The sequence below is a fragment of the Ctenopharyngodon idella genome, chromosome 13, assembly GCF_019924925.1.
Source record: "Ctenopharyngodon idella isolate HZGC_01 chromosome 13, HZGC01, whole genome shotgun sequence".
NCBI classification, from domain to species: Eukaryota; Metazoa; Chordata; class Actinopteri; order Cypriniformes; family Xenocyprididae; genus Ctenopharyngodon; species Ctenopharyngodon idella.
This window is the reverse complement of record NC_067232.1, coordinates 26,957,775-27,197,774: the sequence shown is the minus strand read 5'-3', so window position 1 is coordinate 27,197,774 and position 240,000 is coordinate 26,957,775. Positions and strand designations below refer to the sequence as shown.

Here is a 240,000-nt window from a genome sequence, read left to right as displayed (position 1 = left end):
AATCTATTCCGAGGATGGATTTAGCCACCGGCGAAGTTCTTTCACTTCTTTTTATCCAATTAATCTCTCCACTGGCACAATCATCAAGCAATTCCAGTTTTTAAGGACAAAAAAAAACATTTTCAGTAGGTTACTGATCAAAGTGAATCTTTCCTCGATCGATCCAAGTATCACCACAGCCTGGAATGCACCGTCAGTAAATTAACGGCTTCATCCAAGTGAGTTCTTGTGCTAAAACAGCTCTGTAAATGCGCAAACGTAATATACTCAGCATGTGTTTCTCCTCATTATTGATCTGCACGATGATGTCCAATCTTTGTTGACTGTACCATTCCACACAGAAGATCGGTGTTTCCCACTAGACTCCAAACAGATCCTGAAGGGAAAGTGATTAAGCCACAGCCACTATTCTAGTTTTGTTTTTCCTCCTTCTAGGGAACCATGTTTTTATTTTTAGATCATGATGATGTTACTGAGAAAAGACTGGTATTCATTTATGTTGGATAAATCAATCAATCCATCAATCAATCCATCAATCAATCAATCAATCAATCAATCAATCAATCCATCAATCAGTCCATCAATCCATCCATCCATCCACCAATCAGTCTATCTGTTCATCCATCTGTCATACTGTCTGTCTGTATCTATCTATCTATCTATCGGTCTATCGATCTATCTATCAGTCTGTTTGTCGTTTCATTGTTTTATCTATTGTCTATATTCATTCAAACTTTAACAAATTACAGTTAATTACAAATTACAGTAATTCATTTTGTTACACTTCCTTACATTCCAATTCAAATTTCAAACTTTGTTTGCTACCTCAGTTCAGTAAAAAATGCTTTTTATCTTAAAGTTTTCAATCTAAAATGCAACAAAATATTCCTTTAGGGGAGCAATTTGGGTTAGTCTGTAATTATTTATAATTAGACTTATCTGAAAACACTAGACGTCTATGTTATGTCCTCATTCAGCTTGAAAAGCGAGTGTATACTTATGCTCTGATGAAACTCTCTCAGGTCCATCTCTCCAGTAATGTCTTTTGTTCTTCTCAGATTGATGGTGCGACTGAGCTGTTTTCCCCAGCTGTTATGAAAGAAGCCTTGTAATGCAGTTAGCATCTCCATTCTTTGTTTATTTCACATTACGCAACTCAGCCTCTAGACAAATCATCCAATATTGCTCACATTTATTGTGCCTGCTAATGAAGCTTTTTTCCCGTTTGACACTATAAACCTCTCACCAGCTGCTAACTTTATTCTCTGTTTCTTCTACTTTTCTCGGCTTCTTTTGCTCAGTGGAGCAGAGAGCTTGTTGTCTTTCCTTCTGAAGGCTCTAGCCGAGCGGTCCAGGTACAGACACACACCCCCACTGTGTATGTTTGTGCTCACGCTGTTAGTGAACTTTCCCCTTTGACCCCTGACCTTTCTGTTCTCCTCACTGAGTGTAAATGTCTCGAGTTGAAATTCCCCCTGCTGTGCCACACCGACCCTCCCCTCCGTGCTCACCTCGACAGTTTCTGTCAGGCTCAGACGTAGCCTGTAGTGCTCATATCAACAGTTGCTCATAGACACATACACCAGTAAAGGCCAATGGGTCACCAAGTGTGTTGAAGCCACGGCTCTAGTGCCAGACAGCTGTGATGACATTGTCCAGCGCCTGCAGGCTTTGAGTGAGTTTTAATACGCCCTCTTCACTACTGCACTCGTTTGGATTTTCGCTGCATTGCTCAGTTGTTATTTTTAGCCTAGACTGAATCCGTAAAGGACGACACACATTTCACTGCACTGTCTGAATGTGACCTTCTCACAGTATTAATTAACTCACCTCCAGTATTTACACACTTGCTAAGTATTTTTAACTCCGCAGCAGCCTTGTATATTAGTAACCTTTACGTTTTTGCCTATTACTTTCTTGAAGAAATTAAGCTATGCACGGAAATGCCTGTCATTGTTTTCCCTGTGGAAGTCTGTCAGCCTGAGGCTGAGCCTGATTCTGGGTCCGTAATAGGATGTTATCCATTGAATACTGCAGGTTTAACAGCAAGATATACTAGTACATTCAAGTTTTTGAACCAGTTACAACATTAAACCTTGAGTGGCACACTTTATGTGTGACTGTCTAGCAAGTTCGATAATGTAGATAAATTTCAATACAAGTAAAATTGACAATCATTATGTATATGGCCCTGTTTACACGTGGTATTAAGATGCATTTTGGTCGATCGGATCACAAGTAGACGAGGGAGACACATTCCCGTTTACACCTGATGTTTTAATCCATCTCTTTCATCCACCTTCGACCACTTCTGTCCTGATTTTTTCGAGGAGAGGGTCTATAGGCGGGTAAATAAATACGATTTTTCAGATCTGTCGATCTAATGGACAAAATTAGCTTGTGCAATTTTCATATAAACGCAAAAAGAGATGGCGGAAAAACATACAGCAAGCGTCAGCTTTCGTTTCTACTCTTGACAGCCGCGGGACCACACCGAACGCTGTGAGTGTGTGTTAGAAATCAGGAATGGTGAGAGAACATTGTGCTTGGTATGTTTTTCGTCTTCAAACCAAACTTGGCTCTTCAGCCGACAAAGTTTAAATCCCATCTGGCGAGCGCATTTCCCATAATGTTTACACATCAAGTCAGTAGGCGGAGAGTAGGTGGTCTTTTGTGGCTGTTCGAATGCATTTGACCACGAGCGTCTACACGTTTTCAACTACCTCTGGAAGACCGCATCTACACTGCAGGTCTTTATGCCCACTTCTGATTTGTTGACTATATCCAATTTTTTAAAAGTGACCCATATCCGATATCTGCATTTACACTAAACACGAATCAACGTGAATACGAAATAACACAAGGTAGATGTACTGACCCGGAAAAGCTTAGGCCGAAAAGGTTTGCGATTTGCAATGAAAACAGATTAAATAATACATCTTTAAAGGTCAGCAAAACATTGGGTTGAGCCTTCGTCCTCCATTACTCCATTGAAAAGGGTCATGTGATCACGGTTGGTGTCCACCGGAGTTGATGTCATTCAACTATCACGACTCTCACTGACGGGAATATCCGTTCTGTCCGTTTACATGGCAGACGCACATATCTGATTCATATCTGATTTATTTCCACATATGAATGAGGCCTGAAACCGATCTGAGGATATCAGAATCCACGTGCTTTTTTCCTGCTTAGACGTTCGTGGGCCATATCCGATCTGTGCCATATGGGAGGAAAAAATCAGGATTGGGTCACTTGAACCATGTAATGTAAATGCGGCAGAGTGGTTGAAAGTGGACAAGCTTTATATATATATATTTAATGTTTAAATAGTTATACGATGATAAATGTCTTGCTCCAGATACTGTCGACAGTTTAAATTGTATTTAATATATGATTTCTTGTGTTGTTCAGGTTTAGTTTTAGCCCGTGTGTGTGTGTGTGTGTGTGTGTGTGTGTGTTTCTGCATGCTGTCTGACAGCTTTGTAACACCCTGCCAGTCACACACACACACTGCACGCAGTCGCAACACTATCAAGGTCACATTGCTCTGCCACTATCTTTCCCCTTCCTCCTTTTTACACGGTGAAAGGATGTGTTACAAACACAATCAAAATGTACTTGTTAACTCATAGTTTAATGTTCTGTGTGATACTGATTAACATTACTGTACACTGACCAGCCTCATCTACACATCTTCTGTAATGCTCACTGTCTGTCTCCTCAATGCTTTACACAAGCTGCAGAATAAGAGACAAAAGAATAAGTCAGACAGACCCTCTGTCCTCTATGTTTGACCACCAGCATGAGTAACCCTGGTTCTTCCCTCACTCCTGAACTCAACGCTGGGCTGTACAGCATCACCGGCCTGCGTTTATAATCCGTGTACGGCTCTGTTTGTTCCCACAGGCAGCTGTACGCCGGAGAGACATCCTGTCGGCTACAGGAGAGAGGACGGGACAAACTGAAGGACGCAGGTCTGCAACCCAACATGTCTAAAGAAGAATACATGAAGATGATGCTGCCTGAAAGCCCACCTGGAGAGAGCAGCCACAGGAAGGTACACTGTCAAAAATGAAGTTGTAATTAAAATTATAGCTGTGAGCAGCAATTATCGGGGTTCAAGCACTTTAAGGCCTTTAAGCACATGCGTAGAAAAGTATTATGTTTTATTTAGCAAGCCTGTGACCATCTTGGTCGGAAAAGACCATTTACAGCCAATAGCATAGGAAATATATGGTTTTTAAAGCTTTTTAACAGTTACAGAGGTTGAGCCAAAAACCTAGGACTAGTTTGCCAAAGTTTTTGAAGTAATCTCCAATATTTAACGAACAATTAGATGGACAGCGGCGGTCCTAGAGGCAAAGTTGCTCAGAATGAGGAGTTCTACCATGTGGTATGAATTTTATGGTCATGTGTGAAAAATTTGCCCGATACACAATCCTTTACGCTTTTGAAAAACATAAATGAGCCGATTTCTTTCAAATTTCTTACAGGCCTCTAGGGCTGTGAGTCAAACAGGCCCAGCGAGTTTCATTCCGATCAGCCTCTGTTAACTTTGTCTGATAGCTGCTCATTCATTGGTCAATGGCGGACTTGTTTTTTGAGATACATCAATGTCCTTATAGACAATCATAGCACATCAGACAAAGACACTGCATGCCAATTTTCAAGTCAATCGAAATAATGGTGAAGTAGTTATAGCCATTTTCATGTTTTTTTTCTTGTTATAGTGCCACCAAGTGGTCAGTCGCCACGTCCTTTTTCACGTGACCACAGAGTGAGTTCTTACATAGGTGTGCTGAGTTTGGTAAAAATATCTTATTCCGTTCATGAGTTATAGCCATTTTAGTAAAAGTGGCTCCACCTACTTTGAACGTTTTGGCGGCCCTTAGGAGCCATGAATCGAAATTCCAACTTTTTTTTGATAATTATTGGTATTTAGACTCCAGAGTATCTTGCTGCACTGGTTTGGTTCTGATCGGGCCAAAAACCTAGGACTAGTAGGTTTTTCAAAAAATTCAAAATACACAAAAATTACGATGAGCGAATCCGAGCAAAGGATTCCAACGATATAAGACACTTGAGTCTACGCCTAACGGTTTAGGAGTTATGAGCCATTTCGTACTTTCCACCGCTGTAGCGCCCCCATCAGGCAGATTGGGGCGAGCCTTGGTGACGCTGTAGATGGTGTGAGTACTACCAGCCCTCAAAGTTTCAAGTCTCTACGACTTACCGTTTGGTCTGCTCGATCACTTTTAGGGGAGAACGCTGATCTTTGGAAATTTTAACAATTACAATAGAGTTTTAGCGCTTGAACCCCTAACAAAGATTACTGGAGTATGTTTTACAAGAAAATACTATTTCGATCTTTCTACTTCTGAATTTCATGTTCAATTCAATGTGTTACTTGCCAGTTCTTCAATTGTAATTATTTGAGCTCATTCTGTGGTTGCGTGAAAAAGAACGCAGTGACAGGCCAGTTGGTGGCGCTATAACAGGAAAAAAACATGAAAATGGCTATAACTACTTCACCGTTAGCCCAATCAACTTGAAAATTGGCATGCTGTGTCTTTGTCCGAGGTGCCATGACTGTCTATGAAGACATTGACGTATCTCAAAAAACATGGCCGCCTTCAGGCAATGAATTTTGATCAGACAGGGTTAACGGAGGCCGATTGGAACGAAACTCGCTGGGCCTGTTTGACTCACGACCCTAGAGGCCTGTGAACAATCGCCGCCTTCACTTATTTCACGTGCATATATTGCGTGATTTTTTTGCACACGCTCACGACATTCGTACCACATGGTAGAACTCCTCAATTTCTGAATGAAAATTGTAAACGCACATGCAGAATAGCTTTTTTACATACTGAGATAATGTTCACTAGATCCAAATACTACGGTACTTTGAAATACACCATGGTACTGAAATACATCTCTTTACATGCTACTCCATGGTACTGTAGTTCCATAGTATATGTCCAAAGTACCTTTTTTGGTAGGGCTTTTAGACATGATACCATGATAATGCCATGGTTTTTAGACATTTACCAGAGTAATCATGTGTTTTCTATTGTAATACCATGTTTTTTGTTTTTTGAAAATGGACCATGCTAATACAGTGTTTTTAGAGATGTACGATGGTGAAGTACCATGGTAATACCATAGTGTTTTAGATATGGACCTTGATAGTACTATGATTTGGGGCTTTTACAATGGTAATACCATGTTTTTAGACATTTACCATGGTAATCATGTTTTTTTGACATACCATAATGTCATAATATTTTTTTATATGTGATAAGAGTTTATATCATGGTAATACCACGTTTTTGGAGATGTACGATGGTAAAAATGTTTTTTAGACAAGTACCATGATAACACTATAGTGTTTTAGATATGTACCTCGATGTAATACTGTGATTTTGGACATTTACAGTGGTAATACCATGTTTTTTGATATTCCACAGCAATGCTTTAATACTGCGTTTCTAAAGTAATACTTTAATTAAACTTACTGTTGTTTTTTTTAGATTTTTACAATAGTAATACCATGTTTTTGATGTATCATAGTAATAAGTTGGTTTTTGTACATGTACAGTACCTTAGAATACCATGTAAATACTGTAGTATATGAATATGGTAATTATTAGTTCACATGCTCTTTCTGGTGTCAAATAATGCCTTTCCATCAGCTCTGATTAGTATGTGAATGTAGTCTCAGTCAGGGCCGTGTCTCACACACACACACACACACACACACACACTCAGAGGGCTGTAGCGCTGATAACCTCAGTGTGTGAAGTGAATGAGGGCTGAACAAACATGTGTGTGTTATCAGCCAGAGCCGTTTCTGGACACACACACGATAACGCGAGTCTCTCACTGAACAGATTCAGTTTTGGTAATCTGATTGACGAGCGCTCGCTGCGTTTGTTCCCTTCGTGTTGTGTATTCGAGGGAGGAAGCTGTTGGTCGAGCATCTGTTTTTTGAAGTCCCCTCTGCTCCTGGAGACCATCTTAATTGCGTTTCGAGTTCCCGCGTCTCTCCCACAGCCCGTTATCTGGCGGGAAAGGCTGGAGTAGATGCACAATGCCCTATTTTTAGTGTTCTGTGTCATGTTGCAGTGCCCTCAGAAGCAGACGGGTCATTGTGCTCTTAGGGTGAGGTGAGGCGTGCTTTAAACCGTCGCATCCAGCTGAGCTGACAGTGTGTTATACATGTTACAACAACTCAGAAATCAGTGCTTCGTCTGCAGTTCTGTAACATCTACTTTTTCTGCAGGTAGTTGGGTGGTTGCTTACTGGTCCAAATCAACAGAGCCCAATGAAAGTCTGTCTTATGTTCTGGTTTCTTGGGTCCCTCATTTAATTTTTTGTTTTGTTTTGTTTTTTTGCTAGATTTAAAATAATCCTGAGATAAACGCATCTATAAAAGTGCAAATATTACATGTAGCCTCTTATTTGTCATAACTGCATACTTAATTATAAATAAATAATTATAAATATTAATACAAATATTGTGAACATATTTATATTAATTAAATTCATAATAATTAATTAAATCCTAAAAAATTATCAATTACAATAATTAATTTGAATAATAACATTGTAATATCCAAATAAAATACTATTGTTTTACTATAATTTATATACTATTATTAATACTTTTCATTAGCTTTTATTTTTATATTTTTTCTATGTGCTTTTGTCATTTTTACTATTAACATTTTTTTTGTAATATTACTATTTAGGCTGAATTAATTTTATTTCGGTTTAATTTTTTGATTTATTTCCAGTTGATAATTTTAGTTTTTCTTCTAATATTTACATTTAAATTTATTTCAGCTTTATTTCAGTTAATAGTTTTAGTTTTAGCTAACGATAATAACCTTGAATTATTGAAATATTAACTTAATATATCAGGGTTTGACTGCTTTATGCCATTCAAAACCATTTCCCTACAAAAAAAGAAAAAAGGAATATTCTTTGTAAACATGTTTTATGTGTTTGAACATATTATAATGTTTCATTATGTCATATACTGTAATATTAGTTAATTTTGTACAAAAGCAGCTGTTATTGACCATTAGAGATTTCCACCAGCGGAGGATTTTTATTGTAAAGGCCACACGTTCGCCCGCGGGCCCTCGGAGACAGACCTGTCACTGTGGAGCGTGAGCCGGAATGGAAAACATTGTCAATCTGGTTTTTCTTCCTCTGTGGAAATTCCAGGCAGAGAGCGAGAGAAGTGAGCGGCCCGCTGTAGAGAAGGAGATACAGAGAAGGTGTAGGATCATTTTTCCACAAAGAAAGGGATCTGAGTCTGATCTGAAAGATTCATACTTTCAATACATTCATGATTTCTGTCATTTGAACACAACCGAGTGATGAGCGTCACTCACTGAGGTGAGGTGATTTTACACAGGTGAAAAAAAGGACTGTTTATATCTCTATACACTACTGGTCAAATGTTTTAGAATAATAACGATAATAGTCTCTTCTGTTCACCGATGCTGCATTTATTTGATACACTAAAAATTGTGAAATATTAACCGTTTTCAACATTGATAATAATTATAAATGTTTCTTGAGCAGCAAATCAGCATATTAGAATGATTTCTGAAGGATCATGTGACACTGAAGACTGGAGTAAAGATGCTGAAAATTCAGCTTTGATCACATGATATAAATTACACTTTACTATATATTCACATAGAAAACAGTTATTTTAAATTGTAATAATATTTCACAGTTTTTCACTGTATTTTTGATCAAATAAATGCAGCATTGATGAGCAGAAGAGACTTCATTTTACCACCATTTGCCTCCCTCCTTTCCAGATGAGTACAGACAGTGAGTTCTGTATTATGTCTGTAATATTTTCTTTGCAGTGATGTTGTGCACGAGTCTTGCTAAAGCTCGCTCTCATTTTATTTTTACGGGAGCGGCTTCTCAAATCCCATTTAAGGCTGTTTTAATGCGAGAGGACCAGGCCGGATTTGGTCTTATAAAGTTGCATGTGTGCAAGAGACTGAGAGAGAGAACTTGAAGGAAATATTGAGGGTGGTTCATGGTTCAGCGGTGGGATTTGAGTGGGATTTTCGTCTAAAGGAAGTGAAAACAGAGGGCAGGTTTGGGCCCCGAGGCGTTTAGCTTAGCTGAATCCCGTGTGCCATGACGTCTGCTTTCCCTCCGGTAATGGCAATTCAGCAAACTGGTGTTTTTGATCAAGTTTCAAATAGTGGAAGACGTATTGTGTGCTATAAATAAAATGAACAGGATCAAGTGACTCCGTTTGGGAATGAACCAACTTCCTCTGGCTCACGCTCTGAATGGAAAACATATACAGTGTATCTAAATAGCTTTGGCACAGTTTAAGCCTGTTAGCTCATGGGTACGTGTTTAACTCTGTCCTCATGCCAGTGATATTTTTGACATACATCAGACTACCTAGTGAGCTGCCTACCTAGATGGCATCACACAGTGTGATCTTGATGTGAAGCCTGCTTTACGTGGTGCTACCTTCTAAGATACCTCATTTTGTCTAAATTTAGGATTGCATATGTCTTTGCAGATAATGTAATCCCAGAATGCATTGCAGTAAGAAAAAAACATGACAATGGTTAGACTGTTGAGAAAAGTTTTTTCCAAGGCTGCATTTATTTAATAAAAAAATACAGTAAAATCAGTAATATTGTGAAATATTATTACAATTTAAAATAAATATTTTCTATGTGAATATATTGTAAAATATAATTTATTCCTGTGATCAAAGCATCATTACTCCAGTTTTCAGTGTATATGCTGATAATATGCTGATTTGCTGCTCAAGAAACATTTGAAAACAGTTGTGCTGCTTCATATCTTTGTGGAAACGGTGAAACATTTTTTTTTTTCTTTGATGAATAGAAAGTTTTAAGGAACAGCATTTAATTAAAATAAAAATCTTTTGCTGTCACTGTTGATCAATTTAATGCATCCTTGCTGAATAAAAGTATTAGTTGTTTTTAGGGATGCACCAATATGAAAATTTTGGCCGATACTGATAACCGATAATTCTTTATATTTGAAAGCCGATAACCGATATAGTGGCTAATAAATAAATTTTAAATCAAATTTTTTTTATATAATTTTTGAGAGCCTGATTACAAAAACAAAAGTCTCACCATTAAAAGCCACGTCCCAAGCACACAATTATAATGTTGTCATTATAATATTATGTAGCTTATATGACAGACTTGCGCTACACATGTTGCACTTACTGCTTTTTCCTTTTTGAAGTGATTTTCAATCATATTTCAAGCAATTCATAACCATCATGGTGAACAGTGCACATCCGAAGTGTCTCAACTAAAGGAAATAATCCATTATTTATTGGCTTTAACATATCGGCCAAATTTTCTTATCAGGCCGATAACAATAACATTGCAAATGAACATATATCGGCTGATACCGATATGGTGGCCGATATATCGTGCGTTCCTAGTTGCTTTTAAAAAATCGTACCAACCCCAAGCATTTGAACAGTAGTGTATATTAATAGAGAATCTGCTCTTTTGAAAGATTTGTTATTAGCTGTCGACTCAGGAAAATTTGCTGTTTTGGTTCTTTTGGATCTAAGCGTGGCTTTTGACACTATCGATCACTCTATTCTATTGAGAGCAGTATGTTGGTATTAAGGGAACGGCCTTAAATTGGTTCTCATCATACCTTATGGAGAGATCTTTTTCTGTAGCCAATGAAAACTATACTACTTCTTCCTCTGCTGCTTGCACATGTGGTGTACCCCAGGGCTCCGTCTTAGGCCCCGTCTTATTTTCCCTATATCTTTTTCCTTTAGCCAAGATCTTTCGTTAGCATCACATTTTATATCATATTTATGTAGATGATATACAGCTTTACCTTCCAATGAAACCAGATGACAACATATCTCTTCAGTCACTGTTGGATTGTTCGAGTGATGTTAAAAGTTGGATGGCAGATAATTTTCTCCAGTTAAATGACTCTAAGATGGAAATGTTTTTTGGATGGCCTGAAGGTGCTAATATCCTCTCAGAATCCATTAGTCCTGTGACTAACTCTGTTGGTACTCATGCACGGAATCTGGACATCAGCTCTTAAATTTTAAAAACAAATTAATTCAGTTGTAAAATCAACATTTTTTTCAGCTTAGGCTGATTGGTTTCCTCATAGGGATCTGGAAACCGTTATTCATGCATTTATTTCAACAAGACTGGACTACTGCATCTCATTGTGTTTAGGGATTGCTGAATCTTGTTTATCTCACCTTCAGCTGGTCCAAAATGCTGCGGCCAGACTTTTAACAGGGACTAGAAAGAGGGAAAGTATTACTTCTGTTTTGATTAGCTTGCATTGGCTTCCTATTGAGATTAGAATTCAGTTTAAGGTACTATTGTTTGTGTACAAGTCCCTGGTAGGCTTGGCACCATCCTACCGGTCTGATCTTCTGTCCTACCATCAGACCAATAGGCCTTTAAGGTCAATACCATTGACGCGCTTGAAACTCAACTGTGTATTTTCAGTGGCAGCACCCAGATTATGGAATAATATGTGCTGGATAGTGAACTCTGTATGATCGTACTTACCCCTCTCACCAGCTGATCAAATATGGCTCTGCTTCAGTCACAAGCGGAAGAGCGGCAGCACATTCTCAATAGTGCACAGCTGCAGATAAAGAACAGGCTTTATTTATAACATCCTGCTGTTTAACGACACAAGACTGTGAGGATTTTCCATGTATTCAGTCCATAACAAACCTACTATCTGCATCCTGCTGGGAGCAAATTCTGGGACTTTGATTGTGCATATACATTTACATGTCTTAGCAAGAGTTTTGCATTAAAATAGCTAATATGAATGTCATTTTTCATCAATTCCTTCATGTTTGTTGAGTTATTTACGTTATTCACGTGTGTCTCCTGTCAGGCATCAGCGGCGGGCAGCCCGTCACCGCGGCGTTCCCTGTACCGGACTCTTTCGGACGAGAGCGTGTGCAGTAATAGGAAGGGATCGTCCTACGCCAGCTCACGGAGCTCCATGCTGGACCAGGCCATGCCCAACGACATCCTGTTCAGCAGCACTCCACCCTACCACAGCACACTGCCCCCTCGCATCAGCCTCAGCCAGCCCGCGTCCAACCTCAAGAGTGAGTGTTGCACCCTCATCACCGCTTAAATATAGAAGACCACAGGTGCTGTTCCAAAACCTACTGAGCTGCCTAACTAGACAGCATTTTTAGGCGTCAAATGCATACTCCTTTTATAATGCATTGCATTACAATGTTTATATATATGTTCAGTAAGACGCAAGAGACATAAGGCACATTTTACATCATTGATCTTCATACAGCAAGTCTGAATATGCACAAGCACAAATATGAGATTTCAGAGATACGCCATAGGGGAGATTTGGAGCATAACAGCTGCTGGTCACCGTAAAACCATTAAAAAACCATACAAGTTTGAGACAATCAGTGATGACTGAAGTGAGTTTCAGCCCCATACTGTTAACCAGACAGGATTATTTCCTGACCAGAGAGGCAGTTACGCCTCGATCAGGAGAACACAGTGTGAGTCCTTTTATATGGCATCCTTAATTAAAAGCCAGAAAGAAGAAAATGTCATGGCTAAAGCAGCTCTTGCTCTGCACTGAGAAGACACCTGTCACAGCCACTTCCCTTCACAACCATGAGGATCAGGATTATGTGTTATTACTGCACCGCTGCTGGAGCTGTTGCTGCTCAAAGTGTTTCGGACACTTAAATCACACATATAAATATATCTTTGTATTACATGGGAAAGTATTAAACCAAGAGTCTGTGCTGTATGTGATCAAATGCTGCAGAATCTTTTCTCTTCACTGACTTCACTTTTCTTCATTTCAGACTGATTTTTGTGGATGTACAGTATGTCAGCATTGCTGTATGCAGCGCTATAATGTTTTGCTTGAAAAGTGTTTTGTGTGCTATAATTCTTTAACGAATGACACTTGGTTTGATATTTTGTGGTCTAATGCACTAATATTTATTATTGTTTATTATTATTATTGTTGTTGTTCTTATTATAATGCTGTAATATATTTTAAATATTTTTTATTTTATATTGTTTATATATATTTAATATTAATTATATTAATTATTATTAATTGTTAATCACAATAAAAATATTATTGTTAATTATAATACTTATATTTATTATATTTATATATAATCTTAACTAAAATATTATTATTGTTAATTATAATACTTATTAAATATAAGTATTATAATCAACAATAATAACATTTTAAATAATAATTAATATAATTTATATATATATACAATGTAAATATAGAAAAATATAATTATATATTAAATACTGTTATAATAATTAATAATGATAATATAATTAAGATTATATAGAAATATATTAAATATATATATATATATATATATATAATCTTAATTAATTATAATATTATTATTATTATTATTAATCATAATAACTGTATTTAATATATAATTATATTTTATTATATTTTATATTTTGTTATAATAATAATCATATTTTTGTGTTTATATATAATATTAATTATTATTAATTGTTAATTGTCAATAATAATAATTGTCAATAATAATAATAAATATATAAATAAATATATTTATATATAATCTTTATAATCTATATATTTATTAATTGTTAATAATATTTATAGTTAACATATTTATAAATATAATCTTAATTATATTATATTAATTATTCATAATTTTTAATAAGAAGAGCATATCTTAACAATAATAATATTATGAATTATTATTATTATAATATTAATATTTATTGTTAGATTTTTAGGTGTGACTTAAGTCTCTAAATATGCTTTGGCTCCACAGTATAAACCCCAAATTAAGATATTCACCCGCCACTTGTTGTCTATAAGGGGGTAAACTTCTGTAGATGTGCTGCGAGCGACACATGAAATACAGTATATAATAGATAAAGGCACAGTTCCACATACCAGAGCAAACAATCACATCTAATTTGGTTTAAAGGATCTCTAATATGAACACATTTAACAGTTTTAATCAGTGTGTGAGAGGTGATTCATTTATAGCTGGTTTTTCGAGTGGCCCGCGGTGGCTGATTGCTGTCACGCGTGATAAATTTCTGATTGTTTCGACAGATAGCAGTTTGCAGAATTTTTTCCCTCACCCTGCTCATCTAGTGAATGGTCTAATTTGACAGATTGCGTCCCTCTGAGGCTCAAACAGAGAGAGGGAGAGAGAGGCACATTTACCTCCAGCGTTCTGCTGTTTTTCCCTCACATTCTTTTCAGAGTGAGTTCTGTGTGAGATGGGAAAATGTTTATGGCATATCCTGTCTATCAGAGGAGAAAGAGATGTACAATGAGAGCTTTGGAAACACGTAGTTGATTGAAAAATGAGGCCATGTTTAGTGATCTCCTGACGGCTGCTGCCGAGCGAGACAGACTTTTAATAGTGCTGACAGGAAAGCTGTTACAACACTGTGCTGCTGCCTAATATGCCTTATTTTGGTGTACGTTTTAAAGCAGCATCACATGTGTCCTGAACTTTATTCAAATATTTAAAGGGAACATATCATGAAAATTTGACTTTTCTGTGTTTAAGTGCTAAAATCGGGTTCCCGGTGCATCTACCAACCCAGAAAACGTGAAAAAGGACAAACCAGTAACTTTGTTTTGGCGAGTCTTTCTCTGCAAGTATGTGAAAAAATGAGCCACTCCCTAGTGACGTAGGAAGGGGATCTTATTATAATATTACCACCCCTTAATCTGCACGTTTCCACCCACGTCGCCGCCATTTTGTTTTCACAAGCGACAACGGTGTACCAGTTCTAACGCCATGGCAAAAGTTTGAGCAAAACATGCTAACTGTTCTGTCGTTGGCTGTATAGACGAGCACTGAACACTATTTAGAGTCTCGTTAGCTTGGATAGCCTGAAGTTGACCCTGACAAGCTCGATTGCTAAAAAAGGAGCGTTTCTGTCCGAGCGATATTTTGGAAAAAAATATTAGACCATTCACAGCATTTGACAGCAATCATAAACATTAGCCTGGTGTGTATGGCTCTGTTTGGCAAACAGGTACGCTATGTATAGTGGGCGTCCATACGGGTTTTGCACAAAAGATTAACATGACGGCACATGCTAGTGGATGAGTTGAATCAACTCCACAGCAACTACATAAATTTATCCACTAACCATTCAGAAACATCCTAAAAGTTGTAACTTCTTCCTGAGTCTCTCCATCAGTGTCGACTCCGGTTCGAACAATGTAAGGCTGAAAACTTTCATCATTTTGGCTGCGTGAGATTCTCCAGCTTTGTTGTTGTTGAGCAACCGAAGCGTCAGCTGTTAAAGCTCCGCCCTCTTCTGGAAAGTGGGCGGGAGCAGCAGCTCATTTGCATTTAAAGGGACACACACAAAAACAGCGTGTTTTTGCTCACACCCAAATGGGGCAAATTTGACAAGATTTTGGAGTCATTTGGAGATTAAATGTGAAATTGTTATAATATAAAAATATATTAAAAAACTTTAATGTTAGGTGCGATTAATCGCGAGTAATGATGCTGAAAATTCATGTTCCATTGCCATTATTATATGAAATATTTGGAAACATTTCCATAATGTTAGCCAATGTTTTGGAGCGCAGTGTCAGGTGGGCTCTCACACCATAGGTAGCTCTTTCCTTTCATGTCATCTGTCATCCATATTTTCAAAGATTTTCCTCTCCAAGAGAGCAGATCTTAAATGAATGGTCCGATCTGGCTCTCATTCTGCTGTCAGTTGTGTTGGAGGGAGATCTCATAAAAAGAACCATTATGTGGTGAAGACAGCAGGTGACCGATTCATCACGCTGGTCTTTCTCCACCACTGCCTTCATTATAGCCGACCTTCATGACCTCCTGACAGATGGACCGAATTGAGCTGTGCGCTTCCGTTTTCCATCAGACGTCTGTGTAAACCCAGGAGAAGCTCACGAGATCGCAAGGGCTGTTAGATTGACAGTGACGTGTGACGGCGAGTGTGTGTGTCACTGATCTGTCTCTTTGTGTGTGTAAACATCTCTTCAGATGAGTTCTGGTTCTCTGACGGCTCCCTCGCAGACCGGGCGAAGTTCAGCGACCCGGGTCTCATGCCTCTACCAGACACCGCCACGGGCCTGGACTGGTCTCACCTCGTTGACGCGGCAAGAGCCTTTGAAGGTACGTGGAGAAACGCTGTGTGTGGGTTTGGGTGGCGAGATGCATCATTAAAGGGATTCTATTATGCTTTTGTACATTTTCATCTTTCTTTAGTGTGTAATGTTGCTGTTTGAGCGTGAAAAAGCTCTGCGAAGTCCCTCTAAAGATCAGTGTCACTGAATTCCCTGAAACACCTCCATTGTTCATTGAGAAACATTATATACAAATATGCATCACGTTATGTTTAGTAGTTTGTTCATGTTTAAACTGTAATTTTCATGTGATTTAAATACATAAATCTTAAATTTAGGTCTAAATATTTTTCGTAGACACTCAGAATCACTCACACAAAGACCACCGAGCTGCCAACTACAATTAAACACTCAGCCAGCATGTCGGGTAATTATTGGGCCGTCCCGCCCTCAGACATTTGCATGTGATCACATGACTCTGGCGTTCAGAAGCGCTCGGCCCCTCCTGTGTGGGCCTGTCATTTCTGTAAATGGATTAGTAAGAAGGCCATCATCATTTTGTTAATGGCTCCTGTATTCATTAAAGTCATTTAACCCGTTTTTCACTGTTGTTGTAGGATGTGGCCTCAAGCTGATGTTTGTGAGGAGCTTAATTGCTCTCTTATTTTAAGGCTTTTTCTAGGTGTATCTCAGAAAGAAAACATTTCATGAGTTAAACCTGAGGTTCAGGAATTGTTTTGCCTGTAAACCCAAATACTGTTATCTACGGAAGAGGATTAGAGCCAAGCTATAATAAACAATAAAACCATCTTGAGAATAAAGTCATTATAAAGCGAGATTAAACTTGTTAAATTTAGAGAAAAATAGTTGAAATACAATGTTGAGAATAAACTTATTAAATTTTGATGAAAAACTTTTAAAACTTTTTTAAAAGTTTATTCTCGAAACATAACGACTGTATTCTCAAAATGTAATGAGTTTTTCTCCAAACATAACGACTTTATTCTCGAAACATAACGACTTTATTCTCAAAATGTGATGAGTTTTTTCTCGAAACATAACTATTTTCAAAATGTAATGTTTAATCTCGAAATATAACAACATTATTATCAAAATTTAATGTTTATCTCGAAACATAATGACTTTATTCTCAATTTAATGACTTTGTTCTCGAAACATAACGAGATTTATTCTCGAAATTTAATGAGTTTTTTTTTTCAAAACATAACTATTCTCAAAATGTAATGTTTAATCTCAAAATATAACGACTTTTTTCTCAAAATGTAATGTTTATTCTCGAAACATAACGACTTTATTCTCAAAATTTAATGAGTTTATTCTCTGAACATAATGACTTTATTCTCTAAACATAACGACTTTATTCTCGAAACATAACTTCATTCTCGAAATTTAATGAGTTTATTCTCGAAACATAACTACTTTATTCTCGAAATTTAATGACTTTATTCTCGAAACATAACGACTTTATTCTCGAAACATAACTTTATTCTCGAAATTTAATGAGTTTATTCTCGAAACATAACTACTTTATTCTCGAAATTTAATGACTTTATTCTCGAAACATAACGACTTTATTCTCGAAACATAACTTTATTCTCGAAATTTAATGAGTTTATTCTCGAAACATAACTACTTTATTCTCGAAACATAATTACTTTATTCTCGAAATTTAACGACTTTATTCTTGAAACATAACTTTATTCTCGAAATTTAATGAGTTTATTCTCGAAACATAACGACTTTATTCTTGAAACATAATGACTTTATTCTCGAAACATAACTTTATTCTCGAAATTTAATGTTTATTCTCGAAACATAACTACTTTATTCTCGAAATTTAACGACTTTATTCTCAAAACATAACGACTTTATTCTCGAAATTTAATGAGTTTATTCTCGAAACATAACTACTTTATTCTCGAAACATAACTACTTTATTCTCGAAATTTAACGACTTTATTCTTGAAACATAACGACTTTATTCTCGAAACATAACAACTTTATTCTCAAAATTTTATGAGTTTATTCTAGAAACATAACGACTTTATTCTCGAAACATAACTTTATTCTCGAAATTTAACGACTTTATTCTTGAAACATAACGACTTTATTCTCGAAATGTAATGATTTTATTCTCAAAACAATGATTTTATTCTTAAAATTTAATGAGTTTTTTCTCGAAACACGACTTTATTCTCAAAATGTAATGATTTTATTCTCAACATTTTATTTCGACTTTTTTTCTTGAAATGTAACAAGTTTTATCTCACTTTATAATGACTTTAATCTCGAGATGGTTTTATTTTTTATTATTGCTTGGCCCTAATCCTCTTCCGTAGTTATCTTCTCATTGCATTAACTAAAGAACATTACACAACTTGAAATAATATCACATGAAAATAATGTCACAATCAAAACATATTAATTTTCTTTAAGGAAAATGTTATATATGTCTTTTTTTATATTTTTAATTTTGGCCTGAATAGCAACGAGATTTACACCTCCAATTAATGAAAAGATTCAGTTTATTTATTCATTACACACTAAAGAAAAAGTTGCATGATATAAATTTATATATTAACTGCAATTACATTTTAATAGTCACGGTCTTGTTTGGAATCTGTTGCAGCAGCACATTGATTAAGTCCCAGAATGCATGAATGTATTAACATGGCGACACACAGGGAAACTCTAGTGTTTAATTACAAACACAGATTTCTGTGAAGAAACAACAAAAAATACTGAAAACTCTGGCTCTGGTTTTCATGTGGTCTACACAAGCATGATGTGGTTTATGATTAGAGCTCTGAGGAGCCGTTGAAAGAGAGACACAGAGGATTTATTGTCATGTTTTTAATGAAAGACTACCAGTTTTGATCAGAAACACACATGTAGGAATCTCCTGAGAGACGACCGTAAATTAAACTGCATTCAGATCATTTCCAACAGCAATGATCACCATCTCCATATGGTGTAATGGGAGTACGTTCATTGATTCGGGAGACGCAGTAAAACACAGTACAGCTGTATTCTCGTTCTCATTGCTGTCTGTATGTCATTAGGACTTTTACCCATATGTCGCATCTGATGACACAATGGGGGCAGATTTAAACCCTCGATTGTTCAAAACATCTGCACAATAGTCATTTATGTGGGTCTTCTATCCTACCCGAAAAACAGGTCTTAGATCAGTTTGTCATATATAATTTTGGGTTTCCATGTCTATGTTTGTAATTAATGAAAAAGTAAGACTTCGAGCCCCTCAGTAACATTAAAGAGCTTTGGACATTGTTTATGCATGTTTACGAACATTTGTTTTACATTTTTTTAAACACTTCTTCTCTTCTTGTTGACTTACATTCGTGCTCGCTGATGCAAATGGACGGCAAATATGTTGTAAGCTAAATTTATCTCTCAGTGTTTTTATGTTATTCTGTCACGGTGAGACCCAGAAACAAGCATCTCCTCTAAAACTGTAACTTTGTTTCCAAATATTGCATCAGTCTTAAAAGTGTATTTATGGTATCTGAAGCAGTTGGGTCTTGTTTTAGCAGCTCATTTGTTGGAGAACGACTGCAAAAAAAAAACAGGGACAGCCGCTCTGAGTTTGAACTCTCATCTGAGACTCCTTCAAATTCAGATCCCCTTTTCATCTCCACGTCGCTTCAGTCCCAGACGCTTCTCTCCACTCTCGGGTTTTTTCATTGAGGTTTTGATGAGAATGAGATAATTTTAACATTCGTTTACTATGTTCACATGTAATGGAGTAAAAGAGCAAAGACATTTCAACTGTGTTTTTTTGCCTTCATTTCTCCAATAGGGATTTCAAAAAAGTTTTTGTTAAAGCGTTATAAGTCATGAACCAGCTACGAGGTGAATCATAACATTACAAACTTTGATTTGAAGCAAAAAAAAATTTGAAAATCAGACAAAAAGACAAGACTCTGAACCTAACAGCTTTAGTGAGAGAAAGAACTACAATCCCATGAAGCACTGCGAACAGCATAATCGAATTAAAAACCATGAAGAAATCTAAAACTACTCTTTTAAAATGTTGATTATATATATATATATATTCAGAGATCAACTCGATTATGTTATTCACAGTGCTTCATGGGAGTGGGCGGAGCTAGCGAGATCTTTTGGTGCACTTAGCTTTTTTTGACTTTCTGATTGGTGGAATTGTCTGTATGGCATCATGGATAATGTAGTTTTTTTTTTTTTTAATAAAATGAAATAATGCGTGCTGATGGGTTCAACAGAAGCAAATATCATTGGTTAACAACCTCATCGCTCACAGTAAGTCTGTCTTTAAAGGTTTATAAATTATCATTAAAAATCTATTTCCCTATGGAGAAAATGAATGGAGTTTTTACCTCCGGAATTGGACTTTTGCACTCTATTATGTGCAGCTGGATTTTAGACCAATGAGATGTCACTGTGGGTGGGGCTTACCAAGCATGACACCACGGAAATGGAAACCACTTACTTGCACAGCTCATTATTATATGACTTTTGTAAAATCACAAATAATAAATAATTTAGATTTTAAATATAGTAACATGTTTTAGAGTTGAATGTTTTGGACTTTAAAATCTGAGTGCGATTACTTTCTTCTTAAAGGATTAGTTCACTTCAGAATTAAAATTTCCTGATAATTTACTCACCCCCATGTCATCTGAGATGTTTATGTCTTTCTTTCTTCAGTCAAAAAGAAATGAAGGTTTTTAAGGAAAACGTTCCAGGATTTTTCTCCATATAGTGGACTTCACTGGGGTTCAATGGGTTGAAGGTCCAAATGTCAGTTTCAGTGCAGCTTCAAAGAGCTCTACATGATCCCAGACGAGGAATAAGAGTCTTATCTAGAGAAACCATCGGACATTTTCTAACAAAATAAAAAATGATATACTTTTTAACCACAAATGCTCATCTTGCACTGCTCTGTGATGTGCCACGCATTACGTAATCACGTTAGAAAGGTCACGCGTGACGTAGGCGGAAGTACCGATCCAGTGTTTACAAAGCGAACATGCAAAAACTAAGTCAAATGATCTTTAAGATAAAACAACAATGTTGGACGACTTTTAAGTTGGAGGAGAAAATGAGATGGAGTTTTTCGTACTTCCGCCTACGTCACGCGTGACCTTTCCAATGTGATTACGTAATGTGTGCCGCATCGCAGAGCAGAGCAAGACGAGCATTTGTGGTTAAAAAGTATAGAATTTTTTTTTTTTTTTTTTTAGAAAACGTCCAATTGTTTCTCTAGATAAGACTCTTATTCCTCGTCTGGGATCATGTAGAGCTCTTTGAAGCTGCACTGAAACTGACATTTGGACCTTCAACCCGTTGAACCCCAGTGAAGTCCACTATATGGAGAAAAATCCTGGAATGTTTTCCTCAAAAAACCTTAATTTCTTTTCGACTGAAGAAAGAAAGACATAAACATCTTGGATGACACGGGGGTGAGTAAATTATCAGGAAATTTTAATTCTGAAGTGAACATCCTTTAACAAAACTATTAAGATTGATAAAAATGAAGCCCAGGACAAACGCTTTGTATACAGATCATGTGAGATCACAATGCATTGCTATCGGATGCTGTTCAGTTACGGTCGTGTCTCAGTCAGCACGTTTACTTATCATTGTGACACTGAGAACACATCATATGGGTCCTGATCTGAGTCTGTCCGATGTGTGCTTGTGTCCAGACCAGCGCGTGGCCTCGTTCTGCACCATGACGGACATGCAGAGAGCCGAAGCGCTGCAGATCTCCCGCGAGCTCACCAGACGTGTGGCGGCCGCGGAGGGAGCCGCGCTGGAGGCGGGGTGAGTTCAACTCCAGATCAGACACAAACACCTCACACAATACACTGGGTTTCATGTTTAGGCTAATAACTCTGTCTCTGTCTTCAGCGATACTTCTCCGGCCACACTGACGGGCAAAGTCAATCAGCTGGAGGTGATCCTGAGACAGCTGCAGTATGACTTGAAAAAGGTGAGCTGTGCTGTCCTGATGGAGAACAATAACTGTGATGCATTTACCCACCTGATTTTCTCCATGACTTTTGTGAATGCAAGGAAGTACGTCAACTGTGATTGTGACTTCACTGGAGGAAGGGTTTTGAGGGGAAGGACAGGCTAACAATGCGTTGAAGCGTGCAGTAACGGGCACCCAGCATGGAGAATTGCCACCTTGTCTGCCCAATTTAATATCCTGCTTCCTGTCGTTTTAAATCACCGCTCTCGCTCAATCAGCAGAGTGACGGCGCCTCACCACGAATGTGCTGAACACCTGATGTCATCGCTAAAAATGTTGCAGCATGAGGTCAATATACTGTACGTACAAGTACTCTGAATGACTATAAAGGGCTTATGAACATGAGTCTTTTGAGATGAATATCATCTATATTAATTAAAGGTTTCTAGAACTCAGTGACATTGAACTTTCTCTTAAATAAGATCTCTGTGCAAAATACACCAAAGATATGTAAAATACTTTATTCCAGAGGTTTTCAAACTTTAGAGAAAAATAGTGTAAAAAATGTCAAAAATAATAATAATAAAATATTAAATAAATGTAACAACATTACCGCCTTCACAATATTAGAGTTTGACATTATTAACACTTTAAAAAATGTGTACAAAATTAGAAAAAAGATAAAATGTAATAATTAAAAAAACGTCTGCATTATCCATTTCTAATTTGACAACATCACTGCCTTCACAATATTACTGAATTTGACAATATTACCACTTTAAAAATGGTATAAAAATTACAAAAATAAATAAATAATAAAAATATGATAAAATGTAATTAAAAAATTACAGTATTAACTGTTTCTAATTTGACAGCATTACTGCCTTCACAATATTAGAGTTTGACATTATTAAAAATAGTGTAAAAAATGACAGAAATAATAAAATAACATAAAAATGTAATAAATAAAAAAATGATAATATTACTAGTTTCTAATTTGATATTACCGCCTTCACAATATTAAACGTTGAGAATATAACCACTTTAAAAAATTTGTAATTTTTTTTAAAAATATATTAAAATGTAATAAATAAAAAATGACAATATTACTACTTTCTATTTTGACAGTTTGACATTATTAGCACTTTAAAATTGTGTAAAAAAATTACAAAAATAAAAAAATAAGATAAAAAAACGACAATATTGTCCATTTCTAATTTGACAACATTACCGCCTTCACAATATTACAGAATTTGATAATATTAGCACTTTAAAAAATAGTGTGAAAAATTGCAAAGATAAATAAATAATAAAAATAAAAAACTACAATATTATCCATTTCTAATTTGACATCAGTGCCTTTACAATTATTAGCACTTTAAAAATTGTGTAAAAAATGACAGAAATAATAAAATAAGATAAAATGTAATAAATAAAAAATGACAAAAGTACTACTTCATAATTTGACATCACCAACTCAACAATATTAGATTTTGACAATATAACCGCTTTAAAAATTATGTAAAAAATTATATAAATAAATAATAAAAACATGATAAAATGTTTAAAAAAACAAAACAAAAAAAACAACAACTATTATACATTTCTAATTTGACAGCATTACTGCCTTCACAATATTACAGAATTTGACAGTATTTGGGCATCTGTAGCATCTGAAAGTTTTAAAATATGTGTTATCCTGTATACTCTAATTGTTGTGAATTACACAAAGATTATTAGAGTACGTTTTACAAGAAAATACCATTTCAGTCTTCAAATTTTCACATTTGATTAATTGTTACTTTTTTACTATTTACTAGTACTATTTACAATTTCTGAGTTAAAATTGTAAATACTACACCAATTTTTTTTCATATTTTTTCACTTTCTTGAAAAATCTCCAAGCTGCTCCTTTCCATATAATGATAGCATATTATAAGCAAGCACCAAAAAAAAAAACGCTAGTTCACTATATTCTAAAGCCGTTCTTTTGCTTTTGTGTCCAGGAAAAGGAGGACAAGGCGATCCTTCAGGTGGAGGTGCAGCACCTGAGGCAGGACAACATGCGTCTGCAGGAGGAGAGCCAGACGGCGGCCGCCCAGCTCAGGAAGTTCACAGAGTGGTTCTTCCACACCATCGACAAGAAGCCTTGATGGGGACTCCGTCTGCCCCGACTTCTTGGAGAGGTTCCTCTGTCTTTGGGGCAAACGAGAGTCAAAAACCACTGGAGAACTGTGTGCCGCTGGAGCTGGATGCTTCAGCAGCATCTACCTACGCTAGCAAAGCCTAATTCCTACTGCAATTCCAATGAGATGTAGAATGTAAGTACATACTGGACTGAGGAAGCCACTGGTGCTCGTTGGTGTAGCTGGTTCACTTGCATTGAGAAACGGGGCAGTTTAACATGGAGAATGTACTAAATCAGCAACTAAACGATGATCCTGGAGGTGGATTATGAATGTAACGCATCAAGACTTGTAGTAGCTGGGCATTTCATTCACAAAGTTTTCATTTTCTGCCTCCGTTTTTGAAAGGTACAATCAAACGTTGAAGTTCGACAGTACCTCCATGCGTCATCTGAATGATTTCTGTCCACAATCATCAAGTTCTGGCAATAATTGTTGAGTAGCTGAACTTCCCCAACAAGATTTCCTGAAACTGTCCTGCAACTGAGATTGTGCCTCTAAGAAAAGACGAAGCAGGTGCGAGCATAACGTCGCTTTCTGTTCCTTCCAAACACATGCCTTGTCTCCGGCTCACTGCGTCCCGATGTGCAGTTCCTCCCGCAGTGAACCACTATCACATGCCAAAACGCGTCCATCTCTGTACAGAACCTCCAATCAAGTGTCTTGTATTTAACACTGTTATTTAAGCTTATTTAACCTAAATTAGTTTATTTTATTAAAATGAAAAGGCTTCTGGTGCAGACGGCTGCAGTGAGAAGGCCATACTGTGACGGCTGTAGTTTTGCCAGGACTGTGTCCAGTACATAGATATATTGATGATTTGTCTTTTTTTCCCTCATTCCAACATTTGGATGCTGCTAGATAACACTTTGTTGGTTTCTACGCTTTTACAAATGTGTTTCTCTGTAAATGTAAGATGGGACATTGGTTGCTTTTTTTAAATAAATGTAGTATGTAAAATTAATCTGTGATGTGTTTTTTAATATTTCTAGGTTCTAGGAATAAACTAATTGATGAGCAAATTTAATATTGTCCATTATAATATATCTATATTATTTACGTCTTACACCGTGTCCTAACCAGACGATAAGCAATAAGATTCCAGCAACAGACGCGACACGACTATAAGATGTGACTAAATCAATCAAAAATCACAGCCAATCAGAAGAGTGACATTTTTTCCAGTTCAGCGGAAGCAGAGAATTATTGTTGCCATGGGTTTTTGTTGCCATGGAAGCAGCATATTCCGCTGAGGACCCTTTTGGGAAAACCTGACTGAGAATAAGTTCATATCTAATGGACACTTATCTGTGCTTCCACAGATGGACCTGCTGCAGGTGTGTGTGTGTGTGTGTGTGTGTGTGTGTGTGTGTGTGTGTGTGTGTGTGTGTGTGTGTGTGTGTGTGTGTGTGTCAGCAAGGCACAAGGGAAAGGCTGCTGGATTTAGTTTATTTTTTAAACCTTTTTAAAAAAGTAAAATTCTAATTCTGAATTCTGCATGTTGAAGCATCTGTTTGCAGCTGTTTCTGTATGTACTGTAGTAGCTAGACAACACGTTTCTCTTTCTGTTTTTATATCTAAATTCTTAAAGCTTCAAAGAGGCCAAACTCATAAACTACGTTATGATTAAAGAATCTACTTTCCAATTACATGCACTGTAAATCCCAGCTGCCAGAAATTTCTTCCCAACATCAGAGACGGCCACAGGACTGAAGTGGTACGAGCGGAGGGAAGCGGGGAATGCAGGGAACAAAGCAACACATGGAGGTTCAGTCCTGGATTAATGGAGACGTTCCTGTTCTCCACATGTGTTGCTGTTAGACTGTCATTCCAAGCCATCACACTCTCACACACTGAAAACTCATTAACCCGTGTGTGTGCATGTCATTTACAGAGAATTAATAATATTTACACAAAGCCAGACAGGAAGTGGAGATGTGACACATTGTGAGATGTAGGAAGTGGTTGTTGAGTCACAGTAGACTGTATTTGAGCCAATGTGAAACAGCTGGTTCATCGGCTTTCTCAGCATTCCCACGGTCACGGAAAAGTGGGAATATTGCAGGGAGTTTGAAAAGTGTGATCTACAAGACATGAATGATGATCAAAACACTGATGGAGTAGATGGAGTCCATCAACACCCACAGAGCTTCACAGTTATTTTCCCATTATTGGTCGACATTTCATTCAGTAACGTTAGGCGGTTTTGATTTATGTTTCTTTATAAAATTTATAACGTTTTCTAGTTGTGCTCAGCACTGTAGTATTTCATCTGCTAGATCTATTGTATATATACATTTTTTTTTTTTTTTTTGGTTCATGTTGTTCTTTTCTGTGTTACACTTTAAAAAGTGCTTTGTTAAAAACAACCCCAGTTGAGTTGAAAATGGACAAACCCAGTGTTTGGGTTTTACCCAGCGATTGGGTTGTTTTAACCAGCGATTGGGTTGTTTTACCCAGTGATTGGGTTGTTTTGACCCAGCGATTGGGTTTGACCCAGCAAATGAGTTGTTTTACCCAGCGATTGGGTTGTTTGACCCAGCAATTGGGTTGTTTTACCCAGCAATTTGGTTGTTTTAACCAGCAATTGGGTTGTTTTGACCCAGCGATTGGGTAGTTTTGACCAAGCGAATTGGGTTGTTTTGACCCAGCGATTGGGTTGTTTTGACCCAGCGATTGGGTTGTTTTGACCAGCAATTGGGTTGTTTTGACCCAGCGATTGGGTAGTTTTGACCAAGCGAATTGGGTTGTTTTGACCCAGCGATTGGGTTGTTTTGACCAGCAATTGGGTTGTTTTGACCCAGCGATTGGGTAGTTTTGACCAAGCGAATTGGGTTGTTTTGACCCAGCGATTGGGTTGTTTTGACCAGCAATTGGGTTGTTTTGACCCAGCGATTGGGTAGTTTTGACCAAGCGATTGGGTTGTTTTACCCAGCGATTGGGTTGTTTTACCCAGCGATTGGGTTGTTTTGACCCAGTGATTGGGTAGTTTTGACCCAGCGATTGGGTTGTTTTGACCCAGCGATTGGGTTGTTTTGACCAAGCGAATTGGGTTGCTTTAACCCAGCGATTGGGTTGTTTTAACCAGCGATTGGGTTGTTTTGACCAAGCAAATTGGGTTGTTTTGACCCAGCGATTGGGTTGTTTTACCCAGCGATTGGGTTGTTTTGACCCAGCGATAGGGTAGTTTTGACCCAGCGATTGGGTAGTTTTGACCCAGCGATTGGGTTGTTTTGACCCAGCGAATTGGGTTGTTTTGACCCAGCGATTGGGTTGTTTTGACCCAGCGATTGGGTTGTTTTAACCAGCGACTGGGTTGTTTTGACCCAGCAATTGGGTTGTTTTACCCAGCGATTGGGTTAAATGTTTGACCCAACCTGCTGGGTAGTTTTATTTAACTAAACTATTGTTTAAAAATGACTATATGTCTGGCTTAAAATGAAACAAAAATATGTTGGAAATTAAAAATCAGACACATAATTACTAGAGGAAACAATAATAATCAAAAGGTGAACATTTATTAATAAGAAATTTAATAAATGTTTATTGTTTAATTATTATTCATTAAACTTATTAATAAATGTTCATTTAGTAAACATATTAATTTAATATTATTATAATTAATTAATATTATAATTAATATTAACATAAAATTTTTAATTTCCAACATATTTTGGGTTCATTTTAAGACAGACATATAGTGATTTTTAAACAATAGTTGAGTTAAATAAAATTACCCAGCAGGTTGATCAACATTTAACCCAATCACTGGGTTTGTCCATTTTCAACCCAGCTTGGGTTGTTTTTAACCCAGCATTTTTTAGAGTGTATTTTATGTATATTTATTAATATTTTGAATTAGCTTTTATTTTTATATTTTCAGTTTTAATTTTAGTTTATATTTTAGTGATTTTGTTAGAACTTTTTTAGAGTAAAGGTAACATTTCTAATTTTCCTTTGTTTTTTAAGTTTACATTTTTCATCTAATATTTACATTTTATTTTATTTCAGCTTTATTTCATTAAAAAAAATAAAATGTAAAAATGTAAAATGATTTTGAACTGTTTTAGTTAACAATGGTGAAAGCATACATTTTTTAATTGTGTTGATGTGTATTAAAACATGGTAAATATGGCGCGTAAAGACATATTGCATCAGGTTTGCCGTCAGTGATGCTATAAGTTCTGATATGCCTCATAAACATGCAAAGTTAATTTAAATTTAAACAATTCGTTTAGATATAGCAAAATTGTATAGACAACATTTATGATACTTTTAAGGTGCTATTTTTCTAGGGGAGATTTGCAGCACCTGGTGAGTGAGCGAGTAAATGATGATATATGGATGAACATTGGGCTGAACTATTCCTTTAAGTAGTGCGATTATAAAGACACACATGCATACTTATAAATGAGACATCAGGAAGCATGTGAAAGTGTGTTAATGACCTCTGTCTGCTTCATTAGGACAAGAGGAAACCACTTCCACGACAGAAGTCTATAAAATAAGTCAAGAAACGCATCCAGACAGAGCCAAACAGAGACACGAGAGCCGTCACTACAGAACAGATGCTGCTCCCTCTACCGGGACAATCACACAGACTGATTCAATTATTCATTTTGCATGTTGCTCTATTTCAGAACGATGATCATATATTTCTTGATGAGTTTCCTGTCTCTGTAAAGCCAGTGGTAGCAGCAGCTGTTGGAGTGTCCACAATCCACAACTCCACCGCAAAGGATTGTGGGTAAGAAGAAGCATGCAATGCAGTGACTGGAGCTCTGCCAGACAGCAGCTGTAGTCATCAATGCACTAGATTGTGATTCAGACATCATCTGGTTTTCATGGTGCAGATTCCCTCATGAAGCTCAACTGCAAGACTGCTGGTTTCCAGGTTTATTAAACGTTGAGGTACAAACCTTAATAGGGGTAGACATGTTTATTTGATATGGATAAAAATGACTACTTTTATTCAGCAAGGATGCATTAAATTGATCAAAAGTGATAGTAAAGAGACAGACATTTAGAATCTTACAAAAATATTTCAAAAGAATATTGTTTTCAACACTGATAATAATCATAAATGTTTCTTGATCAGCAAATCATCATATTAGAATGATTTCTGAAGGATCATGTGACACCGAAGACTGGAGTAATGATGCTGAAAATTCAGCTTTGATCACAGAAATACATAATATTTTAAACCGTAATTCATAATATTACTGTTTTCTCTGTATTTTCATCAAATAAATGCAGACACTAAACAATAAAATAAATAAACAAAAAAAAATAATAATAAAAATAAAAATGACCAGGTTAACACTTGAGCTTTAATTTTTAAACCACTGACATTTACATAAAAGAGAATGAAGCTTCTTTCTAAAAACTTCCCAAATTCCCAATCCCAAACTTTTTTTTTTTTTTTTACCTAAAATATTTAATTGAAGTTCTCCTGAGATTTTAAGCTAATTGATGTCAGTTAATGGTCTCATGACTTGTTTTATTTTTATTGTTTTTATTTTACAATTTCTTTTAATCATTGCAAATAAGTAATTTACTTATTTTAAAAAACTTCAGATTCTGATGAAACTTGTAAACCCTAATTCATAGAAATTGCATAAAACCAACCAATCAGATTACACTTTTAAATAATAATGGTTCCTTATTGGCATCCATGGAATCTTTCCATTCCACAAAAGGTTCTTTATAGTGAAAAAAGGTTCTTTAGATTATTCAAAAGCGATGCCATAGAACAACCATTTTTGGTTCCCCAAATAACCTTTCAGTCAACAGTTCTTAAAAGAACCATTTTTTCTTACTTTGAAGAACATTTTATTCATTTAAAGAACCTTTTAGGAACTTTTGTTCAATGGAAGGTTTCCATGGATGTTGAAGGCTCTTCATGGAAACATCAACGCCAATAAAGAACCTTTATGTTTGAGCGTGTAAGAAAAAAAATGGTTCTTTTGAGAGCTGAACGGCTCTCAAAAAATGGTTCTCCAATGGCATCACTGCAAAAAACCCTTTTTAAGAGTGTAGAATCTGCCAAAAAGAGAAAGATTGAGAAAGCGCCCTGCCGTTTTTGTGTGTAGTTTGCATCAGGGCTTCATGATCAATCCATACTAGAGGGCGGTTCTTCTCTTTTGGCAGGAGATCACGATCGTATGCGTGTGTGATCTGAAGCTAAACCCGAGCGTCTGTGTATTTTGTCTTCATTATCTGCTGCGTTCTGTGCTGATGGCCTCTGGTGCTTCACTGGAGCTTTTTTTGGACGGTTTCAGGCAAATCCAGCCTGCCAAACCGGCTGGGCTTTACACAACACGGCTGCAGTAGCAGACACGAGGTGGATCTCTGAGAGTCTCGCTTAATGGAGACATTTAATCTGTGTCTGGTGTCTCTGCCAGTACAGCAGATGGGATCTCAAACTGAGGACGGCACAACTGCTGGAGGCTTTTCTGATGGGGGGCAGTTTTGCTGGGTCTTCTAGAGCTCAGAACTGCAGGAGTATAAAGTGGCCGAATCAAGGCTTTGGCTTCGAGAACAATGTGAGATTTGGTTTATGATCTCCAGGAAGACATGGGAATCATCCTGTTTCATGATAAACCGATTGCTTTCCATCCAAATTATGGTCTGTGGAAGTATAATCTACCATTCTGTTTTCCAGTGATATCAAAAACATTGGTGATGTTTTCTGTAGGAAACCTCAAATACTGAGCAATCTCTGGGATATCCTCAAAGAACTGCTGATGGTTTGGGTTTTTTTGTGATTGTATGCACAATAGAATGAAAAAAAAAATACAAAAAAGGATCTCTTTAATATCTCAATTGTTTCTTCTAGCTGACAATGAGATGAAACAGAGGAGTTTTGCTGGAGTCTCCTACTTCTCAGAGATTGTCAAACAAAAAGATCCAAGTGTCTCCTCTAGAGTTTCTCAACAAATTGTGCTCAAATTTATTCTCTCATTTACGTCAAATTTTCAGAGATTCATACTCAAATAAAAACTCTTCTGACAAAGAGCAACATCGGAGCAAATAAAAAGTCCAAAAGATCTCAATACGAACTCCAATTCTTCCAAAATCAAATGATTTGCAATGCTCACATTCATTTTATAGTTATATTTTTTTAATTTGCCAATGAAATTTTTCGAGAAACATCTGAGATTAAGTCAATAAATGCAAAGGAGAACTCTATTAAAGGTGACCTATTATGCCCCTTTTTACAAGATGTTAATATAAGTCTCAGGTGTCCCTGAAATTTCACCTCAAAATACCCCATGGATTTTTTATTATATCATGTTTTAACTGCCTATTTTTGGATGGGAGAAAAAAAATATGCTGATTTGGTGTGTGCACCTTTAAATGCAAATGACCTCATGCTCCCCGCCCCCAAGCTCGCGATTCCAATACACTGAGGCATAAACAATACAGGAGAAGCTCACACAGCAAATATAACTCTCAAAACGGATCGTTACAAACTGTTCGTGATGCAGTATATCAGATCACGTAGGTATGGCATGTATTTTGTTGATGTTTGCTAACATTCGATTCTGAATGAGTTTGATAGTGTGCTGCACGGCTAACGTGGCTAAAGCTACACACTGTTGGAGAGACTCAATAAGAATGAAGATGCGTTTATTAATTATATAGACTGCAAGTGTTTTTGGGTTAATAATGAAAATAACGACATGGCTCTAAACAATGGTAACTTTAGCCACATTTAACAGTACATAAGCAACGTGTTAACGAAACACGTTCAGAAAGACAATTTACAAACATCGAAAATATATATGAAATATATATATATATATATATATACTTTTTTTTCCACAATCTTTTTCTTGCAACTGTATATATGAAATTGGATCATGAACAGTTGGTATCGATCCATCTCTGAGAATCAACCAGTGGTACACCATTGTCGCTTGTGAAAACAAAATGGCGGCGCCGTGGGTGGAAACGTGCAGATTAAGGGGTGGTAATATTATAATAAAATCCCCTTCCTACGTCACTAGGGGAGCGAAATCTGAGCGTATAATTTTTTCACATGCTTGCAGAGAAAGTCTTGCCAAAGCAAAGTTACTGGGTTGTCCTTTTTCTTGTTTTCTGGTTTGGTAGATGCACTGGGGACCCGATTATAGCACTTGAACACGGAAAAGGTCAGATTTTCATGATATGACCCCTTTAAGTTTCCTAAACTATAAAAGAGCAACACCCAAGCAACAAAAATGTTCTGTGAGTTTGAAAGATCTCAATATGAACTCAAATTCTTCTGAAATCAAATTATCTTAGATGCTCACATTCATTTTATAGCTTTATTTTCACATTTTCCCATGGAAATTTTCTAGAAACAAAGTTGATAAGTGTAAAAGAGAGCTGCGAAAGATCAACTTCTGAGCAAAAACATCCTGTGAGTTCGAAAGATCTCAATATGAACTCAAATTCTTCTGAAATCAAATGATCTGAGATGCTCACATTCATTTTATAGCTCTTACATTTTCCCATTATTTTTTTTCTACATCTGACATTAAGATCATAAGTGTACTTTAGATTAGTAAAATGTTCTTCACATTAAAAAAAAGGGGTTCTTTTAAGAGCAGTTCACTGAAAGGTTCTTTGAGGAACCAAAAATGGTTCTTTATGGCATCGCTACGAAAACACCCTTTTGGAACCTTCATTTTTAAGAGTAAAGAGCTTACAAAACCCTCCATGCAGTTGTTTTCTGTAGGAAGCATCAGATTTTGTGTGTATGTGAGTCACCTGAGCGCAATGGGGCATCAGGAGCTCCAAATACACTCCTCTGAACTAACGCTTTATGAACAGGCTCTCACTCTTTCAATTACAGGTCGAGTCCAGATGGCAGCCTGCCTTTCTCACGACCCATCTGTCCATCTACCCGCAGGACCTCACGCAGATGTGTCCAGGCGTGGCATTTTGAAAAGGTGAAGACGTCCTGAAGTTGGCTTTGTGTTGTGGTGCTCGTACGGAAGATGCAAGTTGATTCAGGCCTGCATTTTGTCCCAGTGAGTTCCTCACACACCTTTGTGACCAAGTGATTGACAGTATGCACTGCAAAAAAGTGTTCTTCCTTTCCCAGTACATCATTATTAATTAAAGATACATATACTTACTTGAGATGTAAAAAATAACACAAGATAAAATATCTTAATTCAACTTCATTAAAATGGGAAAACAAGTTTATCGTTCTGACCCCCATTAGCAATTTTTTTTTTCTCACTTTAAGCACTTAATATTGATACATTGCTCAGAGAACAAGACTTCTCATCTTATTTTGCATCTCAAGTATGTAATTGATTTTTAAGAATGTTTAGATATGTGTACTGGAAAACATAATGACATAAGATGAGAAAAAAAATATCTGACGATGAGGTAAAAAATTAACTTAATTTAAAGGGAAAATAAGTTTAGCGTCCTGACCCCATTGGCAGATTTTTTATTTTCTTGTTTTAAGCATAAATTCACTTAATATTGATTCATTGCTCAGAAAACGTATGTCATTTTGCTTCGAGTACATGTATGTTGATTTAAGAATAGTTAGATACTTGTAATGGAAAACAAGTCAAAATACTGAGGAAGAAATTACTTTCTGCAGTGCATTGTCTGTTACTGTTAATTGCTTGTCAATTCATTAGCAGCATGTGGTCCGTTTAGGCTGCGAATGCTCTGATTTCCCAAGAAATTTGAGAGAATGAGTGCGGGGGATTTGCTTATTAACATCAACATTAATTTCCTTATCATTTGAGGTGATTTTTCAGGCTCAAAAACTACTTTTATGTTTAATCATAGAAAACTGAGTAATGTTTCTGCTACTGTGCAAAGTATATGAGTCGGGTTTACATGGTAAAATTGAGTTGGCATTACATAAGGGTGCATGTTAAAAATGTAAAGTCTAATTGGTCAAACACAGACTGGCCTCACAACCAATCTAACGCAAATAGGTGTCTCAAACCAGGACAATATTTTTAACAGTGAAGTCAAAGTTTGAATATTTCATTGGTACCACCAAACAACAAAACAAGTTTTTAGCAGTTAATGTTTTCTCTCTGTGCTATTTTTCTCTTAAAGGATAAGTTGTGAAATAAAAATGAAATTACTGTCATTAATTACTCCCCCTCATGTCGTTCCACACCTGTAAGACCGTCGTTCATCTTCAGAACACAAATTAAGATATTTTTGATAAAATCTGATGGCTCAGTGAGGCCTCCATTGACAGCAAGATTATTAACTCTTTCAAATGCCCAGAAAGGTAGTAAAAACAACATTAAAACAGTCGACATGACTGCAGTGGTTTAACCTTAATGTTATGAAGTGGCGAGAATACTTTTTGTGCGCCAAAACAAAACAAAAATAATGACTTTATTCAACAGTTTCTGTCAGTATTGAGTATTCTCGTCACTTCATAACATTAAGGTTGAACCACTGTAGCCACATTGACTGTTTTAACAATGTCTTTATTACCTTTCTGGACCTTGAAAGTGGTAATTATGTTGCTTTCTATGAGGAATCAGAAACCTCTCGGATTTCATCAAAAAAATATATTAATTTGTGTTCTAAAGATGAACAACGGTCTTACAGGTTTGGAACGAAATTTCATTTTTGAGTCAACTTACCCTTTGAGCTTCATCAAAACCAGAACCGATTTTATTCTCTGTCTTCCTTTTCTTATCCTAACAGTCTTGTCCTCACTTTTCAGTGCTCATTTGGCTGGATTATTGTCATGTGTTAACAGGATTAAGCACTCTCAGGATGTCTATATTTTCATTGCATAGTGGACCTGATTTCATCATTGATGCAAAACCACAAAAGCATCATATTTCCATTACAGTCACATGTGATGAAGTGCTACAGATGGATGTTGGTGGACGGATCTGATATCAGACTATACAGTACAATCAGGTGATAAATAACCACACACATGCTCTGCATTACAAACTAAAGAAATGAAGGAATGTTTATAAGGATTAAATTTTCATTTAGAAGTTTTTTTTTTTTTTAATATAATGTGTAATTTTTCTTTCTTTCTTTCCAGCTCAGATGTGTCTTTCTTTCCTTTTCATTTGCACAGAATTTTTTTTATTGCTCACGTTGCCGTTTAGCAGAATTTCTCAATTGTGTTTGAACATTAAATAGCAACACAACTGAAAAATGACACTTTGTACACGTGTGCTTTTTTGCCTCCATTCCTTTTTATTTTTTTAAACCACAAATGAAAACTAAATATATTTACTAAAGACGCTAAAAATAAAGATGCTTGCTTCAATGAAAAACCTTTTATAGACTGATATGAACATATCCTCATATTAACTTCTTGAATTGTTTCCTTTTAAAACATTTTATTATTCTCTGGTGTTTGGTGTCTCTTCACGTCAGATTCAAGCCAAAATGTGCTCACGATTGCAGCGACTGTATGAAAGTGTCCATGAAAGTGTTCACATTCACCAACACACTGACGGATCTCCTCTTCTCTGCTGTACTCAATTCCAGTATGACTCTTACTTTACCATTTCCCTTGTGTACGAGATCTTGATGTGAGAAATGAACTGTATTTGAATTCAAGTGTTTGCATTCTGCTTTTTCATTACGTTTCAGACAGCTGAACTCCTCTGACAGACGAGTTTTGCATGAAATCATTTGGAAAGTAAATAGGAGAGATGTGGCGGGCTCATTCTCATAGACGTGTGGGATAATTTGATCTAGTGAAGTGTCCCGATCAATCAGAGAGTCGTCCGTCTCAAGAAGAGTGTCAACAGGGAATATTGACCTGAAGTGTGAGCTGGCTTTTACACAAAGTTGTTTTGGGTGGACCAGGAACTGTAAGAACACATTTAATCTCAGCAGAGGATGTTTAAACAACTCCAAAAACAGCATTACAACATCTTCACTTTCTACAAACCAGACTTTATTTATTTCATACATCTCACGTTCTTATTGAGAATTAACAGTTGTTTAGCTCTAGATAATTTTTCATTTGAAGTCGCCATTATGGTGATTAGTGTTTGCTTTAGTTGAACTCTTGACGCTTAACTTTTTTATTTTTGTCTTCTCTGGCTGCTGTAACAGTGTGTTTGTAAAACATGTTTGCAATAGCAAAGAAAGTCAAGACAAAATGAGATCAGATGATGTTTGCTATTAAGTATTTCTGATAATATAATCATCATAAAGTGGTCTAATTCACTGATAATTGTCACACGCTCACATCACATGGACTTTCAGTTAGTTTGTTTTCATTAGTCACATTTGCTCCTTTGTTTTATTTTCCCGTGCTGTGCCATGTTTTGTTGAAGCGTTTTTGTTTGTATTTTTGTGACTACTTGTTTTTGGTTTTATTTCAGCACAATGGATCACTTCGCAGCAGTTAAACTGCTGTGCCTTGAGCAGAAGGACCGCTCCCTCGAGGCACATTTGGAAGAATTTTCTCAGCCTCGTACCAGCTACAACTTTCTGGACAACTGCCTCTGCAGCTTCCTGTATGCCAGCCTCAACACCACCACCAAGGAGCAGCTGCCCGGGGAAGGCCCTCGAGGGAGCTTCGCCAGATACGAAGAGTGGGTGCTGGTGTCATGTGATTCGCCGCTCACAGTGGACATCATCGACGACGATGACGCCAGCCCCACTAGCTACCCAGTGCCCAGCCAACAACACCCAGACTGCAGGGATCGGCAGCCCGAGCTCACCGCAGGCAACGAGAGCCACTCCGCCACGACATACGAGCCAAGGCACACAAGAGCGACTGAGCTGAACATCGCCACGGAGCCTGAGCAACGCGTGCCTGACCAGGTGTGTGAGCCAGCAGCTTCATCCATCGCTGAGGGAGTCCTTGTGGAGTATGAAGGGATTGAAACGCCCCCCACCCCCGCCACTGAGAGTGAGTGTTCGGCTACCGCTCTGGAGAAATTTTTTGATTTTGGAATGGTTGATTTTCTATCCCCTCTGTTACTGCCTGAATCTGTCTGCCATGTCCTGAACCTGCTGGTCCCGCCCAGCCTCCCTCACCCACCACCTCTCCAGAATGCTATGGATATTGTTTTATTTTTTATTTGATTTTGTTCTCCTTTCCAGTCCTCAGCTAATCTTGCCACCCAGTCATCGCTACCTCCCATCAGTCCCTCAGCGCCTCCTCTCAGTGGTAAGTCTACACCTCAAGCCCGCTGGGAGCCATCTCTTCCTGGCTGTGGGAAGCCTGTGGCTCCGTCTCTGCCTCTGCACGCTCCACTCCTCCTCGACCCGTCGCCCTGGCTCCTGCGTCTGCGCTCCTTCCTACCTCGATGTCGGCAGTGACCATCAAGCGTTCAGCCTCGCCGGGCTCCCTCAGTATGTCGGCTCCACCTGGGTTGGGTATCACTACACCTACGCTGCGGACTTGCAGGCCGGTCATTGCTCTCCGGCCCTCCACCCCTTCAGCTTTGGCCAGCTCCTCCCTCCCTCAGGCTCCGCCTCTGCCTTTGGTCGCTCCAGCTCGACTTCAGCCCTCTGGATCCTATCTCGGGTGGTTGTCACTGCGGCTATGTCGTGGCCGCCTAGATCTTCGGAGTCCCTTCGCTACATCGGCCATCGGCCTTCCTCCACGTCATCGTTGCCTCCGGTCGTCCCCATGGTGGCATCAGTAACTACATCAACAAGTCTCCTCCCTCCTGCGACGCCGCCATGGGGCGCAGTCTCTGCTGTGGCCTGGGTCAGCAACTATCTTCCTCTGCTCAAGGCTCAACCTGGACTCAAGCCGTCCACCTCCAGAACCGCCTCCTCCATCATTTGCCCATTTCATCATCTCTTCATCCTCACCTCCTCTCTACGACGCTCCTTCCGGGAGGGGGCGTTCTGTCACACGCTCACACCACATGGACTTTCAGTTAGTTTGTTTTCATTAGTCACATGTGGTCCTCTGTTCTTTTTTCCCCTCCACAATCAGTCACCATGGACACTGCACTAATCATCACAGCTGTTTGTCATTTGAGTTAATCATCTGTTTATATAAGTTCAGTTCTGTTGGTGTGTCTATGTCTGGTTGTGTTGCTTGCTTCTCTGTTGGATCGTACTTGTTTGGATTATTAAAGTTAACCTGTTTATACTCATCTTCATCTTTGTCTGTATTTACACAACCAGCGAGTTACAATAATGAGAACTTTTGTAGACATATGAGAGAAATAAAATCAAACTGGTTTGTAGCAAGTGAAGCTGGTAATGCTGTATTTGGTGTTGTTTAATCAGGTCTTGAGAGATTTAATGTTTTCTTTTATTAGCAGTTGATTTCATCTACGGTTGTGACTGGAAGTCAGTTGTAGTTCTTGTGTTTCTGCTCGTCTCTTTTTCTGTTCTCTTCTTTCCTTCACTGATTCTGCATGTTAACAGGCTTATTAAGGCTGAGATTACTCTATATATAATGCTCTTGCTCTTGGCTGACATGTGGCATTGCTGTGGCCTGCTTGTGTACCAGATCTGGCAAACAGGAGCAGAGCGCCAGAGTGCATCATTCCACACGGCATGTGGGTCGGATCATCATTCCACGCGTGTCAGGTGTGGGCCGGATCTGGGCCGACACAGTGTTGCTATCTGGTAAAGTTTCAGAAAAAAAAGATGTATAAATAAAGTTTTTGTGCTAATGTTTTGAGAACGTTATTAAAGACCAGGGGCCTCATTTATAAAGTGTGCGTACGCACAGATTTGATCTTAGACTGTGCGTACGCTTTAATCCACGCCAACGCTCATATTTATAAAAACGTCTTTGACGTGGAAAAGTGCTTAGCTTCACGTCATGGTCTGAGCAGACGTACACACTTTTCCTGGTCAGATTACTGCAGGTTTTTGGAAATCTAAGCTATTCTTGCTGCTCGCCAAGGATTTTGACGATGACTGCTGATCTTTTATAGCCTATGTAAATGACATTAATTAGGTGTCGTTTAAAACACGGAGAACTGAAAGCATTTAGCTGCGCGCAAGTTCAAGATTATTTACGACTATAGATTTCACATCTGAAAGAGAGGCATATGCTCGTTTTCTGTGTGTACGTTTATTCTATGAATCCCGCGTACGCACATCTGAGAAATGATCGTAAGATCAAATTTAGGACGGTTTCTGCGCAACATTTTTTAAATGAGGCCCCAGATAACTTTGAATGATCATTCTATTGTTACTAAGAATGTTTCTTCATAACTTTGAGAAAAGCTTGCCAAAACGTTCTGAGAACATTCCCTGTTAGCTAGGATGCAACACATTCAGTGGAAAATTCAGTTATGTAATATATGCATGGCAGTAAATTACAAACAATACATGTTTTGCAGGTTTACAGGTTTATAAAGACACTAAAAACCAGTAGACACACTAAACCAGCCATGGCACTTGGTATTTAATGATCATAAATATTATGATTATACAATATAATACCACCTTACTAAGACCACACTGTTAGAAAAAAAATCTGAAAATTACCAGTACATTTTCTTTGTAGAAAAAGTAAAATAACAGAATTTGAGTGTACTAACCCTTTAAAATGCTGTCACCCAGCATTACATTGACTGTGTGTGGTTTCTACTTCAAACAAACACATTACGTCAACACACACCATTACACTGTGATTGTGGTCTTAAGCAGCAATTCATGTCACAAAGGACTGTCAGATTGATGCTGCTATTTGTTTACCCACGAATAAACAAGACAAGATTGTTTGTGAATTACAAGATGTATAGAATTCATTTTGAACCATGTAGGTCCTCTGTGATGAATGAACTACAGCACAAATCCTCCATTCTCTCCAGCACTGACAAACACATGAGGCAAGAGCTCTGCTACACGTCTTGGCATCAGAGAGACATTGAAAGCGGATTTCTCCAGGAACAAAAGCAGCGTGATGTGGGTTTATGATACTGCTCATTGGACGTGTAGGCCCGTAATGACTCGAATTCAACACACAAAGACTCTGTGCTGTTCGGTCGAGATGTGGCTGATATCAGTAATGAAGCGGGATTGATAAGTGTGAATGGCAGGCGCAATCATTTCTGATTACAACAGAGCTGGAAGGAGGGAAGAACAAAAATCCTGAGGAGGCATTCTGTCCAAGCTACTTATCATCACTAGCACATAAAGTGTTTTCTAACCTGCCAAAATGTAAAACTTGTTAGGGTAAACATGGCTTCTATATATAGCCGGAAATGCCAGTTCAAATTCTGTTCTGAACAGTGCGAGTAGAACCGGAGGGGTTACACATCTTAATGAAATTAGCAAAGAACCTATCACTATTCACTTGTATGTATATAGCAACATTCAGCACATAATATAGTCTTAAAGTGTTGCAGCTATACTTATGGGAAGTCAACTCAAAAAGAGTTGATTCCTTGAATCTGAATAGCCTTAGAGTTGGGTTCATAAGAAAAGAGACGATCATGGGCGCTTAGTGCCATCAGTCAACCGTTGTAGACAAATTCATTAAACAATTTCATTTGCAGCATGTGGCACTACTGTTCACAATTACAGACTTTTAAAAGCCAAAGATTTATTTTTGAGTGAAATGACAGTTTGTTTTATGGGTGAAATGTCCTGTATTGTACCTGCATCATGATTACGTGAGGACTCATAACCTTCATGCCCAACATAGTTGGCACTGTTTTGCATTTCATGCGGCTATGAATCCTGCCAAGCAGTCTTATTAGTAAATTCTTGCCGTGGCTTAGCATCAGTTCTACACCGCTCAAGACGATTACTCATATTTGGGCTTCCCTCCAAACGCTCAGAGTCAGTAAAAATAGCAGCGTGTTTGTTGGTAATTAGACCAGAGGCTCAGTAATCCACATTTAATTGTGTTATGCTTTTTGGTGTCATACTTCACAACTGCTGAAGGACGACGGCTTCTCAAAGTGCTTCATTTTCTTCCCATGACATGGTGCCAAAGTATATGAGCTTGTTAGTGAGTAATGGGAAACTGAGGTAAAGATATGATGGGTTTTGGCAAAGTCACTGCACAATGTGTATTTGTCTCATTCTGTATCTTTCAATCAAATCAACATGTTGATTAACACTTCAAATAAATCTCTATTCCAAAACCTGCTGAGTTGCCATACTGTCAGTTGAGTCTGATGAAAGCATGTTGAGCTAATGATGCAATATTCCAAGAAACATAAAAATAATGGGTAAAATAGTAAGAATTTGAAAGAAGTCAGAAAAAGACATTAAATTAACTTTTTCTCTGAGCTTGTTGCAATGCATCCTGGTATTTCTTTCCAATTAAGAATACATGCAAATGTAATGTCTGATTTACCAAATATGCATCAGATGTTTCTCCTAAAATTCCACTTTGTTTGAGAGTGTGATCACTTCTGAAACTCTAGAGGAGATATGTATGACATTACTGGGTCTTTTAATCATGAGAAACATCACCATTGGTTTGTGGTTGAATCTCATTGTCATCTAGGAAAACAAGTGAGGTATTAAAGAGATTTTCTTTGCTGTGGTTTCTTCTGTTTGTGCTTTGGTTTTGTCTTGCTATTAAGTGAGAATGTTAATGTATTCTATGCACTGTTGGCCTAATTGTTCTTGGCAAAAACACTGTATCTCAATACTGTGGGTCATGGGTAATGCAATACTTTACAACCAATGAATTGTGTTCTTCAGAAGCAAAGCTAGAGGTAGACAGCAGAGAACAACAACATATAATTTGCACAGACAGTAGGAGGTGAAGATCCAGATCTGTCATGTTTGAAGAAGCGACCTGCACCATTTAGAGACGCTGAAGACAGACTGCACCAGAGGATTGTGGGAAACATGGTTATATTCACTGTTGCAGCAGTATCTGTGTGAGAATGAATGAAGAAGACAAAGCATATATATAATGTTGATGGTTTACTGAAACTTTCATTTGAAGTCACCCCTTATGGTGATCAGTGTTTCCATTAGATGTGCTCTTGAATTAACATTTCTTAAGTTAATTCTTCTCTTGCAACAATTGCAATATTGTTTTATTAAAGGCTTAGAATATTGTTACAGAAATGATGGAAGGAGAAAGAAACAGATCAACTGAAAGTAAATGTTTGAGTGAGTGACAAAATGGATTAATCACTGATGTTTTACTTAAATGTTGAGACAATATTGAACTGTTAATAAAGATTTGGGCAAAAAAATCACTGTAATGTATTAGTACTATAAGGTGAAAAGCATCTCTCTATGAAGAGGACAAAGCACTAAGGTCTGGGACTAGTCTTAATCCTTGTCTGTGAAACCGGGCATAGATAAAAGAAAAAGAATTTGATGATCAACCATAAGGAAAATACACATGTAAAATGTCCAGTACAGTTTGGAATGTTCAGCTTAGTTTAAAGCAACTATAAAGATTTTATTAAAAAATGTACATAGATGTATATCGACAAAGCATATATATAATGTTGATGGTTTACTGAAACTTTCATTTGAAGTCACCATTATGGTGATCAGTGTTTCCATTAGATGTGCTCTTGAATTAACATTTCTTAAGTTAATTCTTCTCTTGCAACAATTGCAATATTGTTTTATTAAAGTCTTAGTATATTGTTACAGAAATGATGGAAGGAGAAAGATAAACAGATCAACTGAAATTAAATGTTTGAGTGAGTGACAAAATGGATTAATCACTGATGTTTTACTTAAATGTTGAGACAATATTGAATTGTTAATAAAGATTTGGGCAAAAAATATCACTGTAATGTATTAGTACTATAAGGTGAAAAGCATCTCTCTATGAAGAGGACAAAGCACTAAGGTCTGGGACTAGTCTTAATCCTTGTCTGTGAAACCGGGCATAGATAAAAGAAAGAGAATTTGATGATCAACCATAAGGAAAATACACATGTAAAATGTCCAGTACAGTTTGGAATGTTCAGCTTAGTTTAAAGCAACTATAAAGATTTTATTAAAAAATGTACATAGATGTATATCGACAAAGCATATATATAATGTTGATGGTTTATTGAAACTGTCATTTGAAGTCACCATTATGGTGATTAGTGTTTCCATTAGATGTGCTCTTGATTCTGAACAGTTCTTCGCTTGCAACAATTGCAATAGTGTTTTACTAAAAGCAATAGTATATTGTTACAGAAATGATTGAAGGAGAAAGATAAACAGATCAACTGAAATTAAATGTTTACGGTATTTGAGTGAGTGACAAAATGGTTTAATCACTGATGTTTTACTCAAATGTTGAGACAGTAGTGAACTGTTAATAAATCTGTTGGGGCAGAAATATCACTGTAATGTTTTAGTACTATAAGGTGAACAGCATCTCTCTATGGTATGAAAAAATGTTTGTTCAAAAACTTTAAACTAGGCTTTGAGACACATTTAGACATCAACACTCATCACACAAACCTTAACAATGGTGACAATCAACAAAATCATCTCTCAACATCATAAAAGAAACTACGAAAAAGCCATAAAGGAAAGCAACAGCAAAAATAAAAGCAAACAGTAAGAATTAAAGAAAACAACAGGGCAATTCAGCCACATAATTTATTCATTCTCCAGTGCTTGCTGGGAGTTTTGTACTATGCAGGCACCCTTTTTGTTGATTGTCACCATTGTTAAGATTCATATGCTTATTGTTGATGTCTGAATGATACAATAGTCACGTTTCTAAAATATCTTATTAATATCTGATTGCTGCAACACTGCTGGAACTCATGCAGTAATATCACAGAGTTGGTACTACGTAATTTAAATATATTAATGGCACAACACACTTATGATCAGTATATGATATATACACCATCAATAGTAAGCCAACATCACCTGATCTATTTTTGTCTTTGTTTCCTTTGTTACTCCAAACATGTTGTATAAACACTGTTACAGCAGCCAAAGAAGATCAATAAAAAAAAAAGTTCAAGGGTCAAGAGCCCAACTAATGGAAACACTAATCACCATAATGGTGACTTCAATTGAAAAAATAACTACAGCTTAAACCTTTGTTAATTCTCAGTAAGAACTTTTGTAGATGTGTGAAAGAAATCTGTCAAACTGGTAATGAAGATGGTAATGCTGTATTTGGAGTTGTTTAATCAGATCTTGAGAGATTTAATGTGTTCTTTTATTAGCAGTTGATTTCATCTACAGCTGTGGCTGGAAGTCAGTTGTAGTTCTTGTGTTTCTGCTCGTCTCTTTTTCTGTTCTGTTTCTGTTTGGGAAGGTTTTCAGTCCAGTGATCCAGTAAGCGAATTCATTCAAACAATCAGTCCAAAACAGCGCTAACGTAAAGAAAACTCAGGCTGATTACATCAGAGATGACAGAAAGAATAGAGACTCATGTTGTTTTCAGTGAATTATTCATTCCAGTGTCTGTTTAGCTTTAAAACACGAGCTCTGTCATATTCTGTGATTGTTTCTGAAGAGCGCAAGCCCTCAAACATCTCGCTGTGTGAAATACAGACTGAACGTCAAAACATCTCACTGCTGTATGGCCAAATGACACGCAAACTATGTTTCTCAGCTGGATAAAGCAAACCAGCGTCTCGTTAGTAAAGTTTTGATGGATGAGGATTGCAATCAAGGTAAAGATGATTGCAGTGACGAACAGTAGTCGTGCAGTAAGCACTCGTGAGTCTGTTATATTGATGCACAAACGTGGTTCTGTTCGATATCGCAACTTTACTTGTCTTAAATGTAAGCAAGCTCTTTGTTGTTGTACTGTACACATACTATACACTGTGAATTCTGGAAAAAAAAAAAAAAATTAATGGGTGCTTTGGTGCATAAATTTATGAATTATATAGACTCCTCATATCATTTGGTTTTTGTTATTTGTTGTCCTTTTGGAGTCTCCAAGTGTCCTTTTTTGGAAAGACACCTAAATGTACCTTGTGAAAAGCTAGCAGAAAATACAGTTGTGTTAGAATCACCCTTCAATCTGATGGTTTACTTTGCTGAATATAGCAAAAGATGTATATATATATATATACACACTTTCAACATAAGATAGTTTTGATGTTGTCATTGTTGCAAACAATACACTAAGTACAAAACAACTGAAAACAATTCATAAAGGCCCCGATATACTTCAAACGAAATTGAAGAACAAAGCTGATGTGACGCCATTTCGAACAAAATCAGGCCAAAACGAAGTTCATTTTGTGTTCTTTTTGGAAGTTCGAAACGGCTTGCCAAAGGAAAAGTTCGCTCCAGCTACAAAACACCTTCATTCGTTCTCTGACTCATTTCGTCTGTAGAGTTTGTTGAGGAAAGAGCTCCGCGGGTGAAAACATGAACACACTGGATAGCCGCTTTACAGTACAAAATGAAGTTGTGCTTCTGGTGAAATGAGGCATTGACACTGTTCATGTTTGATACTGTAAAGCTGCTTGCTTTTAAGCAATCTATTGAATAAAGTGCTATATAAATAAACTGGAGTGCTAATTTGCAGAGCTCGTGCTAACATACCAATGTTGTTATGATCAGACGCTTTAAATGCTTTCTATAAAAATGCTTGCAGTTTTCTCATTTTTGTTGTGTTTATTTTATTACTGAGAAGAAAGTGTACAGCACGTATTTACATATTCATGTAACCGTCGCTCTCAGCAGTGTGGACGGCGTCAGATGTTCGCTTACAGTAGATCGCTGGTCACGCATTTCGAACTTCGTTTTACTCCTAAACGAAGAACGAAAAAGAACTTTGTTTGAAGTATATCGGGGCCTTAAGCAAGTCAGCAGACTGGAACTAAATATCTGTGACTAAGCAGCTCAACAATGGTAACACATACACAACGTATTCCAGACAACATGTGACCTGACTAATAAACAAAGAAAGAACAGATTTACAAATTCGTTTCACATAACTCCACAGTCTCTTAAAGTAATTTCACACAAACTTGATCAGAACTCATCTGGCCGCAAAGCATGCTAGGTACCCAGCAGCTACTATTTCAAATTATTTACTGTTCTAAGATGTTTTTCCAGGATCAGAAAATGTTTTGCATTTTCATGCCTGAAATTTAGCACATGCAAAAATATTGTAGTGTTTCTTGTGTAATTGTCATTACTTGAGAGAGAGGTTTTGCTGTGGTCATATGCTACAGATAACTGTGCACTATTAAGTGTGGTTGCACAGCCTTCCTAATCACTGTCTGTGCGGATGTTTCTTCTTTCTCCAGAACGCTGCAAGATTTGGTTTATTTACCTTTTTGCAGCTGTAGAAACTGAGATGTCTGGAGCACTGGCTTGTTCTAAAAGCTGACTGATTCATTAGCATTTTTGTTTGCTCTGCTGTTTTTTGACGGCTAAACTGGAGCGTTCCCAGAGCCTGTGTGTTTGTTGGGGCAAAGAGGTCTCTATCCTTCCTCTGCGTAGGATGAGATGACTTTCCTGTTAAAACACAAAAAAAACAAATTAGCTGTTAGCATTGGCTCAAACACCACAGAACATTGTTAGCAGCGGAAGGGAGAGGAGGTCATTATGTGTTTGTTTGCGTCTGGAATAGGGGCCTGATTACAACCACCAACCCTTTATTATTTTCTTTATTCTATGAAACGCAAAATAAACGACAGGATTTTTAATTCTGGAGGGGAACTACTCCTCTAATGTAATTACAATTATTAGTTGGCAGATGCTTCTACCCAAAACATTTCAAGGTTCATATTTCATCAGCATTTGAGTGTACCGGTTCAACTACAGGAGCTCTTACTGATCACAGTCCTGCACAAGGACGCTGATCAAGACAACACGAGTCCCTGTTGCTTTAGGGAGGACATTATTCCTACCATTTTGTGTACTGTAAATTGCTTTGCACAAGCTATAGCATCGCTAATATGTTCTCTGTGCCTGCATCTTATATCAAACTCTTTTTGTTGTTGTGGAACCAATAAATGCACATGCAACTATACAACAACATAAAGATGAATGGCCCAATCTTCAGCCATCCTTCCTATTTCTCATTTCACAGTGGAATTAATGCTCAGCTGGAATACAGTACCTTGTTTCACTGTAATATCTTTCACCTGTGTCATGCTGTTTTATAAGCTTGAACAGATGATGAATGGCACACAGCGATATGCAGTAATTCTCCTGTGTTTACACAGATGAAACTCATCTAGTCTTTTGCTGCCTTCAAGTGCTTGTCAGAAGATCCTACTTCTGAAGTCATAAGAGTACAGTGCGTCGCATTCAAGCGAATTATTTTTGGATGCTTGCTGCTTTGCAATTGTCCAATATTTGCTTGTAAAAATGTGCAATATGCAAACATTTTATTGAAAAATAAGTAATTACCAACCATTCACTGCTTAAGTTTTGGGACACCCCAACTAGGAAACTCATCAAAATGATGTACGACTTCAAAAGTCACAAAAGTTGAGAAAAATTCAATGGTTTTTGATTGCACAGATTGCACATAAAAGCAGCATTGCTCCACATTTAAATTAAAAAAAAAAAAAACTGATACTGATGCTTACATTCAAGATGATTTGATAGCGAAATGTTTCCCCTGGATTCTTGGAAAGATGCTTATGGATGGATGTGATCATCTCACAATATTTTCTTTCTGCTCGTGATACACAGAAAGCGTGGCATTTTACAACAACACACTAAAACAGAGGAATACGAACACACCAATGCTATGGTGGGATCTCATGAAAAAAAGCGAAGAAAAACCAACAAGTGACCAGAGAGGAAATGAGAAATGAGTGAATTAGAGTTGTACAATAATTAGTTGTGGTCTGGTTTAGCCACTAATGGAATTATAATGGTTGTTTTCTGTGTGGGCAGACACTGATGAGGGAAACATTTCTAATCTATGAAGAGTCATTATTATGTCACTTATATGATTTTGATGATATGTTGTGGGATCATATTATTTGTTAATGATGGTTTTGGGTTTTAGATTTGAATTAGTTAATCTAAATACATGCATGGTCAATGCTAATTAATTCAAAAAAAAATGAAATAATAACAATGTTGCTTGCATGTGTTTAGGTGTTGTGGGTGGTTGCCAAGGCATTGCTATGTGGTTGCTAAAGTGTTCTGTTTGTAGTAAGAACTGCTAAAAGAAAAAAAAAAAAAAACTGATGCTGTTATCCAAAGTGACTTACAGACTTACCTCATGCAGGTTAACTGTCTTGATAAATGCTTAAAGTTCATGACTCGTTCCATGCAGGGCATTAACCAGCAACCTTCTGGTTACCAGTCCTGAAGGTTACCTACTGTATACCACATTACCCTGTACTTACCCCTATACACTAGCTGACTCTAAACCGAACTACATAATTTTTGTAGACAAACTTTGATGTTGGCTTGATAAAGCCAAACCAGAAACTTTAAAGAAGTAAAGCTTGAGTTTTCCAAGTATCTAACTTTTTAAATTTGAAGGTTAAGATAGATAGATCAGTGTTGCCAAGTCCATGGTTTTCCCGCTAAATTGGGCTACTTTAACATTGTTGCCATGGGTTGTTTTTCATGTCCGTGCGTTGAAGCGACCCCAAATAACATTATATTTAGCTACTGGAATGCGAATTTTACCAGGGGAACCCCTGAAACGCGATTGGGCTAGTTTTGGGCTAGTTTTCAGTAGCAATTGGGAGGGTTTTGTTGTGAAAACCTGGCAACCCTGAGACAGACCGATAGATAGATAGATAGATAGATAGATAGATAGATGCTAAAACATTTCTAGCATATTTTAGCATTTTGGTAGGTGTTGCTAACATTTACAAGATAGCATCTTTTCGCACATTGCTAGCATGTTTCTAGGATGTTTTAGTCAGTGTTTAAGACTATAGAATAACAGAAGACGTGTCACTCGTATTGTTTTGAATGGAAGAAAGTGCAACGCGCAATATGGCGGAATAAGTCCCGCCTTCTAAATAAGAACCAATCGCCGACTGGTAAAGTCATCGCGTCACTGCAACGTTAGAAGCTCCGGTTTCTATAGAAACAGTCAGACGCGTGCCTCCGAAATTAGGCGCAAGAGACGAGCATTTAGGTCTGCGCATGCGCATTAGCTTCATCCAGCCTAAAAAAAATACAGTTTTTTGTCATGATTCGAGCGTTTAGAAAACAAATTATGAGACAGTTGTTGTCAGAATTCATTGGTGATTACAAATATGAAATTTAATCTAAAGCTTGGCAAACAGCTTTGGAGAATTTGATGTTTCCCCATTCAAAGAGATAGAAGCTGCACTTGGATGCCCGAGAGGCGTTTCAAAGATGGCCGCCGAGTGAAATGACTTGTCTTAAAGGGACTTTGGTTTTAGTACAACTGTTAGCATGTTTTAACATGCTAAATCATGCTAGCAAGCAACATGTTAAAACACACTAACAATTGTGAGAGGGGGAGGGGCATCAATGACAAAATAACTTTATAACATTCATATACTACACGATTGAGTACTTAGTGCATTAAGTGTATAGTGTATAGTGCATCAGTTGGCATTCTCAAGCCAACATAAATAGCGCAGCATTTTTGAAGTTGATATCCCATTGCTAAATGCCAACACAGTGTGTGCGAGAGGTAGAGGGGGGTTTCTGAACTGGCTTCAAAGCTGAAATCGATTTCGATCATCTATCAGATTCACCCTGTGTGCAGTGGCATCGAACAGCAGGACCCATTTACCCTGAGAACAATTAGCCCACTGTCTCAGAAAATCCCCAACACATGCTGCTGACATCTGTTTAGTGGAGACGGACCACATCTGTGACTGTAAACACACTCACATCTGAACTCACGGCTCTACTAGAGACTTAAAGAGGGATAATGTGCTAATATAATGAAGCTTAAAGATGTCACTGTTTATTTAGATTTACTGTGAATGAAGCACACTTGAAGGATTTAGCGCTGCATGTTGTACAGGTCCCACTGGAGGGGCCATGTTAGGATCAAAGATCTTCTGGAGGGCAGGCTTCTCTGGAAATCATTTATCCTCTTGCAGACAGTAAAGAAATTTGTGGAGAAACTACTGACACACTTCAAAACATAACTAGATTTGCATGTCCTGAGGGAAACAGCGGTGCGCAGCAGCAGAGAAGCAGTGTTAAGATTTTAAGTAAGCTTAGGCTTTGTGTTCAGCATAGATGAAATGCAGAATCAGAGTCTTCAGGATCTTAGGCCCTGTTTACAACTGGTATTAAGATGTCTTTTGGTCGATCGGATCACAAATGGACGACGCTAAATACAAGTGTAAAACATTTTGAGCTTGTCCACTTAGTTTCGACCACTTCCAGAGGTAGTCGAAAACACATTTGACCGGATTGCTTTCGTAGTGTAAACGCTCATGTGGTCCAATGTGTTCAAACAGCCACAAAAGACCACCAACTCTCCGCGTAAACATTATGGGAAGCGCGCTAGCCAGACGGGATTTAAACTTTGTCGGCTGAAGACCCAAGTTTGGTTTGAAGACGAAAAACGTACCAAGCACAATGTTCTCTCACCATTCCTGATTTCCAACACACATTCACAGTGTTCAGTTGTTCTTGCGGCTGTCAGAGCAGAAACGAAAGCTAATGCTCTCCGTGTTTTTCCATTGTCGCTGGGCGCGTTCATATGTAAATTGCGTGAGCTTATTTTGTCCATTAGATCGAAAGATCTGAAAAAGCCCATTCATTTACCCGCCCATAGACCCTCCCCTCGAAGAAATCAGGACAGAAGTGGTCGAAAGTCGACAAAAGATACAGATTAAAACACCAGGTGTGATCGGGAATGTGTCTCCCTCGTCTACTTGTGATCCGATCGACCAAAACACATCTTAATACCAGGTGTAAACAAGACCTTATATTAGGGTGACCATACGTGCCATTTTCCCAGGACGCGTCCTGTCCAGGATTTCTAAGTTGCATAAAATGTCCCAGTTTTGGTTTTGTTTTCATATTTGCGGAAGGTAACGACTGAAAAATAATTTGACCAATAGCGTGCATTATACATAATCGACCAATCGTGGCTTGCGAGAAGGCTGGATCTACAGAGAACGGTCAAAGCTTTGCAAATACAAAAAAAATTGTATTTTTGTATTTTGTATCTTTGTTTAATGCATTGCATGAAGACTGTCAATAAGAACAGAGGCTTGCACAGACCTCCGGGTAGAAATCGCGTTCCTAAATCACGTTCCGGGGGCACATCGATATGACCACTTTCACGATTAAAGAGGCAAGGGCTCAAGCCATTTTAGGCAATTTAGAAATCCTGGACAGGACGCGTCCTGGGAAAATGGCACATATGGTCAACCTACCTTATATGCTAGAGCTACGTCACATCGGAGAGCCTCGTGAATTATTGATTTTAATAATGATGGTGCATCACAAGGATGTAGAGAAAGAACACAACGGTTTGTGAAAGAGGCACTCTGCCATGTAACCAAAAGTTGAAGGCATCCATTAATTCCACACAACACCCAGGAAATTATTATAGCATTATGTAGCCGGTTGATTGGGACAACAGCCAGCCATGCTTCTCTAGAGGCATGTGAAATCATCACGCACGATACAACAGCAGAAGGCTTTATGACACGCTGTTGTGATTGACACATCAGCAGTGTATAAATACCAGCACACTGGCACAGATTGACGGATATAAATAGCTCTCAGGATGGGCATCCCTCCGTTTGGTTTGAAGACGGGTCTTTGACTTTCTCTGGTAAGCGTGCTCGACTGCTGATGACTGCAGGTGGTGGCGCCATTTCCAGGGAGAAATGGTAATGAATGTACGGTGGCGTTCTCTCAGCTGATTGGATGTGATTATGGGAAGAGAGGCGGGGTGAGCGGCTGGATGGGTGTCTGGTGATGAGCACACACATTTGCTCCCATTATCCTCTGAGATCAGCCACAAATTAATACAAAGCACATGGACCACCCTGCTGTCACCTGACCAACACAGAGAGAGGAAACAGCCATGGGCTGCATCTGAAATCACATACTTCCCTACTGTACACAAGGTGAAAAACAGTATGTCACAAAAGAAGTATGTCCAAATTTATGGTACAAATAAAAAAGTAGGTATCCGGAAACCTACTTCTTCTGGAAGGATTGCATACGATGGACGCTTTACTATCCCATGAGGCAACGGGAGAGGATTTGTGAAAGGCAGTGAAGCGACGCAATTGACGCTGGAAGGTCACATGATAAAGACAACATGGCGAATGTAGTACGTCCAGATTACATTCATAATACCACGTTGGTCTTGGGTTTTCATGTCTTTTATTTTGTAATTCATGCTCACTGTCATGGTTCCTGTTGTCATGTGACCCTGTCATGTGCATTGTTCATGTGTCTTGTTCAGATTGTTTTTTTGCTTGATTGTACACAGGTGTCCCTTGTTTAGTCATTAGTCTTTGTATCCATGTTTCCATTAGGCTTGTTCAAGATGCGTCGGCGCTGCACAGACCGATCGGCGTACGACATCAAAGTAACGCAAGAGTGATTCAAAAGCATAAGGAGTCGTATGCTCTCCAAACGCTCTCGCGGTACTTTGATGTCATAAGCCGATCGGTCTGCGCAGCGCCGATGCATCTCAAACATGCCTTTTGTCTCTTTGTATTAGTGATGGGAGAAACAAAGCTTTTCAAAGCTTCGAATCAATTGAACCAATTGTAAAATGATTCACTGTTACGAAGCGTTCGAAACACCACACGCTGATGTCCCCTGCTGGTCAGAACAACTGAAAAACTCAGGCCAAACATGCATAGAAACACCCATTTTGAAAGTAAAATCCATCAAAAGCAATTAATCATCTAATAAGATTGAATATCAAGTGTCTGTATAATTTGTTCTTTTATCAATTTTCAGGGCTTGTTTTGTTCGTTCAATGGATGCTAAACAGACCAATAAGAGAAAATTAACTACTATTATTCCTTTTGATTATACTAATGTCTAATTAAAACCTCTACAAATGTATAAAACTGATCAGAAATCAGGTAAAAACCATAGACACTTGTTCAATGGTTCGCCGCTGGGGGGTGATCTCAGTGAATCCGCATGATACTTGAATTCACAGAGATCGCGCCCCTAGTGGTGAACCATTGAAATTTCGAAATGTTTCAAAACAGTTATGACGTAACAAAACCTCGTTTTCTGAAATCACGTGACTTCCGAACCACTAATTCGAAACAAAAGACTTCATGAAGCAGTGTTTCGACATCACCCATCACTACTTTGTCTGGTATTGTTACCTGTACCCTGCTCAGTGTTGCCAAGTCCGCGTTTTTTTTCCACGATATTGGGCTACTTTCACACGGTTTCATGTCTGCGGGTTAAAGCGACCGCAAATAACATGATATTTAGCACCTGGAATGCAAATTTTTCCAGGGGAACCCCACCAAAAACGCAGGGTTTACCCCCCGGAACATGGTTTTTACCGGGAGACTTTTCCTAAAATGCGACTGGACTAGTTTTGAGCAGCAATTGGGTGGGTTTTGTTGTGAAAACCTAGCAATCCTGATCCTGCTGTTGGTGAGTTTATGTTTGTTAAAGTTTCAAGTCAAGTCTAGTCAAGCCAAGCTTTTGGTTTTGTATTTAGTTCCTGTTTATGTTAAATAAAGCTGCAGTTGAGTTCACCTTCAAACTTCCCTTCAGTGGACTGACTATTACACATACTATAAAGAACATACTTTTTTAGCAGTCATAAAGTAATTACTTATTCAAAATAAGTGCCTACTCGAGAGAGTATGTGATTTCAGACACAGTCAGAGAATGACAAATGGTGGTTGAGATGATTGTAATGTCTTGATATTTGTCATTAAAAGATGTATTTTTACAGACAATCTATTTGATAAATATTGCTCACTAATAGAAACTTGAAATTACTGTAAATGTTTCTTTCTTTCATTCATAAATACAAATATATAGCTATTGCTCATTGTTAGTTAATTTCAGATGACCTACTACACCTGCCAAAATGTGCAATATGCAACAGTGGTTAGTGTATGAAATACTATAAACCACAATGCAATGTGCTCAACATGATCCAGTGTAATATTTACAGCTGTGATTTTTCATTCTCATTTTCTCATCAGACATTTGGGTTATCTTTGCATATAAAAAAAAAAAATGGTGGTAATAGGCCTAAGTTAGGTTATTAGTTAATGCATTAACTACAATGAGCATTTTTTTTTTCTAACTCAAAATTGGATTAAACTTCAAAATAAAAATGTGATGCAATTCACGTGGAAAGTGATGAGGTCATGACTACTACTGTTGGAACTGTTATCCCAGACTAATGGTAAGTTTCACTATTCTGCATTCATAACCCAAATCCAAAATGCAATTTGCTCTTTCAGAGGACGGGGCACCAGTTTAGCAGTGGTGTCAGAGCGACCTCTTCAGGCCTGGAGTTTAAAACAACAACACTTGAACCCATCCTACCAGGGTAAATGTGTGGCACAAAAACATCAAAACCGAAAATTTCAACAGACATTATGCTAATTTATTTAGTAACCACTGTTTCTTCCTCAGCAATGACCACAAAAACCAGACAGGTCCTCTGCACAGACCACATGGCCAGCTTCGGCTCCATACCGGCGTGATGAATTTGATCTTCAAGCAAAAGGAACTGGATTTGAATGCTACCAAATCATAATCACACCGTGTTTGTTCATTGAGGAGAGGAGAACTGAGCAACTGAGTCTGAATTATCCCAAGGTTTTTATCTCGATTCTGTCACCTTATGGAGTTTGGGTTCCTTGCCACTTTGGCTTGCTTAATTGAGGACGCTTAATATTCAACAATATTATTGATCTGACTGCACTGACACTATTGGATGAGAACTGAACTGAGTTGGACAACAACATCACTGTTTTTCTGCAGAAATGCTTTATAAATAAACTAATTTAATAATTGATGATCTTTACAACGAAACTGAATCAACACTGAACTGACCTTAGCTGAACAACAGCCGAAATGCATAATTTTCCTGTTCATCACTGTAAAGCTCATTTGAAACGATCTGTATTGTATAAATAAAGGTGACTTGACCACAAATCATGCATATGGTAATCTGGGAATGTAAGAATATGCCTTGGTACTTTAATGCATAACATGGTAAGGACTGTTTGCCACAATCATACCATGAAAGTCCAAGATATTGCAAAGAAAATATTAAAATTTTCATGGTCCATGACTAAAAAAGGAGATGCCATTGTTACTGACATGGAGCATAGTACCAAACCACAGTACCAGTATTTTTGTCTTGTTTTCCAGTAAAAATATCTTAAATCAAGATGCATTTACTTGAGAAGCAAAATGACACAAGTTAACAAGTCTTGTTGTATTTAAATTAAGTGACTTTACGCTTAAAATGAGAAAAAAAAGGCCTGCCAATAAACTTGTTTTTCCTTTAAGTTTATGTTTTTTAAGCCATTGGCAGATATTTTTCCTTGCATTTTTAAAGGGTTAGTTCACCCAAAAATGAAAATTCTGTCATCATTTACTCACCCTCATCTCGTTCCAAACCTGTAAGACTTTCGTTCAACTTCAGAAACACAAATTAAGATGAAATCTGAGCGATTTCTGTCCCTCCATTGACAGCTACGCAACTACCACTTTGACGCTTCAAAAAGTTCATAAAGAGATCATAAAACTAATCCATATGAATTGAGAGGTTTAGTCCAAATTTTCTGAAGAGACACGAGCGCTTTATATGAACAGATTTAATTTAGGCTTTTATTCACATATAAACATTGATTTTAAGTTTTTTTTTCCTTCAAGTTTCCTTGCATTTTTAAGCATAAAGTCACTTTATATCTTAAGCAATTGTTCTTCTCAAGTAAATATATCTTGATTTTACGAATGCGAACAGGACAAAAAAAATCCTGAAGAAGAATATCATTTTCTCCAGTGCATTTAAATTGTGCTCAGGCAGAACAAGAGATGGATGTCAGCTGTCCAGAGGTCAAAATTTTATTTCATTTTTTATTAAATTAATTGATTTTTCTATACCACTATCCCTTTTAACTCCAAGAATATCAACAGCTCATATACCACATACATATTCAAACATTAGAAAATGATCTCAAGTGACCATCAACCCCCACCTGAAGACACTCACCCAAATGAAATGTATTTCACGCTCACTGAGCAACTAATGCAACCTTGATTTACACATTGACCTCTCATAATGTGATTGACACCGCGGTCTCCATCTTAAATAGGAAAAATCCAATCATCTCAAACAGCGCAGAAATTATGACATGTTGCTCTATTGGGTGTGACCTCTGTGGTCGCTGCCTGTAAATACTCGGACATGAAGATTTGTGTATTGATTGCTGTTGGCCTTTGGAGCGTTGCAAGATTTTATTTCTCCTGGTCATGCTGTGACATCGTTTATCAACGGAGCGGCTCATAAATTGTGGGAGTCAAAGTGTCGCCAGAATCCATCAAGGATTTGTACATCTCTTTAAAACGGCAGCAGGCAAGTCGTTTTTGACACTGTCCACGTTCATCAGTGAAATGCGGCCTGAGACTAGTTGGTTTTATGAACTGAAGACCTAATTGCATTTGAACCAACATCTCTACACAGTTTTCAGATGCTACTGTGTGTGTGTCAATCATCCAACATGCTTTTTTTTTTGTTCATGCTTGAATGTTTCCACTGATGAATAATTATTGATAAACCCTTGAGCTCAAAAGATTAGTATGAAGCCGTTGGGTGTGTTGCCCGTGTTGCTGTATTCTGGGCTTTGTGTGGCGCTGATAGAGTCCAATTAGCTGCCGTTTATTTTTGTTGCCACACCAGCAACTCAGAAATGTGCAAAATGGTGCCTGAGGACACAGTCTCACCAGAACCCCAAAAATAATCCTCCCCCTGGAAACACTGACACCAGAGATTTGCGGTCACCCGTCAAACCTGTCACAGCCCATCTGGGACCATTTTGAGCTCAGTGGGACGGCTGTGCCACCCGCCCTCCTTCTTGCCCTGTGTTCAGTGGATTCCTGCCAGAGTCGCTCCCATGTCGAGATTCAACACTCTCACATCATCTGAGGTACATGAGAGGCAATAAAACACGCTCCTCCTGCCCTCAATGTGCATGATTCTCCAGTGAACATTTTTCCAAAAACTGCTAAAAAAAAACAAAGATGACTAAATTGCTTAGAACAAAACTAAAACAAAATACTGATTAATAAATGCCTACCATTTAAATACTATGCAGTAAACAAACTGATCAGGCATAACATTATGACCACCTTCCTAATATTGTGTTGGTCCCCTGTTTGCTGCCAAAACAGCTCTGACCCATCGAGGCATGGACTCCTCTAGACCCCTGAAGGTGTGCTGTGGTATCTGACACCAAGATGTTAGCAGCAGATCCTTTAAGTCCTGTAAGTTGCGAGGTGGAGCCTCCATGAATCGGACTTGTTTGTTCAGCACATCCCACAGATGCTCGATTGGATTGAGATCTGGGGAATTTGGAGGCCAAGTCAACACCTCAAACTCGTTGTTGTGCTCCTCAAACCATTCCTGAACCATTTTTGCTTTGTGGCAGGATGCATTATCCTGCTAAAAGAGGCCACAGCCACCAGGGAATACCGTTTCCATGAAAGGGTGTACATGGTCTGCAACAATGCTTAGGTAGGTGGTACGTGTCAAAGTAACATCCACATGGATGGCAGGACCCAAGGTTTCCTAGCAGAACATTGCCCAAAGCATCACACTGCTTGCCTTCTTCCCATAGTGCATCCTGGTGCCATGTGTTCCCCAGCTAAGAGACGCACACGCACCCGGCCATCCACGTGATGTAGAAGCGTGATTCATCAGACCAGGCCACCTTCTTCCATTGCTCCGTGGTCCAGTTCTGATGCTCACGTGTCCACTGTTGGCTCTTTCAGCGGTGGACAGGGGTCAGCATGGGCACCCTGACTGGTCTGCAGCTCCATACGCAACAAACTGATCCACTGTGTATTCTGACACCTTTCTATCAGAACCAGCATTAACTTCTTTGAGCTCGTCTGTTGGATCGGACCACACGGGCCAGCCTTCGCTCCTCACATGCGTATCAATGAGCCTTGGCTGCCCATGACCCTGTCTCCGGTTCACCACTGTTCCTTCCTTGGACCACTTTTGATAGATACTGACCACTGCAGACCGGGAACACCCCACAAGAGCTGCAGTTTTGGAGATGCTCTGACCCAGTAGTCTAGCCATCACAATTTAGCTCTTGTCAAACTCACACAAATCCTTACGCTTGGCCATTTTTCCTGCTTCTAACACATCAACTTGTGGACAAAATGTTCCCTTGCTGCCTAATATATCCACCCACTAACAGGTGCCGTAACGACGCTAACGTTTAATATGTAATATTAATGTGTGGTCACATTCAGGCCTACCGTTGCTCAGCGAAATCCAGTCATTTCAATAGGAATCCATGCATTTGCGACGAATTCACATGACCAACTTTAAAATGAGCGAAATCCACATGGGGAACTTTGTCACTCTCATGCACAACTCCCGATCGCGCGAACAGGGCTTTTAATGGATTTCGCTCATGAAATTTGAGGAAAAAGGTAAATGTGAACGCACCCAGTATCTGTGCTCAATGCATTCAGTCTGAGTTTGTGCTATACAGTTTTCAGAAAATGTATATGATAACGCCTGTACAAAAGTCATAGCCACAAATAATAATTTAAGTAGGCTACCTGATTCTAAACTCATAAAAATACAAACTAATGAATATTTAAATTAAACAGTAATACTCTGGATGTGTGTGAAATCGCCCCCTATACCCTCATTCACTACATTACTCCACTAATATAGTTCACTTGAGCGAGTGAATGAAAACCTTAATCAAACAATTTAATAACAAATTAATACCTGTATGATATTACGCTGTAGCCACATTGGACCAGAGGTTTGGAAAATGGATGGATGGGTGATTCATCTTCTGATCAAACACGGCAATTCATTGTTGGTTCCTTAATGGATTCAGGACAAATGATGCTGAACACAAATTCTTCTATCTTCCTCTAGTGTGCCTGAAGACGAACCAGAGGAAACTGGAGATGAGCTCTTATGTCTGATTCCTTTGAGATTATTCTCATTATCCCTCTATTTCTTTCTCTCTCTTTCCCCTCCAGCTATTTCACATGACAATCGTGTTTTAGTGCAGCCCGAGGCACACAGCCATACAGATAAGACGCTGGCAAGAGGTGACCGTGAAAGTGGAGCACCATCTGTTATTATGATGTTTTTTGCCTTGTCAACATGAAATCAAAATTCACACCATTTATTTTTATGTTTCGTCCATTTTTCGCATTGATTATCCTGATTCACTGAGAAATACATCACATTACAGACATAAAAGGTGCTGTGAATATTATTTCATGTTGACTTAAACAATGTAAGTTCTGCACCACTAGCAGGGCCAAATGAAGCTGCAAACTAAACAGTTAGCCTATTTATATATATTTGAACCCTGAACCACATGCAAAGACAAAGCAAACTTCATTTGACTGGTGATTCATGTCCAGAATAAGCATTCTGGAGGCAAAAGTGAATGCGAGACAAACTTATACACATTAAAATGTGATACAAGGTACTATTTTTCAGAGAGAGATGCTTTAATATTCTCTGAAGAACATCCTAAAACTCAGCATCTGACTTGATCGAATGAGCACATGAACAATCATATAATTCATAAGAAGAAAAATCCAAGACCAGACCAAGAAGACTCTCAAAGACATTAAAAGCATCTTCTAATGAGAACATGATGAGGTAAATTATACATTGCACCTTTTCTACTTCAAGACAGACCTTCTGAAAATTGAATAATTTAATAAATCTACACTAAGTAGTTCTTCCCTGTATGTTAATACCTTTCAGAAGAATGAAAGAGCCTGGTTTCCAGTTTCCACCGTGCCCTTTTCTGCTTTTAGAGGTTTTATTCACGTCCAGTTAGAGTCTTAAAATAATGTGATGTGATTTTGTTCAGAACAGAGCAAAATTATTCTATTTATAGAGTTTAATCATATCTGGAGAAATAGAACGACTACTATGCCTGTCCATTTAAAAAGCGATGAATATTGGGAGATGAGAAGCACAGAAGGCCAGTGTTTGAGGAACCACAGAGGGAATTCTGGGTCTCTTCAACATCTGAAAGCCCTTTCATGTGCCACAGACACTAGCCAGTGGGATTTACCAAATCAATCACAGTGACAGGAGTCCGTGCCGTACGGAGGAACACACAACACCTCAGCACACTATACAACACACTTAGTTAGTTTCTGTACAAGCATATATCTTATCCTATTAAACACCAGCAACAGTTCTTTGTTCTGCAACTTATGGAAAGTAAGTTTTGTCGTTTTCAGTCCTTTGAGCTCGTCTCTCTTAGACATGTTTGGACACATAAGGCCCATTCACACCAAGAACAATAACTATAAAGATAACTATAACGATAACTACATTTGCGTCCACACTAACGAACGATAACGGTCTGTTTATTCTAAGCTCACGTGCTGCATTTCCAAAGTCGTACAACATGTTCTTGCTGTTCTTGTTGCACTTACACATCTTTAACCAGCAGATGTCCTCAGCATGCTATGTTTTGAGTGAATAGCTAGTGTAATCGATCTAATCTAACAGTGAATTTAGCTAACAAAGTCAATATAGTGGAATAAAAAAACAACACCTAGTCTTTTTCACTGCAACTTCAAAGTTAGCAAGACCATGTTGTCGAAGCTAGCACTGGATATCTGAGGTAATTTTATGTTACACTGTTTGCTAGCCTGGTATAATGATGGTATATGCGCACTCGGTCCTGCTCTGCTTAATACTACAGTTACGTTAATAATCTCATCCATAAATATGATTTGTGCCAAAGTCCCATCCCGATTCTTTTCCGCCGGCTGTAGACATGAAGATAACACCTCCCATGATTTCACAAAATCAAGGCGTCATCAAGCTACACCTTTGTTTTGAATAAGCGACCTCTAGTGGCGAAAATGTACATAGTGTGCCTTTAATAGAACAAAACAACCACTATTTTAATCTCTTATTTGCCTTGAACGCTAAGATTCGACATTTATATATGTGCTAGACAACACTATAAATACAATATAGCTAGATCTAAATCTGGAGGATCACTTTTATCAGTGTTATATATTGTTATATCGCCCCAACACTAAAACTTGCTCTATGTTAGAGCACTAAGGCATTATAGACATAACAGTATAACTTTCTGTAAAGCTGGTGGAACAAATTCCCAACCACAGTCTGAACATCAAACTCATCTTTAATTATTTGACCAGACCTGAAACACCCACTTGTCACAAACACTTTCTAGTATATCAGGAAATTAAATGTAAGTTTTAACATCGATGCGCATGGTCAGTTACAGGAGATGGGTTCATGCATTCTCAATCTCATGGTGTTTTGGTGGTCTATCCTCCAGAGTCACACATTACACTTCATCTTCGCTTTGTAGTGTAAATCAATCACAACGACCTGGGATTCTTCACATCTCACAATCTAAACTGACCGACAGTCCCTCCGGTTACGGACTTCACAGACGCCGTTCTAGCGGTTTCTCAATATAACAAAGGCTGCCAGGATCTTCATCCGCCCACTCTAATGAGAGTCTCTGCCTTTGAGCTCAACGCCTTTGTAGTGGGAGGAAAGATTCAGAGTATAACTTTCAGACAGATGAATAAAACTCATGCATTTGTTCTTCACAGGAGTACAGAGAGCCTGGTCACCAGCAGTCTCAGTCTATAAATAAAAAGTGTTTTCTAGTGTTCTAGTTTTCCTTGTATTTATTGCACATTTATCTGTTGAAGTTTAATGCTCATAAAAACTGCTCTAATTGCAAAAAATATCATCTTTGCAGGATTTACTCTGAACAATTTTCACTTAGAAACGCTAGTAAATTTCACAAATAATTACAAAGAAACAGCAAGTAATGCATTGAATTCAATGTGAAATTTTGAAGTTGAAAGACAGACATAATATTTTCTTGAAAAACATACTGCAATAATCTTTGTATGGAAGCTTGTTTCCGCCACTGAATAAAAAAATTAAAAAAGGAAATTCGACTTTTTCCTTGCAATTGCGAGAAAAGTCAGAATTGTGAGATAAAAGTCACATTTTCTATTTTTTTTATTCTGTGGCAGAAACAAGCTTCCATATCTTTGTTTTATTTAAAACTTAAAAAAAAAATCATTGTTTACAGTCTATATATATGGATATATCCCTATAATACTCGAATGTTATGTCATATATCCCTTTAATATTCAAATGTACTACTTTTTGTGTGATAGCTGTTGGCAATGTATTTAAAAGGGACATATCATGAAAATCTGAGTTTTTCCGAGTTTAAGTGCTGTAATCGGGTCCCCGGTGCATCTACCAACCCAGAAAGTGTGAAAAAGTGTGTTTTGGCAAGACTTTTTCTGCGAGCATGTGAAAAAATGAAACGCTCAGATTTCGCTCCCCTTATGACGCAGGAAGGGTCTTATTATAATATTACAGCCCCTTAATCTGCATGTATCCACCCACAGTGCCGCCACTTTGTTTTCGCAAGCGAAAAGCGATATTTTGAAAAGCGATATTTTGGAAAAAATATTAGACCATTCACAGCATTTGATAGCAATCATAAACGTTAACCTGGTGTGTATGACTCTGTTTGACAAACAGGTACGCTATGTATAGTGGGCGTCCATACGGGTTTTGCACAAAAGATTAACATGACGGCACATGCTAGTGGATGAGTTGAATCAACTCCACAGCAACTACATAAATTTATCCACTAACCGTTCAGAAACGTCTAAAAGTTGTAACTTCTTCCTGAGTCTCTCCATCAGTGTCGACTCCGGTTTGAACAATGTAAGGCTGAAAACTTTCGTCATTTTGGCTGCGTGAGATTCTCCAGCTTTGTTGTTGTTGAGCAATCGAAGCGCGAGCTGTTAAAGCTCCGCCCTCTTCTGGAAAGGGGGCCGGGAGCAGCATCTCATTTGCATTTAAAGGGACACACACAAAAACTGTGTTTTTGCTCAAATTTGTCAAGCTATAATAAATGATCTGTGGGGTATTTTGAGCTGAAACTTCACAGACACATTCTGGGGACACCAGAGACTTATATTACATCTTGTAAAAAGGGGCATAATAGGTCCCCTTTAACATTTTTTTATATTGCAGCTTAACTAATTATTTGGAGTAGTCTGTAGCTTGGCAAAGTGTAATACACCGATTTGCACATATTCAAGCTCAACACACAAGTACAGAGAGGCAGATAAATACACATGACTTTCCCTCCGGGCCAAATGTGTCTAAGGTGCATATATTCAGTCTAGATCTCTCGCAAGCGAACACACAAATGTAGGTTCCCCTTTAACCCTGGAAAAAGTCAAAACATCTAAATACTTGTATGTCAAAACATACAATTCGAAAGTGCAGTATGTTAAACAATTAGCTTAGAGAGATCCAGTCAGGAACACAAAAGGGCAAAGGAAAACGGCTGCTTTTTTTCCCATCTAACCCTGCAGGTCAGAGACACAGAGAAGTTTGTAGCCTGAAGACAGGAGCTCAGTTTATGCAACATGTAGATTTAGCAGCCCTATAGTCAATGCTGAACGTAGTACAAACTGACACGTAGGACAAACTGGTCTATGTGGCATTATATGCAGGCTTTGGCAGGAAAATTAATGTGCATTTAAATGATAACAGAAACGTGAAAGTACTTTGTAAGTGGGTGAAATCTCATAAAACTGGTCCCAGTGATATATCACTGCAAACTCACAAGAATGCCTATTTGCATGACACATGATGTTTTGCATTGACATAATTTCCATGACAATAAAGCACAGTTACCCTGACCTGAACATGATTTCGTGACATTCAGGCAAATATTCTTTGCCTGAAGCCAGCGTGTAACATTTCACCTGCTCAAGCTTTATAATTAACCATATCACTGTATTATGTTCACTATTGTTCATGTACAATAGAAGAACATTCATAACACTGTTCAACAACAGCAATCCACGGTTATAAAATTACCTCATATATCTCCATTTGACCGGATCGCTTTAGAAAAGGCCATCATTCACTTCCCATTTTACATGAGTCACCTCAAATGAACTTTATTTGTCTGGAGGGGCTGGACTGGAGCGCTTTAACGTTCTTGTTTACAGGAGCACCAAAAACAGCCTGACCTTTGTCAGTGGTCACTTCCTGTCTGTTGTTTTGGATTGATGTTACATTCATTTGATTTCTCTTGGTTAAAACTCTCGGACTCAGCCGCACAACTTTGTTTATTCCCTACATAGCAAATCAACAACCTTCGGATATTTGAGATGTTGAGCAATTGCATTGGATGTGACATCACAATTACAATGTCTGTATCTCAGTAACTATATAATTGTCCAATCGCATAAATGACTGGTAAAGAGCTGTAAAGACACATTTTTCGTTTTAGTCATAAGAGTTTGGAACAACATGAGGGTGAGTAAATGATGCCAGAGTTGTTAACTATTGCTTTAAGAGTCTTTGAGCTTAAAATAACTTAAGGGAACTTTATTTATTTTAGACTTGGACTGCTCACAGCTCCCGACCACATTCATGTAAATCAGCTGGAGTAAGAAACTTTGAGACAGCAGAATCTGGGCACTTTGTACCATTTCCCATCTCATATTCACCTGCTAGAAAACATCAGTGCTGAGGATGGAAATATCAATCAGGCGTCAAGTGTGTCAGACTACTTTGTCATGTGCCACCATCCGTGAGAGAGAGCTGACAAATGAAAACAGATCACCGTCATTGATACAGCAAAGCAGAACCTCACAGGGGAGCAACAGGAAAACGCTCGATTTCAGGAAGAAAAATGGGCCTGAATGAAACTCAATAGTGGTTTAGATTATCTAGTTAGCATTCAAAATAATCAATTTGGCTGTAAAGTATGGAGGACTAGGAGTGACACATAAATAAAATGAAAGTTAACAATTTAATAATTCAAACATAAAAAAAAAAAAAAAAATCCCTTTTTTTAAATGGATAAATTCAAAAGAGTCATGATGTTTTTTTTTTAAAAAAAAAAAACACATTAAAGGATTAGTTCACTTCAGAATTACAATTTCCTGATAGTTTACTCACCCCCATGTCATCCAAGAATTTGTCTTTCTTTTTTCAGTCGAAAAGAAATTAAGGTTTTTGGGGAAAACCTTAGTTTAGTGGACTTCACTGGGGTTCAACGGGTTGAAGGTCCAAATGTCAGTTTCAGTGCAGCTTCAAAGAGCTCTACATGATCCCAGACGAGGAATAAGAGTCTTATCTAGAGAAACCATCGGACATTTTCTGAAAAAAATAAAAATTATACACTTTTTAACCACAAATGCTCATCTTTCACTGCTCTGCAATGCGCCGCATATTACGTAATCATGTTGGAAAGGTCACGCGTGACGTAGGCGGAAGTACCGATCCAGTGTTTACAAAGCGAACGTGCAAAGACTAAGTCAAATGATCTTTACAAAAAAAAAGGTAAAACAACGATGTCAAACGATTTTGAAGTTGGAGGAGAAAATGAGATGGTGTTTTTCGCCCTACCGCGGTACGTCTGCCTACGTCACGCGTGACATTTCCAACATGATTACGTAAAACGTGGAGCATCACAGAGCAGTGCAAGGTGAGCATTTATTGTTAAAAAGTATATCATTTTTAGAAAATGGCCGATTGTTTCTCTAGATAAGACTCTTATTCCTCGTCTGGGATCATGTAGAGCTCTTTGAAGCTGCACTGAAACTGACATTTGGACCTTCAACCCGTTGAACCCCAGTGAAGTCCACTATATGGAGAAAAATCCTGAAATGTTTTTCTCAGAAACCTTCATTTCTTTTTGAAGAAAGACATGAACATCTTGGATGACATGGGGGTGAGTAAATTATCAGGAAATTTTCATTCTGAAGTGGATCCTTCTGAAGTCCGTACGGAGATGCAAACCAGCTGTTTAAACTGGACGCGTCAAAGCGAGCGTTCTTTCACTCTTTCATTTGTCCTGTTGTTGACAGACTCAAGCGTGTGGAGTACGTCAGAAACTGAACACATCTGTATGCTGTATCAGTGTAGACAGCATGAGTGACTATAATGACTTCTATTTGCTTTTAACGCAACGCTCACATCCAGTGTAGGCAAATGTCGGTTGTTAAGCGGCTGAATGACAGTGGGCGGGGCCTATGGTGTAATGATAATAACTATTCATCGATGTCTTGCTCTGGAGGACGTCGTATGCAAACGTGTTTGCCCGTATGACGTCACAGAAAAGAGATTCATTAAATAAATGCTTTATTTATAATGAGGACGTTGTAACAAAGTCCCTTTAAGACAAGTCATTTCACTCGGCAGCCATCTTTGAAACGCCTCTCGGGCATGCAAGTGCAGCTCTATCTCTTTGAATGGGGAAACATCAAATTCTCTAAAGCTGTTTGCCAAGCTTTCGATTAAATTTCATATTTGAGATCACCAATGAATTCTGACAACAACTGTCTCATAAATTTTGTTTCTAAACGCTCGAATCATGACAAAAAAAAGGTATTTTTCAGGTTGGATCAACCTAATGCGCATGCGCAGTCCTAAATGCGCGTCTCTTGTTTTTTTGTTGTTTTTTTATTAATTTTTTTTTTTTTAATGCACATCTCTTGTGCCTCATTTCAGAGGCGGGCGTCTGACTGTTTCTATAGAAACCGGAGCTTCTAACGGCCGCTGCAGTGACGCAATGACTTTACCAATCAGCGATTGGCTCTTATTTAGAAGGCGGGACTTATTCCGCCATATTGCGCGTTGCACTTTCTCCCATTCATAATAATAGGAGTGACGCGTCTTGTGTTATTCTATAGTCTTTGGTTTTAAGCTCTGAAAGACATCTTGTATGTCAAGATCAAGGCAAATTTGATTTCTCATTTCATGACCCCTTTAAAAAAATAATTAATATAATTTTAAATAGTAAAATAAATAGAAAAAATGTAAATGTTTTAAAATGCAGTTAAACAAAATGACAAAATACTAAATAAACCATATAAAATGCTCATATCATGATGTAAAAAGTAGATAGAAACTAAAACAGCAAAAACGACTCATTCTAGAGGCTGAGGATAAGTTTAGCATTCATAATTAATAATCCTTTTTGGTTTTTTGTTTGCCAAAGTCCACTGAGAAAACCCGTGGACTGAACGTGTAAAAGATGAGGGGAAATGAGGGAATCCAGCTTGAATTGCCCTACAGTGTCTCTCACACATGAGCAGATCCTAAACCTCGCAGCACATTATTCTGCTGTTAATGAAGATCAGAAATCATCCAGCAACAAACAAACACAAACCTCCTCCTCTTTTTGAGGACTCTCTCTTTTTGAGGATGATGTCATTTCCCTGCGGAGTGTTTCAGCAGACGGTCACTGAGCGATACTGGGGAAGTAATTCCTTTACTCGCAGCGAATCCTTGGCTCGAGTCTGTGTGTGGTTTGGTGGCGCATACTGTGGCCTGCCGAGCAGCAGTACTAAGACATCTGTCCCACAGCACCTGCTTTCCCCATCAGAATGCCAGCGGTCTCATGGATGCCTCAGCCCGACCTGCGCCAGCCGTAATCACTCCTGACACACACCGCACACATATGTGCATTTTCTAAACGCAGATACAACAGCGCGGAGGACGCGTGGACGCACAGCAAACGTGATGTCACAGCAGGTTAAAATCAATTCCAGAAAAGAGGTCAGTTAAAGCCAAGGATGATAACTATCTGATTATACGGTATAAAATCAGTGTAGTCCAACGATAACGTCACAGAGGAACGATATTGGCTTTCAAGTCCCTTTTAATTAAAGTCTGTTCACTCGGCGGCCATTTTGCAACTCCTCCGGGCAGCTATTTCGGGCATCCAAGACCAAGTCCTATCTATTTGAATGGGGGAATCCTGAAAACTCAAAAAAAGCTTGCCGAACTCACAATTAAATAACATATTTCAAATCAGCAACAAAATCTGACATGAACTGCCCCATAAATGTTGTTTCTTATGCTCAAATAGCGTTAAAAAAGCTTATTTTTCAGGCTAGACCAGTCAATGCGCATGTGCAGCGCGAGTCTCAAGTTTCTATGGGAACCGAAGCTTCTAACGGCAGCTGCAGTGACGAAATTACTTTATCAATCAGCCATTGGCTCTTTTACTTAAAAGGCGGGACGTATTCCACCATATTGCGCATTGCAGATTTCCCCATTCTCAAAGCCTTTATCACACTTCCGCGTTCGAAAAGCGGAAGCTTCAAGTATTAGCGTAAAATAACTTTAACACAGAGTACCTCAGGGATGACGTATTTTTGTAGGCAAAACCCGGAAGCGAGTTAGCATTTTAGGACTTCCGGTTCCATCGGCCTAAAGTCTATGGGTTTTTTGAATGGTTTTTGCTAAATCGCCTGAAATAAGGTCTGTGGTTAACAAAGCCTCTAAATATTTTCACATTTTGATCTATGACATAAAACACACCAGTTATAACCCGCTTGTGATTTTTTTAAATCTTTATTGTGTCTTAAAAACGGTGGTTGCTAACAAATTGCTAAAAGAAACTACTTCCTTTGGTTGGGGACTTTAGACGTCATCATGACAAACAGGACAGCATTTTTCATGAAAAAGTGGATAAGTATTCATACACAGCGCAGATCATAATCAGTGAGCATGTTTTTAAATAAAGTTGTTTTTTAAATAAAGTTTGAGGAAGCTTGGTGGTGGTGACGTTGATCCGCGACCATGGTGGGCTGTAGTCCGTTTATAGTCTGTTAGCTTTTTATATCTGACGACTTTATTTAGGCTTCAAAATGTATAAATGTTGTGTTAACTTGTAAAGATTATCTTGATAGACAAAACGTGTAAGTGTCATAACCCTTTGTTAAACACAGAGCTTATTTTTTGCGATTTTCCAAAAGTCTATGGGAAAATGCATAGGCTTTTGATCGAGGGAACCTGTGCGCTGCTAACTTCCGGGTTGGCCTACAAAAACACGTCATCCCTGAGGTACTCTATTGGCCGTGCCCATAGCACGGGAATGTTGTGATTTATTTTTGTAAAGTTAAGCACAGATACTTATTCTAAAGACACCAACCTTTGTTTACAATCATTAATTGAGTATTGTGAAACAAAGAAAGGCGTCATAATATTCTGACGCATATTTCGTTATTTAAACGGGAAGCGCGCAACGGGGCTTGAGCGATTTCTACCGAGGGAGAACAATTCTCAGATAAATATATCTTGTTTCAAGGATGTTTAAATGTTACTGACTTATAAATGTCCAAGAATTGTTCACATCAGATGGTAAGTGACTATAAACGGTCAGTGGACCTGCAGTCTGAGACTATATCAGAGGAAACTCTAAACAGTGCATGAAGAGGCTAATGTGTACAGTTCATTGTTGTTAGGAAAGTGTTTGATTATGTCCGTCAAACATGAAGTGAAAGCCACTGTAAAACACTGAGTGATTATGAGACTACAACACACACAGAATCATGACCAGTAACAGCAGCTCTTCCTCTGAATGAAGTGTCTGTGTGAGGATCTTCACAAAGATCTGCTTCCTGTCTCAATCACTGGGACAGATTGAGCCTGTTGACCTTTGACCTGACAGTCTCTGGAAGGAACAGAATTGAGTTAACTTCCTCTCTGACAGCAGGAAACTATTCTTACACGAGAATGACCCTGAGATTGGCTGTTATCTCTGCTCACTCATTTCAAGTGTCACATGAGGGCGAATCTCATGATAACTGTCAAAAAAGTCGTATTTCCCACCAATATCAAAAGACACACACACACACACACATATTGCATAAAGAAAATTAAACTTATTTTCAATGTAAAGGGAGATTTTTTCTTTTACAGAAATCCCTTTTTAAAGACTACAACAAAATGGCTGGTAGGGACTACAATGAGCTACTTCCCGGGTTGGTGACATCACAAAATTTACATAAAAAATTTACATTTACAAATTTACATTACATACTGGATTTGCACAAAAGATTAACATGACGGCACATGCTAGTCGATGAGTTGAATCAACTCCACAGCAACTACATAAATTTATCCACTAACCATTCAGAAACGTCCAGTTTCATTCTAAAAGTTGTAACTTCTTCCTGAGTCTCTCCATCAGTGTCGACTCCGGTTTGAACAATGTAAGGCTGAACACCGTTACTGACAATCCTCATTTTGGCTGCGTGAGATTCTCCAGCTTTGTTGTTGTTGAGCAACCGAAGCGTGAGCTGTTAAAGCTCCGCCCTCTTCTGGAAAGGGGGTCGGGAGCAGCAGCTCATTTGCATTTAAAGGGACACACACAAAAACGGCGTGTTTTTGCTCACACCCAAATAGGGGCAAATTTGACAAGTTATAATAAATGATCTGTGGGGTATTTTGAGCTAAAACTTCACCAGAGACTTATATTACATCTTGTGAAAGGGGTATTATAGGTCCAGCCGTGTCTCTAAAAGCCCACAGTCATGAGACATCAGAGATGCATCAGCAGATTTCATCTAATTTCAACAAAACCAGGTCAGTGAAAACGCAAACAGACACTTTAAATTCATACAGCATCTATAGCCACGAGCAGAAGAACGGTGAAGACAGAATCGTGGAGGATCTCCAGTGCTCAGCACTGATGCACAGACTGCCCTATGGGGACGCTGTCAACGCTATTAAAGACAAGCCGCGTGCTTTTCTTGTAAACTAAAGCACAGATTGCCTCACATGTCATTCAGTGACAGGCTCACATCCTGTTGTCTTCAGAGCCCTGAGATGAAAAGTAGAATCATCTAAAACAAAATTTATTCTCACTCACAAGGGAAACAATTCACAGGTGTTCAATTCACAAGCAAATGCACTCTTCATTTTGGATAAAGAGCAAGCAATGATTATCAACCTTCTGAATATACAAATATAATATCACTTTGCAATATCACACATTACAATCTACAAATCAAAATCATAATCCTTTAATTTTTTTTTTACTATATTTAAATCCATTCTACAGAAGATGTGTAAAACTTGAGCCTTATGATTGAACGCACATAAGCCTGGGACGAAGTGACACAAAAACCAGTCAAGAAGAGGTTAAACCTGGGTTAACATGCCAGATTAAGGTCATGGGTTGCAGATTACTGATTTAATATATGCAGCCTCTATATAACCTTTGGAAAGTGTGGCTTAAAACCATACTATAATGCATATGTATGCTTTTGTCTTTAGAGGATTTGACTGAAACTGCAAAACATATAGCAAAGCCAGCAGGCTGAGTTTTATAACGGCATGTTTGAATAGATCTACATAGATGAGCATTTTAATCATTTCCAACGGGAAACTTGAGAAAAATAAATGAGGAGCCCAACTGAATGAAGTACAGAGTCATTATGCATTTCAGACTAATCAGCCATTACAACGGTCCCTATAGTGAGCGTCTGCTGAAGTGTGTTAGACTGAACCACTGCTGAGAACAATAATCAACTGCTGCATGTTATTAATTGAACAAAAATTAATAATTGGCAACATATTTATAGCTGCACATCAAGGCTACAAGACATTATAGGACGCGTTTCCTAATATCATGAATGCAGAAAAATCCAAAACGTCTTTTGAATGCAAGTCAATGGAGCGAAAAGTGTTGTGTGACTGTCCCTTGAGCCTTAACAGTACACTCAATGCCTTGTTAAAGGGCAAAATGGTGATAGTTCCCAGCAGCTAAATTAACACTAAATACATAACCGCCTCCTCTACACAATGGACGATAGAATTGCAGAATAAATGATAACTGTCCCCGGTTTCTGATGCAGCAGGTATCAGCATCATCTCCTCCACCAAGGGCAAAGATCATTTCAGTTTTAGGTTTCATCCCTGCAGGTAGTGAATCATCATCTGTGGTTTTCCCAACTCTTCTTCACTGTCTCCCTCTCTCTTTCTCTCTCATCTTTCCTCCAGCTATGATCTGTCTGGCTGTGATGTGGTCACAGTGTGCCGTCTCTCACTGTCTATCCTAAAACATTTCTTGGGTGGAATCTCACGAAACCTGTCAAGAACATTTCCACATCATATTTCACTGCTAAATATTATGCTTAAAGAATCCTATTTAAGGACCATTCAGATTGTGTGCATTCTGACATTTTGCATTTAAGCACATTTTACCAATGAAATACCATAATGCCAACAACCAAAACCAAAACTCATTCTCATTACTATAATGTGAAAAAACAAAACAAAAACAATGACGCGTTAGTTAAAGAGGACCTATAATGCCCCTTTTACAAGATATAATATAAGTCTCTGGTGTCCCAGAATGTGTCTGTGAAGTTTCAGCTCAAAATACTCCACAGATCATTTAATAACAGCTTGTTAAATTTGCCCCTATTTGGGTGTGAGCAAAAACACGCCGTTTTTGTGTGTCCCTTTAAATGCAAATGAGCTGCTGCTCCCGGCCCCCTTTCCAGAAGAGGGGGCGGAGCTTTAACAGCTTGCGCTTCGGTTGCTCAACAACAACATAGCTGGAGAATCTCACGCAGCCAAAATGAAGATTGTCAGTAACGGTGTTCAGCCTTACATTGTTCAAACCGGAGTCGACACTGATGGAGAGACTCAGGAAGAAGTTACAACTTTTAGAATAAAACTGGACGTTTCTGAAGGGTTAGTGGATAAATTTATGTTTACATATATTATAACACTCTACTACAACAACTCTTCCTCTTCTCTAAAGCAGCCCAACATGGCCTCACCCCTTTTTCTGCGTGTTCTCGGGGGCGGGGTTTATGTAAATTTTAGGGTTTGTGATGTCACCAACCAAGGAAGAAGCTCACTGTAGTCCCTACCAGCCGTTTGTTGTAGTCCATAAAAAGTGATTTCTGTAAAAGAAAATATCTCCCTTTGCACTGAACTTTGAGCGTCGTAACTTTGCAGATGTTGTTTATGCTCAAACAGCAACATTACACACTAACTAAAGTTAAAAAAGTGAAATCATAATCAAGGACCCCTTTAAAGGTGATGTGCAAAAATAATGAACACGCCCCTTGCCTATCATTGGTCAGCCAAAGAGATATTCCCGCCCAAAGCCAGAAGTTGACAGGTCTGGATGCTGAAACACAATTTGTATTATATTGTTTATTTATTAAGTGGTATTTTAAATAACAGTCCGTTGACCACAGTGCTGTACAATTTTACGTACCACACATAAAGACAATCACAACTATAAAAGATGCAGCAATAAAAACCACAAATAACAACCCCTCATGTGCAATCCACAGCCAGTTATGATTACCCTGCCTCATCATATGCTAATGCGAGGAAATATTCTTTTAACTTGAGCTTAAAAACACTTAGCGTGGGTGCCAAACCGAGAAAAACAGTTAAATCTCAAACAGTTTAGGAGCTGCCGCTGCAAATGCTTGATCTCACTCATTTTCCGTTTGGTCCTAGGAATCGTTAATGCCAGCTGGTCAGCTGATCTTAAAGACCATTTCGGCTCATTTTTCTTAATCATTTCCTCCAAATACGGAGGAATTTTGTAGCGATTTATAAATAAAAACCAAAAGTTTAAAATTGCTCCTAACCCCACAACTTCAGTTTTATTTTCATTCAGATTTAAAAATAGTTTGATTTCATTTTGTTTACAATTCAACAAAGACTGCTTGCTTCTTGTTGTGCTTCTACAGAGGGAAATACACCTGCATATCATCTGCGTAGAAATTAAAAGAGATTCCATGCTTAAGAAAAACTGACCCTAGGGGCAGCATAATAAGAAAAAAAGATCGGGCCAAGAACGGACCCCTGTGGAACCCCGCTAAACAACGAGACAGATTGTGAATAATCTTGACTAACATTGACATAAAAATAGGCTTTAATGATTATTAAATTATGCAAAATATAGCTTCTTTTTGTCTATGGCCTGAAACGCTGGGTTAGGCTCCAGCATCCCTGCGTAGCTTTATTGTCTTTTGTTTTTAGAGGTGAAATATAATGTTTCATCAAGAAACCGTGATGAAGTTAGTCATCATATCAGACTGGTGCAAAAGTAGTTTTATTCCTTCTATAAATATGATAAAGGTGAGAATTTGAAAGATTAGTGTAAGTGAACATAATTTTGTGCAAATCTGTGGACACAATACAGACTAAATATTGTTCTGGACGGTGTATATTGCATGTGTTTGCTTATGGCAAACTGCTGCGTTTAAAAGCCTTTGGCCGTGAGCAATAGATTCATTATCACATCATGCAAAAAAGATTAACGCAGCTACACTTCAGCGACACAAGATTCACAAGAGCCAAGAGTCAACTCATGCCCCTCTGGTGTTGACCAGGCCTGCCAGTCCCACTTATCATCCCCGAGAGCGTTTGCGCGGAGAGATTTTCTCGTTTTCTCCTGGTGCGCCTGTGAACATCTGCCCGGCACATCATCCGGTGTGTCTCGTAAAGCTCTTAAAGCGGAGCCCACGATTTCACTCCCTCCTGACTGCTGTTATGGTCCTGTGAGCTGGAAAATAGCTGAAGGTCAGCGTGTCCTCAACACATCAGCTTTAATGATGAGGGTCACGGTACAGGGTCCAGACGTCCAGCTGAGGCGCAGGATTGTGTGGATGATGCTTCAGCAGATGGAAAGGTTGTGTGAGGTTTATCTATGATATAAAACAGCACAGTTAATTATTCTCATAATTTGCTAACAATGAGAATTCATTTTCAAGAATGAGACAAATGACAAATAGATAAATACTAACCTGAGAATAATCAGAGATGAGAAGACACAGGCCACTTGTTGAAAATTTTTACTTTGCTATTTTGGACATGGTACCATTAATTTTATATATATATATATATATATATATATATATATATATATGTATAAACAAACATGATTTAACCACAGAATAAATCTGCTTCTCAAATTTGAGATCACTGTCAATAAAAACTCCTAGGGGCTAAACTGCCCAGATCAGAAAAATTATTTACATCTCCAAACCCCACAACTTCAGTTTTATCTTCATTCAGATTTAAAAAGTTTAACATAGTTTGATTTCATGTTCTATACAATTCAACAAAGACTCTACTTGCTTCTTGTTGTACTTCTAAATACACCTGAAATACACCTGCATATCATCTGCGTAGAAATTAAAAGAGAAATTTCATGCTTAAGAAAAAATTGACCCTAGGGGCAGCGTATACAAAGAAAACAAGATCGGGCCAAGAACGGACCCCTGTGGTACCCCGCTAAACAACGAGGCAGATTGTGAATAATCTTGACTAACATTGACATTAACAAATCAGTGAATCATGATGACCTCTGGGTGCTTTAAAAAGAGTTCTAGCATAATCCTGGAACAGAATTTAATACTTGTAAAGAATTTGTATTAACGCACCATATTACTTAAAATCTCGTCATTTAATCCATCTCACCTCCAGAGACAAAAGGTCTTGTGGAATCTCATGATGCTCACTGGTGAGGTGTGTGATGGTGACGTGCAAAGCCCCCTGTAGTTTATTCTCCCGCGGCTCTCACATCTGAGCTGTCAAAGGGCAGCGTCCTCATCCATCAGCCGCATCGATCGGCCTCCTCTGGTGCGTGTGATCCGGCTGTGTCGTGTGGAGCAGCGTGAGAGATGGTGATATTTCAGCCCACAGGTGATGTTCCCAAACTCAAGGTGAGCCGAAGGCTGTTTGGGTTTTTGTAGAGATAAAACTGAGTGAACAACTCAATGCTGACAGAAGAACTGTCAAAACAAAAGCTGCTTCACTGTACAGCCAGATATTAATCAAAACAGCAGGATTCTGATTCTCTCCAAAACCACTGCATCCGTTTCAAACAGCAAACTAAAAAAGTGGTTCTAAGAAAAGTATATTCAACTGTATATACAGTAGAACCCCAGTAGAACACTGATTATCTCCTGTTAGTGGGTGGATATATTAGGCAGCAAGTGAACATTTTGTCCTTAAAGTTGATGTGTTAGAAGCAGGAAAAATGGGCAAGCGTAAGGATTTGTGTGAGTTTGACAAGAGCTAAATTGTGATGGCTAGACGACTGGGTCAGAGCATCTCCAAAACCGCAGCTCTTGTGGGGTGTTCCCGGTCTGCAGTGGTCAGTTTCTATCAAAAGTGGTCCAAGGAAGGAACAGTGGTGAACCGGCGACAGGGTCATGTGCGGCCAAGGCTCATTGATGCACATGGGGAGCGAAGGCTGGCCCGTGTGGTCCAATCCAACAGACGAGCTCAAAGAAGTTAATGCTGGTTCTGATAGAAAGGTGTCAGAATACACAGTGCATCGCAGTTTGTTGCATATGGGGCTGCATATCCGCAGACCAGTCAGGGTGCCCACGCTGACCCCTGTCCACCGCCGAAAGCGCCAACTGATGCGCTGATGAATCACGTTTTCTTTTACATCACGTGTATGGCCGTGTGCGTCGCTTACCTGGGGAACACATGGCACCAGGATGCACTATGGGAAGAAGGCAAGCCGGCGGAGGCAGTGTGATGCTTTGGGCAATGATCTGCTGGGAAACCTTGGGTCCTGCCATCCATGTGTTACTTTGACACGTACCACCTACCTAAGCATTGTTGCAGACCATGTACACCCTTTCATGGAAACGGTATTCCCTGGTCTGTGGCCTCTTTCAGCAGGATAATGCTCCTGCCACAAAGCAAAAATGGTTCAGGAATGGTTTGAGGAGCACAACAACGAGTTTGAGGTGTTGACTTGGCCTCCAAATTCCCCAGATCTCAATCCAGTCGAGCATCTGTGGGATGTGCTGAACAAACAAGTCCGATCCATGGAGGCTCCACCTCGCAACTTACAGGACTTAAAGGATCTGCTGCTAACATCTTGGTGTCAGATACCACAGCACACCTTCAGGGGTCTAGAGGAGTCCATGCCTCGATGGGTCAGAGCTGTTTTGGCAGCAAACGGGACCAACACAATATTAGGAAGGTGGTCATAATGTTATGCCTGATCGGTGTATATCAAGCATGCAGAAAGCATGCTAGCATTTGATTGAGAACTCAGCTTTAGTTTCTGTCAATATAAAAATATTTAGAAATATTTGTATAGATGTATGCATAAAGATAACATTGACATGACGGTCGAAGTGAACATGAGGTCAAGATATATTCAGTCTTTTTCCCAATGAGGCGCTCGGCTCTCTGTCAGTGTCCACTTTCAGAAATCAGGTGACGTGACGATAGATTCTGCATCAGCTGAAAGCACATTTATATTCCTCTGCTTGTTTTAACCTGCTTAAAACAATCTAATATACTGTAATGTGGTTCATACTGATTCATAATGATGTGCCAAGATGCTTTAAGAATCATGTTGCTTTAGCTAATTTTTATTAAATAAAATGAAGCATAAAAATCAAGCCTAAAAAAAACTCTTAAAACTACATTCCGTGACACAATAACAGTATTTGTAAAATTATAGTGGGTTTGCTCCAGCGCTGTGAGAAATGCTGCCAGTATAGATCCGGCAGAAACAAGCGGAGTGATACAAAATCGTGAAATGGTTTCTGTGTAGCAGTGTTGCGAACTCCACGGTTTTCTCGTAGAATTGGGCAACTTTAACACTGTTGCCGCAGGTTGTTTTTCGTGTCTGTGGGTTGAAGCGACCCCAACTAACATGATATTTATAAAGTGCATTTTACCCGGGGAAACAAGCTGATTTTACACCCTGGAATGTGATAAGGCTAGTTTTGAGTAGCAATTGGGTGGGTTTTGTTGCGAAAACCTGGCAACCCTGCCCGTGTGATATTAGTAGAATTTTACATGGCTGGAAAAATCTCTCAGCCAATCAGAATCGAGAGCCAGAACTATATATTCTCTTCCATGACAACATACACCAATAATCACATTTCATTATAAAGCACTGAAGCTCTCAGCATATTCACTGCCTCACACTCCTCAACATGATGAAATATCACATGACAGCATTGCCAAGTCCATACAGCGATCAAACAGTGCAGTAAAACATGGTACTGATCCATGACAACTCAACACAAGCATCTGCATTCATGTTCTCTGACAAACATCCCTAAAAGCTTTAGCCTCCGCGGACGTCGACAGAACTGACCACCGCGGGTCTGCTTGTCTCGTCACAAACGTTCAACGTCACAGGTGATTTAAACAGATCTGCTGTACGATCTCATGATGGCCAAACACTCCAACCCCAGCAGTGACATGTGATACTGACCTCATTAACTAGATCTGACGGTTTATTGATTTAAAATATTTACATCAAAAGTCCTTTGAGGCCTTATTTGATATCAAGCATTCAAAACAATTTAATGATTGCAAAGGATATATTAAATAGTACAAATCACGTTTATTTCACACAATATTTAGTCTTAAAATACAATATTTGAAACCTGAAAATGTGCATAGCCAAATATCAGTCAGCTTACTGATCTGTCATTACCTTCCACTACCTCTTTATTTACTGAAATGGAGTCTAAATGGGTATTAAAACTCTTAAAAACAGGGGCGAACTCATTTGGGAGCTTTTGAAAAGGTTTGAATTTGTGATAGAAACTAAAAATATATTTATAATGAGTACTTACTCGTCTTCCCTCCATTTTGAAAGGATTCCAATTTTTTAAAATGGTGCTTTGTGTAGCCCCGCCCCTTTTCAGCGCTTCGCTCGTTGTCTTTTCTCTTCCGGTTTGTATTTCCACAGCGATCTTACGTATTTATGAATGAACACTCCTATTAGTTATGAATGGGAGAAATTGCAACGCGCAATATGGCAAAACACGTCCCGTCTTCTAAGTAAAAGAGCCTGATTGATAAAGTAATTGCGTCACTGCAGCTGCCGTTAGAAGCTCCGGTTCCCACAGAAACCTGAGACTCGCGCTAAGGACTGCACATGCGCATTGGCTCGTCTAGCCTGAAAAATGAGTTTTTTAACGCTATTTGAGCATAAGAAACAACATTTATGGGACAGTTTGAAATATGTTATTTAATTGTGAGATCGCCAAGCAGTTTTTGAGATTTCAGCTTCCCCCATTCAAATAGATAGGACTTTGTCTTGGATGCCCGAAATAGCTGCCCGTTGCAAATATGGCCGCCGAGTAAACACTTTCCTTAAAAAAAAAAAGGGACTTAAAATAAATTACATTTTAACATATATTCAAATAGAAAACGGTTACTTTAAATTGTAATATTTCACAATATTACTGATTTTACTGTACACTGTAAAAAATGAATGTGATTTTAACAGTGAAATATTGTAAAAACACTACGGAAAAAAATTGTAAATAGGTTAACAGTAAGTTCCAGTACTATATACAGGGAAAAAACTGTAAAAGCTCTTACCAGACATTTTATGTAATTTTCACAGTAAAATGCTGTAAATTTTACAATTTGTAGAAGTAAAAAAGAACAAATTAATGTATAATTTACAGTCAAAAACTGTAAACTGATATTCCCACAATTCCCTGTGTGACACTCCACATTTGAAAGTATTTTGTTTAAAAAATCATGTTTCTTAATAGTTTTTGTTATCAGTTATGTACATTAGGGTTTTATGTTACATCTTCTGTTGTTTAATGAATGTTTATTGCATTATGTAAGTGTTGTGGGTTATCATGATGGTGTTTTGCGTTTGCGTGAATGACTCTTTGCACCCTCTTTACATTAGTATATACTTCAGCCAGTGGAAAAGCTATTTGTGATGAACTCTGATTCTTCATGTGGCTTTCTCTTTTACCGCCTGCATTATTATGGTGGTTGTCAGTATATGTTAAAGGTACAAAACAGATTTTAGTAGTAGTGTGCATTGTTGAATTTACTTGTTTACATTCAAATTTTCTTGTTTGTAAATTACAGTTTTATACTGTAAAATTGACAGTTTGTTCTGTAAATGTGTTTACAGTTTTTCTGTATTTTTTACAAAATTATTCTGGCAACCACAGCTGCCAAAATTATTTTGTAAAAACTACGGAATATTTTTTACAGTGTATTTTTGAACACATAAATGCAGCCTTGGTGAGTAGAAGAGACTTCTTTAAAAAACAATCTTACAGACCTCAAGCTTTTGAATGGTAATGTATTTATATAGTATATATAGAAAGAGAGGCACTGAGAAATAAATAAATGATTATTGTATCAGTTTTATTAACAGGAAGCAGCTATGAGTCTTAAAAGTCCACAGAATCCCAGAGATGTGAAGGTAAAAGGAGGTAAACGGTAAGAAAGCTGCTGGTGAAACAACGGCAGTGAAAGTCCTGCAGCTCAGTATTTGTGCCATTAGCAGGCAGCCTGTCACATCTCATCCAGGCCTAAATGACGTGTGTGTGTGTGTGTGTGTGTGTGTGTGTGTGTGTGTGTGTGTGTGTGTGTGGCAGACAGCGCTGCTCCCACAGGCATTGTGCTCATAATTAAGTGTGATTTCCACTGGCAGAATGACGGAATAAGAATGAGAGGAAACCATTTCTGTTCTCTCGTTCATCACTCGCCCGTGTCCTCTTTTCATCTCACACTTGCCAGAGAGACACACTGACGGCTGTTTAAGACCTTCTGAACGCTCATTAAGTCTTCGGACACTTTCTCTTCAAATTAAATGGTCATTTGAATGTGTTTTTTCCCCTTCAAATGTTTCCTTGTATTCGATCACAATCAGGGCCTGTCAAGCCCCTAAAAGATTTGATTTACAAATTTAATGGACTAGTTAGACTAGAATAACCCTAACTCTAAAAATAATCTGGTCATCTGGTCCCCAATTTTAAAGGTGAAGTATGTCATTTCTGAGCCACAGTGTTATTAACTAAAACTAAAGTAAGTATAAATATTTTCGTTAATTGAAAAAAAGCTGAAATAAATATTAAATATTAGACAAAAAAAAAAAAACAGTTAAAAAATGTTGCATTGGTAAATAACTGAAATAAGTACTTAAAATACTAAAACTGAAAAAAAAGGCCAAATAGAAATACTTTAAAGCTTTTTAAAGCTGTTAAAGCCGGGAGCAGCAGCTCATTTGCATTTAAAGGGACACACACAAAAACGGCGTGTTTTTGCTCACACCCAAATAGGGGCAAATTTGACAAGCTATAATAAATGATCTGTGGGGAATTTTGATATAAACATCACTGCTGAGTCACAGAATTGCAGATGTGTTCAAACAGGTCTTCCAAAGTCTTGATTTTCTATTGGTCAAACAAAAACCCCGCCCCCAACTCACATCATTGGTTGAGACAATGTTGCTTTTTTGGGCTGAATGACGCTGAAACAGATCATTGTTCAGACAGTGCTAGAGTTTAGTATGTTTTCAGGTTCAGATTTGTATTTTTAACTGAAATTACAAGAAAGCATTTTAACATCGAAAATCATTTTTAACTGCATTTTAAACCATCAGAAGAGTGTAAAATAAGTAGAATTTCTTCATGTCTCCCAAAAACCAGCTGGTGTGTTTCCATAGTGAAGAGCGAAACGAATCCACATGAGCAGCGGCAGCATGGAACAAACAAAGATTCAATTAGGAGACAAGATTGTACCCGTCCGCTGAACGCTGCCGGTGCGGCGTGTGATCCGTCTTGAACTGCTGCATGTGCCGCTCATGTGCGCTGCTGTCTGGACCATTATTCTGCTGGATGTGTTCATTTTTCAGCTCAAGACAACCAGAGCGATGCGAATATGATGCTCATCTGATCAAAATTAACATACCAACGGATTGGAGATGGAGTGTTAAACAGAGTTTTACATCATTCAGAACTCACCCTCATTTCAATTCAACATCCTGCGGGATGTGGCTGATTCAATTCAAATTCAAGCTCATGAATCAAAAAGGAGTCGACTCTTAAAGAGCCCCTATTATGCTATTTTAAAGGTTCCTAATTTTGTTTTGGAGTGTCCTACATGCATCCAAGGTCAAAAACACTTTAATTTTCTCATAATATACATTGCAGCACCACCTCGTTTCTCAAAGAGTCTGAAAACGGTTCGTTCGAAGATTTAGTCTCTCTATACCCCACCTTTCCGAGAGTCTTCTCTGCTCTGATTGGTCAGTCGGCCCAGTCCGTTGTGATTGGTCGAATGCTTACAGTGCGAGTCGGAAACAAAACACCCATTACCATATCTGAATTTCAGCAAAGACTATAGAATAACACAAGATGTGTCACTCGTATTGTTTTGAATGGGAGTCAGTGCAATGCACAATATGGCGGAATAAGTCCTGCCTTTTAAATAAGAGCCAATCGCCAATTGGTAATGTTAACGCGTCACTGAAGCTGCCGTTAGAAGCTCCGGTTCCTATAGAAACAGTCAGACGCGCACTTCCTATAGAGACGCGCACTTAGGACTGCGCATGCGCATTAGTTTGATCCAGCCTAAAAAAGTTTTTTGTCATGATTTGAGCGTTTAGAAACAAAATTTATGAGACAGTTGTTGTCAGATTTCATTGGTGATTTCGAATATGAATTTTAATGGAAAGCTTGACGAACAGCTTTGGAGAATTTGAGGTTTCCCTATTCAAAGAGATAGAGCTGCACTTGCATGAACAAGAGACATTTCTAAGATGGCCGCCGAGTGACTTGTCTTACAGGGACTTTGATTTCAGCTCTTCCTCACAGTGATATGAACAGTAACGATGGCGTCGCTTTTACCGTATCAATTCCAGCGCGAGTCTCATTCTTTGGAAGTGCAGCAAAGTGGATTTGCTTTCGCAATGTCTTCTCGAACAAAAACCAAACTCTTCCAGTCTCAGCTACAACTACAGTGTTTGAGGGCGGGGCAAAGTATACGCTGTTTGCAGGCAGCCAATGAAAACCATAGGCTAGCATTATGCAAATGTGTTACAAACCTACATAGGTTTGAGCAGGAAGTAAAACTGGATTTATTGACGACTCGATTCAGGCAGTTCAGAATCAGTTCTTTCTTTTAGGAGACAATAACTTTATCGTGCATTTTGATCTTTGAAACTTTGCAGACCTTTTACATTCACAAACAGCTATATTATACACTGCATGAAAGGTAATAATCACAAAAGCCTAATAGGGGCACTTTAAATTTTACTTTTTACCTGGTATAAAGCCCATTTTATTCCTGTAATCCAACATATTTCTGAATGAAACTGCCCGCCCTCATTTTTTCACTAACTGAATGCCTTTATAGTCAGAAACGCATCATTACAAAAATGGATGGTGAATGTCTTTTCAAGATGAATTTGTTTAAGGTGCCTTCTTCAAAAAAAAAAAAAAAAAAATACAAAAAAGCATTTTTGTGGGGGTTTATAATGTATTTAAAAACAAAAAATAATCAAACTGACAAATTTTTGGGATAAAACAAAGTGGTGATTGACATGCAGACATACATTCATGTGATTAGAACAAACAAACAAATGACATTATCGCTACAGGCAAAAACAATGACAAAAACAGCTTACATCTGAAAAGTGCTTTGTTAAAAAACTTCAAGAAATTAAGTAAAAAAAAATATTAAGACTTAAAAAAGCACCTGTTTCTGTTTCAAATAAGGAGACAATAAAAAAAAACATGTATAATTCACACAGAATATCAGCAGGGCTGAAACACAGACGTGAAGCTTCACACTTCAACAACAGCACCACATACTTCTGTCATGAACCCAAAACACTGTTCAGAGTTCAATCGTACGGCGGAAATGAGTTGAGGAAGCTACATTTAAACTCAATCCTGAGCTCACAGACTGATAGACTGGGAAGTTTCCATTTCGCTCTTGGTGTCTACTGGTCTTTATTTATATATATATATATATTATATATATATTATATATATATATATATATCGTAGTGTCTATTTACACTAGGTGCAAATAGCGTCCCTTGTTTGCTGTATTGCGATTTTCACTTAGTGTAAATAGCTGCTGCCATTAAAAATTGGTCCCAGACAAATTTTCATGTATATGGGTTTTTTGAAATAATAATGATATATCAAAGCTATTTAAATAAATAAATAAATAGGATGCCATGCTTTTTAAATATACTAAAAAAAAGTGGAAGCTCCAAAATCAGGCCTTACAAAAAATCCTCAGCAATGTGATGTAGAAGCAAGCAAAATGGAGTATGTTAAATAACTAAACACTAATGGATTAGAATAAAAATAAAATAGTGGTTGGCAACACTGACAAGAGTTACATTTAGTACTTTAAGGCAACTGTGGAAACATGATTCACATGGTTAGTGGTCCTAAAAAAGACAAATTTGTTAACATTTACTCACCCACGTCATTCTAAAACATTATTTTCTCACTTGAATGAGATGGAAAAGTCATGAAAGTGGATGGGATTTAGGAACGACATGAGGGCGAGTAAATCAAACTAATTTTATTTTTAGATGATCTATTCCCTTTAAGTGCTAGAGCTCAGTGCAAGATGATAGTATGGAAAACAGACTTTCACAGGCATCATGAACAAAACACAAACCAGAGACACTAGAACACAATATAAATATAATTCATGAGTCTGTTCAGATTTCCCAGCTGTCACTGAAGTAATGCTCCTCTTCTAGCTCTTCATCTTCAACCTGTTCTTCTTCTATACCACAATACTTATCTTCATCCTCCTCCTCATCCTCCTTCAGCTGTGACAGCATGGTTTGAAGAGCGATCTTCACTTCTTGAACCTCTTTCTCTAAGGACAGTGGGCATTAGAGTTAAAGAAGACGTGACCGGACATCATCTACACATTCACACACCAAAATATCCATAAAAATATATTCAACACTAGTAGAATCACAAACGCTCAGACAGAATCCTAAATTAACACTGGCTGTGTCTCATTTCGAAGGCTGTGGTCACATTTGAAGGCTGCATTCATCATCAAGGATGTCTTATTTCAGAAAAGTAACTGGAATAAAGTTTCTTTCTTACTTTGCAATTTAAGGGTTACTTTTCTTAAAGGGGTCATGAACTGCATTGTTTTGTTGTTTTATAATGTTTCCTGGGGTGCACTTATAAAGTTAATATGATTTTGGCATCAAAAATGGTCATATGAACGCTCTGTTTTAAGGGGCGTGTCTGCTGTGAGACTTCAGTGTAAACGCCCACTGCTGTGATTGGCTGACATCTTTGCATATGAAATAGTGAAGTATTACTCTCTCGAAAACTTTTAGCACGCTTAACTAATCGTGAAAAGTGTTGCATTATATTTAGATCGTGGCATGAAAGGTTGCAGTGATGAACATTGTAGTCGATCACAGACATGTTGTTGAGCTCATGAAAGCAGTGATCTGGTCATTGCAACTCAATTTCTGCACACTAACGAATGCTTTCATCATAACTAACAGTGCAAACGCGATGAAACTAAGATTTGTTGAATAAAACAGGAGTTTTGGCGCGAGTTCAGAACTCAGTCACTGATAAACTCGCACTGTTTGATTGACAGCTCCAGCGATTGTAAAGGGAGCGTTCTTTGATCGCTTTCTATATATAATTTAATCACCGTTTAAATAACACATATTATATAAACACAAACTTTTATGTTAGATGTGATTATTCGTGATTAATATATATATATATATATATTAGTGCTGTCAAATCTATTAATCTATTAAATCTATTAAATACTTTAAATAAAATGTATATAGATGTAATATAATACATTATAATGTGAATATTTGTAATAAAAATCTCTCTATATATTATTTTTTTATATAATACACATATATTTTCCATGCATTATCGCAATATTTTTATTAAAATTTATTTTTACAAATTATTTTACCCATCATTAATAGGTGTGACTAATTTTAGTCCCAGTTCACAACATTCTCCAGTTACACTAACCACAAACCACTCTAAATGACCCATCTTAGAAAGACTTTCATTTTGTTTGGCCCGACACAGATATCACAATTATATGATCACGACAGTCGTCCCCTCCCCAACAACGGCAATTCATAATTCAAAGGCTCAGTTCATCTCCTGACGGACCCATTCAGTTCAAGCAATCTCACCTAAATAATTCATGCTGGTTTTATGAGAACGGGGAGAGACCCTCATCAGCGCTGGATTGTTTAACTCGTCGGAGTGGGGCCGAGTGTCCGGTATAAGTGGCGAATCAAAGAGACGCCTCTTGTGGCAGATGGGGCCTGACGGGCACGTTTTGCTCTCCAAATGGCCCCAGATTGTCCCCATTCATAATTAACCAGCCGTTAAAGAGCGCTTCATGAATTATGAAAGAGGATCGGTAAGATCTCCCTCCGGCTGAAGGGACGGATCTAATGAAGTTCCTCAGGCACAAACCTATGTTTATTTGCTTATCTGTCTGCTTAACCAGAGCAATCAAACGAGCTTTATGTGTTCCTCAAGTTACTATACATTTAGCATAAAATAACTGAAATTAGTGCTTATTGACGTCTAATGTAAAAGCTTGATCCTGAAGCAGAAATACTGCAATAAAGGAACAAAGAATGAAGCAGAACAAGATCAAATCAGTCTCGGCTACATTGTTTCCTCTCAGTGAATGCAAAAGCATGGATCCACTCGACACAGGTGGGCAGAAATATGAAGATGTCAGAGCGATGACAGCGCACTATGTCATAACCTTTCCCTTCATCTCACGGCTTTAATCTCACTTGCGAGTGACGGGCGGACTAGTCTCTCTCCATTTCTCTTTTCCCCGTCTGTCGCTTCCTTTCAGCCTTTGCTGAGCTCTGAATTTCTCTAATAACTAAAAGCAGTTCCTTTTCTTATCCCTCATATTCAATATCTCTCAAAAAGAAAAAAAGAAATGGCCAGTGATGCGTTCAGGCTTATCCTTAATTCCTGTCCAGAAGAGAGCATCATGTGCTGTCAAACGAGACGGTTTTCCACGAAGGAGCTCTTTTGGAGGGTTAAAGCGGCGGCTGTGTCACATTAAGGGCTCTAATGAGCGTGTGAGACGTGTTCCTGTGGCTGTAAGTGAATGATGAAGCGCTGATGAGTCATTTCCTCTCCAGTCGTGGATTTTTATTAGACCCAACTGAGAACATGAGAATGGAGCGCACAGCTCATTTCATTCCAGTCTGACAACCAATAAGAGTGACCTGAAGAAACCCACAAGGACTTCCATCAGAGACGCATCCGTAATGAGCTCTGAATAACAGACGAAAACTCGCTTTTCTCAAGACAAGTCTGGCGTTTGGACATGAAAATGTCACCACTATGATGTTCTATGGGGGTTGCTAGAGGGATCTGGTGGTTGCTAAGGTGTTGTTAGGCTGTTCTGTATGGTTGCTAGGGCGTTGCTAGATAGTTTAGGGTGGTTGCTATGGCAAGGTGTTCTGGGTAGTTGCTAGGGCATTGCTAAGGTGTTCTGGGTGATTGCTAGGGCATTACTAAGGTGTTCTGGGAGGTTGCTATGGCAAGGTGTTCTGGGTAGTTAGAGTGTTCTGAGTGGTTGATAGGACATTGAAAAGGTGTTCCGGGTGGTTGCTAATGCATTGCTAGGGTGTTCTGAGTGGTTGCTAGAGTGTTGCTGGGGTGTCCTGAGTGTTTGCTAAGGCATTTCTAGAGTGTTCAGGGTGGTTGCTATGGCAAGTTGTTCAGGGTAGTTGTTAGAGTGTTCTGGGTGGTTACTAGGGCATTGCTAAGGTGTTCAGGGTGGTTGATAAGGCATTTCTAGAGTGTTCAGGGTGGTTGCTATGGCAAGGTGTTCTGGGTAGTTGTTAGAGTGTTCTGGGTGGTTACTAGGGCATTGCTAAGGTGTTCTGGGTGGTTGCTAAGGCATTTCTAGAGTGTTCAGGGTGTTCTGGGTAGTTAGAGTGTTCTAGGTGGTTGCTAGGACATTGCTAGACTGTTCAAGGTGGTTGCTATGGCAAGGTTTTCTGGGTAGTTGTTAGAGTGTTCAGGGTAGTTTCTAGGGTATTGCTAAGGTGTTCTGGATGGTTGCTAAGGCATTTCTAGAGTGTTCAGGGTGGTTGCTATGGCAAGGTGTTCTGGGTAGTTGTTAGAGTGTTCAGGGTAGTTACTAGGGCATTGCTAAGGTGTTCTGGATGGTTGCTAAGGCATTTCTAGAGTGTTCAGGGTGGTTGCTATGGCAAGTTGTTCAGGGTAGTTGTTAGAGTGTTCTGGGTGGTTACTAGGGCATTGCTAAGGTGTTCAGGGTGGTTGCTAAGGCATTTCTAGAGTGTTCAGGGTGGTTGCTTGGCAAGGTGTTCTGGGTGGTTGCTAGGACATTGTTCTAGCTCGTTCTTTGGGCTTTACTAAGGTGTTCTAGGTGGTTGCTAGGGAATTCTGTGTGGCTGCTAGAGCATTCTGGGTGGTTGCTAGAGTATTCTGGGTGGTTGCTAGGGCATTGCTAGATTGTTCTAGGTGGTTGCTGAGGAGTTGCTAGGGTGTTCTAGGTGGTTGCTGAGGAGTTGCTAGGGTGTTCTGGGTGGTTGCTGAGGAGTTGCTAGGGTGTTCTGGGTGGTTGCTAGGGTGTTGCTAGAGTGTTCTGGGTGGTTGTTATGTGGTAGTCTCATATGGTTTGAGTTACTCCCTCAGTGGATTATGGGATTCTCTAATGTTATTGTCTGCAAGGTGGAAACTGTGCTTCTGATAACTATACATGCACACACAAAGCTTTGTAAGGATATGAGTGAGGTCCTTGTCGTGGTTGTCTATGGCGGTCTGAAGCTGGTCTTCCAGGTAATGCAGTCGTTTACCGATGAGTTCGCAGTGCTCCGTCAGCTCTGCCGTCTCTCCACACAGATCCTGAGACACAAAAACACCCACAATCAACAGGAGATCATTAAACCTGCAAAACACCCACTGCTGCTCACACACTCACATCTTCAGCTGGTCAAGTGTGGCACTAATATGCTGGTAATGGTTGCTAACACAGATATGGTACCACAGATATATTAAGTGTGTGCATTTTCATCTGAAAGATGTCATTTTTACAGCATTTGCTCATATGCAGTATGTCATTAAATATATGGATGGAAAACAGTAAGAAGTTAGAACGACATTCAGCAGATGTTTTCATAACAGTCATGATTTTACATGTTTGTGTAAATCTTTTTGGTTCGGTTACAAAGCTCTGATGGAGCTTAAACTTTAGTTGATTTTTTTTTAATAAATATATGACCTGTTTTGAGGATCTAGAAAGAGCCAGGTTTGTTTCAAATACAGAGGATTTCTGGAAGCCAATTTGGAAACAAAGCGCAAACATCCATTGACCAATGTGAATTTCAGAAATTATTTGTATCATTGTTATTGTTAACTAAAACTGTTAAAAATTGTTTTTGTTAACTGAAATAAATCTGAAATAAAATAATACATAAATATTATATGAAAAGCTTAAGTACTAAAAGTACTAAAACTGAAATAAATATAGAGCTAAATAGAAATAATAAAACCATGGAAGCTTGTTTCCACCATTAAATTAAAAAAAATAAAAAGGTAATTCTGACTTTATATCTTGCAATTCTGACTTTATCTTGCAATTCAACTTAAGTTTATATCAGTTTATTAGGTTTTTCAACTAAATTTTTTTATTCTATTTTATTTCATCTTTATTTCAATTAACAGAAATGTTTTAATAGTTTTAGTTAACGATAACAACCCTGTTCAATATATTAATAAAGACCTCAATAGATAAATCGATAATACTAAAATAACAAGGATGTGTGTTTTGTAAACATTAATGAGGGATAAAATAGATTGCGACACTTTCCAGATGATCCTTTACAAGCATCTCTTTGAGAAAAACATGCAGTAACTGGGTCAGTCATGAAAAATAGTCAAACTATCCATAATTTCTATTTGCAAATCTTAAACCAGTGAGGCATAAAATGATCACGTTAAAACCGTCAGCGACTGTGAGGTCCGCGGCTGTCAGCTCCTCTTCCCCAGTTCCCCTCATAAGCGTCCTGAACTGACAGCCTGTACCTCCGTGACGCTCTAATGACTTCACCCAACAGTTTAGCACGAGGCAGGTAACTGGGACAGGTCCACACGGCCGGCTCCGTCCCAATTCCATCAAACCGTGATTCACTGTTTTTCTCCTGTGCTCAGAGTCAGAGAGCGTCTTAAGGTGGTCGACTGACTCGCGTCCGCCCAATTCTCTCAGGAACAGCCTCGTGTCGGCTCTAATGAGGTCTGTAGTCTATTCTTAGACCCCCCACACCAGCTAATGAAACACCTTTTATAGACGCTAACATCACACTGTGGGCGAATTAAAACACTTCTGAATGAGGCTGGAGTCTCCGGGGACAAATTCAACAACAACAGCCGCAGAAAACACTGCGCGAGTCTGTGCAATACAGTTATTGAGACCTAATGGAAATCATGCTGGGCGTATGTTTTTAAAGGTCACCACAATCTCTTTATTGTGTCTAAAAGGACAGGAACACACTCAACTGCATATAGACTGCAGAAATTGCGTGATATAAAGTCAGAATTGCGTGATATAAAGTCAGAATTGCGAGATATAAAGTCAGAATTGAGTGATATAAAGTCAGAATTGCATGATATAAAGTCAGAATTGAGTGATATAAAGTCAGAATTGTGAGATATAAAGTCAGAATTGAGTGATATAAAGTCAGAATTGCGTGTTATAAAGTCAGAATTGAGTGATATAAAGTCAGAATTGCATGATATAAAGTCAGAATTGAGTGATATAAATTCAGAATTGAGTGATATAAATTCAGAATTGAGTGAATTAAAGTCAGAATTGAGTGAATTAAAGTCAGAATTGAGTGATATAAAGTCAGAATTGCGTGTTATAAAGTCAGAATTGAGTGATATAAAGTCAGAATTGCATGATATAAAGTCAGAATTGCGAGTTATAAAGTCAGAATTGAGTGATATAAAGTCAGAATTGCATGATATAAAGTCAGAATTGCGAGTTATAAAGTCAGAATTGAGTGATATAAAGTCAGAATTGAGTGATATAAAGTCAGAATTGTGTGTTATAAAGTCAGAATTGAGTGATATAAAGTCAGAATTGCATGATATAAAGTCAGAATTGAGTGATATAAATTCAGAATTGAGTGAATTAAAGTCAGAATTGAGTGAATTAAAGTCAGAATTGAGTGATATAAAGTCAGAATTGCGTGTTATAAAGTCAGAATTGAGTGATATAAAGTCAGAATTGCATGATATAAAGTCAGAATTGAGTGATATAAATTCAGAATTGCATGATATAAAGTCAGAATTGAGTGATATAAAGTCAGAATTGAGTGATATAAAGTCAGAATTGCGTGTTATAAAGTCAGAATTGAGTGATATAAAGTCAGAATTGCATGATATAAAGTCAGAATTGAGTGATATAAATTCAGAATTGTGAGATATAAAGTCAGAATTGTGTGATATAAAGTCAGAATTGTGTGATATAAAGTCAGAATTGAGTGATATAAAGTCAGAATTGCATGATATAAAGTCAGAATTGAGTGATATAAAGTCAGAATTGTGAGATATAAAGTCAGAATTGTGTGATATAAAGTCAGAATTGTGTGATATAAAGTCAGAATTGAGTGATATAAAGTCAGAATTGAGTGATATAAAGTCAGAATTGCGAGTTATAAAGTCAGAATTGAGTGATATAAAGTCAGAATTGAGTGATATAAAGTCAGAATTGAGTGATATAAAGTCAGAATTGCGTGTTATAAAGTCAGAATTGAGTGATATAAAGTCAGAATTGCATGATATAAAGTCAGAATTGAGTGATATAAATTCAGAATTGAGTGATATAAATTCAGAATTGAGTGAATTAAAGTCAGAATTGAGTGAATTAAAGTCAGAATTGAGTGATATAAAGTCAGAATTGCGTGTTATAAAGTCAGAATTGAGTGATATAAAGTCAGAATTGCATGATATAAAGCCAGAATTGAGTGATATAAATTCAGAATTGAGTGAATTAAAGTCAGAATTGAGTGAATTAAAGTCAGAATTGTGAGATATAAAGTCAGAATTGTGTGATATAAAGTCAGAATTGCGAGTTATAAAGTGAGAATTGAGTGATATAAAGTCAGAATTGCGAGTTATAAAGTCAGAATTGTGAGATATAAAGTCAGAATTGTGTGATATAAAGTCAGAATTGCGAGTTATAAAGTCAGAATTGCGTGTTATAAAGTCAGAATTGAGTGATATAAAGTCAGAATTGCGTGATATAAAGTCAGAATTGAGTGAATTAAAGTCAGAATTGAGTGATATAAAGTCAGAATTGAGTGATATAAAGTCAGAATTCCGAGTTATAAAGTGAGAATTGAGTGATATAAAGTCAGAATTGCGTGTTATAAAGTCAGAATTGAGTGATATAAAGTCAGAATTGCGAGTTATAAAGTCAGAATTGCGTGAATTAAAGTCAGAATTGTGAGTTATAAAGTCAGAATTGCGTGAATTAAAGTCAGAATTGCAACGTTATATCTCACAATTCTGACTTGAATCTGAATGAATCTGTCTTGAAAAATTATTACAGCCAACATTTAAATGTTTTTATTTCGTCGACAAACTGTTGTAGATATATAATTCTATTACTAAAAAGTTGATATAATTTTCAGTTTCGGTTTTCAGCCAAGTGCATCCTGAATGTTCAATTTCAGTTTCGGCCCAGAATTTTCATTTCGGTGCATCAGATCAGAGTTAAAGAAATCATTCCCAATGATTTTGTGCCATTCCGAACCCATACGAGTTTCCTTCTAACAAAAGTGATTCAAAAATGTGCTTGTCAAGGTGGAAGAATGACTAAATGTACCATAAAAAAAGCCCACAGTACTTATAAAGTAACATTCTGAAGCAATATGACAACATTGTGTCTTCAACACACTGAAGTCTTTCACTCACCTCAGGAGACGCGTCCTCCAAACAGAAGAGAAACTCCTCTAATTTCTGCAAGAGACAGGAGGACGAATGATTCACTTTAGCAGAAGATTAAAACAAAACAATAAACCTCATCTATTATTAAAAAGCACTCAGAGCACTGACATTACGGGAAGTGTGCAATAACTCGTCATTACGGCTGACAAGAAGAAAAATAATTGAATGGGTTCAGCCCATCTGTGTGGGTAATGATTGCATTCAGGAGTTGTGTGCTAAAGCAGACAATAATTAGCACTCAGTGGCAGATATATTAGTTCAACTCGAGCTGATGGGAGGCGACCTCAGTAAAACAGATTACAGCTTCATTTCTCATAGATTTGGATTTAAATGACACAATATTAATTATCATCTCCTGTCGGCAGGGAGCAATATTAAAGTGCCCATAGCCGGGCACAGACCACTGCCTCTTTTATTAGATTCTGACTTGGATTCAAATCATATTTAGCTTGTCAAAAAGCCAATGGTATATTGCCAAAGAAATATACAGCAGTGCTATATAATAGCATGCAACACAGCACTAACAAAAACAAGCATTTAAGTATACAGACTCATAAATATATAAATATAAAAGTGTGTTGTACAAATACAAAAATAATAAAAATGGTAAATTATAGTAAATAATAATAATATAACATTTATACTATTTTTATATTATTATTAACTATAATTTATTACTTTTATTATACAGCATATATATATATATATATATATATATATATATATATATATATATATATATATATATATAAATAAATTACAGTAAATAATAGTAATAATACATATTTAATATGTAATATATTTAAATATTTTACAATATTTAATAATAATACTTGTAATTGTTATTATTATTATTATTACTCATTATATATATATATATATATATATATATATATATATATATATAAATTATTAATTTGCAAGAGTGTCCAATAAATAGTCCAATAAATAATAATAATAATAATAATAATAATAATAATATATTTAATTAATGTGTAATTTATTTAAATATTTTACAATATTTAATAATACTTTATTATTATTACCATTATCATTATTACTATATTACATTATTATTAAATATTATTTACACTAATAAATATATAATTGCAAGAATGTCCAATAGATAACAGTCCAAAATAATAGTCCTAAATATTTAATTATGTAATTTATTTAAATATTTTACAATATTTAATAATAATACTTATTATTATTATTATTGGATTACATTACATTATATTTAATTTAATTATATTATTATTGAATATTATTTATTTGCAAGAGTGTCAAATAGATAATAGTCCAATAAATAATAATAATTATACATTTAATTAATATGTAATTTATTTAAATATTATACAATATTTAATATACTTTATAATTATTATTATCATCATTATTATGATTACTGTTACATTATATTTAATTACATTATTATTGAATATATTTATTATTATAAATAATATCAGTGCAAGAATGTTCAATAGATAAGTCCAAAATAATAGTCCTAAATATTTAATTATGTAATTTATTTAAATATTTTACAATGTTTAATAATAATAATACTTATTTTTTATGATTGAATTACATTACATTATATTTACTTTAATTATATTATTACTGAGTATTATTTATTTGCAAGAATGTCAATAATAATAATAATAATAATAATAATAATAATCATGCTAATCAACTACTTTTATTACATTAATATTTATTGGATTTTTATATAAATAATATTCATATAACATAAATAATGTTATTGCGGATGAAAGCGGAGAGCGGAGCAGCAGTGAGTGGGAGCAGAGAGTCTCCTCACCTTCAGAGTCCTGGAGGAGTGTTAGGAGGAGTGGCTGATCTTCAACACACAAAAGACAAACACAGAAAGAGAAGACACAGCCGTGCATTTAGACATAATAGAGCCCTGCTGAGCTGAAACATATTAGAACGAGTTAGAGAAAGTTATGAACAAGAAGGGCAGAGAAAGACAAGAGGAAGAAAAGAGTGGAAATTAGAGTCATTCAGAAAATAGATGGTTTTTATGGAAATGGAGGGAGTCGAAGGAACAGGGTTTCTATTTGTAGACATTTCTCATTTTGTCTTTCATAAAGCACAAGTTATATTCCAATGTGAGATGGTGCTGTACTCTTCAGGTAAAAATCAGTCAAAGATGATGTGCATATAGAACTGTCAAAACTACACAAATTATGTTTATTATCACACTAACAAAAAGTATCATGATTTTTATCAAAGTACCATGGTATTATTATCTGATTCCATCAATGAAGGTTAACATTAACCCTATAAAGCCCACTATATCATATTTGATAGGCCTCCAAATTATGTGATCAAAACTTTGCTGTCGCACACAATCTCCTACGGTCCTTCTGTCATTTGATTGATAGTTTAGACTTTTTTTTCCCTTCTTTTAGTATAATTGTACAAACGTCCACCTCAGCTCGTGCGTCACGTGTCTTTCTGCTGTGAAATCTGCACTGATTTTTATGAAGTAAACAAGAATAACTTTGATATTGCTAGTAATATTTCAAGCTGAACACTTACTGGACTGAATAACTTGATTAAAATCATGTTCAAATATGATCATCAGGCTTCTGAGGAAGGTTTATTTGTTCATCTCTCAATCATCATTGTATTGCATTACATTATATGTTTTAAACTACAGAGCTTTGATCATAAAACTGAGCATTTAAATATCATCTTACTAAGACATTATTGGCATATATTGATATTTATATGCATTTTATGTAAATATCTGCTATACTGTTATAAAGATATCACTGATTTACATTAAAAGCATCAGAATTTCATCTTACTTTGTGTCCATATAAATATCAACATCTGCACCAAATTGCATATTTTTTCTCAGTTTGAGTCTCTGAATTAAATTGAGCCATTTCTTCCTCCATATTCTCACTATATCATACTAGCCATAAAAGCCTGATGTATCAAATATGATACTCAACAAAAAACACATATGCAAACTTTTACTGTTTCATTTTTTTTTTTTTTAAGATTTTTTTGGACTATTATACTCTAAAAAAAATCTTGGGTTATTTTTCTACCCAAGGTAACAGATTTCTATCTGTTACCCAGATCCTGGGTCAGACATAAAGACCCAGTGTTTGGGTAGTTTTTGTGTTACCCCGATCCTGGGTCAGACGAAACAACCCAGTGTTTGGGTAGTTTTCGTGTTACCCCAATCCCGGGTCAGACGTAACAACCCAGTGTTTGGGTAGTTTTCGTGTTACCCCGATCCCGGGTCAGACGAAAGAGCCCAGTGTTTGGGTAGTTTTCGTGTTACCCCGATCCCGGGTCAGACATAACAACCCAGTGTTTGGGTAGTTTTCGTGTTACCCCGATCCCGGGTCAGACGTAACAACCCAGTGTTTGGGTAGTTTTCGTGTTACCCAGATCCCGGGTCAGACGTAAAAACCCAGTGTTTGGGTAGTTTTCGTGTTACCCAGCTCCTGGGTCAGACGTAAAAACCCAGTGTTTGGGTAGTTTTCGTGTTACCCAGATCCCGGGTCAGATGTAACAACCCAGGGGTTGAGTTATTTATCGTCACCTCTTCAGGAGAGCGCAGTGCAGCTCCGTCAAATTGGTGCATGTCTTCGGTAAAACACAGGTTTGTGTACATTTTATTTTATCTAAAAATTTGTTATTATTCTGTATATTGTTTAATTTTATGGAAAGCAACATACAGGAAACAGGAACATACAAGAAAACAAAAAGCTAGTATTATAGTAAAAATGAATCAACCCATTTCTGGGTTAAATAAACCCAATTAGCCCTTGGGTTGAAAACTACTCAAATTGGGTACTTTTTAACCTAGTGTTTTTAGAGTGTATTTCATATGTCAGACAGTCCAAGTGAAGTCAGTCGAAAAAGAAAAATCATTTCAGACGTGGAGTAAGTTAAACAAATTAATGAAAGTTTACAAAAACAAGCATTTTTAGACCATGAAAGCAAATTTTGATGGTCTATTTTGATGTATGTTTCATGTTTGATTGTTATAAAAGCACAATGGGATGTGTGTGTGGCTTTACCTTAGTGAACTCCGAGTGCTGGAGATCAGCCTCAGGACACCAGCGCCCTCCTAGAGCCGTCAACATGGCACAGTCCGCTTCCTCTTTAGTGAACGGCAGGACGTCTGAACCTGATCCAGGTATCGAGGGGAGATCCTCGGTTTCTGAGACGCTGGGATTGCGCTGATCGAGACCTTTCAGGAGAAGATGACAAGCCTCCAAATCAGCCTCCCAAATGTGTTCCAACGCTGGACATCCACAGCTACATTGTGAGATAGACAGGACATACAGTAAATGACACTTGCTTTGATGCTTTGTCTTTATATACAACAACATTTAGACACTTTTAAGTCTGAATTAAGTTCACTAATACTTTTTGGGGGCATGTATGGACAAATCTCCAGTACAGATGAACTGATACCTTAAGTTATCTGAGCTCCTGTCAAACCTGATATATCAAACTAATGGAGTCTTTCCATTAGTTCGTGAATTTTTATGAAAAATAAGACTGAACTTACATCCAGGAAAATTATGTATATTCATGAAATTAGACATTTCTTCTTTGCAGCACCTTTATCTAGGGACTCTTTTGGTCTTTTGGTATATATGTCACTATATAGAGACACTAAAGCTCCCTGCTGTCTCCTACAGTCCATGAAACTAGAGTTCGGCTCTTGAGAGGACGATAATTACGGTCTTCACACCCAATCTCTCCAGAGACAGACAGCTTCCTAAAACGACAACAGACAATGCGGTACCCTCCCCAGAAACCCCATCAAACTGCCTTGCTCCTCCTGGTAGCTTTATTCAGCTGCCACACAAACCCACAGAGATTCATTTATATGTTTGTGTTTGGTTTCATGCATCATGAAGAGCTGAGAAAGTAAAATAAATGTGCATACAGGATCTCTGCATGACTCACAAAGGATTCCAGTAGAATTTGACATGTTAGAATGTTGGTAATGTTGAATGTCAATATAATTTGATGTGTGAGAATGCTGTTAAAATGTTGAATTTTAATAGAATTTGAATGTTAGAATGTTGTTAAAATGTTGGATTCCAATAGAATTTGACATTAGAATGTTGCTAAATGTCGAATGTCAATAGAATCTGATGTGTGAAAATGCTGTTAAAATGTTGAATTTCCACAGAGTTTGACATGTTGGAATGTTACTAAAATTTTGGATTCCAATAGAATTTGACGTTAGAATGTTGCTAAAGGTTGAACGGCATAGGAATATGATTTGTGAGAATGCTGTTAAAATGTTGAATTTCAATAAAATTTGAATGTTAGAATGTTGATCATGTCGGATTCCAATAGAATTTGGTGTTAGAATGTTGCTAAATTTTGAATGTCAATAGAATTTGACATGTTAGAATGCTATTAAAATGTTGAATTTCAACAGAATTTGACGTTAGAATGTTACTAAAATGTTGGATTCCAACAGAATTTGATGTTAGAATGTTGATAATGTTGGATTCCAATAGAATTTGATGTTAGAATGTTGCTAAAGGTTGAACGTGAATAGAATTTGATGTGTGAGAATGCTGTTAAAATGTTGAGTTCCCAGAGTTTGACATGTTGGATTGTTACTAAAATGTTGGATTCCAATAGAATTTGATCTTAGAATATTGCTAAAGGTTGAACATGAATAGAATTTGATGTGTTAGAATGCTGTTAAAATGTTGAATTCCCACAGAGTTTGACATTGGAATGTTACAGAAATGTTGGATGTCAACAGAATTTGATGTTAGAATGTTGATAATGTTGGATTCCAATAGAATTTGATGTTAGAATGTTGCTAAAGGTTGAACGTGAATAGAATTTGATGTGTGAGAATGCTGTTAAAATGTTGAGTTCCCAGAGTTTGACATGTTGGATTGTTACTAAAATGTTGGATTCCAATAGAATTTGATCTTAGAATATTGCTAAAGGTTGAACATGAATAGAATTTGATGTGTTAGAATGCTGTTAAAATGTTGAATTCCCACAGAGTTTGACATTGGAATGTTACAGAAATGTTGGATGTCAACAGAATTTGATGTTAGAATGTTGATAATGTTGGATTCCAATAGAATTTGATGTTAGAATGTTGCTAAAGGTTGAACGTGAATAGAATTTGATGTGTGAGAATGCTGTTAAAATGTTGAGTTCCCAGAGTTTGACATGTTGGATTGTTACTAAAATGTTGGATTCCAATAGAATTTGATCTTAGAATATTGCTAAAGGTTGAACATGAATAGAATTTGATGTGTTAGAATGCTGTTAAAATGTTGAATTCCCACAGAGTTTGACATTGGAATGTTACAGAAATGTTGGATGTCAACAGAATTTGATGTTAGAATGTTGATAATGTTGGATTCCAATAGAATTTGATGTTAGAATGTTGCTAAAGGTTGAACGTGAATAGAATTTGATGTGTGAGAATGCTGTTAAAATGTTGAGTTCCCAGAGTTTGACATGTTGGATTGTTACTAAAATGTTGGATTCCAATAGAATTTGATCTTAGAATATTGCTAAAGGTTGAACATGAATAGAATTTGATGTGTTAGAATGCTGTTAAAATGTTGAATTCCCACAGAGTTTGACATTGGAATGTTACAGAAATGTTGGATGTCAACAGAATTTGATGTTAGAATGTTGATAATGTTGGATTCCAATAGAATTTGATGTTAGAATGTTGCTAAAGGTTGAACGTGAATAGAATTTGATGTGTGAGAATGCTGTTAAAATGTTGAATTTCAACAAAATTTGAATGTTAGAATGTTGTTAGAAAGTTGGATTCCAACAGAATTTGAATGTCAATAGAATCTGACATGTTAGAATGCTATTAAAATGTTGAATTTCAACAGAATTTGACTTTAGAATGTTACTAAAATGTTGGATCCCAATAGAATTTTATGTTAGAATGTTGCTAAAGGTTGAACGTGAATAGAATTTGACGTGTGAGAATGCTGTTAAAATGTTGAATTTCAATAAAATTTGAATGTTAGAATGTTGTTAAAAAGTTGGATTCCAACTGAATTTGACATATTAGAATGTTGCTAAATTTTGAATGTCAATAGAATTTGACATGTTATAATGCTATTAAAATGTTGCATTTCAACAGAATATGACGTTAGAATGTTACTAAAATGTTGGATTCCAACAGAATTTGGTGTTAGAATGTTGCTAAAGGTTGAACGTGAATAGAATTTGATGTGTAAGAATGCTGTTAAAATGTTGAGTTCCCAGAGTTTGACATGTTGGAATGTTACTAAAATGTTGGATTCCAATAGAATTTGATCTTAGAATATTGCTAAAGGTTGAACGTGAATAGAATTTGATGTGTGAGAATGCTGTTAAAATGTTGAATTCCCACAGAGTTTGACATTGGAATGTTACAAAAATGTTGGATGTCAACAGAATTTGATGTTAGAATGTTGATAATGTTGGATTCCAATAGAATTTGATGTTAGAATGTTGCTAAAGGTTGAACGTGAATAGAATTTGATGTGTGAGAATGCTGTTAAAATGTTGAATTTCAACAAAATTTGAATGTTAGAATGTTGTTAGAAAGTTGGATTCCAACAGAATTTGAATGTCAATAGAATCTGAAACGTTAGAATGCTATTAAAATGTTGAATTTCAACAATTTGACTTTAGAATGTTACTAAAATGTTGGATTCCAATAGAATTTGATGTTAGAATGTTGCTAAAGGTTGAACGTGAATAGAATTTGATGTGTGAGAATGCTGTTAAAATGTTGGATTCCAACAGAATTTGAATGTCAATAGAATCTGACATGTTAGAATGCTATTAAAATGTTGAATGTCAATAGAATTTGACATTAGAATGTTGCTTAAATTCACAGCACCCATCACTGTTGGATACAACAGTAATTTAATAAAAACTATAGTAAACTATTTGTGGTGATGCTTTAGTAAAGCAGGCCCTTGGTGTTCATCACCAGATGGTATTTGGATAGTATTATGTATTGAAGCAATGAAAATGATTAATGGCACCACAAAAAAGACCAGCTATCATCCCTCTGTATTTTCTGATATCAAACAGATGCAGGAATCTGATTGACAGGTTCCTCCCATAGGAGAGAGGGCTAGTGGCACTTTGAATCCGGTCAATTAGCTCAACATCTACACATACACAAACAGAGAGGAATCCCCTGATGGAGGGGGCTGACGGGGACAGTCAGTGCTGAAGAGAGACAGATAACCTGATTTTACCACCTCAGTGAGAGACGTGTGTGTGTGTGTGTGTGTGTGTGTGTGTGTGTGTGTGTGTGTGTGTGAGAGTCATGTCAGTGATGCAGAGAAGGAACAAGCAGGTAAAGAAGCATATTCACTCCCAGTTAAAAGTTTGGAATCATTGAGATTTTTTAATGTTTTTGAAAGAATCTTAATATTTTTGCGGAAACCGTGATACATTTTTTCAAGATTCTTTGACATACCCAAAACTTCTGAACAGTAGTGCATCACGGTTTCCACAAAAACATGAAGCAGCACAACTGCTTTCAAAATTGATTATAATCAAAAATGTTTCCTGAGCAGCAAATCATCATATTAGAATGATTTCTGAAGGATCATGTGACACTGAAGACTGGAGTAATGATGCTGAAAATTCAGCTTTGATCACAGGAATAAATTACATTTTAAAATATATTCACATAGAGGCTCCAAAATGACAAAAAAGGTACTTTATTGTCATTTTTGAAAGCATTCTGCAAAACATCCCACCAGAAGAAAAAAAAATCATACAGGTTTGAAACGACATGTGAGGTGAGCAAATGGAATATTTTTGGTATATTTTTAGGCGAACTATTCTTTTAATATTCCCATTTGTGCCACTGGAGAGAGAGAGCTAGAGTTTGGTCCATTTATTTTGAGCTGGGCGAACAAAAGAAGCCCTCGTCGGGTTGAGTATGACCGGCGGCTAATGCCTGCCTGCTTTTGGAGTCATCACGGGCAGGTTTCCATGGTGAGTAACAAGGAGAACAATCACACTGGGTAAAATAAAATTGAAGGAAAGCGAGAAGCGAGGGTTTCCGGAGACAGTCCCGTGCCACAGCCCCTCCTCTTCAACTCGTACAGTAATAACCTTGGCAACAGACAGCGCTTCTGGCATCCGAGCATGTGCTATTCCAAAGGAGCGAACGCTAAACCATATGCCATGCTTCCCTCCAGATGGCCGCCCATAGTGTTTTATTGAAATGTAATGAATGCTACATTTCTACGGTTGAGTACAGCAACTAATAACTCATTCAATTATACCAATTTGTGTGGCATTTAAGTTGAGAGAGATGCTAAATAAAAGCTTTGCAGCTGGATTTTTACGAGCAGGTCAGAGCGAAGGAAACTCTGGCACTTGTTTAATCTTTCATCTCCATTACTATGCATGGAATGTACAGCTTCTGGTCCCTCCTTGTGCTGTTTTCATATTAAAAGGTTGAAAATAATAGGGCGGGATTGTGTTCCTATTTTCCATACATTAATTAAACCAGCGGTTCTCAAGCGGTTTTGCTTCAGGTCCCAGATTTTACACTGGACATCAAATGACGACCAAATTGTTTATCATATAAAACTATATGATATTGTCCTTAAATTACTAAAAATGCATTAACTGCATTAGTCCAACAATATGCAAAATTATGTTATATAATAAGTCTAAAAAAATCTAAAAATATTGAATCCTTTTTTAGAGTCTATTTATCTTGTTATCCTGACTATGCACTGTTATAGTTTCAGTTATTTAGGATGCTGTTAAAATGTTGAATTTCAATAGAACTTGATGTTAGAATGCTGTTAAATAGTTGGTTTCCAACAGAATTTGATGTTAGAATGTTGCTACATTGTTGGTTTCCAATAGAATTTGACATTAGAATGTGGCTAAAATGTTGGTTTCCAACAGAAATTGACATGTTATTCTAAATTTAGAATGTTGCTAAAATGTTGGATTTGAATAGAATTTGAGGAATGCTGCTAAATGTTGAATGTCAATAGAATTTGATGTAATAGAATGTTGTTAAAATGTTGGTTTCCAACAGAATTTGACATGTTAGAATGTTGCTAAAATTTTGGAATCGAATAGAATTTGACATAGAATGTTGCTAAATGTCGTATGTCAATAGAATCTGGTGTGTTAGAATGCTATCAAAATGTTGAATTTCAATAGAATTCAATGTGTTAGAATGCTGTTAAAACGTTGATTTGAAAAGAAATTGACAAATGTTGCTAAATGTTGAATGTCAATAGAATTTGGTATTAGAATGCTGTTAAAATGTTCAATATCAATAGAATTTGATTTTAGAATGCTGTTAAAATGTTAGTTTCCAACAGAATTTGACATGTTAGAATGTTGCTACATTGTTGGATTCCAAAAGAATTTGGTGTTGGAATGTGGCTAAAATTTTATATTTCCAATAGAATTTGACATATTAGAATGTTGCTAAAACGTTGGATTTGAATAGAATTTGACGAATGTTGCTAAATGTTGAATATCAATAGAATTTGATGTGTTAGAATGCTGTTAAAATGTTGGTTTCCAACAGAATTTAACATGTTAGAATGTTGCTACATTGTTGGATTCCAAATGAATATGATGTTGGAATGTGACTAAAATGTTGGATTCCAAAAGAATTTGGCATTAGAATGTTGCTAAAATGTTGGATTTGGATAGAATTTGACATGTCGGAATGTTGCTAAATGTTGAATGTCGATAGAATCTGATGTGTTAGAATGCTGTAAAAATGTTGGTTTCCAATAGAATTTGACGTTAGAATGCTGTTAGAATGCAGAATGCAGATTTTACACAAGACATCAAATGACGACCAAATTGTTTATCATATAAAACGAAATGATAATGTTCTTAAATTACTAATAATGCAATAACTGCATTAGTCCAACAATATAAAAAAAATATATTTTATATATTTATAAGTCATAACAAATATGAAAATATTTCATCCTTTTTTAAGTGCAGATGAGTCTATTTATATTATAGTTTCAGTTTTTATTTGCATTTAGCATTATTTTTATACATTTATATATTTTTGCATTATATATTTCAAGCACATCTGGGTTTATCTAAAGCAACAGCAACAACATTATTATTATTATTATTATTATTATTTCAGATACCACAGAATGGAATGTAAAAAAAATTGGTCACCTTACATGCCAATCAGAATCTCATTCTAAGTGGGCGGTTCTTGTCCAGAATTAGCTGCATGTGGCTCTAGACTAGAGCTCTAACCATCATTATAAACAACAAAAATGAGCCAAGATTGCGCAAAACAAACACACTTTTCAGGTAGACAGTTTACAGAAGCGGCAGCTCACATCTCCTTTTTTTCATTTCGAAATGTCACTTTGGACACATGAAGATGAGCTCATCAGGAATGGACTGATGCAGTCGGCATGGACCTGAATGATTTAATACGCTGAAAACATCCAGAGAGACAGAACTGAAATAAGGCCAGACAGTGTGAACTGTTTAAATAATAAGGAAAAATCACCCGCGGGACGAGACGAGAGGCTGTTTGTGTGAGAGACATAGAGATGAGAAATATCCAGTACCTGTGAAGTCTGTCCTCCAGAAGCTCAATATACTTCAGAGTGTTTTCTTTTAAACTGCGCTCTGTTGAGGGGAAAGAAAATAATGTACATCAGGGAGAGATGCTGGAATACCATACATATTCATGTCCGGTGAATGTTTCTCATGGGTGAAACTCACGAAAACACATTCAGGTCACATTTCAATGACAACTAAACCATTCAAATTCTCATTCATGTACACACACACATATATATACGAGTCTGATATTGCATTTATACAACAGTTCGACGGAGCGAGTGTGTCAATAAATAAGAGTGTCTTTAAAACCCTCTTTTGTGCAGAACTACTTCTTTCCGCCACGGATTCAAATTTCAAGTTGAACTTTTACAACGTCACTTTAGAACTAGTAACAAAGGAATGTTGAGTCACTCATTTGAAACTCATTGTATTTTGTACAGTATTGAGAAACAGCAAGAGAGAGATCGCCTGAGCGAGCATTACCTGTGTCTGATATAACATTCATTCTTTAGGTCGATGTCCATAATATTATATCCATTATAAAAATCTGTTTGAATGTCCGATGAGGAAAGCGATCTTTGTATTTGTCCTTTTTACAGTTAAGGAAATTTTCCATAACATACAGCGCTAAAACAACGTCCTTTGTTTACAAAAGTCCCTTTCTAATTAGAAGTCTCTTGAGACTCACTGACTCAATCACTCATAAAGTTTGCCGCCATATAATGGCGTATTTATGTAACTTTCACTCAATCCATATTACGCACTAATGGAGCCTTTCTCAATACCAAATACAACATATTATTTATATAAAATAATATTTATTAAACAACAATATTTAAATTAACAACAATAGCCATTATAAATGACAATAGGAAATAAACACAATTGTACAATTCAGTCAAACGTACAAAAGCAGTGCTCTACAGCATGTACGTTAAATATAGCCTTAATATTAAATTATTAAATTTAACATAGCTCAATTCGATTTGCTCAGGAACAAGTAATAGATTAATAAGACCAAAGATTGCCTGTTTTATGTACCCAAAATGAATTATATCTCATGTTTAACCACTATAAGAGTCGGCGGCAAATCGCCGGAGCACTGGCCGAGATGAAGCGGTTCTCGGCAGGTACACGAGCACTGAACGACCGCTGACGGCCAGGAGCTCGCATCTCCGAAAACGTCTAAACAAATTGTAAAATAGGCGCTATGATTTAATATGAGTCACATATTTCAGGTCTAAACAACTACATTCTCAACTAAAAAACTCTTATAACTACAGTTTGTGGTACAACAAGTGTTGTATTTGTAAAAAATACGGTGGTTTTGCTCGACCGCCATGACAGTCGCTTCAAGCGGAGTGATACAAACGGTGAAAAGGTAGGAGTGCTGTTATCACTAGAATATTGCAGATTCGAGAACCAGAAAGAACTGTTGTATAAAATGACACACACATATATATATATATATATATATATATATATATATATATATATATATATATATATATTAGTTGAAATCATTGGTAACAGTCTGTATAATTGTGATTGATTAAAGTAACTGGTTAAATTTAGGTAGACTATTTGAACAACAGATACGCAGATTCAAGTAGATAGATTTAATATCACCTGGACGTGTCTCTCACAGGTAACCTTCACTCTTATACACAATAATTAATCATCACTGTTAAAAAAATAAATCTGCATGTTAATGTCAAACAATATCTCATTGAGTCAGTCACTCTTATGCCTGTTTGTGTCCTGATTTAAAAGCGTTGAGCACAATGTCCACTGAACAGGACAGCCGTTGTGTCTGGCTGTCAAGCGTGTGAACAGTGTGACAGTTTCACTTTCAAACTGTGTTTTTCTCTTCCTAATCCAATTCCAACTCAAGACCTAAAACTCACACAATTTCACAGGACACAGCCAGAGAGAAAATCTGCGCATTTTACCCCTGATTCAGTCTGAACCTGATCTGATGACAGACATGAATCCAGATTAAATCACTGAAATGTGCTCTAATGCAGCCCACCGGTCCATTTATGTCACCGTCGCCCTTCTGACAGAGCCTAGCTTTACCACAGATGAGCCGGTCAACATCTTTATGGTGCAAGATGCTGTTTGCAACATACTGCAAGGATGAAAGTATCTTCAACAGCAGATCACAGGCAGATGGTGATAGTGGCACATAGTGAAGAAGTGTTGCATGTTTTTAGTTTTTCTTGGATGGTTAATTCTGCAGCAATCTGTTAAACATTGGAGAGTGGAAAATGGTGTGAGAATGCAAATATAACAAGTCAAGGCCTAGCAGTTTGTGCACATGCACCAGCTCTGGTGCTCATATGGAAGACGCAGGTTCGAATTCAGCCTGTGTCGAGTCCTGATAATCCAAAGCTGAGGAATTAACATTTGCACTCCAATCAGAAAATCAAATTTAAAGGGGTCATGAATTGAGAAATCAATTTTCCTTGAGCTTTTGTATCGTACTATAAGAATATCCTGTAAGTTTCAGAACTGAAAACTTCGTTGTTAGTCCAAAAAAAGCTTTTATTGACACCAACGAATGACTGATCCTGGAATGTGTCTATAGACAGGTGAAACTCCGCCTCCACAGAAGAAATCAACGCCTACTTCATCATTGCAACGTTAGCCCCGCCCACTGGTGTGTTAGTGAGATGAGGAGGAGAGAAGAGCGATACATGACTAAAATAACATTACCTTTCAAAGGATCCTAATGCAGGAATATGGTTATTTATTTTCAACAATGTGAATGTCTCAGTTGAGCTTTACTTATTTGTATTCGGTACATTTCAATGTGGATTCTTTGGTAAATCAATCGCATTTCGGCGCAGGCTTTGCTATATGGACTCGACAGTAATACAACAACATGTCAGTAACTGTGTTCATTCTAACGCCTGATCTGATATTAATGATTCATGTACAGTCAGATGTTCTTTATGTGTCAGTAAATCAAACCAGTGACTAAACGCTCAACTTCACGTTGTTTCTCTTAGTAGGATGAAAATAATCTGAGTGAATAAACGGTGATTAAATTATATATAGAAATCGATCAAAGAACGCTTCCTTTACAATCGCTGGAGCTGTCAATCAAACAGCACGAGTTTATCAGTGACTGAGTTCTGGACTCGTGACAAAACTTCCGTTTTATTCAACAAATCTCTTAGTTATATTGAGTTTGCACTGTTAGTTATGATGAAAGCATTCGTTAGTGTGCAGAAATTGAGTTGCAATGACGAGATCACTGCTTTCATGAGCTCAACAACATGTCTGTGATCGACTACAATGTTTATTGTTCACTGCAACCTTTCATGCCACGATCTAAATATAATACTATAATCAACACTTTTCACGATTGGACAACCTTGAGAGCTGTAATAGTAAAAACAGGAGCAAATGTGCTTGCTTAATGGTTCTAAAAATACGTTTTGGGCTTTGGGACGATCCAGACAGAATATATAAAAGTTCATGTTGAACTAAATGCCAGATTTTATTAAAAATTAAAAAAAAGAGAAAGAAATAAAAGAAAAAGATCTTATACATAATGCAGGACTTTTAATTATAAACAAGCCTAAAATACACCAGGGTTCTTATTTTGAAATGTCTGTGCTTTACTACTACCACTTGCTCATTCAGAGATGGAGATAAAATATGCACTCTTAAATATTCAGCATATAACAATATAAACACTGTCATATTGGATCAAGAGTAGATCATAATAAACAGCTTGGCATAAATAATTGCACACTATTCATTGTTTGCAAACTGCTCTGAAACAATAAGCCTGGGGAACGTGCAAAATCACCATGTTTTGACTTTAAACATGCAGCGCTCACATTTATTTAAACGGTTCAGTTCACATTATCAGGCTGTACTGCACATTTTTGCAAACATTATCCCATGCAGACAACATTTACATACAGTATGCATACTGCACAAATAATATAAATAGTATGATAGCATGCTATTCTGAACATTAAAAAAAAAAAAAAAAGCATGCATAACATCAACCAGTAGAGCAATAACAGCTCATTTAGATGACAAACAGAAACGCACCAGATCACTTTTTCTTGCTTTCAGGAGCTGATCTTCTTGCCTGATTAGAAAGGTATGCTCAGATGTGACAAAATGCGAAATGACTTCATTAATTAGCACTTTTCTGACAACTTGAGAATAAAACTATCATACCGTGTGGTGTGAACACAAACAGAAACATTCTGCTAATGCATCTGAAGGACGCTCGTGAGCTAATGATCGCAAAAATGCATGCATTTATTCAGAGAAAGCTGGTAATTATTTGCTACGTGTAACTCTTTTACACCATTAATACGCATCAGAAGCAGACGATACACCTGCGGCCGTGTGTTTCATGCAGATGCGTGGGCATGAAATGCTGGTGCAATACGGCATAAGAGGAATAGCCTGTCATTTTAATTGAGTCAGAGGAGACGGCTGTGATTAATGGGCCTCTGTCTGGGTTTCTGAGTTTCAGCACAACTGCATGGAGAGAGATGCACGAACACATCTTAGTCAGCACTCAGAGACTGTTGCTGTGGTTACAAGGAGCATCTAAACTTGACCTCCTGAGGGCAACTGCACTAACCATAAGCATAAACGGGTGTGGTGTTAGTGCTGTTTGACAATAATGAGCTTTGATTTTTATGCAATACGCAAAACGTGGACTGTACTAGTGACAAAAAGGTTATCGCATGACCTCTTTAAGGTATTTTCAAGGACAATATAGTACTAGTGATACTTTGCATCAGGGTTATTAACTTAAAACTAAGTATAAACTCTATAAAAGAGTTGCTTGGCCATCACTGACAATGCACTGGTATTTAATCATCTAAAAAGCTATCTTTTGGCTTCATATCTTTGTTGTTTCATTCAACATAAAATTGCTGGGAAGTATTTTCTTTGTTCTCAAAATCATTATACACTTTCTGCACCTTCTGTCCAAATTGACTATATGCACGGTTACTGTACTTCCTGGTTGTTGTTAAGCCAGCTTGGGCATTTCCGGTGAACTGTTAGCTGTCATTCTGTACTCGCTGTACAAAACCATCAGTGGTTGACTTTTTAATGTTGTATTTATTTTTTAATGCACTTATCACACTTTTCTAATTTGCCAATAAACCAGTTTTATTGATTGCAATAAAGACGACGCTAATGGGAATGTTTGATTAAAAAACACGGTGTCTGTAATTAGATACGCACACACACACACAACATTTTTCCAGCACTTCAAATGTTATTTTTAATGTGATGACCACAAACATTATTTGTTCATCCTTCTGAGATTGTCTCTGTTTGTAAAACCAAACATTTCAAGATGTAGGAAATCCAAAATTTGATAGAAAACACTTATTTAAAAATAAAAAAGTCATTACCACTATAACCATCAGATGGCGGCAGAGGACCATTTGTTGTTTCCTGTAATAGTTTTTCACTCAGTTTCGCTTTTGAATAAATATTAAACATTATAAAATCACTAGGTTTAAAAATACATTTTGTCAAGATGAAGTATGAAGTTCTCACAAAGTCTCATGAAAAACAATAACTTTTCTTGTGAATGAATTACACAGAAAGTGAGCACCGCACTATAATCACAGAAGCTGTCAGTCAATGCAGCGCAAGATCAATGATTTTGGCACAATTTTATTCAATGAATCTAGCTAAAGTGCACAACAAATCTTTAGTTTACTTTGTGTTGACACTTTCTTTCACACGAAAGCGTGAAAAATGATGGTCGAATTGAATTTTGCCGAGGAGGAACACTGAGACGCGTCTTTTTTTATGTCATCTTACATTTAAATAAATAAATTAACGCTAGGCCTGACTATTTAAGTGACTATATTCTGATTATAAACTAAGGGCCAGATTTACTAACAGTTTGCATCAGCGCAAACCCTTTTTTGGCATTAAAAAACTACTGTCGGGATTTACCTAAGACACGCAGTATCCATTAATGACATTATAGACATTAAAAAAAATAAATAACAATGACAAAAACGTACTCTTCTATTATTGTTGGTCTTTATTACCTCTTGTCTGTGATTATTACCTATTCTTTTTATCTCCTTTGTAAAGCCTCCTTGAGCAATAGAAAGGCGCTATATAAATAAAAATTATTATTATTATTACAAAAAATAAAGGTTATAAATAAATAAATAAAAACCATAAAATATTTTCGTTACCTTAAAATAAAATAAAAATTTTGCCCAATCCAGTTTTTCCACTTTCGTTTAGTTTAACTTGAAATACTAAAATGAATAAAAACAAAATTAAAATTAATAAAAAATATATAGAAATCAAATAAAAAAAAAAAATTAAAAAATGACACAAACACACAACAAAATCACCAAAACTTTAGCTAAAATGAAAAATGAAAATGCAAAATATAAAATTAAAAACCATTTCAAAATAATAATAAAAGCTATAATTGTGGGGATGTAAAACAGTGTTCATTTAGTATTATTATATATACTAATTAATTACCTGTCAAACTAAAGGAGGGCAGCAACACACTATCGACACACAAACGTTCACCCGACACAGTCTGAGTCTCGTCAATAAGAAATGAAAGGTCTGTCGCTTCAGGAGAGGTGAACACAAAAAGAGACGCATTAGAGTTTATTTTGGTGAGTGAATGTTTGCAGAAACCCAGAGACGAAGCACAGCAAACACACAAAACCTCATCTCTGAAAGCCTTCCAGAACATCACCTGCTCACATTCTCTGCTCCATTTACTCCTCCTCTAATTATATCTCCTCCTATGGACAAATATTTCACCCAACAACGAGTTGCCCGGGATAGAAGTGCCCAAGTAAAGCAGGAGCACTACAGCATTAATGGATGTAAACAGCTTCTGAAACAACAGCGAATCCTGTCAACTCGCACCTTCAGCAGTCATTACAGATGATACACTACCGCACCACGGTACTCACTGACAAGGTACATTATACAGCTTTCAAATAACAAAGTCTAAAATAATAAACATTAATAAAGATGTTCTACACCCTAAAATAGTCATTTTTGCAGAAACATTTTTGTTGCTGTGCCTTTAAGATGTCCTCATCACACGTGATATTGACTTACTGTGCACTTGCTCATTAAAATGCATGTGTAATTTTTCCGGTTGCAAACTATAAACATGCCAACAGGTAAAATAACTAACTAACTTGCTCTGAAAGATTTTCTTTATGTTCCTCTCAATAATTAATAATTAATTGCCAATTGATATTTTTGATGCCGCACTGCTGCACTCCATTATGCTCAGTTTGTTGTTAGGATGACAAAATGTTTAAAAAGTTACATTTTTAGGCCGGTCTGCCAAAACTTGGAATTCTCGCAATTCTGACCTTTTTTTTGAATTCTGAATTAACATCTTATAATTCTGACTTTTTTCCTCAGAATTCTGAGAAAAAACAAAATAATTGCGAGATGTAAACCTGCAATTGCGAGTTTTGCGTGGCCTCAGGGATCTAACAGCACTCGTCAGTGTCAAAATTACCGGTCCCACTTTAAATTAGTTGGCCTTAACTACTATGTGCTTACATAAAAAATAAGTACAATGTACTTATTGTGTTCATATTGTATTTGCAAAACACTTTTGCTGCTATTGAGGTGGGATATGGGTAAGGTTAGGGACAGGTTTGGTGGTATGGGTGGGTTTAAGGCTGGGTTAAGGTGTAAGGGATGGGTCAACAGTGTAATTATAAATGTAATTACAGAACTTAATTACAGATGTAATTACATTCAGGTATTTTTAAAATATAAGTACAATGTAAAAACATGTAAACAATAAATGCATTGTATCAAATCAGTTTTCCAGCATCTTTTGCATATTTGAACCCTTTCCAGCAGTGACTGAATGATTTTGTGATCCGTCTTTTCACACTGAGGACAACTGAGGGACTCAAACACAACTATTAAAAAAGGTTCAAACATTCACTGATGCTTCAGAAGGAAACATGATGCATTAAAGGAACACTCCACTTTTTTTGAAAATAGGCTCATTTTCCAACTCCCCTAGAGTTAAACAGTTGAGTTTTACCGTTTTCGAATCCATTCAGCCAATCTCCGGGTCTGGCGGTACCACTTTTAGCATAGCTTAGCATAGTTCATTGAATCTGATTAGACCGTTAGCATCTCGCTCAAAAATGACCAAAGAGTTTCGATATTTTTCCTATTTAAAACTTGACTCTTCTGTAATTACATCGTGTATTAAGACCGACGGAAAATTAAAAGTTGTGATTTTCTAGGCCGATATGGCTAGGAACTATACTCTCATTCCGGCGTAATAATCAAGGAACTTTGCTGCCGTACCATGGCTGCAGCAGGCACAATGATATTACGCAACGTCTCTCACAAATGTCTCCATGGTTGCAAGGCACGCTCCCTGTGCAAGCAGTGGGTCACAGGCGCTGCGTAATATCATTGCACCTGCTGCAGCCATGGTACGGCAGCAAATTTCCTTGATTATTACGCCGGAATGAGAGTATAGTTCCTAGCCATATCGGCCTAGAAAATCACAACTTTTCATTTTCCGTCGGTCTTAGTACACGATGTAACTACAGAAGAGTCAAGTTTTAAATAGGAAAAATATCGAAACTCTTTGGTCATTTTTTAACGAGATGCTAACGGTCTAATCAGATTCAATGAACTATGCTAAGCTATGCTAAAAGTGGTACCGCCAGACCCGGAGATCAGCTGAATGGATTTGAAAACGATAAAACTCAACTGTTTAACTCTAGGGGAGTTAGAAAATGAGCCTATTTTCAAAAAAAGTGGAGTGTTCCTTTAATAGATGTGGGGTGAAAACATGTGGAATTTGAAGATCAAGGTAAATTGTATTTCATTTGTCTTCTGGGAAACATGCAAGTATTTCCTTTGCTTACGAAGAGCAGTACTAAATGAAAAAAAATTATATTCAAGCGAAATAAGAAAAATTTGGACCTCTTCATTTTTGGGACCTGGAGATTTTTTCTGAAGAAAAGAGCTCAGTTTAACTGCTCAGGACAAACAAGAGACTCATGAACAACCATCACAAAACAAAAAAAACAGTCGTAGATCATCTAGGTAACCACACACAGTATTAAGAATCAAGGGTTCACAAACTTTTGAACTGGGTCATTTTAATAAATTACTATTTTTACAAACTATTAATTACTATTACAATACAATTTTTTTGTCTTATGGATTATATGTAAACATCTTACATGTAAAATATCTTACTCAGGACAGTACTAAATAAAAAAAAAATTACATGCATTTTGTATGATCTCTCTTATTTTGTTAAAATTATTAACATTTTCACAGATTCTGCAAGTGGTTCACATACTTTTTCTTGCAACTGTATATAAAAAGTAGACTGAAAGTATACTTTCATATTTTCAGTTTACAAGAAAGTCAAACTAGGAAGGAAGTCAAACATGATCTACAACAGCCACATAAACTAAAAAGACTGATGAAAAGAGGGGAAAACAAAGCTTTTTAAACTACTTTTTTCAAGTAACTAGTAAAGTAATGCATTACTTGTTCAGTTTACAACAAAATATCTAAAGTTACTTTTTCAAATAAGTAACGCAAGTTACTTTTTCACATTTATTGACTGACCGAGGCCTTACTATAGTAGAGTGATGGTAATACCATGGTACTTTGATATTCAAATGTTAGTATTTAAATTGTATTCCAGGGTACTTCAAAGAAATACCATGGTATTACCACGGTGCATGTCCAAAAATAACATAGCAAGTTGCAAAAATATGTACAAATGTTCAAATTATCATGGTAATGTCCAAAAAACATGGTACTACCACAGAATGCTTTGGTACTTTTTTACTTGTTTTATTCCTCATTGTGAGTTAGCATCTCTTACGAATTGTCCCAGAAGTTTTTTCCACTCCATTTAGGAATTCTTTTCAGAAAGTGAGATGTTGACAACAGCTCTTTGTTTTTGCACAAGCTGGGACAAAGACTCACGTTTAAAAATACCATTTAATATGTGGAAATATATTCCTAATTACGCAAGCACCAACCCAACCGCAAACTATAACCCCGACGTGACAAGTGACGCACGCAAACCCTTTTTCTTATGCCCAAAACAGTGATTTGATGGCAGGTATGTGGCAAATATGTGTGTCAGCGTGTTATTACCCTGGTGGGAAGACAAGCTAATAAGACCCTAGCAGGAGCAGCCCGTTCATGTCAAAGATCTTTTGTGTTCTGTATCATATTCGCCCGCTTTGCATATTTAGCATCAACGCTCAGCCTATCATTAGCTCACGATCTCTCTCATCCCGGCACAAAGACGCAGACCAGCCGAGCTCTTTGTTGAGCAAAATGTGTGTGTGTCAAATTAAGCACACGCGTGTAATCCCTGTAACGGCAGGGCGAGAGCTGGCGAGAGTCCCGTTGGCTGTCAGCCGCTTTCTCCTCCTGTTGTTGGACGTGTACAGAAACGAGTAAATGACAGACCACCGCCCGCAATCTCCATCCTGCATATATCCTCATGGGAGGAGAGAACGGCAGAGCCAAGTTGAGGAGATTTTAATGTGCATCTGGTCGTTATCGCCAACTAGTCAGACGATACCAGAACAAGACCAGCGCGTTACCAGTGAATTTACACCAGTGACGGGAGCCAGACATTCTGACAGCTTTCCATTATAAACACTGGATGAATTTCATAAAACATGTCAAAAACACGTCTGGATCATATTGCACCTCAAAGATGAAAGATAAAAGGAAAAAAAAAGAAGAAATTATAATTTGCATGAAGAAAATGAAGCCTATTGTGTATGATAATTAACACTGTTGAATATAAAAGTAAATAAACAAATAATTTGAATTAATAAAAGTGTTTATACATTATTTATGCATGGTAGTATTTGCAGCCTGAATTTAGTTTATTGATTTATTGATTTTACATAAAAAAAAAAGTGTCTGAATATGATGATTTTCATTAATGTAAAGAAAAGATGAAATGATATTTTGCATAATGAAAATGAAGCCTATTGAAGGATAATTAACATTATTGAATATAAAGCTAAATAATTTTTTTTTTAAATAATACAAAACATTCATAACTGTATCAATATAAATTAAAATATGAATAAATTCTTAAGTATTCATACATTATAGCAGTATTTATACATTAAATATAAATTTATGCTATTAATTTTTAAATAAAAAAGATGATTTTTATTAATATAAAAGATTAAATGATATTTTGCATAATGAAAATAAAGCCTCTTGCAAGATTAACATTATTGAATATAAAGCTAAATAAAAAATATATATTTAAAATAATAAATACATTCATAACTGTATCAATATTAATTAAAATATATTTATTCAAATATTCAAACATTCAAAGATTAAATTATATTTTGCATAATGAAAATGAGGATAATTAACATTATTGAATATAAAGCTAAATAAAAAAATATTTAAAATAATAAATACAATACATTCATAACTTTGTACCCTGAATTTAATTTATGCTGATTTTACATAAAAAAAAGTGTCTAAATATGATGATTTTCATTAATGTAAAGAAAAGATGAAATTATATTTTGCATAATGAAGCCTTTTGCAGGATAATATTAAATCTTCATAAAATTAAAGTATTCATAAATTATAGTAGTACTTGTAGATTGAATGTAATTTATGCTATTAATTTTTAAATAAAAAGGATGATTTTCATTAATATAAAAAGTTTAAATTATATTTTGGATAATGAAAATAAAGCCTCTTGCAGGATAATTAACATTATTGATTATAACGATAAATAAATAGAGTACATAAGTGTATCAATATATATTAAAATATTATATAATCTTATATATTATAATATTATATAAATAAATTCTGGGGTACTCATACATTATAATAGTATTTGTGCACTAAAAATAATTTATGCTGATTTTAAATAATAAAAAGAAATGTGTCTGATGTGTTGATTTTCATTTTTTTCGAATTAATTTTGCTATGAAATATGATCCATTTTTTGAGATTCAATAATTCAACATAATCAATAATAGAGCTGTTTTCAATAACGATTCAATGTCAGAGGGAAATGTGTACAGTAATTTGGTTGAAAACACAATTTAAGGAGACACTGGCAGCAAATGTGAGGAATAGAGATATCAACTCTATATAAATCAATATAGAAACATATGAAGCTGAAACATATGAAGAAATGGCTCCCCCCGGTGTCAGCAAAAAATACACTGCGACTCTTCAAGGTCTCAGTCTCATTAATAGTGTCTATACTGTGTGTCGTTTGTGTTACGATGTTACTCACCGGACTGGGCTTCCCTCTCCTGCAGCTCCAGTTTGATCTGGTTGTGTTGCTCCTTCATGCGGGTCAGATCGTCTCCACTTCCTGTGCTCAGCGCCTGCAGTTTCCTCACCAGCCCCTCCAGACGATCTCTCTCTCCGTACACGCTCCTGATTTCTGCCTTCAGCTCTTTTGCACTGCCGAAGTCATTTCCTGAAGCAGGAACGAAAGAAAAAGAGGCATGCAAATGTACATCATAATAGTTAAAAAACATCAAAAGATCAAAAAGCCACCAGAAACAGGCAACTTTGTCATCTCATATTCTGCAAACTATGATTTGGGACACAAACTCGCATACTACATAATACAGATAGCATGCAAATCAGGATGCAGTCAGGGACACCTGCACATGTTACTGACAATCCTCATTTTGACTGCGTGAGATTCTCCAGCTTTGTCGTTGTTAAGCTGTTAAAGCTCCGCCCTCTTCTGGAAAGGGGGCGGGAGCAGCAGCTCATTTGCATTTAAAGGGACACACACAAAAACGGCGTGTTTTTGCTCACACCCAAATAGGGGCAAATTTGACAAGCTATAATAAATGATCTGTGGGGTATTTTGAGCTGAAACTTCACAGACACATTCTGGGGTCACCAGAGACTTATATTACATCTTGTGAAAGGGGCATTACAGGTCACCTTTAATATTTTTATCCAGCAAGGATGCATTAAATTGATCAAAAGTAACAGTAATTTCTAATTAGACATTTATTATATTCCAAAAGATACTAATATCAAATAAATGCTGTTCTTTTGAACTTTGTATTCAACAAAGAATCCTAAAATAAAAATATTAAGCAGTATAATATTCAACATTGATAACAATAAGAAAGTCACTTTGGATAAAAGCTGAATAAATGTGAATGGGTCATTGACGGTTTTTAAAAGTGTCAAATAATATAATGGAGATATAATTAATTATGAAGTTTTATTAAGTGTTAACAATGAGATTATGTGGTTTTTATAATCAATTAACACTGCTTTTGTCATTTTTTACAAGATGGACAAAATTTGTCACCAAAAAAGTAATTCGGTTTAACCAAAATTTCGGTTTTACCGAATGACGATATTTTCAAACAATGCTAACAGGCTGATATCTAGCTAGCTAGCAAAAGGACAATCAAACATTTTATATTTAGTACAAGTTTTTAAAATATTACAACATTTTCCATGTTTTATAGCGGTTGTACCAAATGACCTGATATTTCGGGACATGTGTATGAACAAGTGAAAACATGAATTTTTCAAATAGTTAAAAGAGAGTTAGTTACTTTGCTTCACGACCATGTGGTCCTTTGAAGGTGTCTGAATGATGTCACATGATATTGACCACATGACTTGATCCAAAATGGTCCCTTTATATTGGTTACTCCGAATGACATCAATGAAATTCATTTTTCCGGACATTCTTTCTCATAACAAAGCAACGACTTCTACACTTAATTTTAACACCATTTTGCACTATGTTGATATATGATATTATAAAATCATGCCAGAATAAAAAATATTATTACATTTTAACTATTTTAATCACAAATGAACGGTTGGATGGTTAAACCGAATGACCTTTTGAAATCTTTAAAATACCTTTATATGTAGCAAAATATAATTAAAACCTTTTGGATTCAATAGAAGAGATCTAGTTGTACTACCTTACATACTTTGGATGTCATATCTTTGTGTTTTATTATTGTTATCAAGGCCTTTAGACAAAAAAAAATGACCCGTCACGTCATTGACCCAAATATAAGTAATGTTTCTTGAGCAGCAAATCAGCATATCAGAATGATTTCTGAAGGATCATGTGACACTGAAGACTGGAGTAATGATGCAGCTTTGATCACAGGAATAAATTACATTTTACAATATATTCACATTGAAAATAGCTATTTTAATTTGAAATAATATTTCACAATTTTTCAACTGTATTTTTAATCAAATAAATCCAGCCTTGGTGAGCAGAAGAGACTTTTGAGACTTTTATAGGCAGTACTATCAGTCATGAGTTCCTAGAAATATCTCAGTGGAGGACAGGCTGTACTCTCTGAGTCCTGTCATTCTGTATTGTCTAGCGTTGTGGAGCACAAAGTGACAGTGACATTTGAAACAGCCACGGGAGGCGACGGGCCGCTGCTCTCAGGGTTCAGAGAAGTACAGAAAGTGAGCAGAGGTGCGGCGGTACCTGAGATGGCCGCGAGCTTCGCCTCATGGAGGGCCAGCAGCTGCGTTTCACTCTCGCTGACCTTCCGTCGCAGACTGCCGGCCAATCTCTGACTCATCACCACCTGAACGAAGAGAAAGAGAAGTTACACACCTGGAGGAAAGGAGCAGTCACAAAAAGTTAAAAAATAACATTAAATTGTGTTGAAAATACGAAATGTGACACATTTTTCATTTCCTCTCATTTCACATCATGAATACTGCATGCTAATGCACGACAGCTGTTAATATTCTGATATTTATTCATGTGGAAAACTCAAATTATGCTGCTAAAATGTTCAGAAAGCGAAGGGCACGCAGAGGTTAGAGTTTCACAAGGACTTCTGTCAACAGTCTCACGTTGGATGATTTTAGTTTCTTATTTCATAAGAAGTGTGACTTTTCTAATAAGAGTGAGAGTTTCTTGACTCTAATTCATATTTATAATATCTTAAATAAAATGTTATGACATTTTTCTGTTAAGAGAATGTCTTGCATAAAATAAAAGAAAAATCTAAAATACACATAAAGTTTCTTTGTTAAGAGTAAAAAAATAAAGGAAATTAAATAAAAAAATAAAATACAACATATATTTGTGCCACATATTTTTTGTAAGAGAACGTCTAATAAAAATAAAATAAAATATGTGGCACAAATGTACGTTGTATTTTATTTTTTTATTTTATTTCATGTCAAATTTTATGTGGCACAAATTTGTGTTGTATTTAGGATATTTATTTATTTAATTTATGTTTTATTTTATTTTATTTAAGATACCCTTCACAAAAAAAAAAAAAATTGTGGCACAAATGTATGTTGTATTTAATTTAATTGTATTATATATATATATATATATATATATATATATATATGTAATTTTATTTTATTTATTGTATTTTTTGTATTTTATTTTATTTTTCTTTTAAGATAATATATAAAATAAAATAAAAATCTAAAATACAACATACATTTGTTCTGCATAAAGTTTCTTTGTTATGAATAAACAAAATAAAAAAATAAAAAAATTAATTAATTAAATTAAAACCTTAAATACAACATACATTTGTGCCACAAAAAAAGTTTGTTAGGAGAACAACTTAATAAAATAAAATAAATAAAACAAAATAACATCTGTGCCACATAAAATGTTTTGTTAAGAGAATATCTTGTAAAATAAAAAAAAATGTTGTATTTTATTTTATTATTTTATTTAAGATATTCTCTTAAAAAAGTTTATGTGGCACAAATTTATGTTGTACAGGATTTTTATTATTTTTATTCTAATTTATTTATATTTTCTTCATTTTTGTTTTATTTTTATTTTTTTAAGATACTCAACAAAAAATGTGTATGTATTGTATTTAAGAATTTTTTATTTTATTTTACTTTTCTGTTAAGAGAATATATAAAATAAAATTAAAAATTAAATTAAAAAAATAAAATAAAATAAAATAAAATCTTAAACACAGCATACACCGAACATGCCACAGAACATTCTGGAAGCCGGTAATCATGGACCAGATGCCACAGTAGACACAACGGACCTCCCGACGTGAAAGCGGTTGAGAGACGCAGCCAGACGTGCCACGGCTGTGCCATCAGATAATGGCGTACCAGAGGGCAAAGTCACACTGTGCCATTTTTCAGGCAGCTCATCTCCTCTCAGATCCACCCGCGGTGCCAACACACACTCTGAGCCTGAGGCTCACACTGCAGCCACACCGATCCCCCACACACACACACACACTCTGAGAGCTAAATGACAATTTCCCATGCTGCTCACAGGAGGAAAGCAGCTCATTTTGTCTCAGATTGCGGTGGGAGCGCCGACACATGCTAACTAACCAAACTCTCACACACATCACAATTTATTGCAACAGGAACTGGTGACTTTTGGACTGACACCAGTACAGTTATTTTCCAAAAATAACCTGAAACGTGCTGTGACTTATATTCCAATGTGACTTGTATAATGCAATTAAAAGTGCATTGTCCCGAATGAGCCCAAGTTTAGGTGTATAACATATTTAAGGGGCGTGTCCACTCATGAGGGGGGAGGTGCCTGTGCTGCATAGGAATCTGGGGGCGGAGCTATAAAGATAGGGGCGTGTTTGTTTTGGTGATTTCAAATGTCAACAGTGTTTTTAACTGAATCTTGTTAAATGTAGTGTTGACTGGTTAGTACAGACTAGGTCACGAACAGATGATTAAGATGTGGACTTACTTTAGACGTTGCCTCTTTGATGGACAAACTCAGTGTTCGCTCCTGCTCCTGAAGTCTGAAAGGTAAATAATCCATGTCAGTAATGCTGAAAATAATGAGATTTAAACATTAATTGTCATATATTTTACAATAATAAATAATGCCATTGTGGAGGGACAGCAGCTGCATTTTTTTATTGAGAGTAAAAAAAGTAAAAAAAATTAAATTAAATAAAAATCTGAAATACGACATATATTTGTGCCACATTATTTTTTTTGTAAGAGAACATCTAATAAAAATAAGATAAGACGTATTTTATTTTATTTCATGTAAGATATTTTCTTAAAAAGTTTACGTGGCACAACTTTGTTGTATTTAGGATTTTTATGTATTTATTAATTTTATTTTATTTAAGATACTCTTTACAAAAAAAAAAAAAGTGTGGCACAAATGTATGTTGTATTTAATTAAATTTTATTATATATATATATATGTAATTTTATTTTATTCATTGTATTTTTTTATTTTATTTTACTTTTCTGTTAAGATAATATATAAAACAAAAGTAAAATCTAAAATACAACACATTTGTTTCTTTGTTAAAAGTAAACAAAATAAAAAATAATAATAAAATAAGTTAAAATCTTAAATACAACATACATTTGTGCCACATAAATTCGTTTGTTAGGAGAACATCTTATTAAAATAAAATAAAATAAAATAACTGTGCCACATAAAATGTTTTAAGAGAATATCTTAATCAAATAAAATGTGGCACAAATGTATGTTGTATTTTATTTTATTTTGTTATTTTATTTTATTTAAGACATTGTGACACAAATTTATGTTGTATGTAGGATTTATATTATTTTTATTCAATCTATTATTTATTTATTTATATTTTTTCCATTTATGTTTTACTTTATTTAAGATACTCTTAACAAAAAATGTGCATGTATTGTATTTAAGATTTTTTTTTTATTTTATTTTATTGTATTTTTACTTTTCTGTTAAGAGAATACATAAAATAAAATAATAAAAATTAAAGTAAAATAATAAAAATTTAAGTAAAATAAAAAAATAACATAAAATAAAGTAAAATAAAATGAAATAATGAGATTTGAACATTAAAGTCATATAGTGCCAAATAGTAATAATGGTCCTTGATTTTGCAAACAGCACTAATAAACACAAGTAAGCAAGTACTATTGTATAACAGGTTGTGAGTGTTTAAATAAAGCATTAAATATAAATGCATAAAGCGCCTCCTGCTGGTTATAAACAGATCCCTCTTCAGATTAATAAGATATCAGTAACACATCTCAGACTAAGAAAAGGTTTAAAATGTCAGCTATTCTTCTTAAACATTACGTGCAGGTTTTGGACAAGCGTCTGGATCCTGAAAGCAATAAAAATTCATAACCGTGCTGAAAAGTGTCTCGTTTCCAGAAGGCCCAGGTAAAAACTCAATAGAAGAGAGATGTAGGGAGAGAGGATTGCATGAGCAAAAATAGCACTGAAGAGTCCGTGTGGACTCAGCTGCTTCTCCTCAAAACTCGCTTTAAAATCGGCCCTCGCAGGAGAAAATAAATCAATCTCTCAGCAGGGTTTGTTTAGCTCAGCTCAATGTTATGACCTCAATCTGCACCGTACCTCCAATAAATCTACATATGCATCAAAATCAATCTGTGAGAGACCAAACAGAGTCATGCAATCTAGAGTTCAATATTTCTCTGCTCGGAGGCAGACGTTTCGTTGCCCTTTGTTCTTTCACCAGAAAGTCTCCCTGAAACTCCTCCAAAAACTGAAGCCACTGAAGATGAGATTCGACTGAAGCATGTCAATCTCAAAATGTCACGGCTGACTGGCACATCTAACGTCATGACAGTGAACTGTACTGTACACTTAAAATGTCACCTGTCGTTTCTGTTCTGCCCTGACCAGATGGACAGAAGAAGAAATTATACAAAAATTACAGCAAAGAGGTCAAAAAGAAGAGAGTTTTTAATATTACCGGCTCTCACTGATGGTATCACAAAGGTATCAGATTATATACTCGAACTTCCACTTGTAATTATATAATTCTTTAATAAACCTGATGGCATAATGACATTAATAAAGCAGATAGCTCTAGATCTTATGAGTCAGCTGATATATCTATGAATGCACATCAATAATAATAATAAAAAATTTAAATAATATATTAATATTTTAATTCTTAAAATATTATATTTTAATACATTATATTAAAAATGAATTATATTATATAAAATTATTATTATTATTATTATTATTATTATTATTATCAACAATAATAATAATAATAATAAATCAATAGTAAATCATAAATAATCATTGTTATCATCAATAATAATAACAATAATAATAGTAAATCAACAGTAAATCATGATTCATATTTAAATACATTAAAATATTATAATATATTGTAATAGATTATATTAAATGAGTACAATTATCTATAATAATAACAATAATGGTAGTAAATCAATAGTGAAGTCATTATTTATTAGTGTTATTATTATTACTATTATTATCATAATCATCATCATCATCAAATATTTTATAATATTATAATATATTTTAATAGATTATATGAAATCAATACAATTATTATCTATAATAATAATAATAATAATAAAAGATTTAATAGTAAATCAATTGTAAAGCATAAATCATTCTTTATTAGTGTTGTTATTATTATTACTATTATTATTATCATCATCAAATTTATTAAAATATTATAAAATATTTTAATTATATAAAATAAATACAATTATTATCTATAATAATAACAATAAGGGTAGTAAATCAATAGTGAATCATAATAAGTCATTATTTATTAGTGTTATTATTACTATTATTATCATAATTATCATCATCATCATCGAATTTACTATAATATATTTTAATAGATTATATGAAATCAATGCAATTATTATCTATAATAATAATAATAATAATAATAAAAGATTTAATAGTAAATCAATTGTAAAGCATAAATCATTCTTTATTAGTTTTATTATTACTATTATTATCATTATCAAATTTATTAAAATATTATAAAATATTTTAATAATTATATTAAATAAATACAATTATTTTCTGTAATAATAGTAGTAGTAGTAAATCAAGTAGTAAAGCATAATAAATTACTCTTTATTAGTGTTGTTATTATTACTGTTATCATCATCATTATCAAATGTAAGAAAATATTATATTATAAAATATTTTAATAAATTATATTAAATAAATACAATTATTATCTATAATAACAATAATAGTAGTAAATCAACAGTAAAGCATAATAAATCGTTCTTTATTAGTGTTGTTGTTATTATTACTATTATCATCATCATCAAATTTATGAAAATATTCTAATATATTTTATTAAATTATATTAAATACAATAACAATAGCAACAGTAATAATTCAATAGTTAAGCATAATAAATCATTCTTTATTAGTGTTATTATTATTACTACTGTTATCATCATCATCATCATCAAATGTATGAAAATACTCTAATATATTTTAATAAATTATATTAAATAAATTATTATCTATAATAATAATTAGTAAATTGATAGTAAATCATAATAAATTATTCTTCATTAATATTATTATAATTATCATCATCATCAATAATAAAAATAACCAATCAATATCAAATCATTTTAATAATAATAAACAATAACTATTATTATTCTTGTTGTTATTGATAACAACAAAAATCATTATTATTATTTCTGTTGGTGTTTTGTTATTATTATCAACAATATTAATAAAATAAATTATTATTATTAATTCACTTTCTAAACTTTCTAATCATCCACTCCCTTGCAAACCTCATTTACATGTGCACTTTTTCAAACATAGTGCCTTAAAATGCATTGTGGTCCATTAGTGATGTCAGGTTTGAATGTGTATGAGACCAGCTGAGGGGAAAAGTTCAGCTCATAATGACTCCAGACTCCAGTAAGTGATGCTCAACCTCCAGAAGTGTGAGTAAATAAACCCTAAAAGAGTGTTTCGCGCACACACTAAATATTTGTTCCTCAATCACTTTCCCATATTTCCCCTCACCTGATGATCTCTGCTGGTGGAGACAAGCTGATCAGCGGCCGATGTTCAGAGGCGATCATGTCGTCCAGCGCTCGACCCGTCAGACGCAGCTGAGCCGAATCACAGGCTCTCAGGACGGGCCCCTCGAGCTCCTCCACCTCCAGCTGCATCTCCACAGCTCTGCTCTGCTCCTGCAGCTCCTCCAGCCGCCGCTGAAGCTCACACATCTCCTTCTGTACGAGCACAACACATCCTTCAACTTACAACCCATTACAAAGTCTTGAACAGCAATGCATACTTCTTATTCAAGCAATAAGTTAATATGCATATGTTATGCTCTCAATAATCATATATCAGCGATGATCATATATTTGTGTTCACCTGAATCCTCTGTTTTTTCTCTAACAGCTTCTCCCGTGTTTGAGGTCGAATCTGAGAGCTGCTTGATCCCTGATCGTCACTCACTTCACCATTTTGCCTGTTTGAAAACATGTGTTTATAATCACCCGCATGATTAGAAACGTCTTGCTATCGTTAACTAAAACCATTTAAAATAATGTTTGGTAACTGAAATAAAGCTGACATAAAATAAAATGTAAATATTTCATGAAAAACAAACTTTAAAGAAATAAATTTAAAAGAAATAATTGAGAAAATGGCAACTAACTGAAATAAAATAAGTACTAAATTTACTAAAACTGAATTAAAAATACATAAAAGCTATATAGAGATATTTAAAATAAAAAAAACTACTAAAATGTAAACAAATGAAATATACTGTAAATATAAATAGCTAATTCAAAATAATAAATGTATTATAATATATTTAAATAATTAATATACAAATGTATTAAATATAATAATAACAATAATGGTAGTAAATCAATAGTGAATCATTATTTATTAGTGTTATTATTATTACTATTATTATCATAATCATCATCATCAAATTTATTATAATATTATAATATATTTTAATAGATTATATGAAATCAATACAATTATTATCTATAATAATAATAAAAGATTGAATAGTAAATCAATTATAAAGCATAAATCATTTTAAAGAAATATTTAAAAATCAAAATTCAAAATAAATGTATTATAATATATTTAAATAATTAATATATAAATATATTGAATATTATAGTATATGCTAATCAATTATATTTAATACATATATACAGTTGTTATGAATAATAATACTAATTCTTTATTATGAAATGAAATATGTATATATAAAAATAAAAGCCAATTCAAAATATAAATAAATACTATAATAGCACATAAATAATATTAAAATAACACTAAATCTGTGTCACTTCTAATCAGTGTCTCAATGATTATAGTGAATTAATTTTTTTTTTACAGCTGGTTAAATATATTATGAATTTACGCGTGACCTTTCCAACATGATTACGTAATGTGTGGCGCATCACAAAGTAGTGCAAGACGAGCATTTGTGGTTAAAAAGTATATAATTTTTTATTTTTTTTAGAAAATGGCCGATGGTTTCTCTAGATAAGACTCTTTTTCCTCGTCTGGGATCGTGTAGAGCTCTTTGAAGCTGCACTGAAACTGACATTTGGACCTTCAACCCGTTGAACCCCAGTGAAGTCCACTATATGGAGAAAAATCCTGGAATGTTTTCCTCAAAAACCTTCATTTCTTTTCGACTGAAGAAAGAAAGACATGAACATCTTGGATGACATGGGGGTGAGTAAATTATCAGGACATTTTAATTCAGAAGTGAACTAATCCTTTAAGCATTATTACTCTAGTGTTGTTTCTTTGATGAGTGTCTCTGAGCTACAGCCGCCAAACTGTACAAAGATAAACATTTGGAAACAATACGCAACAGGAAGTGCTGTTTAGACACATTCCTCTAGCACTGCCGCCCCACCTGTTTGTTTTCCTGTTCTAAAGGGTTATTTCTGAAACTACCATCATCTAACCAGCCTTCAAATACAATAGAGTGAAGTACAGTATTAGAGAACATCAAGTCGGATTAGATTTTTTTTTAGTGGAACTGATCCTTTTATTCAGCAAGAATGCACTAAATTGATCAAAAGTAACAGTAAAAACATTTATAATGTTACAAAAGATTTCTATTTCAAATAAACGCTGTTCTTTTGAACTTTCTATTCATCAGAGAATCCTGAAAAATAAAATATGAAGCGGTTTTCAACATTGATAATAATCAGAAATGTTTCTTGAGCAGCAAATCATCATATTAGAATGATTTCTGAAGGATCATGTGACGCTGAAGACTGGAGTAATGATGCTGAAAATACAGCTTTGATCACAAATCACAATTTTACAATAGAAAACAGTGATTTTAATTTGGAATGTTTAATTTTTTACTGTATTTTTTGCTGAAATAAATGCATCTTACCATTACCAAACATTTGAACAGTTAAAAAAGTTCTCAAAATGAATGAAGGCATGATTTCCAAACCTGCAGTCCGCATCTGTCCTGCGGAGGGCGCTGTGCACGGCTGTCCTGAGACGCTCCAGAAATCCAGTGACCTCAGGATGTCTGGATGGGAGACCAGGCTTAAGTGTCGCTCTCTCTTTCCGCAGTTCCTCCAATTTCTTCCCAAAGCGCTCGGCTGAACACACAAACACTATTTAGACTTGTCTTTCTTTGACGGAGTAAAGCTCAAGCCAAACACAAATGTACACCTGTTTCCGGTCAATTTAGGTCAAACTCAATACAAAAACATTATAAAAATGCTAAATTCATCCTGCGTCAAAATAAATATTCATAACAAACACAGACAGATTTATCGGCTAATATATCGGTTATCGGCTTTCAAATATAAAGAATTATCGGTTATCAGCATCGGCCAAGATTTTCATATCGGTGCATCTCTAATTATTTTATGTTGCTTTATATTATGTATGATATGTATGTACTTTGTACAGCACTTTGGTCAGCTTAGCCATGTTTAGAAATGCTATATAAATAAATTCTATTTACTTGCTATTTAATTTTAAAAACAGCCAAATACCATCATTTAAATCGACGCTGCAGGAAATGTCTGTGTTTGAGAGTATAAGACAGCATAAAACAAACACAACTGACCCACTTTACACACACACACACACACAGAGAGATCAGGGTCTGGGAAAAGTCCAGTTATGTAAGTCACAAGGTTTGTTGGGCTCTAAAGAGGGGAAAAAGGCTTCCAGCTGACAAATGTAGGTCAATCATCTGATCAAATTGAAGAAGTAGTTTTACAAGATCACATGGTGAAGATGTAGAGGGACTCTTTTGGGTAACTAATGAAGTAAGAGATATAGAAATTAAGACTATTTTCTTTCCATAATAAAATAAAACCATACAAGTCATGTCTCCATGAAAAGCACACTGGTACTGCATGATGACCAGCAGATGGCGCTGTTTGACAATGAATCACAGAACTGTCTGAAAGTTATGGACTATTAATAATGTACTACATACTGTACAGTAAATACAGTGTACTGTCTAATACTGTTTAAAAATAGCATGTGAAACAGCACACATGCAAGATAAAGATTTATTTTCCCAGCATTAAAGTCAATCATGATTCATGAGGGCCTATTTCATTATAACTTTTATTATTACATTATATACGATTCAGAGTAAAAAATAACATATTAAGCTTACACTGTAAGAAACAAAACAGAAATAAATGGTTAAATCACAGTTATTTGTGTGACAATTAATCGCAAGCACAAACTTCATGTGACAGGCGTAAATATTCTTGCTCTCAAGTGAGCAATCACAAGATAATGTGTTTGGTCTGGTTTGAGGTCATCATTGCTGAGTATGGACAATCAGCCGGGAGTGTTTGGGTGTGTTAACACGCCACATAAATGTGTTGAAACTGTTTTTGTCTTCTGTCATCAGCTGTGGACTTATTTGGACATAAACTGGGCTGAAATTCACAGATACTTTATGGAGTAGGAACATCCTTTAAGATTAAAATGTGAAGCAATGACAAGTTATTTTTGATGGTGCATTAAAGGTGCAGTACACAATTTCTGAGAATCATTGTTGAACACTGTTGATATTTCAACTCAAACAAACACACCCCTCCCTTCACTGCTCCTCCCCCAAAATACACAATCACACAATGCAAGAGTGGATGTCTCTTTATCATAACAGAAAATAAAGCTGTGCGAAAAATAAAGCGAAGATGATGAACGAACAACAAGAACAAAAAGTTGGCTCACTCTCTCTCCTCCCCCATCATGAGTGGACACGCCCCCTACTGCTGATTGGCTCACTCACTCTCCTCTCCCATCATGAGTGGACACGCCCCCTACTGCTGATTGGCTCACTCTTTCTCCTCTCCCATCATGAGTGGACACGCCCCCTACTGCTGATTGGCTCACTCTCTCTCCTCCCCCATCATGAGTGGACACACCCCCTACTGCTGATTGGCTCACTCTCTCTCCTCTCCCATCATGAGTTGACACACTCCCTACTGCTGATTGGCTCACTCTTTCTCCTCACCCATCATGAGTGGACACGCCCCCAACTGCTGATTAGCTCTCTCTCTTCTCCCTCATCATAAGCGGACACGCCCCCTACTGCTGATTGGCTCACTCTTTCTCCTCACCCATCATGAGTGGACACGCCCCCTACTGCTGATTGGCTCACTCTTTCTCCTCACCCATCATGAGTGGACACGCCCCCTACTGCTGATTGGCTCACTCTTTCTCCTCACCCATCATGAGTGGACACGCCCCCTACTGCTGATTTGCTCACTCTTTCTCCTCCCCCATCATAAGTGGACACGCCCCCTACTGCTGATTAGCTCACTCTCTCCTCCCTCATCATAAGTGGACACGCCCCCAACTGCTGATTAGCTCTCTCTCTCCTCACCCATCATGTATGGATACGCCCCCTACTGCTGATTTGCTCACTCTTTCTCCTCCCCCATCATAAGTGGACACGCCCCCTACTGCTGATTAGCTCACTCTCTCCTCCCTCATCATAAGTGGACACGCCCCCAACTGCTGATTAGCTCTCTCTCTCCTCACCCATCATGAGTGGACACTCCCCCTACTGCTGATTGGCTCACTCTTTTTCCTCCCCCATCCTGTGTGAACACGCCCCCTACTGCTGATTAGCTCACTCTTTCTCCTCCCCCATCATGAGTGGACACACCCCCTACTGCTGATTGGCTCACTCTTTCTCCTCCCCCATCATGAGTGGACACGCCCCCTACTGCTGATTGGCTCACTCTTTCTCCTCCCCCATCATGAGTGGACACGCCCCCTACTGCTGACTGGCTACATGTTGTGGTGCTCGGTCTGATCCACTTTCTCAGAAATTGCTTACTGCACCTTTAATTATATTTTAGAATAAGAACTCAATTCTGTTTCAGTATTTATACTAAATATACACATACTATTAGGCAGAGAAACAAACTTTCATTATAATAATAATTAATCAAACAAGCACTGAGCATGTAATACGTCTGACCTGTGTCATAGTCGTCGTCCAAAACCGCTTTGTGCTGTAATCTCTGAAGCTTCGTCATTATGGACTCAATCTAAAGAGGGAAAACATTGTACCTATTAAGCCCACTAAATCATATTATCTATACGAAAATTTCTAAGGCCTCTAAATTATCAGCATGATCAAAAACTGTTGCATGCAATCTTTGGACTTTTTTAGCAAGTAAAAGGTCTTTTAGCATTTTTTGCAGTGTTATGAGCAATAGTTGCAAACATTATTAAATATTAATAAAATGTATGATTATGGAGATACCTTAAACATTGTTGTGTGGTACTGACCTTGGTGTTTGTGCGATTGTTCTGCAGACAGTCTTGCAGAACATCCTCGTACTTCTTTATCAGGCCGTCCCGACTCTGGTCTGAGGACGGGGTGGCGCTGTCGTAGCCAGAGGTGACCGACGAGGCCGAGGTCGAGTCTGACGAGTCAATCGAGATCGAAGACGTGACTTCAGGGTCCAGAGAGCCAGAGTCTGAGTCCTGGATGTTTCCTTTTGCATAAGACGTCATGGAGGACGAGGTCTGCATGTCCAGGTCTGCTAGCCACAGATCTCGATCCAATAACAGCCCTTTTTGTGGCACCACCTGACCAATCGAGCAATGCAAATGTCTTAATGTGAAATCCTCATGTCCTGATTGGCTAATTGGAACAGAGCTGATCTCTGAGTGATTTACTAAAGGAGCGTGAGGTTTTAAAACACCTGAGTTTGAAGTTTCAGACTTCAGTTGGTCCCATGAAGTCGATTCAGATTGTTTGTTTACAGATTTAGATGAACTGTTCGTGCTCACATCTAAAAAATCACTAGTTTCTAACGACTGCTGAATGAAACTAAAGCTCGAGTTGAAAATGTCACACGATTGCATTAGAGAATTTTCCTCTTGAGTTTCGGAAGAATCCGAAGAGTTGTCTTTCTCGAAAACATCCTTATGCCTTTTCTCACTAGGGCGTTTAGAAGCGCTCTTTTGAGTGTTCTCATTAGTAGACGAGCTAATGGGAGTTTGGGAATGTTCTCGTTCAGAATCACATGACGTTCTGGCAGCGTCCACCTGGTTAAGCAGCTCTGACCGCATGTATCCCGGCCGTCTGAAACTCCACCTGCGATGGCTTCCCGACGCTGTTGCACCACCTGTTGAGAACAGATTAGCGATTAAACGTCTTAGTCTTGATAATAAACCATGAGAGGTACTTGGACATCTGACATGCAAACTTTCACAATGGCATTTTTGTAAACAAATAATGACCCATGACAGCTGCAGTCATGAGGTTCAGCTGTAAAATCTCCCTGTGATCAGTGTGTCTGTCAAATGCAATGCAGCTGTTGAGAAATGAAACTAACGGGCACATCAGGAAATGCACAGTAAAAACAACTGTAAATATTAAATACTGTACTTTTTTACATTTAAAATATGCACAAAAAAATGTATTTTACACTTTAATTTTACACAAAACTTTAATGAAATTTTAAAAAATAAAAATATTTAAAACAGTTTAATAAATTATATATCAGTAAATACTGTATATTATTTATTTACTTACATTTAAAATGTACATTTTTTGCACATTTTACACTTTAATTTTACACTTTAATGTATTTTTTTAATTTTTCAATAGTTGAAATAAAAACTAATGGGCACATCAGGTAATGCACAACAAAAACAACTTTAAGAGTTGAATGAATTACATCGGTAATATTGTAATTTTTTTTTACATTTAAAATGTACATTTTACACTTGAATTTTACACAAAACTTTATTTTTTTATATAGTTGAAATTAAAACTAACGGGCAAATCAGGAAATGCACAATAAAAACAACTTTAAGAATTTAATAAATTATATATCAATAAATTCATTCATTTTCTGTGCATTTTACACTTTAATTTTACACACAATTTTAATTTAAAAAAAACTTTAAAACATTTCAATTTAAAACTAATGGGCACATCAGGAAATGCACAGTAAAACAACTTTAAGAGTTTAATAAATTATATATCAGTAAATATTGTACCTTTTTTTAATTTATTTATTAACATTTAAATTGAACATTTTTTGTACATTTTACACTTTAGTTTTACACAAAACTTTAATATATTTTTTCAATTTTTTAAATAGTTGAAATTAAAACTAATGGGCATATCAGGAAATGCACAATAAAAACAACTTTAAGAGTTTAATAAATGTACTTAATACATTTAATAATGTACTTTTTTACTTTTAAAGTGTTGTTGTTTTTTTACACTTAAATTTTACACAAAGCTACCATTGTAATATATAATGGTATATATCTATCTATCTATCTATCTATTTAATATATATATATATATATATATATATATATATATATATATATAAAATATTATCCTTACTGTATGTCAACTATGGAATTGTATTTTTATTGCTAAGGAACTTTAATAAGAAACATCATTAAATATTAAATCAATAAAAAATAAAGTATTATAAAATAAGTATTATTTGCAGGAACCCTAAAGAGTTGTTTTATAATAAATTAATGCATTTAAAAAGACTGATACTAATTTGATACTTCATTGAGAATCATTAATCTTCTGAGCTATGAAAGATCCACATCTGAGCAATAAAACGTTCCTCTGACCGAGTGAAACTGACTGTAAGATTAGCTGAAATGAGTTCAAATGCATAAACGACAAGCCATCATAAAATTAAAAGCCCCAAAACACCAAAGAGAATACAAGTATAAAATCAAAACCTCTACATTTCAAGTCAGCAAAACACACTGGTCTGTTCTGTGGGTGAAGGGGACGGATCAGTGGAAACACTCAAATGAACTCTTTGTCCGCAGCTGTGATTGGCTCTTCATTTAAACGCATTTCCCACAAACCCTCACTGCAACGAATGCAGAATCCGTCCAGTGTACAGAGTGAGAACAGCTGCAGCGCCATTAAACGCGTCTCTCGCAGATCTTTCAAACATAAACACACAAACTCACATGGGAGAAATAACAGTGAGTCCATTCACAGGACTGTGAGAGCCGAGAGCACAGACTAGACCTAGACAAAACCTGACCTCTGAAAATAGAGGGAAATCGAAAGTTTATATCACTGATTTCTATAGTCTGAAATGGTGTGCATATAATTTTTTTTTTCTCAAAAAAAGTCTAAATGTATAAGGCAAGAAAAATGATGCCAAAGATTCTCTTTATCTTCTAACATTTCGGTCTTTCCCCATAAATTACACTGAGCTAATGAAGAGCAGATGAAGTCACGGCTGAAGAATGTTTTCTAGAGAGAAAGGAAGAGCTGCTCGAGCGACGCTGACAAAAGGACATTATCAAGCACTCGACTAGAGCAGGGATTTCCAAACTTTTTTTGTCACCCGACCCCTTTTGACAGGATATTTACTTGAATATTTCAATGTGCCTGATTTGTTAAAGGATTAGTTCACTTCAGAATTAAAATGTCCTGATGATTTACTCACCCCCATGTCATCCAAGATGTTTATGTGTTTCTTTCTTCAGTCAAAAAGAAATTAAGGTTTTTGAGGAAAACATTCCAGGATTTTTCTCCATATAGTGGACTTCACTGGGGTTCAACGGGTTGAAGGTCCAAATTTTAGTGTCAGTGCAGCTTCAAAGAGCTCTACATGATCCCAGACGAGGAATAAGAGTCTTATCTAGAGAAACCATCGGCCATTTTCTAAAAAAAGTAAAAATTATGTACTTTTTAACCAAAAATGCTCGTCTTGCACTGCTCTGTGATGTGCCACGCATTACGTAATCATGTTGGAAAGGTTATGCGGAAGTACCGCAGTAAGGCAAAAAACTCCATCTCATTTTCTCCTCCAACTTCAAAATCGTCCAACATCGTTGTTTTACCTTTTTTTGTAAAGGACGTTTGACTTATTCTTTGCACATTCGCTTTGTAAACACTGGATCAGTACTTCCGCCTACGTCACGCGTGACCTTTCCAACGTGATTACGTAATGCGTGGTGCAGAGCAGAGCAAGATGAGCATTTGTGGTTAAAAAGTACATAATTTTTATTTTTTTTAGAAAATGGCCGATGGTTTCTCTAGATAAGACTCTTATTCCTCGTCTGGGATCATGTAGAGCTCTTTGAAGCTGCACTGAAACTGACATTTGGACCTTCAACCCGTTGAACCCCAGTGAAGTCCACTATATGGAGAAAAATCCTGGAATGTTTTCCTCAAAAACCTTCATTTCTTTTCGACTGAAAAAAGAAAGACATGAACATCTTGGATGACATGGAGGTGAGTAAATTATCAGGAAATTTTAACATTTACACTTGATCACACAAATGTGTCTCCGCAAAATGAATATAAATCTGATCCTCTTTTCACAAGATGTAATATAAGTCTCTGGTGTCTCCAGAATGTGTCTGTGAAGTTTCAGCTCAAAACACCCCACAGATCATTTATTATAGCTTGTCAAATTTGCCCCTATTTGGGTGTGAGCAAAAACACGCCGTTTTTGTGTGTGTCCCTTTAAATGCAAATGAGCTGCTGCTCCCGGCCCCCTTTCCAGAAGAGGGTGGAGCTTTAACAGCTCGTGCTTCGGTTGCTCAACAACAACAAAGCTGGAGAATCTCACGCAGCCAAAATGACGACGGTGTTCAGCCTTACATTGTTCAAACCGGAGTCGACACTGATGGAGAGACTCAGGAAGAAGTTACAACTTTTAGGACGTTTCTGAGTGGTTAGTGGATAAATTTATGTAGTTGCTGTGGAGTTGATTCAACTCATCCACTAGGCATGTGCCGTTATGTTAGACAGATAGATAGAAAGAAGATTCTTTTTAAAGAAGATGTTTTGAATGAAGAATAGCAGCATGAATGAAATCATCTTTGCAATGACTGTACAAACACGAGCTCATCACTGTTCACACCTGCACTTCAATTACAACCACAACTGAGACTCACCATCCACCATCTGTCGATAGAAAACACTAAAGGTCTGCTTTCCCCTCAAAAGGGAAGGAAACGGTCACAAGTCTCTTTAAAGACACATGTTTGTTACAATTCCCTAAAAGAAAAGATGAAACGATCAAGTAGAGGGGAGGAAAAAGTAGTAAGTATATGGGAAATGTCTGTTTTATGTTCCAGCAGGTGAAAATGGTGCATCTAATCAGTTGTAAGTTAAATAACGGCACATATTTTCTCAACAAGACATGAATTGAGGAATCATTCATGTCTGGAGAATAAATAGGTTTGAGAAACGCCAAGTATGTGCAATAGTAACAAATGCTTGACTTTGCAAACACCACTAATTACTGATAAACGGTTGAAACACCACACAGCCTTCAATCAATATTAGCATGAATTAAAAAGCCAGTTTTCAAGTGTCCCTGAGAGAAACATGTGTTTACCTTTGTCGATTAGAGAGGCCCTCTCCAAACACACTTCTGCTTTACTCGGCCTCCCATTGGCTGCTCACAAGCGCTTTACACACACGGCCGAATGCTGAGGAGCTCATAAAGAGGAAAAGGGATTGTGACGAGGAGTACAGCAATCCGCTTCAGACTCTCCTCTGGAGACGTTTCACCACGCTTACACATGCAAGTATGGTGTGACTCGTCCAGTGACGGCAGAGCGTTTGAGGAAGTGAGAGTTCGATAGACAAAGTCTTTTCCTCTCTCCTTTTTAACACAACAGTTAAGATGATGGTGAGAGAAAGCTCAGCTCTCTCTGCGCCCACAACAACCCTTCAGGAGGAACATGTTGTTCACACCAGTGCTGTTATCGGCAACTAAGTCTAAAAGCAAAGCATTTTTGCCAAATAAAATAAAGCTGAAATAAAATAAAGTGCTGTCAAAATTAGCACATTAACGCATGCGATTAATTTTTTCAGTTTAATTGTGTTAAAAATATTTAGCATCCGTTTTTCCTCCCAATTTGGCTAGCGTTACATTATATGATCACGCTCTTACTCACACAAATGCTTTTAAACCATTCAAGCGCCACAGGACAAATGAGAACGCGCTGTCTGTGAATGTCGTGTCATGTGACACACACAGAAAGACGCGCACCAGTATTGAGTTCTCTTTCGCGCTTGAACAAACAATAACACACAGAATTATGCCAAAATGGCCGTTTTGTGGAGTATCCTCATAAGAGCAGTCTTAAATGAGTTAAATAATGTCTTAAATGAACTTAAAGAGTTAAAATGAGATGCGCGTCACATCCGCGTCATGTTCGGCAGCGGCAGCCATTAAACAAACATTTAAAATACACTGTCTTTATGTTGTTTCTACATTAATATGAAAAGTAACTGAAATTATTACAATATAAAAATATTAAAAACTCCAAAGTTTTTAATCACGATTAATTACAGGAAAAAAAATGTCTGATTAGTTAATTGTTTTAATTGATTGACAGCACTAAAAATAAATTAAGACTAATTAGAAATATTTAAAAAACTAATAAAATAACAAAAGCACAAAAAAAAAAAAATGGATGGACGGACGGACAGACGGATGGATGGACGGGTGGACGGATGGGTGGATGGGTGGGTGGACAGATGGATGGACGGACGGATGGGTGGATGGACGGACGGATGGGTGGGTGGACAGATGGATGGATGGACGGGTGGACGGATGGGTGGATGGATGGACGGATGGACGGACGGACGGACAGATGGACGGACGGGTGGATGGACGGATGGATGGATGGATGGATGGATGGATGGATGGATGGACGGGTGGATGGACGGAAGGATGGATGGATTGGGACACCTTTTCCCAGTCATTTCAAAAGTGGACGGATGGGTGGATGGACGGTCGGATGGACGGGTGGATGGGTGGATAGATGGACGGACGGGTGGATGGACGGATGGATGGGTGGATGGGTAGATGGATGGATAGATGGATGGATGGATGGATGGATGGATGGATGGATGGATGGATGGATGGACGGGTGGATGGACGGATTGGGACACCTTTTCCCAGTCATTTCAAAAGTGGACGGATGGGTGGATGGGTGGATAGATGGACAGACGGACGGACGGAAGGATGGATGGGTGGGTGGATGGACGGACGGACGGAAGGAAGGATGGATGGGTAGATGGATGGATGGATGGACGGAAGGATGGATGGACAGACGGAAGGATGGATGGGTGGACGGACAGATGGATGGATGGACGGTCGGATGGATGATGGATAGATAGATAGAATATGGATGGGTGGATGATGGAACGATAGATAGATAGATAGATAGATAGATTCTCAGAGCACAGGGTTGTTTTCTGGTGTAGTTTGTTAAGTTAGGGACTCGTGCACAGGGGAATTTGACAAACAAAATAATCCCTCCGTACTGCATTTAATGTAACAGCTGCAGTTCTGCTGAAGTTCTGGCGAAAGGTTTCGACGCACTTCCTGTTCACTCACAGAGAGACGCAAGCCAGCTGAAAAGTACCCCCCCCCCCCCCCACCCCACACACACACACACACACACACACACACTAAACTATGTGACTAAGGAAACTATTTGAACATAAACAATTCAACAATTCCGATGATAAAGGAGAAAGAGAACTATGAAAATGTAACAGAAAATGAATCTAAAAAACACACTGTTACAGGAAAATTCCAAAATGGAAAATTATGTCATCCCAAACCCATTTGTTTGAAATGAATGATGCTGAACGGCATTGGTTTTCACATATCTCATAACCAGCAAGAATGAGACCTTTTTCGGCTTTCGTTATATGGAAAAGAGCAGCGTGAACTTCTGCTAAATACCTTATTTCATGTTTCACAGAAGAAGGGAAAGTCAAATCGCTTTGGAATGACATGAGGGTGATTGAATAATTATAATCTTTTCATTATTTGATGCACATTCTGTAAAAATCTTCCATGCATTCCAAGGCTGTAAACTTATTTTTCAATCTGACAAACAGATAAAGATGCTCAAACTGCCCTGAAGATTAGAATCATGCATGTAAGAGCAGAACAGAGACTTTGACAGATTGACAACACAGATGCATCTAAGTAGCTTCTATTGACTCTAATCTCGATGGCTGTCGACGCTAATCTTTGCCATGCCAATTAGTACCATGCCAACTGCTCATTATAGCACTGCCACTCACAAATGCTTTTGTAAGCGTTTTACTATACAGATTGTGACATTGCAAGGCTGACAGTCTATTTGAAATGCTGTTTGCTCTCCCATATCTTGATCTTGTATTCTGCAAGTGTGTTTACATGAGTTTCACGTTTCTCTAGAGCCGCCTGCCTGTGGGTACCAACAATATTATGTCTGAAAGCGAGATCTGAATTGCAAAGGGGTGTTATGATGGGAAAGGATCTTTCTCGCATCACAGTTACTCGTGAAAGCCTTCTGATGGATGTTTAAAAATAATTCAACCACCAAACCTCCAGCTGCTCATGTATTCTGACACTGTTTGGTGAACTTTGATGTGGGAAGAGAGGAATAAAGGAAAAGAATGTGTTCCCAAAGATCATATTTCACATTAGGAATATCAAGACATGAAGCTTGAAGTTCAGTGATTGTTTCAGATGGTAACAGCATGGTATTTTATATAGGGTGAATTCAGGGTGATTTGGACACTTTTTGCCATTGAAATGACTGGGAAAAGGTGTCCCAATCAATCTAAATTCACAATATATCATGGTGCTTAATGAACTACCATGGTATATGTCAAACAGCAGCAATATAACGTTCAAAAACATGGTAATATCATCATGGGACATTGATAATACACCATGACAACTGTATATACCATGGTATTCACTTAAAACTAGCATTTGCATCATATTATGTCCAATAAAACATAATATCATGGTAACTTTTGGTACTTTTTTTTGTTAGTGTCTCAATTTATTACATCAGATGATATCAGATGAATGATTGACATATATAATGAAAAAGGAAAGGATTTGAAACCATTTTCACTAAGAAATTGCTAGTTTTGCTAATTTTACAAATTAGGCCATTACAAAGAAACAACACTAACACATCGAATTAAATGTGATATTTTGAAGTAGAAAGACTGAAATAGTATTTTCTTGTAAAACTTACTCCACTGACCTTCGTTGTTTTCATGCACTGCTTATGTATATCAAGAAATACCATGGTATTTTGCCTTACCTGTCCTCACAGCGCACCGGTAACAAGTGGTTTCAGTGTCCATTTTGTGTGTTTTTGAGTTGTTCTCCACCCTTATCATCCCTGCGAACATCATGGTGGTTTAAAACCGGTAAATCCACGGCACTAGTTGCGGTAAGTTAAACTCCAAACGCCGCGCGTGCCATCCTCCGATGGGCGGCGCGTGCGCTATTGCGCGTGAACCCGACGCCTTTCACTTTCCCAGAGAAATACGAAATATTACTTCATACTTTCCACATAATAGTCCGCAGATAGAGGGGTTGTCAAATGTGTAATCTCAATCGATGCTTGAGGAAAAACAGATCCACGAAAAAAAAAAAAATTGTTTGTTACGCGATTTAAATGGCGAGTTTCCTGTGAGAGGAAAAGGCTGTCGGGAAACCTGAAGAAAGTTCGCCTTTGTGTCCCTCTGTTTAATACATATCAAATACCTCAAGGTTCTTTATTTTATTTCCTGTTTCCGGGTGAAAAACGAAGCCACGGTACATGGTTGTCAAAAAGCAGACGAGAGCCGGATAACAGCCGCACTTTGTCCCGTTATGTGGCGCGCTGTGAACGAGCTTCTGTGACGTCTGCTGGAATTTGACTCCTCTGATTCTCTGATTCACACTAAAGCAAAACTCCCATCAGCTACATGCACTGGACGGGCTTCACATTTGGACACGTTTAAGATGCCTGAATGTCATTACAAATCATCAAACCGGCAATTATTGCAAATAAATATGCAGTAGATAAATCAGAAGTGTAAATAGCCTTGAAAATGATATCTGAAATGCACCTGACACGTTCAAATGTCAAATCTATGCTATATATTCAACAAGACAATATGTACTAAAATATTGTTACAGTTATGTCATTTTTACTATAATATAGTTTCTTCATACATGAATTAATGTTTACGGATTAACTTAAATCCTCTAAACTTTTCTTAAACACTCCACACAACCACTGGTTTGCATGATAATTCCTTTATTTTCGAACATATTTTATAGTATAGCATATTTTATATAGTTTTTAATACATGTTGCCTACATCTAAGCTCGTTTAACAAATATTAGAAGTAAAAATGAAACATTTAGAAGTAATTCAAGTGTAATCGACCAGTCTCTGTTGTCCTGTTTCCACCGTAACGTCGCTGGATCTCGTGCTGGAAATGGCTTGTGTTCGGCGGGGGAACTGATAACTTTAGACCGCCGCCCTGCGTTTCACTCGTAGCTGAAAAATGCTGCGACTGATTCCATAACCTGTCTATAAATAATCAGTGTACAATTCTGAGAACATATTTTAACATCAATGATATACAGAACAATAACGAATTTTTAGATACAATAAAACGTACACAAACCTGTATTTTACCGAAGACATGCACCAATTTGAACACACAAACTACCCAAACACTGGGTTGTTACGTCTGACCCAGAATCTGGTAACACAAAAACTACCCAAACACTGGGTTGTTACGTCTGATCCGGGATCTGGGTAACAAAAACTACCCAAACACTGGGTTGTTACGCCTGACCCAGGTTCTGGGTAACACAAAAACTACCCAAACACTGGGTTGTTACGTCTGATCCAGGATCTGGGTAACACAAAAACTACCCAAACACTGGGTTGTTACGTCTGACCCAGGATCTGGGTAACAAAAACTACCCAAATACTGGGTTGTTACGTCTGATCCAGGATCTGGGTAACAAAAACTACCCAAATACTGGGTTGTTACGTCTGATCCAGGATCTGGGTAACACAAAAACTACCCAAACACTGGGTTGTTACGTCTGACCCAGGATCTGGGTAACAAAAACTACCCAAATACTGGGTTGTTACGTCTGATCCAGGATCTGGGTAACAAAAACTACCCAAATACTGGGTTGTTACGTCTGATCCAGGATCTGGGTAACACAAAAACTACCCAAACACTGGGTTGTTAAGTCTGACCCAGGATCTGGGTAACAAAAACTACCCAAATACTGGGTTGTTACGTCTGATCCAGGATCTGGGTAACAAAAACTACCCAAACACTGGGTTGTTACGTCTGATCCAGGATCTGGGTAACACAAAAACTACCCAAACACTGGGTTGTTACGTCTGATCCAGGATCTGGGTAACAAAAACTACCCAAACACTGGGTTGTTACGTCTGATCCAGGATCTGGGTAACACAAAAACTACCCAAACACTGGGTTGTTACGTCTGATCCGGGATCTGGGTAACAAAAACTACCCAAACACTGGGTTGTTACGTCTGATCCAGGATCTGGGTAACACAAAAACTACCCAAACACTGGGTTGTTACGTCTGACCCAGGATCTGGGTAACAAAAACTACCCAAATACTGGGTTGTTACGTCTGATCCAGGATCTGGGTAACAAAAACTACCCAAATACTGGGTTGTTACGTCTGATCCAGGATCTGGGTAACACAAAAACTACCCAAACACTGGGTTGTTACGTCTGACCCAGGATCTGGGTAACAAAAACTACCCAAATACTGGGTTGTTACGTCTGATCCAGGATCTGGGTAACAAAAACTACCCAAATACTGGGTTGTTACGTCTGATCCAGGATCTGGGTAACACAAAAACTACCCAAACACTGGGTTGTTAAGTCTGACCCAGGATCTGGGTAACAAAAACTACCCAAATACTGGGTTGTTACGTCTGATCCAGGATCTGGGTAACAAAAACTACCCAAACACTGGGTTGTTACGTCTGATCCAGGATCTGGGTAACACAAAAACTACCCAAACACTGGGTTGTTACGTCTGATCCAGGATCTGGGTAACAAAAACTACCCAAACACTGGGTTGTTACGTCTGATCCAGGATCTGGGTAACACAAAAACTACCCAAACACTGGGTTGTTACGTCTGATCCGGGATCTGGGTAACAAAAACTACCCAAACACTGGGTTGTTACGCCTGACCCGGGATCTGGGTAACACAAAAACTACCCAAACACTGGGTTGTTACGTCTGATCCAGGATCTGGGTAACAAAAACTACCCAAACACTGGGTTGTTACATCTGATCCGGGATCTGGGTAACAAAAACTACCCAAACACTGGGTTGTTACGTCTGACCCGGGATCTGGGTAACACAAAAACTACCCAAACACTGGGTTGTTACGTCTGACCCAGGATCTGGTAACACAAAAACTACCCAAACACTGGGTTGTTACGTCTGACCCAGGATCTGGTAACACAAAAACTACCCAAACACTGGGTTGTTACGTCTGACCCGGGATCTGGTAACACAAAAACTACCCAAACACTGGGTTGTTACATCTGATCCGGGATCTGGGTAACAAAAACTACCCAAATACTGGGTTGTTACGTCTGATCCGGGATCTGGGTAACAAAAACTACCCAAATACTGGGTTGTTACGTCTGATCCGGGATCTGGGTAACAAAAACTACCCAAATACTGGGTTGTTACGTCTGACCCATGATCTGGGTAACAAAAACTACCCAAATACTGGGTTGTTACGTCTGACCCAGGATCTGGGTAACACAAAAACTACCCAAACAATGGGTTGTTACGTCTGACCCATGATCTGGGTAACACAAAACCTACCCAAATACTGGGTTGTTACGTCTGACCCATGATCTGGGTAACACAAAACCTACCCAAATACTGGGTTGTTACGTCTGACCCAGGATCTGGGTAACACAAAAACTACCCAAACACTGGGTTGTTACGTCTGACCCATGATCTGGGTAACACAAAACCTACCCAAATACTGGGTTGTTACGTCTGACCCATGATCTGGGTAACACAAAAACTACCCAAATACTGGGTTGTTACGTCTGACCCAGGATCTGGGTAACACAAAAACTACCCAAACACTGGGTTGTTACGTCTGACCCATGATCTGGGTAACACAAAACCTACCCAAATACTGGGTTGTTACGTGTGATCCAGGATCTGGGTAACACAAAAACTACCCAAACACTGGGTTGTTACGTCTGACCCAGGATCTGGGTAACAAAAACTACCCAAATACTGGGTTGTTACGTCTGACCCATGATCTGGGTAACACAAAACCTACCCAAATACTGGGTTGTTACGTCTGACCCATGATCTGGGTAACACAAAACCTACCCAAATACTGGGTTGTTACGTCTGACCCAGGATCTGGGTAACAAAAAAACTACCCAAACACTGGGTTGTTACGTCTGACCCATGATCTGGGTAACACAAAACCTACCCAAATACTGGGTTGTTACGTCTGATCCAGGATCTGGGTAACACAAAAACTACCCAAATACTGGGTTGTTACGTCTGACCCAGGATCTGGTAACACAAAAACTACCCAAACACTGGGTTGTTACGTCTGATCCAGGATCTGGGTAACAAAAACTACCCAAATACTGGGTTGTTACGTCTGACCCAGGATCTGGGTAACACAAAAACTACCCAAACACTGGGTTGTTACGTCTGATCCAGGATCTGGGTAACACAAAAACTACCCAAATACTGGGTTGTTACGTCTGACCCAGGATCTGGTAACACAAAAACTACCCAAACACTGGGTTGTTACGTCTGATCCAGGATCTGGGTAACACAAAAACTACCCAAATACTGGGTTGTTACGTCTGACCCAGGATCTGGGTAACACAAAAACTACCCAAACACTGGGTTGTTACGTCTGACCCAGGATCTGGTAACACAAAAACTACCCAAACACTGGGCTGTTACGTCTGACCCATGATCTGGGTAACACAAAACCTACCCAAATACTGGGTTGTTACGTCTGACCCAGGATCTGGTAACACAAAAACTACCCAAAGACTGGGTTGTTACATCTGATCCAGGATCTGGGTAACAAAAACTACCCAAACACTGGGTTGTTACCTCTGACCCAGGATCTGGGTAACACAAAAACTACCCAAATACTGGGTTGTTACGTCTGACCCAGGATCTGGTAACACAAAAACTACCCAAACACTGGGTTGTTACGTCTGACCCAGGATCTGGGTAACACAAAAACTACCCAAACACTGGGTTGTTACGTCTGACCCAGGATCTGGGTAACACAAAATCTACCCAAACACTGGGTTGTTACGTCTGACCCAGGATCTGGGTAACACAAAAACTACCCAAACACTGGAAAAGTAACCCAAAAAATAACCCAAGATTTTTATGTTGGTTAAGAGTAGGCTTATATTTAAAGTTTTTAGTACTTCAAGCTGTGTTTAACAGATATTGTCTGGGTTGAACCTGTTCTGTAACCGGTTGATTTTTCCCTATATAAGTACCCTTAATAAATGTACTTATGTATATATATTTTACATAGTCTAACTCAGAGATTTTCATTGTTATCATGAAGTACAAACTGGAATAATAAGCAGTCTGGAATAATAAGACATCTGATCCGCTTCCCAGGCGTAATGCGGATACACAGAGTGCTCCTGTTGTGTGTCTTTCTCTCTTTCAGCTGAACTGGGCTCTGTTAGCCTCGGTCAGATGAACAGTGCCGCTCTTTGTGTTGTGCTGTATAGACAGTGGAAAGTCTCATTTGAGGCCTGTGCTTGTCTCATAATGGTTTAATTGAGCTAAACCGATCAAAGTGTCAGAATCAAAGTCTCTTAGTAAACAGCTAAATCAAATTAACATCTGATCTTGTGACTTTAAGTCCCAATGTGAACCACTGAACTATTGTCAATGTATGTCAAGGAGAATATCTGACATACAATAAACACACAGAATAAGATTTTGAGGTGTAAGATAAAGGATGTTAATGACTTTCACATGACTTTTGCTGACACATGAAAGTCAAAGTACACTATCAGTAAAAATATTTTTTTTACTGTTTTGCATGTTTTATAATAATAGTAAAGTCATCATTATGTGATATGAACTACCCAGCTAACAGGGAACAAAACGTTCTTTATACATCATTCATTAAACTTTTTGTTCCTGAAATGTTTTAGTTTAATTTTTTAAATGCTACTATTTGTTTCAGAACGTTCAGAGAACATTCAAAAGTAACAATTGTTTGCAAAATTCTAAAACGGAATGTTTGCAGAACCAAAAAAATAACTTTTTGAAACTTTTAAAAACTGGACGTTTTGAATGTTCAGAGAACGTTCAGAAATAAAGTTTTCATGACTTAATACGAAAGTTAGCAAAACATGTTTTAAGATTATGTTTTTGTTAGCTTGGTAGGCCTATATACTGACCAAAAATGTAAAACTATTTTATATTTACATTGTCTATATTCCAGCTCCAGGACTGTTTACTTCAAAACATCATCCTGGCTTGAGATCTGAATATATTTGTTATATTTAGCCGTCATACCTGCAATTACGGAGACAGCCACCATGTGTCAGTATTGTACAACTTCATAAATCTCGAGCTCTCAGAGGGAAGCTGTGTCGAAACGATAAAAACACTAAAGCCTGAGAATATCATAGTGATCAACAACTGAATGTATTTTTAAAAAGGTTTTCTTTTACATTAATTCATGCCCATTAATCTCAGGGGCATTTATATCCTTCAAAGGTATTTAACGGCTGCTAACGGAAAGAGAAAAGCTTGATCTGGTTGTTTGTCATCAAAGCTTGCAAATACATTTTTAGAGACCTGTAATTGCGTTTTTTTTTTTTTTTTTGTATATGTTATTATATATAAGAAATATTCCAGGTGTTTTTCCCCATTTTTTTTTTTTCTAATTTAAAGATGCTGTCCATAACCTTTTTTTTTTTTTTTCTTCTTCTGCTGTTATTGAAATTATCCAAAATCAATAGACCCTTTTCACGTTTCTCAGAAGCGGAAGTCGTCATAGTTGGGTAAAATATTAGCGGTGAATGAGAGACTTCGTTAAATATATTTTTTGCGTTTCCATTTGCACAAATAGCAAAAGAAAAACTCCACAATAGTGTTTTCATAACTTTCAAAAAGAGGAAAAAAATAGAGAGCGATTGATAATGGCAGTCAGAAGAGAGAAAGGTGTCATTTTTACCGTCACTTTCATAGCCACTGTATTAGAAAGACCCTCACAGCAGCGTTAACTAGTTTTTTGTAATTTGATGCAACGGTAATATAATACTAAGTATAGTGTTATAAATGTACATACATTTAAACAAAAAATAAAAAATGAAATAAAATATAAAAAAAAACTTTGCAGGATTTAAACGCGTCATCACAGTCTGTGAAACAAAAGGGTCTATTATTGAGCAAGAACATAACCAATCAGTGTTCAAAACTATCTCCTTACCTTAGCCCGATTCACAACGGTAAGCTTGTAATAATGTTTTCTAATTTGCGTGGTTCGGGTCGGTTTCCGTGGGAAATACGAGTTTGCCGCCGTTCATCTTTGCGTCATTACGTCACGTCTGTATAGATAAAGAAGGCGTCCCGGCTAGAATCGCGCGGATGTGGATGCTTTTGTAGCCTCTTCTTGTAGCAGCTGGAATAATTAAATGTGTCATTTTGACAGCGGCTTGTAATCAAGAAAGTTCAAAACTACAATCATCATTGATAACTGGTGACTGAAATTAGATTATATTCCTGTTTTTCTGATTACAGATACGTGGGATTACACTGTATTTACAAAAGATTTGTATTTCAAAGAGGACGAGTTCTAAAGTTAAATTGCTTTTGAGGTTAAAAGAACTATTTCTTTAGATGAAATTCTAATGGTATGACGATTACAGATTAGACTATATGGAAATTGAAATCTACAGATAATGCTAATACTCTAAATACAGAGTCACGCAATGTTGATGTTGTTAACAATTTGAGAACAAGGTATAACATTAATAATAATTTGCACTGTTTGACGTGATCTGAGCTAACTTTGCGATCATTAGATTTAATCACCATTGGTAGCGCGATTTATTGTAAAAACTTTTTTTTTTCCAGTTGGTCAGAACAAAAGTGGCAGACATGTTACTTGCTTGTTCAGGTGACATTTTCCAGTGAAATGTATTATTTTGGGCATATTTCCAAGACGTAGTATTTGTAATTCCGAAGTACAGTGAATATTCACACTGGCGCGTTGACTGACATACACCTTAAAACATTAGATTCATCCGTGCCGAGAAGCCGCGCTGATGCACAACCCAAGTAAAGATGATAATTCCGCAAATCACTGCAATTGCAGGTTTCAAACAGAGATGGCGACAAAGAGGCAAAACTTACAGACTGCAGCTTTAAATGTAATCAGATATGTAATCAATTTCTGGGTCTTCAATATCAAACTAATATTTTTAGTAGGAAAACAAAAGTTTATTTCTTGAGTAAAAAATCAATTAATACATCAAAATAAACAAAAACTAAGTGCAGATGGGTAAAACTATTGTGTTTTTGAGAAATAAATAATTAACCCCTTATAAAATGGTGACCCTGGTGTGATGTGTTGAGATGTAACCAAAGATAAATTAAGAGGGCTAAGTTTGTACCAAAAACAAGTTTTATTGACATTTCTGAGGCCATTTGATTTCAAAACCGTGGTAAACTTGTTTATAACTTTTAGGTAGAATAGAAGGAGCAAGATCAGTTAAACTTCTTGCTCAAAATTGAAGAACAAGGCATGATAACAACATGCAACCATTGAAACAAATACAGATTGATAGAGAGAGATATGAATCTTTAAACTAAAAATACTCTCACAATATGCCCAGTCTATTTGCCAAGTCCAACATGCACATGAAAAGACGCGCATCGCATCACGCCATTGCGTCATCCGGGTCCAAGTGTGCCGCCCTGCTGGAGAACACGTCGGCCAGCATGTGTTTGGGAATCTCAGAGCCGCGCACGCGCAGGGTGTAGCACGCGTCCTCCACCTTTCCCAGGCTCTGCCGCAGCGTGTGCAGTTTCTTGGAGACTTCGTAGGGTCCCGTGTTGCCGATGTAGGAGAAGCCGTCATGGATTTCCCGCAGGAAGCCGCCGAGCTGGAATGGCGTGTCCATGTCGCCGTTGCCCACGCTGCTTATGCACATGCGCATCAGCTCGCCCGTCAGGTCGGCTACGCCCAGCAGGTAGTCGGTCGGCGTTATCTGGAAGGTCAGAACGCACGGACCGGGACACGTGACCTCACCTACACCCTTCAGCAAAGAGATACAAATTGTTATAATAAATTTATTATATGACTGACAAATATGCATGTCATTTTGTTTATTAGTTATTGTTAAAAATGTGTAATGCAAAAGGATCGAAATTTTATATGCAAATACATCAAATATATAAATCTTAAATTTAGGCCTAAATATTTTTTGAGTGTAGTGATGCTTGCCTATATAAAAGTTTATTCACAAACAAAATACCTAAAAAACTATAAAAGCACACAAAAACCAATAGCCACATGTTTACCCTCAAACTAGACCAATGCATCTAAAAATATCTCTGACAAGAGAGACGTGCAAAGCAGGCAGTCTTCACAGCTTACTAAAAATAACTGCAAAAGATGGAGTGATTGTCACTGATCTGATAAACCTGGTGAATGCGCTCTTGAGAACGTAGCCCGTCTACTTTGGCAAGACAACATTAAAGAGGTCATGTTTATATTAGGACAGATGCAGACAAGTGGTTCAGGTTGACTTTAGGATACGATATCATACCTTATTTTCTCTCATAAAGACCAGCCGAGCGTTGATTTCCTCCAGGCTGATCAGTGTGCGATGTCTGATGAAGTGATGGAAGGAAACGGCCTCCACATACTCCTGAATCCCTGAAAAGAAAACAAGGACATTCTCTCCATTACTATGGTTCTTCAACTCAAAGCTTTCATTTGATCATTTCACAACACATTTGAGCTTTAGAAAGAACCAATGAGGTTCATTCTCGTGTTAAGCAGCACGTTTGAGCTTCAGCAAGAACCAGTGAGGTTCGTTTTCGTGTTACGCAGCACGTTTGAGCTTCAGCAAGAACCAGTGAGGTTCGTTTTCGTGTTACGCAGCACGTTTGAGCTTCCTCAAGAACCAGTGAGGTTCATTCTGGTGTTACGCAGCACGTTTGAGCTTCAACAAGAACCAATGAGGTTCATTCTCGTGTTACGCAGCACGTTTAAGCTTCAACAAGAACCAATGAGGTTCATTCTCGTGTTACGCAGCACGTTTGAGCTTCAACAAGAACCAATGAGGTTCATTCTTGTGTTACGCAGCACGTTTGAGCTTCAACAAGAACCAATGAGGTTCATTCTCGTGTTACGCAGCACGTTTGAGCTTCATCAAGAACCAATGAGGTTCATTCTCGTGTTACGCAGCACGTTTGAGCTTCAACAAGAACCAATGAGGTTCATTCTCGTGTTACGCAGCACGTTTGAGCTTCAACAAGAACCAATGAGGTTCATTCTCGTGTTACGCAGCACGTTTGAGCTTCCTCAAGAACCAATGAGGTTCATTCTCGTGTTACGCAGCACGTTTGAGCTTCCTCAAAAACCAATGAGGTTCATTCTCGTGTTACGCAGCACGTTTGAGCTTCCTCAAAAACCAATGAGGTTCATTCTCGTGTTACGCAGCACGTTTGAGCTTCAACAAGAACCAATGAGGTTCATTCTCGTGTTACGCAGCACGTTTGAGCTTCCTCAAGAACCAATGAGGTTCATTTTCGTGTTACGCAGCACGTTTCAGCTTCCTCAAAAACCAATGAGGTTCATTCTGGTGTTACGCAGCACGTTTGAGCTTCAACAAGAACCAATGAGGTTCATTCTCGTGTTACGCAGCACGTTTGAGCTTCAACAAGAACCAATGAGGTTCATTCTGGTGTTACGCAGCACGTTTGAGCTTCAACAAGAACCAATGAGGTTCATTCTCGTGTTACGCAGCACGTTTGAGCTTCAACAAGAACCAATGAGGTTCATTCTCGTGTTACGCAGCACGTTTGAGCTTCCTCAAGAACCAATGAGGTTCATTCTCGTGTTACGCAGCACGTTTGAGCTTCAACAAGAACCAATGAGGTTCATTCTCGTGTTACGCAGCACGTTTGAGCTTCAACAAGAACCAATGAGGTTCATTCTGGTGTTACGCAGCACGTTTGAGCTTCAGCAAGAACCAATGAGGTTCATTCTCGTGTTACGCAGCACGTTTGAGCTTCCTCAAGAACCAATGAGGTTCTTTCTCGTGTTACGCAGCACGTTTGAGCTTCCGCAAGAACCAAGGAGGTTCATTCTCGTGTTACGCAGCACGTTTGAGCTTCAACAAGAACCAATGAGGTTCATTCTCGTGTTACGCAGCACGTTTGAGCTTCCTCAAGAACCAATGAGGTTCATTCTCGTGTTACGCAGCACGTTTGAGCTTCCTCAAGAACCAATGAGGTTCATTCTCGTGTTACGCAGCACGTTTGAGCTTCAACAAGAACCAATGAGGTTCATTCTCGTGTTACGCAGCACGTTTGAGCTTCAGCAAGAACCAATGAGGTTCATTCTCGTGTTACGCAGCACGTTTGAGCTTCAGCAAGAACCAATGAGGTTCATTCTCGTGTTACGCAGCACGTTTGAGCTTCAGCAAGAACCAATGAGGTTCATTCTCGTGTTACGCAGCACGTTTGAGCTTCAACAAGAACCAATGAGGTTCATTCTCGTGTTACGCAGCACGTTTGAGCTTCAGCAAGAACCAATGAGGTTCATTCTCGTGTTACGCAGCACGTTTGAGCTTCAACAAGAACCAATGAGGTTCATTCTGGTGTTACGCAGCACGTTTGAGCTTCAACAAGAACCAATGAGGTTCATTCTCGTGTTACGCAGCACATTTGAGCTTCAACAAGAACCAATGAGGTTCATTCTCGTGTTACGCAGCACGTTTGAGCTTCAACAAGAACCAATGAGGTTCATTCTCGTGTTACGCAGCACGTTTGAGCTTCCGCAAGAACCAATGAGGTTCATTCTCGTGTTACGCAGCAAGTTTGAGCTTCCTCAAGAACCAATGAGGTTCTTTCTCGTGTTACGCAGCACGTTTGAGCTTCCGCAAGAACCAATGAGGTTCATTCTCGTGTTACGCAGCACGTTTGAGCTTCAACAAGAACCAATGAGGTTCATTCTCGTGTTACGCAGCACGTTTGAGCTTCCTCAAGAACCAATGAGGTTCATTCTCGTGTTACGCAGCACGTTTGAGCTTCCTCAAGAACCAATGAGGTTCATTCTCGTGTTACGCAGCACGTTTGAGCTTCAACAAGAACCAATGAGGTTCATTCTCGTGTTACGCAGCACGTTTGAGCTTCAACAAGAACCAATGAGGTTCATTCTCGTGTTACGCAGCACGTTTGAGCTTCAGCAAGAACCAATGAGGTTCATTCTCGTGTTACGCAGCACGTTTGAGCTTCAGCAAGAGGTTTGTTATTGCACGTCAAGCAAGTACGGTGGAGCTTCTGTTTATGTTTGCTGATCCGTGTTTATGTGAATAAAAGCCTAAAATTAAATCTGTTCATCATATAAAGCAATTATGTCTCGTCAGAAAATATGGACTAAACCACTCAATTCATATGGGTTAGTTTTACAATCTCTTTATGAACTTTTTGAAGCATCAAAGTGTCAGTTGCGTAGCTGTCAATGGAGGGACAGAAATCTCTCAGACTTCATTACAAATGTCTTCATATTTGTTTCGAAGATGAATGAGACACTGTTAGTTTGTACTGCTTTGTAAACTAAGGGGCTGTTCATATAGAACTGTACTACTTTATCATTGTTTTTCAATGTAAACATGCACTAGGCGGACTTTAATGGTATGACCTGTTTGGGGTTCCATAGACCATTGTGCTCGTGTCTTGCATTCTGAAAACGCGGCGCTCGACGCATCTCTACACCTTGTGCTTTTATTTTATTCCACTGACTTGCGTCTCGCGTTTTTAACAGCAAAACATGTTCTGTGTTAACCAGGCCTAAGATGTTGTAATGTGAAGTTTTTCTGGCATTCAAACAGTCTCAGTCAGTAGATGATGTTTAACTGAGCTGTGTGACTGACCGCTGTATTTGTGTCCAGCTCTTGTGTAAACATCAGGCCAATAATGACAGGACGGAAGACTTTGTGATTAAGCTTTACTTTTAGAGTGGCAATTAGCATCAAAGACGTTCTTATCTGTCGCTCCCCGGGCACAGATTTACATGCAGTGTGACAATGTTCAACATAAAAATGAAAACAAAATCCCAATCGGTCCAAAACGCAGCAGGTCTTAATGAAGCTGTGCTCGTGATAGAGAGCAGCGCGTCGCGGTTCCCACAAAAGCTGAACGTACTGAAGGGTTTGTTGTCTTCTCTCAGGCTCAGCAGGAAGTGAGATAACGTTATCAGGCATGAGATTGGAGACTCCCTCTCAAGACATTTCTTTGGAGGTTAATTTGACAGAACAGTCACCTTACTGGATGTAAACACACTGAGGCTACTAGTCAAAAATCACTAACTAGAGCAAAACTTAAAATTGCAACACCTGTCCATCTGTTAGAATCTGAAACATAGGGGTTTTCTGACTCTTTTTCTTTAATTTTAATTATTCTGACTCTTGAGTATTATTAGGTGCCAAACACCAAAGTTGCTATGGCACCTATTGTATCCATTAGTTTTCTTATTATTATTCTTCTTCTGCTCTGGAAGTCTATAGCAGCCCACAAAACCGTAATGGTAAAAAGTTGTGAAATTTGGCACACAGATAGAGGACAGTCCCAAAATTAACCACAGCAAATTAGGACTCTCTAACTCAATCCCTCTAGCGCCACCAACTGTCCAAATTTGCACATACGTTTATGCTAATAACTTTTGAACCTTAAGGGCTAGAAACAAAATTCCCCTTTCCTCTGATTCCTTGATTCAAGACGATTCAATTCTGCTCCAAACTCCTTCTAGATGGTTTGTCCAATTTTCACGAAAATTGAATCAGATCACCTTCAGACCATGCTGGCAAAAAGCTTTGATAAACCCAATCGTTCTCAAATAACACGCAAACAAATTTGACGAAGAGCCCGCCAAATTAGACACGAGGCCATATCTCTGCATTTAGCGTATTCAGACCAAACTTGGTACATGTCATCACAAGCATGACAAGAGGCGACATGCAGCGTTTCGGCACAGCGCCGCCTACTGGTCAGGAGATATGAAAAATGGCTATTATTGCTTATAACTTCTGAATGGTTTGGCGAAAAATCTTAAAACTCTCTTCACTCTTCTAATTCAGTGCCACATACAGAGTCGAATGATACCCAGTTTTCCTTTATCGGCCATTCTGGGCATCGGCCATTTTGAATTTTGCTCTAAAATGCTGTATTTTATGAACACACTGGCGTATCATTATGAAACTCTTGTGTCATCAGGACCATGCCCTGAAGGATCTCAGAAAGTGTTGGAACAGTGCCACCTTCTGGTCAAAATTTATAATGAAAATTAAAAAAAAAAAATGCTAATAGCTTTTATACCAATGAACAATTAAACCATATTGGGTCGAACTTGTGCGCCATTTTGAATTTTTTTTAAAAACTTACTTTTTCTAACTCCTCCAAGACCGTTGGTCCGATTTTCACCAAAATTGGCTCAGATCATCTTCAGACAATGCAGACAAAATGTTATCAAAAGCTTTCCAATAGACCAAACCGTTTTTGAATAATGCATCAACTAATTTGTTGGCATGATGCCAAACTGATTCTGAGGCTGTAACTCATCAACACTTTGGTATATTGACACCAAACTTTTTATGTTGCATTGTTACCCCACACTGACCACACCATAATAATAATAATAATAATAATAATAATAATATGATAACAGCACCACCTATTGGTCAAAAGTGACAAGCAAGTTAATCATTTCACATTGATTTTATTTGTAAGCAATTCACATATACTACCATTAAAAAAAAAAAGAGATATATAGGAGAAGCCTTAAAGGGTTAGTTCACCCAAAAAATGAAAATTATATCATTAATTATTCACCCTCATGTCGTTCCACACCCGTAAGACCTTTGTTGATCTTCTGAACACAAATTGAGATATTTTTGATCAAATCCGATGGCTCAGTGAGGCCTCCATAGACAGCAATAACACTCCCTTTTTCATTGCCCAGAAAGCTACTAAAAACGTATTTAAAACAGTTCATGTGACTACAATGTTTCAACCTTAATGTTATAAAGCGACGAGAATACTGTTTGTGCGCCAAAAATAACAAAATAGCGACTTTATTCCACAATATCCAGTGAAGGGCGATTTCAAAACACTGCTTCATGAAGCTTCGAATCTTTACAAATCATAGGTTTTGAATCAGTGATTCGGAGCGTGTATCAAACTGCCAAAGTCACATGAACTATTGAAGTTTGAAAACACTTATGACGTAACAAAGCCTCGTTTACTGAAATCATGTGATTTTGGCGCTTTGAACCACTGATTCGAAACAAAAGATTTGTAAAGCTTCATGAAGCAGTGTTTTGAAATCGCCCTTCACTGGATATTGTTGAATAAAGTCGCTATTTTGTTATTTTTGGTGCACAAAAAGTATTCTCGTCGCTTTATAATATTAAGGTTGAAACACTGTAGTAACATGAACTGTTTTAAATAAGTTTTTAGTAGCTTTCTGGGCATTGAAAAAGGGAGTATTACTGCTGTCAATGGAGGCCTCACTGAACCATCGGATTTCATCAAAAATATCTTAATTTGTGTTCCGTGAACTAACCCTTTTAAGTAAATATTTTAAGTATATAAGTGTATATATAATTTTATTTTCAAAAACAAATAAAATAACGAACATACACAAACAAATGAAGAAAAATGTGAATAGCTTCATAAGATCCTTCTATTCAAAGTCTTGTTTAATATTTGCAAATATTGTATTATGACAAAGAGATGGACTCAGGGCTCAATATTGGGTGCAGGAGGATGTGATTAACAGAGACAGACAAAACTACTACAGCATCAAACAAGATCACAAACACCAATCACAAACCATCTCTGACCGACTACACAGATGAGTCCAGGCCAATCTGCAGTTTGTAACCCACTGACCTCTTCATCTCTGATGGTCAAAAATTAAACGCTCAATGCATTTTGGAACAATAATAGAGCTACATTATATATCATCCATCTCTGTACCCAGATCAGACGCTGATGAATTGTGCCAGTGTGTCTTGTGTACCCTTCACCAAGCCTTCTGAGCCAAAAAGAAACAGATAATTGGGCTTTCAGGGAGCCAAACGCTGAAAACATAAGAGTGTGTTTGTGTGTGTCAGTGAATAGAGATGATGGTCTAAACGCTGTGCTATGCAGGAGTTTGATGCCAGGCATGAAAGAAAAGTGCTGTTTCTAATACGGGCAAAGGATTATCTTCATTTCTATCAGGTACAGTGTGTGACAATCGAAATCCAGCAGAAAAGACACGGTTCAGGTGGTAAATAAAATGTGCGTTTGTCTGTGAAAAGCCAGGAAATTCTTTATGCAAACATGTTGCCATAAATACTGAAGAAAAAAATTGTGAGAATAGTGGTGAAATAAATGTCTTCTAGTTCAAAGAAGGGAATGATTTAATGGTGCCTCCCTTTGATGCTGATGATTTAGTCCAACATACAAGCTCGAAAGTCGTAATTATGAATTATAAATATATGTAGCACATTTATTTTAGCACATTTTAAGCTCAAGTATTTTGGTATAGTAGCAGATATATGTCAGCAACTGAGTCTATTTTCTTGGCAAGTTACAAGTTATACAAGAGTTGCATCAATACAATAAGAAAAGCAAACAAAAAAATAGAAAAATACAACTGTTTAAAATTGCACAAGATGCTTTATGTTTACATATGATAAAAAATCTAAAACTTTATCTGGTAAAATCTTACTAAATAAAAACTTGCAATTAAAAAGTTACATATAGGTCCATAGAGGACAAAAATGTAATGTCATAAAAATTTGAAGCTTGGGAACACAGACTTAAGTTTGGTCTCATTTTAAAGAAGACCCTTGGCAGATTATTGTTGATGTAAAAAAAAAAAAAAGTTTAAAAAGTGAGGAGAAAAAAAAAAGTTATAGAGGTTTAAGATTATGAAAATGATTTATGAACATTATTTTATATAAAATATATATTTTATGAAACATTTTGAAATCTAAAACTGCTAGGAAATCAAAGCCATAAATCCAAACATGTTGTGTTCCATATTTGAGGTTGATATCTCAAAAAATGAGCTTTCAGTAAGATTTTGTTTGGGCGCAGTACCAAATTATCCCCATTAGATGTGGTTGGATTTGTGATTTGCAGTAGTTTTTCTCTCTCAAATGTTACAACCAACACACCCACACAATTATAGCTGCATAATTTATCTAATTGGGTCTATAATATGCAAAAGCAGAAAACAGGAATAAAGTGAATACTTGCTTTATAGGCCAAACCTGAGAAAATGGCACCATCTGGTAAAAAAAATGAAAATTTTGAAGCCTTGCCAACAGAATGAAAGCCTATTAACAAAGACTGTATCATTTTATAGTTAAATGGCCCTGGGGTTAAAAATTGCAGGTTTAATGGGTTTCAATTTTGTCCTTAAGGTAATGAGAAGAACTATTTTGTGTTACTAGTGCAAAATAGATTTATTAAAGGAAATGGGGGTGAAATAGTAAAATTCCAATAAAAATACACACTTGTGCCAAAATTTATGCAACTGGCATTAACACAGGCAAAATGATCAAAAAAACAAAACTGAAAAAGACAAAAACGTCCATAAGGTCACACAAGGGTTAAAAGTAGGACAGTCCAATAAAATATGTTTAATAGAAAGGAGGATCTTGCAGAAAATGCATGAAATTGGATCTTTTTTTGTTTTTAAGCAGAAATGCGTACGTCAGTCTTAAATGTGTATTTTGGATGTAATAAAACTTAAATTTAATATTTCTATCCATTTTCACTGAAAAAAAAAAAATGGATTTAAACAGTTTTCACTCAGAAACTGCTAGTAAATTTCACAAATAATTACAAAGAAAGAGCCAGTAACACATTGAATTAAAATTGAACGTGAAATTTTGAAGAGGAAACCCTGAAATAATCATTTTCTTGTAAACATACTCCAATAATCTTTGTTTTCTTTGCTATTAACTTTGAAAAATCATTCTTCACAGTGTAATACTATGTTGTTTAGTGCTACTACAACAAAAAGAAAGAGCAAATGTGCATTAGGTGCATAATTCGTGCTTTATCTATAGGAAATGATGAATTATAGTTCTCACCAACATGAACACAAATGCAAACAAACTAACCAGCATTCACAATTAAAATTTATCAGTTTATTTCCACTATTATACCTAAATCAACACACTCACAACACATGAAATCTGTACTTAAAGTAAATGCTGATTAGAATATTTATAATGGCATTTGAGTGCACTCATCTCATAAATAAGATGATTGTGACGTGACTTTGAAGCAGCTTATCTAACAATTAAGCAACTACAGAAGGTCACCTGTTCATGCACCAATGCCAGTTGTGTTAAAAGCTTCTGCAGCGTGAACTTACTTGATGCAATTAGTGTCAAATTTAGCCGCAAGTACCTTTAATGGCTTTTGTGCGAAAATAAGCCCATTAAACGCGACCAGAGACTTTCTCAATGCTTGGGCCCGCGGATGAGCGTCTGCTTGCCCCTCACAACCCAATAAAGCTCTTCAAACAAAAAGAAAAATAGAAACCTAATTGACAGGATCTGACCTCGGTCACGTCTCAAGAAAGACCCCGATGATTTCTCTGCGACCATAATCTAAAAATGACTTCCCCTTACCGCTAGATAACCACAGAATTTGGTAGGTCCCCTCCCTCCCTTATCCACGTTTTCCTCAGAAGTTTGCAGACATTGTGTCTGCCCTCTCTCCTCTTATGAAAGACAAAAATAATAATGGCTGGAAAAGCATGGTGACCGCTCTTGGAAACATTAAGCAAGATGAGATATTATGTAGTGGCATAAAGTGCAGACCAACAACACAGCGGTCCAAAAGTCTTAAAATACAACACTAACGCTTAGGTTTCATATAAACTGAACATCCGTAACACATGAAAGTATCATTAGAACCAGATATCAGACTAAATGTTGTCATTTTATCATTATCTTCAGTTCTTATAAGACTGGCACAGAATTACAAGACAAACCCCAAGAGAAACATTTATAGGAATACATCGTCAGAACAACTTAATCTATTAGCTGGAAAAATAAGATATTATATAATAGAAAGCTTGAATTAAATTATATAATAATAATAAATAATTTATTACATTTATATAGTACTATTCTGGGTACTCAAAGTGCTTTACAATCATATCAGGGTGTCTAATATAATATAATATAATATAATATAATATAATATAATATAATAGTGTTCATAACTACTATGCATTTGCATCAAAAAATTAATTGTGAGGTACAATCGGGGTTATTATTGTTACCTAAAACTATTAAAACATTTGTTATTTGAAATAAAGCTGAATTAAAATAAAATATAAATATTAGTTTTTTAAAAAAACTTAAACTAAACAAAAATTAGAAATGTCAATAAACTGAAATAAGTTGAAGTTTTATTAACCAGTAAAAGGTTGAGTAATTTCTACTTAGTTGAAGTTTCTTTTGCAATACATTTTACTCAAACAATATAACACTGAATTAAACCATGCTTTTAAAGTGTATGCTTTACTTAAAAACATCTAAGTAAATAACACAATAGATATTGTGTAGACTATTGTGTATCTTCATATAAAAAGTAATGCGGCACCTGAAGCACAATACTTGGTACACAATACACAATGACGGTAACATTCGATGGATCGTTTATGAGTGTGAATGTGGCATTTTGACTAGAAAATGAACTCCAAATATCACGAAATGGCAAGTTACTAAACATAACTACAAAAGCAATGATAAAACAGTGTAAAAACAGATGGAAAACAGCGAAAAAATCGACTTCATTAATTATTCAAGGCCCAGTGCATGATGGGAACACCAGTATCAGAAAAGTTGAGTAGTTTTACTTAATTTTATAATGTTGATATTTACGCTTTAATTTCTACAAGCTTAAATTGAGTACTAATATAGAATTTAGTTCGTTTTTTTAATTCTTGCCTGAACTAACTTTTTCATGTAAAAATTACATTTGTTTTTTCTGTAGTATTTACTTCACCATAAAATAATTTTTTACAGTGTATGTTACATGCAGTTACTCCAGTAATAACTATAAATTATGCATCATTACTTGCAACTAACCCTAAACCAAACTCAACCCTAATCCTAACCCTATATAAGTACAATGTAAAAACATGCATGTACACAATTGTATCACATGATAGTACACAGTAGTTCAAGACACTTAATATAAAGTGGGACCATATATAAATAACATGTAAAAATATGATATATAATATTATACTACGGGCTGTTGAATGCTCGAAACTGATTGGTTGACCAACATTCAAAGGTGTGCAATTATTTTCAAGGAAATGTATGGCTAAAGTAGTTCCAGGCAGGTCTGGACCGCATTGCAGTTCCATATCACTTCGCCAAATGATTTCAGTTATTTGAAAAGGTCCTTACAGCCTATAACAGCTAAAGAACCAAAACACACAACAACACTGACCAACTAAATAAATATAGTGAAAAATAGGATGAAAACGACAAATTATTGTCATGGTTTTTCCCACAAAATACATGTCCTGAAACCGCATACTCTCTCCCGCTCTCTCTCACACACGTGTACGGACACACACTCGCACAGAAACGTTTTTGTCAGCGCTGTTCTGACGAATTAATCAGTCAAATAGTTTAGCAACTTAAAAGCTACATGACATTTCTCACCAGTGAGGTAATAACTGTGCGGTTCTTGAGGTAGATAAACTTTGTTGTTAGTAGAGACACCGTTAATAACTGTATCAACTGTATTATTATTCTGCTATCAATGCCTCAAGCCTCCGTTACTAGTTCTGAAATGACATTTTGAGCAACGGAGGCTTGAGATGAGATGCGTAAGAAATTAGTCCCACACACAAGAGTGTTTTAAGGACAAAAACCTGACAAATGTCTTAAAATACACCATCAGAACAGTGTCTAACCATAGTATAAGTGGAATAATTGACTCCAGGCCGTTGAATTATTAGAAAATAATGCACACCCGCTTCACATTGTGTCGTGTGTATTAATTTCTAAGAATTCAACGGTCCGGAGTCTATTATTCCTTACTTATCTACTTATGCACTTATTTATCTAAACTGCAAATGTATTGCACTGTAACACAAATGTTCTTGAGTCACATGACACATCAGCTGTCCACTGAACGTGTTTGCTGTGGCCTACCTGGAGTAAACGCTCGGTGGAACTGGTGTAAATCTTCTCCTCTCAGTTCTTCTGCTATCTGTCCGATCTTCTGCCTCACACTGTCCAGTTTCACATCTGCCTCGTTCAGGATCTCCTCAACATCTGGAACACTGACGCAGTCCGAAGAAAAATACACTAATGATCATTTACAGTGAAGGCACTGAGCAGATGCTCTTATACATGGAAAACTCATACAGTATAATGACATACAAAATCTAAAGTTACATTGTACTGATATGAGCTTATCCTTCCTCTCTTCCCTTTTATCATTTATCAGATTCTAAATCAACCAATTTCTTAAAACAGAAACAACTCTATCTATCTATCTATCTATCTATCAATCTATAGTATCTATCTATCTATAGTATCTATCTATCTATAGTATCTACCTATAGTATCTATCTATCTATAGTATCTATAGTATCTATAGTATCTATCTATCGTATCTATCTATCTATAGTATCTATCTATCTATAGTATCTATCTATCTATCTATCTATAGTATCTATCTATCTATCTATCTATAGTATCTATCTATCTATCTATAGTATCTATCTATCTATCTATAGTATCTATCTATCTATCTATAGTATCTATCTATCTATCTATCTATCTATAGTACCTATCTATCTATAGTATCTATCTATCTACCTACCTGTCCATCTATCTATCATTCTGTCATCTATTTATTCTGTCAGTTTATCTATAGTAGATATCTATCTATCTATCTATCTATAGTATCTATCTATCTATAGTATCTATCTATCTATAGTATCTATCGTATCTATCTATCTATCGTATATCTATCGATCGTATCTATCTATCGTATCTATCTCTCTATAGTATCTATCTGTCTATAGTATCTATCTATCGTATCTATCGTATCTATCTCTCTATAGTATCTATAGTATCTATCTATCCATCCATCCATCCATCTGTCTACCTGTCCATCTATCTATCTGTCTATCTATCATTCTGTCATCTATTTATTCTGTCAGTCTATCTATAGTAGATATCTATCTATCTATCATTCTGACAATCTATCATTCTATCTATTTGTCTGTCTATCTGTCTGTCTATTTATTATTGTCAGTCTATCATTCTATCTATCTCTATCTATCTATCCTTCTGTCAGTCTATCATTCTATCTATCTATCTATCTATCTATCTATCTATCTATCTATCTGTCCATCTATTTCGGCACACCTATTCACTTTACTATTTTCTCAAAAAAAAAAAAAAAAAAAAGTAATATATATATATATATATATATATATATATATATATATATATATATATATACACACACACACATATGCAAGCTCTCGAATGAATCTCACCTGGTCACTCTGTGCAGGAGGAATATGGTCCGTTTGCTCTCAATGGTGACATCTCGACTGATTTTCACCAAACGCTCATATTTATCGTGTTTGGTGTCAAGTTCTTGCTGGAATACTGTCAGAGAAACCAGTAAATATATGAGATTCATTCATCTGGTGCACTGAACACATACTGCACGACTCTCTCACCTTTGAAAGCAGCAATGACAGCTGAATCTGGGTTCATACAGTCCTCCGATTTCTGTCCAGCTTCGGTCCTTCGTTTTCGGGTGCATCCATCGTCTGCGAGGAACATTAAAAGCATATATTTACATAAACAAGCACACAACTCACCATCACGACAATAGCATGAGGATTTCTGCATGAACATCAAATGATCTTAAACCGCATCCATAAAGCGAAAGACGGTGTCAGGCTTTACCTTCTCGTTTACTCATCTCTGTAGTAAAATATATTTCACTGGACACGTGTGTTCATGAATGGACAGTAAACTGATTTTATTTAAGCAGCTGATTGTGATTTTAGTGCGTGTAAATCCAGCTGGACGCCTTTATCGTGGATTTACACGTGTGCCTGTATGATTACGTACTTCCGCAAATAGGTATTAAACCTAGAAACAAATTATTTTGTAAATGTGTAATCAAATCGTGCGTTCGTTATAAATACAGCGAATTACGTGCGATTCGGTTTAATTTGAAGGCTGGCACGCGAACGGACTTCCATTGTTTACACGGGACCTGCGCGTATTAATTGCGTGCCACCGCAAGACATTCTGGGTAATGTAGTTTAGCTTGGTCCATTGACTTCCGATGATATTTTTAGTACAGTAGTAAAAGTGGTCTTCTTTAAATTATTTAGGTACTCAAATTTCGATTAAATAATTTGGAAAGAATATATATTCATACTGTTTTATGTCAAAATAATTTTCTTCTAAAGTCCCAATGTGGAACCAATCCTACAGAACATGTGAATGAATGAATGAATGAATGAGTGAATGAATGAATGAATGAATGAATGAATGAATGAAAAATGGCGGTACCATTGTACAAAAATGGTATGAAATGATAATACCATGCACTGAGAAACTGAATAATTACAATATTCCATATTCATATACAATGATATTTACATCATGTTTCCTCAAAGTAGTTAAAAGAATACAAGGGTACTACTCTCTCTCTCTCTGTCTATATATATACGCATACATAGAGTGATAGAGAGAGAGAGAGAGGTTCTCTCCTTTGATTGCACATACAGTATATCAGATTACTGTTCTTCTCCATGAATTTTTGCCTGAAGGATTCATGCCAACTGTGTACGTGCCGCCCAGTGCCTCCTCACTGTCTGAATGAGTGCCAGAGTGTTCCTACAGGGGGCAGTGGACAACAAAATAAACATGTCTAATGATGAAATTACATTTCTGTGCATTTTATTGAACTCCCATAATGTATTTGCTTGCTTAACAACTTGTACAAATACAGCGACGAAGTCATTTAGACCACAGGTTTTCAGTCTTTAAGACGCCACAGACCCCCAAATCTTATATTAATATGTGTAAAATATAAATTTTCCATTTTGTTACATATTACGCTTTTTTTCTACTGTAATAATGTACTGTTAGATGTAGGTCTATTATTTATTTAAATCATTTTTGGTAACACTTTAGTTTAGGGTCCAATTCCCACTATTAAGTTTCTTAGCATGCATATAAAAAGCACATAATAATGTCTTATTCTACATCCCATAATCCTACCCAATACCTAAACTTAACAACTACCTTATTAATAATATTAATAAGCAGTAATTAGGGGTTTATTGAAGCAAAAGTTGCAGTTAATAGTGATATTTTTTATTATTATTTAATATTGTAATCAAAGTTTGGCCTATTTTAATCTTATTTTTTATAATTTATTTATTTTTTATTTTTTTTAAATCTTTTCCACGGACCCCAGTTTGGAAACCCCTGATTTTGACCGATAGAAGTGAGAATATGTAGCCTATAGTAGCTATTTATCAGATATTTTCACCATATGGTGAACTTAATATTCCAACCAATTTACATTAATGACATTACAAAACAATGCATTGAAAATAGATCTGTCTTTGTTTAATGTTAATTAAAAAGAGCAGTTTGTTCTTCATTAACTCAGCTTTTAATAATAACTAAGAATAGACAGTTTTTATGATCACCAACTATGGTGATTAATGTTCAAGTACAAAGAAAAAAAATAGGCTAAATATAGTTTTAGTTCAGATTATGATTATAAATTAATTGCAGCAGTTCGAGTTCAGCTAATGCTAACACAGTAAAAGTCATTTTGCAACTGAATCAAATAGAACTGAATTTGATTCATTTGAACGAATCGGTTCGCGCGGACCCCCGTCGACCTGAACTAAAACCTGAAGCTTATGCCTTAGTTCTCCAAATTCTTGCTAATTAGGCCACCTACCTACTACTATCAAAGACATTAACATTTTAAGATCCTTCTGAAAGCGACAGATCTTACGCGAACACAGTTACTCAATTATCCCGCCTTCAGTGTGTCTGAATGAAATAAGGCGGGGCGCATTTAACAGGTCAGGAACCGTTGGCCACGCCCCTCGTATCTGACGTCAGAGGTTTGGTTTGTACTGGCGACGTGCAGAACTCAGACCAACACAACCACGCGCAAGAAGGCGCGCGCCAGCAGGATGGAGCTCGCGCGGCACGATCCCAAAACCCAGCCGTTTATTTAACGGATAGAGGGGGGATATTCTCATGTGATGAAACGGATACGATTATTCGTTTGCGTTTGTTGAGGCTGACACGTTGCGCGTGGATCAACGTGAAAGTTATCTGCAGGAACGCGTGGGGAAGGACGAGATTTAAAGGGCCAGCAGCTGGCAAACGAGAACATGGAGCGATGCGCTACTGTTTTGGATCAGGACCGGGATAAACAGTATTGCGAGCTGTGTGGCAAGATGGAAAACCTTTTAAAGTGCGGTCGGTGCCGGATCTCCTTCTACTGCAGCAAAGAACATCAGAAACAGCACTGGAAAAAACATAAACTCACCTGCAGAGAGGCTGACAGGACCAAGATTGTGCCTCAAACTCCACAGCAGCTGGAGAAACCAGCTGATCCAAAACTGATCAGCTCAGAAACTGACAGCAGTAACACAAAACCCAAACCTCAAACACAAAAACTGGCCACTGAGTATATAATCCCATGTATGAACAAACATGGCATCTGTGTGGTGGACAACTTTCTGGGTGAAGACATCGGACTGTCCATACTGGAGGATGTGAAAGCTCTTCATCAGACTGGTAAATTCACTGACGGACAGCTGGTGAGTCAGAAAAGTGACTCTTCTAGGGACATAAGGGGGGATCAAATCACTTGGATCGAGGGGAAGGAGCCTGGATGCGAGAAGATCCGCTTCTTGATGAGTCGCATGGATGACCTGGTCAGGAATTGTAATGGAAAACTGGGAAACTACTCAATAAATGGAAGGACTAAAGTAAGTATGTGCCAATGATGCTTTACTAACACTGACCCCTCATGTCATTGTTTTGAAGGCTTCACTGTCTGCTTGCAGATACTGCGTCGTCCGTTCAATCTGCTAATTGAACCACACCTGTTTTGATGAAACTAATGGGTTCCTATGCAGTTTGGAAAAGTATGGAATTTGATTGGAGTAATTTCCACACATCAAAAAAGAAAGCAGAGTATGGAAAAATATTTGCATTTCCAGACTATTGCCTCAATTTAGTTTTCTGTAATAAAAAAATTAAAGATGTTAACACGACTGAATGAATTCAAGATGCACTTTTTCATTATGCAAAAATGCAGGTTATAAGCATTTTGGGTTTCTTCTCACGATATTCTTTGCACCATATTACAGAGCCACGAAAAGGACCTTTGCAAAAACATGAAGACTTCCGTATAGGACAATAGCATATAGGACAGTGCACACTGAGTCACCTATTGCACCATCAGCCCATTTCGTGGTGTGGTTTCTTGGCCGCCACAGAGTATGTGTTAAAGCAGACCTAAGGCCTTGAAAATATGTCATACTGCCTTAAAGAAAGCCACATTTTGAACACTTATTTACAGTACCAGTCTTTTTTATAGACCCTTGAACTTGGCAAATAGGACAATGCACACAGCCGTTTTGTGCCATCAGCCCATTTCGTGTCATAATTTCTCTGCCACCACAGAGGATGCATGTAATTGGACATTAGGCCTTGATATTAGAGGTGCTACCCTAAGGAAAGCCACATTTTGAGCAAATAGATCTCTATTAATTCCTGTGCATCCATCCTCTCGTTGTCTTCATAGTAAGATGGCAGTGACACGCAAAGGAAATAGGTTATATATTATAGATATAAAACTAGAAATTGTAATGCACAGGCACGCAAGAAATTCCTGTTCGCATGTGAAGAGTTTCTCGAGGGCTCGAAAAGTTTCTTGTGTGCATGCAAAAGTCTGTATATATATATATATATATTTCAGGGGCTCTGTTTGTTGTCACTTTGAGAAAATAAATGGAAAAAAACCCTGAGAAAATAAAAATATTTACAGATGACTACACTCTAAAAAATGCTGGGTTAAAAACAACACAAGTTGGGTTGAAAATGGACAAACCCAGCAATTGGGTTGTTATAACCCAGCTGTTGGGTTGTTTTAACCCAGCTGTTGGGTTAAATATTTGCCCAACCTGCCGGGCTTTGTTTAACTCGACTATTGTTTAAAAATGACTGTATTGCTTGCTTAAAATGAACCCAAAAATATGTTGGAAATTAACATTTATCAATAAGTTTAATGAATAATAATTAAATAATAAACATTTATTAAATTGCTTATTAATAAATGTTCACCTTTTGATTATTATTGTTGCGTCTATTAATTATCTGTCTGATTTTTAATTTCCAACCTATTTTGGTTCATTTTAAGTCAGCCATATTGTAATTTTTAAACAATAGTTTAATAAAACTAAACATCACGTTGGGCAAACATTTAACCCAAATGCTGGGTTTGTCCATTTTCAACCCAACTTGGGTTGTTTTTAACCCAGCATTTTTTAGTTTTCCTTGAAGTTTACTCTAAATTAGTACCTGCTTCTAAGTTCTACCTCTAAACTCAGCATGACAGCCGGTGCGATAATGATAATAAAAAAGATTATTTCTCAGATAAAGCAGTTTTGCACAGTGCAAGATGATATACTACCACTTTAAAGTCTAAAAACACTTGAATGAATATTTTTCATGGTCCTAAAAACTTTCATAAATGATTATGCTTAAATTATTAAATATATGTTTATATTTCACATATAAACAATGTGTTGGAGCAGATAGTAAAGGAAAAGCATCATCAAACGTGCAGCATGCATTAACACCTTCAGTTGTTTAAAAGTATCACATGATTCTCATACTTTTAGTCTAAATTGTGGCAAAGAGCAAGTATAAAGTCAGTGAGTGTTAAGGCCACATTTGCATTTGTATGTCCCTGTTTTTTGTGCATCTAAGCCTCTTTAAGGCCTCAGCATAACTTTGGCCTTGCGTGTGACCTCAGATCTCGCCCTCCCTCTCACTGTCCCTGTGCATATCAGAGCGACTGACCCTCAGCTCCACCACGAGACCCACAGACACTGAGTCGCAGGAGGACGGGCTCATCCAGCCCCCGTTAACCCACCCTCTTTTTCATATTCAAGGATTACAAATTATCATGCAAGTTACCTTGATGTTTAGCGGTCTCAGCTGCACTGCTTACTGTGAAGTCCCTCAGAGTAAGCACACAATTAAGTTTTGTTGTTGTAACCAAAATCTTTCATAGGTCTGTTGATGTGTTTATGGAATTGAGCAAGTCAAGTTTCTATTGCACATTTATTTTTTAGCACTTTGCACAATACATAGTTTCAAAGCAGCTTTGAAAATGCCAGTTTCTACGTTACAAATGCATGTTTCTACGTCTTTAACTTGATTAAAAAGAGGTGCTCTTTAGCTTTGCCAAATCAAGTTTTCTATTATTGTTGTAATTTTTAATAATATTTTAATTTTTATTATTTTTATTTAAATTTTAAAGTTTTAGTAATTCTTTGTGCATTTTTGTGATTTATATTAGTTTTTTTAGGGGCCAAGCACAGAAGGTGCGTAGGCACCTATTTTATCCGTTGGCGATCTTCTTCCGTTTCTTCTGCTCTGGAAGTCTATGGCAGCGCATAGAACCGCTTGCAGGAAAGAAATTTGAAATTTGGCACACAGATAGAGGACAGTCTAAACTATCACTATAGCAAATTTTGAGTCTCTAACTCAATCACTCTAGCGCCACCATCTGTCCAAATTTGCACTCACGTTTATGCTAATTTTTTTCCCACCATTTTGAATTTTTCTGAAAAACCTACTTTATCAAACTCCTCTTTTTCCGATTTTCACGAAAATTGAACCAGATCATCTTCAGACCATGCCGACAAAAAGTTATGGAATTCAAGTCAATTTGTCTAATCGTTTTTGAAAAAAAAGCAAACGAATTTTACGTAGCGCTTGTGAAAATTGACGTAAGGCTGTATCTCCTCAACACTTTATTGTATTCAGACCGAACTTGGTACATGTTATCACAAGAATGACCTGAGGTTACGTGCTGCGTTTTGGCGCAGCGCCACCTACTGGTCTGGAGATACAAAAAATGGCTTTTTTTTTTGCTTATAACATCTGAAAGGATTGTCCAAAAATTGTCAAAAAATGTGGTCTCTTTAGATTCAGGACGTCATGCCGAGTTGTATGAGATCCAGTTTTCCCATATCGGCCATTTTGGGAGTCAGCCATTTTGAATTATGTCGTAAAATGCTATATTTTATGAACACATTAGCGTATCGTTACAAAACTTGGTATGGGTCTTCGGCACCATGCCCTGACAGTACTCAAAAAGTTTTGGGGCAGCGCCACCTTATGGTCAAAAGTTATAATAAAATTTACAAAAATGCTAATGACTTTTGACTATATTAATCTGTAATGAACAAATGTCTCAATAGATTCCTTGAGTCATGCCGACAACATAGATGCCAATTTTGCAATAGTCAGCCAAGCTTCCTGTCCACCATTTTGTTTTTCTTTAAAAACATACTTTTTCAAACTCCTCCTAGACCGTTGCTCAGATTTTCACCAAAATCTAATATCATCTTCAGACCATGCCAACAAAAACTTATGGAATTCAAGTCAATTTGTCAATCCGTTTTCATATTCCTCAGCAACGAAGTTGAGGCATGATGCAAAAACGACTCTTGAAGCTGTATCTCTGCAATGCTTTGGCATATTGACACCAAACTTTGCAAGTGTCATTGTCACCTCACTCCAACCATACCACATCAATTTGGTCACAGTGACACCTATTGGTCGTCTGTGATAAACATTTCAATCATATTTCTAATGACTGTATTTATGATTTTTCAGCCAATTTGCCTAAAATCATCTTAAAATGTCGTTACTTGCTTGTTGCAGCTGGTCTGACGCTCACAGCCATGTTGGCATGGCTTATCATGCTTGCAGCTATATTTTTCAAATATGTCTATAAAGTTTTTAGTTATTTATATTTCAATTTTAGTACATCAAGTTAAGGTCTTTCTGATGTCATACATGAACTTTTTTTTTTTTGAAGGATTGGGCAGTTAAAATATACTTCTAGTAGCTTGTGTGTGACAGTATGTTTTCATAGTTTATCACCGTTTTAATTCAAAAGATCAATTAAAATTAGATTTTTAAGTGTAAAACATTCAGTGCTACTAATGATGTTCTCACATTTGCCTTGATTTCCAAGGACGACACAATGAGTAACTATTGGTCTTCTCGCTCTCTGCTCTTTGACCGTGAAATGTTTCATCACATTTCATGAGTCTGATATTTATCGCATATTTTAGCCAACTTTATGCATTTTGTTACACTGACAAAGGTCAAGCAGAAGTATCAACCATGCATTGACTTGTACGAGTAGCTGTCTTCCTCAATGAAGCGTTTTCTTTCTCACGCTTATGATCCTAGCACTCATTTTTTAAAAATATATACCGAAAAGTGACTAATGGACACATTACATTTTTTAACAGTGCAGTCGTCCAAATGACTTTTGCGCTGCATGCAAGTCTCCTGAAATCATATGATAGCTTTGTGTGAGAAACAGATTGATATTTAGGTCATTATTCGCTCTCAAATCTCATTTAAACACTTCGGATACGAAATACACAAGAACCAGGCATCACTGACTTTATCATTGAAGCAAGAGCAGTGTGAACGTTCATTAAAACTTCTCCTTATGAGTTCCACAGAAGACATATGGGTTTGAAACGACATGAGTTTAGTTAATGATGCTGACAGCCTCTACTGTAACGTGACCTGCTTTAATGGTATGCAGCTTTACAATAGCCTTTTTGTACACTACATAGTTTGTATGAGTGGATCTATGCAAACAATGCATATGGAGAGAGTCCTGCTTTTACTGACTTTTGACCCAATTTGCTGGTTTGTACAAAGAGGAAGTCATGTGGATTTGGCTTCAGAAGGCTTTTTTCTGCATGTGGCTACATTGAAACCAATTTCACAATGGCCAGTGAAGGGAAAGAAGTCTTAAAAATAAAGGTTCTTTATTGGCATTGATGGTTCCATGAAGAACCTTTAACATCCAAAAGGTTCTTTATAATGGTTCAAATGTTCTTCACACTCTTTTCAGAACTGCTTGGTTCTTTGGGGAACCAAAAATGGTTCTTCTGTGGCATCACTGCGAAAACCTGATAGGTTTGGTTATCTAATTAAGCATTGTTTAAATGTCTTTTGCATATTAAGCTGCTTGGTTGCGAGTTCCCCAGGCAGAGATCCAATATCCGTCTTAAGAAAAGAGACTGTTGTTTTGGCAGTTTGCAGCTGTAAAGGCCAAATAGGAAAAGAGGATGCCGGAGGTGGTGGTGTCATGGGAATGCCAAACATGTAAAAGTATAATCGCTCAACTTTCTCCAGTTAATAGAAAGGTAGAGCCAAAACCCTTCTGACTTAATGTCTAGACTGCTGCTTATGTAGATGGTATCAGCCGGCCTTCAAAGATCACGTACGTGTACGGTTAACAGAGGGTTTCAGAGAGAAATGGCATGCTTACAGTTGTTGTTGCTGTCTTACGGTTGGCCATCAAATATGATCAGTATTCAGTGTTGGAGTCTCAAAAGCCAACAGAAATGTTGCCTGGGTCTCAAAATATATATTTTTTTTTGTCTAGGTCTGGGGTTACAATCTCAGAAAACACATTTGTGTTAGAGGTGTTAATTAAGTTGGCAAGAATTCATTGGCTCTGAACTGATAAGTGGCTCCAATTTAAAATGGCATTTCATTTCTTTTACCCCTTTTTCTTTTTTTCTTTTCAGAACAGCGTGTGTAGACGATCATTATTTGTATGCACTGTGTATGGAATTAAGTTCAAACCAACAAACTACATTGAGTTAGAGGAACTTAATTTGTAGCATAAACACCAATTTTTAAGTTCATTAAAAATGAAAAATGAAGAAACAAATTTGGTGTAGAAAAATTTTTTACTTTAATTTTCAAAAACAACAAAAAGCGACAAAGACATTGAATTAAATGTGAAATTTCAATGAAGAAAATCTGAAATAATATTTACTTGTAAAATGTTTTATTTTTCAAATTTTCTGGGTTGTGTTTTTTTATTATTTCAGTTAAAATCAACAGCTATGTTTTCAAAACAATTTCATTAACTTACAACTTAGTTTAAAAAAATCAATTAACTGAAATTTGAGTTTAAAGGGGTCGTTTACATGACACTGTTTTCAACTAAAACGGAAACTTTTTTATGCGTTTTGGCCGTTCATTTACACAACAACAGCGTTTTGGCGGCCTGAAAACACAAACTTTTGAAATCGGGATTCAAAGTGCAAGTTTTTGAAAACAATACTGTTATTTTCTTCATGTAAACTACAAAAACACGAATTTGTGAAAACGGTGACATCATGCGTATATTACGTGTTCAGTCTATAGACGCATAGTGTTTCTTTACAAAGTGACATCGCCATCTACTGGCCTGGCATGAATAATACAGCATTTTTAGTCTTTTTCGCGGATCCGTGTGAACCGGGATCGTTTTAATAATGGTGTCGTCTGTACGTGAAAAAAGCAAAGGAAAAACTTTTGTGTTTTTAGTACATCCTTGTTGTGTCAACATACCCTTAATTTTAAAAAAATCAATTAACGTTTAAGGGGCTGTTTACACAACACCGTTTGCAACTAAAACCGAAAAACTTTTTTTTTTTTTTAAAAAGCACATAGTGTTTCTTTACAAAGTGACATCGCCAACTACTGGCCTGGCATGAATAATACATTGTTTTTAGTCATTTTCCGCGGATCCATGTGAACAGGGATTGTTTTGCGTCTGTACGCGAAAAACACAAAGGAAAAACTTTTCCATTTTTAGTACATCGTTGTGTAAACATACCCTGAATTACACAGTATTAAGTTGATTTTGATTATGTCAACAGAACTCATCAAAATAATGGGATTTTATGGTGCTAAATTATATTTATGCAGTAGTTATAATCAATTTCTTCACTTTTTGAACATAGACATAAAATGAAATTTCCAACTTAAATTTCATAAATCTTGAATGCTTTGGATCACAGACTTAAGTTTGGTCTCTTTTTATCACAGACGACACTTGGCAGATTATTGCTGAAGTGAAAAAATTGAAGTGAAAAATGCACAAAAATGCTATTTTAAATTTTTATATGAAAATATACATTTTCCAAAACACATTTTACTCTAAAAATGTGAGAAAATCGAAGCCATAAATCTAAACAAGTTGTCTTCCAAATTTAAGGTTGATTTTTAAAAAAAAATGTGCTTTCAGTTAGAACCAAGTTTCATATTATTCTGATAAAGTAAAAAATTATATAGTAAAAAATAGACAGTATGTGTGTATATATATATATATATATGATACTATGATACATGATACTATGATACATGATATAGATACAGTTTTGGGAATGAGAATGAGTAAAATTTTTCCCTTCAAGCACTAAGGCTCAGTTTATTTTCCTATGGCCTCCAAGTTTTGTCCTAAACTAAAAAAAAAAATGCTAATAATATGCTTTAGTTTAGATGCATTATTAAAAATAAACTAATAAAATTACTGTTATTTGTTTTATACAAGGAAATTTATTATAATCTGAAAATGTATCCAGCACCCCCACTGACTTTTGAGGCTAAGTTTCTCAGTTTATTTATGTATTTATTACTATTACGTTTACTTGATTTATTTTTGGAGTTTCGTTTCAGTCAGCGAAGGTTAGCTGAGACTGGTTCGTATCGGACACAAAAATAAACAGTGGCATGAGGCTCCGACTCTGTTAAACTTCTCTTATCAAACAATCAAACTAAATATTATTGTTTCAATAGTCAGTTGTTTTGGAGCAGCCTGAAAGCTGTGATTGTACATAAAATGGTTTATTGGCACAACAAATTTCCTTTTTCATCTGGCAGCCGTTTTTCAGAATAATAACTAATAACGTCAAGTCATATTCATTTCATTTGTTGAACATTGACACTGTGTTGGTGTAGTTTGCTGAAACCAAGTCGAGTTTGAATGTCGCTTTGAATGACCAAGTCTTACAAATGCATATATGTGAAGGATCTGTGCAAACTTGATAATGAGTCGTTTCCCAGTCAGGTTCTGCTTTTTGGATTTTTTTTTTTTTTTACTTCCTAAATGAATTTGTCAGTGTTTGTTCAATAAGATCTTTTCCTATAACATTTCAAGGCTCTGTCAGCAGTTGAAATGTCAAGCTACAGCATTTCCCGCAGCATTGCACCACGCAGCAATTTTAACTCTGACCCCATTTGCTGTGAAAATTAATGCAAGATGGAAGAAACACTGATCCCGAGATGCATGTGAGTTCAAGGCATACCGTGACATGCAAACAAAGCATACAGTGAGAAAAAAGCATCTTTTTTTCTGCATCAGTTTTTTCCTGTTCTAATCTCAAACATGTAATGTTTGCTGCTTTTTACTGTTTATTATGTGCACTCCCTGCTTTCTTGCTACATGCACTCTTAAAAACAAAGGTTTATGATTCCTTGAAGAACCTTTAAAGGGGTCATGAACTGCGTTGCTTTATTGTTTTATGTTTCCTGGGGTGCACTTATAATGTTAGGATGCTTTTTACATCAAACATTGGCATAATTTAGAAATAAAAGGCATTTTTCCTACCCTGATTTTATCCCTCTGATTTGAACTCTCTCTTTTAAGGGGCGTGTCTGCTGTGAGACTTCAGTGTAAACGCCCACTGCTGTGATTGGCTGATATCTTTGCATATGAAATAGCTAAGTATTACTCTCTCGAAAACTTTTAGCTCGTTTTTACTATTACAGCTCTCAAGGTTGTCTAATCGTGAAAAGTGTTGATTATAGCATTATATTTAGATCGTGGCATGAAAGGTTGCAGTGATGAACATTGTAGTCAATCACAGACATGTTGTTGAACTCATGAAAGCAGTGATCATGAAAGCAGTGAAGCAATTTCTGCACACTAACGAATGCTTTCATCATAACTAACAGTGCAAACTCAATATAACTAAGAGATTCGTTGAATAAAACGGGAGTTTTGGCGCGAGTCCAGAACTCAGTCACTGATAAACTCACACTGTTTGATTGACAGCTCCAGCGATTGTAAAGGGAGCGTTCTTTGATCGCTTTCTATATATAATTTAATCACCATTTAAATAACAGATTATTTTCATCCTACTAAGAGAAACAACGTGAAGTTGAGCGTTTAGTCACTGGTTTGATTTACTGACACATAGACAGAGAACATGTGACTGTACATGAATCATTAATATCAGATCAGGCATTAGAATGAACACAGTTACTGACATGTTGTTGCATTTCTGTCGAGTCCATATCGTAAAAGTCTAAATTTACCAAAGAATCCACAGTGAAATGTACCGAATACAAATAAATATAGCTCAACTGAGACATTCACATAGTTGAAAATAAATAACCATATTCCTGCATTAGGATCCTTTGAAAGGTAATGTTATTTTAGTCCTGTATCGCTCTTCTCTCCTCCTCACCTCACTAACACACCAGTGGGCGGGGCTAACGCTGCAATGATGAAGTAGGCGTTGATTTCTTCTGTGGAGGCGGAGTTTCATCTATCTATAGCCGCGTTTCCATTACAGATTTGCGCAAAACTTTTGCGATACTTTCTAAATGTCGATAAAAAACTATTGCGAAATGATGCCGTTTCCATTAACCGATGTTATGTGACTAAAACTCTTGCGATGAGTCATTTTCTTGAGAGAGCTTTATTTGGAGCGTAATATTTGCCACGGCTTCTAGAAGCCCTTCTCCCTCATATGCTTCCCTGGGTGCTTTTCAACACTCCAATGGATGCTTCCTCATTTCTTCGCTGCTCCATCCTCCAGCCTGTGACCTGGAAACCGATCAAAGAAAATCTCGAAGGCCATTTCAATTCTATAAATGCACCGCGAGGAGGTGAGGAACGAGGAGTGAGAAAGCTTCCTGAGGAGCTATGAGCGAGGATGCACAGGTGCATAGACATCTAATGCTATTAGTTTCTATTATGTTAATTATTAATTGTTAATGGATGAATACTATTAGTATTAGATGTCAAACTTCAATAACATAAGATCCCCCGAGGCTCGAGTGCAGCTGATGATGCTTTAAACTGAAATTACCCCGTCCTTGTTTTCTTCTCTTGCATCCTCCCGTTGCATCTGGTGAAGCTAAGGCGCGGGGAAAGAGATGCATAAATAAGAAAAGAAAAGCACCCCGTCTCGTCTTCTGTAAAAACATACCGCGCTATCTTTAAAGAATGATGATGTGGCTGTACGTCAGGTGACCTAAATGCGAAAAAACCATTGCAGTTTTGCGAAATATTCCTTTTTTGAATTGCCAGAAAAACCACCTCATGTGAGCGTAAAAACTTTTTTGCAATATTTGTGAGTTTCTGCGAAATTGACGTGTTTCCATTGAGCGTAATTTCAATTCGCAATTACAATTTGCACAATTTGAAGGGTAATGGAAACGCAGCTTATGATAGATAGGCACATTCCAGGATCAGTCGTTCGTTGGTGTCAATAAAAGCTTTTATTGGACTAACAAGGAAGTTTTCAGTTCTGAAACTTACAGGATATTCTTATAGTACGATGACCTCTTACATATCAAAATTATATATAGAAAGCGATCAAAGAACGCTCCCTTTACAATCGCTGGAGCTGTCAATCAAGCGCGAGTTTATCAGTGAATGAGTTCTGGACTCGCGCCAAAACTCCCGTTTTATTCAACAAATCTCTTACATCATGTTTGCACTGTTAGTTATGATGAAAGCATTCGTTAGTGTGCAGAAATTGACGAGATCACTGCTTTCATGAGCTCAGCAACATGTCTGTGATCGGCTACAATGTTCATCACTGCAACCTTTCATGCCACGATCTAAATATAATGCTATAATCAACACTTTTCACGATTAGTTAACCTTGAGAGCTGTAATAGTAAAAACGTGCTAAAAGTTTTCGAGAGAGTAATACTGAGCTATTTCATATGCAAAGATGTCAGCCAATCACAGCAGTGGAGTCTCACAGCAGACACGCCCCTTAAAACAGAGCGTTCGAATATAATCAGGGTAGGAAAAAATGCCTTTTATTTCTAAATTATGACCATTTTGGATGTAAAAAGCATTCTAACATTATAAGAGCGCCTCAGGAAACATTATAAAACAATAAAACAACTCAGCGTTGCCCTCGTAAAATCATTTTCTGTGACTCTCTCTGCAGCGTCACTTGATGCTTGTGTTGATTCGGAGCCATTTTAGAGACCACCTGTGGTGTTTTGACGTCTGTGGTAAATATATGTATTTTGACCTACATGTATGTGTGAACAGCTCCTCACTAATGAGGGATCCTGCTGTTGTGGTTTTTATGGTCCGGAGGGCAGGAACTCTGTTAATATTCCGACATAGGCTCGAACCAGCAGGAATGTAAACAAAAGCCCTCAGAGGCCGGATCGGCCTGTTAATGAGGCCATAAAGGAATGCGGAAGAATGACACCGCTAGCATAAGGCAATGGCCTCTACACCCACATAAACACATTTACAGTAAGCGTACGCTATCTAACATACACATCTACTGTATGAGAGCCAGCTGCTGAAGAGATCCGGCACGTTCACCCGTGTGAGTCAGAGCTGTGGTATCGGACCATAAACAGCAGAAATCCCCAGTTTTGAACGAAGAAATCTGATCTGAAGAGTTTAGAGCATGAGGCTTTTCTGATGGTCAAAAGAACCTCGTTTTTTTGAAAAGGTTCTAAAAGTAAAAATGCTTTAATTTAAAAATACCTTACCAGATAAATTAATGCATGAACATGAAATATTGATTTGAGCTGAAGTATAAAATTCATTACAGAAATATTTGAAAACACAACGCCTTGTTTGACCAATCAGAATCAAGTATTCCAGACTTTAGTGTGAGTTTAGAAAAAGCACACTGTGAATTTGTTGACTAAGCTATTAGTTTTTTTTAAAACATATTAAACTCATTATTTGAAATGTATTGAATTGTGAATTTGATTTTTTTTTTTTTTTTTTTTTAAAGTGTATTTGTAATCATTTAAAAATGATTAGGGGAAATCTGTGGAATTGTGAAATAAGATATTATTTTTAAGTATTAAGTGAAATTCTTGGAATTTTAAATTTGCTGATTTTTATTTTATTTTTTATATTCACCTTAATATCTTGTTTTAAAAATGCGCATTTTTAATAATTTAAAAATTATTAAACTCAAGTGAAATTTATGGAATTTGCTGATTTAGTTCACCCAAATAAATAATATCTTGTTTAAAAAAAATTGTATTAAATTAGAAAGTATTAAACCCATTATGGAAAATGTATGGAATTTGTTGATTTAGTTTTTTATATTCACCCCCACAAAAAAAATTATATCTTGTTTTAAAAATGTGTATTTTTAATCATTTAAAAATTATTAAAGTCATTAAGTGAAAATTATGGAAATTGCTGATTTCGTTTTTTTATATATATATATTCACCCAAATAATCTTGTTTTTTTGTTTAAGAAAAAAAAAATTGTATTTATATTCATTTAGAAAGTATTAAACTCATTATGTAAAATTTATGGAATTTGTTGATTTACTTTTTTATATTAACCCCAAAAAATAATATCTCATTTTAAAAATGTCTATTTTTAATCATTTAAAATGATTAAACTCATTAAGTGAAATTTATGGAATTTGTTGATTTGGTTATTTTTTATATATTCACCTAACTAATTAATATCTTGTTTAAAAAAAAAATATATATATATATTTTTAATAATTTAGAAAGTATTAAACTATTAAAATATTTTAAGTATTTATTAATCATAATTTTTGTTTTTAATTAACTTGACTTACAGTATTTATAAAGTGACTTAATTAAATATTGCATAACATTTTTTTTTGGGTCAAAATATTTTTCCATATTTACCTAAATAATTAAAATAAAATAAAAAAATAGTTGTATTTAATCATTTAAAAATCATTAAACTTGTTAAATGAAACTAACATTAAATGAATAACATTTAATTTGTAAAGTAACTGTTTATATTTTGTGGTAGTATTTGTTGACCTTTTTTTATTCAATTTTAGAGTTAAATATTTTTGTATTGAATTAAAAGTTAAATAAAAAAGTGTATTTTTAATCATTTAAACATTAATAAACTAAAATTTATGGGAGATATTTTTATTTAAATTGTAAATATTTATACATTTTGGTAGTATTTGTACTGACTTAAATTTATTGAATTTATCTTGTTTTTGTGTATTTTAATCATTTAAAAATTATTAAACTCAATAAGTGAAATTTATGGAATTTGTTGATTTAGTTATTTTTTATATATTCACCCAAATAATTAATATCTTAAATTTTTTTATTTTTTAATAATTTAGAAAGTATTAAACAAAGTATTTTTTAAAGTATTTATTAATCTTACAAAAATCATTAAACTCAAAGGAAATGGAATTTTTTTAATTTAACTTGACATACAGTATTTATAAAGTGACAAATAAATGAATAAAAAATAAACAAATTCAATTAAATTTATGGGAGATATTTCTATTTAAATTGTAAATATCTATACATTTTGGTAGTATTTGTACTGACTTAAATTTATTAAATTTGCTGATTTTTAAAAAAAAAATTTTTTTATATTCATTATAATATCTTGATGCACATTTTTAATATATTTAAAAATTATTGAGCTCATGAAGTGAATTTGTTGAAGCCGAAACATCCCGCTGTACACACACACACACTCTCTATCTGCTGAACTCGTCTTGGGATCCTTTTGTTTTCAGGAGTGTGTACGGGAAGTGTGAGTGAAAGGCATGATGGGAGGACGGTCCATGTGTTTTTGTTTAGTCATTCGGTTTTGAAGTCCCGTAACTGACCCACGTCTAGAAGAACAGATTTCAGCAACAGCGACCTAAAGCTGTGATTTATCGTGTTTTTGTAGCGCGAGTATCCTGTTCTTTTGTGTGCCAGACCTCACACTTTCTTAGGCAGTGACAGATATGTTTACCCATCTTGAGCCCATCTCCTCGAGCCGGGAGAGAGAGCGCGGGCCGTGGCCTCCCTCACGCTCCGCACGTAGCAGGATCATTAAAATACTGCTTCCTCTGGCAGCGGGCCAAGCATCCGGGGTTCAGATCAGTTCATCTCTGTCTTTCACGCTCACTCGTGGAGGTGGAGGTTTGGCAGCCTCGGACAGTCTTCCGTGAGGGTTAAAGCACGAAATGTTGTGACGCTCAGGAAACAATCGCCAGGCAGCTGCCCGGTCCGGCCTTCAGACCTCCTGGAGTGTGTGAGAGCAGCGCTTACCATAGGAAACTGCGCCCATCTGCAATATATAGGCTATGATTAGGCCTACTTGTTGGACTGACTTAAATTTATTGAAGTATAAAAAAAAATATATATTTTTATATGATTTTTCTATAATAATTAGTATTTTTTTTAAAGTATGTATTAATCATTAAAAAAAACATTAAACTCAAATTAAATTAATGGAATTTTTTACATTTAACTTGACTTATACAGTATTTATAAAGTGACATAATTGAATAGATTTTTTTTTTTAAATATTGTATAATTTTTTTTTTTAGGTCAAAATATTTTTCATATTCACCCAAATAATTAAAATCTAATATATATATATATATATATATATATATATATATTATTAATGATAATTATTAATGATAATTAACATTTAATTTGACAAGTAACTATTTATATTTTTTGGTAGTATTTGTAGATTTTTTTTATTTCTATTTTATATTTTTAAATATTTTTATTTAATTAATTTTTTACATTTTCCCAAATAATTAAAAATTTGAATAAATAAAAAGTGTATTCTTTATCATTTAAACATCAATAAACTAATTAAATTAAATTTATGGGAGATATTTTATTTAAAATAAGTATTTGTACATTTTGGTAGTATTTGTTGACTTAAATTTATTGATTTATTTATTTATTTTTTTTAAATACTGTTTTAGGGTTAAATATTTTTATTGAATTAATTTTTTTAATTCACCCAAATAATTAAAAATTTAAATAAATAAAAAGTGTATTTTAATCTTTTAAACATCAATAAACTAATTTAAATTAAATTTATGGGCGATATTTAAATAATTTAAATTGTAGTATTTGGTAGTATTTGTTGACTTAAATTTATTGAATTTAAAAAAAAAATCTATTTCAGGGTTAAATATTTTTATTTAATTATTTTTTTTAATTCACCCAAATAATAAATAAATAAATAAAAGTGTATTTTTTTTATCATTTAAACATCAATAAACTAATTAAATTAAATTTATGGGAGATATTTTATTTAAAATAAGTATTTGTACATTTTGGTAGTATTTGTTGACTTAAATTTATTGATTTTTTTTTTTTTAAATACTGTTTTAGGGTTAAATATTTTTATTGAATTAATTTTTTTAATTCACCCAAATAATTAAAAATTTTAATAAATAAAAATTGTGTTTTTAATCATTTAAACATCAATAAACTAATTAAATTAAATTTATGGGCGATATTTTTATTTAAATTGTTAAGTATTTATACATTTTGGTAGTATATGTACCGATTTAAATTTATTGAATTTAAAAACAAAAAGTTTGAAGATTTTTTTTTTTAAATTATTATTGTTTTAAGAAAAAATATTTTTCATATTCACCCAAATAACTGAAAATTAAAAATGAGTTTAAAATCATTTAAACTCATTAAGTAAATTTTATGGACAATAAAGTGGTAAATTGCAACACAAATAATTTCACTAAAATCTCAGCCGGTTTGTAATAGAGAGATCAGCTGGTAATATATGTAAGCCACGAGTTAAAAGTAAAAGATAATAAAGAAGCACGTCTGTGTCTTGTGTCTTTACTCAATCTGATGCCTTCATGTGATCTCAAGAAAAGTGTTAACTATTTAATTAACGTTCAGTCAACCTTAAATCCTCCATAATGTAAACAAGAGCAAAAGTGAAGGAAACAGAGGCATGTTTTCATTCTGCACTTTGGCACAGGAGCGCGGACAGGACTGGGGTGTTTGTTGCTATAATGTGTGTAGAATGTGGAAGAACTCGCTTCATTTCTGATGTGAGACTTTGACAATGCAGATTTGGGCTGAAAACATCCCTCTCAACACGTTCCCTTTGATAAGTCCCACATCATCGCATCTGGCCACATCCCGTCCACACGCCGCTGCTCTGATTTGACAATATGTGTGATATGAAGCTGTCCACCAAAACCTCCCCTTGCTTTTGACCTAAACCATTTTATCTGAAGTCCACATCACATGAGTTTGTGTTATTAAGGCCGCACAATGTTGGAACTGTTTTTATAAATGTTGCGTTTGTGATTTCAACTACTGATGCTTGCATATCAAAATTAACAAAAAACGACATTTTCCCTGTTTTGTTCACAGGCAATGGTGGCATGTTATCCGGGTAAAGGCAGTGGATATGTGCGCCACGTGGACAACCCAAATGGCGATGGGAGATGTGTCACATGCATATATTACCTTAATAAAAATTGGGATGCCAAGGTACGTGAATCATCTGTAATTCATTGCATCCTATTCTGAAGAGTTGAAAGATTGATATGAAAGATTGTATGGCTTTGCCATGTTTAAAGCATGTCTTATTCACAAAGCTGCTACTGTGAAACTAGAAGCTTGTTTCTGCCACTAAATAAAAAAATTAAAAAGGTAATTGCGACTTTTAATCTCACAATTCTGACTTTTAAAGTCATCATTCTGATATAAAGTCAGAATTGTGAGTTATAATTGTGACTTCATATCTCGCAATTCTGACTTTATAACTCGCAATTCTGACTTTATATGACGCGATTCTGACTTTATATCTCGCGATTCTGACTTTATATGACGCAATTCTGACTTTATATGACGCAATTCTGACTTTATATCTCGCAATTCTGACTTTATATGACGCAATTCTGACTTTATATCTCGCAATTCTGACTTTATATCACACAATTCTGACTTTATATCTCGCAATTCTGACTATAACTCGCAATTCTGACTTTATATCACGCAATTCTGACTTTATATCTCACAATTCTGACTTTATATCTCACAATTCTGACTTTATAACTCGCAATTCTGACTTTATAACTCGCAATTCTGACTTTATATCACGCAATTCTGACTTTATATCTCGCAATTCTGACTTTATATCACGCAATTCTGACTATATAACTCGAAATTGTGAGTTTATATCTCACAAAAAAAGTCAAAATTGTGAGAAAAAGTCGCAATTACCTTTTTTATGTTTTATTTCATGGTGAAAACAAGCTTCCATAGATAAGTGTACTAAACTATATCTCAAAATTATTTTCTGTTCGATTGACAGATGCTTCGCCAAAGCAATGACGCAAAACAACTTTAGTGATATTTCAGGTTCGTTATAAAACTGTGGCGGGACAGATTCAACTCTAACGGGTCGTCATAAAATCAGAAATAGACATTTGATATTTAAAAAGGCTAGCATTCACCTGCATGTGCTTGAATTCTTCGACACAGACAGCATTTTAATCTTTGGTTTGCATAAATTACTTACAAAATCTCTTCTCAGTGTAAAGCCGCAAGATGTGCGATGAAACAACAGATGGCCGTAATGCACAATTTTAGTTTGTGATCTAGTACGGCTTAAATGCATTGCATATTCGTCAAAACACAAAACGGAATGTAGCTTTTGGTCGCGCTACACCCCTACTTGCTGGAAAAAGTACTTAGCTACTGGAAAAGCTACATGTTTTAAAAGCTACTGAAAAATGTGGTTAAGTTACTAGCGTCGCTACTTGTTGTTAGCTACTCCCCAACACTGATTATTCGAAAATATTATTGACTTGAATGCACTGACACTATTGGATGAGAACTGAACTGAGCTGGACAATGACATCACAGCTGAACTCATTCCATAATTGATGAACTTTACAGTTATTGAACCAAACTGAATCAACAGTGAACTCAATAATAACTGTTTTTACTACTGTCTTTTTAGAGCTGCTTTACAGCCGAATTGAATTCTGTTTCCATCATTATTTTTCTGTTCATCACTGTAAAGCTGCTTTGAAACAATCTGTATTGTATAAAGCGCTATAGAAACTTGACATGACTCTTGCTGACAGTCACCGTGAATGGCGAGCGACTGCATACGTGCCAGTAGGCCTGCTTCATTTCGACCTAATCCCATTAACCTCAGAGATTGTAATCTCCAGAGAAAACCAGAAGGAGAGTTACTGAAACAGCTTACCAAGTCAAGGAAATGAGGCACGAGACTCATTAAAAGGGAAAACGATGGGTGCTCCTCGCACATGAATCATGCAATTAATGCAATATACCTTTTTTTAAAGACTGCATAAATGTCCTATCACACGTTTTTGTATGCCATGCTCGTTGTCTTGTTCATTGACTAGTTATAGTTAGTGATGCTTTTTTTCAGTATTTTTTGACGAATAGAAAGTTCAAAAGAAAAGCATTCATTTGACAAAAATCTTTCGTAACATTATAAATGTCTTTTGATCAATTTAATGTGCTCTTGCTAAAAAAAAAAAAAAAAAAAAAAAAAAAGAACTTCAGTGATGTTAAATTATGTTTTTCACTTGAATTAAACTAGTTGATTTACCACTTTTTTCAGTGTAGAAAATTTTTTGGGGGGTGTAACGGTTATATCGAGATACCGCGATATAAAAATGCGGCGATATAAAAATGCGGCGATATAAAAATGCGACGATATGTATCGTTGATGTAAACGATATGACGCGATATATACTTAGTTTTATCCAAGACTCAACTTTCTGTACCTATAAAGTATAATTCACCCAAAAATGTAAACTCTGTCATCATGTACTCACCCTCATGTCGTTTCAAACCTTCATTTTATGAATTTTTGTTCATCTTCCAAACACAAATGAAGATATTAATCTGAGAGACTCCATTTTAAGTCAATTCCCCTTAAACTTAAAAGATCTAATAAATAAATAAATGTCATAAAGGCATCGTAACAATAATAAATCGAGCAGTCTAATCCAAATCCAAGTCTTCTGAGGAGACACGACACGATGGCTTTATATGATTAACAGATTTACAACGCACTTACTGTAGTAAACACGCACGTTCAAATGTACTTGACGTTCAAATGACGCGAAAACGACACAAGGGTGAGTAAATGAAGAGAGAACTTTAATAAAGTTTGAGAATAGTCATTTTGACGCGGTTTGCGGTTATAACTGTCGTTGATCATCTGAAGCGCATGCGCGCTGGAGCGGCTCTCCTCAAAGTGAAAGCGCGAACATCATTTAAAGCGGCAGTCCTCGAAGTAAAAGCATAATTTTACTCACTATATCGCGTTTTTAGTTTTGGTAGTACGAAGATTCAAAGCGTTTTAGATTGTTTATTCTTTCATGTAAGTGTATAATTTGCGCGGGTGGCTTATTTATGTAAACGAGATTCAACGAATGCCTGCATTGAAAGCGCGAGTGTACTGCGTTAGAAAAAAACGAAAGTTTACCTAGAGTTTCAGTAACAGTACTACATTAAACTACTCAATTTAATGTTGAATGTAATGTATAATAATAAAATGGGACAATATTTGTGGGTCCTGATTATACAAGTAAAAAAGGCTTACACTATTTTTATGTAGGCCTATAGTATAATTATGTATTTTCAGATTCAGAATCATAAATATTTTTATTCTGGTGTCACCATTGTTTTACTGCTCTCTCTTACTGTTCTCTCTTATAGGTTTCAGCTATCCTAATTCTAATTTCATGTTAAAATTTAGTTTTATTTATCAGTGACACCCAATTTTTTAAAGTTAAATTAAATTTTGAAATATTGTAAATTCTTTATTAAGTTGCATGTACAAAAAAGTTATTGAAAATGGTTAAATGTCTTGGAAATAAATCTGTTATTTGACTTTCAGTTTCATTTTTTTTTTTAAATTTTGTTCAAAATATCGTGATGCGTATATCGTGAGGTGAGTGCATCATTACACCCTGCACTAACGCTGCACTTCACAGCATTTTAAAGTGTATTTCCCTGATGATTTTGCACTTTTGTGCTTGAATGCGCATGCATACGTGAGTATTCACTATGTACCTGCATAAAGCGTGTGCTCAGCTCCCTGGAGAGAGAGAGAGAGAGAGCAGCGTGTGAAGGGTTCATTCTCGCACCCTCAGCAGTCTGCTTCCCTGCACTCAGCGTACGTCCCTTTATTCAGCATGTGGCCTTTTCCTCTCATCCCTCTTCAGGAAGGCCGCGCTCCGCTGCTGCTTCCTATCCTAACCTCCTCCAGACCTGGCCTCTCATTGTTTGTGCTGCTCTGTTATTTTCGCTAATGGAATTTATCATTATCACTAAAAAAGCTCCAGTCACGCACTGCTGAGTCGACTGTATTGTCAGTAGTCACGTTAGCATGATATCACGTGAGTTTATTAAGATTGATAACGGCATCAGAGACAATTCACATTTATAAAAGGGGCGATATATTGTTTTAGAGGGAACACTTTACAATAAGGTTTCACTTGTTAATGCATTAACTAACATGAACTAACAATGAGAAATGTATTCTTGCAGCATCTATTAACCTTTGTTAATGATAGTTAATAAAAATGTTGACGTTCGTTCACGCTAGTTCTCAGTGCATTTAATGTTAACGGACAAGGTTATTATCGTTAACTATTCAAAACATTTCTATAATATAAATAAAGCTGAAATAAAATAAAAATATTAGTTGAAAAACTAATTGAATGGGACAGAGACTCGCACCTGTAAGTAAATTCAGTTTTTAATCCCAAAACATAGCCTTGTTTTCTGTAATTGACATTGTGTTTTTTACACATAAGCACTGTGCTTGTAATCACACTCATTGTTTGTTTTGGATATTTTTCAAAATAACAACTTTAAGTAATTATGTTGGTTTGAGAAAGCCGGATCAGATCTGATGTACAGTTTTCCTAAAAATCGACTTACCTTGAAGGAATGTTCAAATGAGCTAAGACCGTTTAAACTCCAACTGTCAAAAATTCAAATCTAAACACATTGAAGCCATTTAAACTCCAACTGTCAAAAATTTAAATCTAAACACATTGAAACGCTTTAAACGCCAACTGTCAATAATTCAAATCTAAAAACATTGAAGCCATTTAAACTCCAACTGTCAAAAATTTAAATCTAAACACATTGAAACCCTTTAAACTCATGTAATCTGCCAATTAGAACACCCTAGCAACCACCCAGAGCACCCTAGCAAATGCCTAGCAACCATCTAGAAAACCTAAGCACTTAATAGCAACACTGTAGAAAACATCTAGAATACCCTAGTAACCACATAGCAACACCCTAGCAACTGCATAGTAACACCTTAGCAATCATCTATCTTCAAACTGACTCAAACTTTCTGGTCAGGCTTTTTCAAGCCAAAATAAAGTTTTATCTAATTTTCCTAAAATGGACGATCAAATCTCAGAAAAATCAACTTACCTTAATGGAATGTTCAAATGAGCCAAGACAACTGTCTTAAACTCCAACTGTAAAAAATTCAAATCTAAATACATTGAAGCCCTTTAAACTCCATCTGTCAAAAATTCAAATCTAAACAAACTGAAACCTTTTAAACTCGTGAAATCTGCCAATTAGAACACCCTAGCAAATGCAAAGCAACACCCTAGCAACCACCCAGAGCACCCTAGCAAATGCCTAGCAACCATCTAGAAAACCTAAGCACTTAATAGCAACACTGTAGAAAACATCTAGAATACCCTAGTAACCACATAGCAACACCCTAGCAACTGCATAGTAACACCTTAGCAATCATCTATCTTCAAACTGACTCAAACTTTCTGGTCAGGCTTTTTCAAGCCAAAATAAAGTTTTATCTAATTTTCCTAAAATGGACGATCAAATCTCAGAAAAATCAACTTACCTTAATGGAATGTTCAAATGAGCCAAGACAACTGTCTTAAACTCCAACTGTAAAAAATTCAAATCTAAATACATTGAAGCCCTTTAAACTCCAACTGTCAAAAATTCAAATCTAAACAAACTGAAACCTTTTAAACTCGTGAAATCTGCCAATTAGAACACCCTAGCAAATGCAAAGCAACACCCTAGCAACCACCCAGAGCACCCTAGCAAATGCCTAGCAACCATCTAGAAAACCTAAGCACTGAATAGCAACACTGTAGAAAACATCTAGAATACCCTAGTAACCACATAGCAACACCCTAGCAACTGCATAGTAACACCTTAGCAATCATCTATCTTCAAACTCATAAAACTGACTCAAACTTTCTGGTCAGGCTTTTTCAAGCCAAAATAAAGTTTTGTCTAGTTGAGATTGTATTTTGTTTAATATTAATCAGTTATGAGGTTTATTCTTATTTTGTGTCTTAAGGAACACGGAGGCATACTGCGGATATTTCCAGAGGGAAAAGCTCAGTTTGCGGACATCGAACCCAAGTTTGACCGCTTGCTTTTATTCTGGTCTGACAGACGAAACCCTCACGAGGTCCAGCCTGCGCGTGCTACAAGGTCATCATCTCTACAGCACAAACAAACCATGCATTTTCTTCTTTTCCTTTATAACTCATAATCTTTGTCTCCTGTTTTTATAGATATGCCATTACCGTGTGGTATTTTGATGCTGATGAGCGGGCCAGAGCTAAAGAAAAGTACCTAACAGGTAATCTCAGCCAAAAATAAAAAACTGTCATTATTCGCTCACCCTGAAGTCGTTCCAAACCTATATGCTGTTATTTAGGAGGATGTTTGAGCAGCATTTCTTTTAAATATAACAGCAGTTCAGAGTGACCACATCTGTTGAGCTCCAAAAAAAGACCATATAATTTTTGTAAAAGTAGTCTCTGTACAGCCAGTGTGCTTTATTACAAGTCTTCTAAAGTCATATGATAGATTTGTGTGAGGAACAGACTCAAATTTAACTCATTATTCACACAATATCTTCCTATCCGCCTTCAAATCTTGTTCTCTCTATCCTGAATATTCAAACTGAGAATGTTTTGGTGTGAGAATTACATCAAAACTGTTGAGGCGCCATCACATATAGTAGTGGCCAAAAGTGATGTCCGGCCTAGGATAATTGACATCTTCACCCTTTATTCAAATATTATTAACCCTCTGGTGCTCTTCGGTCATTTTTGAGCGAATAATTCTACGTTTTGGATTTTTAGAATTTTTTTTCTTCATCGGAATGGTACGAAACTTGGTAAAGGTTTTGGCACTTACTATCACTGCATCCGAAATCGAATACTTCTCTACTATATAGTACGTGAAAAACAGTATGCGAACAGAGTAGAATGTCCGAATTCATAGTATTCGAAAAACAGTAGGCGAAAAGTACCCGGATGACTTACTACTTCCGGCAAGATTCTGAAGTGCGCATACGATGGACACTTTACTATCCCATGAGGCCACGGTGGAGGATTTGTGAACGGAGTTGAAGGGACGTAACTGACACTGGTAGGCCATGTGACAGTAACAACATGGCGGGTGTAGTACATCTGGATTTAATTCATACTGCACGCATTTGTACTATATAGAACATACTTTTTCAACGGTCATGAAGTAAATTTAAATTTAAATGTAGTACCTACTGAACAGTACGCAATTTCGGACACAGCTCATGTGAATACACACATAAAAAAACAAACTCATGGACATTATTCGAACATGGTTCGAAAAGGTTAAATGGTCCTGGAAAAACTTGTATTGTCACACTTATATTTGACCGCTAACAATACGAGCGCATTGGAAATGAATGGGAGACGAATTCCATCTAGTGGAAACGTTTGGTATTGCCGCCAAACAAAATCTTACTGAAAGCTCATTTTTTGAGATATCAACCTCAAATTTGGAAAACAACTTTTTTAGATTTATGGATTTGATTTTCTTGCAGTTTTAGAGTAAACCATGTTTTGGAAAATATACATTTCAAATGTAAATTTCTAATACTAAATAAAAAATTACTTTTAAAACGTTTTTCACTGCAGCAAAAATCTGCAGTGTCATCTTTAAAAAGAGTCCAAAGCTTTCAAGATTTAAGACAGTTTAAGTTGGAAATTTCATTTTCAGATCCATAAAATACAAAATATTAAACAAAAAACTATCACATTAAAATATACTACATTTATTTCATTGGAAAAAATTTTTTTTTGTCATTTTTGACCACCACGCGAAGAACACCAGAGTGTTAAAAATGTGTTAAATATTTTGTAATTGTGCCAACATCATTTTTGACCAGGCTGTCATTTTAAGAAATTATAAACACATGCAAAAACGAGAGAACCAATGAAATATTAATAACTGATTATGTTTTTGTCAATGTATGCTTTTTCCTGAGCTTTTGGTTTTTCTATGCATAGTAAGATAAAAACCTGTAGCTGTAGTTTGCCTTTTTTGCCAAATAATTTTGTCAGATAAATACCTTAACCAAGTTTAGTGTTTTGTTCTTCCGTCATATTTAAAAAATACAAAATATTTTCCTCATATTTTGATGGTTTAATCAGACATGTAGGGTCATTAAAAACAAACATCTCCTCAGTACATCACTTTTGGCCACTAGTGTATGTTATTTGAGAGCTTTGAGGATAGAAGATTATCAGTAAAATAATGACTTAAATTTCATTTTTTTTCCTCACAGAAAGCATCATGTGCTTATTTGAGACTCAGAAACTCTGAGGGTAATTGTAAAGAGTAAATTCTTTCCTTCTGGTTTTGTTTTTGGAAAGGTGCTGGTGAAAAAGGAGTGAAGGTGGAGCTAAACAAGCCGTCCGAACCAAGCTAATCAAAGTATCATTAATCCGGACTTTTCCTGGTTACCAGCTGCGTGGAGAAAAAAAAGAAGAGGCAGTCGGAAAAAGCAGCGGGTGTCCGTGACGAAGCAAGAGAAGGAGCGGAAGATTGAATTAATAGAGGTTTAAAACTTTGCAGAATTCAGTCACCGTTCCCAGAAAACCAGCTAACATTGAATATGACTCTGTCGGTTTAATTTTAGTTTTAAAAAGGTACAGTACTCTGTATTACATGTACATTAACGCTTCTCATGTGACTGGAGTCACAGTGCTTCTGAGGAATGTTTAAAATGTTAAAAGGAGAAATGTATTATTTTGCTTTTGGTTCTGGGATGAGCTTCTGCATTTCGACCTGATCTTTATGAATCAAGTTGCGCATCTATGCATGTTCTCTCTCATCGCTGCGCCAGTACTGATCAGTTGTCTGTTCATACTGAAATCCACCCAATGCCAGTGAGGTAGTGGACTTTTGGCATGTTTATTCAGGACTAAATGCTGGCAGATGCATCATGGGAATGTCATCTGCAGAACTACAGATTAACTTTGTTACATGCACTATGTCAGTGCGAGTCCAGTATTGTCTGTCATGACCTGCACGTCATTATTGTCTAAATTCATCAAAATAAAAGCCTGTTTGCATTTTAGGCATTGTTGCATTTGTATTCTCAAACAAGGTGTAATTTTGCTTATTTTTCCTGCTGTCAGTTAACTCATGTGCTTGAATTGAACACTTAAATATTTGATATTTCATCATAAGCAAAAACCATCTGCTGCTGTGCAATAAAAACAAATCAAAAAACAAAACTGTAGCTCAAATTGCTCAAGAAGTTAATGCTGGTTCTGATAGAAAGGTGTCAGAATACACAGTGCATCAGTTTGTTGCGTATGGAGCTGCATAGCTGCAGACCAGTCAGGGTGCCCATGCTGACCCCTGTCCACCGCTGAAAGAGCCAACAGTGGACACGTGAGCATCAGAACTGGACCACGGAGCAATGGAAGAAGGTGGCCTGGTCTGAAGAATCACGTTTTCTTTTACATCACATGGATGGCCGGTACGTGTGCGTCGCTTACCTGGGGAACACATGGCACCAGGATGCACTATGGGAAGAAGGCATGCTGGGAAACCTTGGGTCCTGCCATCCATGTGGATGTTACTTTGACATGTACCACCTACCTAAGCATTGTTGCAGACCATGTACACCCTTTCATGGAAACGGTATTCCCTGGTGGCTGTGGCCTCTTTCAGCAGGATAATGCTCCTGCCACAAAGCAAAAATGGTTCAGGAATGGTGTGAGGAGCACAACAACGAGTTTGAGGTGTTGACTTGGCCTCCAAATTCCCAATGGAGCATCTGTGGGATGTGCTGAACAAACAAGTCCGATCCATGGAGGCTCCACCTCGCAACTTAAAGGATCTGCTGCTAACATCTTGGTGCAGATACCACAGCACACCTTCAGGGGTCTAGAGGAGTCCATGCCTCGACGGGTCAGCAAAAGGGGGACCAACACAATATTAGGAAGGTGGTCATAATGTTATGCCTCATCGGTGTATATGCCTCATCTCAGCTCGGGTCTGTAGGTATATGAGGAACAACAGCTGGAAATGGCTAAACTGTGCCACCTTGTGGCAAATACAGTATGTACATTCATAAATCAGGTGAGGAAAAACTACAGCCATGGTAAAACTCATTGTAACAGATATCTAGGGCTTAATTTGTATTTTTAGTTAGCAATTTGTAATAGAATTTTTCGTTGGAGAACAGGTCATTTAAGAATTCTTAAACATTGAACAAATGCAGTCTATTTATTCAGGTAAAAATACTACAGGAATTGAATAAAGTAATCAAATGTAAAATAAATGTATCCATCACAAGTGGATATCTGTGCAATTCAGATTAATGAGATCTGCCAGGGACAAAAATGCTATTTATCTATGATAATTTGTTTATTTTCATATATAGAGAGTTTAGTGATAAAACAAATAACCCAGGACAGCTCATTATCACATTGAAGCTGAGAATTGAAATGTATTAATTTGTCAATTGTTTCACAGTACAAAAAATGGAATATGGTTTTCATGCATAAATTAAACCTAAAGCACATCAGTAAATAAACGATTTAGCTTAAGTGAAACAAAAGATCATAGTTAAAAAAAAATACAAAAAGAAGATTTTAATGTTCAGTCAGGGAAGCGCCATATTTGATTTTTGACAGGAATATAAATCGTCGGGTTGGAAGTACAGTGCATTCAATAGATTGTACTGTTGTTTAAAAATATACTGATTCCAACAACAACAAAAAACATTCAGTAAACAACAGTGTTGTGGAAAGTGTTGTATTACAACATTGCATTACTCCCTAAAAAAAGTAACTAATTGCAATACTTAGTTACTTTTTTATTAAAGCATTACATTACTTTTTTTGATACTTTTTCTCATCAGGGCTGGGCTTGTTTGTTTTAAAGAGTTAGTTCACCCAAAAATTAAAATTCTGTCATTAATTACTCACCCTCATGTCGTTCCACACCCGTAAGACCTTTGTTAATCTTCAGAACACAAATTAAGATATTTTTGATGAAATCCGATGGCTCAGTGAGGCCTCCATTGACAGCAAGTTAATTTACACTTTAAGATGCACAGTAAGCTACTAAAACAGTTAGCTTTAAAACAGTTCATGTTTCAACCTTAATGTTATGAAGCGATGAGAATACTTTTTGTGCGGAAAACAACACAAAAATATAGACTTTATTCAACAATATCTAGTGATGGGCGATTTTAAAACACTACTTCATGAAGCTTTACGAATCTTTTGTTTCGAATCAGTGGTTCGGAGCGCCAAAGTCACGTGATTTCAGTAAACGAGGCTTCGTTACATCATAAGCGTTTCGAAATTTCAATAGTTCACGTGACTTTGGCAGTTTGATTTGCGATCTAAACCACTGATTCGAAACAAATGATTTGTAAAGCTTCGAAGCTTCATGAAGCAGTGTTTTGAAATCGCCCATCACTAGATATTGTTGAAAAGTCGTTATTTACTTAAAAAGTATTCTCGTCGCTTCATAACATTAAGGTTGAACCACTGTAGTCACATTAACTAATTTAAATATGTCTTTAGTAGCTTTCTGTGCATTGTAAGTGTTAATTGTCTTGCTGTCAATAGAGGCCTCACTGAGCCATCGAAGTTTATCAAAAATATCTTAATTTGTGTTCTGAAGATGAATGAAGGTCTTACAGGTGTGGAACGACATGAGGGTGAGTAATTAATGGCAGAAGTTTCATTTTTGGGTGAACTAACCCTTTAAATAACAACAACAAAAAAAGTTCTGTTTTTGGCAAATGTAAAGGCCCTTTTACACCAAAAGTGAAATGAATAAGCCTCAAGCTGAAGGAAATGCATATTCACGCCTGTACAATAGAGGGCGCAGCTCAAACAAACCTTTCACCTGCTGAATCGCAGAATAGGACAGGAGAAGAAAGTTCAACACTCTTACTTTAGCAATAAAAACAAAACAAAACAAAAAAACACAAATGTGATGTTTATCTAAAGTCATTTTTGCTTATTAGTATGGTTGAATTAGATCATTGAAGGTCAGCAGCAAAGACTTTGGTTAATAAAGTGAGATTAAATACATAAAGTATATTTGTGTTATTTAACATATTTAATTATTGCAGGTTTGCGTAACATTCTGAGTTTGCATTTCACTGTTTTTATTCATTTTGAGGAATACTGAATCTGTTTTTGTGCAAGTGAGATGAGTAAATGCATGCTCACATTTAGCATTCACATCTCAAGGTTCCATATTTGCCAACTGTTTTGTGATAGAAGTGATATTTGGACAGAAATGTATCAATTTGTAACAGGAGAATGCATAAAAAAAAATTTCAATAGAATGTCGGTGACATCCGGTGGCTATTTTTGGTACAGCGCCTAAACAAAATCTCATAGGAACTTAAATTTTTGTGATATCAACTTCAAAAACAAAGTAACTTGTGTTACTTATTTGAAAAAGTAACTTTGTTGTAAATTTAAAATGTGTTTATTTACTAATTACTCGAAAAAAGTAATCCGATCACGTAACTCGGATTACTTGTCATGTGTTACCCCAACACTGGAGAACAAAAACTCCATAAAATAGCTTTGAAAGTTGTGAGTTGTGAAAATTACGTGATCTACGACCTTTTTATACTGTAAGACGATCCATGTTAAATCCAATATGGCCTATAAATGTTCTATAAAAGACTGAAACGTGGTATAAAAGTCAATAATTATCAGTTTTCTTACACTATACAATGAGCTCATATTTGGCAATATTTCACCGAATCTCTTAGGTGACACAATTTCACTGTATTTGTGTGTTTACCTAATAAAATCCCAGGATTGAGAGGCTGAGTGAATGTAGTGTGGACTCTGTGAATGAGGCTCATTGTGTCAGAGACGCTGTAGAAGGACAGAATCCCTGCGCTGTGATCCACAAACACTCCTATTCTAGAGCTGGACACTCCAGGGAGTTCCGTCTCTATGCTTTTGTTCCTGAATAAGCATCTGGAGGGAGAGCAGAATAATTTCCAAGACTGATCAGTACATCCGAATCTACACTCGTCACCGTGTCCCTTCTGACTGAAGCTCCTGCAAGATACTGATACACCAACACCTTCACTACGACCCCAGTCGACCTCCCAGTAACAGCGTCCAGACACTCTCTCTCTACACAACACCTGAACCCACTGATCAAATGTGTCCGGATGATCGGGATCCAGCTGTACCGTACGAGTGCTAGTAATCGCTGTGTTCCCATCAGACAGAAGGAGGTCGTTATGTGTTGTGTTTGGATCCAGAGTGAACCGACGGAAATCTAAAGAACAAATTCATAGTAAACTGTGTTCATCCAATTGATTTTTCCAAAGTATTTGAATTGACCAAATTAAAAAAAATGATCTCAACTTCTGGGAATAAGTAAAAGTCCATGCAAAAAAGAAACAAAACATAATGAGTTGAGTTTTTTTTTTTTTTTTTACAGTGTACTACTTATTTTCATCTTTTTAATAGGTTAAGATGGAACTGTTTCAGAAACTCCCACTTACATCTGAGGTATTCCTCTCTGGTCTCATATTCAGGACCAAGAATGATCTGAATGTGTTTCACTATATGAAAACAAACAAAACATTTGATATATTTAATTCTCAGGTCAAGAGAAATATTAAATCTACATCTCATTAAAGGGTTAGTTCACCCAAAAATGAAAATTATGTTATTTATTACTCACTCTCATGTCGTTCCACACTCATAAGACCTTCGTTCATCTTCAGAACACAAATTAAGATATTTTTGATGAAATCCGATGGCTCAGTGAGGCCTTCATTGACAGCAAGATAATTTACACTTTAAGATGCCCAGAAAGCTACTAAAGACGTATTTAAAACAGTTCATGTGACTACAGTGGTTCAACCTTCATATTATAAAGCGACAAGAATACTTTTTGTGCGCCAAAAAAACAAAATAACGACTTTATTCAACAATATCTAGTGATGGGCGATTTCAAAACACTGCTTCATGAAGCTTTACGAATCTTGTTTCGAATCAGTGGTTCGGAGCGCCAAAGTCATGTGATTTCAGTAAACGAGGCATCGTTACGTGTTTCGAAATTTCAATTGTTCACGTGACTTTGGCAGTTTAATATGCGATCCGAACCACTGATTTGAAACAAAAGATTCGTAAAGCTTCATGAAGCAGTGTTTTGAAATCGCCCATCACTAGATATTGTTGAATAAAGTCGTTATTTTGTTTTTTAGGTGCACAAAAAGTATTCTCGTCGCGTCATAACATTAAGGTTGAACCACTGTAGTCACATGAACTGATTTAAATATGTATCTGAAAGTGTTAATTATCTTGCTGTCAATGGAGGCCTCACTGAGCCATCGGATTTTATCAGAAATATCTTAATTTGTGTTCAGAAGATGAACAAAGGTCTTACGAGTGTGGAACGACATGAGGGTGAGTAATAAATAACATAATTTTCATTTTTGGGTGAACTAACCCTTTAATATTGCATGAACTTGGATAAATGAATGTCACTTGTACCAGCTATGTTCTGTATCTGCTGTAGGCAGTACTGGTTCATTTTGTCTCTGAATCTAGATACAGATTTCCCAAAGTCATCAAAAGAAACGAGAGAACTGATGATGATTCTGGGTAATTTTGACGATCCAGGGAGAGAGAGGGATTGGAAACCCTACACAGACAAAAAGAGAAACAAATAAAATAGAAATACTTAATTCATTCTAAAACCAATATAGTGTAAGAGCTTAATTTTTTTCTCTTGACCATAGAAGGCACAAAATCTCATCTCAGCACTTTAAATAAATGGCTATGCTATTTTTAATTGTGTCACTTCATCTGAACATCAACATTTGTGAGATTTAGTCAGTTGAAACAGTTCAGAGGTAATTCATCTACAACCTGAATTCTGGAAAAGTTGGGACGTTTTTTTAAATTTGAATAAAATGAAAACTAAAACACTTTAAAATCACATGAGCCGATATTTAGAATAGAACATAGATAACATAACAAATGTTTAAACGGAGAAATTTTACAATTTTATGCACAAAATGAGCTCATTTCAAATTTGATGCCTGCTACAGGTCTCAAAATAGTTGGGACGGGGGGATGTTTACCATGGTGTAGCATCTCCTCTTCTTTTCAAAACAGTTTGAAGACGTCTGGGCATCGAGGTTATGAGTTTCTGGAGTTTTGGTGTTGGAATTTGGTCCCATTCTTGCCTGATATAGGTTTCCAGCTGCTGAAGAGTTTGTGGTTGTCTTTAACGTATTTTTCATTAATGATGCGCCAAATGTTCTCTATAGGTGAAAGATCTGGACTGCAGGCAGGCCAATTCAGCACCAGGACTCTTCTACGATGAAGCCATGCTGTTGTAATAGCTGCAGTATGTGGTTTTGCATTGTCCTGCTGAAATAGACATCGTCTGGAGGGGAGCATATGTTGCTCTAAAACCTTTATATACCTTTCAGCATTCATAGTGCCTTCCAAAACATGCAAGCCGCCCATACCGTATGCACTTATGCACCTCCATACCATCAGAGATCCTGGCTTTTGAACTGAACGCTGATAACACGCTGGAAGGTCTCCCTCCTCTTTAGCCCGGAGGACACGGCGTCCGTGATTTCCAACAAGAATGTCAAATTTGGACTCGTCTGACCATAGAACACTTTTCCACTTTGAAACAGTCCATTTTAAATGAGCCTTGGCCCACAGGACACAACGGCGCTTCTGGACCATGTTCACATATGGCTTCCTTTTTGCATGATAGAGCTTTAGTTGGCATCTGCAGATGGCACAGCGGATTGTGTTTACCGACAATGGTTTCTGGAAGTATTCCTGGGCCCATTTAGTAATGTCATTGACACAATCATGCCAATAAGTGATGCAGTGTCGTCTGAGGGCCCGAATACCACGGGCATCCAATAAAGGTCTTCAGCCTTGTCCCTTACACACAGAGATTTCTCCAGTTTCTCTGAATCTTTTGATGATGTTATGCACTGTAGATGATGAGATTTGCAAAGCCTTTGCAATTTGACGTTGAGGAACATTGTTTTCCACAATCTTTTTACGCACTCTTTCACAGATTGGAGAGCCTCTGCCCATCTTTACTTCTGAGAGACTCTGCCTCTCTAAGACATCCCTTTTATAGCTAATCATGTTACAGACCTGATATCAATTAACTTAATTAGCTGCTAGATGTTCTCCCAGCTGAATCTTTTCAAAATGTCTTGCTTTTTCAGCCATTTGTTGCCCCCGTGCCAACTTTTTTGAGACCTGTAGCAGGCATCATTTAGCTCATTTAGTGGATAAAAGTGTAACATTTCTCCGTTTAAACCTTTATGTTATCTATGTTCTATTGTGAATAAAATATTGGCTCATGTGATTTGAAAGTCTTTTAGTTTTCATTTTATTCAAATTTAAAAATGTCCTAACTTTTCCGGTATTCGGGTTGTAATTTTGTGTTTCTGAAAAATAGTGATCTATGACATTGTATTATGTTGAATATTAAAGATTTTGAGTATATTTGTTAAATCAGGGGTGTCCAAATTCGGTCCTGCAGAGTTTGGCTCCAATTTGTCTCAACACACCTGCCTGGAAGTTTCTAGTATGCTTGGGCTGTGTGTGAAATCACCCCCTATACCCTTATTCACTATTGCCCACATTACTCCACTAATATAGTTCACTTGAGGAACACAATTCGGACACTGACTGCCGCTTTTGAATAGTTTGTGAAACTTAGCAAGCTCCAGTAGTAATGAACTCTGTCATGAAATCTAGCATGTATTAATCTTAATTAAACAATTTAATAATTAATTAAAAAGGAATTTATACTTGATATTGTCTGGTATGATATTACGCTGTACCCACATTGGACCAGAGGTTTGGAATATAGATGGATGGATGATTCAGCTGCGAGCGCCATCTTCTGGTTAAATGCAGGAATTCATTCGGCATGACCATCACAGTGCATTATGGGTATTCTCCAGCCGTTGAGCGCACATCGGTGTACATTCGTTATTGTGGTGCATTATGGGTTTGAATGAGTGCACTCAATATCGTCCACAATGGTTTTGGACACCACTAAAAATGGCTGTCCCCTCAAATAGTGCCCTATTTAAGGGTATAGGGGGTGATTTCGGACACAGCCTTAGCCTAGTAAGATCTTGATTAGCTGGCTCAGATGTGTTTGATTGGGGTTGAAGCTAAACTCTGCAGGACTCTCCAGGAGCAGAATTGGACACCCCTGTGATAAATGAAGAATTTTTTAATCCTTAAAGTTCATAGTGAGCATGACTGTCAAGCAGCTCAAGCTCCATTAGATGTTGTTACCTGGAGGAAAGTGATGTGATTGTCTGTGTGTGAAAGCTTCTCCAGCTCAGCCTCTCCTGTCCTCAGATCAGCAATCTCCTGCTTCAGTCGCTCCAGGAGTTGTTCCAGTCGACTCACTGAAGCTCTTTCGTGATCTCTGATCATCTGCGTCAGCTCAGATCGGCTTCTCTCAATAGAGTGAATGAGCTCAGTGAAGATCCTCTCACTGTCCTCCACTGCTGCCTGTGCAGATCGCTGTTAGGAAACACACTGATCAGTCAGAAAGCACTGGAAGAGAGTCTCAAACTGAGTCCCAAACTGTCAGCAGCTGCTCGTCGTCTCCAAACTCACCTTATGAGACTCCACAGCCTCTCTCAGCTCCTGAAGCTCTCGCTCTCTCTGCTGGATGTTCTGCTGGAATCTTCTCTGCATCTCCCCTGAATTGCCCTGTCAGACAAACAAAATGTTAGAAACTTAAAACCAAATAAAAATATCACTAAATAATTACGTAACTTAATGAATATGAATTCAGCGTTGATGCATTTACACATTAGGCTCATATGAGATTTAGGGTAGGGGAGAGTGGGGTAAGATGAGCCAGTGGGTAAGTTGACCCACCCCCTGCATCTTGGCAACCGTACCATTTTATTGTCATGTGACCATATATTTTAGAACCACCCATCATTTCTGCCAGACTGTGAAAAGGAGCAGCACATGGGAGGAGTGGAAGTCACTTGTTTACTTTAAAAACTGTTTTTGGCTTGTCAAAGTAAAATTTTAACATAACCGATGTAATGGCTGTTTCATCAAAGCAAATTTGTCCAGGTCTAAAACTATTTATGAATCATATTGGTAATTTAAGCAACGTATAAAACCATGCAAGTCATTTAGCTAAATATTATTCTGAATTGGTAAGCTAGCTAGCTTTTCCTAAAATGGCAGCTATGGGTCAAAGTGAGCCAAAGGCTGTGGGGTAAGTTGAGCCAGCGTTTTAACTTACCCCACCATAAGGCAATGAATTCAAGTTAAATCTGAAGTATAAACTGGTGTCATTTCAATGTAATATTACGCAACTGGTTTGGTTTATCTTTATTTTCGAGTTTATTTGATAGGAATAGTGTACAAGTACACCAAATCCTTCTCTGATACGAACCAGAGGATGTTTAATCATATATATCTTTCCACCTGTAGTCTCTAATGGCCTAACATGGACGACATTGCAGAAAAACTACCATGTCAAGAACCTTTTGACTAAAATGTTTATTAGTTTCAGTAACATTTATTCATTCTTATTTAGTTTTTATTTAATTTTACTCAACAAACTCTCTTTTTAGTCTGTTAATGGGAAGGTTACAACTTTGGTGTTCAACATATTGTTTCAGAAATGCAAACAATTAAACATACTGAAATATCAACTTCATTTGGTTGGTTTTATGTTGTTTAATTTAGCTTTAAAAAAAGAAATATTTGTAAAATATTTTTACAAAGAATATTTGTAAAAGGAAATTTGATTATTAAATTAGTTTTAAAATATGTACATCATCTGTAAAATTTCACATGGGTTTGATTCAGATTCAGTTAGATGGTCAGTTTACACCCACCTACTGACTTGGCTCAACTTACCCCTAACCTGGGGTAAATTGAGCCAGAGGAACACTTTTTTATAAGAAGCCATATTTTTAGAGCCCTTAGTCATAGATGTATTCTGATCATTTAAAATGATAGGAAACATCCTGAAATTACTTTAAATGCTTTCATTGTACTTCTGCCTCATTTTCCCTTATCTTGAGGACCACACAAGTAAAAAAAATGGCTCATCTTACCCCACTCTCCCCTATGTTTACACAACAACAGCGTACTTAAAAACGGAAAAGTTTTTCCTTTGCATTTTTCGCGTACAGGCGACAGCGTTGTCAAAACAATCCCCTTTCACACGGATCTGTGAAAACGATTAAAAACGGTGTATTATTCATGCTAGTCCAGTAGTTGGTGATGTCACTTTGTAAAGAAACACTACGCGCCTACATTTTCACAAATTCGTGTTTTATTAGTTTACATGGAGACGATAACGATATAGTTTTCAAAAGTTTGCATTTTCAGGCACCCAAAACGCTGTTGTCGTGTAAATGAACGGCCAAAACACATAAAAAGTTTAACGTTTTTAGTTGAAAACATTGTCGTTAAACAGCCCCCAAATATAACAAAATAATTACGTGATTATGCATGATGTTTAGCCCCTAGAATGCGAATTTTACCAGGGGAAGCCTGCCAAAAAAACGTGGATTTTAACCACCGAAACGCCATTGGGCTAGTTTTGAGTAGCAATTGAATTCGAAGTCATAATCAGTGGTAGAAATGGCCAAGATTCACTCGGGGGGACTCTAGTTGGGGACATATTTTATATTTCCAAAAAATAGATACAGAAAACCCCACTATATTTGATTTGCAAATCGTTTGACGTGTATCTATACATTTTGAACTGGCTCCATCCAGCCCTGAAAATACTAATATTATATTAAATATATAGCCTATATAAAAAGTTTATTGATTCTCATTTTATTATTTTCATGTTCTTAACAAGATAACCGAACATGTCAGTGTGGATGACGGCAGATCTTGAATGTATAAATTAACATTTATGATTGGTGTAGGCTAAATAAAATTTACAGTTCAGTAAGTCTAAGTAGGTTTGATACGAACTTTAATATCAGCAAACGACAGATTGATGCTACCTACTTTAATTTGTTTAAAGAAAATACTGTACATTATCCTTTAGCCTATACTGAGATCTAGGCAAAACCTTTTATTTTGACGGTCCACTTTAGACATTCTACCAACTATAAATAACTTTGTAACTACATGTCAACTAGCAGTCATTAGAGTAATAGTAGACTGCTTAATATCTGCTAACACTTTATTTTGATGCTCCCCGACAGACATTTACTGATTATAACTTTGCAACTACATGTCAACTTATTCTACTAACCCAAACAGCCTAATACTCTGAGAGTTAGTTGACATGCAGTTGCAAAGTTGTTAGTATTGTCTCAAGTGGACAATCGAAATAAAGTGTAACCAAACCAACCTAGTAGCACTGACGAGTTTAATTCCATCATAATACCTGCAACGTTGTCATTTCTTCTGCAGCTGATACGGTGTCATGATTTCTGTGTTCATCCAGCGTACACAGAATACAAATACATTTCTTGTCGGTACGACAGAAAACCTCCAGAAGCTTATCGTGTTTTGGGCAGATCATCTCCTGCAGTCGTCCAGTAGCTTCGATCACCTTGTGTCGTTTACCAGGGTGAAACTCCTCATGATGCTCAAAATGAGTTTGACAGTACGAGTTCAGACACACCAGACAGGACTTGACCGCTTTGTGTTTCTCTCCAGTGCAAACGTCACACTGCACGTCTCCAGGAACAGCCGTTTGGAGTTGTGTCTTCTTCAGCTTCACCATCATTTCAGAAATCAACACGTTCTTACCTAAAGCAGGCCTCGGCGTGAAGATCCGTCTGCACTGTGGACAGCTGCAGATTCCCATCTGATCATCCTGATTCCAGTAACCTGTAATACAGTTCATACAGTAACTGTGTCCACATGGGATGGTCACCGGATCCTTCAGGAGATCCAAACACACGGGACAGACGAACTGATCCTGATACACTGAAATACTGGAATCTGCCATTTCACGCATGTAGTATGAGAACAGTTTAGTTTCTATTTCTCTCTGCTGGAAGCTTTATATCCGCAGGGTGTGACTTATTCCCAGTTTTATGGTGTGATTTGCTGTCAGTGTTTATAGTAACATTATCTAATTATCTCTAACAGTATCATAAGGAAGCTGAGTAAGAAAAAAACAGTATAATAAATAGATATCTGTTTTAACTCCCTGACATTGGTGTCATTTTAATACTTTAACAAGCCAGATATTTGTCCCAAGTCTATATGGTTAATTCAAGAAGGTAATAATATAAAACTATTCTGCTTCAAACAATAATTTTTAGAACTGCACTTACTGAGTACATATTGAACCTTTTACCAGCTAGTGTACAAACACAAGCACTGCTGTTATTTTTATAATCACCAGCAGGCGGCGCTGCTGAACTGCAGATGGTCAATCTGAAACTGTTCAAATAACCTCTTTCCTCCATTATAAAACCTTGTGAACCTCCCAGACAGGACTTTGGATTAGACCTCAATCAATGAGATGCACAGAAACTAATATAACAAAGAATATTTTCATTGAAATACATACAAATATACAGAGCATTATATATATATATATATATATATATATATATATATATATATATATATATATATAAACAAACCCGATTCCAAAAAAGTTGGGACACTGTACAAATTGTGAATAAAAAAGGAATGCAATGAGGTGGAAGTTTCAAATTTCAATATTTTATTCAGAATACAATATAGATGACATATCAAATGTTTAAACTGAGAAAATGTATCATTTTAAGGGAAAAATAAGTTGATTTTAAATTTCATGGCATCAACACATCTCAAAAAAGCTGGGACAAGGCCATGTTTACCACTGTGTGTCATCCCCTCTTCTTTTTATAACAGTCTGCAAACGTCTTGGGACTGAGGAGACAAGTTGCTCAAGTTTAGGAATAGGAATGTTGTCCCATTCTTGTCTAATACAGGCTTCTAGTTGCTTAACTGTCTTAGGTCTTCTTTGTCGCATCTTCCTCTTTATGATGCGCCAAATGTTTTCTATGGGTGAAAGATCTGGACTGCAGGCTGGCCATTTCAGTACCCGGATCCTTCTTCTACGCAGCCATGATGTTGTAATTGATGCAGTATGTGGTCTGGCATTGTCATGTTGGAAAATGCAAGGTCTTCCCTGAAAGAGACGACGTCTGGATGGGAGCATATGTTGTTCTAGAACTTGGATTTACCTTTCAGCATTGATGGTGCCTTTCCAGATGCGTAAGCTGCCCATGCCACACGCACTCATGCAACCCCATACCATCAGAGATGCAGGCTTCTGAACTGAGCGCTGATAACAACTTGGGTTGTCCTTGTCCTCTTTAGTCCGGATGACATGGCGTCCCAGTTTTCCAAAAATAACTTCAAATTTTGATTCGTCTGACCACAGAACAGTTTTCCACTTTGCCACAGTCCATTTTAAATGAGCCTTGGCCCAGAGAAAACGCCTGCGCTTCTGGATCATGTTTAGATATGGCTTCTTTTTTGACCTATACAGTTTAAGCCGGCAACGGCGAATGGCACGGTGGATTGTGTTCACCAACAATGTTTTCTGGAAGTATTCCTGAGCCCATGTTGTGATTTCCATTACAGTAGCATTCCTGTATGTGATGCAGTGCCGTCTAAGGGCCCGAAGATCACGGGCATCCAGTATGGTTTTCCGGCCTTGACCCTTATGCACAGAGATTGTTCCAGATTCTCTGAATCTTTAAATGATATTATGCAATGTAGATGATGATAACTTCAAACTCTTTGCAGTTTTTCTCTGAGAAACTCCTTTCTGATATTGCTCCACTATTTTTCGCCGCAGCATTGGGGGAATTGGTGATCCTCTGCCCATCTTGACTTCTGAGAGACACTGCCACTCTGAGAGGCTCTTTTTATACCCAATCATGTTGCCAATTGACCTAATAAGTTGCAAATTGGTCCTCCAGCTGTTCCTTATATGTACATTTAACTTTTCCGGCCTCTTACTGCTACCTGTCCCCAACTTTTTTGGAATGTGTAGCTCTCATGAAATCCAAAATGAGCCAATATTTGGCATGACATTTCAAAATGTCTCACTTTCAACATTTGATATGTTATCTATATTCTATTGTGAATAAAATATAAGTTTATGAGATTTGTAAATTATTGCATTCCTTTTTTATTCACAAATTGTACAGTGTCCCAACTTTTTTGGAATCGGGTTTGTATATATATATATAGGCTATATGCATTGTGCCAAATGTAATCAAATGGTTCTAGGGGCTGCCATAGACAGACATTTATTAATGTTTAATAATAAGTAACCCAATAGACCAATTTGGAGCAGACGTCACAGTTACGTCACCTTCATGAATTTGATGTAAACAGTAAGTCTACATAATATTCACATAGGCCTGGGACATAGCAATTACAGCATGAAATAATATTTGAAGCTGCTGTCCGTAAGATTTGCCTCTTAGTCGCCATCTCTGTTTGAAACCTGCAATTGCAGTGATATGCAGAATTATGCGTATTTTACCCCCGGAAAACGTTTTTTACCGGGGAACCCGTCTGAAACGAGAGTGGGCTAGTTTTAAGTAGCAATTGTTGTGAAAACCTGGCAACCCTGGTCTATAGATACAATTCAGTAGGTTCATACAATATCTCAATAATTCAATACAATTCATTTTTGTTGTCACGTCAGTAATTTACGCATTTAGCCTATGCGGTAAGATGATATTCTGAACCCAGAATATAACCCAGTGATTTAAACATAAACTGTAAAAAAAGATGGATGACGCACCTTAACTCTCATGCATTGTAGTAAGTGAAGCTGGCAAGCCGCCAGTGTGCCAATATGGCGCTGACATCTTGAGTCTCGAGTCTGCGCATAGTGAACTTGGAGCCCGAGTCTGCGCAGTAGTGAGCGCGAAGTGCAGCCGCGATATCAAGGTCCCGCCCAAACTCGCACAGAATCGGTTAATACTGCAGAACAACATTACATCAGTCTAAAATAAACAGTTCTGGTAATGTATAAATAAAGTTAAAGCTCCAATCTCCTCCCGATGATCCAGAAAAAAGTCCGTTGGCGCTTCAGTGACTACTACGCTGAGAGAAGCTGTCAATCTCAGCTGTCAATCATGACGTCAAAACCCGCGTTTTTATAAATAAAAACAAACATATTTAAGAAACGAACACTTTAACTAACATCAGTGTGATAAAAACTGCCTAAAATGACAGAAACCATCTTTGTTAAATTTTATGACCTATACTACATCCAGCCACCTGGGGGCGATCAAGACGCTTTGGCTTCACTTTTCAGGACTCGTGTGGCACGCTTGGATTTAAATCACAATAATAAAAGTTAGTTTTTGATTGAGTAATTGACATACAATTCTCTATATTTGCTTGTCTGTGAGGTTTTAGCCAACAAACGCGGTGATCTGAGTGTCTGCTTAAGAGAAGCAGTGATCACATCCACATTTATGTATTTCTTTTATCTCAATTTTGATTACATAACCCTCTGAGCCTGTTATGTTCTTCATTTACAAGCTCCTGCACGTACATAAGTCAAATATCTGTCACTGGAGGGAAAATACTGTGGCATGTGGAATTGTAATTTGCATAAAATCATCTCTGAGTCCAGATTTGGTTTATTCTCTTACTGTTGCAAAACAGCATTTTATGAAAATTTGCAAAGTGAAAACCCCAAAGATGATTTTAAAAATGTTTTTTCAACCTTTTGTGATTTACTACAGTACATCACTCTATTTGTGTTCTGAAAAAGGCAGAGATGTCCATTAACATTTGAGCAATGATGCATTCACATTACATTTGCTTGTAATGCATTGTATTATTATTATAGCAACGCAAAAGCACTTAATGCCAAATAGAAAGTAAAAGCTTTTTTAATATTGCCAGCAGAATCAAAAATCATTGCAAACACATTGTTAATATTTAATATAGATTCAAGTGCTTATTTGACAGAATTGTCAGTATTCATACTTGCTTTGAAGCATCACAAACCCGTGTGTGAAGTTTGAGTGTCTGTATAAGAGAATCACTGATCACATCCAGCAGCTTCAGACGGCACTATTGATTTTCACTGTTCACAGTCAGAGAGCTGCCCATTATGTCTGAAAGCTCAAGAAGAAAATCAATGTCAAAGTGAGTTGTGCTGTGCTTCAGTTTCACAGAGGAGGGTTAACAACATTACTGTAACACAGAAGAACTGACCCATAAAAGGTAAAGATATGTAAACTGCAAAAAAAAATGTCCTTTAATTCAATGCACTATAGTTTTAGTGAAATATGAGGTCAAATCCAGAGGTCTTCTATAGAAGAACTGCACAGACAAAACAATCAGCTGTGTTCATCGTGCACTGGGAAAAAATAAATAAATACGCATCATTTTCTTTATGCAAAACATATCTAATTTTTTAGGATAAGATACTAGTGACATTTAATGCTGGGTTGCACAGTCAGCTTTTTATTTTAGAGAGGCATTGATAATTGCCAGAATTGGACACAAGGGGGCAATGTTGATCTAGCGATTAAAATCAATATCAGACCTGGGAAAGAGTGATGATAACATCAAGTAACTCCTCTTTCAGTTTCAGTTAGATTAGGAATATTTTCAAGGATATAATTTAGATTTCTGAACCAACTCAAGAAACCCTGAATTTAAGATGGGTTTTAAAGTTAATTCAGATATGCTACAAATGTCCTATAAATCAAAACACACACACACAAAAAAAAGATGATTCCAGCATTTCATTGAGTTTTCTTCTGTGCAGCATAACATTAAGTTGCATTTTAACCTCCTTTATGTCTTCACGGCATTGTTGTGTTTATCAAAAGCTGTTAGCGAGCATTTTCCATAATTCGTTGGGCTGTGGTCAATTATTCCTTACATGGTCAGAATCCAGTGATCTGCAGTCATAATTTCCTTTGATGGCTTTAGAAGAGGTGATAGAGATGGGCTCAGTAATGATTGCTCTGGTCTAAAGGTTGCAAATCAGTATGATTGTACTCTGTTCTAGCGTTCTGCCTTGTTGAAAAAGAACTAGGCTAATGGAAATAATGTACTTTAAAAGAATATATGTAACTCCTATTCGCCTCGCTCTGTGCGGGCCTCGAACCTGGGTTTCCGGCGTGGGAGTCGGATGCTGTAACAAAGAGGCTAAAGGCTGCAACCCCTAGCGTCAGTCGCTAGAGCATCTCTTGAGATCAGAGGAGTGAGGTTTACTCGCACAGCAACTATTAGCTAGCCTCTGTTACACTCGCACCCCTAAACCTCACTCCCATCCGGGTCACGGCACCAATGTAACCCCTCACCCAGGTCCTACTCGCCTCGCTCTGCACGGGCCTCGAACCTGGGTCTCTGGCATGGGAGTCGGACGCTCTAACAAGGAGGCTAAAGGCTGCAACCCCTAGCGTCAGTCGCTAGAGCATCTCTTGAGATCAGAGGAGTGAGGTTACTAGCTGGCCTCCGTTACATATACTTAAGTGCAAACTTAATGTAATATTTTGACACTTTACTGCATGTTAGTTGCAATTAAAAGAAAATGTATTATAGTTTAAATTTACATTAAATGCAATTAGTTGAACTGAAGAGTGTTTTGACCGAGTTAAGTAGGACTTATGCTGCCTTCTCGTGCTCTCAAAATGATCGAAAATATGAGAAATTGCGAGCCCGATCTCATGAAATTGCGTATCAATAGCACGATTTTCTGTTTCTATTTTGCGTGCTATTTATACGCGGACATTACCGTTAGCGTGCATATGATACGCACGTGTTCAACGTGCATATAATACACACTTTTCGCATGCATATGATACGCAATTTGTTGGCGTACATATAATACGCTCCTACCCCACACCACTAATCCTACCCATTAAGTAATTAAAGCATATAAATAGCACGCCAAATACAAACAAAAACTTGTGCTATATACGCAGTTCTAGGAGATCGTGTTGGAAATTGCACATGAATGCCATCCCATTTTGAAACTTAAATGCAATGAGCTCATTATCACGACTTCAGAAGTGGGAATTATCAAATTCCCGATAGCACGTGAAGGCAGCATTAAAGGTGCAGTAAGCGATTTCTGAGAAATGCTGCTGAAAGTGGATTGGACAGAGAACCAAAACACACGAGTAGCAAATCAGCAGTAAGGGGCGTGTCCACTCATGAGGGGGGAGGTGCCTGTGCTGTATAGCGTATTTGTGAATTTGGGGGCGGGGCTATCCTTTTTAGAGGGCGTGTTTGTTTTGGTGATTTCAAATATCAACAGCGTTTCTCAGAAATTGCTTACTGCACCTTTAAGTGCATCTTAATATACAATTTCATACTTATGTTGTCTTTGAAATGTTGTTAAAGTGTACCTTAATGGCATTTCTATTGAAACCTACATTTAAATATATTAGTAAATATATATTTGTAACGATGAAGTTGCAATTTAGTACATTTAAAATATATTAACTTGTAATGTAATACTGAATAACACTATTATAATTAAGTACTTTACATTTAGTATGTTAGTCAACACATCAAAATAAAACAACAAAAGATTATTAAAACAATGATTTACTATGTACTTTAAAATACAATTTTTAATTTGACATTATTACCAAGTGCACTTTCTAAAAGTGTACTTAAGTGTGTTACGAAAAACTTAAGTGGCCTTTTAGTTAATGAATATTATCTGTAAGGACAGCGTTTTAAATATATACTTTTTGAAGTAGATTTGAAGTGCACATTCAATACGATTAAGTGCACTTCTTTCTCACAGGAGTATGTATAATGGTGTTTTGTAACAGAGCTTTGGCCCATTTGAGCCCACAGTGACAAATGTGAGGAACAACCATGTGTGCAAATATTTAGCAGATTCCTCAAAACTGAGTGTTTTAGGCACACTGGGTTCCTCTACAGACCACCCTCAGTTTCTTGAACTGCTCTGAGGTAACAGACGGATCCTAAAAACACACAGACGTGGTCATAAAGCAGCACATTCACTGGGACTGCCGTGTTAGTGAGAACTTCTCCTCACTGGGTCAGTGGCTTCCATCAGTCCTCACTGAGCGTTCATGGGAAATTTGCTTAATGTGTTAATAAGTACTTTTCTAAAAATACCCTCCCGGCTGACAGAACCAATGATTCATGCATATTAAACGGCCACTGGCGGGTTGCAGGTCTGTTCTGATGCCTCATAAAAAAGATACTACTAAATGCAAATATGGCATGCAATTAAACCACATAAGGTTGTGTCTTTGATTTAAAAGACTGTTTTATCATTGTCCAAAAGTATGAATATATTATTTTAGTGTTTGCATTAACATTTTTATATGCATTACATCCGGGGCATCATTTCTTTTGCAAAAAAAATTGTCTCTAATAGTTTTCCAAAGTTAGTGAAAGTGAATATTATACACTATTATAGCTTTAAAATTAATCTTAGCAAAACAGAGTCGTCATTGGCCATTTCCTAAATGTTTAAAAGTGTCATTTCCATCACAGAATGGATGGTGATTTGAGATATGGGGGAAATTAATTTCTAGATATGAAATAAACACAGAGACTTTGCCCGTAAAGTATTCCAAAAGTTAGTGTATTTGATTACCAAAGAGACGACAGAGTCAGTGAAGAGCTTTAGATGAAATATGATATGTTTGAAGAAATAAAAATAAAAGGTAAATATCTTGTGTAAACAGAAAATGTTTGTGGGTCATTTTGAATCTAATTGTTATAGATGCTATCTTATGCTGTGTTATAGATGGGTCTTGAAAACGTTTTGATCATGTCCTTCACTCTAAAAAAAATGCTGGGTTAAAAACAACCCAAGTTGGGTTGAAAATGGACAAACCCAGCGAATGGGTTGTTGCGACTGGGTTGTTTTAAACCAGTGGTTGGGTTGTTTTATCCCAGCAGTTGGGTTGTTGCGATTGGGTTGATTTAACCCAGCGGTTGGGTTGTTTTTATCCAGCGATTGGGTTGTTGTGATTGGGTTGCTTTAACCCAGTGAATGGGTTGTTTTAACCCAGCGATTGGGTTGTTTTAACCCAGCGAATGGGTTGTTTTTACCCAGCGATTGGGTTGTTGCGACTGGGTTGTTTTAACCCAGCGGTTGGGTTGTTGCGATTGGGTTGTTTTAACCCAGCGGTTGGGTTGTTTTTACCCAGCGATTGGGTTGTTGTGATTGGGTTGTTTTAACCCAGCAGTTGGGTTGTTGCGATTGGGTTGATTTAACCCAGCGGTTGGGTTGTTTTTACCCAGCGATTGGGTTGTTGCAACTGGGTTGTTTTAACCCAGCGGTTGGGTTGTTTTTACCCAGCGATTGGGTTGTTGCGATTGGGTTGTTTTAACCCAGCAATTGGGATGTTGCGATTGGTTTGTTTTAACCCAGCGAATGGATTGTTTTAAACCAGAGATTGGGTTGTTTTATCCTAGCGGTTGGGTTGTTGCAATCGGGTTGTTTTAACCCAGCGGTTGGGTTGTTTTTACCCAGCGATTGGGTTGTTGCTATTGGTTTGTTTTAACCCAGCGAACGGATTGTTTTAAACCAGCGATTGGGTTGTTTTATCCCAGCAGTTGGATTGTTTTAATCAGCGATTGGGTTGTTTTAACCCAGCGAATGGATTGTTTTAATTTTTAATTTTAATTTTAATTTTTAATTATCTTTATAATTTATTTATTTATTAGCTTTTCATCAATTTACAAACCCCAGTTTGGGAAACACTAGTTATTATTTTTACTATTAATATTAATTTAAAATGATGAAATATATCAACTAAACACAAATTTACACTCTAAAAAATGCTGGGTTAAAAACAACCCAAGTTGGGTTGAAAATGGACAAACCCAGCGATTGGGTTGTTTTATCCCAGCGAATGGATTGTTTGAACCCAGCGGTTGGGTTGTTTTAAACCAGCGATTGGGTTGTTTTGACCCAGAGGTTGGGTTAAATGTTTGACCAGTGTGCTGGGCAGTTTTATTTAACTCAACTTTTTTTAAAAAAAAATTACTATGTCTGGCTTAAAATGAACCCAAAAAGCTAGCTGTAAAATTAATCTTAACAAAAGTCATCACTAGCCTTTTTATGAATGTTTAAAAATGTCATTTTCATCACAGAATGAATGAATGAATTCTTTTGACGCATCTTCTCTGTTGGACGTTGTTCATTGGTTCCATTTCAGCACATCTTCTTTTGAACGAACCCATAACTAGAATCATTAGTGAACACTGGCTTCTGTGCTTCATGCGTTGGTTTCTGCCATGGTAACGCGTGACATTTCACAGGAGGGTCTGATTGTGTCAGCCGGTCTCCAGGCTCAGCAAAGGTCTTTGTGCTTGGGAATGTTCTCCGGTCTGACGGATGAAAGAAGGCTCTTATTGGGAAAGCTCAAAGGTGATGGATCTGCCTTTCACCGCCCTCCTATAATTACCTCAATAACCTCCCGCAGACTGAGGAATGACTTCAGAGGTATTGATTCCTGGAAACAAATGATACTAACATTCCCACTCTGTCCTGTGGATACACCTGGAATCTTCTGTGTTTATTTTAAACCGTTTATTTCATTCCATTAAATGGAATGATCATAATGTGGAACCAGAAGAATATAATCCTGCTGCATGGATATGGTGACATTGGAAACACTATTCAGTTAGTAATCATTTAAACTCTAAAAAATGCTGAGTTAAAAACAAACCAAGTTGGGTTAAAAATGGACAAACCCAGTGATTGGGTTGTTTTGACCAACGTGCTGGGCAGTTTTAACTATATGTCTGGCTTAAAATGAACCCAAAATATGTTGGAAATTAAAAATCAGACACATAATTACTAGAGGAAACAATAATAATCAAAAGTGGAACATTTATTAATAAGCAATTTAATAAATGTTTATTGTTTAATCATTAATTATTAAACTTATTAATAAATGTTAATTTATAAAACATTAATAAATGTTAATTTCCAACATACTTTGGGTTCATTTTAAGCAAGCAATAGTTTTAAAAAAAAATGTTTTGGGTTAAATAAAAATACGCAGCAGGTTAGGCAAAAATTTAACCCAACCGCTGGGTCAAAACAACCCAAGTGCTGGGAAAAAACAACCCAACTGCTGGGTTAAAACAATCCATTCGCTGGGTCAAAACAACCCAATCTCTGGGTTAAAACAACCCAATCGCTGGGAAAAAACAACCCAACCACTGGGTTAAAACAATCCATTCACTGGGTTAAAACAACCCAATCGCTGGGTCAAAACAACCCAACCGCTGGTTCAAAACAACCCAACCGCTGGTTCAAAACAACCCAACCGCTGGGTTAAAACAACCCAATCGCTGGGTCAAAACAACCCATTCACTGGGTTAAAACAACCCAATCGCTGGGAAAAAACAACCCAACCACTGGGTTAAAACAATCCATTCACTGGGTTAAAACAACCCAATTGCTGGGTCAAAACAACCCAACCGCTGGTTCAAAACAACCCAACCGCTGGGTTAAAACAACCCAATCGCTGGGAAAAAAACAACCCAACTGCTGGGTTAAAACAACCCAATCACTGGTTTAAAACAATCCATTCGCTGGGTTAAAACGACCCAACCGCTGCGTTTGTCCATTTTCAACCCAACTTGGGTTGTTTTTAACCCAGCATTTTTTTTTTTTTTTTTTTAGAGTGTAGGATTGTAATATGATCAAAATGTTTTCAAGACCCACAAAATAAACTAAAAAGTGCATTTTATTATTCTTTAAATCTTTTATGTGCTTCACAAATGCATCTAAATTTAAAGTAATGAGTTCTGCTCCAGCGGCACCTTAAACCCGTTTTGGAGATCAGCTGAGGTGGTGAGAGTGAAACCCAAATCTTTGTGAAAGTGATAATGAGCTTCATAATTATTTCATTAATGCTCTTCGCACTGTTTCTTTTTTCTTCCTTTCCTTTACAGCAGGATGCCGACTGAAATTACGAGCCGTGATGGCTGTCAGTGACTCATCGGTTTTCACTTCTGGATGAAAGCAGAGCGTCCCCGAGTGCTTCTAGTCGGATAGAGTCATTCTTGTTCGTCACACACAGAGAAGCTCTTGGAACTCAAAAGGTCATTGGCATAATAATATTATTTCCTGTGGGCATTATATTTGTTACTTAAACTCACACACCAGTCTGAGAAGAAAGGTTACTTTATTCCTAACGATCTGCAAGCCTCAGTGAATTCTGGTTACGGCTGCCTTCAAGTTCCTAGTTATGAGCTTGAAAGTGATTTTCACCAGAAAAAAATAGGTACGTCAGACAATATAATATTTTGTTCACCCTTCTTAAAATGACAGTCAGGATTTTTTTTTTGGTGCAATTCAGGGGCTGTATTCACAAAACATCTTAAGGCTAAAAGTAGCTCCTATCTTGCAGATTTAGGAGAAACTCTTAACAATAATGGGCGTCTCAGTCCTAATTTTAGGACTCCTACATTTTTGCTCTAAGAGTATTTCACAAAGCATTTTAGCGCTAAAACTAGCTCCTAAATCTGTGAAACATTAGGAGGAGTCAAGAGGACTCCTGAGTCACTAAAACCAAATCACAAACAATCCTAATCCACCCAAAGACACTGTACACCATTGAGGCAATAGTGATAGAGCCTTGGGTGCTGAACCTTTTATTCATAAATGCAATACATATTTTGATTCATAGATTTGAATACAATAAAATGCTGTGTATTTGGCGTGCTGTCCAAGGGAATCGAGGGCTCTGAGCTTGGAGTTTATTTGGAATTTACCCAGAGTTCGCCCCGTATCCCAGCTGAGAGTGAGGAACAGGTTGGCGGAGGGATGCAGAAAACCGTCGAGGTAAGGTGAGTCGGCTCTCGTCTGTGTATATATATCTCCACTCGAGCTGATTAGATAGACCGTTTGAACGTGCTCCTCCAAAACCTTTCTTTATAAAACATCATTTGTCACTTGAATTCTGCAATCTCTCGAGATGCAAACATGTAAGAGGCTGACAATTAGCTGAACATATACTAGTTTAATTAGTGACACTTAGCCTACATTTTAAAATCTTCATTTCAATATGGCAACATTTTTATTTTAAAACCTTTATTTGATTATGGAAACATGATATCTCGTTCTACAATATTTCTATGATTAAATCGCTGAAGAGACTCCTCCCCCATCAGCCAATCACTGTGTGCATAGTTAGTAAGTGTGTTGATATCATCCATAGCAATGAGGTCAACCCCGCCCTTAAGACTTCTGTCTATTCCTTTGTTTGTCTCAGCAGCTTTGTGAATAGGTTTTAAGAGAAAACTCTTAGCTAAGAACTTTTAGTGCTATTTAGGAGAACTCTTGTTTTGTGAATACGGCCCCAGGGTTATTATAGAAAATTTAAACCATCAATTACAATCATAAAGGCCTTCAAATGGAGTTTGTGCACACCTGAACATTTAGGGCCCTATCATACACCCAGTGCAATGTGACGCCAGGCTCGACGCAAGTGTATTTTGCTAGTTTCAGCCCGATGCAGTTATCATTTTCACATCCAGTGCGCACATTGTTTAAATAGCAAATGCCCATCTGTTCGCCTATGGACGTGCTGGTCTGAAAACGAGGTGTGTTCAGGTGCATTGTTGGCGTGTTGCTATTTTGAGGCAACTGAAAACGACTGCGCCATTGTCCAACAAAATCCTGCTCTAAAGTCAATTTTTTTTTTGTTATTTAAAGGGTGCGTTAGTAATATGCGTCTATAGGCGGGTGCACATAGTTTACACAGATACAATAACAGTATCATTTCAAAAACTTGCACTCCAATTGTCCAGAAAATACCTCTTCACATAATTCCCAAAAATGATTTACTCACTAACAACCCAAACCTAAAAATCTATTTTTTTCCATGAAAGACAAAAGGAGAACTTCTGAAGCGGCTTTTTTTCTATGCAATGACAACACATTGACATGAGGACAAGTAAATAATTACAACAATTTAATTTCGTGGTGAATTATTCATTAAACATGATTGCATCACATCAGAATAACCAGTTTGAAGGACGCCGAGAGCATCAATAGTGCAATCATTACTTTAGGTCATCACATAGCCTACAATCACTGTTGTAAAGCATTACGGTTTACGGTGCCAAACCAGCACTGAGTTTCATTGAGCTCAACTCAAGCAGGTTGAGTTGAATCGACAGATTCCTTCAGCCTTAGTCACCATGTAAACATCAGGGTTAATGAATAGCTCTTTCATGGGTCTGGTTGGTATAAACGGCCTTTAATAACCTGACGGGCGTCCCACGTGTCTCTTGGCTGTTTTTAAACTCAGGGTGACCCGCTCTCTCATCCAATCTCAGCTTTCCGTCGCTCAACACCCGCTTTCTCCCGGACAGTACCGCAGTGTTTCACGCCATCGTCTACATGTGACGAGTAGAACTTCAACCCTTGGATACAAAATACATTAAAAGAGACGCCAAGCTGGAAGAGAATCAACTTGTTTGGCGTGAGATCAGAGAAGCTTACATCTACTATAAAAACAAAGCGGTCAGTTTAAAGAAAGATGTGCCTTCAGCACTGTAATATACGATGTGTATGAAAAAAAAATTAAGCATGATGCTCCATCTTTCATTTCACCCCTAAACACGTAACACGTGTTCCCGGGTTGGTGACATCACTAAGCCTAAAATTTACATAAACCCCGCCCCCGAGAACACTCAACAAAGGGGGCGAGGCCATGTTGGGCTGCTTTAGAGAAGAGGAAGAGTTGTTGTAGTAGAGTGTTGTTGACATGCCGTCATTTTACGCCGGACTGCTTCACAAATGAGGGTCAATTCAACGCTGGATTTGCACAAAAGATTAACATGACGGCACATGCTAGTGGATGAGTTGAATCAACTCCACAGCAACCACATAAATTTATCCACTAACCATTCAGAAACGTCTAAAAGTTGTAACTTCTTCCTGAGTCTCTCCATCAGTGTCGACTCCGGTTTGAACAATGTAAGGCTGAACACCGTTACTGACAATCCTCATTTTGGCTGCGTGAGATTCTCCAGCTTTGTTGTTGTTGAGTGACCGAAGCGCGAGCTGTTAAAGCTCCGCCCTCTTCTGGAAAGGGGGCCGGGAGCAGCAGCTCATTTGCATTTAAAGGGACACACACAAAAACGACGTGTTTTTGCTCACACCCAAATGGGGCAAATTTGACAAGAATGATCTCAAAATGATGATTTTGAGCTGAAACTTACTTAAAGCATTCACTTACTTTTCCGTACTTATCTGCTGATTATTTGAACAGTTAAAATGTATTTCTCTAGTAAAAGACATATTGAGTAATCCTAAAGCAATACATTTAGTTCTATATTTTGGCCTTACATGGCAGAGCTTTAGCAATATAGAGCGTCTCATGCTGTCTGGGGCCTCTGAAGCAGGAGGTCTGTGACAAACAGGCATGTCTTGTGTAGCAGCAGGAGAAATGTTATCCACCAAGCCTTCGGGATGTTTAATAACACTGCCTTCCCAATTTTAGGCCAACTCCAAGGTAATAAAATCTGTCCAAGGGGACCAAAAACCACAAACCAAATACCTGCATGCCTGGAGGGTACGAAATGATGACAAAATAGATACAATTTCCTGGTGTACCAATAAACACTCAAGTACAATTGGAAAAGTGCTCAGGAAAGAAATGAGATCTGATATAACGCCGACCGGGTTGAGCGAGACGCACCGAATAACCTCCCAAACGAGTCCCTGCTTAAACACGCTGATAATGCCACACATTTGATCAGCGGCTCAAAAGATTCTGAACACACAAACACCGGACCATAGAACCAGATGAGAACCAGACGAGAACCAGACAAGAACCAGATGAGAACCAGATGAGAACCAGACAAGAACCAGGCTGCAGAACAACCAGACAAAGAAAAAACATTTTAAAAGACTTGAAGTTTGAGGGTTTATAGGCCTTACAGAAAGAGAGAACGATAGATAGAGCCATCAATATACAGTCTAAAAATGCTGGGTTAAAAACAGCAAGTTGGGTTGAAAATGGACAAACCCAGCGATTGGGTTGTTTTAACACAGTGGTTGGGTTAAATGTTTGCTCAACCTGCTGAGCAGTTTTATTTAACTCAACTATTGTTTAAAAATGACTATATGTCTGGCTTAAAATGAACCCAAAATATGTTGGAAATTAAAAATCAGACTTCATAATTACTAGAGGAAACAATAATAATCAAAATGTGAACATTTATTAATAAGAAATTTAATAAATGTTTATTGTTTAATTATTATTCATTAAACTTATTAACAAATGTTCATTTTTAAAACATATGAATAAATGTTCATTTCCAACATATTTTGAGTTCATTTTAAGTGAGCAACACAGTAATTTTTAACAATAGATGAGTTAAATAAAACTACCCAGCAGGTTGAGCAAACATTTAACCCAACCGCTGGGTTAAAAAAAAACCCATTTGCTGGGTTAAAACACCACATTTGCTGGGTTAAAACAACCCATTTGCAGGGCTAAAACAACCCAATCACAGGGTTAAAACAACCCATTCGCTGGGCTAAAAAAAAAAAAAAAAAAACCCATTTGCTGGGTTTGTCCATTTTCAACCCAACTTGGGTTGTTTTTAACCCAGCATTTTTTAGAGTGTAAATTTGTCTTTAGTTGATATATTTCATCATTTTAAATTAATATTAATATCAAAAATAATAACTAGTGTTTCCCAAACTGGGGTTTGTAAATTGATAAAAAGATAATAAATAAATAAATTATAAAAAATAATTAAAAATTAAAATCATCAATTAAAAACACATTTCGAAAAATAAAACCAAAAAAAAAAAAAAAAAAAAATCAATCAACACGAAAAAGCTATTAATGAAATCATAAAAATGTAAAATTATACAAAATAACAATAAATAAAACAATCAAACTAAATCTTAGTCAATGGTAATTTCAGCATTTACTTACACATTTTTAAAATCCATAGTTGTACTTGTTAATACAGTATTTGTTAATGCACTGTGACAAACAAACAATGAACAATTTTCATTTTTACTAATGTTAACAAAGACGAATATAATATAGAATAAAATATTGCTCATTGTTAGTTCATGTTGCATTTAATGTTAACAAATGAGACCTTACTGTAAAATGTTACCGATCGATGGATCAATATAAATTTTTATTTTGTTAAAAAAATATTAATAATAATACAAATAATAACTAGGGTTTCCCAAACAGGGGTTCGTAAGTTGATGAAAAGCCAATTAATTAATTAAATCATAAACATGTAAAAAAAAATTAAATACTTCAATTAGAAAACACATTTAAAAAAATAAAACAAACAAAAAGAAATCAATCAACACACTCACTAAAAAAGATGATTAAATTATTGAAATATTAACTTAAAATCTCAAGGAGTACTTGAAGTAAATATTTTAGGTCAAAAGGGTTTGGCAGAGGTTGCAGAAAATGTCCTGAGAGAAAAGAAAAGAGAATTTGGGTGAGCGGACGCAGGCCTCATCAGGGATCTAATATCAACACCAGAGCATGGACGCTGACAGATGTATTTCTGGCAGGAAAAACAGCCGTTTAATTGGAACAAAATATGTGTTTTCTTGGCTAGACTTGCAGGAGCTTCAAATCTGTGATTAAAAGCTTTTTCCAAGGTTTTTGCACTTCACACTGTGACTCACATCCTTCTTTGACTTCGAGTCGGTTTCCAAGAACTTGAGGCGCTCTAATTGAATTTTTCTGCTGGGTCACATGACTCTCTCTCTGTCTCTGTGGCAATCATTGGGCTCATGTCAAAATGTTCAGGCTGAAGCGTAATTCACGGCTCACTGTGACCCTGTGACCTCTCCTGCCTGTCAGGCGGATCTGAGACGGTAGTTTTGGGAGTCGGGATAATCAGCTTTGTTCCTCACTCAACTGCAGCTTTAATAAGCCTATTGATTTCAGGAGTCATCGATCCGCCCGTCAATCTGACGACGCTTCGGTGAGGACGTGACTGATAACAGGGATTTCCTTTGTCTGAAAATCACTAGCTGTTATTAAGCACTGGAACAGTAACACATCTACAGTAAACACTGGGTGTGTGACATACATATGTATATGATCAAGGGCAGTAATGTCAGTTCAGCAGATTTGCTGCACCCCTGTAGGATTGAACAATTGCCTGTGCAATAAGGAAGAGGCCAAAGAGCAAAGCGACTGAAATATTGTATTGTATAAACCCCTACGGCTTCTGCTCTGGGATTCATATGTACAGTTTACTTTATAGTCTCTTTACTCTACAGTCAATATTCTGCTATGGATTCGTGTATAAATAACTCACAATAAAAGTCCAGCCATAGGCTAGAAAATATTACAAAGTTTTTGCAAGACAACTTTGAACGAATATATATATATTAAAAGTCAGAATTGCGAAATATAAAATCAGAATTGCGTGATATAAAGTCAGAATTGCGAGATAAAAAGTCAGAATTGCGAATTATAACGTCAATTGCGTGATATAGTCAGAATTGCGTGATATAAAGTCAGAACTGCAAGATATAAAGTCAGAATTGCGAGTTATAAAGTCAGAATTGCGTGATATAAAGTCAGAATTGCGAATTATAACGTCAGAATTGCGTGATATAAAGTCAGATTTGTGAGACATAAAGTCAGAATTGCGAGTTATAAAGTCAGAATTGTGAGATATAAAGTCAGAATTGCGTGATATAAAGTCAGAATTGCAAGATATAAAGTCAGAATTGCGTGATATAAAGTCAGAATTGCGTGATATAAAGTCAGAATTGCGAGATATAAAGTCAGAATTGCGAGATATAAAGTCAGAATTGCGAGATATAAAGTCAGAATTGCGTGATATAAAGTCAGAATTGCGAGATATAAAGTCAGAATTGCGAGATATAAAGTCAGAATTGCGTGATATAAAGTCAGAATTGCGTGATATAAAGTCAGAATTGCGTGACATAAAGTCAGAATTGCGTGACAAAGTCAGAATTGCGTGATATAAAGTCAGAATTGCGAGATATAAAGTCAGAATTGCGTGATATAAAGTCAGAATTGCGTGATATAAAGTCAGAATTGCGAGATATAAAGTCAGAATTGCGTGATATAAAGTCAGAATTGCGAGACAAAGTCAGAATTGCGAGTTATAAAGTCAGAATTGCGTGATATAAAGTCAGAATTGCGAATTATAACGTCAGAATTGCGAGATATAGTCAGAATTGCGAATTATAACGTCAGAATTGCGAGTTATAAAGTCAGAATTGTGAGATATAAAGTCAGAATTGCGAGATATAAAGTCAGAATTGCGAGATATAAAGTCAGAATTGCGAGTTATAAAGTCAGAATTGTGAGATATAAAGTCAGAATTGCGAGTTATAAAGTCAGAATTGTGAGATATAAAGTCAGAATTGCGAGTTATAAAGTCAGAATTGTGAGATATAAAGTCAGAATTGCGTGACATAAAGTCAGAATTGCGTGATATAAAGTCAGAATTGCGAGATATAAAGTCAGAATTGCGAGATATAAAGTCAGAATTGCGAGTTATAAAGTCAGAATTGCGTGATATAAAGTCAGAATTGCGTGATATAAAGTCAGAATTGTGAGATATAAAGTCAGAATTGCAAGATATAAAGTCAGAATTGCGAGATATAAAGTCAGAATTGCGTGATATAAAGTCAGAATTGCAATTTCTAATATTATTTAATCTGAACAGCTTCAAAATCCTCTGTACCAAATTCTATGAAAATCTGACTAAATCTGTAGGACATGTTTTAAAAAACTATGTTTTTAACAATGCCAGAAAATCCAGTCGGATAGAAATACAAACTGCCAGGTGCATGGAATCTCTGTGCTCTCAATTTGATTGAAAAGTTATACGCTAAAACTTTGTACTGTTTGCTGACATCTTGTGCACTTTCTGCCTTGAGGGCAGACCAAAACAAACAGTGAGATTATCAACTATACAAATATACACACCAGATTTAGAAGAATTCAGAGCATAGTTGCATAACCATCTCAATCACACTGATGTGATTAGTAGTTTCGCACAGCAGACCAAAAAATGACTCATGTGTTTCATAACACCCTCTGGCATGAGAGTTAAAGTGGTCGGACGTGACAGTGGGTCAAACACATTAGAGAATCAGGGCGGAAGGGTCCGGATGGGAAGAGCTTCCTGTCATTCTGTCAAAAAAAAGACTTTCTTCCTCTGTATTTTTGACTTGTATTCCAGTACAAATATCTAAACTTTCTTAAATCAAGATGCATTTACTTGTGAAGCAAAATGACTAAAGATATGAAGTCTTGTTTTCTGAAAAATTAACAAAAACGAAGTGACTTCAAACTTAGAACAAGAACAAATACCTGCCAATGGGGTCAGAAAAAGTGTCTATGAATTTCTTCAGTCATTTTTACGATACCACTCAATATAATGTTGGTGCTCAGCCTGGGAATCTCTCAAAACCAACCTTAACTTTCTAAATTAATAGTGAAATGATGACCGCATAACCTGCCCACAAACCTGCTTTGTAGATGAATTGAACTCATTTTATATTTGATGATTTTTACACGTTATTGAACGGAACTGAATCAACACTGAACTGACCTCAAATCAACTTCAATAATTAATGTGGTTAGATAACATAATATTTTGAGTTTCTTTTGATTAAACCAATCGCCTTCATTGTATTAACTCAAATTTTAGTTTCAATGAACTCCAAATTTTAGGGCAACCAGGTAACTTACTTTAAGTTAAACCAACTGTTTTATTTTTTATTTTTTTTACATTGTATCTATATTGTATAAAGTGCTATAGAAATAAAGGTGACTTGACTGTGACACAAAGAACTCTATTCTCAATGTAATGATATTTCCCTCAGTGAGAGTCTCATGTATAAAGCACATGTTTATTGTGAGGTTAATGGCTTTAGTTTTCTGCTGATCATGTGTGTTTATGTGTGAAACGAGTCATTATATTAGGGTCTGAATGAGGTCTTTGCCATGGTGTGACGGGGGGCTGCAGGTCAAACATGTTTCAGTCTGGTGGGTCACTGTCCGTCTGTTCGTCCGTCTACACTAGGCACATTGTTAAACCTGCCAGCTCACCAGTTTGTGAACGGCAGTGGGAGTCGAGGAAGGGTTCAGCGCTGCCAACAGAGAATCGATGACAACCTACATGCTGCATTTCTCATGCAAACTCTTTCAAACTCATCTCAGTCCCCAACTCTTGATGTCTTAATATTTCATACTTTTCTCTACAGCCATGATATGACTTTAAACCTTTGAAGTCTTTTTCCAGGTGTTTTCTGTACAACCAGAATTCCGGAAAAGTTGGGACGTTTTTTAAATTTGAATAAAATGAAAACTAAAAGACTTTCAAATCACATGAGCCAATATTTTATTCACAATAGAACATAGATAACATAACAAATGTTTAAACTGAGAAATTTTACAATTTTATGCACAAAATGCTACAGGTCTCAAAAAAGTTGGCACAGGGGCAACACATGGCTGAAAAAGCAAGAAATTTTGAAATGATTCAGCTGGAAGAACATCTAGCAACTAATTAAGTTAATTGATATCAGGTCTGTAACATGATTAGCTATAGAAGGGATGTCTTAGAGAGGCAGAGTCTCTCAGAAGTAAAGATGGGCAGAGCTGTGAAAGAGTGCGTACAAAGATTGTGGAAAACAATGTTCCTCAACGTCAAATTGCAAAGGCTTTGCAAATCTCATCATCTACAGTGCATAACATCATCAAGAGATTCAGAGAAACTGGAGAAATCTCTGTGCGTAAGGGACAAGGCCGAAGACCTTTATTGGATGCCCGTGGTCTTCGGGCCCTCAGACGACACTGCATCACTCATCGGCATGATTGTGTCAATGACATTACTAAACGGGCCCAGGAATACTTCCAGAAACCACTGTCGGTAAACACAATCCGCCGTGCCATCTGCAGATGCCAACTAAAGCTCTATCATGCAAAAAGAAAGCCATATGTGAACATGGTCCAGAAGCGCCGTCGTGTCCTGTGGGCCATGGCTCATTTAAAATGGACTGTTTCAAAGTGGAAAAGTGTTCTATGGTCAGACGAGTCCAAATTTGACATTCTTGTTGGAAATCACGGACGCTTTGTCCTCCGTGCTAAAGAGGAGGGAGACCTTCCAGCGTGTTATCAGCGTTCAGTTCAAAAGCCAGTGTCTCTGATGGTATGGGGGTGCATAAGTGCATACGGTATGGGCAGCTTGCATGTTTTGGAAGGCACTATGAATGCTGAAAGGTATATAAAGGTTTTAGAGCAACATTAAATGAAAAATACGTCAAAGACAACCACAAAGCAGCTGGAAACCTATATCAGGCAAGAATGGGACCAAATTCCAACACCAAAACTCCAGAAACTCATAACCTTGATGCCCAGAGGTCTTCAAACTGTTTTGAAAAGAAGAGGAGATGCTACACCACGGTAAACATCCCCCCGTCCCAACTATTTTGAGACCTGTAGCAGGCATCAAATTTGAAATGAGCTCATTTTGTGCATAAAATTGTAAAATTTCTCAGTTTAAACATTTGTTATGTTATCTATGTTCTATTGTGAATAAAATATTTGCCCATGTGATTTAAAAGTCATTTAGATTTCATTTTATTCAAATTTAAAAAACTTTTCCGGAATTCGGGTTGTATGCTATCTTATAGGGGACCTATAATGTCCCTTTTACAAGATGAAATATAAGTCTCTGGTGTCCCCAGAATGTGTCTGTGAAGTTTCAGCTCAAAATACCCCACAGATCATTTATTATAGCTTGTCAAATTTGCCCCTATTTGGGTGTGAGCAAAAACACGCCATTTTTGTGTGTGTCCCTTTAAATGCAAATGAGCTGCTGCTCCCGGCCCCCTTTCCAGAAGAGGGCGGAGCTTTAACAGCTCACGCTTCGGTTGCTCAACAACAACAAAGCTGGAGAATCTCACGCAGACAAAATGAGGATTGTCAGTAACGGTGTTCAGCCTTACATTGTTCAAACCGGAGTCAACACTGATGGAGAGACTATAAATTATACTTTTAAGTATATCTCGATCAAAAGATTGAGTACAAGTATAGGCCAAATATACTTAGACTTTTGTGTTTTCTTTCAGCATAAGTCAACTTAATTTTACATATATTTCTGAGAAGTACATTAAAAGTAGACTGAAAGTATACTTTCTTATTTTTAGTTTAAAAGAACTATACTAACAGCACACTTGAATTTTTTTTGTTTGTTTTTTGTAAGGGAGTAAGAGAGGCCTGTTTTGCAAAACCCAGTTATGTAACTGTACTGCTTACTTGGCACACTGCATCTGTTGTTGTTGGGGAAAAAATAACTCATGATTGAATACATGATGCAGTTAGTGCGGAGAACCTCAAAGGCTCGATCCGCTGCCGTCCTCCGATCACAACATGACAGAAACCGGTGAATCCACAGAAACCTGTTGAGAAACAAGAAAGATTTCTTTAGGAACTGGAACAAATGGCTCTTCTTAATGCATATTCCTGGTCTTATGTGAACAATTCATTGGTGCATGTTATTCCACACTAAAAACTGTTTGCCATAATCTTTAATCAAAATGCAAACGCAATAAAATTCTGCTGTTTCACAATGAGTCAACTTTATATTTCTTTCATGTTAGAGGTTTTGCATTTTATAAACAACCTAAAAGGTCTTATTTTAGGCAGAATCAGCAGGATGTCTGGATCTTCATTTGAACAGATATCACACAGGAATGTGAAATGACTGCCAAAGAGGGAAGGCTATTTCTCTGTTACGTCTCTGGAGTGATGCATTACTGAAGGTGAATGTGTCTGGCTCGACTACCATTGAGACAGTATTAATAGTGACAGGTGTGCTGGAGTCCTGCACCTCATTCACTAACGTCTGGGACTTTCACAATAACCCACACAATCGACTTTTATTGCCTCAGCTTACAGGGGCTTCACGGCGTCCAGCCTATCAGACTAAGCAGCTTAACAGCAACAGCCTTCTGAGAGCACGCTTCACCTCCACCTCCATCAATCAATCGCTGCTTACAGGCCTTCGGAAACCAAAATAAACAACTTGAGAAACTGGACTGTGTCATGAATCTATATGGGTCGGGGGCCGTGAGGGGAATGAAACGGGCTGAAACACAGAATAAAAGGGTGGATTCAGTACAGGTGCATGTTATTTTACAGTTTATGCTTATTTACAAAACTCAGTGCTACTGACTTTGTGCCATTTCAAACATTTCTGACACCCTGCTCTCTAGTTATTGGTATCGGCCATCAAAATTAAACAATATAGGATGAATCATCAATGGAAACTCATTTGTTTATTTGCAAAAATTGTACCTTTAGGGTACAATAGCTGGGCAGAACCCTCTGGTGCTCTTCGGTCATTTTTGACCGAAAAACTTTATGTTTTGTTTTTTATAATGGTTAACTTCATCAGAATGCTACGAAGCTTGGTAAAGGTTTTGGCACTTGCTATATGAAAAAAATGGACATGATTTGAAAAGGTTAAATGGACCTGAAAAAACAGTCACGCTCAAAAACGAGCACATTGGAAATGAATGGAAGATGAATTTAATCTAGTGGAAACGTTTGGTACTGCGCCCAAACAAAATCTTACTGAAAGCTCATTTTTTGAGATATCAAGCTCAAATTTGGAACACAACTTGTTTAGATTTATCGCTTTAAAAAGAGACCAAACGCAAGTCTGTGCTCCACAGCATTCGAGGTTTATGACAGTTTAAGTTGGAAATTTCATTTTTAGGTCTATGCTCAAAAAGTGAATAAATAGATAATAACTACTTTATATAAATAATTTAGTACCATAAAATCATCTTAAAATACAAAATATAACATAAAAAAACATTATCGAATTAAAATTCAGCATTCATTTCATTGAAATAAAAAGATTTGTTAATTTTTGACCGCCATGTGAGGAGCACTAGAGGGTTAAAACGCCATATTTGTACCTTATTTACCTACAAAAGGTCATATAGTAGTACCTCAAGGGTACATATTACTAGTCTGAGTTACTAAACTGCACCTTTTAGGGGTTTTTAAGGCATCTTTTTAAGGGTTCTTCCCTAGTGACAAGCAGTTGTAACCCTAAAGGTAGCATTTTTTCATTTTCTTCTGAGAGTGTTTGTGTTCAGATTCAAAAATGACATGCAGATTCATTACTGTATGCTGCAAACAAAGACAAAATAGTGATTTTTGCAGTACCTGAGTGCTTTCACCCCAACCAACTTTGACACTAAACGATTCAGTGTGATTGGACGAGAGAAAACGAGAGCAAGATCGGGAGTGAACGCGGCCGGCGCGCTGAAATGAAAAGCCCTGAGTGAATTCTTCACCACTACAGATTTGGCATCGCTCACGGGAGCGGCAGCAGAAACAGTAAAAGGCTGGATTTGAGCGGCCGCCAGCGGAATGAGCCAACTATTTCTCATTTGGATCTGACCGGCTGATGACCCTCCTGTTGGAGAGATGGAGCTCTAGAAAAACAAAAGTGCTGGCACGGGACCGAGCGTGTGGGGAGGGACAAACCATGAGACACAAAAACAACCATGAACGGTTGATATTGTTCGAATTTTAAAAAAAAAGGAGGGTTTACACACTGCAAAAATGATTTTCTTACTCAGTATTTTGTCTTGTTTTCCAGTACAATCTTAATCAAGATACATTTACTTGAGAAGAAAAATAACTTAAGACTTGATTTCTGAAAAATGTACAATATATAATATCTTAAGCAATGTTCCTTGCAAGTAAATGTATCTTGATTTAAGAATTTTTTAGATATTTGTAGCAGGTTTATTACTGTATGTTTAGCTAAAACTAAAACCGTAAAAACGTGTTACTTGAAATAAAATGAAAATTATTTTTTTTTAAAAACCTTCCCACTTTGATTTAGTTTAACTTGATGTGCTATAATATATCAAAGTCCATTTCCACCACAACAAGTAAAAAATATAATTCTTTAAGTCATAATAATGAGAAACTTTCTCAGAATTTTGATTTAGTATCTCATATTGAGAAAGTTTCTCATTATAATGACTTAGTTTATCATAATAATGTGAATCTTTCTCGTAGAAATGAAAAACGTTCTCATAATGAGTTCTCATAATAATTAGAAACATTCTCATAATAATGAAAAACTTTCTCATCAAAATAAAAAAACTATCAATAATGAATTATTTTCTCATAATAATGAATTATTTTCTCATATTAATGAGAAACTTTCTCGTAAAAATGAAAACATTTCTCATAATAATGAGTTATTTTCTTGTAATAATTAGAAACGCTCATAATGACTTAGTTTCTCATAATAATGAAAAACTTTTTTGTAATAATGAATTATTTTCTCATAATAATGAAAATTTTTCTCATAATAATGAATTATTTTCTTGTAATAATAAAAACTTCCTCATAATAATGAACTATTTTCTCATAATAATGAATTATTTTCTCATGATAATGAGAAACCTTCTTGTAAAAATGAAAAACTTTCTCCTAATAGTGAGTTATTTTCTTGTAATAATTAGAAATTTTCTTGTAATAATAGCTTAGCTTCTCATAATGAAAAACTTCTCGTAATAATGAAAAACTTTCTCATAATAATGAATTATTTTCTCATAATAATGAAAACTTTCTCATAATAATGAATTATTTTCTTCTAATAATGAAAACTTCCTCATAATAATGAATTATTTTCTCATAATAATGAAAAATGTTCTCATAATAATGAGTTATTTTCTTGTAATAATGAAAAACTTTCTCATAATAATGAATTATTTTCTCATAATAATGAATTATTTTCTTGTAATAATGAAAACTTCCTCATAATAATGAACTATTTTCTCATAATGAATTATTTTCTCATAATAATGAAAACTTTCTCATAATAATGAATTATTTTCTCATAATAATGGAAAACTTTCTCATCAAAATAAAAAACTCTCTCTTAATAATGAGTTATTTTCTCGTAATAATTAGAAACTTCCTCGTAAATTGAAAACAGAAAATGTAAAAATCAAAACCAATTCAAAATATTAAGAAAATATATAATATATGATCATATTAATATTTATATTATATATTATAAAAATAATATAATAGTCACTGTAAAAAATGTAAGTACAATCAACTTCGATGTGTCACATTTCAACTTAAATGACATTAAACTGACTTCTTTGAGTTGATTCTGGAATTTTTTTAATGGCTTAACTTATTTTGATGAATTGAAGTAATGTAAAAACGTTTGTTGTCATAACTTATATACACAGTGTATATTAATGATAATATCACTGATTTGTAAATATTTTTGTTGTGTAAAGTGTAAAATGCCTTTAGACTCCATATCCTTACTTTTCCATGACGTCTCCACATGTGAGATTCTTTGAGTTCCGGCCAAACCGATGAGAGGGTGTTTGTTCTGCAAAAGAAGAGTGATACACAAAAGAAGAGAAGCTCAGAGAGGGCAGGACATGTGCTTGTGTGTTTGAGGCTGCGGTGCTGTTGTTGATCCTAACAAAACACACAAAATTCAACAGGCAGGGGCCAGATATCGTGTGTCAGTGTGATGTTTATTACCGAGGCCCCGTTTGGCTGCGGAATGACTGAGAGGAGAAGCTCTCGTGTGTTTTACACTCAACCCCCTCTGAAAAAGCCTGAAAGAGAAAAGCTCCATATATCCGCCAGCTTTGCAGAGGCCTGCCCCCAATTATCCTCCCACAAAGCTGCTAAAAAACAACAAAAATATCTGACCGGGCAGAACGTTTGATGTTGCCACGCAGTGTTTGACAGAGAGCAGGACAGCTTTGAATAGAGAGGTCTGCGTGAACTCGCCTGCCCCTGTTCAACATTTGGAAACAAGGCTCGGGGAAGCAAATGCCATCGGATTGGAAGCAGCTGTTGAGTTGGAGAAACATGGTTTTAAACGGGGCCGTATGTGCCAAAACGTCTCAAAATGTCACTCGCTAGCAGCTTCGACTGATATGCTTCACCACAACTGACAGCCCTTGTTGAACTACACTCACAATTAATAGGAAATGAACACTTGGTGGAATGTTGATTAAATATGTTCAATAAAATAAATACAGAAACTTCTGAGCGATGCTGATGACCCAGAGCCATGTGCTGCCGTGACTGGGTGCGGAGAGGTGAAACTTTGTTCAGAAACAGGAAGAAACAGGTCTGCGCTCTGGGAACATTCTGGACTTTTCCAAGGGTTTGGCTCATGCACCCGTCAGAGCGTTTGTGTACACTGTCAAGCATCAAGATTTGAGCTAAAAGAGGCTTTAAATGAGAGAGGAATGCTGCAGCATTGTGGGAATGCTTGATCCGGACATCAAAGGGATCAGAAAACTTACCGTTGGCTGCGAGTCCTGTCATTCACAGATAATAAACAGCATTGTTCGGCCTTCTGTGGCACACATGTCTCTTTGATGAAATCTCTTCCCATCTGACAGGTGTACGTGTTTCCAGAAAAACATCTCGGCTGGAGGAATATTGGAATCGCCTGCAAAGAAGAGAAGAAGCCTTAAATGGTCTATTTTAAAGTTAAAATATAACACAAATGCACTGCAAAATATGATGAATATGATACAAAAATGTATCATATGGCTGGAAATATCAGTGTTGTTATTGTTAACTAAAACTAACTATACATTTTTTTTTTCCATTAATTAAAATAAAGCTGAAATAAAAGGAAATATTAATATTAGATGAAAAACCTAAACTTAAAAATTTAAAGTTGCATATTGAAGTATTAAAATTATTCAAACTAAAACTGAAAAATAACATAAAAGCTAAATATAAATAAAAATGACAAGCACATACTAAAATTACTAAAACTTAAGCTGAAATTGAAACAACCCTATAACATATTAAAAACCACTCTGAATATGTTAGTAGAAATGCCCTAGCAGCCACCTATAACACTCTAGCAACCCCATAGCAAGATGCTAAAACAACTCGGAATAGTAATGTCCTGGCAACAACCTAGAACACCCTAGCAACCCCATAGCAACGTGCTAAAAACAACTTAGTATAGTAATGTCTTAGGAACCACTCAGAACACTCTAGCAACCCCATAGCAAGATGCTAAAACAACTCGGAATAGTAATGCCCTGGCAACAACCTAGAACAGCCTAGCAACCCCATAACAACTTGCTAAAACAACTTGTAATTTGGTGGTTCTCTGGCAATAACCTAGAACAACCTGGCAACCACATAGCAATGTGCCAAAGACAACTCGGAATAGTAATGCCCTGGCAACAAACTAGAACAGCCTAGCAACCCCATAGCAACGTGCTAAAAACAACTTAGTATAGTAATGTCTTAGGAACCACTCAGAACACTCTAGCAACCCCATAGCAAGATGCTAAAACAACTCGTTATAGTAATGCCCTGGCAACAACCTAGAACACCCTGGCAACCACATAGCAACATGCTAAAAACAACTCAGAATAGTAATGCCCTGGCAACAACCTAGAACAGCCTAGCAACCCCATAACAACGTGCTAAAACAACTCATAATTTGGTGATTCCCTGGCAATAACCTAGAACACCCTGGCAACCACATAGCAATGTGCCAAAGACAACTCGGAATAGTAATGCCCTGGCAACAAACTAGAACAGCCTAGCAACCCCATAGCAACGTGCTAAAAACAACTTAGTATAGTAATGTCTTAGGAACCACTCAGAACACTCTAGCAACCCCATAGCAAGATGCTAAAACAACTCGGAATAGTAATGCCCTGGCAACAACCTAGAACACCCTAGCAACCCCATAGCAACGTGCTAAAAACAACTTAGTATAGTAATGTCTTAGGAACCACTCAGAACACTCTAGCAACCCCATAGCAAGATGCTAAAACAACTCGGAATAGTAATGCCCTGGCAACAACCTAGAACACCCTGGCAACCACATAGCAACATGCTAAAAACGACTCAGAATAGTAATGCCTTGCCAACAACCTAGAACAGCCTAGCAACCCCATAACAACGTGCTAAAACAACTCGTAATTTGATGATTCCCTGGCAATAACCTAGAACACCCTGGCAACCCCATAGCAACATGCTAAAAACAACTCAGAATAGTAATGCCCTGGCAACAACCTAGAACAGCCTAGCAACCCCATAACAACGTGCTAAAACAACTCGTAATTTGGTGATTCCCTGTCAATAACCTAGAACACCCTGGCAACCACATAGCAATGTGCCAAAGACAACTCGGAATAGTAATGCCCTGACAACAACCTAGAACACCGTAGCAACCCCACAGCATCATGCCTAAAACAACTCAGAATACGTTAGTAGTAACGCTCTGGGAACCATCCTGGACATCCTAGCAACCCCATAGCAACAACTCAGAATACATTAGTAATGCCTTGGCAACCACCCAAGCAACTGCATAACAACATTTGCAACAAGCAAACATCATAGCAGTGAAGCTACATTTGAAATGTAGTTCTGTCATGACAACGGGCACGGTAATGGGTATAACAATGTTGATATTTTTGGTCTTGGTGGAATAGATCTGCTAGATCTGTTATTGCTGCTGCTGCAGAGGAAGTACGGGACTTGCTACTGCCAATACATACACAACACACTGCTGTGAGCAAGTAAGACATGCTGCTGCTGTACAATATAGCGTACATGAATTACCCATAGCAGATCGATACAGGTGGAGCTGGGGAATGTGGAGGGTTTCTGAAAGCACGCTGCGCTGCACTGCTAAGGCTAATGCTACCCAAGTATTTTGAAGGTTGAGCACGCAAGCTTATTGGCCACTGATACAGCAGGAACCAATCAGCTGTGCCCTATAGATTACAATGTGATTACGAGCAGGTTGAGTTAAAGGACCTATTAGCCTGCGGCATCTAGAGTTTCATGACAGAACTTTGTATTTATTCCATCTGGTGTCGCTACTGACTCATAAATGACATGCTTCACCTTTAACATAAAAACAAACTGCCGGGAAAACAAGTCACACAACTGAAACCTCCTCCTGTGTGAAGCTGATATATTTATGGGTGTGATCTTGAATGGCGGTCACCTTCACTCACTAAAGCACAGCAGCAGGGCGCCTAACAAGGGTACTTGGTTACTTCTCCTAATTTACATCATCAAGATCTCGTGTACAGGAAGTGTTTTCAACCTGCTCCATATAGGCACCATAATTAGACCAACCAATTCAATACCCTGCATTTTGAATCTGCTGTTTGGGATACAATTAGTATACATTATTTCTCATTCTTCAAAGCTCAGGTGTGTTTATAAGCCCCTCTGAATAATGGAAACCCGCTTGCAGGAACAATAGAGATGGAAAAAAAACAAATGCTAGGCTACTTTTGTTTTCTGTCTTTTTTTTTTGTAACACAAAGCATGTGCTATCTGAATGAATTTAGCAAGAATCGAGTATATAGAAGGGGAACAGCTGCCAAATTCAGTCTCATGTTGTTGTAAACCTTCTTTCTGCATTGAAACACAAAAGAACACGTTTTTAACAATCTCCAATCTGCTGTTTACCATATAATGAGTGGATCTTTACCACGCTCACAAAAAGGCACTAGAAAAAGTAGTTTTTGTAACTTGTGCATTAAATTCCAAGACTTGATGGCAGAAATCACTGTGTATGTCTAATTTTTCAAGATTTGATCCAATCCGATAGCCTAAATCCGATCAGATTACTTTTGAACAACTGGGCCCTGGATGTTTCAGCTGACTGTTACAGGTGCCTGGAGAAATGTCCCATGTTTCTGCATGGGAAAACATCACAATTATCTTCATATAATGTAATTATATTATAATATATTTTATTTCTTGTCATTTAAGTCTCTGCTCTGCTATAATTTAAAAGTCTTGATGCCGTGTTTGTAAATTGGAAAGCTTCAACGGTGCGGTTTGTGGTGGGAACCTTGATGGAATAATCTTTTCATCACCCGAGATGACAGAAATTGTCCAGCCCTTTTTTCTTGGAAAGCTGAGGACAACACACCCACAGATCACCGCCTAAACCTCCCATGAACACCTGCTCTACCACTTCATCAGATGGCCGCTAACAATCAGGTGACAGCTGTGAGTCATGACAGAATGACATGTTTTCATACGTCACACACACACACACACACACACACACACAGAAACACGAGCACTAGCTGTTCTTCAGGTTGGACAGACAGATCCTTTTGTTCCGACTGTTGCCGGTCAAACATGCCCCTGCACGGCTGCTGCTGCGCCCAGGCAACTGTAGCCATCAGCGACACTAAACATGCTTTCAGTAAATATTTTCTGCTTGGGAAAGCATGACAAAGATTACTATGCAACAGTGGTACATACTATTTACAGTGGTACTAGTGGTGTATGTATGTACTAGTGGTACATACACTTTCTGAGAAGTGAGTATTTATTAGCTATTTTTGCACCAAAACTGTACATTTAAAACAAAAAAATTTATATTTATTTATATATAATTTTATTTCAAATATTTTAAAAATATTGTACAGTTGTATTATTTTGTATATTAAAATTGTTATATTTAATGTAATATTTATTTTTATTATTAAAACAACTGTACAATATTTATAAAAAATAAATACATAATGATTATATACATATATAGTATTCTTTCTTTTTTAAATATTAAAAATGAAATATTTTAAATATAAAAATATAAAATACAAAACAGCAATACTAAAACAATACTAAAAATACTATTTGACTAGATCAATACTAAAAAATACTGTACAATACTAAAAAAAATAAAATTAGAATTTAATAAGAATTTTTTTAAAATTATATATTTACTTTATATTGTACATTTTACATTTTTATATATTTTTATTTATATATTTTATATTATTTTGTATTTTATATTTATTATATTTAATATAATCAATTTTTATTATTTATTATTACTGTACAATATAAATTACTGTACTATATATATATATATATATATAACATTTTAATTTTTTTAAATTTTATACAGTTGTACTATTTTTTGTATATTATATTTTTCATATTTATTGTAATATTTAATTTTTATTATTACAACAACTGTACAATATTTATAAAAAATAAATACATGATTACATATACTTTTTGTATTTTTTTATATTAATAAAATATATTAAATATAACCAATATATTTTAAATAAAAATATTTTATTAAAAATCTTTATATATAACTTGATAAATATTGTACAGTTGTTGTATAAAAAACTAATGAATAATAATAATAATAAATAAAAATTAAATATTATATTAAATATAAAATACAAACTAGCACAACTGTACAACATATATATATATATATATATATATATATATATATATATATATATATATATATATAAAATCAGCTTATATATATATAAATTCAGCTTTTTTTGTACAACAACTGTACAATATTTATACACACACACACACACACACACACACACAGCATTCATAAAACACAGACTGTTAAATATATTTTCTTGGTGCACTGTAAATCCATCCACCATTTCTGATGCAATCATGACGGTGCATCATTTCCCTGTAATCATGTAACCTCACACTGTCACACACCCACATTCACCTTCCTGCATCGCAAAAGATGATGGAAACCGAATGCTGAGTCTTTGTCTCGCTCCATTTAAAGGCGGAAAGAGTCACACATTCCCGTCCGCAGTGGAATGACAGCATTGTTCTGGTGACCTGCTGCTTATCTCTGAACAGACACTGTTGTGTTTCCCAGGCAATCTGTTTACATGAGCAGACACAACACATGCATGTCACATGGATGAGTAATGTTACTACATGCACAGCGGGGGGATGATGCAATTCATCTGGTGATGTAAGACAGACAGAGGGAAAGATCTGGACATGGAAGATATATGCACTAATGGAGGCATTGATCAACACTTACACAGAGAGGAGTTCTCATGATTCATTTAGTGACTTTGTAACATTTGCTTTTCTGAATTCAGCAATAACTCTTAACAGATTATGCAATATTGTGCAAACAGTCACAGTTAAAGTGGCATCATCATCCACAATGCACAGCGTACTTTATTCTCAATACGGCACCGTGCAATATTGCTTTCATAAAATGAAAACTATATAACAGTGTGTGTGTGTGTGTGTGTGTGAGTGAGAGAGAGAGAGAGAGAGAGTGAATATATATATATAGAGAGAGAGAGAGAGAGTGAGTTTTTATTTTATGAAAGCTATGATGCATATTATATATTATTAAAAAATATATTTTTTATATTTAATGTAATATTTAACTTTTATTATTTCAACAATTGTAGAATATTTATAAACTTATTATATTATATACACTTTTTGTATTTTTCTTTTTAAAAATATTAAAAATGAAATATATTAAATATGAAAAATATAAAATACAAAAAATGTTTTATTTTGTATTATTATTATTTATTAGATTTTTCTAAGTTTTATTAGTTATATAGTTTTCATTTCATGAAAGCTATAATGCATATTATATATTATTAAAAAATATATAATTTTATGTTTAATGTAATATTTCATGTTTATTATTACAGAAATGTATTATTATTTTCATAGAAATTGTACAATATTTATAAATATTATATTATGTACACTTTTTGTATTTAATTTTTATCATTACAACAATTGTGCAATATTTATAAATTTATATTATATACACTATTTCTTCTTTTTAAAAATATTAATAAAATAAAAATGAAATATATTAAATATAAAAAATATAAAATGCAAGTATTTTATTATTTATTATTATTTATTAGCTTTTTCTGTACAACTGTACTATATATATATATATATATATAAATATAGTTATTAGTTATAGTTTTCATTTTATCAAAGCAATAATGCATATTACATATTATTAAAATATATATATTTTTATATGTAATATTTAATTTTTATTATTACAGCAATTGTACAATATTTAAAAAAAATAAATACTTTTTGTATTTTTCTTTTTAAAAATATTTAAAAAATAATTAAATATATTCAATATAAAAAATATAAAACAAAAAATATAATATTTATTTTTTATTATTTATGAGCTTTTTCTGCACAACTGTACAATATATTTATGATTTACAATTTGCTTTTCTGAATTCAGCAATGATGTATAAGAGATTATGCAATATTGTGCAAACAGTCACAGTTAAAGGCTGTCATCACCCACAATGCACAGCGTACTTACAGACTTTATTCTCAATACGGCACGTTGCATTTTTGCTTTCATAAAATGAAATCTACATTATATAACAAAAGTATCACATTTTCATTATAATTATCTATATTCTCACTTTAAGAGGGTTAAAACGTCAATGATACCTTCCCTAGTTCAGAAGAACATCTAATTCAAAGCAAAATTATTAGGCCAAAGCCTTCAAAATCAAATTATCATTCGACACATACACCATGTCGAGGTCTCAAACAAACATGAGTGTTAATACTTCACAATTTCTCAATGCTCTTATCAGCATGAGCCAAGGTTGAACATATCTGTGTTGAGTGAGACACATTTGTAGAATATAAAGCAATCTGCCGCAGCTGCTTTTTGCTGTAGAACGGTTGCCATGGTAACTAAGCGGCTAGCCGGCACTGACCTCACGGTTTGCTTTGAACAGATGCTTCAGTGATGATGTGCAGGAAGTCGAGTTGTTCCTGGTGTAGAAAAACACGACTGCACAAATGCAAGAGGAGTCGGGCTTTTTTTATACAGATGCACTCAAAAACATATGTAAGATTTATGTATTGGAATTGCATATAAATTCTGTGGGTTGCACAGTTTTAAAGGGTTTGTTCACCCAAAAATGAAATTCTGTCATTAATTACTCACTCATATCGTTCAAAACCCATTAGACCTTCATTCATCTTCTGAACACAAATTAAGATATTTTTGATGAAATCTGATGGCTCAGTGAGGCCTCCATTGACAGTAAGATAATTAACACTTACAATGCCCAGAAAGCTACTAAAGTCATATTTAAAACAGTTCATGTGACTACAGTGGATCAACCTTAATGTTATGAAGAGACGAGAATACTTTTTGTGTGCAAAAAAAACAAAATAGCAACTTTATTCAACAATATCTAGTGATGGACGATTTCAAAACACTGCTTCATGAAGCTTTACGAATCTTTTGTTTCGAATCAGTGGTTCAGAGCCCCAAAGTCACGTGATTTCAGTAAACGAGGCTTCGTTACATCATAAGTGTTTTGAAACTTCAATAGTTCATGTGACTTTGGCAGTTTGATATGCGATTCGAACCACTGATTCGAAACAAAAGATTCGTAAAGCTTCATGAAGCAGTGTTTTAAAATCACCCATCACTAGATATTGCTGAATAAAGTCGTTATTTTGTTATTTTTGGCACACAAAAAGTATTCTCGTCTCTTCATAACATTAAGGTTGAACCACTGTAGTCACATGAACTGTTTTAAATATGTCTTTAGTAGCTTTCTGGGCATTGAAAGAGGGAGTGTTATTGCTGTCAATAGAGGCCTTACTGAGCCATCGGATTTCATCAAAAATATCTTAATTTGTGTTCTGAAGATGAATCAAGGTCTTGCAGGTGTGGAACGACATGAGGGTGAGTAATAAATGACAGAAATTTCATTTTTGGGTGAACTGACTCTTTAACATGCATATTTATTTTGTCAGTCATACATAAATGACATTTTTTAAAGGGTTTCCCCTTTCAAATAGATAGGATTTTAGATACTTAGAGATAGATACTTTTTGACCACAAATGCTCATCTTGCACTGCTCTGCGATGCTCCACGCATTACGTAATCATGTTGGAAAGGTCACGTGTGACGTAGGTGGAAGTACCGCGGTAGGGCGAAAAACTCCATCTCATTTTCTCCTCCAACATCGTTGTTTTACCTTTTTTTGTAAAGGCCGTTTGACTTAGTCTTTGCACGTTCGCTTTATAAACACTGGATCAGTACTTCCTCCTACGTCACGCGTGACCTTTCCAACGTGATTACATAATGCGTGGAGCATCGCAGAGCAGTGCAAGACGAGCATTTGTGGTTAAAAAGTATATAAATGTTTTTTTTTTTTTTAAGAAATGACTGATGGTTTCTCTAGATAAGAAGCTTTGAAGCTGCACTGAAACTGACATTTGGACCTTCAACCCGTTGAACCCCAGTGAAGTCCACTATATGGAGAAAAATCCTGGAATGTTTTCCTCAAAAACCTTCATTTCTTTCCGACTGAAGAAAGAAAGACAAACATTTTTATTTGAATAACATGATATGATAAAGACTTGTCAGTTTATGAAATACCCTCAAAAG

General features: G+C 36.5%; 8 protein-coding genes and 1 long non-coding RNA gene across 25 annotated transcripts in view; 5 read left to right on the top strand and 4 right to left on the bottom strand.

Moving 5' to 3' along the window:
• The window catches only part of LOC127524783 (signal-induced proliferation-associated 1-like protein 2), a 150,249-nt gene extending 124,904 nt beyond the window's left edge, over nucleotides 1-25,345 (top strand). For 4 of the 5 annotated variants that reach the window (XM_051916667.1, XM_051916669.1, XM_051916664.1 and 1 more), the window contains 6 exons: nucleotides 3,910-4,060; nucleotides 11,953-12,172; nucleotides 16,115-16,246; nucleotides 21,927-22,044; nucleotides 22,132-22,213; nucleotides 24,202-25,345. In XM_051916667.1, the coding sequence (XP_051772627.1) occupies nucleotides 3,910-4,060; nucleotides 11,953-12,172; nucleotides 16,115-16,246; nucleotides 21,927-22,044; nucleotides 22,132-22,213; nucleotides 24,202-24,348 (850 nt within the window). In that variant the 3' untranslated portion in view covers nucleotides 24,349-25,345. Of the gene's footprint in view, nucleotides 1-1,301; nucleotides 1,356-3,909; nucleotides 4,061-11,952; nucleotides 12,173-16,114; nucleotides 16,247-21,926; nucleotides 22,045-22,131; nucleotides 22,214-24,201 lie in introns of all 5 variants that reach the window. The other variant, XM_051916668.1, reaches the window with a different exon arrangement.
• Nucleotides 25,346-32,867: 7,522 nt separating this feature from the next.
• On the top strand, nucleotides 32,868-38,561 carry LOC127524814 (uncharacterized). 3 transcript variants are annotated; one of them, XM_051916775.1, is made up of 3 exons: nucleotides 32,868-33,401; nucleotides 35,225-35,882; nucleotides 35,989-38,561. In XM_051916775.1, the coding sequence occupies exon 3, from the start codon at nucleotides 37,409-37,411 to the stop codon at nucleotides 38,324-38,326; it is 918 nt and encodes a 305-aa protein (XP_051772735.1). In that variant the 5' UTR covers nucleotides 32,868-33,401; nucleotides 35,225-35,882; nucleotides 35,989-37,408; the 3' UTR covers nucleotides 38,327-38,561. The 3 variants fall into 3 exon arrangements, with proteins under 3 accessions (XP_051772735.1, XP_051772736.1, XP_051772734.1); XM_051916776.1 differs by lacking the exon at nucleotides 32,868-33,401 and having other exon boundaries at nucleotides 34,938-35,882; nucleotides 35,989-36,167; nucleotides 36,732-38,561; XM_051916774.1 differs by lacking the exon at nucleotides 32,868-33,401 and having other exon boundaries at nucleotides 34,938-35,882.
• Nucleotides 38,562-83,481: 44,920 nt separating this feature from the next.
• disc1 (DISC1 scaffold protein) lies at nucleotides 83,482-140,696 on the bottom strand. 5 transcript variants are annotated; one of them, XM_051916690.1, is made up of 14 exons: nucleotides 140,093-140,695; nucleotides 131,279-132,123; nucleotides 130,965-131,034; nucleotides 127,944-128,097; nucleotides 125,867-125,963; nucleotides 125,507-125,718; nucleotides 121,424-121,478; nucleotides 119,183-119,285; nucleotides 116,969-117,157; nucleotides 104,646-104,706; nucleotides 97,095-97,335; nucleotides 92,995-93,039; nucleotides 88,804-88,920; nucleotides 83,482-84,884 (listed from the first exon to the last, which is right to left on the bottom strand). In XM_051916690.1, the coding sequence occupies exons 1-14, from the start codon at nucleotides 140,184-140,186 to the stop codon at nucleotides 84,711-84,713; spliced, it is 2,457 nt and encodes an 818-aa protein (XP_051772650.1). In that variant the 5' UTR covers nucleotides 140,187-140,695; the 3' UTR covers nucleotides 83,482-84,710. The 5 variants fall into 5 exon arrangements, 4 of the variants coding, with proteins under 4 accessions (XP_051772650.1, XP_051772652.1, XP_051772651.1 ...); XM_051916692.1 differs by having other exon boundaries at nucleotides 140,542-140,692; XM_051916691.1 differs by lacking the exon at nucleotides 140,093-140,695 and adding an exon at nucleotides 136,354-136,570.
• Nucleotides 126,532-129,521, top strand: LOC127524824 (uncharacterized). The gene is made up of 2 exons (XR_007933171.1): nucleotides 126,532-127,201; nucleotides 127,950-129,521. It is a non-coding gene; the product is annotated as an uncharacterized LOC127524824 (long non-coding RNA).
• A 7,805-nt stretch (nucleotides 140,697-148,501) lies between the features above and the next one.
• On the bottom strand, nucleotides 148,502-163,436 carry tsnax (translin-associated factor X). Its single transcript, XM_051916777.1, has 6 exons — nucleotides 163,101-163,436; nucleotides 162,869-162,961; nucleotides 162,680-162,794; nucleotides 161,319-161,449; nucleotides 149,667-149,776; nucleotides 148,502-149,153 (listed from the first exon to the last, which is right to left on the bottom strand). Exons 1-6 carry the CDS (start codon nucleotides 163,114-163,116, stop codon nucleotides 148,776-148,778), a joined length of 843 nt encoding a protein of 280 aa, XP_051772737.1. The 5' UTR covers nucleotides 163,117-163,436; the 3' UTR covers nucleotides 148,502-148,775.
• On the top strand, nucleotides 150,245-155,039 carry LOC127524799 (uncharacterized). Of its 7 annotated transcripts, none has more exons than XM_051916724.1 (4): nucleotides 150,245-150,646; nucleotides 150,698-151,054; nucleotides 151,310-151,870; nucleotides 152,126-155,039. In XM_051916724.1, exons 1-4 carry the CDS (start codon nucleotides 150,285-150,287, stop codon nucleotides 152,424-152,426), a joined length of 1,581 nt encoding a protein of 526 aa, XP_051772684.1. In that variant the 5' UTR covers nucleotides 150,245-150,284; the 3' UTR covers nucleotides 152,427-155,039. The 7 variants fall into 7 exon arrangements, with proteins under 7 accessions (XP_051772684.1, XP_051772685.1, XP_051772683.1 ...); XM_051916725.1 differs by having other exon boundaries at nucleotides 151,310-151,921; nucleotides 152,228-155,039; XM_051916723.1 differs by having other exon boundaries at nucleotides 151,310-151,921; nucleotides 152,177-155,039.
• A 1,870-nt stretch (nucleotides 163,437-165,306) lies between the features above and the next one.
• On the top strand, nucleotides 165,307-191,752 carry egln1a (egl-9 family hypoxia-inducible factor 1a). Its single transcript, XM_051916772.1, has 5 exons — nucleotides 165,307-166,177; nucleotides 182,701-182,820; nucleotides 188,693-188,829; nucleotides 188,913-188,980; nucleotides 191,046-191,752. Exons 1-5 carry the CDS (start codon nucleotides 165,575-165,577, stop codon nucleotides 191,099-191,101), a joined length of 984 nt encoding a protein of 327 aa, XP_051772732.1. The 5' UTR covers nucleotides 165,307-165,574; the 3' UTR covers nucleotides 191,102-191,752.
• A 2,576-nt stretch (nucleotides 191,753-194,328) lies between these two features.
• Nucleotides 194,329-204,165, bottom strand: LOC127525515 (tripartite motif-containing protein 16-like). Its single transcript, XM_051918109.1, has 6 exons — nucleotides 203,095-204,165; nucleotides 200,325-200,420; nucleotides 199,995-200,228; nucleotides 197,187-197,337; nucleotides 196,190-196,249; nucleotides 194,329-195,960 (listed from the first exon to the last, which is right to left on the bottom strand). The coding sequence occupies exons 1-6, from the start codon at nucleotides 203,671-203,673 to the stop codon at nucleotides 195,404-195,406; spliced, it is 1,677 nt and encodes a 558-aa protein (XP_051774069.1). The 5' UTR covers nucleotides 203,674-204,165; the 3' UTR covers nucleotides 194,329-195,403.
• Nucleotides 204,166-239,096: 34,931 nt separating this feature from the next.
• LOC127525364 (filaggrin-2-like) overlaps nucleotides 239,097-240,000 on the bottom strand; it is a 6,567-nt gene continuing 5,663 nt past the window's right edge. Inside the window, exon 5 of the mRNA XM_051917858.1 lies at nucleotides 239,097-239,919. The gene's annotated coding sequence lies outside the window, so the exon portion shown is untranslated. The remainder of the gene's footprint in view (nucleotides 239,920-240,000) is intronic.

Bases quoted from the DNA above. Each gene is read 5' to 3' on its own strand.
- LOC127524814 (XM_051916775.1), top strand. From the start codon at position 37,409: ATGCTATGGATATTGTTTTATTTTTTATTTGATTTTGTTCTCCTTTCC.
- disc1 (XM_051916690.1), bottom strand. From the start codon at position 140,186: ATGATGTTCGCAGGGATGATAAGGGTGGAGAACAACTCAAAAACACAC. The intron at 125,964-127,943 runs GTTTGGAAATCA...GTTTTCAAACAG, and splicing joins AGGACAGATGCGGACTGCAG to GCAAAATGGTGAAGTGAGTG. The intron at 93,040-97,094 runs GTAAAGCCACAC...TGTCTCTTGCAG, and splicing joins AGCACTCGGAGTTCACTAAG to AAATTAGAGGAGTTTCTCTT.
- LOC127524799 (XM_051916724.1), top strand. From the start codon at position 150,285: ATGAGGTTCATTCTCGTGTTACGCAGCACGTTTGAGCTTCAACAAGAA. The intron at 151,055-151,309 runs GTTCATTCTGGT...AGAACCAATGAG, and splicing joins CTTCAACAAGAACCAATGAG to GTTCATTCTCGTGTTACGCA. The intron at 151,871-152,125 runs GTTCATTCTCGT...AGAACCAATGAG, and splicing joins CTTCAACAAGAACCAATGAG to GTTCATTCTCGTGTTACGCA.
- tsnax (XM_051916777.1), bottom strand. The intron at 161,450-162,679 runs GTGAGATTCATT...GGACTGCGTCAG, and splicing joins CTCCTGCACAGAGTGACCAG to TGTTCCAGATGTTGAGGAGA. The intron at 149,777-161,318 runs GTAGGCCACAGC...TTTTCTTTTCAG, and splicing joins CCACCGAGCGTTTACTCCAG to GGATTCAGGAGTATGTGGAG.
- egln1a (XM_051916772.1), top strand. From the start codon at position 165,575: ATGGAGCGATGCGCTACTGTTTTGGATCAGGACCGGGATAAACAGTAT. The intron at 188,830-188,912 runs GTCATCATCTCT...CTGTTTTTATAG, and splicing joins CAGCCTGCGCGTGCTACAAG to ATATGCCATTACCGTGTGGT. The intron at 188,981-191,045 runs GTAATCTCAGCC...GTTTTTGGAAAG, and splicing joins TAAAGAAAAGTACCTAACAG to GTGCTGGTGAAAAAGGAGTG.
- LOC127525515 (XM_051918109.1), bottom strand. From the start codon at position 203,673: ATGCGTGAAATGGCAGATTCCAGTATTTCAGTGTATCAGGATCAGTTC. The intron at 200,421-203,094 runs GTATTATGATGG...TTTGTCTGACAG, and splicing joins AAGAAATGACAACGTTGCAG to GGCAATTCAGGGGAGATGCA. The intron at 196,250-197,186 runs GTACAAGTGACA...GTTTTCATATAG, and splicing joins GCAGATACAGAACATAGCTG to TGAAACACATTCAGATCATT.